Here is a 286,819-nt window from a genome sequence, read left to right as displayed (position 1 = left end):
AAAAATGGCGTCGGAAGGAAGGTTGGCGCCACGTCCGACAGATGGCGGCCGGATCTGAACGAGGTCTATTGCTCACGAGCGACACGTGCTTGGAGGACGAAATATCCTTTCATGATGTAACGACTGGTCGGGGTTTTTTCGTGTGTTCTCGGTTTAGTTACATCTTCGGGGAAAATGAACGAAATATTCAGATTTACGGGATAAAACTACGCTGGGGTCAACCTCTATCTCGTTTTTTGGAATAAGTATTTCAGCTTCTCTTTAATGAAGACGATCAAGAGAAGGCCACTCAAGCTTGTCTTGAGTTGGATGAAAGAAAAAGAAACATTTGCGTTGCAATAGGGATTGTAAATTTTATACTAGTGATGAATGGTGATCAATTTATACTGGAGATCACTTAACCAAATTATGTTTTATAATCAACTTCTGGATGATCTAAAGAGCTGTTTACCCGTGAACGTGAACCAAGTATCTCAGCTAAAACGCATTCTCTCTAAGTGGGCCCCACTGATGTTAGTGCTTGGCTAAATGCAAGGCTGACTGATTGATCTACACTGCTCATAATTTCATAAATGATGGCGTTAGTCGCGTGGATGCGGCACAGACGGAACCGGCAAACATTTTCCTCCTTGCTAGCGGTATGACGCTGCATATATTATGAAACATCTCTCGTGGAAATAGAAATGGTCAGTGTTATTTGGCCAAAACATTCACACTTGGAAATTGTATGGTCGCATAGGACTTACTTTTCCCGCGTCCTTCAGATTGAAATTTCTCGCAGGTACCCCCTACTGACAAATGGTGTTGTTATCCATGCCCTGTTTAATCTGGAAAGTGGCCTTCAGTTTTTTACTTGATAAAACTGAACTGCAAATGCGCGTTATTCATTTGTTGCCTTCTTTTTTCTCGTCTCCGCGTCGTAATTCGTAATCATTTGCTAACTGCACTGGTACCCTTCAGTTTTAGTTTCGCTCGTCCAATGTGACGATAATTGAGGGCATGTAAAGTAACTTTGTGTTGGGGACTGTTTATTAATACTTATTCTTCTCAACTTTGCAGGCCGAGCTAACCGGAAATGCTCTTAAATGTGAGCAACCCTTCGCTGCCTAGAAAAAAGGGCCAGCCACCAGCCAGGTCAACTTTTGCAGTGCGAGACGTTTGGGCTACATTTTTTCCCAGATGAATGGGACGAACAAGTCGGATCAAATAAGGAACGCCACAGCTCAGCCAACTACATGCAACATTTTTATTCCGTTCCCTACCTTTGTTTGCCGACACACCGTGCCCGTTTTGTTGACGTGCAATTCCCAAAAGCTGTGGCGGTGATATGCCGTACAGTTGTTGGTTCTGTGGCATGCCTGCCTTTTTTTCAGCACTACAGAGTGGGAGTGACGTAACTAAACCCCCCTCCTCGATGGTATTTAGTTGTGTCTTTGTCGATTTGTGTGGGACTGTATTGATGTAATCCTTTACCACATGTTCGAGGTGAAGTGAAACTTTTGAAGTATGTATTTAATAGAGAAGGACTGCCTTTATGTATGATTCACGTGCAATTTTTACAATCAATTTTTTCGGGATTTTGAGTATTCAGTTTGATGCCCGTGTTTTTTCGTGATATGATTATTTTACCCTTTGAATTACACTGCAATACGAATGTAAACCACTGAATTTCTCTACTTCATCAGCATGATGTGTCTATGTTTGCTTGTTCTTTAAGTTTGTTCTGATTGGGCTTCTGTATTGGTGTAGTATAAAAAAAATGATACTGAAGAAAATTTGATCTTCAGTCCTAACAGAACTTGCCCACGCAGCATTCGACTCCGAATGGCAGAGAACGGACTGCGAGGACAAGGGGGCGGAGCCCTCCTTCCAAGGAGCCGAATTGCAGAGGCAACCATGGAAGATGGACCAGGAGGGGAGGACAGACGGCAGTGCGACTTCTGATCCCAATCTTATGGTGCCCACAGAACTAACAAGACCAGGTATGAGAAGACGCACACGAGACAATACTCAATCAGCCTCGCACCTCCTTAGCACACCCTCGCAGATTCATGAACGGTCCCCACACGGGTAGGAAACCTTTTTGTAGGCTCGGTTTTCCAGAAAATGGAAAACGTGAGGAGTCTGATGTGGTGCACAAACTTTTCCCCATGTGGAAACTTCATTAAGTTTTATTTAGCCGCCTGCACCAAACCGAAAAAAAAAATATTGCAACAAAATTTAATGTTTTCTTTTTGTTTTTGTTTCTTATGAAAGGGGGGTGTTACACTCCAAAGTCCAAGAACTACAACTCAAGTGAAAGTAAACAAACAAGCTGGGCTCAACTGAAGGAACATTCAGTCCGAGCACTCAAAGTTGCAATTGATACATATCATTTAATATCGGAGAAATTTATCATGCTGAGTTGCTTATTTATTACAAAATTGTCTTTTTTCCTTTAGTTGTGGTTGATTGAGTAGCTCTCACAAATGCTATAAATTATTTTCAACACATGAAATAGCCCAAAAAGGTTTCGCTGCTTCAAATGATCGAAGCTTTTTTCACAACATTAATTTATGTTGCCGAAGTCGCTTTAGACTGGCAAATGTCCATATCAATGTCGATATAGAACTGCGTTTTTCCCTGTTTCAAATCGCTCAGAAAATATTCGCTGTGTACCTTAGTGATTTTTCAAGTTTCTAAGGTACACAACGATTATTCTACGAGCCTATTGAATGCTATTTTGTGTAACCTAATAATCTGTGGGTGTGTGAACGACCTTTCCAGCATTACTTAATACACAGTCACAATCATTATGAATGCATACCGCTGCCGTACTGGCAGCGGTACGCAGCCGCAGTGTTGTAGGCATTACCTAAAAAAAAAGTAAAGAAATATGTTACTCGTTACTTGTGAAATAAAGGAACGCGGTATCGTTATCGACAGAAAGTAAGGCACGTTACTTTTGCATTACATTTTTTTTACAAATAGACGGTAACAGTGCTTTTGTTTTATTTTGACGACAGCGTGTTTCGACACTGGGATGACAGGCGCGGGCGTTGGGGTTTTCCTAAAGCGGAAATTTTTGCGTCAGGAAAAAACAGGCAAAATTTAGAAAATATGTAGAATGAGTGCAATAATTAATTACTTGAATCATGTACTACGTTTCAGCTTAACTCTAGACGTAGCCTACGCTACGAGCCAGTCGGACAAATCAATCAGCGTCGAAATCACAAGTCACTCGGCCTTGTTTGTTTATTTCAGCGATGAAAGAACACGTACAGAAACACAGAGAACACCATGATGGTTCCCTTTTCCCTCTCTGATAATTTCCATCAGCTTGTAGCGTCAGCTGCGTCTGGACTTCAGGTAAAACGAAGTATAGAAACTGGCAAAAAATACAGGTGTTCGTTTTTCAATAAAACTTGAGGGAGAAAACAAGAAGGGAGAGACAATTGTTGTCTTCCTCAAGTTTAATGATCCCTACCAACCCGCTCGTTCTGTCCTAACATCATTTTTCAAGTTTTCGGAAGATGTAACAAGTAACGTAATTATGTTACCCGTTACTTGAAATAACTAACGTGGGTACATTACCCGTAAATGTCATGGAAAAGTAACGATTACGTTACCACATTACTAACAAAAGTAAGACGTTATCAGTAACAACGTTACTTGTAACACGTTACCGCCAACACTGTGCAGCGGCGACCGCGGCGGCTTGACTTTCTTTCCGCATTTGGTTAGCAGAACGTGCAAGCCACCACATCTGCCGCACCATGGGGCTGCCAGAGTCAAGTCTTTAATGATGGCCCGTAGACATTTACAAGCATTGCAAATGAACCTTTTTAACATCTCAAATGAATGAATACCCACTGTAGGCCGCACGGGCATAATGTGGGTCTACTGGACCATGTTTAGAACTATAAAAAATGCGCCAACCTTTCTTGCTCTGTCGTGTCATCCCAACAGACTGCATCGGAGCATGCTATGGCGACAAAGTGGATACCTTTGACCGTGACAGCCGCAGAGGTGACACCTCTCCCCAGACCAACAATTCGGGCCCACACAAGCAGCAGACGCACCAAGGACCGAACAAGCACCCGTGCCGCTTCTGTCCTTACTCATGCTCTTCCGCCACGGCTGTCGCCATTCACGAGAGGACTCACACTGGCGAGAGGCCCTTCAGTTGCGATACCTGCGAAAAAACGTTTGCGGATAAGTCTCGCTTGATATCTCACGTTAAAATTCACACCGGAGAGAAGCCGTTCAAGTGCAGCACGTGCGGCAGGGCATTTCGTCATAAAAACACCTTGGTGGATCACGAAAGGATTCATACAGGAGAGAAGCCGTTCAGGTGTAACACGTGCAGCAGGGCGTTTACTCAGAAAAGGAACTTGGTGGATCACGAAAGGATTCATACAGGAGAGAAGCCGTTCAGGTGTAACACGTGCAGCAGGGCGTTTACTCAGAAATGCAACTTGGTGGGTCACGAAAGAGCTCATACAGGAGAGAAGCCGTTTAAGTGCGAGACCTGTGGTAGAGCGTTTGCGGCTGTTACCAATTTATACAGTCATCAGAAGATACATCGCAAGTGATCGAAACCCTTACGTGCATCATAGTTGTGAAAGGGGTTTAAACGAAACACTCTAGCACCGACGTGTGTTCATTTGGCTTGGCGATAGGCCTGCAGGGGTTCTACTTGCGAGCAGTGTGTGTTTCACATGGTTCAAAATGTTTCAGCCTCTTATTTACAGTATAAGCTCAGATAAAAAAATTGAATTTACCTTAGACGAAACGACCAGAGTTCTTTTTTGTACACGAAAAAAAGAAAATACTTGAAGCCTAATCTTTTTTTATTAATTTATAGTCATTGATCATGTGATGCACCTGGAATCTCTGGGTTGTCTGTAGGGTCACTTATGTTCCTTGCAGGTCGGCCTACTCATGACCATAAATATACAAACTTATAAAATAACTAAGGTCTTTCAATAGCAGCAATCTTGAATATTGCAAATGTTAAGAAAAGTACAAGAAAAACCGAGTAATGCAGAGGGGCCAACATACTTTTAAGATGTAAAAATAAAACTATATTCGAAACTATTTAACACACCAAGCTGGAAACTAATGCTTTACTCATAGGACTGCAACAGTATATACGTGACTCGGAAGATTTAGAAATGCAGTGTAATTTCCTATCTCATTTCGTGATATTCTTGGTCCTTTTTCTTTTTGATTGGTTTGAGTATCTTAATTCTGATGGTATCATTCAATGTGCTTGCTACATGAAATACTTGTATGTATGTTTTCCTTTTGCATGATTTTATTATTTTTTGTGCACATTCATGAAGACGGCCCTGATCATTTAGGATATTCATACTTTTAGTGCTATTCATTTGGTGTTCATATGTACTTTGTTTCACCTTAGGCAAGAGCGCGGACGATGTTATGAGTTAAAGGGCCAATAAAACAGTGCAGAAAGCGCAACGCCATGGCGTGCTCTCTGCGCTTGATAGGACTAGCCGGTGGAGGAGCACGTACAGAGAGATGGCGAATACGGGCTAGTCCTATAGTCCTATGAACTGCAGAGAACTTGTCATGGCTTTGTGCCTCTTTCGCTGTTTGATTGGCCCTTCGGCTCTTAACATCGGCCACGCTCGGACCTAAGCTGAAACGAAGTACGGTTTCACTTGAATTCGTGAGGCCTTTAAATATTCGAAATTCCTCTTGTAGTAGACGGATCATATACATGTGTTGTACTAAAGGCATAATTGACTTCATTGTGTATATTCATGTATCTAAAAAGTGTATATGCATAATCCATCTAAATAGGTCTCAATCTGCGCTGAGTGTACAGTGGTTGTCACTATTGCCTAATGTGCCAGAATCGATGGAGGTGGAGTCGTGTTCCCAAACAGAAAAACGGGCAAAATCGCTACTGCAAAAGCTACGCATTGCACAAAAAAGAAGCCTGGTCCCATAGTGGTGTGTGTCCAAGAAAAATTGCTAGAGCTCAATATAATGGGATATTTAATAAATTCTGAGTACTTAAATTGTTAAATATTAGTCTTAAAGGGATGGTTTCAAAGATAAAATTGCTCGGCATCACCGAGAACGACTAAATGCACCCATGTTATAATGGCATGAGGCACGCGCAGCATTTTACGGCGTTCTGAAACAATGCCCACTTTGGACACGTATCTGGCTCTCGGTTTCTTATCGGAGAGCATCTCCTCGTGGTCAATCTCGCCTCCCGATTGCCCGCGCGGAGATTCACTTCGATAAGAAGCCGAAAACAAGACAGGCTTCCTAATTGGGTGTTTCTTCAGAAGGCCGTAAAATGCTGCGCGTGCCTCATATCATTGTAGCGTGGGTGTTTTATCGTAGTATTCGGTGATGCTCAGCAAGATTCTATTTGAAATCATGCGTTTAAAATAAATAATTAGCAATTCATTTATTAAATAAAATACTCACCCAATTTTACTGAATGCTAAAAGTTTTTCTTGATGGCAGGTGCAAAGGGCCAAAGCCGCCAGGGTGGTGGAAGCTACGAGCCCGTTGGACCAGTCATACGTCGATCTTTCGAAGCATGCCCACGCTCCCAGCCATATCCACGCAGAGGGCGTGGTCAGGCGACAAAAGGGAGGCGGTTGTCTGGTCCGGCAAATATGTAGCTCCCGCCGCACTGTCGGCTTCAAGGGGCTGTGCAACGATATTGGGTATTGGGCTTTTGGCACCTGTGGGACCCAAGCACTGTTGTGCCCGTTACACAAAACATGTAACAAACTAGCGTCACTCGTTAGATCGTCAAAATTTAACGAGTTCTGAGATTCGTTACCGTCTTAAGAACGTAACAATATACCGTTACGGTTACTTTTAAAAAAGAATGAACGTTACTTTTGCGCCAATTTGAATATTACTCATATTCGACAGTGAAAGGCCGAGGATATGAACTTAGACGACAGTTCAACTTCTTTGGAGTCATTTCTTTGTGTGTTATTAGTTTGTAAGATTTGTTGCATATGTTTATTATTTTGAAAACTGGCTTTATTGACTATGCTCTCTTTTATTTTCTCTTTTTCGCAAATAATTCATTAATTTTTTGCACGACAATAAGGGCTCAGCAATAAACTTTGGTTGAATAAAACGCTGGTTTGAACAAAGAAGTAACCACATGTCGCCAAACTTTTTCCCCATTTGAAGGGATACACTCTTGGGAGTATTTATAGGTACTCCCATGAAAATGGTGTGTAATGCATTATATTACAGTATACCCCTTTTTCTTGAGAATGTTGCAAAGGCTCTTCAATTTAACTGTTTTAGAAAGTGGGCGAACCAGCGCACTCTGTTGGGCATGCGCGGAGTGGAGATTGCGAACAGCTTCGCTGATTCTTTCATGAGTTTGTTCTGAAAGCCCTTAAACCCGGTTGTAAGCGCACCTAAAGCAGGGCTATTAAAGGTCTGCCACGAAGCAGTCCGGACATGAAGAAATTGATAAAAAATGAAAAGTTAGTTACAAGGACTTACAACTAGGGTTATCTCACATACAACTAGGGTTAACACTTCCGACGAATTCTTGATAGGTATTTTTTTCTCCGGATTTTTCTCCTTGCATTTATTAATATATTTTCTTTCTTTTTTTTTTACTATTGGCACAATTATTTAGGTCGAAAAGACATAGCTTTGAACTTCCGAACCACTAAGCATGTGACGAGTAGTGCCTTTTGACAAGTTTCTAACAATGACCATCTAAGCGATCTTTTATGCAGTGAAGAGCAACAATAGCTATACATATGCATAAATAATTTCAGATTAAAATAAACTGAAATAAAATACAGGTGTTCGTTTTTCAATTAAACTTGAGGAAGAAAATAAGGGTGAGAGACAAATGTCTTCCTCAAGTTTAATTATCCCTACCAACCCGCTCCTTCTGTCCTAACATCATTTTTTAAGTTTTCGGAAGATGTAACGAGTAACGTAATTATGTTACCCGTTACTTGAAATAACTAACGTGGGTACATTACCCGTAAATGTCATGGAAAAGTAACGATTACGTTACCATGTTACTAACAAAAGTAAGACGTTATCGGTAACAACGTTACTTGTAACGTTACCGCCAACACTGCAGCGGCGGCTTGACTTCCCTTCCGCATTTGGTTAGCAGAATGTGCAAGTCACCACAGCTGCCGCACCATAGGAACCGTGCGAATCTAATTCAAGCCCCGACCAGGGCGCCCCTAGCGGCAAACGGGTCCGTTGCATCGGGCATCTTCTGCCAGTCGCTGCGTTGGTTGTGCGCTGTAGTGGGTTAGTGCTGTAATTTCTGAGATGGCTATTCCCACTGGCTATTCCGCACCAAGAAATCCGGAACAATTGCTGCGTGATCGGCAAGATCGCGCACGGCACGAAGTACTACATCGTCCCTTCGAAGCCGTACGAGGCGGAGTACTGCGGGACCTGGGTACGACTTGTGCGTCCATACAGGTTAGTGGTGTTTCTTACCTTCCAGTTCGCGCTTTGTTTAAGTTGCTGACGAATAATACAATTAACTTTTTTTCTCTTCTAGCGACGATGGAACAGCATTGACACCGACGGCAAACTCTAAAGTTTGCAGCAAATACTTCACCGTAATCGAGAAGCGGAATGCTGTCGCCCTCATAGGCCTACCGTTGGATGTTTCCATCAGCCTACAGGAAGATAGTAAAGAGAATCGCGGAACGGCGCGAAAAAAAATCGCCCAGTTATTGTCAAGCTGATTCAGAAATAAAAGTACATAATTACCGCAGTCCACTGAACGCCAACAAAACTTTTTTGCGGGCGCGTTTAATTTTGTTTGCAGAGTACGGCGCTCCGTGACATCCACTTGTCCGTCGAAACGGACCTCCTTCACGTCGCACACGCGGCCAGATTCATGAAACAGTTTTCTCTTCGTCATATTGGTACCACGGAAGAAGCTTTCTAGATTCGTAACCGCCTTAAACCCCGTCGTAATCACCCGGGAACACTGTCCGCTGTGATGCTAATCGCCATTGCTTCCCCCCGATGATTCTGCCCCGGCTACCGAAGAAGCTTTCCGGATTCTTAGTCGCCCACTGTCCTCTGTGCTGTTCGTTGCTATAACTTCGCGATGATTCTGAGCCGGCGGCACCGGCTTCCGAAGGAACTTTACGAACTCGTAACTGCCTTAAATTCCGTCGTAATCACGACGGGGACACTGTCCGCCGTGCTGTTCGGCGCCATTGCTGCCCGATGCTCCTGCGGCGGCTACCGCCAGGTCGCGGCGAACAATAGGCGACCGCCGCGACACGGCCGGCTTGCTCGCTTCCTATGGGGCTGCCAGTGTCAAGTCTTTAATGATGGCCTGTGGACATTTACAAGCATTGCGAATGAACCTTTTTAACATCTCAAATGAATGAATACCCACTGTAGGCCGCACGGGCATAATGTAGGTCTACTGGACCATGTTTAGAACTATAAAAAATGCGCCAACCTTTCTTCCTCTCTCATGTCATCCCAACAGACTGCATCGGAGCGTGCTATGGCGACAAAGTGGATACCTTTGACCGTGACAGCCGCAGAGGTGACACCTCTCCCCAGACCAACAATTCGGGCCCACACAAGCAGCAGACGCACCGACGACCGAACAAGCACCCGTGCCGCTTCTGTCCTTACTCAAGCTCTTCCACCACGGCTGTCGCCGTTCACGAGAGGACTCACACTGGCGAGAGGCCCTTCAGTTGCGATGCCTGCGAAAAAACGTTTGCGAATAAGTCTCACTTGGTATCTCACGTTAAAATTCACACCGGAGAGAAGCCGTTCAAGTGCAGCACGTGCGGCAGGGCATTTAGTCATAAAAACACCTTGGTGGATCACGAAAGGATTCATACAGGAGAGAAGCCGTTCAGGTGCAACACGTGCAGCAGGGCGTTTACTCAGAAATGCAACTTGGCTGGTCATGAAAGAATTCATAGAGGAGAGAAGCCGTTCAGGTGCAACACTTGCAGCAGGGCGTTTACTCGGAAGTACCAGTTGGCGAATCATGAGAGGACTCACACCGGAGAGAAGCCGTTTAAGTGCAAGACCTGCGGTAGAGCGTTTGCGACTGATGCCAATTTATACAGTCATCAGAAGATACATCGCAAGTGATCGAAACCCTTACGTGCATCATAGTTGTGAAAGGAGTTTAAACGAAATACTCGAGCACCGACGTGTGTTCATTTGGCTTGGCGATAGGCCTGCAGGGGTTCTACTTGCGAGCAGTGTGTGTTTCACATGGTTCAAAATGTTTCAGCCTCTTATTTACAGTATAAACACAGATAAAAAAATGTGAATTTACCTTAGACGAAGCGACCAGAGTTCTTTTTTGTACACGAAAACAAAGAAAATACTTGAAGCCTAATCTTTTTTTAATAATTCATAGTCATTGATCACGTGATGCACCTGGAATCTCTGGGTTCTCCGTAGGGTCACTTATGTTCCTTACAGGTCGGCCTACTCATGACCATAAATATACAAACTTATAAAATAACTAAGGTCTTTCAATAGCAGCAATCTTGAATATTGCAAATGTTAAGAAAAGTACAAGAAAAACCGAGTAATGCGGAGGGGTCAACATAATTTTAAGATGTAAAAATAAAACTATATTCGAAACTATTTAACACACCAAGCTGGAAACTAATGATTTACTCATAGGACTGCAACAGTATATACGTGACTCCGAAGATTTAGAAATGCAGTGTAATTTCCTATCTCATTTCGTGATATTCTTGGTCCTTTTTCTTTTTGATTGGTTTGAGTATCTTAATTCTGATGGTATCATTCAATGTGCTTGCTACATGAAATACTTGTATGTATGTTTTCCTTTTGCATGATTTTATTATTTTTTTTTGCACATTCATGAAGACGGCCCTGGTCATTTAGGATATTCTTACTTTTAGTGCTATTCATTTGGTGTTCATATATACTTTGTTTCACCTTAGGCAAGAGCGCGGACGATGTTATGAGTTGGAGGGCCAATAAAACAGTGCAGAAAGCCCAACGCCATGGCGTGCTCTCTGCGCTTGATAGGACTAGCCGGTGGAGGAGCACGCACAGAGAGATGGCGAATACGGGCGAGTCCTGTAGTCCTATGAACTGCAGAGAACCAAGCGCCCGGTGCGCAACCACTATTGGCCCTCTCCTCCCCCCCCCCACCATCTTTCACAACGCTTAGAAGAAGAAGACTCGTCATGGCTTTGTGCCTCTTTCGCTGTTTGATTGGCCCTTCGGCTCATAACATCGGCCATGCTCGGACCTAAGCTGAGACAAAGTACAGTTTCGCTTGAATTCGTCAGGCCTTTAAATATTCGAAATTCCTCTTGTAGTAGACGGATCATATACATGTGTTGTACTAAAGGCATAATTTACTTCATTGTGTATATTCATGTATCTAAGAAATGTACATGCATAATCCATCTAAATAGGTCTCAATCTGCATTGAGTGTACAGTGGTTGTCACTATTGTCTAATGCGCCAGAACTGATGGAGGTGGAGTCCTGTTCCCAAACGTACAAAACATTTGTTTTGACATATATACAGTGTGTTTCCGGAAAAACGGGCAAAATCGCTACTGCAAAAACTACGCATCGCACAAAAAAGAAGCCTGATCCCATAGTGGTGCGTGTCCAAGGAAAATTGCTAGAGCTCAATATAATGGGATATTTATTAAATTCTGAGTACTTAAATTGTTAATTATTAGTCTTAAAGGGATGGTTTCAAAGATGATTTTGCTCGACATCATCGAGAACGACTAAATGCACCCATGTTATAATGGCATGAGGCATGCGCAGCATTTTACGGCGTTCTAAAAAAATGCCTAATTTGGACACGTATCTGGCTTTCGGTTTCTTATCAGAGAGCATCTCCTCGTGGTCAATCTCGCCTCCCCATTGCCCGCGCGGAGATGCACTCCGATATCAAGCTGAAAACAAGACAGGCTTCCAAATTGAGTATTTCTTCAGAACGCCGTAAAATGCTGCGCGTGCCTCATATCATTGTAGTGTGGGTGTTTTATCGTAGTTTTCTATGATGCTCAGCAAGATTCTATTTGAAACCATACGTTTAAAATAAATAATTAGCAATTCATTTAATAAATAAAATACTCACCCAATTTTATTGAACGCTAAAAGTTTTTCTTGATGGCAGGTACAAAGATCAAAGACGGCAGGGCGGTGGAAGCTACAAGCCCGTTGGACCAGTCATACGTCGATCTTTCGAAGCATGCACACGCTCCCAGCCATATCCACGCAGAGGGCGTGGTCAGGCGACAAAAGGGAGGTGGTTGTCTGATCCGGCAAATATGTAGCTCCCGCCGCACTGTCAGCTTCAAGGGGCTGTGCAACGATAGAGGGTATTGGGCTTTCTGGCACCTGTGGGACCCAGGCACTGTTGTGCCCGTTACACAAAACATGTAACAAACTAACGTCACTCGTTAGATCGTCAAAATTTAACGAGTTCTGAGATTCGTTACCGTCCTAAGAACGTAACAATATACCGTTACGGTTACTTTCAAAAGAGAGTGAACGTTACTTTTGCTCCAATTTGAATATCGCCCATATTCGACAGCGAAAGGCCGAGGATATGAACTTGGACAACAGTTCAACTTCTATGGAGTCATTTCTTTGTGTATTATTAGTTTGTAAGATTTGTTGCATATGTTTATTATTTTGAAAACTGGCTTTATTGACTGTGCTCTCTTTTTATTTTCTCTTTTTTTCGCAAATAATTTGTTAATTTTTTGCACGACCATGAGGGCTCAGCAATAAACTTTGGTTGAATAAAACACTGGTTTGAACAAAAAAGTAACCATGTGTCGACAAACTTTTTCCCCATTTGAAGGGATACACTCTTGGGAGTATTTATATGTACTCCCATGAAAATGGGGTATAATGCATTGTATTACAGTATACCCCTTTTTCTTAGGAATGTTGCAAAGGCTCTCCAATTTAACTGTTTTAGAAAGTCGGTGAACCAGCGCACTCTGTTGGGCACACGCAGAGTGGAGATTGCAAACAGCTTCGCTGATTCTTTCACGAGTTTGTCCTGAAAGCCCTTAAAACCCAGTTTTAAGTGCACCTAAAGCAGGGCTATTAAAGGTGTGCCACGAAGCAGTCCGCACATGAAGAAATTGATAAAAAAAATGAAAAGTTAGTTACAAGGACCATATAACTAGGGTTATCTGGTCGAGAAATGTTAGGGCCGAGTTTAGTGTAATGAATGTAATGAATAGTAAAAGAGGCGACGCTCTTATGGGTGAAAAGAAGAATAATTCTATTCACGATAAGACGAAGCCGCGTTGTGGGCAACACAAATTAATAATCAAAACAGTAGGCTAACGACGCATTCCGAATGTGATTAAGCGGGCTTAGCGACAGTTAGTAAAAAACAAAATGGAACACTGACAATGACCTATCGACCCTAATCGTAAACGTTTGTCACAAACGCAACCGCAGAAGATGGTTACTCCTTCAAATTTGCCCCAAAGAAAAAAGAACATCTTATTTTTAGACTCCCAGATCTTTATACCAGGACTGGGGGTAGGTGATCCGGGAGGTCACCCAGGGAATCGTCAAAAGGGTTGCGCCGCTGCGTGCCCATTTGAACATTTTTTTAGCTTACTACTTTATTTGAATACGGTGGTTCTCGCCAGAAAAAAAATAAAGCTCGTGTTGGAACACTAGTCACATATTTACTGACTATGTGATGTCGTAGATAGGGGCGTATAAAAAGGCGAATGGGATTGGACGCCGGGGGCGTTGCGGGAGTAGTTTGCCTAGGGCGCTTGATGGGCCGGCCCTGCTTTATGCCGTCTGATGCCTGGTGTTGATAGGATTGGGGGGACTAGCACCTTGCACCACACGCCCATTTTCACAAGAACAGAAGCTGCACAAAAATTGGGCGACTGACAGAAAGTCCATCGGCGGCACACGCAGAGGAGCCACCGTGACGAGCGCTCCGACCAGCTCCGGAAGACTGGACTGCTTTCGTTCTCCGACTAAGGCCCAAACTGGAGACTTCGAACGTTTCATCAGGAGGTGTGTCGAAACTGGAGACTTCGAACGTTTCATCAGGAGGTGTGTCGAAACTGGAGACTTCGAACGTTTCATCAGGAGGTGTGTCGCAAACTTCCAACTTCCCGCGCAACGTGATACAGCACCAGTGTGCTAAAGAGCCAACATTAACCTTGAAGAAAAATAGGAAGGGCACGAAGCTGGAATGCAAAAAAAGAACACGAGTGCTTTTCTTTTTATTGTGTGTGTTTTCACGTATCTTGTGGATTATTTCTCGGGGACCATTGTATAATCCGCGAATGTGAACAGAGTATTCCAGAAGCCAGATGGCACTAGCCCTTCCACCCACCTATCTACTTACGCGATATAGTGCTACTTCTAAATAAAAATAAAGAAAAAGCTCGTCTTTTTGTTCTGATTATCAGCAAACGACTTAATCTTAAAAGCACCCCCCGATTCCGAGTCAAGAGGTCTAACACGTCAAAAGACCATTATTGGACATTCTGACTCGTTGACCTTTTGACTCGGACCTCTTGACTCGCTGTGGATCTTTTGACTCGTGTGACCTTTTGACCCACATTGGTTCTTTTGACTCGTGTCAGAAGAGCTAAGAGATCCAACGAATTAAAAGATTCATTATTGGACCTTTTGGACCTTTTGACTCCCTGTCCGATCACCGGAAAAGGGGGGAGGGGGGGTGCTTGGAAGGAAGTTGGAACAAGAAGGGCAGGAAAAGAGACCAGAGCAGAAAAGCGATGAATGGCGGCTTTCGGGTGGCAAGGAGGGGCGTGACAATCACTCCAGTACAACAGGCTAGGATCTTGCGAATAATCACAAAGCAATAAAAAATGAAAGCCGTTTACAATTCTCTGTAACGCCGGTTGGAGCGCAGCTCTTGAGGAGGATGGAAGCGTACTGAGGGACAGGTGACTCCTTAAAGGACACATGCAAAGGAAAAAAACATTTTTTTTAAACGGCTTAGATGGAAAAAGGACCCCATAAAACGATTTTACAACGAAGAAAAAAAAAATTTTAGAGCTATATTTACGGCGCAAAACGAATTTGTAGTTGGCGCCCGCGGGCACCGCGGAAAAGTTGTCTGTATTTTTCACGTGGCTGGTCTTTATTTATCACGTGGTGCTTGCGCTCTTTCGGAAGCTTCCTATGGCCTCTAAAAGTAACTCATTCATCTTTGTTTGAAGTATAACAAAAACCAAGACGAATAAGTAACTTTTAGAGCCCAAAGGAAACTCCTGAAAAAGCGCAAGCAGACGTGATAGACCTGTGCGCCGGTCAGACGACGGCGGCGGCGCCCCGAAGCAGACGAACTTGTGCGGCGGCGGCGGCGTGGAGAAAAGCGTTGAAGCGGCGTTCGCACAACGCTCAGCGTGCGGCGGCGACGCAGCGCGGCGGCGCGCGGGCCTACCACGTGACCAGCGGCGGCTCCCGCGAGCGCCAACTACAAATTCGTATAGCGCCGTAAATATAGCTCTAAAAATTTTGTTTCTTCATTTGTAAAATCGTTTTATGACATCCTTTTTCCATCTAAGCTGTCTAAAAAAAAAAATTTTTTTTTTCCTTTGCATGTGTTCTTTAAAGGACACATGCAAAGGAAAAAAACTTGTTTTTAAACGGCTTAGATGGAAAAAGGACCCCATAAAACGATTTTACAACGAATAAAAAAAATTTTTAAAGCTATATTTACGGCGCAAAACGAATTTGTAGTTGGCGCCCGCGGGCACCGCGGAAAAGTGGTCTGTATTCATCACGTGACTGGTCCTTATTTATCACGTGGTGCTTGCACTCTTTCGGAAGCTTCCAATGGCCTCTAAAAGTAACTTATTCATCTTTGTTTGAAGTATAACAAAAAACCAAGACGAATAAGTAACTTTTAGAGCCCAAAGGAAACTCCTGAAAAAGCGCAAGCAGACGTGATAGACCTGTGCGCCGGTCAGACGACGGCGGCGGCGCCCCGAAACAGACGAACTTGTGCGGCGACGGCGGCGTGGAGAAACGCGTTGAAGCGGCGTTCGCACAACGCTCAGCGTGCGGCGGCGACGCAGCGCGGCGGCGCACGGGCCTACCACGTGACCAGCGGCGGCTCCCGCGAGCGCCAACTACAAATTCGTATAGCGCCGTAAATATAGCTCTAAAAATTTTGTTTCTTCGTTGTAAAATCGTTTTATGACATCCTTTTTCCATCTAAGCTGTCTAAAAAATTTTTTTTCCTTTGCATGTGTCCTTTAAGGTCACGTGACCTCATGGGAGGTCGGGTGACGTCAAGGGGGTCACGTAACCTCAGGCGGCCACGTGACTCCAGGGGGGTCACGTGACCTTGACAATGAAGATTTGATGACGTCATCAGTGACGTCACTGATGACGTTATCAGTGATGATGACGATGACGTCATCAGGTCGCATGCAACCTGGATTGCATGCAACAGGTTGCATGCAACTCCCGAATGAATCCGAGGTCCTTCGGGAGGACCTCGGGTTCCTTCGGGACGACCTCGGGTTCCTTCGTGAGTTCTCGGGTCCCTTCGGAAAAATTTACCCATAATGCACCGCGCGGTTACGGCGACGGCGACGCCGCTCAAGCCGGAAACGGGCGCCTAAGAGCTGCGCTCTAAAAAAAGAGGGAGATGAGAGAAGAGGATACAGTGGCCTCGGGGACGAGAGGTTTTGGGATCCTGAATGGCTGACTGTGTTACGGTGTTGTGCGTTTTCCATTTCAATCGGCTGGTGACCAACGCCATCTCTTCTTCCGGTATGCTCGACTACCGGAGGAATTTCCCGAGAGTTGTGCGCGCTGTACGGTCGAGGGGACGCAGGTTGTTTCTTGAATTTAGAAACCAACGAACAGTTAGTCGGTCACTTAATTACGAGGCGCGTATACGCAGCATGAGCTGAACTAGCAGGAAATTTTGGGCTGTGTGGATGATTTGGACAGCATAATGTTTTACAGTCATCCTGAGGGTCAACGTGCCTTTCCGCAGTATATTGCCAATATGGCCAGTGCAGCATGACTGCTAACTGACACCACGCTGTACGGAGAACCAGCATCGGCGTGCGTTTGTGCCATCACTACAGCGTGTTGCACGTAAAAACCCCTGATACTCCGTTTCGTGGTGGCGCTTTTTCTGACAGTAGCAGACGACTTTCAAATTGTTTCTGCTGCAGTTGGTAGTCATCGACACATCTACTATTACAGTATGCACAAACTTGCCCGGATTGTAGCCACCGGATTGTGGCGCCGACGAATTTGGGTTGTTCGGAACGCTTCGCGCTGTCAGCACAGCTAAGGCAGCAGCATTTTACAATAATGCAAAGCGTATGCCAAAACGGTCGTAGCGCTTTTTCATGCTCAAATTGTAAATTTTACTGGCGAAAGGACAAAAATTAACGAAAAAACACGCTGAACCTCGAGAGGAGCCGGGACTCGCAAGCAGCCGCGGAGCAGTAGCAGACGAAAACCCGTGGAATAACGCGCCGGCAGCGCCACCTTGCTGCAAAAAAATCTGACACGGTTTCGGACCCCCTCCAATGTACAGCGTCTATGGGAAGTTCCATAACCGAGTTGATCTAGTAACAGTGACTCCCGTCTCTTCAGCGGACGCGCCGCATAGTTAACCCGAAGTTAAGATGAACCTAGGTCGGGACGCGCTACCTGAAATTACCGCTGAGGCATGGTTGTATGAACCTTGCAAACTAAAGATGGTAGAGAAGAGAACATCACGCGCCCCTCATTTTGTACTAAACTCCAATAAAAGTTACAACAAAAAGAGTTTTTTTCCGTTGGTTTTTACGTTTCTAGTAACGTTGAAACGTACGTATCCTGATTCAGTTACCAAAGCAGCCGCCTGGCGGCGCGTCGAGCGACGCTCGGTGCGGCGAGTCGTGGTGAGTGAGAGGAGTACCACTGATCAGTGGAGGGTACTAGGGGGTACTGTTCGTGCGTGCGGCGTCTATGAGCAGTTCCGTAACTGATAGCGAGTTCGTTTCCCGGCACTCGTGCCCACGCGTGCCCACTCGCAGCGTGGAACGGGTTCGTTTCGGCCGGCACTCCACGAGTGGTTGCACTCTCCGAGTTCGTTTCAGCGCTGACACCCCACGCGTGCATGCACTCGCTGCACCGAGAAAATCGGGAGTGCGCCGAAATGCAATCCCGTCATGCCTCGCTCCGGTGGGGCCGGCGAGGAGCGGGAGCAGACGACGAGGGTTCGTCTGCTACGATGTGTCGCGGAACCGAACGGAAAAAAAAAAAAGAAAAAAAGTAGATTTTCTGATAGAAATCGCGTCAACGAAATCAAACGCGAGCTTGAATTATGAGCGTCTGCTATTTCACGAAGGAAGCAATTGACAACCCGTGATTTATTTGCAGGTTTTAAATTGCTCTGTTGCCGCACAAACGCTGAAATACACCAGTGTGTAAACAAATGCTCAGAACAAACGCAACAGCGGCCCCCGAGATGTCATCACCATCCGTGTGCGGGTGAAAAATTTAACATTTGTCGACAAAACTTCCCCGGCAGAAACCTCTGACTGCCCAATAATTAAGCATCAGAGAAAGCTAAAGATGGAGACTTTACCCGAGGATTGGGCAACATCATCATGTTTAATATTTACCTACGTCAGCTAACTTGCCTTGTCGTATTTTGTTCGAGAAAGCTCTCGTTCTCGACGCCCTCACCAAGGCTAATATCTAATCCACCTATAATGACGATCCAAATCGAAAGTCCCAGTTTTGCTGGATATTCCAACAGGTTAGTTTTGAGCCGTACCCTTTCAGTTGTTCACGAATAATACCATGCTCAAACGGATCAAGCTTCTGCTCGGACAGCATCATCAGATTTCTTCAGTGTAAACGGTTATAAGAATTGAAAGATCGCAACCAGCTGCTTTGTAGACAGCTGGTTGCGGAAATTTACGCCGTCTGTAATTATCTCTACGGCAGCCTAGCTGCTTGAAGTCATCGCAACTGTAAACTACAGGTTGCAGCGACCAACGTTCGTAGATAAACGTTGGTAGCGACTGCATTCTCGCATTCCCACTCATCACTCCGAACAGAAAGGCGCTAGTTTCGGTTTGAAGTCGGTACCTTTTCTACAACATAGATGGCGGCAGCGTCAGTCTTCTGCACTCGGTGCATTTGGCGAGTTCGTTTGAGTCCAGTTTTCCGTGCAATACTCTGCGAGTGCGATGCATTCTGGGAGAGAACTCGAACGGTGCCAGTGCGTGTGAAACGAACTCGCTATGAGCTAATCTAGTGAGTTTTAGTAGACCGTGTTTCCCCCTCCGCTATGCCCCTCTGCTACCCGGAACTCTACAGGCGAGGCCATCGGCGCGCAGGCGCAGTGGCGATTCCGCGCTCCGCTCTGCAGAGCGGCTGCACGTTTCCCAACAGTGACGTCACAGCATTACCGCACGAGAAACCGAAACCTCTCGGCCGGAAGTCAGGAATATGGTTTCGGTATCGTCTTATTTTGTACTTTTCTAATTAACTATGTACAGTCCATTTAAAGATCGCAAGGATTATTTCAGAAAGGGCGAATTACCAGTTTTCAGAAAACACCATTAGCTTAGGTAGCTCGAGAAAACGGCGGACTCCCGATTCGAGGGTTTCTTGGGTAGAAGATGTGCGGGTGTGGCACGAACGCACGCGAATATTCATTCGAAGAAAGAGTAAGCAGCTCAAGAAGGTAGGGCGAGGGAGAGGAAAGCTGGGGAGGAACAAGCAGACGGAACGCTGGAGAAGAGAGGAGAAACCTCTTCCTCTCTACAGCGTTCCGTCTGCTTCCTCCTCCCCAGCTTTCCTTTCCCTAGCCCTACCTTCTTGAGTTGCAACTGGTAGGTCCACTCGATGGTGACCTAGATTCACCGATGGAGACATCGCTTTTTTGTCCATGGTGGCTTATTTTTCGCCCCCAAGTTAGCTGAAAGGAACTTGTCCCCTCCCCTTCCTACTGGCATTTTTTTCATTCCACGCAAGATAATCCTCCGACAAGGGGCGCCACTTCTGAGGAAAGAGCTGGATAATATGGGTATCCGGAAATAGAGCTTTTCGCGAAGAAAGTCGTGAAGTTGCGTGCGTTTCATTGCAATGCGCGAAGAAGCGAAAAAATGCGCGCAGAGCACTCGCGTGAGCCGTGTGCCTTGTTCGTGTGTTGTCGGTTCGTGCCGACAGATTTCTTTCTGCTTTGCTCTTCCTACAGTGTGCTTGCTCGGTGCTTCCTTGTTTTCGGAGTTTATTTCTCGTGAAAATCGGAGGGTGTTTTCCGGGGTTAATTTTTCGCTGAAAAATCGGGGTTTATCGGAGTTTATTTTTGTTATATTACCGATTCTGTGAAATTCAGACTTTATTCTACTATGTTCCTATTTTTTTTTTTTCAATTTAACATAAATGATTGTCGTCCTGAAGGAACTTTGACAAGCTAAAAGGCAAGCCCCCTTTGTCAGTAGTTCATGGGTATCCGGAAATAGAGCTTTTCGCGAAGAAAGTCGTGAAGTTGCGTGCGTTTCATTGCAATGCGCGAAGAAGCGAAAGATGCGCGCAGAGCACTCGCGTGAGCCGTGTGCCTTGTTCGTGTGTTGTCGGTTCGTGCCGACAGATTTCTTCTGCTTTGCTCTTCCTACAGTGTGCTTGCTCGGTGCTTCCTTGTTTTCGGAGTTTATTTCTCGTGAAAATCGGAGGGTGTTTTCCGGAGTTAATTTTTCGCCGAAAAATCGGGGTTTATCGGAGTTTATTTTTGTTATATTACCGATTCTCTGAAATTCAGACTTTATTCTACTATGCTCCTATTTTTTTTTTTTTTCAATTTAACATAAATGATTGTCGTCCTGAAGGAACTTTGACAAGCTAAAAGGCAAGCCCCCTTTGTCAGTAGTTCATGGGTATCCGGAAATAGAGCTTTTCGCGAAGAAAGTCGTGAAGTTGCGTGCGTTTCATTGCAATGCGCGAAGAAGCGAAAAATGCGCGCAGAGCACTCGCGTGAGCCGTGTGCCTTGTTCGTGTGTTGTCGGTTCGTGCCGACAGATGTCTTCTGCTTTGCTCTTCCTACAGTGTGCTTGCTCGGTGCTTCCTTGTTTTCGGAGTTTATTTCTCGTGAAAATCGGAGGGTGTTTTTTCCGGAGTTAATTTTTCGCCGAAAAATCGGGGTTTATCGGAGTTTATTTTTGTTATATTACCGATTCTCTGAAATTCAGACTTTATTCTACTATGCTCCTATTTTTTTTTTTTCAATTTAACATAAATGATTGTCGTCCTGAAGGAACTTTGACAAGCTAAAAGGCAAGCCCCCTTTGTCAGTAGTTCATGGGTATCCGGAAATAGAGCTTTTCGCGGAGAAAGTCGTGAAGTTGCGTGCGTTTCATTGCAATGCGCGAAGAAGCGAAAAATGCGCGCAGAGCACTCGCGTGAGCCGTGTGCCTTGTTCGTGTGTTGTCGGTTCGTGCCGACAGATTTCTTCTGCTTTGCTCTTCCTACAGTGTGCTTGCTCGGTGCTTCCTTGTTTTCGGAGTTTATTTCTCGTGAAAATCGGAGGGTGTTTTTTCCGGAGTTAATTTTTCGCCGAAAAATCGGGGCTTATCGGAGTTTATTTTTGTTATATTAGCGATTCTCTGAAATTCAGACTTTATTCTACTATGTTCCTATTTTTTTTTTCAATTTAACATAAATGATTGTCGTCCTGAAGGAACCTTGACAAGCTAAAAGGCAAGCCCCCTTTGTCAGTAGTTCGTGGGTATCCGGAAATAGAGCTTTTTGGGCGAAGAAAGTCGTGAAGTTGCGTGCGTTTCATTGCAATGCGCGAAGAAGCGAAAAATGCGCGCAGAGCACTCGCGTGAGCCGTGTGCCTTGTTCGTGTGTTGTCGGTTCGTGCCGACAGATTTCTTCTGCTTTGCTCTTCCTACAGTGTGCTTGCTCGGTGCTTCCTTGTTTTCGGAGTTTATTTCTCGTGAAAATCGGAGGGTGTTTTTTCCGGAGTTAATTTTTCGCCGAAGAATCGGGGCTTATCGGAGTTTATTTTTGTTATATTACCGATTCTCTGAAATTCAGACTTTATTCTACTATGTTCCTATTTTTTTTTTTTTTTCAATTTAACATAAATGATTGTCGTCCTGAAGGAACCTTGGCAAGCTAAAAGGCAAGCCCCCTTTGTCAGTAGTTCATGGGTATCCGGAAATAGAGCTTTTTGGGCGAAGAAAGTCGTGAAGTTGCGTGCGTTTCATTGCAATGCGCGAAGAAGCGAAAAATGCGCGCAGAGCACTCGCGTGAGCCGTGTGCCTTGTTCGTGTGTTGTCGGTTCGTGCCGACAGATTTCTTCTGCTTTGCTCTTCCTACAGTGTGCTTGCTCGGTGCTCCCTTGTTTTCGGAGTTTATTTCTCGTGAAAATCGGAGGGTGTTTTTTCCGGAGTTAATTTTTCGCCGAAGAATCGGGGCTTATCGGAGTTTATTTTTGTTATATTACCGATTCTCTGAAATTCAGACTTTATTCTACTATGTTCCTATTTTTTTTTTTTTTTCAATTTAACATAAATGATTGTCGTCCTGAAGGAACCTTGGCAAGCTAAAAGGCAAGCCCCCTTTGTCAGTAGTTCATGGGTATCCGGAAATAGAGCTTTTTGGGCGAAGAAAGTCGTGAAGTTGCGTGCGTTTCATTGCAATGCGCGAAGAAGCGAAAAATGCGCGCAGAGCACTCGCGTGAGCCGTGTGCCTTGTTCGTGTGTTGTCGGTTCGTGCCGACAGATTTCTTCTGCTTTGCTCTTCCTACAGTGTGCTTGCTCGGTGCTTCCTTGTTTTCGGAGTTTATTTCTCGTGAAAATCGGAGGGTGTTTTTTCCGGAGTTAATTTTTCGCCGAAAAATCGGGGTTTATCGGAGTTTATTTTTGTTATATTACCGATTCTCTGAAATTCAGACTTTATTCTACTATGTTCCTTTTTTTTTTCAATTTAACATAAATGATTGTCGTCCTGAAGGAACTTTGACAAGCTAAAAGGCAAGCCCCCTTTGTCAGTAGTTCATGGGTATCCGGAAATAGAGCTTTTCGCGAAGAAAGTCGTGAAGTTGCGTGCGTTTCATTGCAATGCGCGAAGAAGCGAAAGATGCGCGCAGAGCACTCGCGTGAGCCGTGTGCCTTGTTCGTGTGTTGTCGGTTCGTGCCGACAGATTTCTTCTGCTTTGCTCTTCCTACAGTGTGCTTGCTCGGTGCTTCCTTGTTTTCGGAGTTTATTTCTCGTGAAAATCGGAGGGTGTGTTTTCCGGAGTTAATTTTTCGCCGAAAAATCGGGGTTTATCGGAGTTTATTTTTGTTATATTACCGATTCTCTGAAATTCAGACTTTATTCTACTATGCTCCTATTTTTTTTTTTTTCAATTTAACATAAATGATTGTCGTCCTGAAGGAACTTTGACAAGCTAAAAGGCAAGCCCCCTTTGTCAGTAGTTCATGGGTATCCGGAAATAGAGCTTTTCGCGGAGAAAGTCGTGAAGTTGCGTGCGTTTCATTGCAATGCGCGAAGAAGCGAAAAATGCGCGCAGAGCACTCGCGTGAGCCGTGTGCCTTGTTCGTGTGTTGTCGGTTCGTGCCGACAGATTTCTTCTGCTTTGCTCTTCCTACAGTGTGCTTGCTCGGTGCTTCCTTGTTTTCGGAGTTTATTTCTCGTGAAAATCGGAGGGTGTGTTTTCCGGAGTTAATTTTTCGCCGAAAAATCGGGGTTTATCGGAGTTTATTTTTGTTATATTACCGATTCTCTGAAATTCAGACTTTATTCTACTATGTTCCTATTTTTTTTTCAATTTAACATAAATGATTGTCGTCCTGAAGGAACTTTGACAAGCTAAAAGGCAAGCCCCCTTTGTCAGTAGTTCATGGGTATCCGGAAATAGAGCTTTTCGCGGAGAAAGTCGTGAAGTTGCGTGCGTTTCATTGCAATGCGCGAAGAAGCGAAAAATGCGCGCAGAGCACTCGCGTGAGCCGTGTGCCTTGTTCGTGTGTTGTCGGTTCGTGCCGACAGATTTCTTCTGCTTTGCTCTTCCTACAGTGTGCTTGCTCGGTGCTTCCTTGTTTTCGGAGTTTATTTCTCGTGAAAATCGGAGGGTGTTTTTTCCGGAGTTAATTTTTCGCCGAAAAATCGGGGTTTATCGGAGTTTATTTTTGTTATATTACCGATTCTCTGAAATTCAGACTTTATTCTACTATGTTCCTATTTTTTTTTTTTTCAATTTAACACAAATGATTGTCGTCCTGAAGGAACTTTCACAAGCTAAAAGGCAAGCCCCCTTTGTCAGTAGTTCATGGGTATCCGGAAATAGAGCTTTTTGGGCGAAGAAAGTCGTGAAGTTGCGTGCGTTTCATTGCAATGCGCGAAGAAGCGAAAAATGCGCGCAGAGCACTCGCGTGAGCCGTGTGCCTTGTTCGTGTGTTGTCGGTTCGTGCCGACAGATTTCTTCTGCTTTGCTCTTCCTACAGTGTGCTTGCTCGGTGCTCCCTTGTTTTCGGAGTTTATTTCTCGTGAAAATCGGAGGGTGTTTTTTCCGGAGTTAATTTTTCGCCGAAAAATCGGGGTTTATCGGAGTTTATTTTTGTTATATTACCGATTCTCTGAAATTCAGACTTTATTCTACTATGTTCCTATTTTTTTTTTTTTCAATTTAACACAAATGATTGTCGTCCTGAAGGAACTTTCACAAGCTAAAAGGCAAGCCCCCTTTGTCAGTAGTTCATGGGTATCCGGAAATAGAGCTTTTTGGGCGAAGAAAGTCGTGAAGTTGCGTGCGTTTCATTGCAATGCGCGAAGAAGCGAAAGATGCGCGCAGAGCACTCGCGTGAGCCGTGTGCCTTGTTCGTGTGTTGTCGGTTCGTGCCGACAGATTTCTTCTGCTTTGCTCTTCCTACAGTGTGCTTGCTCGGTGCTCCCTTGTTTTCGGAGTTTATTTCTCGTGAAAATCGGAGGGTGTTTTTTCCGGAGTTAATTTTTCGCCGAAAAATCGGGGTTTATCGGAGTTTATTTTTGTTATATTACCGATTCTCTGAAATTCAGACTTTATTCTACTATGTTCCTATTTTTTTTTTTTTCAATTTAACACAAATGATTGTCGTCCTGAAGGAACTTTCACAAGCTAAAAGGCAAGCCCCCTTTGTCAGTAGTTCATGGGTATCCGGAAATAGAGCTTTTCGCGAAGAAAGTCGTGAAGTTGCGTGCGTTTCATTGCAATGCGCGAAGAAGCGAAAAATGCGCGCAGAGCACTCGCGTGAGCCGTGTGCCTTGTTCGTGTGTTGTCGGTTCGTGCCGACAGATTTCTTCTGCTTTGCTCTTCCTACAGTGTGCTTGCTCGGTGCTCCCTTGTTTTCGGAGTTTATTTCTCGTGAAAATCGGAGGGTGTTTTTTCCGGAGTTAATTTTTCGCCGAAAAATCGGGGTTTATCGGAGTTTATTTTTGTTATATTACCGATTCTCTGAAATTCAGACTTTATTCTACTATGTTCCTATTTTTTTTTTTTTCAATTTAACACAAATGATTGTCGTCCTGAAGGAACTTTCACAAGCTAAAAGGCAAGCCCCCTTTGTCAGTAGTTCATGGGTATCCGGAAATAGAGCTTTTCGCGAAGAAAGTCGTGAAGTTGCGTGCGTTTCGTTGCAATGCGCGAAGAAGCGAAAAATGCGCGCAGAGCACTCGCGTGAGCCGTGTGCCTTGTTCGTGTGTTGTCGGTTCGTGCCGACAGATTTCTTCTGCTTTGCTCTTCCTACAGTGTGCTTGCTCGGTGCTCCCTTGTTTTCGGAGTTTATTTCTCGTGAAAATCGGAGGGTGTTTTTTCCGGAGTTAATTTTTCGCCGAAAAATCGGGGTTTATCGGAGTTTATTTTTGTTATATTACCGATTCTCTGAAATTCAGACTTTATTCTACTATGTTCCTATTTTTTTTTTTTTCAATTTAACACAAATGATTGTCGTCCTGAAGGAACTTTCACAAGCTAAAAGGCAAGCCCCCTTTGTCAGTAGTTCATGGGTATCCGGAAATAGAGCTTTTCGCGAAGAAAGTCGTGAAGTTGCGTGCGTTTCGTTGCAATGCGCGAAGAAGCGAAAAATGCGCGCAGAGCACTCGCGTGAGCCGTGTGCCTTGTTCGTGTGTTGTCGGTTCGTGCCGACAGATTTCTTCTGCTTTGCTCTTCCTACAGTGTGCTTGCTCGGTGCTCCCTTGTTTTCGGAGTTTATTTCTCGTGAAAATCGGAGGGTGTTTTTTCCGGAGTTAATTTTTCGCCGAAAAATCGGGGTTTATCGGAGTTTATTTTTGTTATATTACCGATTCTCTGAAATTCAGACTTTATTCTACTATGTTCCTATTTTTTTTTTTTTCAATTTAACACAAATGATTGTCGTCCTGAAGGAACTTTCACAAGCTAAAAGGCAAGCCCCCTTTGTCAGTAGTTCATGGGTATCCGGAAATAGAGCTTTTCGCGAAGAAAGTCGTGAAGTTGCGTGCGTTTCGTTGCAATGCGCGAAGAAGCGAAAAATGCGCGCAGAGCACTCGCGTGAGCCGTGTGCCTTGTTCGTGTGTTGTCGGTTCGTGCCGACAGATTTCTTCTGCTTTGCTCTTCCTACAGTGTGCTTGCTCGGTGCTCCCTTGTTTTCGGAGTTTATTTCTCGTGAAAATCGGAGGGTGTTTTTTCCGGAGTTAATTTTTCGCCGAAAAATCGGGGTTTATCGGAGTTTATTTTTGTTATATTACCGATTCTCTGAAATTCAGACTTTATTCTACTATGTTCCTATTTTTTTTTTTTTCAATTTAACATAAATGATTGTCGTCCTGAAGGAACTTTGACAAGCTAAAAGGCAAGCCCCCTTTGCCAGTAGTTCATGGGTATCCGGAAATAGAGCTTTTCGCGGAGAAAGTCGTGAAGTTGCGTGCGTTTCATTGCAATGCGCGAAGAAGCGAAAAATGCGCGCAGAGCACTCGCGTGAGCCGTGTGCCTTGTTCGTGTGTTGTCGGTTCGTGCCGACAGATTTCTTCTGCTTTGCTCTTCCTACAGTGTGCTTGCTCGGTGCTTCCTTGTTTTCGGAGTTTATTTCTCGTGAAAATCGGAGGGTGTTTTCCGGAGTTAATTTTTCGCCGAAAAATCGGGGTTTATCGGAGTTTATTTTTGTTATATTACCGATTCTCTGAAATTCAGACTTTATTCTACTATGCTCCTATTTTTTTTTTTTTTCAATTTAACATAAATGATTGTCGTCCTGAAGGAACTTTGACAAGCTAAAAGGCGAGCCCCCTTTGTCAGTAGTTCATGGGTATCCGGAAATAGAGCTTTTCGCGAAGAAAGTCGTGAAGTTGCGTGCGTTTCATTGCAATGCGCGAAGAAGCGAAAGATGCGCGCAGAGCACTCGCGTGAGCCGTGTGCCTTGTTCGTGTGTTGTCGGTTCGTGCCGACAGATTTCTTCTGCTTTGCTCTTCCTACAGTGTGCTTGCTCGGTGCTTCCTTGTTTTCGGAGTTTATTTCTCGTGAAAATCGGAGGGTGTTTTTTCCGGAGTTAATTTTTCGCCGAAAAATCGGGGTTTATCGGAGTTTATTTTTGTTATATTACCGATTCTCTGAAATTCAGACTTTATTCTACTATGTTCCTTTTTTTTTTTCAATTTAACATAAATGATTGTCGTCCTGAAGGAACTTTGACAAGCTAAAAGGCAAGCCCCCTTTGTCAGTAGTTCATGGGTATCCGGAAATAGAGCTTTTCGCGAAGAAAGTCGTGAAGTTGCGTGCGTTTCATTGCAATGCGCGAAGAAGCGAAAAATGCGCACAGAGCACTCGCGTGAGCCGTGTGCCTTGTTCGTGTGTTGTCGGTTCGTGCCGACAGATTTCTTCTGCTTTGCTCTTCCTACAGTGTGCTTGCTCGGTGCTTCCTTGTTTTCGGAGTTTATTTCTCGTGAAAATCGGAGGGTGTTTTTTCCGGAGTTAATTTTTCGCCGAAAAATCGGGGTTTATCGGAGTTTATTTTTGTTATATTACCGATTCTCTGAAATTCAGACTTTATTCTACTATGTTCCTTTTTTTTTTTTTTCAATTTAACATAAATGATTGTCGTCCTGAAGGAACTTTGACAAGCTAAAAGGCAAGCCCCCTTTGTCAGTAGTTCATGGGTATCCGGAAATAGAGCTTTTCGCGGAGAAAGTCGTGAAGTTGCGTGCGTTTCATTGCAATGCGCGAAGAAGCGAAAAATGCGCACAGAGCACTCGCGTGAGCCGTGTGCCTTGTTCGTGTGTTGTCGGTTCGTGCCGACAGATTTCTTCTGCTTTGCTCTTCCTACAGTGTGCTTGCTCGGTGCTTCCTTGTTTTCGGAGTTTATTTCTCGTGAAAATCGGAGGGTGTTTTTTCCGGAGTTAATTTTTCGCCGAAAAATCGGGGTTTATCGGAGTTTATTTTTGTTATATTACCGATTCTCTGAAATTCAGACTTTATTCTACTATGTTCCTTTTTTTTTTTTTTCAATTTAACATAAATGATTGTCGTCCTGAAGGAACTTTGACAAGCTAAAAGGCAAGCCCCCTTTGTCAGTAGTTCATGGGTATCCGGAAATAGAGCTTTTCGCGGAGAAAGTCGTGAAGTTGCGTGCGTTTCATTGCAATGCGCGAAGAAGCGAAAAATGCGCACAGAGCACTCGCGTGAGCCGTGTGCCTTGTTCGTGTGTTGTCGGTTCGTGCCGACAGATTTCTTCTGCTTTGCTCTTCCTACAGTGTGCTTGCTCGGTGCTTCCTTGTTTTCGGAGTTTATTTCTCGTGAAAATCGGAGGGTGTTTTTTCCGGAGTTAATTTTTCGCCGAAAAATCGGGGTTTATCGGAGTTTATTTTTGTTATATTACCGATTCTCTGAAATTCAGACTTTATTCTACTATGTTCCTTTTTTTTTTTTCAATTTAACATAAATGATTGTCGTCCTGAAGGAACTTTGACAAGCTAAAAGGCAAGCCCCCTTTGTCAGTAGTTCATGGGTATCCGGAAATAGAGCTTTTCGCGAAGAAAGTCGTGAAGTTGCGTGCGTTTCATTGCAATGCGCGAAGAAGCGAAAAATGCGCACAGAGCACTCGCGTGAGCCGTGTGCCTTGTTCGTGTGTTGTCGGTTCGTGCCGACAGATTTCTTCTGCTTTGCTCTTCCTACAGTGTGCTTGCTCGGTGCTTCCTTGTTTTCGGAGTTTATTTCTCGTGAAAATCGGAGGGTGTTTTTTCCGGAGTTAATTTTTCGCCGAAAAATCGGGGTTTATCGGAGTTTATTTTTGTTATATTACCGATTCTCTGAAATTCAGACTTTATTCTACTATGTTCCTCTTTTTTTTTTTTCAATTTAACATAAATGATTGTCGTCCTGAAGGAACTTTGACAAGCTAAAAGGCAAGCCCCCTTTGTCAGTAGTTCATGGGTATCCGGAAATAGAGCTTTTCGCGGAGAAAGTCGTGAAGTTGCGTGCGTTTCATTGCAATGCGCGAAGAAGCGAAAGATGCGCGCAGAGCACTCGCGTGAGCCGTGTGCCTTGTTCGTGTGTTGTTGGTTCGTGCCGACAGATTTCTTCTGCTTTGCTCTTCCTACAGTGTGCTTGCTCGGTGCTCCCTTGTTTTCGGAGTTTATTTCTCGTGAAAATCGGAGGGTGTTTTTTCCGGAGTTAATTTTTCGCCGAAAAATCGGGGTTTACTGGAGTTTATTTTTGTTATATTACCGATTCTCTGAAATTCAGACTTTAGTCTACTATGTTCCTTTTTTTTTTTTCAATTTAACATAAATGATTGTCGTCCTGAAGGAACTTTGACAAGCTAAAAGGCAAGCCCCCTTTGTCAGTAGTTCATGGGTATCCGGAAATAGAGCTTTTCGCGGAGAAAGTCGTGAAGTTGCGTGCGTTTCATTGCAATGCGCGAAGAAGCGAAAAATGCGCGCAGAGCACTCGCGTGAGCCGTGTGCCTTGTTCGTGTGTTGTCGGTTCGTGCCGACAGATTTCTTCTGCTTTGCTCTTCCTACAGTGTGCTTGCTCGGTGCTCCCTTGTTTTCGGAGTTTATTTCTCGTGAAAATCGGAGGGTGTTTTTTCCGGAGTTAATTTTTCGCCGAAAAATCTGGGTTTATCGGAGTTTATTTTTGTTATATTACCGATTCTCTGAAATTCAGACTTTATTCTACTATGTTCCTATTTTTTTTTTTTCAATTTAACATAAATGATTGTCGTCCTGAAGGAACTTTGACAAGCTAAAAGGCAAGCCCCCTTTGTCAGTAGTTCATGGGTATCCGGAAATAGAGCTTTTTGGGCGAAGAAAGTCGTGAAGTTGCGTGCGTTTCATTGCAATGCGCGAAGAAGCGAAAGATGCGCGCAGAGCACTCGCGTGAGCCGTGTGCCTTGTTCGTGTGTTGTCGGTTCGTGCCGACAGATTTCTTCTGCTTTGCTCTTCCTACAGTGTGCTTGCTCGGTGCTCCCTTGTTTTCGGAGTTTATTTCTCGTGAAAATCGGAGGGTGTTTTTTCCGGAGTTAATTTTTCGCCGAAAAATCTGGGTTTATCGGAGTTTATTTTTGTTATATTACCGATTCTCTGAAATTCAGACTTTATTCTACTATGTTCCTATTTTTTTTTTTTCAATTTAACATAAATGATTGTCGTCCTGAAGGAACTTTGACAAGCTAAAAGGCAAGCCCCCTTTGTCAGTAGTTCATGGGTATCCGGAAATAGAGCTTTTCGGGCGAAGAAAGTCGTGAAGTTGCGTGCGTTTCATTGCAATGCGCGAAGAAGCGAAAGATGCGCGCAGAGCACTCGCGTGAGCCGTGTGCCTTGTTCGTGTGTTGTCGGTTCGTGCCGACAGATTTCTTCTGCTTTGCTCTTCCTACAGTGTGCTTGCTCGGTGCTTCCTTGTTTTCGGAGTTTATTTCTCGTGAAAATCGGAGGGTGTTTTTTCCGGAGTTAATGTTTCGCCGAAAAATCGGGGTTTATCGGAGTTTATTTTTGTTATATTACCGATTCTCTGAAATTCAGACTTTATTCTACTATGTTCCTATTTTTTTTTTCAATTTAACATAAATGATTGTCGTCCTGAAGGAACTTTGACAAGCTAAAAGGCAAGCCCCCTTTGTCAGTAGTTCATGGGTATCCGGAAATAGAGCTTTTTGGGCGAAGAAAGTCGTGAAGTTGCGTGCGTTTCATTGCAATGCGCGAAGAAGCGAAAAATGCGCGCAGAGCACTCGCGTGAGCCGTGTGCCTTGTTCGTGTGTTGTCGGTTCGTGCCGACAGATTTCTTCTGCTTTGCTCTTCCTACAGTGTGCTTGCTCGGTGCTTCCTTGTTTTCGGAGTTTATTTCTCGTGAAAATCGGAGGGTGTTTTTTCCGGAGTTAATTTTTCGCCGAAAAATCGGGGTTTATCGGAGTTTATTTTTGTTATATTACCGATTCTCTGAAATTCAGACTTTATTCTACTATGTTCCTATTTTTTTTTTTTTTCAATTCAACATAAATGATTGTCGTCCTGAAGGAACCTTGACAAGCTAAAAGGCAAGCCCCCTTTGTCAGTAGTTCATGGGTATCCGGAAATAGAGCTTTTCGCGAAGAAAGTCGTGAAATTGCGTGCGTTTCATTGCAATGCGCGAAGAAGCGAAAGATGCGCGCAGAGCACTCGCGTGAGCCGTGTGCCTTGTTCGTATGTCGTCGGTTCGTGCCGACAGATTTCTTCTGCTTTGCTCTTCCTACAGTGTGCTTGCTCGGTGCTTCCTTGTTTTCGGAGTTTATTTCTCGTGAAAATCGGAGGGTGTTTTTTCCGGAGTTAATGTTTCGCCGAAAAATCGGGGTTTATCGGAGTTTATTTTTGTTATATTACCGATTCTCTGAAATTCAGACTTTATTCTACTATGTTCCTATTTTTTTTTTTTTTCAATTCAACATAAATGATTGTCGTCCTGAAGGAACCTTGACAAGCTAAAAGGCAAGCCCCCTTTGTCAGTAGTTCATGGGTATCCGGAAATAGAGCTTTTCGCGAAGAAAGTCGTGAAATTGCGTGCGTTTCATTGCAATGCGCGAAGAAGCGAAAAATGCGCGCAGAGCACTCACGTGAGCCGTGTGCCTTGTTCGTGTGTTGTCGGTTCGTGCCGACAGATTTCTTCTGCTTTGCTCTTCCTACAGTGTGCTTGCTCGGTGCTTCCTTGTTTTCGGAGTTTATTTCTCGTGAAAATCGGAGGGTGTTTTTTCCGGAGTTAATTTTTCGCCGAAAAATCGGGGTTTATCGGAGTTTGTTTTTGTTATATTACCGATTCTCTGAAATTCAGACTTTATTCTACTATGTTCCTATTTTTTTTTTTTTCAATTCAACATAAATGATTGTCGTCCTGAAGGAACTTTGACAAGCTAAAAGGCGAGCCCCCTTTGTCAGTAGTTCGTGGGTATCCGGAAATAGAGCTTTTTGGGCGAAGAAAGTCGTGAAGTTGCGTGCGTTTCATTGCAATGCGCGAAGAAGCGAAAAATGCGCGCAGAGCACTCACGTGAGCCGTGTGCCTTGTTCGTGTGTTGTCGGTTCGTGCCGACAGATTTCTTCTGCTTTGCTCTTCCTACAGTGTGCTTGCTCGGTGCTTCCTTGTTTTCGGAGTTTATTTCTCGTGAAAATCGGAGGGTGTTTTTTCCGGAGTTAATTTTTCGCCGAAAAATCGGGGTTTATCGGAGTTTATTTTTGTTATATTACCGATTCTCTGAAATTCAGACTTTATTCTACTATGTTCCTATTTTTTTTTTTTTCAATTCAACATAAATGATTGTCGTCCTGAAGGAACCTTGACAAGCTAAAAGGCAAGCCCCCTTTGTCAGTAGTTCATGGGTATCCGGAAATAGAGCTTTTCGCGGAGAAAGTCGTGAAGTTGCGTGCGTTTCATTGCAATGCGCGAAGAAGCGAAAAATGCGCGCAGAGCACTCGCGTGAGCCGTGTGCCTTGTTCGTGTGTTGTCGGTTCGTGCCGACAGATTTCTTCTGCTTTGCTCTTCCTACAGTGTGCTTGCTCGGTGCTTCCTTGGTTTCGGAGTTTATTTCTCGTGAAAATCGGAGGGTGTTTTTTCCGGAGTTAATTTTTCGCCGAAGAATCGGGGTTTATCGGGGTTTATTTTTGTTATATTACCGATTCTCTGAAATTCAGACTTTATTCTACTATGCTCCTATTTTTTTTTTTTCAATTTAACATAAATGATTCTCGTCCTGAAGGAACTTTGACAAGCTAAAAGGCAAGCCCCCTTTGTCAGTAGTTCATGGGTATCCGGAAATAGAGCTTTTTGGGCGAAGAAAGTCGTGAAGTTGCGTGCGTTTCATTGCAATGCGCGAAGAAGCGAAAAATGCGCGCAGAGCACTCGCGTGAGCCGTGTGCCTTGTTCGTGTGTTGTCGGTTCGTGCCGACAGATTTCTTCTGCTTTGCTCTTCCTACAGTGTGCTTGCTCGGTGCTCCCTTGTTTTCGGAGTTTATTTCTCGTGAAAATCGGAGGGTGTTTTTTCCGGAGTTAATTTTTCGCCGAAAAATCGGGGTTTATCGGGGTTTATTTTTGTTATATTACCGATTCTCTGAAATTCAGACTTTATTCTACTATGTTCCTATTTTTTTTTTTCAATTTAACATAAATGATTGTCGTCCTGAAGGAACTTTGACAAGCTAAAAGGCAAGCCCCCTTTGTCAGTAGTTCATGGGTATCCGGAAATAGAGCTTTTTGGGCGAAGAAAGTCGTGAAGTTGCGTGCGTTTCATTGCAATGCGCGAAGAAGCGAAAAATGCGCGCAGAGCACTCGCGTGAGCCGTGTGCCTTGTTCGTGTGTTGTCGGTTCGTGCCGACAGATTTCTTCTGCTTTGCTCTTCCTACAGTGTGCTTGCTCGGTGCTTCCTTGTTTTCGGAGTTTATTTCTCGTGAAAATCGGAGGGTGTTTTTTCCGGAGTTAATTTTTCGCCGAAAAATCGGGGTTTATCGGAGTTTATTTTTGTTATATTACCGATTCTCTGAAATTCAGACTTTATTCTACTATGCTCCTATTTTTTTTTTTCAATTTAACATAAATGATTGTCGTCCTGAAGGAACTTTGACAAGCTAAAAGGCAAGCCCCCTTTGTCAGTAGTTCATGGGTATCCGGAAATAGAGCTTTTTGGGCGAAGAAAGTCGTGAAGTTGCGTGCGTTTCATTGCAATGCGCGAAGAAGCGAAAAATGCGCGCAGAGCACTCGCGTGAGCCGTGTGCCTTGTTCGTGTGTTGTCGGTTCGTGCCGACAGATTTCTTCTGCTTTGCTCTTCCTACAGTGTGCTTGCTCGGTGCTTCCTTGTTTTCGGAGTTTATTTCTCGTGAAAATCGGAGGGTGTTTTTTCCGGAGTTAATTTTTCGCCGAAAAATCGGGGTTTATCGGAGTTTATTTTTGTTATATTACCGATTCTCTGAAATTCAGACTTTATTCTACTATGCTCCTATTTTTTTTTTTCAATTTAACATAAATGATTGTCGTCCTGAAGGAACTTTGACAAGCTAAAAGGCAAGCCCCCTTTGTCAGTAGTTCATGGGTATCCGGAAATAGAGCTTTTTGGGCGAAGAAAGTCGTGAAGTTGCGTGCGTTTCATTGCAATGCGCGAAGAAGCGAAAAATGCGCGCAGAGCACTCGCGTGAGCCGTGTGCCTTGTTCGTGTGTTGTCGGTTCGTGCCGACAGATTTCTTCTGCTTTGCTCTTCCTACAGTGTGCTTGCTCGGTGCTTCCTTGTTTTCGGAGTTTATTTCTCGTGAAAATCGGAGGGTGTTTTTTCCGGAGTTAATTTTTCGCCGAAAAATCGGGGTTTATCGGAGTTTATTTTTGTTATATTACCGATTCTCTGAAATTCAGACTTTATTCTACTATGCTCCTATTTTTTTTTTTCAATTTAACATAAATGATTGTCGTCCTGAAGGAACTTTGACAAGCTAAAAGGCAAGCCCCCTTTGTCAGTAGTTCATGGGTATCCGGAAATAGAGCTTTTTGGGCGAAGAAAGTCGTGAAGTTGCGTGCGTTTCATTGCAATGCGCGAAGAAGCGAAAGATGCGCGCAGAGCACTCGCGTGAGCCGTGTGCCTTGTTCGTGTGTTGTCGGTTCGTGCCGACAGATTTCTTCTGCTTTGCTCTTCCTACAGTGTGCTTGCTCGGTGCTTCCTTGTTTTCGGAGTTTATTTCTCGTGAAAATCGGAGGGTGTTTTTTCCGGAGTTAATTTTTCGCCGAAAAATCGGGGTTTATCGGAGTTTATTTTTGTTATATTACCGATTCTCTGAAATTCAGACTTTATTCTACTATGCTCCTATTTTTTTTTTTCAATTTAACATAAATGATTGTCGTCCTGAAGGAACTTTGACAAGCTAAAAGGCAAGCCCCCTTTGTCAGTAGTTCATGGGTATCCGGAAATAGAGCTTTTTGGGCGAAGAAAGTCGTGAAGTTGCGTGCGTTTCATTGCAATGCGCGAAGAAGCGAAAGATGCGCACAGAGCACTCGCGTGAGCCGTGTGCCTTGTTCGTGTGTTGTCGGTTCGTGCCGACAGATTTCTTCTGCTTTGCTCTTCCTACAGTGTGCTTGCTCGGTGCTTCCTTGTTTTCGGAGTTTATTTCTCGTGAAAATCGGAGGGTGTTTTTTCCGGAGTTAATTTTTCGCCGAAGAATCGGGGTTTATCGGAGTTTATTTTTGTTATATTACCGATTCTCTGAAATTCAGACTTTATTCTACTATGTTCCTATTTTTTTTTTCAATTTAACATAAATGATTGTCGTCCTGAAGGAACTTTGACAAGCTAAAAGGCAAGCCCCCTTTGTCAGTAGTTCATGGGTATCCGGAAATAGAGCTTTTTGGGCGAAGAAAGTCGTGAAGTTGCGTGCGTTTCATTGCAATGCGCGAAGAAGCGAAAGATGCGCACAGAGCACTCGCGTGAGCCGTGTGCCTTGTTCGTGTGTTGTCGGTTCGTGCCGACAGATTTCTTCTGCTTTGCTCTTCCTACAGTGTGCTTGCTCGGTGCTTCCTTGTTTTCGGAGTTTATTTCTCGTGAAAATCGGAGGGTGTTTTTTCCGGAGTTAATTTTTCGCCGAAGAATCGGGGTTTATCGGGGTTTATTTTTGTTATATTACCGATTCTCTGAAATTCAGACTTTATTCTACTATGTTCCTATTTTTTTTTTTTCAATTTAACATAAATGATTGTCGTCCTGAAGGAACTTTGACAAGCTAAAAGGCAAGCCCCCTTTGTCAGTAGTTCATGGGTATCCGGAAATAGAGCTTTTCGCGGAGAAAGTCGTGAAGTTGCGTGCGTTTCATTGCAATGCGCGAAGAAGCGAAAGATGCGCGCAGAGCACTCGCGTGAGCCGTGTGCCTTGTTCGTGTGTTGTCGGTTCGTGCCGACAGATTTCTTCTGCTTTGCTCTTCCCACAGTGTGCTTGCTCGGTGCTTCCTTGTTTTCGGAGTTTATTTCTCGTGAAAATCGGAGGGTGTTTTTTCCGGAGTTAATTTTTCGCCGAAGAATCGGGGTTTATCGGGGTTTATTTTTGTTATATTACCGATTCTCTGAAATTCAGACTTTATTCTACTATGTTCCTATTTTTTTTTTTTTCAATTTAACATAAATGATTGTCGTCCTGAAGGAACTTTGACAAGCTAAAAGGCAAGCCCCCTTTGTCAGTAGTTCATGGGTATCCGGAAATAGAGCTTTTCGCGGAGAAAGTCGTGAAGTTGCGTGCGTTTCATTGCAATGCGCGAAGAAGCGAAAAATGCGCGCAGAGCACTCGCGTGAGCCGTGTGCCTTGTTCGTGTGTTGTCGGTTCGTGCCGACAGATTTCTTCTGCTTTGCTCTTCCTACAGTGTGCTTGCTCGGTGCTTCCTTGTTTTCGGAGTTTATTTCTCGTGAAAATCGGAGGGTGTTTTTTCCGGAGTTAATTTTTCCCCGAAAAATCGGGGTTTATCGGAGTTTATTTTTGTTATATTACCGATTCTCTGAAATTCAGACTTTATTCTACTATGTTCCTATTTTTTTTTTTTCAATTTAACATAAATGATTGTCGTCCTGAAGGAACTTTGACAAGCTAAAAGGCAAGCCCCCTTTGTCAGTAGTTCATGGGTATCCGGAAATAGAGCTTTTCGCGGAGAAAGTCGTGAAGTTGCGTGCGTTTCATTGCAATGCGCGAAGAAGCGAAAAATGCGCGCAGAGCACTCGCGTGAGCCGTGTGCCTTGTTCGTGTGTTGTCGGTTCGTGCCGACAGATTTCTTCTGCTTTGCTCTTCCCACAGTGTGCTTGCTCGGTGCTTCCTTGTTTTCGGAGTTTATTTCTCGTGAAAATCGGAGGGTGTTTTTTCCGGAGTTAATTTTTCCCCGAAAAATCGGGGTTTATCGGGGTTTATTTTTGTTATATTACCGATTCTCTGAAATTCAGACTTTATTCTACTATGTTCCTATTTTTTTTTTTTTCAATTTAACATAAATGATTGTCGTCCTGAAGGAACTTTGACAAGCTAAAAGGCAAGCCCCCTTTGTCAGTAGTTCATGGGTATCCGGAAATAGAGCTTTTCGCGGAGAAAGTCGTGAAGTTGCGTGCGTTTCATTGCAATGCGCGAAGAAGCGAAAAATGCGCGCAGAGCACTCGCGTGAGCCGTGTGCCTTGTTCGTGTGTTGTCGGTTCGTGCCGACAGATTTCTTCTGCTTTGCTCTTCCTACAGTGTGCTTGCTCGGTGCTTCCTTGTTTTCGGAGTTTATTTCTCGTGAAAATCGGAGGGTGTTTTTTCCGGAGTTAATTTTTCGCCGAAGAATCGGGGTTTATCGGGGTTTATTTTTGTTATATTACCGATTCTCTGAAATTCAGACTTTATTCTACTATGTTCCTATTTTTTTTTTTTCAATTTAACATAAATGATTGTCGTCCTGAAGGAACTTTGACAAGCTAAAAGGCAAGCCCCCTTTGTCAGTAGTTCATGGGTATCCGGAAATAGAGCTTTTCGCGAAGAAAGTCGTGAAGTTGCGTGCGTTTCATTGCAATGCGCGAAGAAGCGAAAAATGCGCGCAGAGCACTCGCGTGAGCCGTGTGCCTTGTTCGTGTGTTGTCGGTTCGTGCCGACAGATTTCTTCTGCTTTGCTCTTCCTACAGTGTGCTTGCTCGGTGCTTCCTTGTTTTCGGAGTTTATTTCTCGTGAAAATCGGAGGGTGTTTTCCGGAGTTAATTTTTCGCCGAAGAATCGGGGTTTATCGGAGTTTATTTTTGTTATATTACCGATTCTCTGAAATTCAGACTTTATTCTACTATGTTCCTATTTTTTTTTTTTTCAATTTAACATAAATGATTGTCGTCCTGAAGGAACTTTGACAAGCTAAAAGGCAAGCCCCCTTTGTCAGTAGTTCATGGGTATCCGGAAATAGAGCTTTTCGCGAAGAAAGTCGGGAAGTTGCGTGCGTTTCATTGCAATGCGCGAAGAAGCGAAAGATGCGCGCAGAGCACTCGCGTGAGCCGTGTGCCTTGTTCGTGTGTTGTCGGTTCGTGCCGACAGATTTCTTCTGCTTTGCTCTTCCTACAGTGTGCTTGCTCGGTGCTTCCTTGTTTTCGGAGTTTATTTCTCGTGAAAATCGGAGGTTGTTTTCCGGAGTTAATTTTTCGCCGAAGAATCGGGGTTTATCGGAGTTTATTTTTGTTATATTACCGATTCTCTGAAATTCAAACTTTATTCTACTATGTTCCTATTTTTTTTTTTTTCAATTTAACATAAATGATTGTCGTCCTGAAGGAACTTTGACAAGCTAAAAGGCAAGCCCCCTTTGTCAGTAGTTCATGGGTATCCGGAAATAGAGCTTTTCGCGGAGAAAGTCGTGAAGTTGCGTGCGTTTCATTGCAATGCGCGAAGAAGCGAAAGATGCGCGCAGAGCACTCGCGTGAGCCGTGTGCCTTGTTCGTGTGTTGTCGGTTCGTGCCGACAGATTTCTTCTGCTTTGCTCTTCCTACAGTGTGCTTGCTCGGTGCTCCCTTGTTTTCGGAGTTTATTTCTCGTGAAAATCGGAGGGTGTTTTTTCCGGAGTTAATTTTTCGCCGAAAAATCGGGGTTTATCGGAGTTTATTTTTGTTATATTACCGATTCTCTGAAATTCAGACTTTATTCTACTATGTTCCTATTTTTTTTTTTCAATTTAACATAAATGATTGTCGTCCTGAAGGAACTTTGACAAGCTAAAAGGCAAGCCCCCTTTGTCAGTAGTTCATGGGTATCCGGAAATAGAGCTTTTCGCGAAGAAAGTCGTGAAGTTGCGTGCGTTTCATTGCAATGCGCGAAGAAGCGAAAGATGCGCGCAGAGCACTCGCGTGAGCCGTGTGCCTTGTTCGTGTGTTGTCGGTTCGTGCCGACAGATTTCTTCTGCTTTGCTCTTCCTACAGTGTGCTTGCTCGGTGCTTCCTTGTTTTCGGAGTTTATTTCTCGTGAAAATCGGAGGGTGTTTTTTCCGGAGTTAATTTTTCGCCGAAAAATCGGGGTTTATCGGAGTTTATTTTTGTTATATTACCTATTCTCTGAAATTCAGACTTTATTCTACTATGCTCCTATTTTTTTTTTTCAATTTAACATAGATGATTGTCGTCCTGAAGGAACTTTGACAAGCTAAAAGGCAAGCCCCCTTTGTCAGTAGTTCATGGGTATCCGGAAATAGAGCTTTTCGCGAAGAAAGTCGTGAAGTTGCGTGCGTTTCATTGCAATGCGCGAAGAAGCGAAAGATGCGCGCAGAGCACTCGCGTGAGCCGTGTGCCTTGTTCGTGTGTTGTCGGTTCGTGCCGACAGATTTCTTCTGCTTTGCTCTTCCTACAGTGTGCTTGCTCGGTGCTTCCTTGTTTTCGGAGTTTATTTCTCGTGAAAATCGGAGGGTGTTTTTTCCGGAGTTAATTTTTGGCCGAAAAATCGGGGTTTATCGGAGTTTATTTTTGTTATATTACCGATTCTCTGAAATTCAGACTTTATTCTACTATGTTCCTATTTTTTTTTTTCAATTTAACATAAATGATTGTCGTCCTGAAGGAACTTTGACAAGCTAAAAGGCAAGCCCCCTTTGTCAGTAGTTCATGGGTATCCGGAAATAGAGCTTTTCGCGAAGAAAGTCGTGAAGTTGCGTGCGTTTCATTGCAATGCGCGAAGAAGCGAAAAATGCGCGCAGAGCACTCGCGTGAGCCGTGTGCCTTGTTCGTGTGTTGTCGGTTCGTGCCGACAGATTTCTTCTGCTTTGCTCTTCCTACAGTGTGCTTGCTCGGTGCTTCCTTGTTTTCGGAGTTTATTTCTCGTGAAAATCGGAGGGTGTTTTTTCCGGAGTTAATTTTTGGCCGAAAAATCGGGGTTTATCGGAGTTTATTTTTGTTATATTACCGATTCTCTGAAATTCAGACTTTATTCTACTATGTTCCTATTTTTTTTTTTCAATTTAACATAAATGATTGTCGTCCTGAAGGAACTTTGACAAGCTAAAAGGCAAGCCCCCTTTGTCAGTAGTTCATGGGTATCCGGAAATAGAGCTTTTCGCGAAGAAAGTCGTGAAGTTGCGTGCGTTTCATTGCAATGCGCGAAGAAGCGAAAAATGCGCGCAGAGCACTCGCGTGAGCCGTGTGCCTTGTTCGTGTGTTGTCGGTTCGTGCCGACAGATTTCTTCTGCTTTGCTCTTCCTACAGTGTGCTTGCTCGGTGCTTCCTTGTTTTCGGAGTTTATTTCTCGTGAAAATCGGAGGGTGTTTTTTCCGGAGTTAATTTTTGGCCGAAAAATCGGGGTTTATCGGAGTTTATTTTTGTTATATTACCGATTCTCTGAAATTCAGACTTTATTCTACTATGTTCCTATTTTTTTTTTTCAATTTAACATAAATGATTGTCGTCCTGAAGGAACTTTGACAAGCTAAAAGGCAAGCCCCCTTTGTCAGTAGTTCATGGGTATCCGGAAATAGAGCTTTTCGCGAAGAAAGTCGTGAAGTTGCGTGCGTTTCATTGCAATGCGCGAAGAAGCGAAAAATGCGCGCAGAGCACTCGCGTGAGCCGTGTGCCTTGTTCGTGTGTTGTCGGTTCGTGCCGACAGATTTCTTCTGCTTTGCTCTTCCTACAGTGTGCTTGCTCGGTGCTTCCTTGTTTTCGGAGTTTATTTCTCGTGAAAATCGGAGGGTGTTTTTTCCGGAGTTAATTTTTGGCCGAAAAATCGGGGTTTATCGGAGTTTATTTTTGTTATATTACCGATTCTCTGAAATTCAGACTTTATTCTACTATGTTCCTATTTTTTTTTTTTTCAATTTAACATAAATGATTGTCGTCCTGAAGGAACTTTGACAAGCTAAAAGGCAAGCCCCCTTTGTCAGTAGTTCATGGGTATCCGGAAATAGAGCTTTTTGGGCGGAGAAAGTCGTGAAGTTGCGTGCGTTTCATTGCAATGCGCGAAGAAGCGAAAAAATGCGCGCAGAGCACTCGCGTGAGCCGTGTGCCTTGTTCGTGTGTTGTCGGTTCGTGCCGACAGATTTCTTCTGCTTTGCTCTTCCTACAGTGTGCTTGCTCGGTGCTTCCTTGTTTTCGGAGTTTATTTCTCGTGAAAATCGGAGGGTGTTTTTTCCGGAGTTAATTTTTGGCCGAAAAATCGGGGTTTATCGGAGTTTATTTTTGTTATATTACCGATTCTCTGAAATTCAGACTTTATTCTACTATGTTCCTATTTTTTTTTTTTTCAATTTAACATAAATGATTGTCGTCCTGAAGGAACTTTGACAAGCTAAAAGGCAAGCCCCCTTTGTCAGTAGTTCATGGGTATCCGGAAATAGAGCTTTTTGGGCGGAGAAAGTCGTGAAGTTGCGTGCGTTTCATTGCAATGCGCGAAGAAGCGAAAGATGCGCGCAGAGCACTCGCGTGAGCCGTGTGCCTTGTTCGTGTGTTGTCGGTTCGTGCCGACAGATTTCTTCTGCTTTGCTCTTCCTACAGTGTGCTTGCTCGGTGCTTCCTTGTTTTCGGAGTTTATTTCTCGTGAAAATCGGAGGGTGTTTTTTCCGGAGTTAATTTTTGGCCGAAAAATCGGGGTTTATCGGAGTTTATTTTTGTTATATTACCGATTCTCTGAAATTCAGACTTTATTCTACTATGTTCCTATTTTTTTTTTTTTCAATTTAACATAAATGATTGTCGTCCTGAAGGAACTTTGACAAGCTAAAAGGCAAGCCCCCTTTGTCAGTAGTTCGTGGGTATCCGGAAATAGAGCTTTTCGCGAAGAAAGTCGTGAAGTTGCGTGCGTTTCATTGCAATGCGCGAAGAAGCGAAAAAATGCGCGCAGAGCACTCGCGTGAGCCGTGTGCCTTGTTCGTGTGTTGTCGGTTCGTGCCGACAGATTTCTTCTGCTTTGCTCTTCCTACAGTGTGCTTGCTCGGTGCTTCCTTGTTTTCGGAGTTTATTTCTCGTGAAAATCGGAGGGTGTTTTTTCCGGAGTTAATTTTTGGCCGAAAAATCGGGGTTTATCGGAGTTTATTTTTGTTATATTACCGATTCTCTGAAATTCAGACTTTATTCTACTATGTTCCTATTTTTTTTTTTTCAATTTAACATAAATGATTGTCGTCCTGAAGGAACTTTGACAAGCTAAAAGGCAAGCCCCCTTTGTCAGTAGTTCGTGGGTATCCGGAAATAGAGCTTTTCGCGAAGAAAGTCGTGAAGTTGCGTGCGTTTCATTGCAATGCGCGAAGAAGCGAAAAAATGCGCGCAGAGCACTCGCGTGAGCCGTGTGCCTTGTTCGTGTGTTGTCGGTTCGTGCCGACAGATTTCTTCTGCTTTGCTCTTCCTACAGTGTGCTTGCTCGGTGCTTCCTTGTTTTCGGAGTTTATTTCTCGTGAAAATCGGAGGGTGTTTTTTCCGGAGTTAATTTTTGGCCGAAAAATCGGGGTTTATCGGAGTTTATTTTTGTTATATTACCGATTCTCTGAAATTCAGACTTTATTCTACTATGTTCCTATTTTTTTTTTTTTCAATTTAACATAAATGATTGTCGTCCTGAAGGAACTTTGACAAGCTAAAAGGCAAGCCCCCTTTGTCAGTAGTTCATGGGTATCCGGAAATAGAGCTTTTTGGGCGGAGAAAGTCGTGAAGTTGCGTGCGTTTCATTGCAATGCGCGAAGAAGCGAAAAAATGCGCGCAGAGCACTCGCGTGAGCCGTGTGCCTTGTTCGTGTGTTGTCGGTTCGTGCCGACAGATTTCTTCTGCTTTGCTCTTCCTACAGTGTGCTTGCTCGGTGCTTCCTTGTTTTCGGAGTTTATTTCTCGTGAAAATCGGAGGGTGTTTTTTCCGGAGTTAATTTTTCGCCGAAGAACCGGGGTTTATCGGAGTTTATTTTTGTTATATTACCGATTCTCTGAAATTCAGACTTTATTCTACTATGCTCCTATTTTTTTTTTTTTTCAATTCAACATAAATGATTGTCGTCCTGAAGGAACCTTGACAAGCTAAAAGGCAAGCCCCCTTTGTCAGTAGTTCATGGGTATCCGGAAATAGAGCTTTTCGCGAAGAAAGTCGTGAAGTTGCGTGCGTTTCACTGCAATGCGCGAAGAAGCGAAAGATGCGCACAGAGCACTCGCGTGAGCCGTGTGCCTTGTTCGTGTGTTGTCGGTTCGTGCCGACAGATTTCTTCTGCTTTGCTCTTCCTACAGTGTGCTTGCTCGGTGCTCCCTTGTTTTCGGAGTTTATTTCTCGTGAAAATCGGAGGGTGTTTTTTCCGGAGTTAATTTTTCGCCGAAGAACCGGGGTTTATCGGAGTTTATTTTTGTTATATTACCGATTCTCTGAAATTCAGACTTTATTCTACTATGTTCCTATTTTTTTTTTTTCAATTTAACATAAATGATTGTCGTCCTGAAGGAACTTTGACAAGCTAAAAGCCAAGCCCCCTTTGTCAGTAGTTCATGGGTATCCGGAAATAGAGCTTTTCGCGAAGAAAGTCGTGAAGTTGCGTGCGTTTCATTGCAATGCGCGAAGAAGCGAAAGATGCGCTCAGAGCACTCGCGTGTGCCGTGTGCCTTGTTCGTGTGTTGTCGGTTCGTGCCGACAGATTTCTTCTGCTTTGCTCTTCCTACAGTGTGCTTGCTCGGTGCTTCCTTGTTTTCGGAGTTTATTTCTCGTGAAAATCGGAGGGTGTTTTTTCCGGAGTTAATTTTTCGACGAAAAATCGGGGTTTATCGGAGTTTATTTTTGTTATATTACCGATTCTCTGAAATTCAGACTTTATTCTACTATGTTCCTATTTTTTTTTTTTCAATTTAACATAAATGATTGTCGTCCTGAAGGAACTTTGACAAGCTAAAAGCCAAGCCCCCTTTGTCAGTAGTTCATGGGTATCCGGAAATAGAGCTTTTCGCGAAGAAAGTCGTGAAGTTGCGTGCGTTTCATTGCAATGCGCGAAGAAGCGAAAGATGCGCTCAGAGCACTCGCGTGTGCCGTGTGCCTTGTTCGTGTGTTGTCGGTTCGTGCCGACAGATTTCTTCTGCTTTGCTCTTCCTACAGTGTGCTTGCTCGGTGCTCCCTTGTTTTCGGAGTTTATTTCTCGTGAAAATCGGAGGGTGTTTTTTCCGGAGTTAATTTTTCGCCGAAAAATCGGGGTTTATCGGAGATTATTTTTGTTATATTACCGATTCTCTGAAATTCAGACTTTATTCTACTATGTTCCTATTTTTTTTTTTCAATTTAACATAAATGATTGTCGTCCTGAAGGAACTTTGACAAGCTAAAAGGCAAGCCGCCTTTGTCAGTAGTTCATGGGTATCCGGAAATAGAGCTTTTCGCGAAGAAAGTCGTGAAGTTGCGTGCGTTTCATTGCAATGCGCGAAGAAGCGAAAGATGCGCTCAGAGCACTCGCGTGTGCCGTGTGCCTTGTTCGTGTGTTGTCGGTTCGTGCCGACAGATTTCTTCTGCTTTGCTCTTCCTACAGTGTGCTTGCTCGGTGCTTCCTTGTTTTCGGAGTTTATTTCTCGTGAAAATCGGAGGGTGTTTTTTCCGGAGTTAATTTTTCGACGAAAAATCGGGGTTTATCGGAGTTTATTTTTGTTATATTACCGATTCTCTGAAATTCAGACTTTATTCTACTATGTTCCTATTTTTTTTTTCAATTTAACATAAATGATTGTCGTCCTGAAGGAACTTTGACAAGCTAAAAGGCAAGCCCCCTTTGTCAGTAGTTCATGGGTATCCGGAAATAGAGCTATTCGCGGAGAAAGTCGTGAAGTTGCGTGCGTTTCATTGCAATGCGCGAAGAAGCGAAAGATGCGCTCAGAGCACTCGCGTGTGCCGTGTGCCTTGTTCGTGTGTTGTCGGTTCGTGCCGACAGATTTCTTCTGCTTTGCTCTTCCTACAGTGTGCTTGCTCGGTGCTTCCTTGTTTTCGGAGTTTATTTCTCGTGAAAATCGGAGGGTGTTTTCCGGAGTTAATTTTTCGCCGAAAAATCGGGGTTTACTGGAGTTTATTTTTGTTATATTACCGATTCTCTGAAATTCAGACTTTATTCTACTATGTTCCTATTTTTTTTTTCAATTTAACATAAATGATTGTCGTCCTGAAGGAACTTTGACAAGCTAAAAGGCAAGCCCCCTTTGTCAGTAGTTCATGGGTATCCGGAAATAGAGCTTTTCGCGGAGAAAGTCGTGAAGTTGCGTGCGTTTCATTACAATGCGCGAAGAAGCGAAAAATGCGCGCAGAGCACTCGCGTGAGCCGTGTGCCTTGTTCGTGTGTTGTCGGTTCGTGCCGACAGATTTCTTCTGCTTTGCTCTTCCTACAGTGTGCTTGCTCGGTGCTTCCTTGTTTTCGGAGTTTATTTCTCGTGAAAATCGGAGGGTGTTTTCCGGAGTTAATGTTTCGCCGAAAAATCGGGGTTTATCGGAGTTTATTTTTGTTATATTACCGATTCTCTGAAATTCAGACTTTATTCTACTATGCTCCTATTTTTTTTTTTCAATTTAACATAAATGATTGTCGTCCTGAAGGAACTTTGACAAGCTAAAAGGCAAGCCCCCTTTGTCAGTAGTTCATGGGTATCCGGAAATAGAGCTTTTCGCGAAGAAAGTCGTGAAGTTGCGTGCGTTTCATTGCAATGCGCGAAGAAGCGAAAAATGCGCGCAGAGCGCTCGCGTGATTCGTGTGCCGTGTTCGTGTGTTGTCGGTTCGTGCCGACAGATTTCTTCTGCTTTGCTCTTCCTACAGTGTGCTTGCTCGGTGCTCCCTTGTTTTCGGAGTTTATTTCTCGTGAAAATCGGAGGGTGTTTTTTCCGGAGTTAATTTTTCGCCGAAAAATCGGGGTTTATCGGAGTTTATTTTTGTTATATTACCGATTCTCTGAAATTCAGACTTTATTCTACTATGCTCCTATTTTTTTTTTTTTTTTTTCAATTTAACATAAATGATTGTCGTCCTGAAGGAACTTTGACAAGCTAAAAGGCAAGCCCCCTTTGTCAGTAGTTCATGGGTATCCGGAAATAGAGCTTTTCGCGAAGAAAGTCGTGAAGTTGCGTGCGTTTCATTGCAATGCGCGAAGAAGCGAAAGATGCGCGCAGAGCACTCGCGTGAGCCGTGTGCCTTGTTCGTGTGTTGTCGGTTCGTGCCGACAGATTTCTTCTGCTTTGCTCTTCCTACAGTGTGCTTGCTCGGTGCTCCCTTGTTTTCGGAGTTTATTTCTCGTGAAAATCGGAGGGTGTTTTTTCCGGAGTTAATTTTTCGCCGAAAAATCGGGGTTTATCGGAGTTTATTTTTGTTATATTACCGATTCTCTGAAATTCAGACTTTATTCTACTATGTTCCTATTTTTTTTTTTCAATTTAACATAAATGATTGTCGTCCTGAAGGAACTTTGACAGGCTAAAAGGCAAGCCCCCTTTGTCAGTAGTTCATGGGTATCCGGAAATAGAGCTTTTCGCGAAGAAAGTCGTGAAGTTGCGTGCGTTTCATTGCAATGCGCGAAGAAGCGAAAAATGCGCGCAGAGCACTCGCGTGAGCCGTGTGCCTTGTTCGTGTGTTGTCGGTTCGTGCCGACAGATTTCTTCTGCTTTGCTCTTCCTATAGTGTGCTTGCTCGGTGCTTCCTTGTTTTCGGAGTTTATTTCTCGTGAAAATCGGAGGGTGTTTTTTCCGGAGTTAATTTTTCGCCGAAGAATCGGGGTTTATCGGAGTTTATTTTTGTTATATTACCGATTCTCTGAAATTCAGACTTTATTCTACTATGTTCCTATTTTTTTTTTCAATTTAACATAAATGATTGTCGTCCTGAAGGAACTTTGACAAGCTAAAAGGCAAGCCCCCTTTGTCAGTAGTTCATGGGTATCCGGAAATAGAGCTTTTCGCGAAGAAAGTCGTGAAGTTGCGTGCGTTTCATTGCAATGCGCGAAGAAGCGAAAAATGCGCGCAGAGCACTCGCGTGAGCCGTGTGCCTTGTTCGTGTGTTGTCGGTTCGTGCCGACAGATTTCTTCTGCTTTGCTCTTCCTATAGTGTGCTTGCTCGGTGCTTCCTTGTTTTCGGAGTTTATTTCTCGTGAAAATCGGAGGGTGTTTTTTCCGGAGTTAATTTTTCGCCGAAGAATCGGGGTTTATCGGAGTTTATTTTTGTTATATTACCGATTCTCTGAAATTCAGACTTTATTCTACTATGTTCCTATTTTTTTTTTCAATTTAACATAAATGATTGTCGTCCTGAAGGAACTTTGACAAGCTAAAAGGCAAGCCCCCTTTGTCAGTAGTTCATGGGTATCCGGAAATAGAGCTTTTCGCGAAGAAAGTCGCGAAGTTGCGTGCGTTTCATTGCAATGCGCGAAGAAGCGAAAAATGCGCGCAGAGCACTCGCGTGAGCCGTGTGCCTTGTTCGTGTGTTGTCGGTTCGTGCCGACAGATTTCTTCTGCTTTGCTCTTCCTACAGTGTGCTTGCTCGGTGCTTCCTTGTTTTCGGAGTTTATTTCTCGTGAAAATCGGAGGGTGTTTTTTCCGGAGTTAATTTTTCGCCGAAAAATCGGGGTTTATCGGAGTTTATTTTTGTTATATTACCGATTCTCTGAAATTCAGACTTTATTCTACTATGTTCCTATTTTTTTTTTTTTTTTTTCAATTTAACATAAATGATTGTCGTCCTGAAGGAACTTTGACAAGCTAAAAGGCAAGCCCCCTTTGTCAGTAGTTCATGGGTATCCGGAAATAGAGCTTTTCGCGGAGAAAGTCGCGAAGTTGCGTGCGTTTCATTGCAATGCGCGAAGAAGCGAAAAATGCGCGCAGAGCACTCGCGTGAGCCGTGTGCCTTGTTCGTGTGTTGTCGGTTCGTGCCGACAGATTTCTTCTGCTTTGCTCTTCCTACAGTGTGCTTGCTCGGTGCTTCCTTGTTTTCGGAGTTTATTTCTCGTGAAAATCGGAGAGTGTTTTTTGCGGAGTTAATTTTTCGCCGAAAGATCGGGGTTTATCGGAGTTTATTTTTGTTATATTACCGATTCTCTGAAATTCAGACTTTATTCTACTATGTTCCTATTTTTTTTTTTTTTTTCAATTTAACATAAATGATTGTCGTCCTGAAGGAACTTTGACAAGCTAAAAGGCAAGCCCCCTTTGTCAGTAGTTCATGGGTATCCGGAAATAGAGCTTTTCGCGAAGAAAGTCGCGAAGTTGCGTGCGTTTCATTGCAATGCGCGAAGAAGCGAAAAATGCGCGCAGAGCACTCGCGTGAGCCGTGTGCCTTGTTCGTGTGTTGTCGGTTCGTGCCGACAGATTTCTTCTGCTTTGCTCTTCCTACAGTGTGCTTGCTCGGTGCTTCCTTGTTTTCGGAGTTTATTTCTCGTGAAAATCGGAGGGTGTTTTTTCCGGAGTTAATTTTTCGCCGAAAAATCGGGGTTTATCGGAGTTTATTTTTGTTATATTACCGATTCTCTGAAATTCAGACTTTATTCTACTATGTTCCTATTTTTTTTTTTTTTCAATTTAACATAAATGATTGTCGTCCTGAAGGAACTTTGAGAAGCTAAAAGGCAAGCCCCCTTTGTCAGTAGTTCATGGGTATCCGGAAATAGAGCTTTTCGCGAAGAAAGTCGCGAAGTTGCGTGCGTTTCATTGCAATGCGCGAAGAAGCGAAAAATGCGCGCAGAGCACTCGCGTGAGCCGTGTGCCTTGTTCGTGTGTTGTCGGTTCGTGCCGACAGATTTCTTCTGCTTTGCTCTTCCTACAGTGTGCTTGCTCGGTGCTTCCTTGTTTTCGGAGTTTATTTCTCGTGAAAATCGGAGAGTGTTTTTTGCGGAGTTAATTTTTCGCCGAAAGATCGGGGTTTATCGGAGTTTATTTTTGTTATATTACCGATTCTCTGAAATTCAGACTTTATTCTACTATGTTCCTATTTTTTTTTTTTTTTTTCAATTTAACATAAATGATTGTCGTCCTGAAGGAACTTTGACAAGCTAAAAGGCAAGCCCCCTTTGTCAGTAGTTCATGGGTATCCGGAAATAGAGCTTTTCGCGAAGAAAGTCGCGAAGTTGCGTGCGTTTCATTGCAATGCGCGAAGAAGCGAAAAATGCGCGCAGAGCACTCGCGTGAGCCGTGTGCCTTGTTCGTGTGTTGTCGGTTCGTGCCGACAGATTTCTTCTGCTTTGCTCTTCCTACAGTGTGCTTGCTCGGTGCTTCCTTGTTTTCGGAGTTTATTTCTCGTGAAAATCGGAGGGTGTTTTTTCCGGAGTTAATTTTTCGCCGAAAAATCGGGGTTTATCGGAGTTTATTTTTGTTATATTACCGATTCTCTGAAATTCAGACTTTATTCTACTATGTTCCTATTTTTTTTTTTTTTTTTCAATTTAACATAAATGATTGTCGTCCTGAAGGAACTTTGACAAGCTAAAAGGCAAGCCCCCTTTGTCAGTAGTTCATGGGTATCCGGAAATAGAGCTTTTCGCGGAGAAAGTCGCGAAGTTGCGTGCGTTTCATTGCAATGCGCGAAGAAGCGAAAAATGCGCGCAGAGCACTCGCGTGAGCCGTGTGCCTTGTTCGTGTGTTGTCGGTTCGTGCCGACAGATTTCTTCTGCTTTGCTCTTCCTACAGTGTGCTTGCTCGGTGCTTCCTTGTTTTCGGAGTTTATTTCTCGTGAAAATCGGAGAGTGTTTTTTGCGGAGTTAATTTTTCGCCGAAAGATCGGGGTTTATCGGAGTTTATTTTTGTTATATTACCGATTCTCTGAAATTCAGACTTTATTCTACTATGTTCCTATTTTTTTTTTTTTTTTCAATTTAACATAAATGATTGTCGTCCTGAAGGAACTTTGACAAGCTAAAAGGCAAGCCCCCTTTGTCAGTAGTTCATGGGTATCCGGAAATAGAGCTTTTCGCGAAGAAAGTCGCGAAGTTGCGTGCGTTTCATTGCAATGCGCGAAGAAGCGAAAAATGCGCGCAGAGCACTCGCGTGAGCCGTGTGCCTTGTTCGTGTGTTGTCGGTTCGTGCCGACAGATTTCTTCTGCTTTGCTCTTCCTACAGTGTGCTTGCTCGGTGCTTCCTTGTTTTCGGAGTTTATTTCTCGTGAAAATCGGAGGGTGTTTTTTCCGGAGTTAATTTTTCGCCGAAAAATCGGGGTTTATCGGAGTTTATTTTTGTTATATTACCGATTCTCTGAAATTCAGACTTTATTCTACTATGTTCCTATTTTTTTTTTTTTTCAATTTAACATAAATGATTGTCGTCCTGAAGGAACTTTGAGAAGCTAAAAGGCAAGCCCCCTTTGTCAGTAGTTCATGGGTATCCGGAAATAGAGCTTTTCGCGAAGAAAGTCGCGAAGTTGCGTGCGTTTCATTGCAATGCGCGAAGAAGCGAAAAATGCGCGCAGAGCACTCGCGTGAGCCGTGTGCCTTGTTCGTGTGTTGTCGGTTCGTGCCGACAGATTTCTTCTGCTTTGCTCTTCCTACAGTGTGCTTGCTCGGTGCTTCCTTGTTTTCGGAGTTTATTTCTCGTGAAAATCGGAGGGTGTTTTTTCCGGAGTTAATTTTTCGCCGAAAAATCGGGGTTTATCGGAGTTTATTTTTGTTATATTACCGATTCTCTGAAATTCAGACTTTATTCTACTATGTTCCTATTTTTTTTTTTTTTTTTTTCAATTTAACATAAATGATTGTCGTCCTGAAGGAACTTTGACAAGCTAAAAGGCAAGCCCCCTTTGTCAGTAGTTCATGGGTATCCGGAAATAGAGCTTTTCGCGGAGAAAGTCGCGAAGTTGCGTGCGTTTCATTGCAATGTGCGAAGAAGGAAAAATGCGCGCAGAGCACTCGCGTGAGCCGTGTGCCTTGTTCGTGTGTTGTCGGTTCGTGCCGACAGATTTCTTCTGCTTTGCTCTTCCTACAGTGTGCTTGCTCGGTGCTTCCTTGTTTTCGGAGTTTATTTCTCGTGAAAATCGGAGGGTGTTTTTTCCGGAGTTAATTTTTCGCCGAAGAATCGGGGTTTATCGGAGTTTATTTTTGTTATATTACCGATTCTCTGAAATTCAGACTTTATTCTACTATGTTCCTATTTTTCTTTTTTTTTTTCAATTTAACATAAATGATTGTCGTCCTGAAGGAACTTTGACAAGCTAAAAGGCAAGCCCCCTTTGTCAGTAGTTCATGGGTATCCGGAAATAGAGCTTTTCGCGGAGAAAGTCGTGAAGTTGCGTGCGTTTCATTGCAATGCGCGAAGAAGCGAAAAATGCGCGCACAGCACTCGCGTGAGCCGTGTGCCTTGTTCGTGTGTTGTCGGTTCGTGCCGACAGATTTCTTCTGCTTTGCTCTTCCTACAGTGTGCTTGCTCGGTGCTTCCTTGTTTTCGGAGTTTATTTCTCGTGAAAATCGGAGGGTGTTTTTTCCGGAGTTAATTTTTCGCCGAAGAATCGGGGTTTATCGGAGTTTATTTTTGTTATATTACCGATTCTCTGAAATTCAGACTTTATTCTACTATGTTCCTATTTTTCTTTTTTTTTTTCAATTTAACATAAATGATTGTCGTCCTGAAGGAACTTTGACAAGCTAAAAGGCAAGCCCCCTTTGTCAGTAGTTCATGGGTATCCGGAAATAGAGCTTTTCGCGAAGAAAGTCGTGAAGTTGCGTGCGTTTCATTGCAATGCGCGAAGAAGCGAAAAATGCGCGCAGAGCACTCGCGTGAGCCGTGTGCCTTGTTCGTGTGTTGTCGGTTCGTGCCGACAGATTTCTTCTGCTTTGCTCTTCCTACAGTGTGCTTGCTCGGTGCTTCCTTGTTTTCGGAGTTTAGTTCTCGTGAAAATCGGAGGGTGTTTTTTCCGGAGTTAATTTTTCGCCGAAAAATCGGGGTTTATCGGAGTTTATTTTTGTTATATTACCGATTCTCTGAAATTCAGACTTTATTCTACTATGCTCCTATTTTTTTTTTTTTTTCAATTTAACATAAATGATTGTCGTCCTGAAGGAACTTTGACAAGCTAAAAGGCAAGCCCCCTTTGTCAGTAGTTCATGGGTATCCGGAAATAGAGCTTTTCGCGGAGAAAGTCGTGAAGTTGCGTGCGTTTCATTGCAATGCGCGAAGAAGGAAAAATGCGCGCAGAGCACTCGCGTGAGCCGTGTGCCTTGTTCGTGTGTTGTCGGTTCGTGCCGACAGATTTCTTCTGCTTTGCTCTTCCTACAGTGTGCTTGCTCGGTGCTTCCTTGTTTTCGGACTTTATTTCTCGTGAAAATCGGAGGGTGTTTTCCGGAGTTAATTTTTAGCCGAAAAATCCGGGTTTATCGGAGTTTATTCTTGTTATATTACCGATTCTCTGAAATTCAGACTTTATTCTACTATGCTCCTATTTTTTTTTTCAATTTAACATAAATGATTGTCGTCCTGAAGGAACTTTGACAAGCTAAAAGGCAAGCCCCCTTTGTCAGTAGTTCATGGGTATCCGGAAATAGAGCTTTTCGCGAAGAAAGTCGTGAAGTTGCGTGCGTTTCATTGCAATGCGCGAAGAAGGAAAAATGCGCACAGAGCACTCGCGTGAGCCGTGTGCCTTGTTCGTGTGTTGTCGGTTCGTGCCGACAGATTTCTTCTGCTTTGCTCTTCCTACAGTTTGCTTGCTCGGTGCTTCCTTGTTTTCGGACTTTATTTCTCGTGAAAATCGGAGGGTGTTTTCCGGAGTTAATTTTTAGCCGAAAAATCCGGGTTTATCGGAGTTTATTCTTGTTATATTACCGATTCTCTGAAATTCAGACTTTATTCTACTATGCTCCTATTTTTTTTTTTTTTTTCAATTTAACATAAATGATTGTTGTCCTGAAGGAACCTTGACAAGCTAAAAGGCAAGCCCCCTTTGTCAGTAGTTCATGGGTATCCGGAAATAGAGCTTTTCGCGAAGAAAGTCGTGAAGTTGCGTGCGTTTCATTGCAATGCGCGAAGAAGGAAAAATGCGCGCAGAGCACTCGCGTGAGCCGTGTGCCTTGTTCGTGTGTTGTCGGTTCGTGCCGACAGATTTCTTCTGCTTTGCTCTTCCTACAGTGTGCTTGCTCGGTGCTTCCTTGTTTTCGGACTTTATTTCTCGTGAAAATCGGAGGGTGTTTTTTCCGGAGTTAATTTTTCGCCGAAAAATCGGGGTTTATCGGAGTTTATTTTTGTTATATTACCGATTCTCTGAAATTCAAACTTTATTCTACTATGTTCCTATTTTTTTTTTTTTCAATTTAACATAAATGATTGTCGTCCTGAAGGAACTTTGACAAGCTAAAAGGCAAGCCCCCTTTGTCAGTAGTTCATGGGTATCCGGAAATAGAGCTTTTCGCGAAGAAAGTCGTGAAGTTGCGTGCGTTTCATTGCAATGCGCGAAGAAGCGAAAGATGCGCACAGAGCACTCGCGTGAGCCGTGTGCCTTGTTCGTGTGTTGTCGGTTCGTGCCGACAGATTTCTTCTGCTTTGCTCTTCCTACAGTGTGCTTGCTCGGTGCTTCCTTGTTTTCGGAGTTTATTTCTCGTGAAAATCGGAGGGTGTTTTTTCCGGAGTTAATTTTTCGCCGAAAAATCGGGGTTTATCGGAGTTTATTTTTGTTATATTACCGATTCTCTGAAATTCAGACTTTATTCTACTATGTTCCTATTTTTTTTTTTCAACTTAACATAAATGATTGTCGTCCTGAAGGAACTTTGACAAGCTAAAAGGCAAGCCCCCTTTGTCAGTAGTTCATGGGTATCCGGAAATAGAGCTTTTTGGGCGAAGAAAGTCGTGAAGTTGCGTGCGTTTCATTGCAATGCGCGAAGAAGCGAAAAATGCGCGCAGAGCACTCGCGTGAGCAGTGTGCCTTGTTCGTGTGTTGTCGGTTCGTGCCGACAGATTTCTTCTGCTTTGCTCTTCCTACAGTGTGCTTGCTCGGTGCTTCCTTGTTTTCGGAGTTTATTTCTCGTGAAAATCGGAGGGTGTTTTTTCCGGAGTTAATTTTTCGCCGAAAAATCGGGGTTTATCGGAGTTTATTTTTGTTATATTACCGATTCTCTGAAATTCAGACTTTATTCTACTATGTTCCTCTTTCTTTTTTTTTTTCAATTTAACATAAATGATTGTCGTCCTGAAGGAACTTTGACAAGCTAAAAGGCAAGCCCCCTTTGTCAGTAGTTCATGGGTATCCGGAAATAGAGCTTTTCGCGGAGAAAGTCGTGAAGTTGCGTGCGTTTCATTGCAATGCGCGAAGAAGCGAAAAATGCGCGCAGAGCACTCGCGTGAGCAGTGTGCCTTGTTCGTGTGTTGTCGGTTCGTGCCGACAGATTTCTTCTGCTTTGCTCTTCCTACAGTGTGCTTGCTCGGTGCTTCCTTGTTTTCGGAGTTTATTTCTCGTGAAAATCGGAGGGTGTTTTTTCCGGAGTTAATTTTTCGCCGAAAAATCGGGGTTTATCGGAGTTTATTTTTGTTATATTACCGATTCTCTGAAATTCAGACTTTATTCTACTATGCTCCTCTTTTTTTTTTTTCAATTTAACATAAATGATTGTCGTCCTGAAGGAACTTTGACAAGCTAAAAGGCAAGCCCCCTTTGTCAGTAGTTCATGGGTATCCGGAAATAGACCTTTTCGCGGAGAAAGTCGTGAAGTTGCGTGCGTTTCATTGCAATGCGCGAAGAAGCGAAAAATGCGCGCAGAGCACTCGCGTGAGCCGTGTGCCTTGTTCGTGTGTTGTCGGTTCGTGCCGACAGATTTCTTCTGCTTTGCTCTTCCTACAGTGTGCTTGCTCGGTGCTTCCTTGTTTTCGGAGTTTATTTCTCGTGAAAATCGGAGGGTGTTTTCCGGAGTTAATTTTTCGCCGAAAAATCGGGGTTTATCGGAGTTTATTTTTGTTATATTACCGATTCTCTGAAATTCAGACTTTATTCTACTATGTTCCTATTTTTTTTTTTCAGTTTAACATAAATGATTGTCGTCCTGAAGGAACTTTGACAAGCTAAAAGGCAAGCCCCCTTTGTCAGTAGTTCATCGGTATCCGGAAATAGAGCTTTTCGCGGAGAAAGTCGTGAAGTTGCGTGCGTTTCATTGCAATGCGCGAAGAAGCGAAAGATGCGCGCAGAGCACTCGCGTGAGACGTGTGCCTTGTTCGTGTGTTGTCGGTTCGTGCCGACAGATTTCTTCTGCTTTGCTCTTCCTACAGTGTGCTTGCTCGGTGCTTCCTTGTTTTCGGAGTTTATTTCTCGTGAAAATCGGAGGGTGTTTTCCGGAGTTAATTTTTCGCCGAAAAATCGGGGTTTATCGGAGTTTATTTTTGTTATATTACCGATTCTCTGAAATTCAGACTTTATTCTACTATGTTCCTATTTTTTTTTTTTTCAATTTAACTTAAATGATTGTCGTCCTGAAGGAACTTTGACAAGCTAAAAGGCAAGCCCCCTTTGTCAGTAGTTCGTGGGTATCCGGAAATAGAGCTTTTTGCGAAGAAAGTCGTGAAGTTGCGTGCGTTTCATTGCAATGCGCGAAGAAGCGAAAAGTGCGCGCAGAGCACTCGCGTGAGCCGTGTGCCTTGTTCGTGTGTTGTCGGTTCGTGCCGACAGATTTCTTCTGCTTTGCTCTTCCTATATACAGTGTGCTTGCTCGGTGCTTCCTTGTTTTCGGAGTTTATTTCTCGTGAAAATCGGAGGGTGTTTTCCGGAGTTAATTTTTCGCCGAAGAATCGGGGTTTATCGGGGTTTATTTTTGTTATATTACCGATTCTCTTAAATTCAAACTTTATTCTACTATGTTCCTATTTTTTTTTTCAATTTAACATGAATTATTACAGTTCAGGTTCATTACTAGTCGTCCTGAAGGAACCTTGACAAGCTAGAAGGCAAGCCCCCTTTGTCAGTAGTTCGAGATTTCAAAGGAAACTGAGATGGCATTTCCTCAAAACCACTAAATCTAATACCGTCTTTGTTTGTTTTTTCTGCAACCTTAAAGGGCTTTTGAAAAAAAGAAAAGAAAAAACTGTTTTTAGAGCGCAGCTTTTAGGCGCCCGTTTCAGGCTTGAGTGGCGTCGGCGTAACCGCGCATTGCATTATGGGACGTTTCCCTTAATGCAACGCGCGGCCCCACGGGTGTCGTCACGACGTTTCCCATAATGCGACAATGACGTATCCCATAGCTTGACGAGTGGCTTCAGTCAGGAGGAGGAAGGAAGAGGAGAGAAGGGAACGGAGGGGATGGCGAAGAGGAGGAGGGGAGATGCCAGCTACCCGTTGTGCATGCAAGTGATATCACCATTCATAAATCACAGGGAGGCGCGTATGAAAACCTGGTTTAGTACTCGTTATCCAAGTGGCCATGCACATAGATACGGGTCTGTGCAGTACCCATTGATCTCTGTGGCACGTCAGACGAAATTGTGTGCCGCTAAGGTCAACAACGGCTTGCTCGTGGTAGCTCTGTATCTTTCGCCTACGGCACACACCAAGTATTTCGTGCAAGTCAAAGAACTTCATACCAATCATGCGGTAAAGCATCCCATTGGCCTTGAGGGATGTGCACTCGCTGTTCTGGTGTGCCATCTCGGGTGAGCACGCTCAAGACTAATGCTGATGAAATCAAAAACGCCGAGCACTCTTGACAGAGCCGAGAGAAAGTAAGATGACATCGAAAGTATCACGTGCTTCGTCAAAGTGTTTACTCTAACGCTGTATCGTTTTCCCGCCTTGCTCCTCCTGTCCTGTTTCCTGGCACCGGCAGAACTTAGACAGAGTGGAGTTTCCAGATGTGAGAGCTATATTTTCGTTCTCTAGACAATCGGTGAGCGAGAATACCTCAACCTTTATATATATATATACATATACCTTTCTCAGATAAATTAGCACGATATATCGCAAAGTCGAAATAGCTCAAGAGAGGAGGAGGCGGAGCAGGAAAGCAGGGGGGGGGGGGGGGGGGGGGGAGGAGTAGCAAAAGAGGAGGGGAGGGTACAGATGAGGTGCATATCCTCTCCGTACCCTCCCCTCCTCCTCCTCAAGAGCTGCGCTCTAATTCAGTGTTACAGGGAGTGGTAAACGTCTTTCATCTTTTTTTTTTTTTTTTAACAGTCTAATTGGGACACGCGTGTCAAAAAATAAATTTTGCGCGAAAAAAAAATAGAGCAATATTGACGGCGAGAGATTTATTTGAAATTCTGCGCGCAAAGTCCATGACGTCACGGGTCATTCCGGAATGACCATCTCGGGCATTCGCTCTTTCCACCTCAACCTGAAGGTGAAGCCGATCTCCCTCTCCTCCACGCGCCCGAAATGCCGAGAGAGAAAACAAGTGGAAAGGAGGTGACTGCCGACTGAATTAGAGTGTCTTCATACACATGAGCGGTTTTGCTTGAGTGGAGGCATCGCAGCCATTTTTCCGCGCCCAATTTTTTTTTTTTTTTTTTTTTTTTTTATGCATTTTGAAGTGCGTGCAATCCGGTGTCACTCAGCTTGAGCGCGTAGCTTTGGCTAATACATAGACGCCATTTTACCGCCCAAGTCACGCACCGAGTGCGCCAGAGCGTCACGCGTCACGTTTTAATTGTTGTCATTATATTATATACCGCCGTATGCGGAGTTTTTGCCTCACTAGACTGGTAGAACGCTCTTCCCACGAATGTTAGCTTGATCCTCGGTTTCCGTGGCAAAATGCTTTAATAAGAGCTCTGTTTAGAGTTTCGAATCTAGAGTTTCCCAACGTTACGCTGGCCCTTGTGGAGTCTCGACGGAAATTAACCTTCATCAAGCAGTTGAAATAGCGACCGCCATATCAGTCGGGCGCCAAGACGCATGATTGGACCCGAGTCCTCTCCGAACGCTGGCGCAGACTTCGTGTCCAATGGAGGCTCAGACGCGCCCAGACAACGGCTCACTCGGATAGTTGGAGCAGCGACTACTGGATGGCGCGCTCTTTTTAAAAGGGTCCGTCGGGGTGGACATCCTTCGATTGTTCATCAAAGATCTGCCATTCCGTGTCTTCTGTCGAACACGTTAATACGTATACGCCACGTATATACTTACGTTGCGTGTACTTAACTTTTTGCCAGGAAGCTCCTTTGTCTTATAGTCGGTGACAGGTTAATTAAAAGTTCGGGACCAGCTCCTCTTTAGCAGAGCGAACATTGGAGAGGAGGCGACCTCCTCTCCAGCGTTCGCTCTGCTAAAGTGAGAACAGGTGGAAGGATCGAGCTTCCACTTTACTCTTATTAACCTGTTACCTACGAGTGAAAACAGTCCGGGTGATGTGCCATGTAATATGATCGTGTCAAGTGACTGTTTGATAAAGTTTTTTTTTTTTTTTTCGCAGTTAAAGGGGCCGTGCAACAATATTCGCTTGGGATGTTCTTCACTTCACACGTACGCCACTGACCAAGAAACTCCTTTGTTGCGGTGTCATTTCACGGACAATACGAGAGTTTTCTTTCAATCTCTCCTTCGCGAAACATGATGACGTAACTGGGGGGTTCCAGTATTTAATTAAGGAGCAATCGTTTGAATTCGTTTACAATAAATTAAACAGGACCGTTCAGTGAGTGGAGAACATATTTTGTCTATTTCCATGCTCTGAATTTCGCTCGGAAGTCGACATCACGTGAGCTGAGGTGACCCGACTTTACAAATCAGTGATCACGCGATGCGACTTTACAAACACAAGCTATATTTGACAGATTGAAAGCTCTTTGCAAAATCACAAGCGGCTCTCTTCATATATATTGCTCCAATTACTTAAAACATCTACAGTGCAGGTCCTCACGAATATACATTATACAGGTTTAAAAATGGCTGCTTTAGATTTTCTTTCCTCCCTCGGGCTGTTTAAGAGCGGAATAACTTAACTAATGACACCGTGACTTTGACGACTTTCAATCACTTTGTAGATGCTATTTAAATTGCGCTTCACCAAAATCTTTTTTTTTTTAAATTTCACTTTAGCAAATTTTTTTGCTGTTTTTTTTTTTTTGTAACTTTTCCTACAATAGCTCCTTGAACGGAGCTGGTAGCATTCCCAAATAAATAAATGAAGTAACATGACGTGATCACGTGACGTCACGGTGTCACATGACCTAACACCACATTACGTCAGGTCACGTGACATCAATTTCCCCGCCAAACTTAGCGGGAAAGTGCACGGACAAACACATGTCAACAGGGGATCCCATTATTAAAACGTCACATCACGTGACATGACATCATGATGTTACGTGATAAGTATGCAGTGTTGGGAAGTACTTTAAGTACATACTACTTTACTTGTTATGTGAGTTTGTACTTGTCATCTGTTATTATCTGACTATATGTATTTGTTCTGGCACTTTCCGAGAAAATTACAACTTCCGACTGTAAATTCTCCAAATTTGGTCTCGGTGAAATTCAGCTCTTTCAAGGACCACGCGCTCGCGTCCTTGGCTTTCCCAGTTTCACATACAACATCTGAGATTGAGTATAAAAGCTCACCAACCTCTTCTAAGAAAAAAAAAGTGTACTGTTATGTGAAAATGCGCTATTGTCTTGCGAGACGTCATCCTGCCAAACACGTTTGCAACATCGGCCTCAAAGCGCAGCCACCTTGCTCACTTGGGGTGCGCTTGGGCGCGGCCATAATCCGATTACGCGCGGCTTAGTAAGGCTTCGCAATCGGATTATGACGCGTCCAAGCGCACCCCAACCGAGCAACTTGGTGGCGCCCTGAGGCCGGACTTGCAAAATACGGTTTTGTGTTTTAGGAGTTTATTTCTTGTAAACTTCGGAGGTTGTTTTTCTGAGTTTATTTTTCGGTGGCAATTCGGGGTTTAAGCATACTTTTGTTATATTTCGAATTCTTTGAAATTCGGAGTTTAATCTTACTGCATTGCAGTTTTTTTTTTTTTTTTTTCAAAATGCAACATAAAAATTAATTTTCCGACAAAAACGTGCCCTATGTTTATATAAAAAAAAAAACAAAGAAACTCACGGGTATTGAAATAAACTTATGGATCTGCATTTGGCCTTGGTGCCCTTGCGACTGGCAGCTGGAACTGCCCCGCAACAAATCTTGCAAACAAGTGCTGCTTCACTGAACGATTGGTACTGCGAAATAGCCAAACTCCTGAACGTAGCTGTTGGGCAGCATGAACGCTTCAGCGTCTCTACCCCTCCTACACTCTAAAAAAGAAAAAAAAAAAAGGTGTCACCTTACATTTTTTTGACCCATATAATGCACACCAAAACTTAACAGTTCGACGCGGCCCCAAATCTTACGGGGGGCTTGATAGCGGTCCGATATAACTTATTAAATAGTTAAAGCACGTATCACAGCCCACAGAAAGAAAACACTGTGTTTTTGCAATAGAACCCCCCCCCCCCCCCCAAAAAAAAAAAAAAAAAAAACACAATTTTTTTTGTTCAGTTAGTAACACGTACACTAACTATTCCACACGCTAATCAAGCCTCTCGTGAAAGTTAGTACCGTCAGATCGACGTCAGTGCGCTGTACGTCCAACTGAAGTTTTGGGGTGTATTATATGGGACAAAAGGGTGTAAGAATACACCTTTTTTCCTGAGAGTGTAATCCAGCTGGACTGTCTCATTTCCAGTTCCATAATCCAGCTGGAAGTGGACTGATTTTTTTCACCTGGGTATGAATCCTAAACTCTAAAAAAGGGGGGTGTAGACGCTACACCCTTTGTCAGATATACGACACCCCAAAACTTCAGTTGGATGTACAGCTCACTCACGTTGAGCTGTACAGGTTATCGGGGTTTTCTAGGCTCAACTGCAAACCCTGTGTGTTTTTTTTTTCCTGTAGACTTTGATACGTACTTTAGCTTTTTAATAAGTTATACCGCACCGTCATCAACCCTCTCGCAAAAGTTGGGGCAGTGAGTTCGACTTCAGCGCGCTGTACGTCGAACTGAAGTTTTGGGGTGTCGTATATGGGAAAAGGGGTCAACTTCTACATCCCCCTTTTTTTAGAGTGTACGGGTTTATATCTATCACTGTTATAAGAACACAGGCCTTCCTCTATCTAAGAAACACAACAGCATGGTCGAAACTGGAAACCGGAACAGTGACCCGTTGTACACCGAACGTTGTACTGAACGAACCCTGGCGAGAGTCCGGCCCTCTTGTCAGTAATCCTAGACTAAAAGAGAGAAAAAAAAAATACCCACAAAGAAACTGATGTGGTCTATATGTGTGCACTGACAAACTTTATTCGCAAAACATCGTCTTTTTTGTGTATTATTTTGCCATCGTGACCTCGAAATTCAGAGTTTCTCGGGTAAATTCGCATTGAGAAAAATTTTACCGGCGGGTGTTTTAGGAGTTTTTTTTAGGATTTATTCGAAAACACGAAATCCTCCTTGTAAATTGATTGTGTTAAATAGTTCATCAGCGAGAGTAAAACAATTACTATGTGACCACTTGACTTCATCCAAGCTCTGCCGCTATTTCCGGAAATAACTGATGCATTGCCCCTAAGGCAACGCATACCAGTTAAAAAGAAAAAAAAGAAAAAAAGAGAGGACATTAGGGGAATGAAATGACGCCTTGAAAGATTATCTTAAAAGAGTACTTGTACTTTACTTTGAAACTACATTGCATCTATAGTAAGTACTTTACTTCAAGTACCATTGCACTCTATGTACTTACTACTTGAAGTACATACGCTCTCATTTACTTTGTACTTTACATTAAGTCCATTTTAGATGCACTTTACTCAACACTGGTGATATATCATCCCATGACGCCAGGTGACGTGACATCAATTTCCTCTCCAAATTTAGCGGGACAGTGTACGCCAGACGCGCACACCGCACTAAACAACATCGTTCTCTGAATAGAGTAGGCAACAAAGTCCAGCATGCATCCACGTTTCTGCTCCCGTTGCTCTTGCAGAATTGCGGTTTGCTGGACGACGTGTTTTTTGCTGCTCTGACGCGGGCGAGGCGCATTCCTCGCTTGATATACGAGCCTTTGTTCGTGAAATCGCCGTGCACATACTTTGACGTCCATTCCATATACAGATCGCTGACGCAAGGGCGTGTGCTGCTTTTTTGTGTGTTTTTGGATTTGACGCCTGATAGAGGATAGGCCGGGAATTGCAGACGTGTGACGACACGTACCGCGGCCGGTAAACCAAATGGTCGAGCTGCGATTCTTTCCCCAAAAGTTGGAATGTGTCGGGGGAGTCGGACAACATTGAATTAACACCCCCTACATAATTTTCAACGTCAAAAAAAAAAAAAAAAAAAAAAAAAAAAATTAACGTAATTAACGTTTAAAAAATTAAATTGTACACGAATGCTGCATCACCGTTCGGCTGAAGCTCGTGTCCAATCACCGAGAACACGAGTTCCCGCCGATCGATGACGCAGAACTCGTGTCCAATCAGCGCTCCATGTCGATTTTCTATGGCTGACACCGAAAATTGAGCCCTACGGCTTTGTTATCGGAAGGTGTCGTAAGATTGCGAAATATTCCTTTAGATGCGTGCTGTCGAGTTCGACGCTATTACAGTATTCTCGGGAATGTTATAGCTCTTCATAATCTTGAGCAGACATTCAAGGTACTGAAAAAGGTCCTATACTTGGTTTCGGCTTATAAGTACAGACTCAACCAACGCTAAGAGCTTGTGGGACGAATCAACCAGCGTCGAAAGCAGGTTAAGAGGAAAGTGGAAGCTTCTCCCACCTGTTTCCACTTTAGCAGAGTGAACGCTGAACGTTAAAAAGATGTTGTGCCTAGGAATGGAAATGAACATGTTCCAGCGGTTCTTATTGATGTTCATAACGCTTCCGGGGAATATGAAGATGTCTGCCATTGTTCGGCTGAAATATTTCTTTTTTAAAACGTTTTGCTAAGAGTTGAATGCCCGATAATCTTGGCGGTGTGCTAACGGAAATTTATTAATTTACTGTTTGTTACAATTGAAATTAAAATGTAGGTTTAAAAGTAAGGAAGCCCATGACGTATTAAAAAGCACGCAAGGTTTTGTTAGCATAATAAAAGGTATACTTGAGGGGTAGAGGGCACAGAAGAGAACGGGAACAGCCGAAGTCTTCGCTAAGTGATTAACTTTAAACCTCAACTTCTTTTTCGTTGCTAAGGTAAAGATTACGTGACACCCTCATACAAACCGAATTGTCAGTCTGAACCAATATATCAAAGATCCATTCGTAAATGCGGTTTATGCGGCAGTGCTAAGCACATTTGAAACCACCAGAGGCACTTTATTTTGAGAGAACAGATTAATGCGAAAGCATTAACTGTCTCATGGAGCGGGCTGGCGTCATCAGTTTGAAGCGCGAAAACGGCTCCTAGTTTCCGCGATTTCGCCTTCGGTTCCATTGGCTGGCGCACGTCGACGGGCCACCCATTGGCCGCTGCGCCATGGCCTATGAGATCCCGAAGCGCGCGGTCGCTAGTACTTAGCAGACGACAAAAGGAGCGGACGAGCAGACGACAAAGGGAGCGGACGAGCGGCTTCTATGCTATCGCATTCACAACCCATAAGAAATGCTTAGGTGTTCCCGAGCGGTCCATGCCTGGCCAGAACGAAATCTGTACAGCCGCTGAAAGTGCATCGTCGAATTCCCAACGCTAAAAATTGCACATTCAATAAAAAAAGGAGAAAAGTCAAACCAATTAAATTGGACAAGCCTCACAACATTTGTGATTTCTTTGTCCCACCGATACAAAAATACCATGGCAAACAAGTGGAAATCTGAAAAGTAATTCCATCGAACATAACACAGACCACGTCTCCTCAAATTTGTTTTATTGCACGTTGAGTCTTGAATCATCAATATATCATTCAATGTATCAAGTGAAAGAAAACCGGCTTCATTAATGCACGCACGTGTCATCGCGTATGCACGCATGTGTCATCGCACGGAGGCGCGATGACACAGCATTTTCTTTTCACGCCATTATCGAAACCGAAACTTGCATTTTATGCAACTTGTCTCTTCAAAGCTCCATTGAGCGAAACGAAGTGTTTCTAACGACTTGAAGACAATCTTCTACTGATCCATATCCACCGAAAGAACAAGCCTACCACCACCCGTACTGGTTCTAAACCGCAACGTCGATTTTGACCATACCTTTTTTACGATCGCTACTGGGGACCCGCGCTGCCCACGCTCTCCCTGATCCGGCAACACTGTGACCACATTCCACAAGATGGCGGCGCCCTGCGTGTTTATGTTTCTCCTCCTCGGCTGATCTCGGTGGCTGGCCGTTCGTGACCTCCGGAGCAGCTTTACGTCGGCAGGACGCGTTGTGTGACGCCTCCAAGTTCACCGCCGCGCCGTTTAATTCGGAGCGCCAGAAAAACTGCGCCGGCTCGGGACGACCCGCTGAAACTTCCGCGTGTGACGTCATATTCGAGTCCGTCCGCTTCCTCATCAAACCGTATCCAGAGATGACATCGTCGTCGCCGCCTGTTGTTATGGGGTCGTGAAAGAAAAACAAAAAAGGAGTCAACGTTTTGAAGCCGTCATCAGTCTACGAACCTGGCGCATCGCGTCGGCCTCTGACTTCTTGCGCAACCGACACCTGTGTGTTTGTGGCGCCGGGGGCTCTTCGGGCGCGATCGCTGCTACTGCTGCTACTTTGCACATCCGAAGGCGGCGGCGGCAGCGGCGGGCGGCGCCGACGAGCTCGTCCATATCCTGAAGAAAAACGGCTGATTCTCGGTGTGACGCATCGCTGGCTCGACGAGAGCGCGGGCTGCGACACACAGGATGGGATCGTCGGCGCGTCGGAACGGATGAAAGCTCGCCTTGCAAGTCGTGACTCGCTTCTCCGCAATCCCGCGACTTCGAGCAGGAGCATGTAGTGCCGTCTCCAGCGTCCGTCGCCCACTAAGGTACTCTTGATTTATTTTCATTCCTTATGTACTGCCTTATATAACAGCTTATCTGTTATATACGCTGCTTCGCGTATACAACTTATCATCGAGAAAGTGTCGTCGTCCTGCCCGCTTCTTCTCGCGATAAAGAAACAAATCCCCGATACACGGGAGGAAATACACCCCCCTCGGTTGCGCTCCGTTTCTAGGGCTGAAATATCGATTCTGGAGAGCTAAACATTTGGTGCTGGCTCATTCTTTTTTTTCTTTTTTTCTCTTGACATTTTGATATTACTTTCTTTTCTCGTCGTTGTGGGGTTTGATTCGGTGCGATAAGCTATATCGACGGAACAAGCGCCGGGGAATGGAGCGATAAGATAAACGCGCGCGCAGCTCTTCTGAACAAAGCCACTACGAGCTCTAACGAGCGCAGCACGGCAGCAACGCTAGTTTCGTCGGTGAAACGGACAGGTGCGCGTCGTTGGAGGGAGCGTTTACTAAAGGTAATGAGTTACTAACTTCCGGTGTAACCGCATCCCACGTTACTACTAGGAATGTAAAGTCGTGACGTCATCCTTTTTTCCCCCTTTTATCTCCTACTTTGAAAGCTTTGGATTATGCGGTACTTTTTGGTTACTTTTGATCTCTGACAGAACTGTCTTGTGGATGTTTGCGGGATTGTATTTTCTGCGTTTGTGGTCACGGAGGTTGAGTGCTTGCTCAAATCCATGCACTGGACATGGGGGAGTTGCACAACCTCAACTTGGCGCAGTTGCCCGTGCACTTAAAATGTATTCATTCCGTTACTCTGTGGTTGTGCGGCTTCGGAGTGGCCGTAACTTGGCGCTTGGAGACACTTGGCATCGTGCTCGCATATTAGCAGTCACTTTGGAAATGCATCTCCCAAGATTCTTATCGTGATCGTGTTGTTTTAACGTGGACGTCTTTTGGCCGTTCATTTTAGATTTTGAGAAGTTTTTTTCCCCTTCAGAAAATGATCTTTTCAAGTAGGGACTGTGGCGACGTTGGCAATCCTGGAAACTTGTCGCAGAGTTTCGACCGTCGACACTGTGACTGAGATCCGGCTGCCGGCCTCTCCTATCTCGTCGTTTGACAAGGCGTTTTGTGAGATTCGGAATGCCAGTGTGCCTTTCCAGTTGTAAACTGACATCATAAGTTCATTCACATTGCCTGGTTATTGTGCAAGTTGCCATGGAAACCGTCATTGTTACGGGAGATATGGTGGAGGGTTAACGAATATTCATGTTCTGCTTGCACGATATTTCGAGTAACAGCGCGGTGATAAGGGTTGCCTTGTTAGAAGTCACTAGTCTGCGATTCAGAGACCCAAGTGCCCGAGATAACGCTACGAAAGCTGTCGGAAGTGCATTGAGGGGTTTTGTCGGGCAGGCATGAGTAATCGTCGAGCAATCCGTAAGATAGACACGTGTCAATATAAAGGCTGATGGGTGTGAAAGCAACATTGTTGGTATTTATATAGCAATTGGATGGATGGATGGAGGGATGTTAGCGGCTGTACCCTTTGTAATGGGTGGTAGCTTGCGCCACCTAGCCTAATCAATTTTTATATCACCTCCCCTCTTCCCCTCAATTTCTTTCCCTCCATATTTCTGCAACTATCACCGGGCCAGTGGAAGTAACCACCAGGATGACCTTCGGGGGATTGGGCGAAACAAAGGAATAAGAAAAATAGAAAACACACTCCCGCCTTCACCCCTTGGCGAGGAAGTCGCCAATTTTCCTCTGGTCAACCTATTTGGCAGTACTCCCAAAACCAGACCCACTGAGAGACAGGTTGGAGTTTTGGGGCTGGAGCCACGCGGGAGGGAGTCCCAATTTTCCTCTGTCCTCCCTGTCCCCAGTTGTGCTAGTTTCTTTAACCTATCTCAGTTTTCCCTGGTCTGCTGCCACCAGTTGTCTAACCCCCTCTTCGTCACCTTCACTCGCTTATAATCCACCTTTCCATCGTCTCCACCAAAGCCCAATGCCCCTTGCAACATCTGTTGGCCCAGAAGGAAGGGCAGGACTAAGCCCCTTGACGTTAAAATCAGATGTTCCATCGTTTCATTCCTCATTTTACATATGTTACATATTGTATCTACATCTTCAAATTCAGCCCTATATGTCTTTGTTCTCAGTACTCCCGTCCTAACTTCAAATAGTAAGGAACTTTCCTGCAAATTATCAAACAAAGTTTCTTTCCTTATTTTTTGCTTATGCAATCTATACATGGTTAAAATTGATTTGCCCTGCATTTCCCCCCTCCCACATCTCTCTTTCTACCTCCTTAATTCCCTTTTTCACTGCCTGTCTGCAAGAACATAATTACCAGCTTCCGAGTTTTTTTTCGTCCATTTTGTGTTCAGGCTTCTCGTGTACAGAAACTTGTATACCTTTGCCGCCCACCTCGTGTGTTTCATATCAGTTAGTCTCTGATCAAAATTGAATTTACTTCTTGCCTCTCTGCTTTCGAAAGATGACCAGCCCATATCTCCCTGTACCCTTTCGTTTGGCATGTTCCCACATGCCCCTAAGCTAGTCTGCCTAAACCCCTTTGCCTTACTTCTAAGCTTGACTGAATCTCTGACTTTATGTGCAAGACTGCATTGTTGAAAGTCAAACCCGGTACCATCACTCCTTTCCATACCCCTCTCACCACTTTGTATTGATTAAAGTTCCACAGTGTGCCTTATGTTTTATAATGGCTGAATTCCTTTTGCCTTTCTCGATTACATGCCTCTCATGCTCCTTTAGCTATTTTTTTACCTCATCAATCCATACTCCCAGGTACTTGTGCTTGGCCTAGATTCCTAGATATATTCCTATTGTTGTCAACTCTGGGTTTTGAGGGAGATAAGGCACCACCATTTTTGGTTCTTATCCACGACCATTTAGTCCTGGCCTCGTTTCGGAGTTCCCAGAGTTGCCAGATGCAGTTCTGAAGTGGATCCAAAAGCAGCAAACTGGAGTTTGTTCCTTTGAACTGACTTGAAGAGAGAAAGGCGTCGAAACGTGTCAAAAAGGGACGAAATGTTTGACGCTTAAAATAATCGACGGCACGACCAATGAGCGTGCCAAATGGGGCGAGTATGAGATCAGCAGCACCACCTAGGGAGTGGCTTTCCTTTTGACGTTTTTGCCTCATAGAATTTAAACCGTGTAAAACAAAATGTGGGCATTGCTAGGATTGTTAACCTCTTGAGAGTCGGTGCCGTACATGTACTGTCGTGATTACACATTTTGACAGTGCCCACCTAAATTCAAAACTGCACGCTCTGCAAGAGTTGATGCTACTTATGTCTTTGGTGAACTAAAAATGTTATACTTGCACAATGTTTTGCTTTTCTGGGCTATTTATAATTTTCAAATTGGACGGTTCACACGTGTAATGCTCACTTCGTATACCGACCACTTTGGCGGTAGTGCCAATGGGAGCACTGGCTCTTCCGATTCAAACTTCAACGCTTTTCGGAATTAAATCCAACGGAGAAGCTCTGTGTAGTGCCTCCAGTTAGGAGTCTGAAGTCGCTGGAATGTTGCGGAAGCGGATGCGCCAAAATAAAACCGAATGAAAAAAAGGTGACAACCTTTTGCCTTCAATATTTTCATGTGATGCTTCTAAACCTACACAACCTGCAAGCACTGCATGTGCTTCTGCCAGATAATTAAGAAAAGAACCTGCACATTCAACTTTTCTTTATACTATTCCTTTGGGAACAAGGCCCTACCACTGGGAAACATATTTTGGGAGAAAAACCTCGACTGTCAAAGGGTTAATTTGTGGTTAGACACAGACAAGGGATGGCCACATTTGCAGCTGTCATTCATAGGTGGCTCCACTGACATCCCAATTTGATGCATTTTGTGCACAAAATGCATCAAATGCATGCATGCATCATTTTGGCAATTCAGGTTAGCAAGCCAAGGGCACTGCTGTAGAATTCCGGACAAGTATCCTGTCCAAACTTGCAAGATGGACGTTTGCCAAAGTCCTATTTGTACATATTTTACACTGTACACTCTAGCCGATTCTGAGGATTACGAACAAAGGAGCATAGATGCTTGCACCAGCGTGGGTGCATGCCCAGTATTTTTATAGTGGTGTAATGCGCAAGATCTATATTGACTAAGGTGACAAATGGAGAGATGCGTGGGTATAAAAAAAAAAAATGAAAGCCGTTTACAACACTTTGTAACGCCGAATTCGAGCTCAGCTCTTCAGCAGGAGGAGGGAAGGGTACTGGGGGGAGGGTATACCCCCCTCCTCCTCACCTCCTCATCCTACCTGCTACTCCTCCTCTTCCTCCTCCTCCTCCCCGTTCTTGAAGCTCTTCCTCTCCTTCTCCCTCCTCTCCTCCCTCCTCTCCTCTTTACTTCTCCACTTCCTCTTCCTCCCCCTCGTCCTCCCTATCCCCTCCCCCCTTCCCCCTCCTCCCCTTGCCTTCCTCTCCGTTCGGTGCATTATGGGAAATATCCCATGAGGCACCCTGCAATTACGGCGGTGCCGCTCAAGCCGGAAACGGGCGCCGAAGAGTTGCGCTCTAAAAAGCAGATAGCACACATACGACGACCATGGCATTCCAAAGGGAATCCTAAAGTGAGTCGGCATAAAAGGAGTTTAGGACTAGGAATGCCTTGGACTTGTGTTGAACTTGAGGTGCGGTGTTGACACTCAAGGTTTGACTAAAGTCACTGAATGTTCCCAGAGTACCGAAACTCCCAGGTATGAAGTGCCAAGATGGTGGCTCAATCTTTTTTCTTTACTGTGGTCACCATGAGCTTTTAGAAAGATGTTTTTGCAGAAAAACAAACGGAACAACTTTTTTTGTAGAAAAATTGATACAGAATGACAGGAGCGTGATGTTTTCAAAAAATTTTAGTTTACAAGGTTTTGCGGCACAATTAATATTGTTTTATATAACCGTGACTCACCAGTGATCTCGGAAAGCACGTCCCGACCTGTGCACGTCCTAACTCGGTGGTTGATTACGGTGCTTTCGCTGGGGAGACGGGGGTCAACAGTCCTGAAACCCCTTCCACTATGTTTCGGTGCCAAAATGGCCGATCAAATCCAAAATTGAACAGTAACCGCGGATGCCATTGAATGTGATACCCTGGCAACATGCAGTGACTCTAGGATCAACAAGTTCGCCGAACCTTCAGACTTTTGGCAAAATTCGACCAATAGATGGATGGATGTTTATAGCTATACCCTTTGTAAAAGGCAGTAGCTTGCGCCACCTAGCCTAAGACTAAAAAGACAAACATTTGATTCCTCCAGCCCTTCTAAGCCACTTTTCTACCCCTAACTATCACCAGGCAGTGTGGGATATCACCAGGATGACATGGCAGATCCCCGGTGAGGGAGTCGCCAATTTTCCTCTGGTCAAACCTTGTTGGCCTTACCCCAGCACTGGACCCACTGGTGGACAGAGTTGAGACTGGGCTGAAACCACATGGGAGGGAGTCCCAATTTTTGCCTGTGCTGTGCTAGTTAGTTGTGCATCATTCGATTTTCCCTAGATCATTTCCACCAATCTTCCTACCGCATCTTTGTGATTGTAATCCTTTTCTCTTCCGTCCTTCCATTGTCGCCAGGAAAATCCAGGGCCCCGGCCAACATTTCTCCCTCCTTCCATATAACTTGCATCAAAACCTAAGTTGCTGTGCTGTAATTTCTTTTCCATTTCACTAAGATATATCATGAAGAGTTGAGGTGACAGTGGACAGCCCTGCCTGAGCCCTCTTTTTATTGCTGTGGGCTGTGTAGTTTCTGCTTCCCATGTTATATAACTACCTTGTTGTCTGTGTGCACCTGCTGAAAAAACTGCAGAAGAAACCTAACCAAATTTGCATCGAAGTTGTGCTTCTTCAGCTGACCCCAGAGTTTTTCCTGGCTCGCACTATTGTATGCTCTCTTGATGTCCAAATACGCTAGCGATAAAGAAGATTGGTTCTTCATTGCTATCTCTACACTGTGTGGTGACGAAAAAGTTATCTTCCAGTCTGCTACCTCTACAATAGTTTATTTAAAATCTAGAAAATGATTCTCGCTGCTTACGCAATATGAAAGCAAACACATAATTTTATGACGATTTAGTTAGTTTCTTACTCCCCTCCGCCAGGTCAAGTCATCTCGTTCTCGATTTCCGCTCACGTGCGTAATACTCTAACCTCATTTAAGGTTTTGTCGAACTTTGCATTAAAAAGCGTTAAAGAGTCTGACCTGGTCGAACTTGAGTGTCGGCAGGTCTGCGGCGTCCCTTTTTGGGACCGTTTAATAATATTTATGTCTGATTTTTCTTTTCTCCAGACTCGTCCTCACGAGGAAGGCAAGCTCCCGGTGATGGGGTTGCAGTCGGGTTCCCGCACATTGGACATCGGTTGCCGTCAGAGACGCTTAGTCATCGCTCGCCCCGTCGCCACGACACCCAAGATGCTCACTTGGAGCTGCCTGCTGGTGGCCATGCTGCTCGTCCCGTCGGCCTTCGCCGACGCCAACGAGGCCACTGACGGTAAGACGGCACTCTTTGTCTACCCGGTGGCTATGCGTAGCGAGCAAACCTGCCATTGCGCTCAGACAGGTACACAATGCCAAGCGTAGAGTTATATCCACTATAGTCTGTTGCTGGTTAGGAAAAACGGGACGAGTTTCTCTCGTGGAGCTTTCTGCTCGCCATGATTGGTGGTTTTCTCCTCTCCACTTACCTTCTCTCCAACGTTCGCTCTGCCAAAGTGGAAAGAGTGCAGGGCTTTGTGGGAGAAGCTTGCCCTGCTTTTCATAACCTGCAACAGGGTATAGATAAGCCACACGCTTCGAGGGAAATATACACGCTGCGCAACCGAGGGTCATCTGCCCTCGGGGAAACCCGGCATTGTCGGCGCGTCTTGCGATTTTGGAAGAAATAAGGTAAAAGCCGGTAAATTTAGGAAAATGTGGCAAAGGTTTGGGAAATTGTATTTATTTATTCAGTTTGTTTATTTAGATACCTTCAGGGCCATCGGCATTACAGAGTGGAGTGAGAAAAGCAAAAGGTGACAATTAAAAACGAGAGTAATTTCACACCTGGTTCATGGAAGTTCGAAGCAGTTAAAAACACTTTTAAACAGTTGATCATTAACAGTGATCAACTGTGGTGCCGAGAGCAGGGTTTTGTATGGAAACAGATTACGTCACACCATTGTCTTTTTGCGACCCTGCGTGCACAGTTGATCATTAACAATGATCAACTGTGGTGCCTAGAGCAGGGTTTTTTATAGAAAGAGATTACGTCACACCATTGTCTCTGTGACCCTGCGTGCACTTCCCTTCAGCACCACCTGGATACAGAGCCTTTGCAGTGAATTTTCTGGGTCAGCAGGACAGGGGAAGTGCGCTTTTCTGCCCTTTGCACTCCTTAATCCGTGCACTATTTCAACACCACCTGTCTCTGCTCCTCTCTTTCTTGCCCTTTACACCCATCTTCGCTCTGCACGATTTCTCGCACCGCCTGATTCTGTTCCTGTTCCTGTATGCTGGGTTCGTAGCTTAGTTAGCTGCGCATTCGGCTTCCACGCCGGTGACCGGGGTTCGATCTCTGGCACCGGTTGCCATTTTTTTCAAGATCGTTTAGTGGTAATGGACTCATCGACCCACACATTTTGTGCTTACACGACACCCAAGGTTGTTTGGCCCCATTAAGCCACCGCTTTAAAAGCTATTAGTGCGAGATATTAAGTGCCGCACAGACTCTGGTTGCCATTGATCATGTGCCTAAACATTGGAGATAATGGAGAAAGAGCTGCAACATGGCAACTTATTGGAGGGGTCAGCCAGCAAGGGTGACCTTGTCGTAGATAAGGGGCTGCTCGGATAAGGTTGCTTATGGCCTGTGTCTGGGCATAGTTTCCAGGATGCTTCCAAGAATATGTGACCTAGCTGCGCATTGATACCTGCCTTCTGTAAATACACTTTATCTTTGCTATGCCTCAGGGGGTCTACTCTATCTCGGGGTGCTGATAACTGTAAGACTATGAAATTTATTGTGCACAAGTTCTTTCCATGCTTGCAAATCTTTTTTCTGAGAAACTGAACATTTGGCAAAAAGATTTTATCTGTACTATGTATGAAGAACATCTCTACTATGTTCTAGCAACTGATAACTGCGTGACTACAAAATATATTGCACAACTCTAAGGGGAACTGTGCAATAAATTCGTCCATGCAATAAACTCGTCCATGCTTGCAAGCCTTTTTTCTCGAGAAATCTAAAAAGACAGTTTCATGTAGATGGTTGAGCGGGCTGGTTATTAATTTGCAATAAGGAAAGAGGGACATTTAAGACAGACAGACAAGACAGGCTTTCGACTTTCAACAAAACGTTTACTGGCTCGACTTCACCTTCTGAAGCTTGACGGGGTGGGGGGCCGTTGGGGAGGTAGAGAGGAAGGATGGTGGGTGAGAGAAGCTTGAGCCATGTGGCCCTGCTTTGCAGCTAAGCATGCATGGCGGAAGCGGGGGTCTGCTGTGTGTCAATCGACACATCGCCGTTACACGCAGCCCCGAGTGCGGGCGGTGCCCTCTTGGGGAAAGAAGGGAGGAGGGGGAATGTAAAATCCTGTTTTTTTTTTTCTATGTTACTACATAAGTAATTGTGTGCTGAAATATAAAGAAAAAAATTGCAGAATTGTTGTTTGAAATTTGAACTTTATTTGGGTGTCCATAGACCATGGGGTGGAGGCAAAAGGCATTTCTGCCTGACTGAGGCCGCTGTTCTCCAGAGCTTACAGCAAGTTCACACAGTTATAAGAAAAATGCAGATCTATGGGATAAAAGAAAACCTCCGATACATTCATGCATACCAAATATGAACACAACTCCAAGAAAAAAAACAACTTAAAACATACTTAATGAAAAATCTATTGTAGCTGTTTTGCATGTTTAAGAAACAGATCACAAAAAAATAATTGCACAATCACTAGAAGAAAGAAAAGTTTAAATCGTGTTCAAGACATCATTTCTGAATTATATAATTTTTCTTTGTGGAATTACGGCATACTTAGTAGAGAGGGACCGGTTTCCGGCACCCAATTTATTGTTTTGTTATCTGTAGACACAAACAGCTCTTGACCTTAAAAGTGTGCATTATACAAAACTAACAAAAACAGCTTTAAAAATTTAAAACAATATACTAAGGCAGGGTAAACCAAAGACATGTTATAAAGATGCCAACTGGCACTTTCTAAATGTTACGAGGGGACAAAACAGGTCCAAGTCCCTCTTTTAACAATTATAAAGAAGCTGTAAACGTGTCATTGGGGATGGGGCAGCACCTGTGTGTCGCCAGTAAGAAGAATGTAGGCACCCTTTTTATACATATATAAAATGTGGAGACCGGTACTCTCAGCATTTGAGAATTTAAAAATCTCCTTTCTCTCTTTCTTTCCCCCTCTCCCCATCAGCAGCTTGCCTGGATGCAGTCAACATCACCTTCTCACCTCCCCCTCCAGTCAAGTTTGAGTTCGAAGCGTCGCCATCGTCGGAGGTCGTTAGCATGAATCACCTGTACAGCATCACAAACTACTTCATCTCACTCGTCATCGCAAAGCCAGGCGTACCGAAAGGTGGGCTACTATAGCAGCTGCTCCTCACTATCCACAACGTTACGCATAGACTTCTCAAGCCGGTTTCCTTGAAACCCGGCGGCTCCACAAAGTTCCCTCAGTGGTTCCCCAGAGTATCCTCGGGGGTTCCCCAAGTACCTTCAGGGCTTCCCTAAAGTACCCTCAGGGTTCTTTAGAGTACCTTCAGGGGTTCCCCAAGTACCTTCAGAAATTACTTTGAGTACTCTTAGGGGTTCCTAAAATACCCTCGGGGTTCCCTAGAGTACTGTCATGGGTTCCCCAAGCACCTTCAAGGAATCCCTTAAGTACTCTCAGGGGCTCCCAAGAATACCCTCAGGGATTCCCTCGAATAATCTCAGAGGTTCCCTAAAAATACCCCCAGGGGTTCCCCAGAGTACTGTCAGGGGCTCGCTAGAGTACCATCATGGGTTTCCCAGAGTACCCTTAGGGGTTTTCCAGTACCTTCAGGGATTCACTTAGCTACTCTCAGGGGTTCCCAGTACCTTCAGGGACTCACTTAGCTACTCTCAGGGGTTCCCTAAAGTACCCTCAGTAGTTCCCCAGAGTACTGTCAGGGGCTCCCTAGAGTACCGTCATGGGTTTCCCGAAGTACCCTTAGGGGTTCCCCAAGTACCCTCAGGGATTTCCTCAAGTACTCCCAGGGGTTCCCTAGAATACTTTCAGGAATTCCCTTGAATAATCTCAGAGGTTCCCTAAAATACTCTGAGGGGCTCCCCAGAGTACTGTCAGGGGCTCCCTAGAGTACCATCATGGGTTTCCCAGAGTACCCACAGGGGTTCCCCAAGTACCTTGAGGGATTCCCTCAGCTACTCTCAGGGGTTCCCTAAAATACCCTCAGTAGTTTCCCAGAGTACCGTCAGGGTTTTTCCAACTACCCTTAGGGGTTTCCTAGGATACCATCATGGGTTTCCCAAAGTACCCTCAGGGTTTTCCCCAGTACCCTCAGGGATTTCCTCGAGTACTTTCGGGAGTTCTCTTAAATACTGTCACAATTCCCCCGTGTACTCTCAAGGGTTCCCTAGGATACCCTCAGGGGTTCTCCAGAGTCCCTCAGAGGTTCCCCTGAGTACCCTCGGGGGTTCTTCAGAGTCCTTCGGAGGTTCCTCTGAGTACCCTCAAAGGTTCCTCAAGCCCTTAAATTTTCTCAGCTATCCCTGACCCTGGGCGAAGCATTGTTCCAGTTTAAGCATTGTTTTAGTATATCAAAGCCACTCAATGAGGCACGGCTACGTGGCAGACACTCCCTTGTACATGCAATAATGTTTGCAAGGTCTGTAGGCTTCTGTACTGCTATATTGCATTAATGCCTAGACCAAAAGGGGCTCCTCGGCTCTCGATCGAGAAGTGTATGCATTTCTCGAGATCAGAAGTTTTCAGAACCCTTGGGAAAACTGCTCAGACATTAGACTTTCCTGTAAGAGGCTTCACTGTATTGGAATGCAGTAAAACCTTTTTATAGTGAGGACTGGTATACAAGATGTTTCTTTTGCGGCCTTCACAAATTTTTCTAAAAAAAGTGGCGAAAGCTTCATTCATGTGATCAGGTGTCATACGGCCAGGGGGACATAATAGAGGGGGAAAGGGTAATTTACTATTATTTGTTAACACATCCCCAAAACACGCCAGTCTTCTCAGGGTTCTACCCTGGGTCCGCCAATTGTAGAGCAAGAGTGCTACCACGGAGCCCTGCCGCAGCTGCTTTGAACTGCACGTGTTGAGGACAGCTGCGCATATGAATCTCACGCTGCGCCCTCTAGATGACCTCAGTTGCAGAGACGTCGCGATCGAGTCTCACATCGCATCTGTTGGAAGGCGTCTGTGTGTATAAAATAAATGCGAGTGTCGCTCTTCGAGCAAACGTTGGGGATTGTTCCTCCCGGTAAGGCGCAATATACATATTGACGCATCAGGGACCAACAAGGTACCGTAGATTCATGCCGGACTGCTCTTTTTTTTTTTTTTAGATATGACACTCTTTTTGAGCATTTGACACCTTTAAAAATGTGGATTTTGGAGGTGTTGGAGTACCTCTTGACGTGAGCAGAATGTATTGCAAACACGCATCTTCGCATGTCGTGTGCTGACCAGTTCTGGAGGTGCGCCAAAACAGCTGGGATAGAGCGCATCAGAAGTTATCTTCTGTCGCTTCCGCAGGCTGTCATCAACCCGATGACATGAGCTCTCCGGTTGTTGGAAGTGGTTACATTCGTACCCTCTCGACTTTCGCCAGTTTCTCTTGCGCTTGCGTTCTCATTTCGAGTGTTCGCCCCTCTCTGCAGTTCTCCTAGATGAGAAGATGCTCAAGGACCCCATTGCCGTGATTGGGAGAGACCACAAGATGGTGAGTCCAGCAATCCCTGGAATTCCTGTTTTCACACAGAATGTGTAGTAGGGCTGGGTTTCAGGAAAAAAGTGACATGCTTGACCGGTCAGGTCACATGACCTGATGATGTCATGTGACTCTGACGTCACGTGGCTTGTCAAGTTCGGGTGTCGGCGTCACATGGGGTCGTGATATTATGCCACACTGCGCTGTCATGTGACACCGTGGCATGACATCAAGTGTTGGTGTCGTGTTGTCGTATCGCATGATGTGACGTCATCGGACACCATGACATCTCACAATTCTGATGTCACGTGGCTTCACGAGATCATGACTGTGATGTCGCATGACATGAGGAACAAGTCACACGAACTCGTGGCATCGTATGACTTGTCAAGTTTGGGTGTCTTGTGACATCACGAGGTCATAATATCGCACAACACTGTAATGTCAAGTGCAGGTGTCGTGTGGCGTCATATCACGTGACATCATGTCATGGACACCATGATGTGATGTTACACCGTGACATCACAACTCTAATGTCATGTGACTTCATGAGATCATGACTTTGATATCACGTGACGTCACGAGAAATACTCATCTGAAGTCATGACGTCATTCGCGACATATCCTGCGACATATTTTTGAGTGCAAATGAAATGTTTAGTCTCTCCCCAAGTTTATCAGAAACGATCGAGACAAGCTTACAACTTTCGAACGGATTGAAGGGGTGTTCTGTGTTGACGTTGACGCGGTCGCGTGTTCCGCAGATACTCGGAGAGTTCAAGGGCCTGCTCGCTTTGGTTGCGATTGGCCTCTTCCTGGCGCTGGTGGTGCCCCTTGTCGGCGTCATCGTGCTGTGTTGCCGTTGCTGCCGGCGGTGCGGCGGCGCCAAGAACGTGGCGGAGAAGAAGGGGGACACCAAGTGGCGCGGCTTCCTGGGACTGTTCCTCTTCTTCGCCGTCGTCGCCATGTTGTACGTATTTTGTTTCTTTCATCACTTATCGTTCCGAGTTTCTTTATTGAAGCAAGAACTCTCGGTTTATCCGTTTAGCTGTTGGCACTTTTTGTTTACTCGTCTTTCTCCAATTACTTTGTGGCTTGCATACCTGGAGTTCAAAGCAATGGATCCTTTTCAGAAGTGTGTTCCACCTAGCAGCTGCTGCACCAATTATTCGATTCCATGATTGTTCGTGCGCACACTCCGACGGTGTGTCGAACACGAGGGCTGCGTCGGCGTTCGGTGCAAACTCGACTCAGTTCGTGTCGAGAATGAATGCTGCTTTCGCTTTACGTGAGGACGCAGGTTCAATCTCGCACTTCGTGCCCAAGAAATGGCAACTGGCAGTGTTGCTTGAAGGAGCTTTTAAAAAGGCCGATTGACAGGTAGCTGTTGCGTTACGTACGGGGGGGGGGGGGGGGGGGGGGGGCACAAACGTAACCAAAATTATTCTCTGGAGGGCAGGTTCCTTGTGGTACAAGCTTCCCCCACTTGGTGCATTTCATAAAGGGGCACTGACAGGTCAAACTTATTTTTTTTATTATCCGAAACAATCGAAAATGATGCCTGGACATTATCCTCAAAATTCTAAACTTGAAAACTCGGTATTTGTGAAGTAAAAAAACAATTTTCGAAAGCCGAATTGAAAGTTCCCGTGCGATCCGCACCAGTCCAGTAATGTCAAAGATGGAGTCGTCCTGCAACTGGAGTTTCTCTCATACCTCCGAACCGTCCCCACCTGAAGCGTCGTGTCGGCCCGCGTTCCGTGGTCAACAGCTCTTCTCTGTGCATGTCGCCTGTCGGTGTGAGCAGACGATGCTTCACTTTAGAGTTTGAAGTTCTTTTAGGGCCCTTTCAGCATTCTCAAATTCTTTGAAGCTGTGTGAGGTCGAAGAGAACGCGGAGTGGATTTTTGGGAGCGACTTGAGGGGCCATGTCGCGCCGATTCTGCATGAAAGGCTGCCTCAGCGGAGTCAAAATTGAAATTACAATACACAGACACCATACTCAATTGTTTCAACTGTATGACGATTTAATTTTCGAAGTCTGGGAGGTCGTTGGGCACCTAAAAAAGAGAACTTCGTCCGATTCCCCGACTCACCGGTCATCCTCAGTGCTACATGTGCTGAGCGCCACCGCGCCGAGATATTTTCTAGAGGCGACAAACTCCAATTTTTTGTATAAAAAAAAAAAAAAAGGACTGTAGTGCATTTGCAGTTTTGGTAAAAAAAACTTGTTTTATCAATTCTGTTTATTAAATATTTTGGGAATATCGCTTACAAAGCTTCTAAATTTCATAATCGATTAATGTCACAAATAAAAAGAAGCGAGGAGGTGAAAAGATAGAAGGAAAAGCGCCAAAGATAAAAATGCACGCTCGCGGGGAAATTTTATTTTTTGCGTTGTGGTATTTTTTCTGCGTGCCTATGACTACAACTTGCATCGCTTTAGACAACAAATAAAATATGACCTTTGGGGTGTCAGTGTTTTTTTAAGGACTCGTCTGCATCAGTGTAGCAGTTGATGTTCTTGTGAGGCACTGCATTCCGTTGTGGTAGATGGTTTTTGGAGACTCTCTCATTTAAGGTGATCACCTTCCTGCTAGCCAAATGCAGGAGAGGTGGGGCAGGTTGGGGGAGAGGGGGGGTGGGGGTGGGTGCAGGCGCGGGCGGGGCGGGGCGGGGCGGGGCGGGGCGGGGCGGGGCGGGGCGGGGCGGGGCGGGGCGGGGTAGAGTAAATTTATTAACACACACACCACGAACTGAGGCTCTGTTTACACATATACTATCCTGTGCTGTTTACACACCTGCTAATTGTATCGTAGATATTAAGCTCAAATAATTTTCACTCCCAGTGATATATTTTTTATGCCAAATATGTTATTAAATATTTCGAAATTGAAAACATAAAAATTGACTGTAGTAGAACTCGATGCATCAAATTGAAATAAGAAACAGTAAATCTTTTTTGGGTTATTGTTTCCTGTCAACGCTTACTTTTATCAACATGTTCCTGCAGAAATTTTTAACATTATGTTATTTTTCGACTGTTGTGAGTTGCAGGCTTTTTGCCATGTGTAACACTTGGGGGAAGCCCCCGGCTCCTGGGGCCCTATTTAGGTGCATGCTTTGTATAAGTGATGCCGTTGCCTTACGGTGGTATGATGCCTCTGTCTGCAGGTTTGCCATTGTGTGTGCATTCGTCACAAACTCTTACATCCCCGGCGGGATCGACGGCATTTCCGTCCAGGCCGATCACACCATCAGCGACGTGTCACAGCTGATCAACAAAACCAAAGGGGTGAGTGTTTCCCTGATATGGGGGACAGTACACTAGTGACAAACCTTCACGGTTGCGGTAGTTTGACCCGTTGTCGTCGGTATTCTGTGCGCAGTCCAGTGTTTGCTGGTATCAAATCGCCTGTCGGTTCATGAAACCGCATAAATAAAATCTCGATGCTACTTGGTGGGATTTTTCATCCGGACATATTTATGGTAGAGGGAACGTCAATGTAAAATTTTGGCTCGTAGATTTATATTACTTGAGTTATGATCAAATTCTTTTCTTTATTTTTCATTCAATGAGGTTTTGGAGATATGTCGCGTAATAAAGAGCATTGACAACAATGAAAAACTAGAAACAAATGTTCTTTTACATGGGAAACAAAAGCAATGGGGTTGTTTCTGAAGCTCGATATTTATGCAGAGTATAGTAGAAATTTCATTCAGAGATAATCTTTCGACGCATTTTACAGTTAAAGTCGAATGTGGTGTACCACAAGGTAGCACTCTGGGACCAATTTTATTTAACGTTTACATAAATGATTTGGGTATTCTACCTCTACGATCTAAGCTATTTCAGTATGCTGACGATACGGTGCTAGTTTTACCTTGTGACAACTATGATGATGCTTTTTATGTCTTCCAAAGAGATATAAATGAACTAATAGGTTGGTTTAACTCAAATGCCATTTCCGTTAATTTTGCCAAAACTAAGTTACTGTGTTTCCGAAATTCTCATAAACGTATTGATATGTCACCTAGAATTTTACTTCATTCGACACCGTGTAATAATTGTACTTGTAAACCTTTGCCATACGATAATTGTGTAAAATATCTAGGATTATACGTCGACGAACATTTATCATGGAATCAACATGTGGAATTTGTGACTAAAAGACTACGTGCCGTTTCAGCATATTTGTACAGAATAAGAAGCTTGTGCAGCGTAAAGATAAGACTACTGGTGTACAGGTCGTTAGCTGAATCAATTCTACGATATGGAATCACTTTATATGGTCACTGTTCTCAATACAAGACAAATGCAATAAACAGAATTTTAAAACATATGGTTAAAAACATCACATACGGAACTACATACGGAACATTAGATATGGAAGATAAAGCAAAGAAGCTCCAAATTTTATTCTTTAAAAATTTTCATAGATACGTTACGTTTATAAATTATTTCTACGATGCAACGTTCAAGGTTCCAGTGGACAAGCCTAGGGACCTAAGGCGCAAAGAAAGGTTTATAATCCCCAGAATTTACACGCGATACGGAAAAAGATGCAGAACTCACTTTATTCCCACCTTATTTAATGAGCTCACTGAGCCTTTAATGAAAATAAATTTGATAAAAGTACTAAAAAAAGAAATAAAAAACTGGTGCCTCTCATTACCTCCATAAACACTGCTTTACTCCCATCACTGTATACTTGCCTATTGATGATTTCGATAGTTGTGTTCATTTTGTTTTGTGCCGAATTGCGGCTTTGTTTTGTATTAATGTTGGTATCAATGGCCACATTGCACTCGTTCGATTTTTTTTTTTTATCATGATGTATTAATATGTATTTCGCTGGATTGTCTGGTCCTACGCACAAGCAGAATACTGCTTTTGTAGGCCAGCATTATTTGTATGTATTTGTAAAGGGAATAAAACACATTATTATTATTATTATTATTATTACTGCGTATATACTTTTCAAACTGGGGGCATTGCCTTGCTGGCTTCGTTTTGAACTGTAGGAAATGGGGTACTCTTTCTGCCACAGTGCGAGTTTTAACCTTTTGATGGTTCAAAGTGCCCACCCAAACGTGAACTATAAACATTGTATTCATGCGGTGTTTCATTTTGCCAGGCTATTTATAGCTCTCAAATTAGACACTCTGCGCACGTGACGCTCGCTTCGCATACCGGCCGCTCTGGCGGTAGGGCCAGTGGGATGCACCGGGTTCCCGGATTCAGAATTGGGGCTCTTCTCAGAATTGAATTCAGAGGATGAGGGCTCGTCGTCCTACGAAAAAGCTCCGCAAAGTACCTCCGGTTAGGAATCCGAAGCCGCCGGAATGTCGCGGAAGTGTATACGCCAAAAGGAAACCGAATGGAAGAAAGGCGACGGCTTTTCACCTTCATTATTTTCATTTGACGCTTCTAAACCTAAACCGCTTGCAGCTAGATAATTAAGAAAAATCCTGCGCATTGATTCTTTCTTCACACCTTTTCTTTGGATACAAAACCCCGACCACTGGGAAACATCTTTTGGGGAAAAAATGCATCCATCAAAGGATTAGGGGGCGCTGGAATGCTGCAGAACCCTTTATTTTCTCGGTCCTTATTTTCGCGAATCGGTGTCAGAGGACATAATTGCGGCTACTAAATTTTGCGGATTCCAGACGCCTATATTGAAACTCTTAAGGACCAAAAATTTTGCGTGCCCCTGAATTTCGTGAACTTTTAAATTTTGCGAAATTTGCGAAAATTAAGGGCTTGCGAACAATAAAGGTTTTACAGTAATTTAGAATTTTTTTTAGCACTGGTGTGTTTCTAGAAACGTGTTATGCTTAACGTTTTTTTTTTTTTTTTTTTTTTCTTTCTTCTCTAGGAGCTGGATACCCTTTTGGTGACAAACTACAGAGAGTTCCAAGGGAACCTGGAAAAGAGGCTAGGCAGTAAGTTTGTGAAAAAGATGTCGAAGAAAGAAAATTGGAACCTGCCGATTTTACTTGGCATGCGCAAATAGTGGGTTTAAAGCAAATTCGAAGCGAATAGCGTTACGTTAAATACACCAGGTGACCACGTGTACTATCGGGGAAAAATGAAATGCGAACAGAGGAGCGCGTGGCTCGCGGTACAGGCTGCGCCACCTGGAAGTGAGCCTAGAAGCGAGGTTGCGTGGCCTACTCCGACATGTTCACGCCTGTCCCTCTGCGCTCCCCAAGCTTCGGCAGTGCGCCTCTTAGTGCGCTGAAAGCTATCACCGCTATCTTTGCTGGCTCAGCGCGTGCGGTGCAAAGAAGCTCGCCGCACTCGCCGAGTAGGCAAAGATAGCGGTGGCAGCTTTCAGCGCACTGAGAGGCGCACTGCCGAAGCTGCGGGAGCGCCAATAGAGGGGCGTGAACACATCGAAGTAGGCCACGCACCCTCGCCCCTAGGTTCACTTCCAGGCGGCGCAGCCTGTACCGCGAGCCACGCGCTCCTCTGTTCGCATTTCATTTTTCCCCGATAGTACCATCCCGTTTTGAAGGTGCGCTTTTCTCCTAAGCGCGCGACCAAGCGAAGTTTGCAGGAATGGGGGGTCAGCTCTGCAAGGATTGCTTCTCTGTAGTAGACGGATGCTCGGCAAGCAGCGCACTCTGAATGAAACATGAAACACTTTGATGAGATAAGTGATTATCGCAGTTCATCTTAAGCAAACATCGAATGGCATATTATTCAAAACTACGGTACTATTAGAAAATTTGAATATTTACGCCCCAAACCCAGATTTTACATTCCAGATGCTAGACAGTAAAAATGCTTGACAGTAAGTTTGTAAAAAGATGTCAAAATAGGAAATGAGTGCTTGCCTATGGAATGTTGATTGCTTTCATGGAACGAAATAGGGTTAACATTAATGGAACATTGACCGTCGTAACAGAACCAGTTGGTGTTAATGCTCATTGAAGGTTGACCACTGTAATGAAGCCAATTTGTGTTACCACTCGGGGAATGTTGACCACTGTGATGGAATGTGTACTGCTGTAATGGAACCAATTAGTGTTCATGCTCATAGATGGCATCGTTTCGTAAAGTGTAGGCAAGTGGGGCCGCGGTCGAGCATGACAGGCTGTACGAAACTCAAACAGTGCTTCACTATGCCGACCTTCATGTTATGCATTCCCACTTTTGCATAACTGCCGTAGGTGGCTCTTTGTTGAAACTGTTGTTGGTACTAAACGCTCATTCAAAAGTGCAACCCTGTAAACCGCAGCAAGGAGTGCAGCCGCTTTGGTTTTGTAAACGCATGCAGACAAACAATTCACGATATCAACAACAAAAATTGGTTGGAACCAAAAAAATGTCAATTTAAAATAATCGTTAAACAGAGTTCGAGTTCTAGTTTACAAGCTACTTTTTGAACTGTAGTTGTGGAGATGTTAGTTTTAATATAGTGTAATTCACCTTTTGTACCCAAGCACCAAGGAGAATGCTGGTAACGTAGGTATCTGCGACGTGCATGCTTGCCTTGTTTATATAAAGGGTGCGAAGTAAATAATCAAGATGGGGTGTTTGACGAACGCACGTGCAAGTTGTCGTTTGTTTTAGATTTTCGCTTTAGAACGGTTACTGCTGCAGAAGCCAGCACGTGGTAACTACACTCGTGGCATGCTCCTTAGAGATTCGGTAATTGATAGGATGGTGTGAATTCAAACTTTTCCTATAGAAATTTAGAGTAAGACACCATTCAATATTTGCTTGCAAGATAAACTGCCATATTCATATTTTTCGAAGTGTTGATTGCGGTGGGTTAGCTCCGTTAAGTTCAAGAACCGGTGGAGGTTGCTTTTGCGGGTGTTATCACTATTTGCACGCGCCTAGTAATTTAGCGAAAGGTCTGATATTTCCTTGATGCTTGTTTTTGCGGCAACTACACATTGAACCTCCGCTTTCTTTTTCCTACCTTTGCCAAGCCTGCACGAAGAGTGTTGGGGACGACTTTTCCGGCCTCATCAGCGGCCCTCCGTTCAGCGACGTCAAGAACATCACCGAGAGTAAGGCCCTTCTTTGTTGCTTGGTGTTCTTCAAAGTTTGTATAACAACCTTTCGAAGGAATAGAGTTTTTTTTCTAAAGTTAGTCGTAACATTATTTTATCCCTCTTTATAGTGTGGCTCTAGAAGTTAACATTTCAAGATTGATATTCTTGAGTGAACGAATGTTTTTGGTGCGCTCGAGTTTGAATGCAGCAGCTTTCACGTGGGCAGAGTTTGACAGCTTGCGAGGCTGCTGCTTTCATTGGGGCCCAAACCCCTCTTTTCATTTCCTTGCCTTATTGAGAAGTTCCTTAAGTATTTGAGTCGTGTGCATTTTCCCTGGAGGTTTGGGAACACTATACCCGTGCCCCGTTTTCTTCAATGTAAACCCCGATAAACGCCAGTTTTCTTTCTGACACTGGAAACCAGCATTGAAGAACACTAAATAGAGGGGAAAAGTAAACCCCGAAACAAACCCCCTCCGAATTTAAGTAAATATTAGCCTCGAAAATAGCAAACCATAGTCGTAAGTCGGTTCGAGTAATTGCCCGAGCTTTCTAATGTCACAGTTCCATCTTCTAACCTTTGGTTAAAGTTTGCACCAAGCCTGTTTACCGCTCGGAGAAGCCTCAGAAGCGTAAAGGTTACTGAGCCGCGTCGGGCGGTTTTGTGGCAAATCTCTGGCCGACGGATTAGTACCAAATAGTGGGTTTGAATATTGGCCGAGGTGGCGAGTTTGAATCTCTGCCGAGGTTCTGGGTTTGAATCCCGGCCGAGGTGGCGGGTTCGAATCTCTGCCGAGGTTTCGGGTTCGAAGCTCGGCCGAGATGGCGGGTTTGAATCTGCTGAGATTCCAGGTTTGAATCCCGGTCGAGCTGGCGAGTTCGAATTTCAGGCGCCCTAAATTAATCTCCATTCTTTCGCTTTGGCGTGAAAGTTGCCCGTCGTCGGTGTGGCACGTGAGACTGCCAGATTTGACTTTTCGTCAGGGCCGCCTTCACAAAGAGGTGACGTCGAATTCGTCTCCAGACTTGCAGACGATCGACGCAAAGATGGGTACCATCCAGGACTCGGTGAGGAAGCTGAATGGAATCATTCAGCAAATGGGTCAGACAGTTCCCGAGATCAAGCGGAAGCTGCAGAGCGCTGCGGACGAGTGCAATAAAGACGGATCCTCTCAGGGTTGCGGCGACATCTCCAAGGCGGCCGAACAGGTCTTCGAGATCAAGGAGGTACGCCTTCGGACAACTCTGCTCCGCCATTTTAGAGCAAAAGCCGTTACGGGCTTTTCTCCCCCGCTTGAAACGATGTGAGGCATCCGTCGTCGATGTCGCCAAATGACCAAACAAAGAAGGCGCGCCGCGGCTTTCTTGGGATTCGATCCCGGGTCCGCCGATTGCGAAGAGTGTGCTACTACGGAGCCACGCCAGCTGCTTCAACGCGCCGCCTAGAAAGCCACACTTGATCGTCAGAAGCTTATCGCAGGTTTACTGCAAGGTGCAGGAGGACTGCGTCAGGATTTAATGAGGTTTTGCAACTATAGGCAATAATAGGGTCTATATTGCTTATATGATCTTGTCCGGATGTCACGAAACACTGAGGTCATGTGACGTCAGTCACGAGAACTTGCATTGTAGCGTGACATCGGACATACGCAGCATGGGCCCAGCTGATTCGCAACCCATTCTGGGAATGTCCGAGCCTATCGTATACGATTGAGATACGCTTGTTAAGTTTTTTAGTTGTAAATCGGTTAACACAAGTCCAAGTCAAGCTTTGAGTTGCAAACATTCTCCTCAGCATCCTCATACACCCAGCCTAGTCGTGTCATCTGGTTTTGACTAGGGTAGTTCTTTGAGGCGTTTGAACAGTTATGGCAGTTTGGAGTGGTCAAAGAACAGCTTAAACTTTGTAACGAGGGAAATTATCGAATAAATGACTCTGAAGCGGTAGCTGAGAAATTGCCTCTTTGCTACAGGTGGACCTCACGGAATTCAACAAGTTGAAGAAATCCGTCGAGGACCTTAAACCGGACGAACTCGCCAAGCAAGTTTCTCAGGTATGTTGTAAACTTCACGACTTGAATATGTGAAAACTCCGTAGATGGTGGTAGTTTTCCAGGAAAATTGGTCTGGGCCAATCTTGAGTTTTTATATCGTTAATCGCCCTCTCACTCCCAAATATTAGTAATAGTATATTTTCTATCAGATTGGACACAAATCAAATAGCTTGTTGTCATTCCATTCGAATAAGTAATGGCAGATTGAATATATGAATATGAAAATAACTTTAGATATTTAGTTTTTGCTGAATGGTTGCTTTATTCTAATTGCCAGGATTTTGATTCAAATTCTGTTGTATGCCTCTCCGAATACAGATTAAATGGTTATTTTGTTTACATAACTTTGAAGGTTGGGTTGAATGAAAAAAAACTAGTTGCTCCTTTTTAATTGTTTCAAATTTTGAACCTTGTATGGGCCAAACAGTCATTTGTCAGGAATATCTCGGGCGTCAAATCGAATGATTTCGAATGCCGAATCGAATTGTTATAAAATATTGTTGCCGGACCAGAAGAGTGTTTTGCAGTTCTTGAGGTCTAGAAGCGTAGCTGTACTCCCTTTCACAATAACTTGGCGAACTGTGGAGGCTGCGGCCCCCGCGACCCAATAAGGGCGCCGGAGCAAGGCACGTGATAACACTCAATGGTCGAGGCCACCGGAGCCTTGTTATTGCCACGGCAACAAAGCCCTCCGCGACAAAAAGTACTTCTAGGCTACTTTTTTTTTAATTGCAATTGAACTTGTGTGATTCTATTTATAATGAGAAGATTTGAAGAATAAATAATCACAGATTTAGGAGTTTCAATTATATTTAAGCCAAAAAAGTGACGGCACATCTGTATCCCCTCCATTTTTTTCGCCTTGTAGCACCGTGGCCGTTTTCTATTGCCGCCGATCGCACTGTGACCTGGCATTAGCACCCGTCACAGATTTGCGGCTAAATTGAGGGTATGGTTGTCTCGTGAACTGTTCCCGAAGTGCTCGCTATTCTAGCAGACAGAAATGTTGCTGCGTTGTACGTTTGTTCGAAGTTGGTTAGCCACCTGGATGCAGACATTTGTTTGCATCTGGCCTATGTTGAGCTATTGCTCGAATTGGGTGAAGGAAAAAAACAATCTTGCTGTTTTTACCCTCTCCAACTGAATTACTAAATCGTGTTTCTTTTTTTTTTTTTCTTTATTTTGTAGGCCCTTGACCCCACTGCAAGGAAAGAGGCTTTTCTCAGAGATGTCGGCGAGAAAGTCGAAGGTGCGTGTGGATTGCCTGGACTTTGGTTTCTTGGATTTGATTGGGTTGAAATGCGGTATCGCGTGAACGGAGCTTATATTACCTTTTGCTTTGGTTAGATGGTAATGAAAGATATGGGGCCGCTCTATGAATTTCCCTCGGTAGGCCCTTTTCAAAAGTGCACGCCATCTAGTAGCTGCTCGGTCAATCATTCGAGTTTGGAGACGTACTCGGAGAGTGTAATGGACACGGGGGCTGTGTCGTTGTTCGGCGTGAACTCTGCTCGTATTGAAAACGAGTGCCGTGTTTGGGCGTGGCCAGAACTCGCGTCCAATCGCACGCTTTGTACCCGTAAAATGATGACCACCAGTGTTGCTCGATTCACTTTCGAAAAGGGTCTAATATGGCACTGCATGGCAATGTGTCATGGGGCTGTCAGTATTTTTTTTTTTTCCTCAAAGTTTTACAGGTTAAAGCAACTTGTTTGACGGTTACCTCAGCAAATCACGTCGCAGTGTCATTTGTCGTACCTTGACCTTTGTTTAACGCTTTGTCGTAACTTAACGACAATTGGGCTTCGATTATTTGTACTTGATGTACATTCCTGACGTGTGCAGTACTTATACTTTACTTCATTTTTTTAGTACTTTTTGAGGAGAGTACAACTCTGGCATACATCCCCCAAGTTCGGTCTCGCTAAACCTTTGTTGCGAAACGATGCTTGGGCTATGCATGTTACAGTTTGAGAAACAATGTACAGGGGAACAAAAGAGTATATATCGTGAAAGACCATGCGAGCCAGTTCAGAGGGTGTCTCGGGATTTGAGACGGGTTGAAAAATCAGTCTTCTTTTGTTTAAAGCGAGTGACTCAGCTTGCTGAGACTGTCTTGGCTCGGGTCTTGAGGGAGGACATGGTGATAGACAAGAACTTCTTCAGCTTTAGGGGGATCCCGATCAAAATTTGCGCAAATGTTAGTAATGCTTGTATGGTGAAGCAAGTGAAATATCGCCGTCATACCTCGGTTACTGTTTCATGTACAACGTCTCTCCACTTTGAATCTAACGGAGAGCCTGGAGGGTTTAGAAAATATGTCGGAAGTCTTTTTAGACTCTGGCAGTATTCTTAAATGTACAACATATTGTATGGCGTTCTTGTACAATGTACAAGAACGCCATACAATCTGGCGTTCTTGGATTCTTTAATTTTTCGCTTAATTGTTTTCAGATTTCATTCTTTGTGACCTTATGTAGAGGGGCACAAATGGCGTGCGGGTGAATGACCACACTATAAATTGAAAAATAAATTTATTTGAAGAAAAATAAAAATGTCACAAATTGTACCGTAACTCGGAGGGTATAATCGAACGAACGGAATGAAAGAAGTCGCACCGGTTGTCAAGATATTGGCTTCACGTGCAGTGATGGAAGTGCTATACCACTTGTGCCAAATCGCGCCATGAACGAAAGTCCGCCACATCTTGCACCAAAGTGCCATTTTTGCTAAGACTTGCACCACACCTGGGCCAAAATGGGCAAAGCAAAAAAGAAAATTATTATTGGTTGATTTTCTTATTTAGGGGAGCAGATATGTATTTCAGAGCATCTCTACTCACTGTATAGTTAGTTTCGTCTTTGGTCAGAGCTCGGTCGAAGGCTCGAAAACATACAACCACGAACAGATACTAAAAGCGCGAGTCACGGGACGTTCGCTGCGCCTGATTCATTTAGTCAATGAAAGACTACGCACAGGAAGATAGACGAATGCCACAATGTCGCGCTTTCACGCTGGTCAGTCCCATTGGCTCGTAGCAGTGGCTGCGCTTAAAGTTTAAGGTGAAATCAAGTATCGAGATTGCTCGTCAACCATGCCGGTCGGTTGATGCGCTGGCAAATCGATTGCCGACATCGTCTAAATTTCCAGGCGATGTCGGGGATGTGAGGAGGTAAAAATTGCGAGAAAACATAGCCAAATTGTAGGATGGCGGCTACTGGGATCAGACCGATCCAGGGTCTTGCACTCCCGATGAGGATCGTGTCTGCTGCATGTGCCGCCTCTCGCCAGCACGCACATGTCGAGCTTCACCGCTTCGCACCGGAGTGCTAGGTGCAGCGGCTGACGTGGGTGAGCGCTTGGGTTTGCGCGATAGGCTCAGTAATTCTGCTCAGGACTATTTTGGGTCTACTTTTTTTTTGTCTTGGTAACAGATTGATCTTTACCTTTAAACAACTGAGCCGAGAAAAAAAATAATTGGGTGTCTATTTGAATAAATAGCTGTTAACTCAAGGTTGTTCCCATGCAGCTACCGGTCAGAAGAACAACAAACTTTCACTTTGCTCTGGTTTCAAAGCCGCTAAGGAGCAGTGTCACTTGCACGAGTGTAGGTTTTCATAATATTTTGGGGTGGCTGTTTTGGCAGTTCATAATATTAAAGTCTCGAGTCGGTTGGGTTCATAAAACTTAAGGGATGCATTTGTGTTCATAGACAAGTTGTTTTTTGGGGGGGAAGTTTTGGTGACTTATATGTACAGGCTAAATAAGCTACCTGCTGTAAAAGTGTGAGGAGAAAAAAAAAAGCTTTAACCCTACTGAAGTGTCGCTCTATGATTAATTTTTTTATTAATATTTCAGTACCCATTGTAAATGAAACTTTCTCTGACTAGAGCCTTATTTTTAAAAATGATTCTCCGTGTTCCTTTGGCACCCTATCTATTTTTATTACAAAAGGTAATAAGTAATATGCTCCAGTATTAAGGAGGAACCCTCAGTAATTATCAAAGATGAACTCATTTACCTGTACAATCACTTTTTTTATTTTCGAAAGATGTGCTAACAGATGTTGGCATCTGCTCCAAGAGACTCAGTAACTGATCCAAACCAATGTTTTGCCCACTACAGAACCTGCTACAAAATGTCAAATGCCGCTTCCATCAGTGCACAAGCAAAACAGTATGCAAAAATTGCGGTTCTGAGAAATGCCATCTAAAGTGATATTTCACTAGCCGGGCTGCAAGATATTATTTACAAAACTTAAGAATAGTCTTCAGCAAAAAGAAGTTGCAGATTACAAAGGAAAGAGTCATAACTGTAAGAATGTTTTTTTGTACACTTTCTGCAAGTTGATTTTCACATCCCCCCATTCTAGCCCCTGGTTTACACCGCAGTAGTCGCCGAGAGAATAAGAACGGCAGGGCGCGTCTTTCGATTGTCCGGCCTCCAGCACGTGCTTTATGCCTTCCATTATGCTTTGCCTTCCACTGTACTTTGCCTTCCACCGTGCCATCCTCACTTTGTCAATGAGCTACGCTACATCTGAGCGGAGGCTGAGAGTTCAGAGATGTATAGTTTATTTTTGCGGCGGAAAAGACGCAAATTTGCTTTTGGGGACAACCCGCACTTCACCCGCCGTCGCTTCTCCCCCTCCCAACACAGCCCTCAAGAGAAAGCTCACCGACACCGGAGCGAAGTTGACCGACATCAGCGCCAAAATTGATCCAACCGCACACCTGACTCCGTCGATGTTCAACCGCGAGGCGTCGGGGGTCCGCAACACGATCGCCACTGCAAAACCCTACGTGGCCTACTACAACTACGCCACGTTGGCCATCGCAGCCGTCCTAGCGTTCGTCCTCCTCGCCTATGTGCTGGGCCTCACGTGGGGCGGCTGCGGATCGCGCGACGGGTCGTGCAGCCGCGGCTCCGGCGGATCCTGGCTCTCCGCCGGCGGAACCATCTTCATCCTCGCCTTCTTCATCCCGATGCTCGTGTCGACGGTGCTCTTCGCCGTCGGGATCGTCGGACAGCGGTCGACGTGCGACCTCGCGCTCGACCTCGGATCTCCGGAGGCGGAGTCGTTGATCCGGTTCGCGTACGAGCGCGCACTTCCGGAGAAGGACGGGCCAAAGCACAGCGGAGTCGAGTACGTCAACGCGGACGTCGTGGTCGGCGTCGTGCGGAGGTTCGCGGAGTGCCACGACACTCCGCGCGGGCTCTACGGCCTGCTCGGAGAGGAGTTGGTGGCGAACGTGACGCGGTCCGCGACGAAGAACGGAGGCGGGGGCGGAGAAATCTCGTTCGAGCTGCTGTTGGACGACGGGAAGAGACTGGACTTCGACGCGGAGACGAAGGCCTTCATGGACGAGGTGCGGAAGCTGGACTTCCGGGACGTCGTCTCGAAGGAGCTGGACGCGAAGCTCGCGGACGTCGAGAAGATTGACCTCGAGGCGGTGCTGAACAAGATCGTGGACTACAAGGCAAAGGTGAAAAACATTCTTTTGAAGCGGTCTTTCGGTTAAATAAGACTGGTCGTCTTGCAGGGGCATTAAAGTATCTCCGAAAAATCTCGCTAGCCGATCCTTTAGCTAACCACCTGGAGATCGGGTCATAAAATATTTCACGAATGTTGCGGAAAGCGGTGCCACGGGAGGGATCGTTTGTCCTCTCGCTTTGCCGGAAGTTCGTAGTGACGTAAACGTGCAGAAGTGCCTCCTTTTGGCGCTTTTAGGAAAGGCCCGTTGCCTGTTATCACCCCTTAAAATGCACTTTTTTTTCTTTCTTTTTTTAACGCATTTTAGCTTGACAAAAGCGTCGTCCCATCTGGCAGCATTCCAAGCATGAAAGAGAGACTGGAAAAAATGAAGACTGGCAAGTCAACAACTGTGAGTAAAGTCCCTGTGCACCTTGTTTTAAACCGACCGTTGGGTCCTGCAGAACATTATTTATATTTCTTGGCTGCCACCCTCATAAATTTTGAAAGATGATAATTTTTTATTTAGTTATACTTAATAATATACTACCAATCTCGCAAGAAGATTCTAGGAAGTAGGTATACAACATAGAGATAGCATAAAATCACACAAAACGATACCAGACAAAAAAAAAAAAAAAAAAAAGAGCTCTGAACAAAATTGGGAAAAAAATTAGGTACATATGGCCTATTCGTCTGGGCCCGCACCGCACCGGTGCAGTGAGGTTCGTGGTGCACGGAAGAGAGGGAAGCATCCTTCTCTCCTCACCAGCCTTTCGTGTATAAAGTGGAAAAAGTTTACTGCACTGGACGGGTACAGTGCAGGCCCAGACGAATTGGCCAATAGTTAAACGAGACGTGCACTAAACATGTCGAGTCTATTCAACCATGTCACACAAAAAACACCAAAAATAGTCCAAAAGCCGGGAGATGTCATGATTAAAATAAGAACACCGACTTCACATAACAAGAAAAACAACTTCATTAAACGTTTCGCCTCCCAAGCGGGAGGCATCATCAGTACATACACAGGAATGAGAGAGCTTCGGTCAACGCAGTCCTATTTATCGGGAAGGTCCATATAAGCTTCCGGGAGGGGGCCACGGTTCTTGTTGCACGCTGTCTTATCTCCGCGGATGAACCATGACTCAAGTAGTTTGCGTGGGCCCCACCTATCCTCCTTCGCCAAGGTCGTCGCGGCTGTGAAGTCAAAGGTGTGTCCCGTGGTCCACGCGTGGTCGACCAGCTCCGTCTTGAGACGGGTGGCGTTCGTGGAACACTTGACGTCACATCGGTGTTCTTTCATCCTGGTTATCTTCTTGCGTCCAGTCTCTCCAATGTCACTGCCGCTAACCTTGTAATGGAGTATATCGAAGAGAAAGTGTTCGGTGAGATTGTATTTCCTGTAAAGTTTTATCGTAGGTATGTTGATGATACTTTCGTTATCCCAGACAAGAATTTTGTTGATGATTTTCACTAATCCTTAAACAGCGTCCACCCTGCGATTAAGTTTAGCTACGAGCCTGAACAAAATAACATGTTGTCCTTCTTAGATGTCTGTGTGATCAGAACTGACGAGCCGAACAACAGGATGGAAACCAAGGTGTATCGTAAACCATGTGACAGTGGTAATTTTCTAGATTTTCTTTCGCACCACCCTGTACAGCATAAGAAGTCTGTTGTACGAACTTTTTTTCACAGGTCAAACACTCTGCCCTCTAACGCGACCTATTGCGCTAATGAGCTCGCACGTGTGCAAAAGTCTCTGCAAAAGCGAAACTACCCCAGGCGCTTTGTAGATGAGGTAATCAACCAGACGAAACGAAAAACGCACTCCAATCCAGCCGACAAAGAACGTAATGTCTTGTGCATTTCGTACGTTAAGGGAGTGTCTGAGTCGCTAAGCCGTCCCCTAAAACCTGCAGGTATTCGAATTGTGTATAAACCGTACCGAACTATAGCAAGCATTGTGTCTAAGCCAAAAGACCCCACCCCTGCGGATACGGAGAAAGGCATTGTGTACAAGATCCCCTGCCAGGACTGCGGCTCTTCGTACATTGGGGAGACCGGACGCAAGAAGATAACCAGGATGAAAGAACACCGACGTGACGTCAAGTATTCCACGAATGCCACCCGTCTCAAGACGGAGCTGGTCGACCACGCGTGGACCACGGGACACACCTTTGACTTCACAGCCGCGACGACCTTGGCGAAGGAGGATAGGTGGGGCCCGCGCAAACTACTTGAGTCATGGTTCATCCGCGGAGATAAGACGGCGTGCAACAAGAACCGTGGCCCCCTCCCGGAAGCTTATATGGACCTTCCCGATAAATAGGACTGCGTTGACCGAAGCTCTCTCATTCCTGTGTATGTACTGATGATGCCTCCCGCATGGGAGGCAAAACGTTTAATGAAGTTGTTTTTCCTGTTATGTGAAGTCGGTGTTCTTATTTTAATAAAAAAAACACCAATTTCCTGAAAATTTAAAACAATTGTTGGGATACTTAAATGGGACTATGTATTACCTATGCTATTGTCTCGAAGAATAGTCCTTGGGAAATGTTATATAATTATCATGATTAGGTAATTATATCACTATGAATAATTTAATGTAAAAAGTTTACTCTGTATACTCGATTTCTTTCTACCAGTGATAGAAGGCCACCCCGCTGGACTAGATCCGTAACTGATGTCCTCCCATACATGTTAACTATGAACTTAACGGCTTTGTGTTGAACCCTGCCCGACTTTCTAGTTTTTGATTTTGCAAAAAGGGTTTGAAATAATGTCGGCACATTTCAGCATTAGCCAAAAAATTGTTTTATAAGCTAGAAATCTGGTTTTTGTTTGTTTTGAGGATTGTTTCTGGCTACCTCCTTCATCGTGCACGTACTCAGTCGTTAATTTCCCTACCCGATTTTGTATTCATTTGTGTTTTTTCACCATTTGCATTTCATTCACATTGCGTAATCGTGACATTTTCGTACCCCTGCCGTTGCACACAGAGCTCCGCAGTGTCTGATAACCCCAGGCATCGAAACAAAATTACCAACGAGTTTGTTCTCGGTTCTTGCCCTCTCCTCTCGGTACAGGTGGCAGGCATGTTGGACGACGTCATTCGACAGCTTGACAGGATCAAGGACAACATTGCTGAAATTGAAGATTCCAAAGTGAGTTGAGTTCGACAGCCATTCATCCTCGAGAGGCTCGAGTCACGAGCCCTAAAACAGGCCGTTACCAGGCGTTTCTTTCTGGCTAGCCAGAACTGACTGTTAGCCATTTCTTTTTTTTTTGTGTGCACATCATTTACGAGTTAGTAGTGGGCTTACGTTGGTCAGCGAATCCGTAGTGTAGATTGCAGTGCCTGGAACGATCAACATCGCAGAAGCTGGCGTGTTGTGTTGTCGGATGTCGCAATCATTGCAATATGCTAAAACTCTCAGCAAAAAAAAAAAATTGACCGCATCTCTACGTGGTGAATGATGTTGATTGGGGCAAAGCTCTGGTGGTGCTTGTCTGCGTAGACGCTGAGCCGCAGCATGCCGAGCCTTTCGTTCGTTTTCATCCATGTCAGAAAGAGAACGTGTGGTATGGAATGTGGTTATGTACGCATTTAAGCATTTGACCGCAGCGCCCTCTCGTCTATTAGCGTTGAGCCAATGCATGCAAAGTTTAACGTGATTATATACGCATTTGACCGCAGCGCCCCCTCCTGTATAGACGTTTCATCCATGACATCCCCAGCTCTTGAGTTACTACCACATCTCAGAGCCCCCTAGTCGTCCCGCAGTCGTGGCCGAGTGGTTAAGGCGATGCACTAGAAATCTATTGGGTCTCCCCGCACAGGTTCAAATCCTGTTGACTGCGGAAACATTTTTTTTTTTAATCTTTTTTTTTTTTTTTTTGCCCTACACGAGCATGTGAGCTCACGAGCACGATCACGAGCACCAGCAAGATTGATGTGAGCAGGGACGCCGGACATACAAGGCTAGATTCTAAGGAGCTTCGCCCCTAAAATATCATCAGCCATTCCACTCTGTGAAGGTGAATGACCAGTGAAACTGTTTAGCACACAACACACACCTACCCCGAAGAGCCGGAGGACACTAGACACGCGCGACGGGACCGCCACCCCGGGAGAGCAAAAGGAAAGGAAACTAGTCATGCAAGTGAGGTTAAAAGCGCTAAGAACAACGGACAAGTGAAAGAAACGTACAACACAGGGTGTTTCTTTCACTTGTCCGTTATTTTTAGCGCTTTTAACCTCACATACATGGATCACCAACTAGCCCAAGCGCACGCAAGCGGTCGCAACGACGACAAAGAGAGGGCGGTGCGAGCGTAGACGTGGCCGACGCGGGTCGCACAGCGGCAAATCTGTGAGAAACCTTTATTATCTGCCCGAAAGTCTACTGATCTTGAAAATGGTGCCTATTGATAACTGATCTACCGAATAGACCTATTGTTAAATTACCCAAACATCAAGGAGAATGCAGGGAATGGTGTTCTACACGCCACATGGCCGGCGTCTGCAGCAGTAACTGTTCTGAAGCAGAAACCTAAAACGAATGGCATCTTGCACGCGTGTTTGTCAACGCTTTATTTCGGTTGTTTACTTCGAATCTTTTATACGGGGAAGGCGTGCGCGTGCGGCGATGCGAGCGTAGGGTTTTTAGTCTCTGCACACGAAAGATCCACGGAACCCTAGCCATAAACAGCTTCGCTGTAAAAGTTGGAGCGAATGGGAGTGCCACCTTCGTCGCGGCATCTAGACTCCTGGCTGCAAGACAGCTTCTGCTGACTGTCAAGCTGGAGAGCGACCTGCAGCTGAATTTCCGTCTGCCACATCTGTCACTGCTGCTGCGACGACACCACCCCTCCAAGATGTCGTCGGGCAGAGATCAAGGGACTACTTTTTGAGGCGCGTTAATTAAACAGGCCAGTTGGAGATACGTCCCAGGCACCATAGTACTAATATAGTTAACATAAATGCACGTTTAGCTGTTTACCATTTGTCATTCGCATTTGACCCTTGCTGGATTAATGTTTGGACTTGGCGGTCTATGTGCTGGGGTATATATATTCGAGGTGGCCTGCTCGAAAGAAAAGTGTCAAGTTTGTACTTCTATGTCGTGTTTGAAGTTTGGTTTAATAATTCTTTATTTTTACTCTTCGAAGACTCGGTATTTTGTACTTTACTACTTCCGTCATTTTCTGTGAGGAGGGCTGTTTCGTTGAAGAGTTTTTCTTGTGTCTACAAAACTTGCTGGAAGTTGTTTTTTGTAATCATAAATTTAACTTCTTTTTTTTTTTTATGTACAACAAAAATTTTTGCAACGCTACTATTTTATGTATATAGGCACACCACAGTTTTGTGCTCGTCTATTACAAGTATGTGTGTATCCTCATGCTTTGTGATTTTGCAACCAGCATATGTTAAGGAGGGGCACTGGCTATATGTTGAACTTCTGAACTACTCATGTGATCGGAATGAAATTTGCAGGGGAGATTTAGCTTCAGATGTAGGTGTACTGTGCAAACTTTCAGCTCTCTAGGACAACTTTACATACCTGAATAAGATGTGTCACTTTTTGTTAAGAAATCTATGATATGCAAATGAAGCTATTAAGCATCATTTTAACTGCTTGAATATAAAGTGGGGGATGTGGGACTTCGGGCTATCTAGTTTTAAACTCTAATGTAAATACTATTTCAGGAAGTGTGATTACCTCGAAATATGAGATGCACATCTGTCCTATGTAAATTTTTGAAAACATAGTCTTTTCTCAGTGAGGACTTTAACATAAAACAAAATAAAGTAGATAGCCCGATTCCCAAGTAAATTTCAGTTCAGGCACATCTTGATTGTGGTATCAGAATAATTTTACCTTTGAACAAAAGATTCCTTCGTATGAAATTTGCAGTAAAAAGTGGAACTGAGAAAAATGCATTCAAACATTGAACTCCTTTACTTTGTTACTGCCTCACAATGTGTTGAAAATATTTTATATCAGCATAACTATGTGGCGCATGATTATGAAATTTAGTGTAAGGGTGTATAATTAGTTCCTAAAACCAAAAACCTCAAAATTGAAAAGTTAATTTTTTTTTTTTTTAATTTTGAAACTTAGGCCCATGTCCCTCCTTAATTAACAGAATTGATTGACCAATATCTTTTTATTCTTTTCAGCCAAACTTAAAAGATGCCCTGACCTCTCTGGAAACCCTTCTCAGAATGGATGGAAAGCCATTCAATGCAAGTGTTGTTTTGTCTTCTCCGTGCCATCCCATAGTAGTGCCATGCTTTTTTTTTTTTTCTTAATTCTAGCTATTGCAGTTCTTAATAGTTGTTGCTAATTACTGCACGCCAGTCGCTTGTACTTCAGACAAAACATTGCACCCGATTTAAAAAGGTTTCTTATTTAAATGAGACGAGCAGTCTGTTTGCGGCATCTGCGGTTCATCCGGAGGCTCCCAGTGCTAAGTAGTGGTTTGTTTGCGTGCATTAAAAAACTGCAGGTGTTCGCCAAAGAGAAGATCGACCAGATCAAGACGACACTGGATGAGATCACGCTCAACGTCACGAACAAGGCCGAGTTGTACAAGGACAAGTTTGTGGAGTTTGCGAACGTCTACGTCAATCACACCAGGGGTCAGGTGAGGTTCGCCGCCGTCCGCACCCGAGACGTACAGTTGCGGACAGACAAAAAGTAAAATATGTCTCTCTCGATGGTGCCACATGGTGGTGACAAGATGAACCTTTGTATATAACTTGGGAGAGCATGATGTGGTGCATGGAGAAATGTGCATACAGTGTGGGCCAGGTAGAGCTGACCCACTTCACACAAATTTGCAAAAAATAAGCTTCCCATTCTGCGGCTCCGATTTGTTTTGGTGGTGCTTTGTGAAAATTTCTCGTGTGCCAAAGGTATTTTAAAACAAACTGTTGTTTCTGTGTTGCATAGTAACGCAGGTTTGCTTTGAGGCGGTTTTCTGGATTAAAATATTTTATCGTAGGCTCGTTATTTTTTATTTTAATTTGTATCATTCTTCATACTGAAAATATTAATTTTGACAAAGGATGGCAATAAAATGAAAATGTTAGTGATGTTTATATCGGTTCTTTTAAAAAAAACAAAGTAAAGTAAAATAGCTTCACAGTTGCGTAATATGGACTTACCTAAAGCAGCATACTGTAAAGCCCTTAATGTTCGCGAGCCCTCAATTTTCGCGAATTTCACGAATTGAAGAATTTGCGAAATTTAAGGGCGCGCGGAAATTTCGGTCCTTAAGATTTTCAATGCAGGCGTCTGGAATTCGCGAAATTTAGTGGTCGCGATTATGTCATCTGTGACCGATTCGCGAAAAATAGGGGCCGCGAAAATAAAGGGTTTTACAGTACATATGACATAGAAATGCCAACTGCTTATTTAATTTTGGAACAATAGCTTTCCCTAACTAAGCATGCACATGCACTTTCATCTTCTGACATCCATAGCTCCTTTCGTAATTAACGCAGGTTAACGAAATTTGGCGCATATGTTTCCAGCAGGAATATTAGCACACTGTAAATGTAATTGAAATCTGAGAAGATTTTTAAAAGTTTGTTCCCTCTTAGCGTTCCCCTTGAATACAAGTACATGTAGAATCTTTTCACATAATAAAACTTCTTTTCCGTAGGTATGTTTCTAGAAAAGATTTCGAGCTGCGGTTTCTTGACACATAGGTACATGCTCAAATGGCATAAAATATTTGTAAAAAAAAAAGAAAAATATCCAAATTCAATTTGCAGTTGAATTTCAATAATTGTATTTGATTGGCAGTCAAATAATTTTGTATGTGCGCACCTGTTATAAATTTGCCATTTGTTCTTCAGGTGAAGGAGCACGTCGGGGATTGTAGGCCTGCGTACGCCGTGTACCAGGCGTCCGTCAATGCCGTCTGCAGCAATGTTCTGCTGCCTTTCGTGAGTCTCTGTTTCCTTCTGTCTTGGGAAGCGTCGTGCAGTGTTGTGGGATCGTACGGAAGCGAGCCCGCGGGTTTTGAAAGCGGTGTCATTGCGCGAGCTGTCTGTACAAATGAGGCATTTCATGGAGCTACATCGTTTTTCGCCCGTGCCTTCGATAACATTGGGCATAAATTGGGAGATGGGTGATGGTGTCGCAACGAAGGGCGCAGAGTACCTTATTAACTCTCCGACGATCGAGCTTTTTTTTCCGAGAGATTTTCCCCTTGGTCGTGTTGAGATTCCAAAGTAATAAAATGAAGGCCGGGTTGATGCGCGGGGTTTTTCTCCTACAGTAAAACCCGTTATAACAAAATGGGATATAACAAACTAATGGATATAACAAAACAATCATAATTCCCCTTCCTTGCTAATAGTTGGAAGAAATGGACATTGGCTATAACAAACTAATGGTTATAACGAAATAATTACAACCGCTCCTTCAACTTTGTTATAACGAGGTTTTTCTGTAATTATCTAGCAGGAGCAGGTTTAAGAAGTATCAAGCGGAAATATCGAAGGCCAAAAGTGGTAGTCAACTGACATCCATTCGGTTTCGTTTCGATGCGTCCACATCCGTGACATTCCGGTAGTTTCGGATTCCGAACCGGAGGAACTTTACGGAGTTTCTCAGTCAGATGGTCAGCTCCCATCCTCTGAATTCTGAGAAATGTTAAAAGTCTCGATCGGAAAAGCAGGCGCTCCGATTGCCACTCCCGCCACAGCACCTGACACGCGAAGCGGTCATCTCTCGCTTTTATCGCATGCGTGGAGTGTCTAATTTCATAACGATGAATAGCCACAGGAAAGTGAAACACCGTGTGAATATAATGTGTATACTTCGTCATAGACATACCAAGTAGCAACACCTTGCGTGGTTTCGCGTTTGAGCGGACACTTCCAAATGCGTAATCGCCACCATATATGTGCGGTGACGAAAGTCGAAGGGTTAAAAAAAAGCATGTCGGCTTGGCTGCAGATTGTCCCTTACATGAGCATTTTGTTGCGAAATCAAATTAATTTTTCAAACTGTTTTTCAATATGCTTGGCAGTGTTTTCTTTTGTGAGAGAAAGTTTTTCATAGTAAGGGTAGTTTTTAACATTCCTATAATGCAAGTTCCTTACAATGCTAATTTTTGCTCATTTCATTTAGATAAAGCCAGCGCTTACTAGTAATGATTTTTTAGGAATGCTACCGAGACAAACATTCGGCGAAAGCATTATAGACTGTTTGCGGCCGTTGAAGTGTGGGCTCTGCGGCATTGGATCTTGCAGAATGGATACTGGTTCAGCGTCGGGGCATTCATGGTCATCGGCGTGCCGGCACTCATCCTGGCGCTGTGCCTGGCGTCGCTGTACCACAGGGTGGATCCCTCGTTGGCCATCCTCGAGTCCCTGAGCCGTGGAGATTCGTAAGTCGACTTCCCTCGGCGTTTTCCTTGGTTCGTGCGCCGCATTTTTCGTTGCTCGGCGAGACGCTGACTCAATAGACTTATGGTCGCAACGACACGTGACCGGCTGGAAGAAAACCGTCCTAGCGAGCAGCTCACTAAACAACACTGAACCCACATCACCCGTAACATCATCCAGCCACCCTCACCCGCAAGCTTCATTTCAACATCGTCAGCACCGCTCTGTCATCTGTACGCAATGTCATCACGTCGTCATTAGATGCGGCGCCGTAGGTTTTCGTGGTTTAGGCCACTTGGCCTTTCTGCGGCGCCGCGGTTCTCCTGAACCAAAATAAACATGAATATTATTATTATTATTTTTTACTGACACTTGCGGTGTTATTATTATTTACTGACACTTACGGTCGCATTTATTTTTTCAGACTCGGTTGGCGTTTCTTCGTACCTTTTATTTTAATTTTACATTATTCTAAAGTCGCTGCGTTGCATCGCACCAACTGAAGCCATTTTGGGTTGCAACATTCATTGCCACTTATAGCCACATTTATTGCCGTTGTCGCGTCGCTTGCGTTGCGACTTGGTTGTAGAATTGTCTCAAGGACCCAACTTTCCGTTCGTACTCTAAATGGACTCCGCTCATTTTTCTGAGTGTTAATATAGTATTTTGTACTTCGTCGTCGCGAAACAAACTTCTCTTGATTTATTTTCACGTTTTCGGTGCTGCCTCTGTCTGTCTGTCTGGCCGGTTGGGACATGCCCACTAACGCTCGAAACGTTTCGCGCACTTTTAATTTGCATCCCCGACGTTTAAGGATTTCCCATTCGCATCCCCGCTTTCTCGCGCCTTGCATCACCCACTAACATTTTCTGCTCCTGCCGCGTCTACCGTTCCCGCCGTTTTGACCGGGGCCGTTCGAATCGATACGCAGGGACCACGTCTCGGGCGGTAGCTACATGGACAGCGACACCATCCCGCTTGCACGGTAAGTCCGTCAACTCCGTCTTTGCCCCCGCGTGCGTCGCGGTTCGTTTTGCATCCGACTCTCTTTGCTCTTCGGCCGAGACCGGCGACACTAAACCCTCTCTCCGGCATCTACTAAACCCTCACTCTCTGGCCCGGTTGTTGAAGCACTTCTTCGACTGGTGTATTCGGCGTCTTACGCCACCCGCGCGTGAAGAGCCACACATTTCCGAACGTGGCCGTACGGGCCAGTTGGGCCAAGCGAAAGTTTTTTTTCCGCTAAGTTGGTCTATGCGTGCTCCGTAACCGAAGGGCAGTGGGCTAGTGCTTTCGAGCTGTCGCCTGTGCCTCGGAGCGCGGAGGATGTGGGGCGGGTTGCAAATACGGAGTCGAGAAGATGCGCGTACGGTGCCGGACAGAGCGTGTGGTTCGAGGATAGCTCGTCGGTATGCCGCAGCCACTCGACGTCGCCATCGAAAGGGACGTCGGGGTGAAATTCTGCAAAATAAATGGCGAACGCAAACCCTGAAAAGGCGTTCGTCGAACAGCTCGAAAGAACAACTCTGGCTACCGTCGGCGCTTGCTTGACCCGAGCGCCGAGGACGCCGCAGGTTATGACAATCGAGACCGAAATAAGGCACGCTGGACCACGGCATGCAATTGCGAGAGTACATTAATTTTTTTTTACGTTGTTAGCCCCGAATGTTTGTACGAGAAAGTGTGGCTTCTAAACACGGGTGGAAATGGAGGCGTTGCTTTTTGGGATGCGGTAAACCAACCAATCAAAGACGCGTTTCAAGGACCGTGCTTCCCCGTATCTTCCTTCGTCCCTCCACTGCGGGCCGTGAACCGAGCACGTTTTCGACTGCACCCTTTGCCTGAAGCCCGCCTCTGTCTCTGCAGGCTTTCGAAACATCCGGGACATAACGGAGTGCGGGTTTATCCAGTCAACAACCCAGATTATAGCAGTCATCACTGTGGGTTTGTTTCGGCGTCGCTTTTTTTTTCGTTTTTATCGTCGTGTTTTTTGTTGCGTGCGTCGGCGAATACCTCTGTCTGCGTCCGTTTTGTCGTCGTCGTGTGAATTGTTCGAGTCTTTTTGTCGCCGTCCGTGTCTTCGCGGGGTTCTGGAACACGCTTTTGTTGGGGGCCGCGTGAACTGTGGCGTCTGTGTTTGTGCGTCTTTGTGCAAGTGTCCCGTGTCTTCTGGGCCCTTCGACTCTTTCTTGCCGTCGCATTACATTTGTTGTAACGTTGAATTGTTTTTTGTTTGGTAAGTTTCAGGCGTGCTTCAATTCTCTGCTTTTGCATTTTTCTTTTTACTGTAGTTTTGGTAGGGAAATAAATATGCCAGAAGCTTGTCTTGCTCACGAGGAACGCAGCATAGAAGAGCGGGCGCAGTTTTCGACCTAAGCAACTTTTTGAGCACTCTTAAGCCTAGTTTCTTTCTGGAGCAGTCAGTTTTCCCTTCAATTTCCACACATTAGCTTCTCAAATGGAACGGAAAAAGTCGTACGGCTATGTTATGCTGCAGTCAGATCCAGCCTAGGATCCAGTAGAGCACTATGTACAGACAGTATAGTGGCAGTGTCTTTACATACCAGGCACTCTAGTATGGCCTACCCACGGACTAATAGCTATGGGCAGTGAAAGTTCAATGGTAAATTCGTCGAGCAAATAAAATTGAGTACGGGGAAGTACGAACTCACATGTCGTGTGTTGGGAAAAAAAAACTTGTAGGTCTTGGCCTTTGCTCTGTTTGTGCATCATTGGGGCATGGCCGCGTCAAATGCATCCCTCAACAAAGTCTCCGTGAAGGTTTGCACCAAAAATATTCGGCGAGCTTGACAGGTGCGCGGAACGTCAAAGACCAGAGCCACGCTCGCACAATCTTTGGGTAAACAAAACTGCATGCAGCGATACAACCATTACAAATTTTGGGAGAGGGGAGCTGCGGCGCCGAGGCCCCGGGCGCCGGCGAGTTGACAGCTCATGCAACCGCCGCCTGGTCGGGTTCGGGTTTTAGTTTCAGACCGAAAATGAAAGAAATGGAAACGAAGATATCGGATCAATTACATTTTATTTTCATGACGCGGTGAAGACGTTTTATTGAAATTATTGTTAGCAAAGAAAGTTTAATCTCTTTATTTTTAAATTAATGAGAGCCCCCACCGCCCAAGTGTTGGTGGCGATGGCGACGCCAAAGTCAGCACCACCAAACTCGGTCTGCGATAGGGGGGTTGGCGAGAAGCCGATCGGTGCGCTCCGTAAACTTCGTCCCCAACTCTGCGTTTGACCAGTCCAGCGCCCCCCCTGCTGTGGTTCTGCTGTCGGGCACACTTCAAAGCTTGATCTCCTCTTCCTTCGATTTCCGTTCCTCTCCGTTGCAATGCTGCCATGTGCCACGCCGCAAGTTGCTTCATTGTCCGTATGCTTGCATGTTCTGGAGATCAACCAACTCGCTGTCGTGTGCACCATCATCATCATCAGTCTGTCGCAGTGATATGTTTCTGCTGTTGGAAACCGCTGCTTAGCCCTGCAGTGCTTTGATGTTGCTGCAGCATGGGCTGTAAACTAATTTGAAATGTACTTTTGATCAACTTCTTCCATGATGCCTGAAATGTTGCTCTCGGCACCATGAACCGCTCATTACTGTTAGTTTGTTACTTTTTCCTCCTTTCTACTCATTCTATTCCAAGTTATGTTCCAGTAATACTTTCACGTGCAAATACACTAAACACGCGTCAAAGGGACAGTGGGATGTCGGTGACAAATTTGAGAAAGTCTTTATTTTTAAGGCCTGGAAGCCTTTCCTTCTTCTTTCTTCGTGTCGAAAGAGACGTTGGTGCAACTTGCGGTGGCATATGGCAAAAAGTAGGCCTAATGACGTGGCATGAGGAGCAACTTACAGTATTTTAAAGGCCTCGTGCTGGTAAGTAAGTTCATCATTTTGGATATTGGCGCTAAAAGTCGGCCACAGGCCTGCACCCGTGGAGCAAATCAGGTTGTCCTATCTAGAACTGCTAGATGTCTTCAGAGCACTGCACTCCTCGGTGTGCACTTGAACTGCAGAATAGAGGCAGTGGAGCTTTCTGATTGGTTGACGATCCCAACCTCAAAGCCGAGCAATGAAAAAAAAGAAAGGTGAAAAACATGCATTATGCGTTTTTGCAGGAGTCGTGAGCAATTGCTGAATTAATAACCAAAGGTAGTAGACATGTTAGTTTTCGCTAGGACTTCCTACGTCCAGTGTACTAGACCTATTTGTTTACCCTCATCCTTAGCCACATAGTTCACATATCCGGTATGCAGGACGAAGAAAAGGCAAGACATTACAAACTGTAACAAGTAAAGAAACATAGAAAAGCAAAAAAAAAAGAACGGGAATGAGTGGCGAGAGCAAAACAGTGTTTTCCCGCATACTTCAAGCTCCCCGATTGAAGATGGCAATGCCCACATAGAAGAGGTCTATAGCCGATAATCCATCACAAACCGTAAGTCCTTGTATCCAAAAAAGGAGAATGCTGACTTGCTTGCTTGCTGGCAGACGGGGAAATAAATTGGTGCAAAAAGGGCACAGGGAGAAGTGGAAGAAATGCACAGTAACAGCAGAGACTATATCTCTGTGTTTTTTTGCGCCGTTTTATTCACAAAGCATGTACTAGCTCTCCCAGCTACAGACGTGGCAAACAAAGTCTGCAAGCTTTGCCTGTTTTGACTTATAGTCTTCATAAAAGTTTTATTAATTTACGATTGTTTGCTTCTAACGTACCGTTATACCGCCTCGCTAACCTCGGTCTGTGGAAACAAACAAACAAAAAGGAACAAATCGATTTAATTGTGCGGAACCACCGTTTTGAGGCCATTGATTGTACCGCCGTGACACGATTCTGAAACTAGCTGTAGAATTTTGATACCTAAAAGCATTCAATAAATGTTTTTCTTTTGTCTTTTTTTTTTCAAGAATTCGGCTGTGTGCATATAAGAGAAGAGGAAGTTAATCGGCCCCAATGGGCAGTTAATGTCTTCACTGCGGACGAGAAATTTAGCCAGTGCAGTACGACGGCTAATCGCGCAGTAACGATACCCGATTGCGCGCCAAACGGTGCTCATCCAGATTGAGACGGGCAGGGATGGGGATTGAGCCCAAGAATCTTGGGTTCTGGGGCGTGAGCTTTCGTCCCACGTGCTCCGAGCCGCGGTGCATCGACTTGCTCGGCCACCGATCCCTCGTTTCAATGGATCTAATCATACTTTTGCGAACCGATCGTTGAACTTTACGGAGCATCTAAATGTCTCTCTCTCTCTTTCCACACAGTGTAAACCGCAAGCGGCGTCAGGGCGGTGGCGGCGGCGGTGGCGGCGGAGGTGGCGTCGGCGCGGGCAGGGGAGTCTACGACAACCGCGATGGCTACCTCCACGACGTCAGCCCTGAGTACCGCGACCACTCCGCGCATCAGCAGCCCCCGCACCGCACCGTGGCGGGCGTGGCGTCCCCCGGCGTCGCTTACGTCCCGGCCCCGACGTACCAGTACTCGCGGGACCCGGGTCTACCCCTGTACGGGAAAGGGTACCAGCCGATGCCACCGGCCCTGTCGCAGCGGGTGCCGAGCGGGGAGTGGGACGCGTCGGGACAGTTCGGTGCCAAGCCGCCGCCGTATTACTACCCCGGAGCGTGAGCAGGAGGGAGCTCGCGCGCACGCCAAGGACGTGAGGACGTTTCGCCGCGTCGTACGGGCACGCGTTCGCAGTGCGGTCTCGTGGCGGACGTCGCAGCGAGACGACCTCGTAGGATGGCTTTATTTTTTTATTTTTTTTGTGTGTGTGTGTGTGTGTGCTCAACAAAAGGGGAAATTGACTAGCAAAAGGTTGCTTTATGGGCATGTGTCATATTGAAAGGGGCCTTTTATAATGACTTTATTTTTATTTATTTTTTGAGGAGAAGGGAAATTTACTAGCGTGGGGTGGTCTTTCGGGCATCTGTCATATTGAAACAACTTTTTCCGTTGGCTTTATTTGTTACATCTTTTTTTTTTTAGGAAAGGAGAAATAGAAACCATAGGCAGGTTAATAAAAGCAGGAAAAGCTTCTCTCACAAAGCCCTCCAGTTTCCACTTTATTGGAGGAAACGCTAGAGAGGAAAGACCAGTTACAAGAATGAAGAGGGAAAGGAAATTGGCTCATTGGGCAGGGGAGGAATCGTGAGTTTTTAGTTTTCAGTATAGGTGGAGCAAGCTACCGCCCATTATAGAAGGTACAGCCGTTAACATCCATCCATCCTTCCAACAGTCGTAGCGAGCGGAGAGCTTTTACGGGAAGAGATTGTCCTGCTTTTCTTTGCCTGCAACAAACTCAATCGAAGGGCGATCTTTTGGGCCTTCGGTTCATCATGTTCTTTGGTGCCCATGGCAGACGAGATATCGCGCCTGTAGCTGCGCTAGCAATCGCAGCAAAATCGAGCCCTTGTGAGGGAAAGTTCTGCGGCAGGATCGCTGTAGTAAAGACTGATGTAGTGAAGGAAGGCTAGAGTATGCTTGTAATGCCAGCACAGGCGAGAATACTGATGTCATGGGACCATTTCCCAGCATAAGATTCTACTTTGTCGTTAAAAATCCGCTTCGAAAGGTCCGGGGAGAGCTTTTCTTTTGTTTTTCACCTCGGTAGTGCTCAGAATTGTCTTGACGTTTGCAAAGCGCGGGAAAAATAACAGTTTTTCTCACGTCGTCTCTTGTGGGAAAGGGCATTAATGAGATTCGTATGTATATCTTTACCTTCTCGACTTCCTAGTTTTCCCCTCGAACGGACGGTCGCGCCGCTTCTGAGAACGAACAAAAATTTGATCCTCTCTTGCTAATGTATAATCCGCCTAGTCAGGCGTGCAAAGGTTTATGGGCTTATCCTGGAGTCTGTAGAAAAAAAATCCTGCTACCAATAATAGTCTATTTTACCAGCTTCATGATCAACACAATTTCATATATAGTATGTGTGAGGGTTTGATGGTGGTGCTCAAACATCACATTTCCAGCACGAGATTGCGTGGCTCACTTTCTGTCATGTCGTAAGTTTGCAGGTACCCACGGACATGAGGAAGCGTTCCTGCCATCATGTTTGCCATTTGCTGGCGTGCATATATTTTGAGGAAACATAGTCGCGAAGCAGGCGGCGTTTTCATGTGGGCGGCCACCAGACAGCGGCCCCAACGGAAGCTCCTTTTGTGGGACGTTTCCCAGTCCACATAGTGACTCCAGATTTCTTTGAACTGCCAATGCACAGCTCGATTTCAGAGCGACTGGTGGGTGCTTTACCAGCGGAGCTCGGTGCCTCACATTGATTTCCGCACTACTTTCGCGGCCGCTTCCAAAAATCGTGGACCCGAAGAGGCGTCGAACAACCTTGAAGTCCAGGGGTGTCTGTTTTGTCACATTGCAGACGACTTTTTTTATTTCTGCTACAAGCGTGGCCATGGAACGTCGCAACTCGAAAGCCGTTCTGTACATTCTGACGCAGCGAGAATTGTTAATTGCCGTAGACAAATGTCTAAGATCTTCATTATTTTTTGTGTTCTTCGTCTACGGCATCTTCTACCGTACTATCGTCAGTTCACTTGCGTCTGTGTTAGAGGACGCTCCCAGTTAGATGTTTCCTCAAATTCGCTTCGCAGCCATCTATGGAACATATTGATTTGCTAATTTATGATTTTAAACACGGTGTCTAGCGGGGCTTGAATCTGTGTAGTGCATTGCGGTGAAACAGATTTTCTTTCTGTATAAGTTATGTTCATGTGTAATGGAAGGGCAGGTACCCTTGGGCGAAGGGATGGTAATGTGTTCTAAAGACTCTGTTTAGTTTGTTCTAGTATACATCGGGTTGTGCGTTTTGTCACGGAGCACGCATTACTGCCACGAAAGCTTTGTGCTCTACCAATACCCTCATTGTTCTCCCGGTTCTACAGAACCACCACCAGACATTTTCTCAGTGGCATTGATGCACGTGCGACAGACAGCACCGTGCGTTGCTTCGAAAGACTAGTGTTGCCAACCTAGCGATTTTCGGAGGTCAACAACGATTTACTCGATTTGAACTCACTTTGCCGCCACCGAAGCCGGGCGGAAGCAGTTTTACGCGAACGTTCAGACCTTGGACGTGTGGCGACAAGTGTTTAAGGAGGCTTCTGTTGCTGCCATCTGTTTCACGCTGTCTGCAGGATGCGTAACAGTTTCGCGCGTCTCACATTTGCACGGGTTACCCAGTGTTGGACGTCCGCGCAGTGGAGTGACATTGGTTGCCAGATAGAGGGTTTGAACCTTAGCTGGGACCGGGGATTCCGACAACCGGACTTTGCGGTGCAATCGGTTTCGGTTTTTTATTATTTTTTGGGGGGTGGGGGGGGGGGGGGGAGGGGACCCGTTTCGTGTGAAATCTGGGTCTCCACAAAGTGCCGAGTTTTCTTGCTGTGCGTGTCAGTGTTTCTTAGTGTTGATTTTTATGTGTTTTCTTTTTAATCTCTTCACCAAAGGTTTCTGTCTGGTGCAAGCTCATTTAACGTTTCGTGGGCCAGTTTTGCGTTGTGGGTCGGGGGGGAGACCTCGCAATTTTAACACTCGTTATGGTATAGCACTAACGGCCGTGGGTTTCGGGTCGAAGCTTGTTAAACGTCGCCGCAAGGAGATGTGCACGTTGTAGAGATGGTGCGCCGCATTGAAGCGGTTTCTTCGTCGCTCGACACCATGCTCCGCATCTCTTCTTAGCGTAGCCTGCGGAAGACGCGCATGAGTCGAAACGTTGTCCGTTTGGTGTTGTTTAACACCGAGGTTGTAATTTGTTAGTCACGTATGTATCTTACCGTAACTTCATTGCTCATTAGTTTTCCTCCCCTGTGTAACCCGCCGTCAAACTGCCCGAGCGTTGAAGCACCCAACGACAATGCTCGATGCGCCGTAGTGTAGGAATGCCGACGGTTCAACGGGCCGAGCACAGGAACAACGTTTACGTGCCAAAATCTCGTTTGCAAAGTGTTCGAGGTAAAAAGTGCATCCAACGACTTAGCAACAGAGGCGATCTAGCGATTGCAGAGGTTCCAAGGACCCAGAAAATAAGGTTGCCGCAATTCCAACCCAGACCAAGTGCCTTTCAACAGATCTTTATGACAAGCTATATATGACTAATAGAGTTGAAAGGAGCTCGTTATTTTAGTAATGGCGGGACGGTGACCATCCGCAGGCATTTGCCGGGAACGCACAAAAAAGGCCCAGGACCGACTGCTTTATTTTGGACCATGTCTCAATGTGTGTTGGTGGTACCTTTGTTGACAAAGACGGCAGTTACAGTGTTGTATCCTCCTGTTGCAGCGCTCTTAGTTGTGACTATCGAGTTCCAATAGGTTAGTGGGTGTCTAAGCCAGGCACCGTAGCCTGGGATTTCACGTTTTTAATGTTTTTCCTTCAATGCCGGTGGTCTGGCGAGTCTAGTGTGTGTAGCGCTACACCCCAAGTAGTCCTTAAGGTGTACAGCGAGTTCGTTGATGCCGAAATGACGCCGAAATTTAGCGATGTTCAACGATCGAGGGATGCAAAAAAATGGTGATACTTCGATTGAGAAGAAAAATGTCCTGTTTGGCACAAGCTTGTGGGAAACATGTTAATGGTTTCTCGGTTGGTAAACCAATAAAAGGTTTTCTCGTTGAACTGGTTTGTCCCGTCTTCATATTTACTTGAATTGCGTCTCCTTTTTTCTCCTTTTTTTTAATCAAGAGGTGTCGAATTGATACCGTGCTAAGCCACCGCAATTTTTTTTTTTTTTCGCAGTTACAGACGTTGTTGGCTGCGCTCCTTGGGATAGTTAATGCTCTCGCAACAAAAAACAGTTGAATTTGCAAACATAATGGAATTTCAACATCCGGAAACCCTTTCACGGCGTCAATTGTTGGAACGCGCTCAAGAGCAGCTGTGTTCCACTCGCAGCCTCGCGCTTGTTTTTACATCTCTGGCTCACTGACTGCGGGCATCCAGGCATCTAAAACTCGCCCATCTGGCGCCCTTTTTGTCTCGCGCGTGGTGCTCCAAGCGGCACTTGACGACAAATGCAAATCAAGCTATTCTTTAACACGTGTGGCTATCTGTATTTGCTAATACAAAACTGCAGATTCCAGAAGCTACACATCTATTGATGTGTAGCTTCTGGAAAATTAATATCAAAAGATGCTTTGTAACTTAATGTCTAGTTATTTTCACAAAATCATTTGATGGCATAGTTGGTTAAATCATAGTACACAAAATTAGCGCAAAGGACGAACAGAGGAACGAGGAGACAGGACAAAGCGCTCTGTCCCCTCTATTCGTTCATCCCGGATGTTCATCCATTGCGCTAATTTTATGTACTCGTTGTTATCGTTAGTTGACGTGATTTCGTTTTTATAGCACGAGGAAGTAACACTATTTTAGACTTCATTTTTTATTTAGAAATGTTTATATTGTACAGTTCATTACGTGGACAAATTCGATATTGCGAGAAGTACGCATCGCACCAAAAAAGGCTTGTGTCGTTTTGGTCTTAGGCCAAGGGAATTATAAAGGGAAATTATTAAGGTTCGGGGTAATTAAGTTGTTAATTATTTTCGCGTAATTAATTTTTTTTAAATATGAAGTTTATTATGGTTTCAAGTAGAATCTTGCTGAGCATCATCGAAAAACGCTAAATCAACAAATTGCACAACGATATGACATTTAAGGCATCCGCGGTAATTTACGGCTTTCTGAAAAACCGCACAACTTTGACGGGTTTTTAAGTTTCGGTTTGGAATCGGAGCGCTTCTCGGCACCGCACCCTGTGGAGAAATAGTGCAACCAGCCTCTGCCGCGTTGCGCGAGGACAGCGCAGCAGAAGTTGGTTGCACTATTTCTCCACGGGGTGCGGCGCCGTCGGTGCCGAGAAGCGCTCCGATTCCAAAACGAAACTTAAAAACCCGTCGAATTTGTGCGGTTTTTTTAGAAAGCCGCAAAATACAGCGCATGCCTTCTATTGTCTTGAAATTTGTTGATTTAGTGTTTTTCGATGATGCTCAGCAAGATTCTAATTCAAACCGCGCCCTTAAATTCAATATCTAAAAAAATTAATTACGCCAAAATAATTAACAATTTAATTATCCCGAACTTTAATAATTTTCATAAATAGGCCCTTGGCCTAGGACCAAACCGCACAAGCCTTTTATTTTTGTGTATGGTGAGTAGTTTTCGCAATATCGACTTTGTCCACCTTTTGTGAAGCACCCTGTATAACACACTGGTTACTTAAATTGTAATGGACATTGGGACGTTGCGAGAAAAGTGGCGAAAAAAATTCTTTAATATCAGCGACTGTGGTCTATTACAAGTTATATAATAAACTATGAACTAAGAATAAACGCAATATCGAGACATTAATGGTCGGAAAGCAGTCATTTACTTTAACATTAACTTTATGACTGTAGAATACATAGAAAGAAGTTATACACCTTCAAGAATGAAGCAAAATGGCATCCATGGTGGAGGTGATGTTGGGCGAACACCCTTCAAAAAGGCAGGGGTTCGCTTCACTTTCCGTAATACCCTTTTCCATGCCTTTTTGCACCCTTGAAAGATGGAGATATTTATACGCGGCAAAAGTAAAGAGCAGAATAAAAATAAAATAAATTAAGCTCTTAGCTTACCTTCCTCGATATCGGCTATGGCTCAACCAGACGCGCGCCAGTGCACGGAGGAGGCGATGAAGACGAAGACGAACGCCGAGTCTTATTCGACGAGCGTGCGAGCGAACAATACGTTCATCCCAAGCTTCATCTTGTCCTTGGACTGAAGTTTCTTCGCCCCCAAAGGAAAAACCCTTACCCAGGTGCGTATATTTGACGTCTTTTTCATCCACGGACACCCTGGTATTGAAAGATGTGGTTGTGTTGCGCCTGTTTTAATTGTTTTATTGTTTCTTCATCCACCTTCATCCACTTTCTTCATCAACCAACACGCTCTTCTCCCAAGCATACCTTGGTATTATTCGGGTGGATAGGTTATTACCGCGGCAACTAAAACGTTTAAAGATAGGTTATGGCTCGTCCTGTGTTGCACCGAAATGCACAGATATTGCGATTGGCAATGACGAAATCGGCACTGATGGCAAATCAGCTCACGCCCAGACGACACATGATCTAATGGTCTTGCCTAAGACATATATGGGACGTTAGATATCCTGGGGACGTCCGCGGGAACACACGTGCTGTCAAGGCTGTAGCGATTCCCTAAAGCAACATTCAAAATGAAAAAAGAAAAGAAAACTAAACGAGGGTTATTAATGTCGGTTTTCAAGAGGACACTGCCCACGACCGAATTACAGTGTGCTAGAAAAAAAAAATCGTTTTGATATCTGCTCGGCTCGATGGCTAGGGGTGACGTCACATGAGCGGCCATTGTGGTGCTCTGGCTGCCGAGTGCGTACCTTCTTCAACATACATTTCGCAGTACCGCATTTTTTTCTCCTCCGCAAGCAAAAGTATGATGATGATGATGATGATGATGATGATGATGATGATGCGGCTTTTCCCTTTATACCGGGCGAGCTCGAACAGTCTTCGTGCCCTAGCAAAAAAAAAGAAAAAAAAGCAGAAGCGACATCTGGTGTAAAGATCAATGTTGCAGAAGTGTATAAGATGTAATCACAGATGACTGTGTCAGAAGACGCTAAAGGGAGGGAAGGCGTGTCATCACAATATAAACCCTGAGACACGGAAAAAATAAAATAACATGGAACAATTGACTTGTCCGTTATTTTATTTTTTCGTGTCTGAGTTTGGACTCTTTCTCCGGCGCCGCTCTCTTCTCTCTCCATGTATTTTCCGCTGGGTGACATTCTGAGAAAAAAGATGGTATAGTGCGGTTGAAAACGCGAGATCAAGGCCGCCAAAAAAGCAAGCTGGGTTCATTTTGTCGGCGGCACAAACATCTGCCTGTGGCCCTGGTAAACAGCCACCAGCGTATGTCATGCTTCTTGACTTGTGCCCGTTACTTGAAAAATGTAATTGGCTACAATTACGAATTACCGAGCCTCACAACACGCAACACGGATTACCGTTACAGATTACTTTCGCTGAAAAGTAACGAATTACTTTACTTGATACATTACAAATTACTTTAGGTGAAAAGTAACGGATTACTTTACTTGATACGTTACAGATTACTTCCACGTTACCTTTCCCGTACGCTTATCAAAAAAGCAATAGAAACAATTGTGATGTTTTCAAAATGTTATGCAACGCTATTCATTTTTCATACGCTCGCATTATGGTTGTCGTGGTGAAAATAAAATATTCTGTTCGGACCTGCAAAATATTTTTCAACCAGGGTCCTTCTCGCCACCCTTCCGATTTTCCTCTCTCCCACTTTTAACTTGAGGGCGGTGAGACTCCTTTTGTTGCTGCATCTCGGGGTCTGGATGAGCCGGGATAAGCTCCGTGCTTATCCGGCTCCAAGATGCAGCCACAAAAGCAGTTCCACTGGGGCAAATGGGAAAGGTGGCGAGGAGGACTTTCTCCCTGGTTGAAAGATATTTTACAGGTAGGCGCACTGCGTTCTCCTGTTAGCTGACAAGGCTGCGGAAGCTGTAACCACGCCCACCAGCTTACGGCGACCCGGCAATGGTCTTTGGAATTCTGCAGACAAAGCTAGTGGTGCGCATGCCCAGTGGCAGCTTTTTACCTCTGCTGGGAGATTGGGAGGTAAAAAAGAAAACGATCTACGAAAGCTCACTTTTGAAACAGGCCTTTGAAGAGTGAGCGCAACGTATGAAAGCTGCGGTCTCGTGCCTGTTAGGGTGCCTTAGTGCCTGTAGCTTTGATGCCCTGCCAGCTTATGCACGAACGGGGAAAAGTGCATGGGCTCCACGCGTTGTCTTTTTGATTTTTTTTTCCCGTATGTGTATCAGAGCCCTTCTCTGATGTGCATATGCCTTGCACGTTTTGCTAATTGTTCTAGTGACCGGCCATACAGAAAATCGTGTTTTCTTTTCGGTTATTCTCCCCTTCACGATGCACTCTATTTTGTTGAACTTGCTATTTCTATGCTGCTGAATTGCCTGCACATATTGCCCCAGTTTCTGTATTACGTTCATATTTATTAAAAAAAAAGTAGCGAGTAATTAAAGTATTCCATTGCCAATAATTTTTGTCACAAAATTACAATACAAATTACTGCCGCCAAAATGTAACTTGGCATTACAAAATTACTTGATAAAAATAAATAAATAACGGATTACTTCCCAAGTATGCTTCTTGTCGTGGTGTCTCCGCAGATCGAACCATCCAAGGGGACGTCGGACACCAGCTGCCATGTCGGTGTCAAATTGCCGGCGGCGTCGCGACCCCGGCCGTTTGTCCGTCGCACGCCACGCCGTGGTCAGCGTGGTGGGGGGACCCGCGGTGATCCTGGTGGTCATCATGGCCCCCACCATGCTCACCTCAAGCTGCCTGCTTTTTCTTCTCCCTCCATTGGCTCTCGCTAGCGAAAGTGGGTGTTCCCTCACTGTTGGCGATCTTTATCGCGTGTTTTCGAACCTATTTTCACGGCTTCGTTTCTGGACCCCCAGCCGATGTGAATATCTGATGTAGGTCTGAGTAGAGCCACTAAATGAGTTGCGCTTAGAGTATCGGCACTCCGTTCCCCGGCATTGTTGTGGGCGCCGCCATTTTGGCTCGTATGCAGAGCAGACGCAACTGCCGATCGTCATGATTCAAAAGTGCGACTTCGTCAGCATTAGATTCGGTTGTGGAAAGGTCACGCAATATTGCTTTGCTCTGTCACGAACTATTTAAACATTTGTGGAGGGCGGAAAAGCGTTTCCTGTGATTTCAGATAAAGCTTCAGATAACTGGCAACCATGATTTTACGACACAATATGGCCAAGTGTCGTTACTCTGAAGCGTAGCTTATTTAGTGGCACTAGGTCTGAGCAGTTGATCGATGAACTTTCAGATCAATCGACCAATGCCTTAATCGCGGTTAATTTGTTTTGATATGTTAATCGGTTCAGTTTCAAGCTCAAAAGCTTTTCATAAGTTAGTAAAAATGCCTGCTTTTCTACTTGGGACTAATTTACCTATTTTAACAGGGTGCACAGTTGTATTCTACGGTAAAGCACTTTAGCGTTCCCCGTGATTGTCATCCAGAGCGAATAAGAGGTTAAATACGAATTTAAAAGTTTTTTTTTTTTTATGTTTTTCCGTTCTTTCGTGTTTTCTTATGGTACTGCGTCGTCAAGTTTCAAACGAGGCTGTACATTCCGCCATAAAACGAAATAGTAAGAAGAAAAACGGGTAGTTTTGACACTTTTTTAAAATTTTCTGTGAAGATCAGAAGGGCCGATTAATCGATTAATTGATCGATTAAAAGGTGGCGATTAATCGGGTTAAATATTTTAATCGACGCCCAACCCTAATTTGCCCGGGAGAATCTGCAGTCACAACTTTCTGTTCTAGCCATTTTAATCGGTGACAGGTTGCTTAGAACAAGCTTCTTCTACCTCTTTCCACTTTAGCAAAGCGAACGCTGGTGAAGAGGCGAGTTCACACCCCGCGTTCGCTCTGCCAAAGTGGAAAGAGTTGGCAGGGGCTACCCCTAAACTCTTCACCTCTAGATAAAATAAGTAGTTCTAAAGCGCTTGGCCCCTTAATGCCCCGATATTTATGCGATGCTCCTCTTGCTTTCCGCCACGCAGAATGCGAGGAAAGGGTTAATATCAGCTTCAGTTCTCCGCATTACCTCGTCTTTGAATTCGAGTCGTCACCACATCCCGATCCCCATGGCCTGGAGAACCTCTACGCCCTATCGGGCTTCTTCACGTCAGTCGTCGCCCCGTCCGGGGTTCCTCAAGGTGCGACGCCTGTCTTGCCATTCCTGTCCTCTCACTACGTCATGGAGCTAGGCCACAAAGTTGTTCTCGAGTGCCTGTTAAAACTGCTCGTGGCCTTTGCCAGAGAATTGGCTACCTGTGTTACCTGCGCACTGAATCAATCAGCCAGGGACCGGATCAAGCCAACGAACCGTGTTAAGCCACGGGTCCGGATCAAGCCAGCCAATCAAATCTAACCAGCGGGCCGGATATAGGCAGGGGTATGGTGTCGGATCAAGCCAGCGGGCCGAATCAAGACAGCAAGCCGGATGTAGCTAGGAAGGGGAGGGGGGGGGGGATGAAGCCGGCGGACCGGATCAAGCTAGCGGACCGGATCCAGCCAGAGGGCCGGATTCAACCAATGGCCCGGTTCTAATCAGGGGTATGATGCCCGCGATCAAGCCAACGGGTCAGATCTAGCCAGGGGGCCAGATGAAGCCAGCGAGCCGTATCTAGCCAGGGATGCCGGATGAAGCCAACGGGCCGGATCATAGCCAGGGGGTCAACTCAATCCAGTTGGCCGGATCTAGCCATCGGTCTCGATATAGTCAAGGGGCTGGACCTAACCAGGAGGCCGAATCAAGCCAGAGGGCCGATTTCAGCCCATGGCCCGGTTCTAACTAGGGGTATGGTGCCCGATCAAGCCAGCGGGCCAGATCTAGCTAGAAAGGGGGGGGGGGGGGGGGATGAAGCCAGCGGGCCGGATCAAGCTAGACCGGATCCAGCCAGAGGGCCAGATTCAGTCAATGGCTCGATTCTAATTAGGGTTATGGTGCCTGATTAAGCCAGCGGCCAGATCTAACTAGAAAGGTGGGGGGAGGGGATGAAGCCAGCGGGCCGGATCAAGCTAGCGGACCGGATCCAGCCAGAGGGCCGGATACAGTCAATTGCCCGATTCTAATCAGGGGTATGGTGCCCGATCAAGCCAGCGGGCCGGATCAAGCTAGCGGACCGGATCCAGCCAGAGGGCCGGATTCAGTCAATGGCCCGATTCTAACCAGGGGTATGGTGCCCGATCAAGCCAGCGGGCCAGATCTAGCTAGAGAAGGGGGGGGGGATGAAGCCAGTGGGCCGGATCAAGCTAGCGGACCGGATCCAGCCAGAGGGCCGGATTCAGTCAATGGCCCGAATCTAATCAGGGGTATGGTGCCCGATCAAGCCAACGGGTCCGATCTAGCCAGGGGTCCGGATCAAGCCAGCGAGTCGTATCTAGCCAGGGATACCGGATGAAGCCAGCGGGCTGGATCATAGCCAGGGGGGCCAACTCAATCCGGCTGGCCGGATCTAGCCAGCGGGCTTGATCTATAGTCAAGGGGCTGGACCTAACCAGGAGGCCGGATCAAGCCAGAGGGCTGAATCTAGCCAAACGGCTGTATAAAAACCACCTAAAAGACAAGGCCTTACCCCCTAGACGTCATCGCTAGTGGATCCGCGCAGCGCCGCCTAAATTGCGTGAGCATCGACACCAGCGCATCTTGCGATATAAAGGGAAGAGCCAACATAATCCAATCCAAGCGTCTCACGATGAGCGCGGCGACTCCCGTTGAGCTTCAGCTTTTGTTTGCCGCCGCACGGGTCGGGAATCCACGAACTGTGACGTCATGAGCCGACCTCGTCTTCTAGGCCGCATTGGCTTGATCCGGACTGCTGGCTTCATCTTCTGGACTTCAACATTACCTGCACGATCTTTACGAATTTAATCCAGTTTTTTTTTTTTTTAGAGCGCAGCTCTTAGGCTCTTAGGTGTTTCCGGCTTGAGTGGCGTCGCCGTCACAGTAATCACGCGTTGCGTTATGGGACGTTTCCCACAATGACATCATGAGGGTCACTAGTGACGTCACGAGGGTCAGAAGGTCACGACCTTCACGAGTGAAATTCGTGACGTCACGAAGGTCACTCGTGAAGGTCCCTACGAAAATCACGACCTTCATAGTGACCTTCACGAGTGACGTCACGAGGGAGGAGGGAGGGAGGGGGAGGATAAGGGGAGGAGGAGGAGGAGAGGAGAGGAGAGGGTACGGAGAAAGAGGAGAGGATAGCCTCCTCTCCGTCCCTTCCCTCCTCCTCCGCAAGAGCTGCGCTCTAATTCGGCATTACAAGAAATCGTAAACGTCTTTCCTTTTTTTTTTTTGTTCAGTGGCATATGGTTCTATCAAAAGTAGTATTAGCTGAAAACGTACGCACCTTTGAATTAATTGAACTATCCTCAGGTACTGCTGTCGTTTTTCTTTTTTTTTTTCTTAGGCTATTGCGAGGGTGTAAAGGAGGGGACCGGGGTCCGAAGATGAGCAAGTCAAGGCTATGATAGAGATGGAGGCGCACAAAAACACCAAGATTACGGCAGTCTTTCGATTTGTTTCGAAAATTTTTGTGGTAGAGGACCCGCGCAGAGGCTAACACGCCCGCTCGTATCTCTTCGCAGCGCTGCTCGAGAGTGACATAGTGGAAGACCCTAAAAAGCACATCAAGGACAACCTGGCTAGGGTACGTAACTTAAAAACATTTCGAAATTACGGTACAATATGCGTTTCAAAACATTGTTGATCATTTTAGTAATGTTTTGCAACGTACTTTAGTATAAAATTTTAGAGGAATTTCTTTTCTACGGAGAGGAAATAGCAGCCTCCGAAGAATAGTGTATCGCGATAGGTTAGCAACAATCTGGATCACGCTGGAAAAAGACAGCGCGCTGTCCGAACGAGGCCAGCCAAGACGGTAAATGTTCGCTTGGGCTGCGCGCGTCTTCCGGCAGGAGCACTGTCCGTTTGGGATATTGGCGCATGCGCAGTAGCGTGCCGCTCGGCCTTGAAAACGTGTTTGTGAATAAGGACGGCTCCTCGATAGGCGCTCATGGGCCCCTTTCATGCCACGCCACCTCACGGCGTTTGTCAGAAATGCGAGCGAACCTTCGTCACAGTTGCTCCGTGGCGAAGCGGTGCCGTTCACTTTCCTCTCTTTTTCCATCATCATCGTCGTGATGCTAATGTAACCGAATGATTTGCTTTCGGTTGCTTTCACCAATATATATACTTTTTTGTTGAATATTCAATCTTGTGCGCGTTAATCGAAAAACGTCATTGGTTATAATTACTCTTTGTTGAAATGTATTCAATTATATTGCTACCATATTTAAGCGTCTACCCTGCTATCATATTTAAGCGTCTATCTTTTTTACGGTTTCAACATCTCTTGGGGTTTGGGCAAGCCAACGGGCACGGAGAGAGTAACTAAATATCAGTGCGTCATATTTTAACCGGACGACGCGGAAACCTCTTTCACCTATGGGGGCGACCCGCGGTGCCGAAAGCTCGCGATATGTGAAGTCTTTGGTCCTGGGCTTACTACTGGTCACAGCCGCTAAAAGCTTCTTTTTAGTCAAAATACAAAATATAAGTGGCGCGAGCAGTTTCAATCATTTATGAAAGTAGTTTTTGTTCAGTAATTTAGATTAGAAAAGAAACAAATGCAGTTTATAAAGTACGGAAACAAGAAATGACCCGTCGACATACCCGCCACCAAGGGGTGGAAAAGACGGCGCATACTAGAAAGGAGTAGTGGGATCAGGCGCCGACGAGCGGCGAGCGTAGAAAGGTCCCGGATGTACGTTTCGGCGCTGCGGTCGTATTCGGGCTGGAGGGTCCGACCGGTTTCCGAAGACCTTCGGCGAGCAGCTTTGACCTGCGGTTTGGCCGTTTGGCGGTTGTGCAGCGCGAAGTGGCTCTCGTTCTGAACTGATCTTTACCCCGTGTTCGCTGTCGTTTGCTGCCAATGAAGTGTCACGCCGAATTAGTGTTTAATCGCGCAGCAAATGCAATGCGAGCCGCCCTGGCTGCCCGCTTCATACAGCCTATCCAGAACATGCTTTAGTGGCGCCCTCTCGAGCCGTCGACACGGAGTGCGGCCGCCGTGAGCGCTCGCTGAGCTCACTACCCCTTCTCTAGTTCACGGCCACTCAAGCCACGAGCAACGACGTCATAAAGGAGGTTATTTTTTGCTTGTTTTTTTTTTAAATTTTAATTTACCTATAACTTCTAAAAGAAAGCGAAATTTGAGAAAAGAAAAGTTTCATTAAGTTACTACGTTCAGTGCGCTCAGGTTCGGAGCAAATTAGAAACCAGTAAAAAAGTCCTTGCAGGGCCCCTTTAAGTACTTGAAAAGAAAAGTAATTGACCGTTGCTTGAAAAGTAACCCTTACATTTCCGACTACTTTAGATTTTCAGAACGACAAATTTTCAGCCGGTTTGAAAACTGGCCTTTTGTGCTGTCCATTAGTGGATTAAAATCACCGAATAATGAGACTCATCTTTTTAATTCACCAATTTTGGCATAACTGTCGAGACCGGTGATAACGAAGTCAACGGGAATCGGAAATCACTTCTCTATATCCGCTATTTCGTTATAACCGACTTAGTTTATAACGAAGTGCAAAAGGAAATGGGAAATCGTGATCGCATCGCTGTAGCCGCTATTTCGTTATAACCGTATTCGTTATAACCGGTCTCGACATACTATCCTCCTCTCGGAGACTAGGTTCCAGGATTCCTGTGAGAAAACTTTTAGAAACAAAGGGCGCCGTTAGAAAGAGGAATGAAAAATAATAATGGTCATAAGTGTTTTTAGTACTTCCAAAACTAATGAAATTACCCTCGTCAGTGTTGGACAAAATACTCGATTTAAGTTAAGTTACTAAATACCTGCTTCATAAAGTATTTAAAATACTACTCAAGTTACTCTCATTGTAAAGTATATTGAGTAGAGTACAAATACTTAGAAATGTAATTAAATTACTTTTGAAGATACTTCCGCGTTGCTTAATTTGTATCGACGTAATTGACAAGGACAACTATACAGCTGCGCATGTCTGGTTTACCAGAATGGTTTATTAAGACGCCACAACACAAAACGGCAAAAAAAAAAAGCATCGTTCGGTTATTTTATGCATAAGGAGCAGCATATTGTCACGAATGAAAAATGATGAGGGGGCGAAAAACTAAAGAAACTAAACGTTTATTGGGGCGAAGTTGTGCCCAAAACCAAAGAGAAAAACTAGCACCTCAAGCGTCGATGTCGGCGAAAAAGCAGGATCGAGCGCTGGGGCGAGACTGACACTGGACCGTCACACGGAGCGGAGCACCTTTTCTACCCGCGTGGATTTCTGGAACATTCGGCGTAGAACGTTCGGCGCGTAGAATGTTCGTAACTCGATCAGACGACAAGGTTTTCAACTTACGAGAATGTCAAGTTGAAAGAATAAATAAAAACAGGAGTCCGCTCCCTGGAATCAAACCCGGAGCCTCCGCGCGAGAGCCAAGCGCTGCAACCGCTCGGACACGCATTCGCTCTGCAACGCGCGTGGAGGTAAAACTGATAATGTTACAAAACATCTCTGGGACAAAAAGAAAGGTCGCTTTGGGGATGGATGGATGGATGAATACGGCTGAGCCCCTTGGATCGGGCGGTAGCTTACGCCACCTAGGAGGAGATTAGACCGTGGCGCCCCAAGCGGTTAACTTTAGAACTACACGGATGGGGGCAACAAATACAATGACTCAGCGCTCGGCTGACATGACCGAATGCGGCGTCAGCGTTCGGCTGGAGTTCGTGTTCTCCGATGAGGGGGAAAAGGGGCTCTTTTGTTACCACTCCTGCTTGCATGAACAATACAGCATGCACGGTCCTCAGTTTAGCACAGAAGCCCAAGTGCATCAAGCTCGCATCCTCTGACGACTGCTTTCGGAAGAGATCCGGCGCTTAACGTCACTTTGTTTATTGTTTGTATTTTTACATCACACTGTGCCCCGCACTCTATTGAAGGAAATGACATGTATGTACATTTTCACAAGGCCTGTTTGCATGTGCACAGGCCTTGTGTTGGGTAAACACCGAGGTGTGGGGACAACAAACGGGACAAAGCGCCTCGCTAATAGTGACATCGATGAATATCACGTCCTGCGGCGCACCTGAGACGCATCGTTCAACTACAATCCATATTCCTAATATGGGGAGTTCACTATAAACGAACTTGGGATACGGATATGAGTGAATGGATAACAAAGAGGACCCACATAATAGCCACAGCAGTGGTCGCACCTTCTTCAAGTAGGTTGCGTTCAGAAAGGCACTCAACGTTGGGGGATGCTTTGTTGGCATTTTGAGTGGTCACCCAGCTTGCAGTGCATTTCCTGTCCTGTTCTCTGCTTAACAGTGATCGTTTACAGACAGTGTTCGCGAGAGCAATAAGTGCCGGACTAACGACTCAAAAAAAAAATCTTCGACGTTTTGCAGTAGCGTTATCAAATATACCAGCAAAAAAAGTCTTATTTGTGTGTTTACTTTTTTATTTTTATTTTCTATTTGTTATTTTTTTAAGCCGAAGTTTGCATTGTTGTCGTAGGTCGTTTCCCGGTCTGCGTTGAGCCTCAGTGTGGCAATCTTTGCTTCCGTAAAACTACCCCTTTTGCTTGAGGATTTTTTGGGGAAACTCGAGGAAACAAAAGGCGCCTTTGGGAAGGCAAGGGAAAAACCTTCATTGTACGAGCTTTGGGCTGAAATATGAATCAAAATCGGCAAAAAAGCGAAGTTTTCAAGAGCTCAATCAAAGCCACCGTGGCTAATCGGAGCTAACAACAGGATTTGGTTGCTCGAAAGAATGTTCACGTTTGCTGGTGCCACGCCCACGCCACTTCATACCGAAAAACTCGGAAAATGGTGTAATGTAAAAAATGTATTTGAGATAATGAGCACAAGATACTCAGAAATGTAATTAAGATAGACTATCAAATACTCTCGATCAACAGTATTTGCAAGATACCAAGATACTTCAAAAATATTTGAAATACAGTATCTTGAGTAGAGTATTTGAGATAGGCACAAGTCTGACCCTCGTGATTACTTCCTAATGAGTGTATTCAATTGATTACAAAATTACCCGAAAAAGTAATCGATTACGAGTAATTTGATTACTTGTAATGAGTCCCGTGCAAGTTTGGCTGAATTACCCAAGATTCAAAGGGAAAAGGCCGGCAACGTAAGTATACGCGGTGCACGGCGTCTGTAGCGGCAACTGTTTAAAAGCAAAAATCTAAAACAAATTTCATTTCGAACGTGCGTTATATTTTGGTTATTCAATTCGAATATTTTGAACGGGATAGGCGAGCGCGTACAGCGCGTGTACCTACGTCCCCAGCATTCTCTTTGGTGCTTGGGTAACTTAGCGGAAGGCATATTAACACGGAAACACTTTGGTTGCCAACTCAGATGTATCCTGAATTTTTTTTTTTCGTTAAAATGTTCAGAAACAGCATTTATTTTATACTTCAATTTGGAGTTGTCCTCAATGTAGTTTGTCTAATGTAGGTTTTCATTTGCAGGCAACACTTTACTACAAATGGTTTAGTCTGACCGGTCTGACGTCCATAGCTGAAAAGGGAGCAAACACCATGCTTTCTAAACCCTTGAGGTGGACATGTGCGGAACAGTCCGCTTGCCTATAGATTTATAGGTTGCTCGTTGTTAAATACGGACTTAGCCCATAAACCTCCCATCCAGTCCAAATATTTCTGCGAGGGCACTAGTCTGTTTCAAGTTCAGCAGGTGTTTTATTTTTATCATGACTGTACATACACGATCAGCGAGATGACAGCGCCTAAGGGCCGCGTGAGTAGTCAGTGCCACATAAAAGACAAAACCTGCGCCTCACCCCCCCCCCCCCCCCCCCCCTTTCCTCAACGTCATCACAATAGTGAATCCACGCAGCGTCGCCGCCCGCGTGTCTTTGTTTCGCAACGAGCACGACGCTAACACGTGACAACGCCAAGATTAACATGTCTCTCGTGGATCTTCAGCGTGTTTCCCACTTGGGACGCGTCGAGTGATCCACACACGATGACGTCACGCGCAGGCCTTGTCTGCTGTGTGGTATTTACGTAGCAGACGACTACACACAGCGACGTCCGTGGTGCAGATCATCAAGAACTTTCCTCGGCTCTTCACCCTGGCTGGCGTCGGACTATTTCTCGCCTTCATTGTTCCCGCCCTGGCCTCCATCGCGTTCTGCTGCCGCTGCCACTGCTGGTGCTTTGCCAGCGTATGCTGCGGCCGTTGCGTCCCGCCTGAGGGGCCTCCCGATCAGCCGCTCAGACGAAATTTCTGCGGTCTCGTGCTGTTCCTCGTCATCGTCGTCATGCTGTGAGCAGCAAAAACTCCCACTTGGAATGTTTCCCTCCTTGTCAGAGTTGCAGTTTCTGCTCTTTCATTGTATACGCACCAATTCCGCCCCCTGACGCCATGCCACTGAGATGGCGCTGTTGTCGGCACTGCGCATGCGCAAATGCTTCCCTTCTCCAAAAATCTGGTTTGAGCGCACGCGCAGAGCCTGCACCTGGTGTGGTCAAATGCGGGCTTATATGTGTTCGCGTCCACTGATCATCTCTATGGTCATTAGGCATTTGGACCTGTGCAGTCAGCGATATAGACAATGCGATTTAACCGCCGATTTTCATGCAGTTCTGTAACGCTTGGCTGTGACAGCCGACTTCAACGGCCGGCTGTATACAAACCGACAGCGAAGAGCGGTATGTCCATAGAGAACCATATAAAAAGACTTCAGGCTCCTGGCAGGATTTAAACTCACCACCTCGAGATTGTGAGCCAAGTGCTTTGAGCTTTCTTTTTCTTTTTTCCCCCCTTTTTGTAGGCGGTGCCGTTTAGACGTTTTCCTCTTCTTCGCTGGAAGGCCTATCACACATTATGTGCTTAGTAGTATTTTTCAGCATTATCAAGCTTGTATAATTGTTTGCTGAGCGTTTTACGAAATCACTTTATCACGGACAAATGCCTGGCGACTTAAAAATTGCCTGGATTTGTCCTGATGCTTAGAAACGGTGATAATTCCTATCTTAACAATTGGCACCCGATTTCGCTTACAGGTGTCATTATCGAGGCTTTATAGCGTATTATAAATTCATATCCAACAGACAATCTAGCTTTCAATTATCTTGACATGTGCTTCGACTGACTGGCTTGGATCCTTATGAAACAAAATAGCTCGTTATATTTTTCTTAGTATAGTAGACATGGGAGTGTAACTTGATGTAAAGCAGCCTGTCTTCAAGCTAGCCTGGCACATAAGTGTGGAATCTAAAGCTTACAGTTTTTTTTTTCATAAGCCCATTAAAAACAACAAAACCAACAACCCTTGCAAATTCTTTATTTCATTTGTGTGGACCTTATTGTTACACTCACTGATGTTTCATTCTGTGAAAATAGAATATCTGCAGTGCAAATAACTATTGTCAATATTTGTAACCTCCACTCAATGTAAAACGCCTTCCTAATTATCTGTTAAGTCTGCTTTGGTGCACTGTTTATATATGCATTCATCCCCCCATGTAATGCTTTCTGGGCCTTTAAGGATTAATAAATTGTTGGGAAGCGCGAGGAGAGAGAAGTCGAGTGTTTCCATTGCCCGCGCCGCGCGAAGTTGTACGAAAAAAGAGCTCCAACGACCCGTCAATAATGACGTGGCGACCAGGAAGCTTCAGCTGAGCGTCTTCCCCTGTCGTCTACTAACGATAACGTCCAAACAGGTGTTTTCAAACATTACTCGTGTTATACGGAGTCTTACTTTGGCAGTATCCAATCGCTACGCGCAATGTTGAAGAGTTTTCGAAACCTCCACATCATTCGATTACACTATAAAATCTCTATTTTTCGAACCCGACTCGAAACGTAAAATATGTTCTGCCCACAACTCGTCACCTACCACCCGCTTTCCCCGTAGGGCCTCGCCTTTTTTTTTTTTTTTTTCTGCATGCTTTTCCTTTTCCGCTGATCGCTGAACGTCAGCATTACCCCTTTTCTTCACCGTTCAACAACACTGGAAAATCCTGCACCTTTGCTTGCGTCGCCCAGGAGCGAGCGCGGAGGGAACGGCTGACTTCCGCAGCTCGCGACAGGCGTCGCGCCCACACTGACCACCAACGAGAGATTGGTGGTCATTCTGCCCACTTACTTTACCGAGCATCCAGTGTCTCACCTTGCCCACTTACTTTACCGATCACCGAGCACTCGTGGCACTCGTCAGTGACCTCCACGAGGCTTACCACGACGGCCATGTGCATTAACCACCTAGCACCTCCGTCCTGCGGTACGTGCCGACACCATTTTGCCCGCATTGCGTGAACGTACTACAGCAATCGCGTTCTCTTTGCACATTGTAAACAAAAAAATCACTTTTTTTTTCATTTGCGATTACGTAGTGGATACTAATTATTTCGGCACGTTTTCTCTCATTTGTGCCAAGATAAACAACATAAAAAAGACAAGCTGCAAATTCTTTCCGCGTTCAAATTTTAAAGTATGAGTATAGGAACGCACATCTTTTTCTTCTGCTGTCTCGACGAGCAGGTCCGCCCTGTTCTGCGCTTTAGTGACCAACTTCTACGTCTCCTTGGGACTCAACGGCCTCGTGCCACAAGCCAACCACACCATCAGTGACGTGAAAACCTTGTACCAGAAGACCAAGCGCGTGAGTGGTTATGCCTTAGTCGCTAGCAGTTTAAGTGTGGTTATCCCGACCGAGGTGCCCGCAATATGACGGAGGCTTATTGCGGAGAAGGCGCCGTGTAACCAAGCTTTAGGTTGCACGTCAAAAGATCCCCAGGTGGCCGAAATTAATCCTCAGTCCTCCACTGGGGCTTGCCAGATGCCCGTCGTTGGTTTGGCACGTAAAACCCCCAAATTTGACTTTTTAGCACAGTGCGGTTATGATGATAAGGGGTGGTGTGGCAATATCTATGGGAGCTCTAGTTCATCATAAGCTTTCAAGACACGAGCGCGCGTGCACGCTTAAAACACTGAGCCCCCGCTTGTATCCTCTGCTACGTTCGCACTTATAGGTCTTGAGAATCAGTACCCGGTTTAAAAGAAATAGTCATGTGCGAATATTGGAATTTAAGTTCAAACCGAATAATGGTTTTGGCCGAATCGTTTCAAATCGAATAGTTTTCCCAAGTACCATGATTAAACAAAAATTCAGCTGAACTAGTGAAAAATGTTCAAAATCTTCCACTTGTCCACTTCTAAGCTCTTTTAATTAGTATATTTATGTTTATGAACTTTGGCATGTAAACAACCAAATTGTCGCAGCTTTCCTTATCGATGGCATCTATAAATATGCTTGCTCTGTGCAAATATGCTTCAATATCAAATTTTACAAAAAAAAAAAACTAAAAAAAAAAAAACAAGCACAAATGATGAGCGCGGGTTGTCAAGACATCCCTGCCTAAGTTGCACTCTTGCATAACCGCGGCGTGAAAACCCGCTTGAGTTCGCTTTTCACCGAGCATCTGTGCACTGCGGGGAAACGATACCCGCAGAGCAAGCGAGCCCCGTGGGTATTGCCTCTCCGCAGTGCACAGGAGCTGTATAATGCGCACTAAACGGGGCTAACTCGCCGCAATCAACACTTCGTAAAGTACGAACACGTGAGTTCATCTCGAAGCGATATCGAATAGCCTTTTATTCGAAACTACTACTATTCGAAAATTCAAATATTCACACAACACTAAAAATATTAAACAAGCGTCACGGGACCAATGCGCACATGATCCCCGTAACTGCTGTATTTAGCATAGAAGGAAAAGAAGTGCCTACACTCAAAGCCTAGCTCTGTACACCAATGACTCTTCTAAATCAGCGGATGAGATGGAACCCGTGTGAGCTGCTGCTTGGTTGGGTCACGTGGTACCAAGGACGAGCTAAAATTGTTTCCACGGGGGCTGTACACTTCGCCCGAAGGTGATATACCGCGTGTAATAGCTATAAAAGCAAGCTCCGGGCTTCTGCAGCGTTCCCGTCAGGCACGTTTCAGTGCAAGCGTGCACGTGCTTCTAGCTCCAGCTTGGCTACCGCCTAAACTGAAACTAACCATAGTCACTGACGGGATGAAAACTGCAGAGTGTTTCTTTCCGATAACCTGACTTCAGCAAGCACGCGCGTTGCCTCCGTAATTCGTATACGTTAGCTGCGCGTGCTCGCTAGAGGCTCACCATGCAGATGACGAAGCACGCGCTGGAGGCAAGACACCCAAAAGAGGACCTCCTTGTCGTTTTAATCCCGTCAGTGGCCACACGTGGTGGTGTCACAGTGTAAGGTACACATATGTACTGAGTCCGTTCGCGCTGCAGCTGTCAAAAAGAGTCCTCTCCTCACCTTGGTTGCAAGCAGCGCCTCCGGATGCCTCCTCGACCTGTGGCTAATGGCAGCCTGTCGCGGGCCCGGTTTCCCTTGCTTTTCTAAGGGAGACATGCTTATTTTACAGCGATATCTGTTACGGGCTCTTCCCATACTGAAAATGGCGTCCGTTGTTGATGTTGTAGTTGTTGCAGCTGGCGTATGCAGGGCATCCGTCGTCGAGGTTGCCAAATCCTTGAAGAAGATCGCCCGCCGTTCGCCGCCGGCGGGAATCGAATCTGGGTCCACTGCGTACGCGTAGCGAAGGCGTTACCACAGACCTACGCCACAGCGCTAACAAACTGCGTTATACTTGGGGTTTTTGTCGTACCATAACCTCCTCTATAGTGGCAAAGCCCGTCAGATCGCCACGAGAAGCGGCCGCCGAAATTGGAAAGGTGGAGTGGCAGACAACGGATGAGAGAAGAGCCACGTGACATGTGACAAAGCCTGGCAGATCGCCACGAAAAGCGGCCGCCGAAATCGAAAAGGTAGAGAGCGGCAGAGAACGGATGAGAGGGGAGCCACGTGACGGGCGCCCCGCTGCGGCGAGACGCCGAAACACAATTCTCCCGAGCGATGGAATGTCCGCTCGTGCTCCTCGCGCTAGCGCTTCTTTTTTCGTTGGGTTTGAAGACCATGTTTCGGGTCCTCGCCGCTGCAAAAGCTGTGCGCCCACGTCCAGGTTTCCCGAGAAATGCTCTGTGGTACCAGATCCTCGAGCTCCAAATCTCCGACCGTGCACTCTATGGCTGCCTCGTCGAACTTCCAGGCTTTGGCTATGGTAGAACACAATGCCCACTGCACGCACTCTCTGTGAAGAAAAAAAAAAAGCCGATAACAAAATGCTGTTCTAGCACTGTCGATACCAAGAGCTGGTGCCGGGAGACGCGCTATCACGCGCTACGGTACAAGAAATACACAAAAGCGTTCGAAACAGAATGATCAGACGTCTATTTTGTCTAGAACGCTTTCCTTCACGTACCCCAAGGTGCGAGAACGCGACGGTGATGCCCAGCGACTTCCCTGTGACGTGTTGTAGCTGTCGCTGTGACCCTACTGTGGATTGTCATAAGACTGCTCAATTTTCTTTTTTAATTGTCTTCTAGGTGCGCCATATGTCACGAAGAACTTGGCACTTACTTGCACTACGCGCGTTGATTAGACACTGACTCTTCGCTGACCCCAGCAGTTTCGTGCCTCCATGGCGGCAATAGACCCGTTGCTCTGGGGCAGGGGGCGCGAGCGCATCCGCAAGACGCGACCATGTTATGATGGCTGAACCATCCAGGTGGCTCTGTAACGTTCCATTTTGCACGTGCCACTTTCGAATGCAAGCATCTGAAGATGCATGATAACAAAACCTCTAAAAAATAAAAATAAAAAAAAGAATTATGCAGCTCGGGGCCGCAGCGTCCCATTAAACATTCCTTTCAGCTTTGACTTCTTTCATAGCTTCCGCGAGCACGTATGTTTCACTTTACGTGATAGCGAAGCCACTCGCAAAAGCACGTCCTCCTGCGCGAAAGATGCTGCTGAAAGTGCCGCCGGTGCATGAATGCTCCTCATGTCACTGGATCCTGGAAAAGCAGCGCCAAGCTCATCGTATGGTCGCCATTTTAATCCATGGAATGATCAGTCTTTTCTGAACCTCTTCACTCTTGGTGAGCCCATCCAAATTCGAGGTGACAGTTTCATATATAAAGACATTTATTGTACACCCATATGTATACACCAACTCATCTCTGTGACGTCACGGCGCGGTGGTGGCGCATCGGTCGCACTTCCGGTCTGGGACTGTGGGCAGAAGTCCCCATGCCAGACGTGTATTCCTGCGTTGTTTTGAAAGGAACCAGACAAAAACCTGCCTTCTCGTCAAAACGCCGCGACTGGGGCCGTACCAAAGGTGTCGAGAAAGGTTTGAAGGTCAGTTTTTACGTGCTCGGTTCGTCCGAGAATCTGTATATGTGCCGTGAAAAGGGAAAAGCAGACGCCGTCGGACAACGATTGCTTGGGCGGGAAGCACTTTGGGTTGAATTCACGGACACTTGTGGTCATCAGATTTATTTATTTTGTTCCAACATGAACACCAGAAAACTGTCAAGCTGTGCGGACAACCTGTGGACTACGTTCAGTGCGTCTTCAAGCTCAAACGGCCGCCTGATTGTTCGAACTGTCGTCTGCTCTTTCAAACGTTTCTGCTTGTCGTCTGCTCTCTTAGATGACGCCGGCCGTAGATTAAATGTTGACCCGGTACTTGCTATACGAAGTGCAGGCCTCAAAAGACTTAAGTTTTAAGGTTGGTAAGTAGGCTCGATGTAAACAGTAAATACAAGGAGATGATTATTGTAACGAGTGACCATCACTGACTTGCTATGCCTAATTGACTTAGTCCGATTCTACTTGCGATTTTCAGTATCGGCGTCGACTACCTCAGCTACGGTACAAGCTTTTGCAGCCCGAGCGGCGTCGCGACTGAAAATTGCGAGCGAAATCTCATCATGCGAATCAGGTTTTATCGTACATACTGCGGCGTCCACGCGGAATGCATCGCCACATGTCACATTATTCACGCGAAGTTTCGCGGTGTAACGAGCCTCGGTAATTTCGCTGACGCCGCTCAAGTGGTCAGACAACGCCAAGAAGACGTAGAATCAACAATTCGAACGCGAAAAAGGGCAGGGGGACTCACACCGACGCCGACAACATCGCATTTCAATGGTTTGTTTATGAGCGACGGCGAGCTTTTTGCCCACACCCCCATCGCGCATGCGCGGCGCCGGTGGCGTCCGCTAGGGGCGCTCCGGTTTGTTTGTAAACATGAGTTGGTGTATACATATCCACAGATCGGCGAAACAAGCGCACAACTTCGTACCACCACCACACATGGCGTCGATGCTTGGCGGCACTGAAAAATAAATTTCCTTTCTTAAAATACGCAAAACTACAACAAAACAAAAACAATATAATTGTAAAATATACACGTAAATAATCGATTAATAAGTTGATTGAAAACACACAGCGCCAAAGACGCGTATACTATATTGGCGAGGAATGCTTTCAGCAAGATGGCGCATAGCGACCTTGGCGAGGCTTGTTCAGGACGACCCTTTCGAAGATTTGAAAGGACCAAAATGGCGATTTCTACGACAAAAGAGATCGATCAGCCAATCCCTTGCAAGTATGTGTCCTGCTAACAGGCAGGGAAGGCAATGGCGTACTTTGACCAGGATCCAGTGAATTTAAATACTTCCTATACAAACGCTCATTTGTTTATTTGGTCTCCTCTTTTAGGAGGTGGACTTCGTTTTGGTGCGGAATTACAACGAATTCAAGGCAGACATGTTCCTGAAACTAGAATGTAGGTATTCGTGGCGGCTGCGACAGTTGAACATCTTCGGTTTTTGGACATTCACTTTCGCTTGTTCGACTTTGTATAGACCGTATTATCGTGGGTAGCGCCATTTTGAGAGCGAGAGAGAAAAGGGAAAAGGGGCTACCGGCGCTTTGCCCCTTGCTGGGTCGTTAGAAAGAGTGAAAGTCCAGGATGGATGAGAGGCTTCGTCGGTGTTGGGTGTATGTAATGCGCTTTCTTCTCCGTTTTAAACTCGCAAACTTAATTAGAGCCACGGGCTCCGACGGCGACAGTCCCCCGGTCATCGTGACACCATTGCTTGGCGATAGGGTGCACGAATAATGACAGAAAGCGTCGAATACTGTCCGAGGACCTATGTAGCTTGCATGGAATCCGGCAAGGCGAGTGCGGCTGCAATGTTTTTTAAGCTCCATCGCTTTCCGCATAACTGGAACTGATGAACCATGTAAAAAGTTTTGCTTGCAATAGGCCTATTTCAACGTAGCCGTTTTTAGTAATCAACAAGCGATACACGACACGGGAGACTCAATTATAACTTTTGTAAACGCCCGGAACTGCCACCGATCGTTTTGCTGCGCTGCTTTTATCTCTTGCTTGTCCGTGTTTTTATATTTCCTTGCGAACCGCAGAAAGCCTCAAAGCAGCCACGAATTATTTTATTATTTGATGCAATATTTTGAGTACTCACCTCCAATTTCTATCGCTGGCACGTTCGCTGCCGCTGTTCCCGCCGTCGCCGCACTGGCGGATGCCATGACTCGAACAAAGAAACGTGCACACTGTGCTCGAAAACGCAGATCGGAACACACGAGATGTACCCTGCAGCGAATATTCAGCGCTTCAAAGCGCCCAATCAACGGAAACAACCCACCAGCGGCACTCCAGGGAGCGCTCTCGGCGGCTCTCTGGTATCGCGCAGGAGATCGCGATTCAGTAAAACCGGTAGAACTAACTTTTCAACAATTTCCAACCACACCCGGCGGCGGAAATGAGCCTTCAACTAAGTGTTGTAGGTGGTAAAATCGAGTCATTTTCACCACTGCAAAATATCAATATTAAGATAAATTCAGTTACAAAACTTTACAAGCCGAAACAGCAATTATCATGAGAAAACTCGCTCGCACCTTGTGAGCGTACCCCATGTTCATCGGCGGTACAACGTTCGGTGCACGCTCCATTCACAAAATGTTCCGAGCACAGTAGAGAGGATGGCGTTGAGGAAGCGTTTTTTGGGTTTGCGGACGCAATCCTCTGCCGCCGGAGACCGAGGTCATGTGCCTTGCCGGATTCCTTGGAAGCTACATAGGTACTCGGACAGTATTCGACGCTTTCTGTCGTTATTCGTGCACCTGATAACCGAGCAATGGTGTACCGATGACCGGGGGACTGTCGCCATCAAAACCCGTGGCTCTAATTAAGTTCGCGAGTTTAAAACAGAGAAGAAAGCGCGAACGAAGTTCGTGCACTGCAGAGACCCAACACCGGCCAAGCCTCTCATCCGGAACTTTCTCTCTTTCTAACGACCCGGTGGAGGGGAAAGCGCCGGTAGCCCTTTCCCCTTTTCTCTCTCGCCCTCTTTCACGAGTCCTGGGAGGATAATTCTTTGTTCTTTTTTCCACTTGTTCCCCTTCCCTAGGGATTATTGTCGCCATTCTTGTCCAGCTCGCTTGCACCTTTGCATTAATGGAATTATCATAAACACCCAAACATTATACGGGTTAATATTATTTTTTTGTTTGCCTTTTCAGATTTGCTTTAAAAAATGAATGAAAGCTGCACTAGTGCGGTCTGTGCAGGTAAGTTATAAGGCCCGGGGGACATAATATAAGGAAATAATCGTCACGATAAATCAGGTAATTAACTAAGATTTGTTAATGAACTTATTTAGTTAATATAAGCAATTTGGTTCCAATTAGAAACTTGTTGGACGTCATTGAAAACCACTAGATAAGTGAATTTCAGAAAGATTTAGGGCGCGGGTGATGCGCGGTTGTGCGCTAACTTTACCTGCAACGGGTGCAACGCGCTGGCATTGCGAAGACGGGTTTTCTCCTCTATACTCCCAAGGCCTGGCAGTTCGACGACGGAGCCATAGAGTGCCCGGTCGCGGATTTGGAGCGCGAGGATCTGGTAGCACAAAGCATCGAAGAGTCATTTCGCAGGGAACTTGGACGTCAGCGCACAGCTTTTGCAGAGGTGAGGACCCGAAACACACTTGTCCGCTCGGGAGAAGTGTGTTTCGGCGTCTCGCCGCAGCGGGGCGCCAGTCACGTGGCTCTCCTCTCATCCGTTGTCTGCCGCTCCACCTTTTCCGTTTCGGCGGCCGCTTCTCGTGGCAATCTGCCAGGCTTTGTCAGTATATATGCACCAGACTCGCGCCCGTTGCACGAGGGGTGACTTTAGCGCACTACTGCACTTCCCACGCTCTGAAAGTATGCCTAAAAATATACTGATTTAGTGGTTTTCGACGACGCTCAGCAAGTTTCTAATTGGAACCACAGTCTTATCTCCGCTTACTCGAAAGTCAATGAACAAATCCTAGTTAATTAACTGATTTACTGTGACGAAATTCCTCCTACATTATGTCCCGTGGTCGTATAACTCACCTGCACAAACCCCATCGATGAAACTTCTACGGATAAAAAAAAAAAAAGTAAAGCTTAACATTACTTGCACTACGTACTCCTCTTCACATCCTCCTGAGGCGATGTCCTGTCACTCATCAAACGAAGCAGTAGAGCTTAACATTGCTTGCACTACGTACTCCTATTCACATCTTCCTGAGGCGATGTCCCGTCACTCATCAAACGAAGTAACTATTCCTAATGGTCAACACTTCTCTCCATTAGATGGTTTGCGCCGCGTTCGACGGCACCCGCATCGAAACGAAACTGGGAAGCCGAAGGTAACGTTTGTGCTTTTGGTTTCTTCCAGCCTGCGTCAAAGCCACCGAGGACGACTTCGCGGACATATTTGGAGACACGCCGTTTGCGGGCATATCCGAAGTGGCTGATCGTACGTTTGCTTTTGTTATAGCGCTATTGTCCCCTCAGGCTTAATATTAATTAATATATGGCGCCATCTGGCGGCCGAGGACACGTGAAACGATTATGCGGGAATCTCGCGTCTTGAATGGCGCAGCGGAAGTCGCGGTGGATGGCGCCTGAGGCATGAACTACAGAAACCGAGATCGACAAGCGCATTAATGAGGTTGAATGTGAGACGCAGTATAAAATTAAACTATGCTCAAATGCCAAAAGCGTTGTTTCTTCTTCCGACAACCAAGTAGTGCAAGAACTACTTCGTGCAGCGCAAACAAAATGCGAATTTTTGTTTTATTTGTACAGAGAGTATTGCTTTAAAACTGACTCCACTAGACTAACAGTCAACACACACTCCTTGACAATTTACCATACTAGTTCTAGTAACGCTGAGCCTCGCTGAGGCTGGCCCATGGCTCGCAGACTGGTAGCATTTTCCATCTCCGGTGGCCAGACTAGATCTTAAAAGCGTGACATTCCGAATTTTTTGACCGTTGACTTACCGTGGACGCACAGGTCTCGGGAACGCCACGGCGACGCTGAGGACTGTGGGAGGCCACGTGACGGATCTGAACACTCTGGTGTCCGGCATGCACGCGCTGGAGACTCGAATCCGTGGCCACCTGGGATCGGCATTTGCGAAGTGCAACACAACCCCGACCAACCTTCCGCTCACCGACTGCATGAAGGTCAAGAGCGTCGAGAATGTCATCGTGTCGGGCGCCCCGCGGGGACGGGACTGGGTCTGTTACCTTTGATTCTTAACCGCCGCTGACGTCACGGCCGTGCGGTGGCGCTGCTGTGGGCACTGCGCATGCGTAGATGCTTCACCTCACGCGAATCTGGTATCTGCAGCGACCACACATGGTGTGGGCGAAGGTGGGCTCGTGTGCAAACAGTGTGTTGGATTACACTACGTTTCACATTATGGTGAATGGCAGCAGATGGTACGCGAGCCATTCATTCCGGCCAATCCAGCCCCCCTCCCCCTCTTTTTTTCCCCCGAATATCACGTGACCCTAACACGGCGTTGGATTGGCTCCAATGGCTCGTATAGACCGACACGCGGAGCGGCTCTGTTTACCAACACGGCCGGAAGGCCGCGCATGCGCGGAAGCTATGTGGGCAAAAGCAGCCCGGCTCTCCGTGTTTTCGCCATTGCGCTCTATGGCGTGCGCTCGTTGTTGACGTTGCAGGGACGCTTGTATCTTTATTTGTGCGTCGTATTTCCTCACTACGTATGTCTTATGCTATGCCCGACTATTTGAGCTCGTTGCCCGAGCCTGAACGGTAGCGGTATCGAAACAAACAGTGCGTGGACGGCGTTGCCTACGAGGATCCGTACGCCGTAAACAAGGCCTGCTGGACTTCCGACGTAAAGTTGCTGCCACGGAAGTCGACGGCTCAGGTCGTCGTTTATTTAGTTTTTTCGCCAACCCAGTTCACGGCCGACACGGTGCAGGCGTACAAGTCTCTCGAGGTCTACGATTACATCGAGTCGGTTTCCGCACTGCCGGCGGGATCAGCAGACTGCGGGTCTGCGGGTCTGCGGAAGTGTGTGCATTCGTTATTTGATTAAATACACAGAGCGTCTTTAAGTCAAGGTATGATATTTTTGATACCCTCATGACCACAAGGCATTACAACCAGTAAAGGTTTGTCCGTGCTGCAGTCTTGGCGGTAACCGGTTACAAGTAACGGCGTTACCAGAAACGCGTTACTTTTTTCAGTAACGTAGTAACCTACTCGTTACGTTTTCGACACAGTACCGGGTAACGTACTTATGTTACTATTTCAAGCAACGTAGTTACGTTAGTCGTTACTACTTCCCAAGTATTAAAGAAATTACACTTGAATTGTTTCCGTGTTTTAGGCATCAAGCCATGTTTTTCTTTGCGTTTTTTTCTCGTCAGTATTTAGGTGAAACCGTAAAAAGAGATAAAGTAATCATGTTCAGTTTCTGCATGAACATAATGTTTCTTGATATATGACCTGTATCGTCAAAACCGTAAAATATGTCAAATCATAATTTAAAAAAGTAACGCAGAAGTAATGTGCCTTACTTTTTATCGGTAGCGGTAACGCGTTCCTTTTATATTTACATAACGTAGCAAAGTAACGCGTTCCTTTTATTTGCTAGTAACGAGTAACGTATTTCGTTACATTTTTTTTTCTGTAACGCCTACAACATTGCCGTTCTGTCGCCGATCCCCTTCTGCTCGGTAGCATGGGCGTAGCGAGCCTCCGACGAGCGCTTGGCCGGTGCGTTGTGCGCGAACACCGTCGGAACAAAATCCGGTTGGTCTCGATCAGACAACGGTTCCCCTGCACATAAGCAAGCCTCGGGACGGAGTTTGAAATGGAAGCCGCACTTGCCTCTAAGAAAGTGTTTGCCGCACAAACGGTCATTCGCGCGAGGCGACCATTCTTTTCGATCCACGGATATTATCCACCTTCTATGCCTTTCAGAGTCTGCCGGGAACTCGTGGAAACTCACTCCGCTGCTTTTCTTGTACATTTCGGTGCAATTAACGGCAACACAGCTTCGCGGCATGCTGAAATGCTATGACGCCCATGCGAAACGTGCGCGCTTTTGCCCACACCCCCCGGCTCCGGCGCGATCGCAGCGCCGCCGCAGCTCCGTGACGTCAAGCCCGCGTGTCGGTCTGCATCTAATGCGGTCTGTCGCAAGTCGAAACAGAGCAGAGGTATAGGACCGTTGCAGTGTTACCTCTCCACGGCACTATAGGGAGTATTCACTGGACGCCATATTTGTGGGTGCTGTTTAGAGCGCATGCTCAGAACCAGCTCACATCAATAGGCTGCTAACGCCGACACTCTTGATGGTGCGGAATGCACGCTGCAAAAGAACTGCGGAAGCTCGCCGTCAGCAAGCGCTCAGCATTCGCGCACACAGCTATGGCCGCCAGTGAATACTACCTATAGGTCCGTTCACACATTTGCGTTTGCAATTAGGACCGAGTTCTTGCGACCTCTTGCGACGAGAGAGCACGCTGGCGCCACCTATGAGGTGACCCTGAAACTGCATTTCACTAGAGCGTAGGTTTTGGTGGTACTTGCGAGATCAAATGTACATGTACTACCTATGAGAAATAGTCGTTTGTAACGTTGCCAAAGAGGTTTTCCGAGCCAAGAAAGGACGAATGGTGCGCGAAAAAGATAGGAAATATACGGAAATGCCAAATGTTCGTATGGCTACCCGATAGGTGACGCCAGTTTGTTCCCTCGTCGTAAGAGGTTTTAAGGTACACGGCCGTAGCTTTACATGTTCCACTGTGTATCTGGCTAGACAACGTGATAAGAAAGGGAGACAGTCCACAGCCGTTGTCGGGTCCTTTGTGTGACGTATTGACGTCACACGTGAAGCAGAGAGGAGATTAAATTCCTGCGGGGTTGGAGTTTTGTAAATCGTCACCGCCAGCTTGATTTTTTTTTTTTTTTTGTCATGGTGTTTAGGAAGTAATCAAGATAGTTCATGGCGGCGCTGGGCACGGTTCGCGGGAGAACACGACACTGCGGTCGGCACGGTTCGGCGTAGGCAGGAGAGAAACTTGGCGTTTGACTGTGACCACGTGCGTTGTGGCCGCTTGTGCACCGCTTATGTCTAGAGACCATACTGACCATACTCGAAGCCCTTTGGCGCAATATCAGTGGAGCCCTGGAACACCTCCCATACGCCTTTAGGCTCCAGGTTCCGCAGTTGAGAGATCAAATAGGCGCACTGTCTAGGAGATAACCTTGTCATAATTATTTCCAGCCCAATTGTAAGAGAGGGATGTAGGAAAAAAGAAATTAGAAGATATATTCGTTCCAAGGCTACTCGATTGATGGCGCAAGCGTGACAGTGTGAAGAAAGGTACGTACCAAAGCGAATTGGTTAAACATTGTAAAGAAAAAAACAAATACAACAGGGAGGACAAGTAGGTGGGAGATATGGCAGTGCCCCCTCCGTAACCTCGTTTGAATCCGACTTGCCATATTTACGATCGCTTGGGGTTTGAAGAAGGAAAAAAGTAATTAGCGATTGGTTGGTAGAGATTGGATGATTTGTCTTGTTGTTATCGCGGTACATAACTTTTTCTGATATTAAACCCGTTCAATGTACCACTCTGTGGTGTTCTACACTTTTCTTGTTTTTGGCGCTTTTACTCTCTAGAGTGCGAGTGTGTAATTCTCTTGTTGACGAACGGAAACATCACTTCCCGGCACTGGTTATACCTCGCCTTTGTGAAAATCTAGAGGACCAAGTAAGCGCGTCTATTACAGACACGTTTCAGGTGCTGTAATAGTTACGCATCGATGAGAAACGATGAATTGCTTGATCTTCGCTTCGCAGATCTCTCCAGACGGACTGGCCGCAGCCGAGGGTGAGCTTAGCAACCCGACAATCAAGAACTATCGGACCACACTGACGACGGTACGATACTGATGCGATTCGCAATAGACCCTTTCCCTAATTCCATCTGCCCACTTACAGAGTGAGTCAAATGCTACGTTGGCCATTTGAAAGAAGTCCATAAATCGGTTTCTTCGCGTTTCGAGCTGAGATTTTGTACGGAGGTGGCCAATGATGGTCCATCTTGTGTCTCAAATTTAAAAGGACGAGCTTATCTGAGAAAAGATCAAATAATTAAGAGTGCATTCGCTGCCTACAGCGGCCATCTGCGAATGAAGCACGTTTGGGTGACGCAACAAGCGATAGATGGAGGCAGCTGTTGACATATAGCCAAAATAGCAAGACAAAGAACTTGCTTTGATGGTTTCGTTTTTATGTCTGCTCAGCTAAATTAACGCAATTATTCGTTACATCGACAAAGCCCGTGCTACAATGGACCAAAAAAATATAGTCTGCTATCGGAAATAAGGGTTTTATTCCTCGCTCTTACCTGCCTCCATCTGTCGGCTGTTGATGCCTTTTGTAACCAGACGGACGCTGTCGCTAGCGAAATCAATCTCATACTATTTCACTATTTACTCAAATAAGTTAATTCTTCGAAAATTTTATGGGGAAAATGCACCATTAAGATACTGATTCGTGCGGTTCCTTCGAAGGGTGAACGACGCGTTTGAATCACTCAGTATCATTCTTATCATCAGAGGGCACGGCATGTGTGACATCTTAATGGCGTCCTTCACGTGGCTGATCAGGCCCGCTTCAGAAGGGAGAACTTTCCCAGCAATTTCGCGGTTGATGGCAAGTTGTTTCCTAGCTTTCTCAGTGCGGCACGAATTGCTTGTATTGCGTCCGGCTCAAAACGAACGAGAAACTTGGACAACTCGGAGACGTTTTAAACGGCAGCAGCTAATCAGGGACGCATTATTTTCACGTGATACCCCATGCCGGTGATGATGACAACTAAAGACTTGCTTCTGGTTTGGAATTGATTGTTTCTTGGGGATAAACCATTTCAGAAAGATCAGTTAGTATTCTCAACACCATTTAAAAGTATAGAAACACGTTTATATCGAGTAACTTTGTGTCTAAATAGGGCAAGAAAAATTATGATGGCAAATCGCAGCAATTGGTTGGTGCGTGTAAACGCGGGCGCCCCTTGTTGCTGGTGTTGCGACGTCAAGATGGGAGAAACTGCCCAGTCTGAAGCTGGCCTAAGGGAAGTAGTGGAAGATATGCGGCGAAGAGGATAACAGAAAGCCTCCAGCGTTCATTTCGATAATGTGTCCAATCAGTCAGTTGGCTTGGCACGCACCTGACCCACAAGCCCCACAATAAACCTTTCTGCTAAGTTACCTAAGGTCCAAGGAGCGCGCTTTGGGTGTATATGTACACACACTGCACCCTTCAGTGGTGTTGACTCAGCAAACGAACCCGAGCCTGACACTCAGCGTCCTACGACGCACTCGTTGTACACGAGGCCCACCCGAATTAACGCTGACACAGTGCTTGAGGGTGGAGAGTTGGTGATTCATAATGGTTAAAAAGCGCAACAGGACAACGTACAGAAAGGAAGACACAGACACAGCGTTACTTACAACCGAACTTTATTTTCGTTGTCGCTCAATATATATACCGGCGCCGTTAAAAAAAAAAAAACAAGTTAACAAAGATATACAAATACAGATTGTTAAAAGGCTGAAGTTTTGACATCACTCATCGCACTATGTCAGACTATAGTCATCCCTGGTTGAGGAACAGTAATTCTTTGTCCTACAAAGATACAGAGGGTGTCTTGACACACTGCAACCCCAGTCTACTAATTTCTTGGGCCTCAAGTATTTCTCGGGTACAGTCAGCACAGTCAGCCAAAGAGTGGAATGCATCCACAATCACGGCAATGCGCACCGAGATGCCCTGATACGACCCTATCTACGTTGTATCGGTGCTCTCTCAAACGTTCATGCAGGCAGCGGCCCGTCTGACCCACATAGTGACGCCCACACAATAATGGGACGAAATAAACGACCTCTTGTACTACACACTCAACGAAGCAGGTTTTGTGCTTCACCAGCTGCGTCCGCCTGTCGTGTTCGAATTGGAGTTCACCTTGCTACAGAAGCTAGCTAGCTTCAAAGGGGTTGAATAAACGACCTTAACCCCCCGTGCAAGCCCACTCTTTTAAGGTTGTGGAATACTTTATGCAGGTATGGTATTACCACTACTTTTTTCTTCTTCTGTACTATCGTTCCGTCACTATCTTTATTCTTTAACTTCTTGAGGTTGTTCTCGGCTATTGCTGATGAAGGGTGACCGCGCGGAATTCGGCCAAGCATTGGCCAATGCCAGGCGATGATCTTTTGGCCAATGGCCAAAGAGTGGTCATCCATCGACCAATGCTTGGGCGATGGCTGGCCAATGGCCAGTGGCCATTGGCCAATGGCCAGAGAAAGGCCAGTCATCAGCCAATGGATGGACACTGTCTGGCCACTGACCAAAGAACCATTTCCAGCCCTTGACCAATGATTGGCAAAATCTGTGTGGCTTGGGCGAATACCTTGGAGGCTTGAGTCTTAGCGCCTGATTTTTACAGCTTTCGTCAACCTTGTGAGCGCATGACTTTGCTGAAGCGTTACCGAGGCAGAGATTAATGATTCCCAACTTTCCGAGTTTCGAGTTTGCCGACATGAATGGCAGTATTGGCTTGTTCTCCTATAGGTTTGTAAGTCCAGTATACATGCTCCGGTTGAACGTCAAGCCTCATAGATCCAAGAACCGAATGGATCCCCCCACCGGAACTTCATGTGTTAGCATCAGCGGTTTTAAACAGTCACTGCAAATGAAGAGGGTCACAGACACCATTCATCGAACACATCTGGGCTGAAGTCCAAGAGGACAAAAAAAAACTACAAATCTTAAAATATTTACCACCCCTAATTCTTCAAGCTTGCTACCCAAGTTTCTATCAAGAGCCGCCAGAAAAATGTCAACAAGTACCGGCGCTATACATGTTCAGTTGTAAGTATAGCCCTGTGTCTGTCTTCCTTTCTGTCCGTTGTCCTGTTGTGCTTTTTAACATTATAGCGCTCGAGCTTACAGGGCGTGTAAAATGGCGGCCAGGCTTTATCGACCGCAAAACACGGTTTCTTAACCTATTGTGCCACGATTTCGTGCAGCGTTGCTCACAGGTGGTGTATTTTTCCTCTAAAATTTGCAAAGAGCGAGCTTGCCCGAGGAAAAGGTAAAAAAAAAAAAAAAAAGAAAAAAGATTTACTCCTATGGAAACGTAGCGAAGCCACCGGTCTTCAAACAACAGGGCGCCCTACTATTTAATACCGGTGGTTTCGCTGTGTTTACATAGGAGTCAAGACTTTTTCTTTCTTTCTTTTTTCTTTTTCCTCGGGTAAATTCGCTCTTTGCAAATTTTAGACACAAAATGCACCACCTGTGGGCAACGCTGCACAAAATCGTAGCGCGATAGATGGAGAAACCGATTTTTTTGCAGTAGATTTAAAGAGCTTGGCCGCTATTCGAGACATCCTGTAGTATGTGTCGGCATTCTATCTCTCCGTGATGATGTCCACATTCTAGTTCACATACTTTGGTTATACCAGGCGGCGTTGGCTGACGTGTTCTGCTGAACTGCTCTAAATAAAGAACCTCAAACGAATGGTACTCTGCTCGCGCGTTGGTGAACGCCTTAGTTTTGTTATTTCAATATGAATCTTTTATGCCTATAAGGCGTGTGCTTGCAGCGCGTGTACGCCTACGTACCCAGCATTCTCCTTGGTGCCTGGGTAGTTTTGAGAAATGTCGATTGATAGAGCGAACACTATGACGGGCTCTACCAAGCTCAACGCCTCTTGTCAGCCGGTAGTTCTTTTTTTTTTTTTTTTTTTGTACCATTGAAGCTGAAATTAGCCGGTAACGAAGAACGGCGAAAGGCATATTTCCATCCGCCCTTGACGCACAAAAATGATGGGGCCCGATGAAATGCCACATTTGTTTTACCGCCATTAGAATGGCAAGAACAATACCTGTGCCACGAAATGGTACCGTGTTTTGCAAATGGCATATCCTCACCGAGTTTATTCATAGATCATGCTCCAGTCTACAGAAATGAATTCACTTTTAGGTATACATCTTTCGCAATAACGAGTCGTATATGTCAAAAGCATGAATATTCCGCGGTTTGAGCTAATGTTTAGATTTTTTTTTTTTTTTTTACACGACGCTAAAGTTAACTCACTCATCTCAAACTGTAAAAAAATCATTTGAAAAACGAAGTATTTAAATATTATGAAATCATTTTGCTGCGCTTGAATTTTATATATATATTTTTTTATCGAAATTCTATTGTAATGAATTCGTTTTGTAGAAGTATTTTGGGCCTGTATTACGATAAGGCTTTGTGACTATTTGGTCTACCACTAGGTTTACTTCTAATAACACCCATATCTCTATCTAAATCACTATTCTGCTAAAGGTTTTGCGCACCTCAGATATATATTTAGCATGGGGTGGCTCAGGATAATGTCACGACTTTATGTACAACACAAAAAGAGCTCGGCCCCGTGGAGAAACAAAAACTTTTTCTTCTTCACTTCGGTGTCAAGCCCCAGCGGAGTAGATGACAAGAACAGCGGAGTAGATGAAAAGAATGCCCCAAAAAACAAAGCTCACAGTCACGCGATGGCACGAGCGCCAGACGCTCGTGCGACCGGCCCGTGCGTCTGGCGGGTGGCACTGCCCGATGTCATGTGCGTGCGTATCTTAATGTGATAGCTTGTGCCATCCACCGGTGTGTCTAGCGCGTGGCAATATTCTTAGCCTAGGCCCGAAGAAATATGAAGTTCGGGAATATCATAGTACTATTCATTGGAATTCCGGTTTTAGGCTTAATGGGGCTCAGAAACATTGAAGGTTATTTATCAATCAGGTTTTGATCTAGAACGGCAATGAAAGCCTCCTAAACAGTTTAATACGGTTCCCGCGAAAGGGTTGAATGAGGGTGTCTTGCGCTCTTCGATTCATTAAACCGGGTAAGGTCGCTTTATCCAGCGACTTTAATCCCAATTTAACCATGATGTTAGTTTGGACAGCGAATTGAAAAACCCCTAAAAAGAAAAAAAAAACACGTTTTTTTTCCTTTTTTTTAACATTCTGATTGGGACACGCGTGTCAAAAAATAAATTTTACGCGAAAAAAAATGTGTACAGCAATGTTGACTGCGAGAGATTTATTTGAAATTTCGCGCGCAAAATCCATGACGTCACGGAATGGTCATTCGCTGAACGAGATGGTCATTCGCTCTTTCCACCTTAACGTAAAGGCGAAGCCGATCCACTCCTCCACGCGCCCTAAATGCCGAGGAAAGAAGTGACAACGAGGCGACTACCGACTAAATCGCGTCACACGTCGTCAATATTGCACTACAATTTTTTTTTTCGCATAAAATTAATTTTTGGACACGCGTGTCCCAACCAGACCGTTAAAAAAAAATATTTTTCTTTTTAAGGGCCTTAAAGAGTTATTAGGCGTTATTAAAGCAGATGCGGGTTAAGTTTCGGCTCTACGTGCAGTTCACCCAAAAGCTCCCACGAAAGGCGACGTATCTGGCGGAGCTGAACCGATCCGTGGACGGTAAGTATTTGTTTCTGAAGTGCGCGCGAACGATCAAAACGCATCTCTCTGCGCATGAGAGAGGCAATACGAACAGAGTGAGAGGAATGAGTCACATGTGCGATCAAGGTCCGCCACAGCAGAGGGCATTCTTTCTATACCTGTTTTCACCTCAAGAACCATAGGAAAAAAAGTCCGGCTTCTCGCGGATGATTACTAATTTTCACCTTTAGGTGGAGATTTAAGGTATATTTATTAGCATTTTAGTGTGGATACACGTTATCTTATCAAGGAGTACACGTTTCAAACGCCAAAAGCATCGCCTGTGCCTCCGACAACTAAATCTGGCGAGAACTATTTCGCGCGGCGTATGAACGATGCGCAAAACTTACTGTTTTCTTGAGGTGAAAACGAGTATAGTGGGTAAGCAACATCGCAGTCATGGGTTCTTTTCTTGATTTCGGCGCCCTGAGTATTTTAAAAGACACAGCAGATGTCGTGCACGGCATTTGCTGTACCGGAAGTGGAGGTATGACTTTAGTTCCTATCCGCTACAAAATAGTTTTTTTTCTTCGTTTCTTTCGCCGCGAGAAATTTATTTTTTGCTTCCGTCCTTGGACGAAAGCCTGCTCGTCACGCTCCAAGCTTCTGTCACGTGCTCATCACGTGGGCCCGGACAGCAACTCACACGCCTATACTGGCTGTTGTCAAGGCAACAACAAAGGAGTTGTTCTTGCCTTGAGGCTATTGTTGTTACCAAGGCAACAACAAAGGAGTCGTTGTTGTCAGTCCACAAACTCCCGAAAACAAGAAAGGGGAAGAGACGACAGCCGGGAACAGAGGAGGAAAGCCGTGCTGTTTGCGTGGTTGATGTTCTCAGTGGAAACGGACGCGCACGCAGCGAAGTTCACGTTTTCTTAAAAGCGGCCGTGTTTCTATTTTTTTTTTTGGGGGGGGGGGGGGGGGGGGGGGGGCGTGCATGGCATTGGCTGTCTACTACTTGCACAGCCCTTTAGTTCACGTATCCTTCCCCTATGTCGCAGGGCAAGTTATTATTCGTAAAGAACTGTAAAGAATGGCGCAGTCGTAGAAACAAGACAGCCATTGCATCAAATAGTCGAAGGCAGCGCAGCTGCCGCGTACACCCCGCTCGAACAATCCTCCAATCAGAGCACGGCGCCGTGACGTTACAAAAATCCTGCGCGCGAAGAACAGACGAACTCGCCGAGCCCAACATACGGCTCTGACGTCACGGCGCTGTGGTGGCGCTGCTGTCGGTACGGCACACGCGTAGACGCTTCACTTCACGTGAATCTGGTTTCTGCGGACGCACCATCGCCATCACCTGGCGTGGGCAAACGCGGGCATGTTTGTAAACAGGGCGCTAGCCTATAGACCTTTTCCACAAGGGCGTCGCCATCTTGAATTGTCGTCACTTCCAGTATGGGCGGAAACATTACTTTGCCGTCGCCACGCCAATAGAAGACATTTGGGTTAAGCTAACCGTCACACATTCTCGTTTTGGCTCCCCTCTATTTTTTTACTGGTTACAGGTTGAAACGTTTTACTATTTTGTCGTCGCCCATACTGGAAGTGACGACAATTCAAGATGGCGGCGCCCCTGTGGAAAATGTCTATACACCGTTGCAACTCAAGAAAGTAGGGCCGGCGAGGAGGAAGCAGACGGGACGCTGAACAGAAAAGAAGGTTTCGCCCTTTCCTCTCCAGCGTTCCGTCTGCTTCTTTCTCCCCAGCCTTCCTTTTCCTCGCCCTACCTTCTTGAGCTGTAACTTACCGTAGATCTTCGACCTTCATGACACCCTAGTGGAACCATATAAGTATTCCAGAATTCAGACTGCTTCTCTTCTCTTTTTTTTTTTTCGTTTGACCGCCTTGCAGAAATCCGGTACATCGTGGAAACGGTAGGCGGGAACCTGGAACAGATCAGCGGACGCTTCAACTTGCCCTGGGGCCGACACCCGGACACCCTGATCAAGTACAGGGGCAAGCTCGAGAACCTGCTGGCGGAACTGGACGAGCCGCTTCGCCGGTACCTGCTCGCCGCGTACGCCCTGCTGGCCGTCCTGGCTTGTCCGGTGATGGTCTTCTTGGTGGGGCTCTGCTGCGGATGCTGTTGCGCCCCGACGAACGGGTGCTGCGGGCGCGGCTGTTGCGGTGGCTGCTGCCTCTCGTGCGCCGCCTACTTCTTGGCCATCGCCTTCGGCGTCTCCATGACGGCGGCGGTGCCCGCCATGTTCGCCGGGCACGCCACCCAGGGTTCCACGTGCGATGTCTTTGAGGATCTGGGAGGACCGAAGTCGCGGAGCCTCGTTCAGTATGTGGTCTACGATAGAACAGCTGTATTATGTGCCGCCTGGAACGCGTCTACAACTGGTGTGTTTACCGCGAACTAGAAAGTGGTCCTTGGATTTCTGTCTGATGACGTCACGGAAGTGTCACGTCGTCGCCGGTCGCGATCCTGGTGGTGCCACAGAAGCGGTGGTAGACGGGACAGACGCCTCTTCTGCTGCAGGTCACTCTTCAGCTTGACAGTCAATGAAAGTGACACTCGCGTTCTTTCGTCTTTTCTTTTTTTCCCACAACTTTTGACGGTCAACCGCCAAGATCGTGACTTCATTTTGAAAAACAGCGCGAATACCACACGGACAAGAAGGAGGAACACACAGGACGAGGCGCTGTCCTGTGTGTTCCTCCTTCTTGTCTGTGTGGTATTCGCGCTGTTTTTCAAAATGAATTCATACCAACTCGCCCAACTTTCCATTCTAGTAAGATCGTGACATTCGTCAGCATGACATTCCGGATGGATGGATGGATGGATGTTAATGGCTAACCCTTTGTAACGGGCGGTAGCTTGCGCCACCTAGCCGGCCTTTGTGATGTCACGTGTTGCCAGTTCGCAAGACCTCTTTCGAAGCATTGGCGGGACAGGACGCTAAAGCGCGATCCAAACCAACGCTTCTTTTTGCGCCTGTAGGTCGTGCGGCTGCGGATGTGACGCATTTTCGTGACGTCGCGCCGCTTCTTCGCTCCTTCCGGGTGCGCACGAAGAAGTTGGATGATTTCAACTTCTCTCTGGACGCGCACAAAAACGCGCGGTGACGTAGCAGGGCGCGCCTGTGTCCCGGCCAATCGGTGGAGGGCAAGCTAGTTCCGGCTCCGCGTTTCTCGCCGTCTGGCTGCCCTCTCCTCCCCCCCTTTTATTCTCTTCCAACATGACAACGCGATCTCTCTCTCTCTCTCTTTCTCTCGCCGTCTGGCCGGCCAGTCTGTCGCAGTTGCACCTTGCTTGTGCGCTCGTGCCTGCGTGCGCGCGTGCGCGCTCGCCCGAAGTTTCGCCCGTCCAAACCAAAGCGCACGGTTCTGACTCAGAAAGCGCGCCCGGAAACAGCAAAAACGCCACGAAATGCGTCACATCCGCAGCCGCACGACCTACAGGCGCAAAAAGAAGCGTTGGTTTGGATCGCGCTTAAGACACACACCGGTCGTGGACGCGCTCCACGCACCGTAGCTGCACCGCCGTACTCGTCGCATAAAACATCAAGCGTGTCCGAGCAGAATGCATACAGGCCCGTAATTCGTGAAACGTCCAAAAACTAGACAATGGACATATCGAGCTTAACCTGTGCACACTCTCCACTTTTGCACGATTATTTCCAAATTTTGGGTCAGCGCTTGCTCGGTATTTTACGGTGCGCACGTTTTGTCTGTAAGCTCCTTCAATTTTCTAGCTTTTTTTTATTTTTTATTTTTTTTGCTTTTTTGGGACTACGAGTTGTTTATTTTCGAGAAGTCCCAAAGAAATAAAAAAAAAAATAAAAAAAACCTTACTACAAGACATTTTAATTAGCGAGACTTGTCAGTTCGTTAAAAGGTGTTCGGAGATCCGCGGCAAATGTTCATAATCCGCTGATTTGTCAAGTCGGACGGCCCAATGTGAGGTTTCTCAGCCGATTGTGCCACGTAGTCGACGTCAGAATGAGAAGGACAGGGCGTCTCTTTCGAATGCTCAGCCATTAGTACGCGCTCGTTGCCTTCGATAGAGCTTCGGCTGCACGCTCGAAGATCACAAGACGACTGTACAAACAGACCGCAGCAAATGACGAGCGCAGCAACAACAACAACCAGACAAAAAAAGCGTGCACGCTTTTCGGTAACTGTGAACGTTAAGGCGCCGACGTGTTGTTCAGTGATGCTCGCGGTGGGGGCGAGACAGCTTAAATGCTTCCCTCTCGTTATCGTCCTGGCAATGTCAATAGCCGTCAAACGCTTTGTAGCATAGAGGATTTCGGAAGAAATTTTGTTTGCCCCCGAAAATGGTTTAGGACGAACATAATACGCTGAATACGAAAGAAAAAAGAACAAGACGTTACATTTGTTTATCAAAAAAGACGTGCATGCGAAGCGGATTCGGGAAGGGCTGATCAAACAGGACACGTTTTCTGCAGTCACAGCATTTGCTGTACCGGAAGTGGATGTTTTCCTCCGATTCCAGACCGCGTTAAGATTTTTTCTTTATTAAAGGAGGTTTTTTTTTTTTTTTTTCGTTTTAGAACAAATGCTTTGAGCGTGGGTCCGAACAGCCACTCGCACGCTCTGCTCGCTTTCGTCAAGACCTCCTCGGTTGTTGTCGGTCCCCATTCTCCCGGAAAACAAGGAAGGGGATGAAACGACAGCGAGGAGGCGAGGACGAAAGCCGTGCTGTTCCGCTGTTTGCGTGGTCGATGTCCTCACGGAAAGCGAACGCGCGCGCCGTAACGTTCACGGTTACCAAAAAAGCGGGCACGCTTTTCTTTTGTCTGGTTGTTGTTGCTGGGCACGTCATTTGCTGTGTTCCGTTTGTGCAGTCGTTCACGCGTGCTGGTGGGGCGCAGGTTTGTGCTGGCCGAACTGCGCAAGCGCAATATTGGCGCCACGCGTCGCTCCCGCGTCGGCACCCGCCAGCCTCTGGATCACGTGAGCACGGAGACGATGATGGACATCGCCAAACGCTTCAGCCAGTGCGGCGAGACTCCGTACAGCCTGTTCAGGTAACGCTCGCGCTAGAGTCAGCATAAAAACCGACGCTGAGAGTAAGGTCATTATTTTCTTTTTTTCGCGTTGTTTGAAGCCACCGTGACGGTCATTCGCCTGCTCGCGTCACGTGACCTGTACGGTGCCAGCCCAATATCACCTAGCCTGCTTGAGCAGGCTAGGTGGCGCTGCGTAGATTCACGAAGAATGACGTTTGGGGGAAAGACGCAGACCCTCAAGGGCCACTGACAACCACAAGATCGATAATTATTTTTCCCGTCTCCAACGCTTTAAAGGGGCGGTGCAACGATTTTATGATTAAAAGAATTTGCATCTCGTCATTTTTACGTTGTTTATCGTGTCCCAGAGGATAGAGAAAACACTTCTTTCATTAAAAATGTCTCGATTCCGCTGCATAATCGCAAAGCAAAAGTCGAGCTTTTTCCCCCACCTGCAGCCCCAAGTGGCAGCCGAAGGAACTACCGCGGAAAGATTACGTGACCTCGCTCGGCTCTAAGCTGCAGCATAGCGCCCGCTAATCTACGCAGAGAGAGGGAGGGGAAGCGTCCTCCGAGATAGCACACGGGAAGCTACACGGCACTCCGAATGACGTCACTGGGAGTGCGACCAGGTGTGACCCTGAAGACTGGGAGTGAGTTGAGGGGTGCCCGAAATGCCAATCTTTATCTTTTTTTTACGCAAAAACTAGGACACGCAGGCGAAATCGGTTTTCTGTTCTCTACTTCAGAAGTGTTAGGGGGCAAGTTCCAGAAATCTTTGACCGAAGTCCGAAAATCTTTGCACCGCCCCTTTAAAAGCGCGTGTAAAACACACAAAAAAAAAAAACAACCACCGAACCCCAAAAAAAAAAATATTCTGGCAGGCGAAAGAGGCAGTCAAAGTTTGTGTCCTCCTCCTCGCTTTCTTTTTTATGACGTAATTGGAAAAAACATTTTTGAAAACGTTAAGAAGTGTCGCAAGTTGCAAGTCTGTAATAATAATAATTGTCAGTAATAAAGTGCGTTTTTTTAATGACGACGGTAAAGGCACTACAATGCTAGCTATGAAAAATACAAATCAGAGACCGGAAGTGTTAAAGACGAAGCATAGGCCGACTCCTTGCTTTTTCTTCATGCCGGCACACGGCGGCTCTGCTGAGGACGTTGAAGGGGGTGCGTACGACCGGGAAGTTAAAAACGGCTCGGACGAGTTTTTTTTTTTTTTTTCGGTGCCGGATAATCTTTCACGCAGCACCTTTACGACATCGTCCCTGATGTCGCTCTCCAAGGGCTGCTACAAGTCGTTTTTTTCCTTACCTTTTTACAAATCGAGCCTCCTTCAGACAGCTGCGTTTGACTGCGTTGCGGCTGCGAGAAACCAGGATATCCCTGCGCCTGATATCGGATGCCAAGATGATTCCTTGAATTGGATTCCACGCTTCATACGAAGCACAGATGTGCCGGTGACTCGCATTCGGTTCTCGACGCAACGCTGTCAAAAGCACTCGAACGCAAGTGTCTGAACCGGACTTAAAAGTGACGCGTCGTCTGCACGCGAAGAACGGTCTAGCGAAATACTCTCGCGGTTGGCCGGGTGGCACGTCTGAGTGGCCATGAACGATCAGTAGGAAAGAAAGAAAGTTATACGGACGAAACTTCCTGTTTTAACTCGTCCAAAAAGTCAAGGAGGGCACCATTTTGCTAACTACGTCATAGATTCGGACGGCGCGTTTCAAATCAAGCTTTCTGAAAATATTGTTTTTGGTCGGCAAATACGCGGTTTTCAAACTACCTGGCAATCCTTTCAGTCGTTTCCGATAATAATAAAAAAATAGATCGGTGTTGGGGTTGTCAGTGGCTCTTTAAGAATCACAGTAAAAAATCATGAGCCATTCCACTCTGGGAGAGTGGATGACCAGCGAAGCTGTTTTGTACATGACCCAGACGTGACACAGAATTTTGAGCAAAGGTACGAACACATTTATTGTCTTGATGAGTGTTCATCGTGACGAAAGGTACGCACACAGATGTCAAGGACTATCGCCGCCCCGAGGAGCCGATGGGTACTAGACACGCGCGACGGTACCGCCACCCGGCGGAAGGAAAGGAAACTAGGCACGCAAGCGGCTTGGAAGGACGACAAAGAGAGGGCGGTGCGCTTCTCTCCTCCCCCTCCTCCTTCCCGCTAAATTTAGCGGGAAATCTTTTTTGCGAAATTTATCGGGGACTTTTTCCACTAAATTTGGCGGGGAAAATTTTCCGCTAAATTTGGCGGAAAATTTTTTCCACTAAATTTGGCTGGGAAATTTTCCCGCTAAATTCAGCGGTGTGAATGGAGCTTTTGCTGACGCTCACGAAAAATCCTCGGAACCCTAGCCATAAACAGCTTCGCTGTAAAAAAAAATAAAAAAAAATAAAAGGCGTTTACACTTCTTTGTATTGAGAAATTTAAGCGCAGCTCTTGGGGAGGGTGCGGAGTGGAGGATGTGCCTCTCCTCTTCCTCCCCTCATTTTCTCCTCCTCTCCTCCTATTTAGCGGGAAATTTTCGCCAAATTTCTCTCTAAACTTAGCGAAAAGTTTCCTGCAAAATATAGCGGGAAATCTAGCGAAAACTTTACCGCTACATTTAGCGGGCTAAGTTTTCTCGCTAAATTTAGCGGGAAAATTGAAGTCGCGTGACCTCAACACCAATTCAGCTCCCCGCTAAATTCAGTGGGGAAACTGTGACGTCCCATAATGCAACGTGCGCAGTTATGCCGACGCCGACGCCGCTTCCTCACGGAACGTTAGTAATTTTCCCTTTCACGTGTTGAATTAAGGAGCGCCTTAAAATAGCTTTATGTTATCGCATCAGTGCGTACACGTTTCAAATGCCAAAAGCAGTTTCTTTCCAAGGCAACAAGATTCTCTAAGAACCACTTCGTGCAGACCATGAATAATAGCAAAACAATACCTTTTTCTTGATGTTGCAACGAACATGGGTTGTGTTGGCTCTGTGAGGATACATGACGTCTGATCTTGCGGCAGAAGAGAGCTACTCTATGTTCAGAGCAAGACCCATAGTCTAGTAGACAAAGATACCATCGCGCGATAGGCGATTCCTGGAATGGCCTATGGCGCGCACATACCGAGACGATCGCAGGCTCTTGGGCGAAGAGCTGGTGCGCAACATCACCCGTAGCATGGGCAAGCCCTGGAACCTCACCTGGATCGTGGACGGCGGTGGTCCAATCAACTTCAGGGCGGAGCTGGACAAGTTCAGCGTCGTGCCTGAGGCCGCCATGACTATGCCTCCGCTGGATCCGCTAACTGCCGGGCTGAAGGATTTGCGCGCTCTTAACTTCAGCATGCTGGACGTCCCTGATTACCAAAGACAGGTACGCATGCCCCGTTGGCTCATGCTGCTGGGGGGTTGAGTTGAGAGCCTTATGCAGACCACCTCAACGAAACGGTCTGAGCTGGTAGGAAGTACTCCAAAGGAACCTCCCGATGGAATTTTGCGTCTTTAGAGATGAGCTTAAAGGGAAGGATTTCCGGACTTCGCTTAAACATTTGTGGAAGTTGCCCTCTGAAACTTCTAAAGAACAAAAAACCGATTTCGCCTGCGTGTCCTAGTTGTTGTGTAAAGAAAGGATAAATATTGGCATGGGCGTATCAACCGAGGGGGCCAGGAAGGCGCTTGCCCCCCCCCCCCCCCCCCCCTGAAACAGCCACCACTGGGCAAGGCAAACACTGGCCGGCGGCGCCCAAGGGATACCAAGGAAACCGCCCCCCCCCCCCCCCCCCCCCCCCCACTCGAAAGCAAGTTGGTACGCCACTGGATATTGGCATTTCTGGCACCCCTCAACTCATTCCCTCTTCAGGGTCACACCTGGTCCCCCTCCGAGTGACGTAATTCGGGGTGCCGTCTAGGTTTCCTGTGCTCTCTCGCAGGACGCTTACTCTCCCTCTATCTGCTGACATTAGCGGGCGTTATGCTGCCACTTGCAGTTGCAGGTGGGGGAAAAAGCTCGACTTTTGCTTTGCGATTGTCCAGCGGAATCGCGACATTTTTTATGAAGGAGATGTTTTCTGTAAGCTCCGGAACACCATAAACAACGTAAAAATGACGAGATGCAAATTCTTTTAATCTTAAAATCGTTGAACCCCCCTTTAAAAGAGCTTAACTTCTTCAAAGCTAAGCTTCATCAGAGCTTAGTTGCTTCAAAACTTACCTTCTTCAGAGCAGCTGCCTCAGACAGATTCTAAAGGATCTTAGTTTCTTCAGAGCTTAACTTCGTTAGATCTTTGCTGATTCAAAGCTTATCGCTATCATAGATTAGACATTTCAGAGCTAACTTGCTTCAGAGTAGCTTCTTAAAGGGCTTAGCTTCTTCAGAGCTTGTCTTCTTCGGAGATTAGCTTCTTCAGAGCTTAGCATCTTCAGAGCTTAGCTCCTTCAGAACTTAGCTTCTTAAGCATCTTAACTTCAGAGCTTGGCTTCTTAGGAATCATCTTTAAGTTCCAAGGCTTAGCACCTTCAGAGTAGCTTCTTGAAGGACTTGGCTTTTTCAGAGCTGAGCTTTGTAAGGATCTTATTATCTGAGTCCTCCATTGCATGGGTGCCCACTCTGTGCATGTATTGGAACGAGGGCTGCATTAGCGTTCGTCGTGAACTTGGCCCAACTCGTATCGAGAACGACGTTAGTGTTCGGTGAAGACTAGGATCCAGCCACATGCTTCGTGCCCAAGAAATGGCGACCACCAACGTTGCTAGATTCTGTTTTGAAATCTTGCCCGTCTTTCTGCTCTTTGCAGGCCAAGAATCGGCCGCTCATGTACGACTTGTCAGCAGTGACCGACCAGGTGCAAGCCCTGACCGTTGACGTAGGTTGCAATCGGCGTAGGCTATTCAAAATCATCCTAACGCACGGCCGATGTTACGTGAAAAAAACAAATAATGAAATAAATACCTACAGTATTATTCACGCTGCCCGCACAGACTCTTAACGTTTGTCGCATATCCCCCGTTTGCCCCACCAACCCGTGTAGCGACAGACTTCAACGATTTCGGCCTTATTTTAAATAACTTCTGTACCCCTAAGAAAAAAAAGTAAAAAAACACCCGTTTAATTTTTACCGGTATGTTTTTTTCCGCATGAGTATGTGTATACTTTTTCTCGCGGCTCGATACCATTGTTGCCTTTCTCCGAAACACAGGGAAGGCTAATCTCACTGCGCACGGAGTTGGACCTAGGCCTTTCGGAACTTAGACAGCTGGTAATGATCTACACCACTTTTCAAGAAAAAGTCGTGAGTTTTTGTTTTGTTTTTGATAACCGACCTGACCTGTTCGAAAGACGCACCATGAATTGAAATAATTAAGATGCGGCAGCCAAGGAGAACATGTTTAAATAACAAAGATTCCTATTAAATTCTAACTAACTTTTTTTGGCCAAATTGCAGGGTTAAGAAAAGTAGGACAAGTTCCTCCCACGAAGCTGCTCTCCATGATTGGCGTTTTCCTCCTCTCTACTCTTCCCCTCTCCAGCGTTCGCTCTGCCAAAGTGGAAAGAGAGGAGGGCTTCGGTGGGATGAGGATGCCCGGCTCTTAACCTGCAGCAGACCATATCGGCTGGCATCCTTAGCGGCTGACAACAAAATCTCGAAGAATCATTTCGTTATTTTAAACTATATTTTCAGCTGATTGTATTACTGGGATTTTTAGGTCAACCGAAAATTGCATTTACGTCTTCAATCGACCTAAAAACCTAATAAAAGGTCCCTTATGCAACGAAGAAAAATTGGGCTTCCTAGCTCTGGGTTCTCGTTTGGCGGGTTTCTAGTTCTAAACCCCATGAAAAAAACATTCTCCTCCCTGACTCAATGAGATCTATCAAATAAGTAATACTTCTCTTCGTTCAATAAATAATAAAACTGACTGGGTTCAACTCCTTACTCATTGTATGACGGCGTAACCCCGATGTGGTTCTTATTAACGGCCACTACAGTGATTCGCAGATGCCTCAACTACGCGGCTTTACAAATGAAACAATGAACTGACTACCGCGGCGCGCGATATTTTGCTGGAATACTTTAGGAGTGGCGCCCTCGGCAGTAAATGGTTTGTTAGCAGAGATACTGGACATGGCCTCGCTTGTGGGAGACGGAGCTGTCAAAGGTAGCCACTAGGAGAGGTGGCACTAGCTTCCACGCGTCGAAATTTAAAGAGCCTAGATTTAAAAGCGGGGGCAACTCAAACCACGGAGAGCGTTTGCAATGTAATGGCGGACGCCTCCTGCACAAAATGGTCGCAAGTGCGCGTGCGTCGCGTTGTCGCCTAGCAAGGACGAAAGCGCGTGGAGATCAATCAATCAATCAATCCACCAACCAAATGATGATTAATTTTTCTTTCATTGAGAAAGATGGTGGATGGCAGATGCTTGCAGATTATACACAGTGAGTATGCAGGCGAGCTGGTGACAGTTAATCATAATGGCCGTGTCCCAAAATTTAGTCGATCTTACTCCAGGGTAAGTTGTTTTTTACCTTGGCGTCCTAAAACCTACCCGCGACCAGCGTTTTTCAATCTGTGTTGTCACGTGACACGACCCGCCGTAGCAACTCGGATCCATTTGGGTAAGGTAAGGAACACAGCCCATGTAACACCTGAAACCGCGGTGCGGAACAAAGAAAATCTAAAATAACTTTTCCGCACCACGTTTTCAGTGTGACATTACGATAGACTATCACAGTTACCGCCGCATCCGTTAACACCATCTTTCGGCGTGGCGTCTGCTGCGAAAATCTGTCACCCAGAGTGTAAATTTGTATCGGCGTATATACTATATATATGTATACAGCATCTACCACTATAGAAAAGTATATTTCTGCTCCAACATTGGTTAAAACACCTCGTTTTTTGTTTTGTTTTTTTGTTTTTTTTTTCGTTTTGCGCGGATCTTACGTCAGGCCGCTACAGTGGCGCCGCTACGAGCGCGGCACATGCGCAGACGCCTTAATTCACGCGGATCTGGTTTCTGCGCGCGCGCCGTCGCCACACCTACGTAAAGTTCCGAGAGAACGCCCGCCCCCGAAAGATCGCCCATCCCGTTTTTCTGGCTAAATATCTAACATAAAAATTCCGCAACATCGCCCACCCCGCGATTCCCGTCGGATGTCACGTGATGTCCGACGGAAATCGCATCAACCGCGCAATTTGCTGTACCGGCATGTCTGACAGGCGAGCTGACAGCGGATTCCCGCGTTTTTGTCCGCGATCTGCGCGCGCGATATTGGTTCCCGCGACACGCAAGTTTGTAGCAAGTTCCCGCGTGTTTATTGTACCATAAAGCTTACATCTGCTGCGTCCGGGATTTGCGGTATTCATTCCCGTGAGATGCGAGTAGTTTCCGCGGGTCTTTCGCACCGTGAAACGCGAACCTTCTGCGTCCGCAACCTGCGGTATCCTTTCCCGTGACACAGGAGTTGGTAGCGAATTCCCGCGTGTTTATCGCATTGTGAAACGCGAACTTGCGGTGTTCGCGATATTGCGGTATCAGTTCCCGCGTCACGTGGTTTTCAGCCGGTGCCAGGGTGTTTCCAATTAATTTTTTGATAAAGTTTTGCTGTGGCATCCCTAAAGGTAGCCCAACCCATGTTTTTCACCATTTATCTTTTCATTCTGGGTGGGCGTTCTTTTGGAACTTCACGTAGTGTGGTCGAATACGGACTTGTAGGTAAACAACCTGTCAGTCTATATAGACCTTTTTTTTTCGCTTACTCTCGTTCTCAGCCACCCGGAGAGGCATATCCCCTATGAGTGATGAAAAAAAAAATTATAAAACATTTCAAAAAAAGAAAAAAGAAGCCAAACGAGAATGGTGCGGCTACGCCTATATCCTTCGAAGAGAGGCAAAACGAGAATGGGACGGTCACGCTTATATCCTAAATGTGTTCTATTGAAGTGGTGACGGCAAAATAATGCTTTCGCCCATACTGGAAGTTACAATATTTTAAGATGGCGGCGTCCTTGTGAAATAGACCTATATATCTGTTTACGGTTTCGCTCGCTGGGCGACTCATTTCAGACTGAGCTGCTAACGGAGCTGGACAAGGTGGAACATCTCTTAACGATCAACGGGAGTCGTTTCGGGGTAAAGACTTTGGCCACTCTCACGTCGTAACGTCCACTGAGGCCGCCGATACCATTTAGAAGACACAGGCCTGCGAGTGACGTCATCGTTAGTGGCAGAGCCGTGTATAGAGAGAGTCTGGTCAATGGGAGGAGCCACCGGAAGCCGGGGTGAAGCGGCGAAAGCGGCGGCGCCACCAGCGCTGCATATTCCCCTCGTGATTAGCTTGCGAAGTAACAATGCTCCGGGATGACCTTGAAGGATTCGCGTAGTGCGGCGCAGGTATTTTTTGTTTCTGGATGAGGATGAAAAGACATTAATGTGTAATTGTAAGAGATTGGCGAAAAAGGGGAGTTTCAAGGTGCTGAGTGCTTTTACTGAGCCAGGAAAGGTGACATTGACGAGAAAAACTTCCCGAAACACGAGGCGACACTGCGAACGTGGGGTGCGTGTTCGGGGGTTGGGTCAAAACTCCCACGGAGTTGAATCCGCAGTTCTTACTGCCCATGGACTAGAAAGTTCCGACAACATCGCATGCGTTGACCTTTCAGTTACGAAGAGGCGCAAATTTCAATTCTAGCGTGCTAAAATGCAATATTTGAAAAGAAGTGTGCAAAGCGTATCATGTAGGGAACACCTTAGTTGGGTGTTTCTCAATGCACCGTGCAACTTCCCATTTCACACCTCGGCTGTTAAACGAATCATTAAGAAATACCTAATTGCCCTTAATTAACTAAATAACTAAGCGCACTAAAAGAAATCTGCACTTTCCCAAAACGCTTATGAACAACATTGTTTCCACTCTCGCATAGCGCTTCGTTTTTTGCAAATTTTTGTGCAAGTACCTGGGACACCCTGCGTGTGTATGTATATATATATATTGGTCATCAGAGAACGTATACGTCAGATTATGTTCACGGGATCATGGGAAAGTAGCTCCATGCTCCGCGTATTGTCGCCACTTTGGTCCACGCAATGAGCAGCGATTTTCTGGAATTTTGAATGGTAAAATGCTGGCCGACAGAGCCCTCGAATACCTGGAGCTCAATGGCACCAGTGACGCAGGACGGGCCCTATTTTTCCGTTTAAATTTTTGTAAAGTCCTGTACTAATTTTTGACAAAACAAGGATTAGTTGTGAAACTTTGGCATCTGGTTCGAAAAGCTATAGTGCTACATTGGGCCGGAGAATGAGCATTCAGCGATGCGTATAGTTTATTTTTGGGACGCGTTGTACGTGGTCGGTGACAGGAAAGACTCTAGAAGATCTGCCTCCAGCACGTGTTCGTTGCTTTCCGTAGTGGCATAGCCTCCTCTATATATACTCACAAAGCCTGGCAGTTCGATGACGGAGCCATAGAGTGCCCGGTTGCAGATTTGGAGCGCGAGGATCTGGAAGCACAGAGCATTTCTCGGGGAACCTAGACGTCAGCGCGCAGCTTTTGCAGCGGCGAGGACCCGAAACGCACTTGCTCGTTCGGGAGAAGTGTGTTTCGGCGTCTCGCCGCAGCGGGGCGCCAGTCACGTGGCTCTCTTCTCATCCGTTGTGTGCCGCTCCACCTTTTCCATCTCGGCGGCGGCTTCTCGTGGCGATCTGCCAGGCTTTGTCAGTATAGACGCTTTACACACGCGCCAGATTGAGCCGCCATAGCCGCCCTTCTCTTGTCTTACCGAGATACCGAGCCACTGAAGCGGGCGTTGACGGATCTTCACAAGGGCCTATGCTGGGCACAAGAACACAGTAGCATCTATGATGGCAATAACCTGTCCTGCTGTGGTAATGATGAAGTGAAGCGAACGGAATAAGAGGGAACAAAAACTGAAGGTCAGTTATGGCGGCGCCCATGCACAGCTGCTGTAAAGCGTCTATAGAGGAGGCTATGGTAGTGGTTTGACCGAGCGTCGTCGCGAGACACCTCAGATTTAGGAACCTCGCGCTGCAGGCGGAGTTTCTGTTGCATTCTGAAGCCGCAAGTGGCACAGGCTGATGAAGCTCGACGAAAATAAGTGGCGGGGTAGCGAGCATATTTTGGCATACGTATACTTTAGTACACCATGCATTATACTGGCAGTTTAGGAAGTGCGGCAGTATTGTTGCGACGCCCGCGATATGTGGTGAACCTACCGAGGCTCGGCCAGATTTGACTTTGTTTGAACTTCTAACGCAAAGTTCGACGAAAGCTCGACTGAAGTTCGGTTATCGTGGGCATGCGCTGAAATTGAAAATGAGCCGACCGCCACCTGGTAGAGAACGGTAATAAACTAACTACAACAAAAAAAAATGTTTTTTTTTCGTTTCGCGTAAACGTTGGGTATTCGTGTCTAAAATTAAAAAAAAATAAAATTACCCTATAAATTATATTTCACTAAAGCTTTACATTTGTGTGAAATTCTGGTGACGCTGTTCAGAAGTCGAACTATGTCGAATCTTGCCGAACCTTATTGACGTTCGAATTTTCGGCCAACCGGTCAAACTCGGAAATACGACGACCGAACCTCGCGTTCGACAACAGTTTGCGACGTTCCTAGTGTCAAGTTTCGACCGTGGTCGCACGCAGGACTACACAGCAGACAAGATACGGGAGTCCGTGAATAATGCCGCCAAAGTGACCGTGAACGTCCATAAACTGCACGGCCTGTCCAGCAGCCACACGACGATGCTCGCGAAAACCGTGGACTTCTATCTGGACCACGTCAGGGAACAGGTACGTCCATACGACCGCGGCGCCTCACCTCTATTGGCGAGGAGAGGGAGCTATAGGGGGCGCTTCGTCCCGCTTGTTTTGCACAGAGACTATTGGTCCAAAGCAGGCCTTTGTATATGGTGCCTGGAACGCGTACATTTTATGTCGTCTTTCTCGATCCGGCAGAGATTGCATATACGGGTGCCGTGTTTTAGCGTTTGGTCACGTGTTCAAACGATGCTTCACCGATCGAATTCTACGAGCCCCAGCCGAACCCTGACGCCACGTTCGGCTACGTGAGCCGAACGCAGGCGTCAGAAACGCGAACAAATAAATCAACTATGTTGTCCCCATAAGTTGAGTTATCGGCTTGGCCGCTAGGGGCGCTACGGTTAGATCTCCTCCCCAATACTCCGTTTAGCCTTACGAGCCATCCCAATGACGTGCGAGTGTCACGGGATCGACCTTCGGGCGTAGTCAGGTGATAGTCTCACAGCACCGGATTGGTCGGGAAGGCTCCACTAAACTATACCCATGGTTTTCTTCTCTTCGGCGTCAAAGGTCAGGGAGAACATCGGGGACTGCAGGCCGGCGTACGGAATGTACAAGGGCATCGTGAATTCCGTCTGCACCGATCTCGTGCTGCCCTTTGTGAGTCTTGTGGCGACATTACGGTACAATATGATGCACCGCGTCCTTGTTTTTGTCGATTTTTTCGTTTACGATGTCAGTCATTGGCGAGGCGTCCCCGTGTGTGTTTCGTGTGTAAAGTCACGACACCATGACTTCACACCGTCACGTGACTTGCCGATGTATCGTGATGTCACGGTGTCACGTGGTGTCGGCACGTAGCGAGCGACGTCAGGAAATCGGCGAATATAGCAAAGCATATCTTTTACGGGAACGCGAAAGAACAGCACACGACAAAACAGCACGCGACAAAACAGCACGGTCAAAACAGCACGCGTCAAAACAGCACAGCGTCAAAACAGCACAGCGTCAAAACAGCACGGCGACAAAACAGCAGGCGTCGAAATAGCACGCTACAAAACAGCACAGCGTCAAAATGGCAAAGTGACAGAAGAGCACATGCCAAAACAGCACGGCGTCAAGACGGCACAGCGACAAAACAGCACGTATGTAGCAACTTCGAGCGCATTCTTCACCTCCCTCTGCGCGAATATTTTCGAACCTCCTTAACCCTTTCGTTTATTGAGGTTATAAAGGAATTTATTGCCTATTTCATTGCTAAGTCAGTGTCCCGACTGGTGCTGCTATGTGATTGCTAAAAACAAACGAAGTTAGCAGTAGTTACTACTATTTAACTGGGCTGATCTTTGAAGACATTGGGTAGTTAGAGGTGATATCTTCGCCTCGATGTCGGCCGCGTTCTGAGATCTTTTTTTTTTTTTTTTTTGTTAGATCCAGCGAAATAGAGAAAGTTATTGGGAAAAAGAAATCCATAAGTTCAAGTTATGAACCGTCTGGTTTTCGGCGGTCCGGTAAGGGTACTCGTCGTGGCGTAATTACCACCTAAGTGTAAAACGTCCCCCCAAAAAAAGCGGGAGATGCGTTGATTACAGATGCATTGATAGAACCGGGAAGATAAGGCAACTTAATGTCGAGCGAATTCATGATGTACCACCATGAGCACGGATTCTGTGGGGTTCATTCGTCGTGAACAAAATTTCCGGAAACACGCAGCTGCAGCCTGCAGGCGGGAAGTTGTTTTGAGTTAAATTCACAGATTATTGCCGACGAAGGCCTCGATCGAGTGGAAACCGGAGAAGCAGAAACATGTCATAGCCTTAATGCTGTTGCCGCACAGCATGGGCTAACGCTAAGCACACCGTTGCCGCACACACTTTTTTTTTTCTTTTAACAACTAACAACAACATGTTGCCGTGCGATTGATTCATTTACTGTAGACGACATCACCAGCAAACTTGCGGGTCAACGTTAGCAGAACTGCTCGAAAAATAGCCATAATACGCACCAGCGGGGGCTTCGGTACTGCCCACGGAGCCTTCATGTCCGCATCGAGTATACTCCCCACTCCCAACTTGCTCCCATGAGAACGGATTCTACATATTGGCCGTCGACGAGGTGACCTTGCAGGAATTGGCCTAGACCCTCCACTCCTTTACAGTGCCTACTTTGAGACGTGAATTTTTTTTAACTCCATACGCTCTATTTAGGGTTCAGCGTTTTCGGCTTAAACTGATAAAACCGGTAAAAGTACGACGAAATATTTTTTTACAAATTCGGTTTTAACTGAAAAAGGTCAGTATTTTCGAGGGCGTTTGGATGGGTGGGTGAAGAAATGTGCCTCATTACTGAACGTATGACCACTTCCCCAGGCAGCACACCAATGTCGGTCCGACATTGGCCTAACATTGGCAAAGGCCGGCCTCAATACTGGACAATATTGGAGGTGCTACCCTTTCCAATGTTGGCCCAGTGATCGGTGCCAATGTTGGGCCAATGTTCAGCCATCGTTCCAGCCGGTGTCGGCCCCATCATTGGTGCCAATGTTAGGCCGTCGCTAAACCATGGTTCCAGCCAAGGTGCTTCCACATTGGCGAAGACCGGAGTAATGTTGGACAACACTGGAAGCGCGACCCGATCCAATGTTGGCCGTCGTGCTGATTTTTGGCCATCTTTGCACTCGCCCAGCTCTTTGCAAGTGCCCTCGCCAAGTTGTTTGCAAAAAGGAAGGTAAAGAGACACAAGGGATTGTTTTGAAATCTCCTAACAGTTTATTACACACAGCTTATTCTGTAGACAAGCACAATCTCAGCTATTCGTAATATGTGAAGAGGTACTACTCAGCTGTGATACAACTAAAAAGACTGCAAAGCAAGCAACAACCGGGGTAATTCTTGGGTAGTGTCCAGTCTCCCGGCAGCTGACAGAATTGTTTCGCCAAAATTCTACCACTAGTCGCCCCTCATTGGCGGTGCAATCAGTTCATCGAACTACATTTCATAGACAGATCGTTTCATCAACACGCGATGTTTCATAAAAAAACTCAAAATATGTTTTCTTTTCTTCTTTTTTTGTCGCAATGAACCGCTTCAGATTAGCATGAAGCGGCGTGAAAGGGTGGGCTGGTTTGGTGAGCACGCGCCTCAGGAATACACGCGCGACGAAATGCCGCTACAGCGCACAATTCGCGTAACGAATGTCGATGAAACGTAAATGTCGACCAGAAAGGTGGCAACGGAACGTGTTTTTGCGAAACGCACGTAGAATAAAAAAGTCAGTATTCTACCTGCGGTTGTGACATTATTTCAGACAGATAATGGCAGGCGACTGTCGGTAAGATTGCGGCAAAATTATTCTCCCAGCTGCCAGGAGATAGGCAATGCCCAATTCTAGAGGTTATCCGGAAGATTGCCCATACAAGAACGGACAATGATCATCAAGTAGGTTGCAGCACACTTACGTTGAAAATACTGGACTTGAAAGATGTAATCCGACTTATATGTCAACACGGGCACTGCAGAACAACCACTCAAACACAAAAACTACAAGGAAGTGATCCGTGAAGATTCAACACAATGTAGCACACGCTGCCATTTGCCGAACCGGACACTAAACTGTCACAAGAATGTCTTGGGCCTCTTTGAAGAAATCGACACGGGTAGGACTTTTCGAACGAGATACCATTTACCACAGAAGCGAAATCCACAGCGGGCCTGCACCCCGCAGGCCGCATCACGCGCGAAACTAGGCCCGGTCCTTGCGACGCAGGCATTCCGAGTTTGTCAACGGGTAATGTGTCATCCGTCAAACCACATGATCACACTTCTGCCGTTACCCGCGCACAGAGAGCGGATTCAAGTCCGGCGAGTACGCACAGCAACCGCGCCTTCAGCTTAGGGAGAGAGAGAAAAAAGAGAGAAGGAGTACAAAGCAAGCAGGCCAGAACGGGAACGGGGGTGGGGTGCGCTTACAAACGCTTATCTTCAGGGGCATCTCAACAATGAACGGAGCGAGAGAATTTGTCACTTCTACCCAAGGTTGATAGTGCAGTAGAAGTTATGCGTGATCTTGTGCTTTAGGCAGGCTGCCTTATCGTCAGCTTTGAGACAGTAGTCACGTGACCCTAACCGGAGACAGGATTGGCCTTAAACACGCATAGCGTCTACCTTGCTGTCATTACCGATTTAACAGGACAGCTCTTCGAAGGTCAGCTTTCGAACTTCTAAAGAAACTGTCCAGTCCAAAAGTGGTTCTAAACGGGGCAAGTGTGACGACAGTATGTTTTGCGTCGTATAACATACTAAGCGCGACTATTTTTTGCGCACGATGTACACAAATATATCTATAAATATATAAATATATTTTTTATCAATAAATTTAAAACCGTTTGTACACTGTTAGGTTCGCGTTTTTAAACTTCAAATTTTTTTACGAAAGAGTTGCACGTAAAAGACACCTCGAACAGCACATCGTCCGACTTTAAACACACGATGAATCACCGACGCTCGCAGTAAGAAGGTTCCGATGCTGCGCGAACGGTTTCTGAAATATGCTGCGTAGGGTACGCCGGGCGCAACGGCTTCGCGACCGTTCGAAGGGCAAATGATTCGCGACAACAAAGTAGCGTCTTGCAGCATCATTAAGCTGACGGGGCTTGAGAGTCCCACGCTCACATTTCCGCAGAGCGAGCGCGGCCGGCCAGATCGAGGCGCAGTGTGCTCTCGCGTCGCGAATGCTACGTCGTTGCTCTGCCTACACTGATGACATGTGCACTGGCAGTCGAAGCAACCCTCTTGAGACTTCACTCGAGTTTAATATATGACTTTATAGCGCGATAGACTCTCGTAAAACTAAAAGTAGAAGTCACTTCGGTTGCGACTTAAGCGGTGGCTTTATGTTTGTTGACACCTGCGTCGACCATGACTATAAATATGCACAGAAACATTAAATATAAAAAGGGAGCACGCACAAAGAAATACAAACATGGCAGGGGCACGGACAAAGAGAAGACGTTAACGCTACGTATACATACAAAATACATGAGAAAAGACAAAAAAACTTAAATCTAAAAAACGGAATTAAGTTGTCACCGCCGAGGTAAGGCAATGCGAAGGGAGAGCAGCCGGCAAAAAACTGCAATAGTCCTATTGGCAGCTAAGGACGTATTTGTGATAGCGGTTGTAAAGCCCCGGCGACGCACGCCCCATGAAGTTGGCTAAATAAAATTCTCGCCCGAGCGAGCTCATGAATGACTCTTTTCCAATTTCCTACCTCTGCAATGCAAAAAAGAGGGTCGCGGGTCTACAGCCTAGGCGACACAAATATCGATAAGCCATTGGCTATGGCAGTACAATATTGACCAGCCTATACCAGGACATCACCAATATTGGAAAACTCTTGGCTTTGACAGATTAATATTACCCAGCTTAAGCCAGCGTATATTCAATATCGGAAAACCATTGGATCTTACAGTCCAATATTGTACAGGTTATGCCGGCGTATATCCAATATAGGAAAGCTATTGGCTTAGACAGTCCAATATTGGACAGCTTATGCCGGCGTATAGCCAATATCAGAAAGCTATTGGCTCCGGCAGTCCAATATTGGACAACTTATGCCGGCATATATCCAATATTGGAAAGCTATTGGCTTTGACAGTCCAATGTTGACCAGCCTATGCCAACGTATCACCAATATTGGAAAACCATTGGTTTTGATAGTCCATTATTATCCAATGTGTTTCCAATATTGGGAAACATATGGCTCAGTTGGGCCATTGTTGGGCCATTCTTTGACACCTCAAAACCAATGTTGGCCCAATGCTGTGTGCTGCCTGGGTCCTTTCGCAGTTTTCAGCTTGTGTCCAAGATCGGTTCAACTTTCAACAAAAATTGAACCGACGCAATGGTCTTCAGGACGAAATCTGGGTTTTTCACCTGATAGGGATTTGTGTGCCGAATTCTTTCTTCAAAGAAGAGAGTTTAATCGTGGACTGTACAATGAAATTAAAGGGCATCCGTAAATGCCGCACATTTTTTAAGACCTCTAGCTTCCGTTTACTAGAGGAGGGCATAAATACGCTTCTGTCGTTTCTTGGTCTGCGCGAATTAACCACCTCTCGCAGTCGTGAAAATGGGGGAACAACGCACTGAGTACAATGCTTGGAAATTTTTGGATTTTGATATTTGCCTCTCCGACCGAAGAGTTAATAAAGCTCGTGTTCGTCCTGCGTACAAATACGAGCCCATGACGATGATGTCAGATCACGATAGAGCCCCATAGCGTCTTGCAGAACAGGTCGCGTCGGCTGCCACAGACATCAACAAATAAGAAATCCAGTACCTGGTTCACTTACTATTCATTTTAAACAAACGCCTTTAAATATTGCATTTTCGTCAGTATACTGGTTTTCGTCAATAAACCGAAAAGAACTGAAAAGTTTATGCGTTTACAAATATTCTCAGCAATCAACCGAAAACTTCTGCTTGTAATAAAAACCGAAAAATGTACGCACAGTTTCAAAATAATAAAAACCGAATACGCCAAACCCTAGCTGTATTGTCAATGTCTTATTTTGACGCTGTGCTGTTCTGACGCTGTGCTGTTTTGACGCCGCGCTGTTTTGGCACGTAGTCTACTGTCGCTGTGCCGTTTTGACGCTGTGCTGTTTTGTCGCATGCTATTTTGACGCGTGCTGTTTTGTCGTCGTGCTGTTTTGACGCTGTGCTGTTTTGACGCGTGCTGTTTTGACCGTGCTGTTTTGTCGCGTGCTGTTTTGTCGTGTGCTGTTCTGTCATGGTGCCATCTTTTACGGGGGGGGGGGGGGGGGGGGGGAAGTTGACGATAAAACTTGACTCCGCTTAGATCAGTGTCCGAAAGTAAACCGGTGTCCCAGTGCAGGCCGGTTCTCCAGTGCAGGTCACTGCCCCAGTTCACATTGGCGGCGGAGCCCAGAGTCCGAGTCAATATACGTCCCAGCGCTGGCCGCTATTCGAGCTCGGGACATGCATCCGAATTCGTGCTATTTAAAGCGTCTCAGTTCAGCTCAGTGTCTTAGCGAAGATCAGCTTTCCAGCTCAGGCCAGCGTCCCAGCGTAGGTCATCCTTGCAGTTTCCAGCCGTTACATCGCATGTGATGACACATCCCCGGTTCCTTTCCGTGAATGGGGACGATTGTTCGGCAGACACCGGGGTGTGTGGGAGAACTTGCGTTCAGCTTACAGCATGGCAACTATATACGGCTAAAACGTGGCGACTGGACAAAAAGCATTACATTCGCCGACAGGGCAGGCACCGCGGGGAGATCTTTGATGACATGTCTGAGTCTCGTGAGCGCGGGGCGTGCACGCGGAGTCAAAACACGCCGGAAGGCCACGAGCTTGGGTCCTTGACGCGTGCTCATTCCTGTCAGCGACTTTAGTCATATATTGTTTGAAATAGTTTAATGATAGTTAAATAGGAAGGTATAGCCTCATGGACCTTCCTTTTCGTCGACAGAACGGCTTCTGGTTGAGCGTCGTGACCTTCCTCTTGGTCGGAATCTTCGCAATGGTCACAGCTCTGTGCCTGTCGTCGTTGTATTCGGCGACGGGAGTCGAGGAAGTTTCGTAAGTCAATCACCGCCACGACGTCATGCGCATGTCATTCTATAGGGGTGATACTTTAACCAAATACTTAACTAGGGAATGTGACTCACTCTGTGAAAATGCCATGCCTTTAGCGCCGACAGCTTTTGCGTAGTAGGAACGGCTGGACGTGAGCAGTCCTTTTTTTTTTTTCTTTGACTCGAGAGGGGAGGCTGCCGCCGTCCATTCCCGTGGATGGCCTTTGAGGCTGCGGAAACGGCCGTCTCTGCCGTCTCGGCGATTCCGGTATCTCGGTGCGGCGTTGGCAGCCCTCTCTCTCTCTCTCTCTCTCTCGGTGCAGCGCGATGCGCGTGCATTCTCTCGGAAACTGACTCTCATCCCCGCTAGGGGAAGATTTGGCGCCGTAGGCGCGTTGTCGGATGCAAATGAGCGGAGTATTGTGTATTCTTATAGTATACTGACCGCGTTAACATACCTTCTAATTTCTCCAGTAAGAGCGGATTTTTGACCGCGACGGATTAGCATCCCGCTCATTAGAGAAGAGATGACGGTCACAATGTTTTGCAGGAGCACGCCATCCTCGTCAGTGCGGGTCGTTTTAGACATTTCTGTCTCAAAGCTATTCGCGACATTCCTGGTAATTTAAGCATTGATTAGGTAATAAGGTAATTTAGCGATCGATTAGGTAATAAGGTAATTTAAACATGGATAAGATAATAAGTAGGCGTGTGCGAATATTGAAATTTTCGCACACGAATCGAACACGAATAAGGCAAAAAAAAAAACACACTTCGTATATAGAATCGAATATTGAATATGTGTCTAGTAATAAAAAAAATTTAAAACAAGAGGTAACAGCAGGTTTTATTACGCTTTTAAAATAAATAAATGGAACTGCATTTTACTGGGCTGCAGCAGGCTAAATATACTTTTAGTGATGCTCTCATTACAAATTATCATGCTGGAAAATTTACTGATTGACGTGTTTAGAGAGTAAGCGCTCCCCATCCGCCGTGACAACACTTCCGCCATTAGAAAATACCCTTTCACTAGGGATTGATGTACCGGGGATGGCTAAGTACTTCTGGGCAAGTTTGCTTAAATACGGGTACTTGAAGCAGCCAATGCACTGCAAGGATCCTGGCCCATGTCCAGAAGAGGCTTTTCGGCGTATTCTGTGACTCCCTCTCATGGGGAAGATGCCAACTGAGTCTTTTCCTTGTTCATCACTGGATGCCACCAGTGGACAAGAAGACAACGCTGGCATGGCAGTGTCCCCACTTGATTCCATGTCAGTTGTCTGGAGCCTCCTTGTCACAAGGTCTTTCAACTAGACTATATGGCCAGACGCCTATGAAATGTGGCTTTAAAACGAGGGTCAAGAAACATGGCCAGGCTGGCCACTTCATCAAAGTCACTCCGCAAAACGAGTTTCGATGAATTTTTTTGAGGTTGGTATCAAACCCCGAGTTACCTTTGCAACCTTCAAGACAATGCAGCATTCCAAAAATCATTGAAATTGGGAATGACAATGAGGTGTACTTTTCAGCACAATGAGGTGTACTTTTCAGCACTTGCAATCACAGTTGCACCAGACAAGGGCTTCAATACCTCCACAAACTCCACTGAATCTTTGTACTCGGCACAGTTAAAGCCATCTATGGTAATGCATGTCCGATGTGGCAAGCTGAAAAGTGATGGCTTTTTTTAGTTGGAGGAGCCTTGAGAGCACGAGGTACTGACTATTACATTTTGTGTCAACATCCTGCACAACATGGAGCATGTTTTTGTTCAGCTGCGTCTGCTGATCGTCTAGTCGTTTTTGCGCAGCAGGGCGTGTTTGTAACGTCCCACAATCGATCTCGCCTTCTTGCACAGTGTGTTGTGGGGTACATGTCCTCTCATCGCTGATCGCCAACTGTACTGTGTGCGTAAAACAGGCTCTCTCGAACCATGGCAGCCTTCTGGCAGCCGCACGGATATTGCGGCCGTTGTCCGTCACGACGTACCTCAAGCAGTGGTCGGTATCTCCCAGATGGCGCACAGTTGCTCCAGTGAAGCAGCAATGTTCACTGCCGTCAGATGAAAAGTGAACCTTTTCATCTCAAATTTCACGGTGAGAAAACGACACGTAAGGCCTAGAAAGCTCCCGTGTGCACACGAGGTCCAGATATCGCTTGTAAAAAAGAGAGTGCTTGTTCCATCATCTATAGTGCCTTTCGCAGCTCGAAACCTTTGCTCTTGTGTCGTCGATATATACAGGCGCGGGATCGGGCGCGCGCGACAATTTCGTTCGAGACGGCAGACTGTATACCCGTGGTGCGGCTTCTTTCATGAGTGCCTTGAACCCCCGGTCTTCAACAAAGCTGCAAGGTTCGAGATCTAAGGCGACCATCTCTGCCACTTTCTGATGAAGTGCGTTTTCTTTCTTCTGTGACAAGGACTGCTTTCTCTGTTGAAGTATATCATTCAGTGTCGGTTCACTCTTCGTTGGCGTGTTCGCGGCATCTTTTTTGTACTCTTCCATCAACAAAGGGTGCTGTTTCATGTGATTTTGAAGAGTTGTGGTTGTTCCCGTCGGCGTTTGAAGAAAACGTTCGCACGACTTGCACTGAGCTGTCGACGACGAGAGTGTAGTACCGCCAAATTAGATCTTTTCCTGCTTTCTTTTTCTGGTCCCTCCGTGGCTCAACATCCGCCGTTGATGCCATTCTCGGAGAACACGCTCCAGCGAGGACAGTATCAGCCACTTCGAGCACCGAGAGAGTTACGCTGGTTACGTAACAGCGCAGCTTTCTTGGTTTACGTTTTTGCAGCGCGGGAGTGGCGGGAGTTGTTGCGCATGGATGGCGATGAAATGTTTTGCTTGCACCTAGCTTTTTCTGTTTTTAACTTTCAAGCATTCATATTAGATAACACTCTTGATATAGGTTTATTTTATTGTAACAATTTAAAGAACGTCCAATCCCTTAGCAACAAGAGGCTGTACTTGGAACATAGTTTTAATATATTGAATATGCACATTAATTTTGAATTAATTTTGTATTATATTGTCCACGTTCGAAATACGCGCGTAAGGTATCCAAAATATATCATAAATATTAATCAGAAAAGATTTTAGGTATATCCAAACGTATTTCCTGCCCCTCAAGATGCCATTTGAGTATTAAAAACTGGCTACACGTTTTTTCTTATTTTGTTAGTAAATGGTGTTCCTCTGGTATTTGAAGGTGCTACTACATACGTCCTACAACTAAACATTACAAACGAACGCGAACACAAACACCATGACCCACCGAACACCTTAATCATAGTCCCGTTGAGTGCTCCAGAGCGTTAAGGGCCGCCCACACTAGCGAGAAAACGCGCCCGGCGCGCCGATAAATCGGTTAAGCGGGAAGATAAAGGGCGTGTCTCTGCACGTGCTCGTGGCGCTGACTGTGCTTCGGCGACATTTTGTTACTTGCCGCGATCGGCGTGCCACGCGCGTTTTCTCGCTAGTCTGGGCGGCCCTTTATATAGCCTACATATTGGAGGTAATCCTTTGGCCGGTGACCACCTCTGCACGTATTAAGTCTCCAAGTATTCGATCTTCTCCTCGGGAGTCTGTCAAAGGGAAAACAGTGTTCTGAAGTTCGTGAACACTATCTCTTACTAAAAAACATTGGTACAACTAATAATAATTCGGCGCGGTCGCTAAAACCGTATCCACAAAAACGGCTCATAAAAGAAATGTTATTGCTTCTCTGCATAGCACCACTCAGGACGAAGCGAGTCGAGGCAGTTTCTTCACTTTAAAATAGTTATTTTGCTTTTCTTTACTAGTTGGCTATTTAATATGGTCATTAGCGTCACTACATTAAAATCACTACTCACATCACGTACAATCGTGAGTATGCACATTCAGTGAACTAACACTATGCTAACACAACAACGCCAAACATATATCTGCTCACAGCACTTGCTGAAGCTTTGCAACATCAGCAAGTTTTGTGGTTTTAGTTCCCGAACCCCGTTTGTGATTGGTGTGCAAGAAACTCATCAGGTGGGTTCTTGATAGAAAAAAAGAAAACAATAACATAAACTGGGCATATTTATCAGTGCGATGCTGCACAACTCAAATGGCAAACTAATCAAATGTTGTATTTAGGCACTTGAGTGTACTCCATATCTGCTTGAAGTGAACTTCTGATAGGCGAACTACCAAAGTATTGCAGTCAGAAGGTACTTGGAATATAACACAACAGTATTTACGATGTCCAGGTATTTTAAGAGTATTCTGCAAATATTTTTGATCGCTGCATTTTTTATTAGGGTTGGAGTATGTTTTGTATGAAACAAGTTAATATTGTAAGAAATCTATGTGAAAGGTATTTTGTGCCTATTAATTTAGTATTTACATAATTCAGAACGCATGAAGAGTACTTCATATGTAGTTTAAATAAAGGTATTTTAAAAAGATTTTCAGAAATATATTTTAGTACCAAGTAAAAAAAAGAAGTGAATATTTTCGGTATACTTTTTTGTACTTACAATTATCAACTGTACTTGAAATACACACAAATTAGAATGTGGTATATTTCAAACGTCTTAGTTTTCGCTAAGGGCACGACATATTGCTATAAAAGTTTCATACAGTAAAGGACTTGGTGAAAAAGAAACCAAAACTGATCCTGTCTTGCAAAAATCGGACAAATAGAAAGGGAACACACCGATAACGCACACATCATGCGGATTTCTCAGTGAATAGACATTCATAGGGGAATGCGTGGCAGGCAGATTATTCGTTACTTGCTCGAATATTCGCAGTTTGTGCGAATATTCGCCGTTTTTCCCGAATATTCGGCCGTGGCCGAATATTCAAGAACTTTCGAATATGCAATGTTCGAATCGAATATGCTTCGAATAAGGAAACTATTCGATTCGTATTCAAAATTTTGATTATTCGCACACCCCTAGGAATAAAGTAATTTAAACATCGATTAGGATTCATTTTATCTGTTTTCAGTTATGCTAGGGTGCAACTCTTAGTAGACCCTATATAGTATTTTGGTTACGGTGGCTGAAACGCATACCTGACCGGTATCGGAAGTGGCAACAAATGACATGACAGGAGCCGGAATGTCCTGCTGTCGAATGTCGCGAATGCCGGTCGGTACTAGAAGTCGCGGCAAAAAGTGCGAGCGAAGGCTAGTGTCGCTGTGGCCTGAGCCGTGTATTGGGAGAGTTTTGCCATACATTGGTTTGAATAGGCGAGCATCTCGGGGCCAACCACAGGCCGCGAAGCAGCCCCTAGCGGTGATCATGATCACCGCTAGGGGCTGCATGATCACCGCTAGGGACTGACGCTAAAACGGCTTAAATTAAAAAAAAAAACGCGACTCGATTAATTTAAGTCGTTTTAGCGTCAGTCGAGTAAAAAGGAATAACTCTTCGTGACTGAAAACTTGGCGCATGGGAAGTTTTCGTCACTCCCATATTCAAGGGTAGAATAAACGAACGCACGCTCTAAACCAGGGCTACAGTGAACTAGAGAGTAGCAGGGCCGACTTGCTAGAAACAGCGTCTCAGCTGAGACGGGGAAACAAAGCACTGCCAAAGCTAGCGCAAGAGCTGAGCGGGACTCCGCGTTTCAAGACGCTCGCGCGCCCCAGCCTTTGCACTGTTTTCTTTCAGCCAGGCTCAGCTGAGACGCTGTTCCAGCAAGCTGGCCCAGAGCAAACTGTCACCGATACTCCCTCTCAGAAACATTTGCAGTGCAGACAAAGGCATGGCTAAGAGCGCGTGCGTGGCTTTGGAAAGCGCCTTCTATGCACGAGTTCTTGAGCAAACAAAAGCATTTCGCTGAGCCAGGCTCACGCGCCTGTGCCTTTGTTTTTACTGCAGACATTTGTGAGATGCGAGTAATAGAGAGACTGAGATTGAATGCTTCTATTTCACGCTTTAAATGTTGTTTCCAATAATGCGACGTCGCGGCCTGCTGATTGGTCGACACTGTGTCGCACCTTCAGTACGCTCTAACCGCGGGTGGAGTATTCGGCGCTGGTAACGGCCTTTGCTCCGCCCATTGGCCAAACTCTCCTAATATACGGCTCTGGCTGTTGGCACAGGGTTCCGACCCCTGGCGACGGGCGAGAGCATGACGCTCTTAATATGACGATTTATCGAGGGACCACTTTTTTGAACGCGGTAATCACACCGGTTGGAGAGCTGTTTCTGGCGCCCTAGTCGAGATGCGCTCGGGGAATGTGTTTAGATCCAAATCACGCGGGACAACGGAACAGTCCGCCATCTTTCAGGGTGAATACCGTTGAAGCCTGGCCCGCTGAGCTGGGCACGATCGTAGCTCCCTCGTCGCCACCGGATGTCGAGGAGCCGCTGCCAAAGGAAGAAAGGTATCGCGATCTCTTCACTCGTAGACTCTTTTCGAAATTTCGAACTGATGCGTAGATCATGGGCAGTCGCCATTAGTTGGTCATACACTGTGAGCACGCATTGGACACGATCGCATCGTCAGCAATCGGAGTGTACTCGGATCGAAACGCGTTCACACGAGTGCTGCGTCGGTGCTCGGCGTGAACTCGGAAACAGTCAAAGGGCTTCACGCCAAAAGCGATGACACCAACTAATGACGCCTGCGGATATTCTACGCATCTTTCCACAATTTTGGAAAGGGTGTGTACCTAGGATTTCGTATTTTAGGGGTTTAATTGTTTCGGGTTGGGGGTGTTTTATCAATGTCTACTTCTTTTTTTCCAATATTCGACTTTTTTTTCTGTTTTTGGTTATAGACAAAAATCCGACTGAATTTATACGCTACCGCGTAACTGGTGTTACAGCGACAGCGGCTCGGCGCTCCCGTATAATTTGCTAACATCGTGGAGTCGTCGTCGTTTGGGCAAGTCATCCTCGAGCACGATTCCAAAAGGATGTGTTCACGCCATTTTCGCATCCGCTCTCGTCTTCATTTGGCCTCCAGGATCACGAATGCCGAAATTATATTTAGGATTGATGGGCCAAGTAGCCGCTACAGCACTTTCAAAATAGCGCTGATGCCTTCTGATTTCCGGCAGTTCAGTGGGATGAGGCTTGTGACGTATTATACCGACATCTCAACATCTCCGCACCTTTCGCATGCCTTACCCGAGCAATCAAAAACGCTACACGCGCCTTTGATTGCTTGAAAAGGACAACATTATCACTTCTGCAACCGCAAAAAAAAAAAAAAGAAAAAAAAAGAGATTAGGGGAAATATATTAGGACGTACACACCACAAAATGTGGCTATACTAACATATATATTACCCTGTGCTACTCGAATGCATATTATACACCTGCTAATTGTGTTACGGCAATTAGCCTAACAAAAATTTTCATTCCCAGTGATATATTTTGTTAATTTTAACGCCAAATATGTTATAAAGAGTCCCTAATTTCGTCATACATGATACAAAAACTTCTCTCAATGCATAAAAAGGAAAGAAGAAACAGTAAATCTTTTGCAGTTTATTGTTTCCTGTCGATGCTTATACGTTTACTTACATGTTCCTTCACAAATTTAAAACCTTATTGTTTTTTCGACAGGTGTGAGTTGCAGGTTTTTTCCTCTACCTGGCCTTCTTCACCAAAAATAAAAATTTCACAGCCACCCTTTCGCATTGTCACAGAATGATTTGAAAATAATGACTGACGATAATTTATTTTTCAACTTTTGGCAAGCAATTTTACCTCGGAATATTTTACCACCAAGGGGAGAAGCACAACGGTGGATGCGCGTCGGGTCTCCTGCAATAACGACAGTCGAATCTCGCAATGCTTGGATAGAAAAATGGCGTACTTCGCGATTTCCACGATTACCAGCGACTTTCGCACTTCCCCGTGCCCGTTGATCTGCAGGGCCATGAGTTGCATATTGAATTTTACTATAGTGTGAAAGGCGGGACATTTTGAAGATTTTACTATCTCTTGTGGGGTGCGGGACTGTTCCGCGAGTCGCCGGACGGGTGGTCAGAGTAGGCGCGTTCGCTGACGACCAAGTTAGCGACGCTGTTTACTTTTGGCGCCATCTCTCGATAGGCGCAGTAAGCAGACAACGGAGTGCGTCGTCTGCTCATTGCGCCTATCGGGAGATGGCGCCACAAGTAAATTGCTTCGCTAAATCGGTCGTCTGCGACCGCGCCCAACGTTGACTTCGGCAAAGTTTGTTGCTCTCATTTTTTTTTACCGTACAATAATTGTTTTTTTTTTTTTTTTGTTTGTTTTTTTTACTTTTACACGGTAAAATTGACATGCTCGAGTCTCACATTCCGTGAATGCTTGAGCTTTCTGTGTGTTTCGATTTTTCCGATTTGTTTTACATAGGAAGGCTTGTGACACCATATATAGTATATAGGGTGGCCGAAATAACCAAGCTCGACCTAAAATGGGCGGTAGAAATAGGCTCCTGCATGCAGCAATCTAGACTTTTCGTCAAAGGTGTATTTCACACGTCGGTTTTATCTTGTAAAATTACAAAGCGTAGCTCCCTTTCTGTAAAGAATGAGGCCAAAAAACCTGCCAGGGCCAAAAGCAGACGGTGACGCAGACGTTCGAGTCAAGTGGCGGGACGCGTTTGGCGCACGTGCTGATAGATGGCGCTACCTCCTTATCGAGACTGCTCGCGCCGACCGTGGTCTATTAAAATGAGCATACTATGTTTTGTAATGTACCTTTGGTTTGAAAATAAATGCGGACAATAAGGGCGAAACTTGGAGTAAAAAAATAAAAAGTAAAATGTGATTGCATAATGACGGTGCTCTTGCTGCCGACGGATTTCGCCTGCCTGTCGTCTGCTTGCTTTCGCATAGTCGGCTACACCATCCGGCTCTGCTCCCGACGTCGAACAGCGGGGGAAGGGGGGGGGGGTGGCGCGATACCCCCTCCCGCCCCCCGCAAGAAGCGTTAACTAACATAATAAGCCACTCCCTGCGTTTCTGAAGTTGTCAGTCATTATAATGCTGCAAATTTGGTGTTTTTTGTTTTTGTTTTTAGTGCAAACTTCAGGGAGCAAAGTTTCAAGTAAGTATTTTCGTGTTTTTTTTTTTTGGTTTTGTTTCTCCCAGGTCTGGTTTTGCACTGCGCGCATAATTTTAGAATGCTGCATTTCGTCGAACTTTCTACTCAAGGATAGCTTAAAAAATGAAAGCCGTTTACAACTCCCTGTAACGCCGGATTAGAGCGCAGCTCTTGAGGAGGAGGATGGAAGGGTACTGAGGGATAGGTGACTCTCTGAGGTCACGTGACATCAGGGGTCACGTGACCTCGGGGGGGGGGGTCACGTGACCTGAGGGGGGTCACGTGACTTTAGGGAATAACCCTTATGACCCTCGTGAGGGTAACCCTCGTAACTTTCACGAGGGTTACGAGGGTTACGCGGGTTACGCCGACGGCGACGGCGACGCCGCTCAAGCCAGAAACGGGCGCCTAAGAGCTGCGCTCTAAAAACGCAAAGCGTGCTTTATAATGTTCTCCCTTCTTGCTTTCCGATTCGTCCCTTGGCGGGCGCTTATAATGTCGCAACCTCGTTTGCCGAGGAGCGATAATAGAATCCTCGGGAGAAACTGGACGCGAAGCGCGCGTTTAATTCTACCATTAGGCACCTTCCGAAGTCAGCTGCATACTATGCGAATGCAATCTTTGTCGATTTTCAGGTGGTCTACGGCCAGAGAACATAGTCGGTAAGCCCACCACAAGGTCCGATCGGGACAGTTCTTTAGCAGAACTCGCAGCCTTATGCTTCGTATGGCACCTCTTCCTCTTTTGTATCGCACGAACCAATTATTTACGAACGGGTCGTTTATTAGCAAAGTAAGGTAAGGTCAGGCAAAATGAGATTAAAGCTTTTCATTTCAATGGTAATTCTTATTTTGACTTCGATAGTTAAAAAACACAGCATGGGGATATCCTTCGATGTCTTCGCTCTATGCTCGGTAACTGGAGTGAGGGAAACATTAAACAAAACTACACTATTTGAAAGTCACAAAAAATCTCCTTTTGCTTCGCCCTGTAGGGCGAAATTAGATAATGTAGTGGGGTATAATGAAGCGCACTTAAAAAAAACACGATATGCGTTCAGTTTTTACGATAAAAACACTCGAAACGCACTGTGTGAGCTCCAACGCACTCTTCATGGGCATTGCATTCCATGCACTCGAACCATACTGAATGCGGGGCTGCTTGGCTTAAAAGTTCTTTGCGTAGGCAGGCACTGGTAGTCACTTCTGATGTGTGTCGCATGGTCTGCAGAACGCTCGAACACTGCGCGCTTGTTCGGGGGATCACTGATAACTTTTCTCTTTGGTTTCACGTTTTCTTTCTCCCTTTTTTTTTTTGGGAGTGGAACGCCGGTTCTTTCGCCAACACGAGTTTTGCCTTGGGGGGAGATGACGTTAGAAAAGTGCTGCTCTCCGACCTGCATGTTCTCTTTTTCTATCCTACGTTAGGTACAGAAAGAAATGTTATTGAAAGATGAAACATCGAAAACAAAAGTGCCCTCTGTAAACCAACCATTTTTTTGTAGCGTTGTTGTTGTTTACATCCTTCAGTCGTTTGGCTTGCCTTTGAAGCGCATCCTTTGGTACGCCAAAAAGTGTGGTAGCGGTGTGAATGGAGTGACGCTGTTCCTTGACACTTTCCAAGAGCTTTCTTCCATGTCCCTTTCGCTCTATGAATCCCTTGTTTAATTGTTTTTTTTTTATACGTTCGTACCATCTTAGACACCGGAAGAAAAAATTCCGAGGACACCTAAGCACTTCTTATATGAGTTGTGAATACGAAAACATGAATGGTCGTTTTCCGCTCCCTTAGTTCGTCTGGCCCCGTTTCGCTACTGCCGAGGTTGCCGAGCACGCGCTCCCGTGAAGCGCCCGCAGCCCCCCCCCCCCCCCTTGCCCCTTCCGGCAAGGCCTGTTACGAGAGCGGCGGCCGAGCTCGCGCTCTTGCGAAGCGGCCGCAGCCCCCCCCCCCCCCCCCCCCCCTTTTTCTCCGGCAACGCCTGATACGAGAGCGGCGGCAGAGCGCTCTCTCTCGTGAAGCGGCCGCCAATGGCTATCTAGGAGCCATTTTGCTCAGCCAATGGGAGAATGGGCATCTCTTTCGCGTTCTTTTTAATTTTTTTTTTTCAGTTACGGGCGTTATTGGCTCCGCTCCATGGAATAGTTAATGGGATAGCATTAAAAAAGAATACGGCTCAGGACCAACCAGGAGACTCGTCCATTATTGACATGGGCGTCATAGAATGTCAGAGTGTCGCGTTTGGCCCCGCGCGTATCCCGCTACGTAAATAATTATTTCGTTCAAAAAAGCAACCACATATCGCTCTAATTTTGTTTGCGTGGAGCTACTAAAGCGTACCAATTAAATGAAAGCTTACATTGGCAGAATAGTGGGTACCAACCGGGGTGCACGTTTCAAAGCGAAACTTCGCGCTGAATTTTGCGCCTTTTTGGTGGGGGGTAAACAAGTGAACCTCAACTCCGTATTTATTTTCTCCGAAACACTCTTGCCGACAGCTCTCATTTTTTTACATACGCAAAGTGTACAGGTCACGGCACCTCTCGGTGACGTTTGAACATACTCCGATTGCTTGTCTAGGAGATAGATGGCGCTAAATACAAACTGTCACAGTTTGCCCCGCGTCTCATTTTACCCCAACTTACCCTACAGCGTGTTGGATGAGAGTTGTTTGTCGAACAGATGATTTCGACCACAAGTGCTCTTTGACAAGCGCATATGTGTAGCAACCTTTTTTTTTTTTTCGTTCTAAGAGCAAAGGATGTACGCATTCTCCAGTTGAACGGCCAGCACCGACTCCCCTGCATGACGTCACGACCACGAATTCGTGACGTCACACCAGTGTGGTTACGAGCCTCGAATATGCCCCCCCCCCCCCCCCCCCCCCCCAGATGGCGCAGTTGTCATGAAACTAAAACATGCTTTTCATTTTTCGTTCTGTAGCGAGATGGAAGAGACTCCGCCCTTCATTACGAAAGCAACGCAGACGCTGCCAAAACAGACTGCGCTTGGTGACTCTGCTTCCAAGTAATGCATTTTCTTTTTATTTCGTTCCATTTGATTTTCATGAGTACTAGGAGCAAATGCAACACGAAGCTATTTGTTCTAATATTATTTTGAGCAATCATTGGCTACAATACCCAGGAGCGTTTTATTTAGAGTATAGCCTTGACTTCATTTTTTTTTTTTCATGAATTATGCGCAAGAGAAGCAAGGGCATTTTTTATCTATAGTTGAAAGTTCGGTTGTTTCTCTGTAACTCTGACCAGCCCACACCGCCGCTATAACTCACTTAAGAATCAATATTTTTTTTAAAGCAACATTGTCTATGTGATTATGGTGATCCTACCTTGCAAACCATCATGAAATAATGTTTGCAAAACAGGGAGCTAAAAATATTTTTGGTACATTTAGTTGCTAAAAAAAAGTATTTCCGTAGCTATCTTAGCCCTCGCCATCCCTACCAATATATTTTAGGCATTTTGAAACCTAAGAATCAGAAGTTATATGACGGAAATCGGGAATGTATCGTTCTAGCATATCGGCACCCCTCCACTTCTGCATGCGTTTGCAAAATATGCAATGTGCCTTGTTTTCAGCCAGCTACGGCAATTCCGGAGCGATACTTCTCCGTATGTATACATTCTTATTCATTCGTGTGAAATCTACATTCGTTATGCGACTACCTTCGTTGTAGATGGAGTTCGTTATATCCAGTTAAACCTCGATATAACGAAGTCGTGCAGTAGGGTCGGAGCCTCGGAGGGTTTATTTCATCGCAAACTTCGTTAGTTTCAGGCTCATTGTAACAGGGTTTAAGTGTACATATAGTAAGCGCTCTACGGTACTGCGTCTCTGGTCAAAGTGTAATTTTAAGCCGGCGAGCTCGGTACTGGAGTGAGCGCTTTGAACAAGGCCTGCGGATAGGCTTGTTATACTGCCTCGTGGAATAACATGGGCATACCTCCAGTGCCGAGACAATATAGAAAATGTGTGCGTGATAAAATAAGAAAGTGATAAAATAAAAAAAGAAAGTATTATTATTCGATAAACCAAGAATGTAACTTTTTATGAAAAAACACTATAGTCCTACACGAAACCGAGCTTATAATGACTGTCTCTATAAACCCAACGTATTCCACACACTCAAATCTAGTCGTACGAGAAATCTTCTGCAATTAAAACATTTCATGACATCTCAAGGAAAATTCCTTGTAACGTATGACCACCGTTGCATGGGGAGTTTGGCTATTATGTATTTAATGTAAACGAAGTTACTTGAATAATTTAAGACAAATCCCCGAGACTGGGAAAAAGACGAAGGACAACACAACACACAGTGAATAAAATTTAGAACTGTTCGATCCCCACGAACACCGTTCAAATGGACGCATGCAACTGAACTGTGAGTGTGACTGTTTCCTTGGCCCTAGGGCATAGTGCAATATTGGGACGTTTTGAAATAGGAGCAGTTATTTCATTAAAACTGTCTCCCAATCTCAATCTTTAGTAGCCCCCGGGCTGGGATGTCTCGTTTTCAACCTTGAGGAATATGGTCATCCCAGAAAGAGGTCAATCGAACAGGGGGAAATCGAGTTTTGTGTCGCATGAGCAAAACTAGCCGAATAAACTCGTACTTTATCGCTCTCTTAGAGCCGCAAGCCCAACTCTCAAGGCCGCGTAAGTAGCATGGTTATATACGCATCCTTAAATTTAAGTGAAATAACGAGTTTAAATTCATGAAAAGCTCCTCGAATCATCTCTATAACTTGCATAATTTATCAACAGTATACTTTGCACTGTTAGTGACAACACGACATGGACATTTTTTTTTTTACTTTATAAAAGCGTATTAGCGGACATTAACTTTTGTTACTTGATTTAGTGTCCCATCTAATCGATTTGGGAAATTACTAGTGTCCCAACGAACAATTTAAACGACAACCTTCAAAAAAAAAGAAAAAAAATTCCGATTGCTTGTTTGCATTAACAGGGTCGCACATTGAACTCTTAGGGTCGCAGTAGTCACTGTTCAAAACCGACTAGCATACAGTAGAACATCCTTATAGCAGACAGGTATAGCGAAGAAAAGATGTAGTATATTATATTGGTATATAGCGTATATATGGCTATTATGAAGTGAAGTACACATGTAATATTAGTACAGCCATTTCAGGTACCAATACTGTGATTCAAAAAAATATAAAAACAATGAAAATAAAAATAGTTTTACGACCGACTACAGGATGCGCCATACCGTACCAAGTTTGGCAAATCGCTGCTCTTGCCTTTACGCCAGAAGCCAGAAAAATCAAATCTTCCATATGTATGAAATCCAAATGGGTCACAAGTATATCAACAGGGCGTGTTCTGAACCATTTTTCTCCCTCGCAAAGAGAAACGCGGAAAAGATATTTGTCTCCTACCATAAAGTTATTATAATGTACGCTAGAGGTGCAACTGGCGCTAGTGTCGATGCGACTTCCGTGACGCAAATTGAAGCAGACAGCAACCAGTCTACTTTTGCGGTGCCCCTGTGCATTCCTATGGGAAAACGCGAGTGCATTTTGTCTCTTTGCCGGAAAATAACACGGAACACTTTGGTTATTTGGGTCGTACCGAATAGTATGTACCTTGATTAACGCTGTAAAAGTGTAATTGCTTTAGTCAGCGTACATTTCTTCATCATTGGACGATGTTTAACTTCGCTACATATCAGTCCCAAACGTGCGTTCCGCAGGCAGGTGTGTAAAAAACAAGCGACGATTCAAAGAAACATTACAATCGAAAGGAATATAGAGTGTGTTCAAGGTTCGCCAGAATTCCGGTGACGCTTATATGTTGCAAATATGCCAGTCCTGTCACTACACGAAAATGACCCCGTCGTGCATGAGCAGATGAAGACATTCAAAACGTAAACAATAAAGTACGTGGGCTGTGAAAGGTGTCTCTTCGTATTGTTTTAAGCATGCATGCGGACACTTGTTCTCAAATATTTCAAGCGTGCATGCGGATGATATTTTGAACGTAGAGAACAAGCATCTTCGCGCAGAGCAGGAAGAATGAAGCGGTACTTACTTATTTAATATCGGAATATATTACGTGACCTTCAATTTATTTTGATCGTACATGCACCGGTAGTTACTGATCCAGTGTTACTGCGTAGTTCTTGCCGTCTCTCTTGGCTTTCCAGATGTCCTTCGTTCGTTTGGCACGTATATCCGTCATGCTGAAACGCGCCGACATCGTGTTCGCGCTAACAGTGTCCGACAATGCACATAAATACACGTACGCAGTCGTTTTAGCACCGTTTTTAACGCAACGAATTTGAAAGAAAAACGCCGTAACTGACCAATTGTTTCGTCGGCCTAACTGAGAAATGTTCCGAGCTACCTAGTACGTACGAATTATTCCGGATATTTGCTTTTGTGATCGAGCGCAGGGAGAAAATGCACTCACTTTTTCCCATAGAAATGCATTACCGGAAGTCACTTTTCGACTGGTTGCTGTCTGCTTCGCGGCACTTGAACCTCTAGCGTCTCCTACCTCCGTCCACCTGACAGTGCAGTGGGGGCTACGCGCTTGGCGGTCCAATCAACCACCTCTATTTGATCACCTGACCTCGCTCTCTGCGCGTGGGTAGGCGCGGTGTCGTGATCCCGTGGTCAAAGATAGGCGTATGACTGGTCGAAGGAGCAGGTATCCCCTATCGCACTCTCCGCTTATTGGGTGAACCGCACATGTCCGCATGGCAGTCCTCCCCTCCTTTGCAAAGTGCTAAAAAAAAGCGTATCATAGTAGTTGTGAACTTCGCCACCCCGTGCACGAGCGCTGTCACCGTTAGCACGAGCGCTGTCACCGTTATCCGCTCCGCACGTATCAGACGCTACCTTCTCTGTACTAAAGTTAACGTCACAAACAGCTGACATGTATGAGTCGTGAACGTTCGGTTGCGTGCTACCTTGGGAAATCACTTTTCATTTACTTCTGAATCGCAAGATTAAACCTAACTTCAATTTTCGTGTCACAGCGAGAGCGAAGAGGCTGTGCCACGGGTTTCGAAAGCAACGCAGACGCCGCCGAAACATACTTCGATTGGCGACTTCGCTTCCAAGTAAATATACTTCGCTGTTATCTTTTGTCGCGCTTATGTTTCACTTTCATACATTGATTTTTTCTTTCTTTCTCATACGTTACCTCGGAGCGAAGGCGAGGAGCAGGAATTAAACGGTTCAGAGATAGACCAAACAGGCCGATGTATTAATGTTGTGCTATGAGAACAGGACAATAACATTCACAAACTGCAGGTTACATCATGGCAAGCACCGTCGTGATTGTGGCTGTGCGGCCAAATTGAAGAAATATGTTCTCTTGAATAGAAGCTGCCGTCAGTTAACCAGATATATTATCCAAGCCAGAGCAATCGCGCAGCTGAAAGAAAACTGCATAGTTGATGTTTCTAGATGTGTTGGGGTCATGTTTGCAAGTAAAGAGGCCTTTATGTCTCTTCTTTCTGTTTATCAGCTGTTTGCTAGTATGCAATATTCCACTGGAAGAGTTGACAATACTGTTGTACGATAGCGCTGTTTCGTTTGTTCATTGCCTGCGTTATGCTCACCGTTTTAGACAATGAAAAGCAAGGAGGGACCCGCCATAGAGTTACCTTAAACAAAAGTTGGAACGGGTTCAAAACCAGGCGTTTCGGTTCGTTACAGGCGACGACAGCAACGATACAAGTTGTACAAAAATGAAAAACAGATTAGGTTGGGATTCACTCAAAGAGCGAAGAAAGTGCTTGAGATTAAAATTTTTTCACAGTATAAAAATTACAGACGGACTGGTAGTGAAAGAAGTCTTTACATTTTTGAACCACACTATATGCATCTGCAAGATGGAGTCTTTCTAAAAAAAACCGAGGAATTTCGTTACAATACTGAATGTTTTTCATTTTCATTTTTTGTTCAAACCATTAGAGAGTGGAATTCACCCAGGGAAGAAATTGTATCTTTACTGATAATGATCTCTTTTATTGTAAGCTGAAAATCTGTATTCGCATTTAAAAATGTTTGTTTTATTGTTTCCGGTTATCTATCGTGTGAATATGTATTGTTATTGCATAATGTTTCATGCATCCCCCTTGCAGCGACTCCGGAAGTGTGTTTTACATGGGAGGGTTAGCGGTCGAAGTAAAGCGGGGGGGGGGGGGGGGGGGGGGAGAGGCAGGGAGGGAGGGGGAGGGGGGTAGTGAAAAAAAAAATTAAAATGGAAAAAACAGCCATTACCACGATTTTTCTTTTCATAGAAGATTTATTGGCACTACCTATACCGTCATTCATTCATCCATAATTCCTGCTATAGGGTGTATAGCTAGCTATACGGTGTATATGTAAAATGCACTGAAAAATCGGACGCCTGCACCTAGAAAGCTCACATTTTCAACGAATGTGTATTTTAATCGTGAGCGCAATCCTGCGAAATTTCTAGGCGCAGCCCCGTTCCTGTGAAAAGTTATAAGAATGCATTCTTGAAAATTTCAAAAAAGTTTACCACGCGGTCGTCCTTCGGTGGTAAACATTCAGTTGCAATGTCCTTTTTTATTTCAGCATGTTACCTGCTATTATGGTCGTCTTAGAAAAGAAGGTAAAACCGCCTGGGTGTATAATAGGGTGCCCGCCTGAACATAGCAGGCTGGCTCGCCAAGAACCAAATGGTATTTTGAAAACCAGACAAGAAATAGAGGCGAGAATGCCGCGATTTTTTTACGTCTCCGACGACCACCATGATAGAGTTCTTCCATACAGACTGCAGTCCGATCTCTCCCTTGACAACCTGTGTCGTCTGATAAGGCCTCCTCTTGCCTTGAGAGTTGGGATGCTTCATTCCCTCAACTTGCTACATCTGTAGGCATGCTCAAGAAGGGATTTCTTCTTGTGTGGACGGTGGACCACCTCCCCGCTTCGCGCTCCGGCTCTCCCCGCGGAAGAGTTACCCGACCCTCGTGTTTGCTTAGACCGCCAAAAAAAAAAAAAAGACTAGAAGAAATTTTTGTGTGTTTTGGAAAACGTAAGTGCTCAAAAAAGAAGCAAAACGAAGAAGCCGGCTGGCTGGGTGTAAAACAACAGTGTGCTGCGCGTTCCCCCGCATAGCCAACCCGCGAGTACAGTATGGGAGGGCCCCAGGAAAATGACCAAGCAGGGGAAGAGAGGAGTTCTCCCTGGTACTGTAGTATGCAAACCGGCGGGCGTTTTTTTTTTTTTTTTTCTTTTCACATTTTTTTTTTTTTTTTTGTGTTGCCGCGTTGTTTACGACAATTTTTTTTTTGTGGAATTTCATGGGCGAAGGTTGTGCCTTGATTTGGTGGGTAACCACCCGTAACAAAAAGAGAGCCAGGTCCTTGCCCTTAGCCAAGTCCGCGGCTTGGCGGAGCTGAGCAACAACGGGAAAACGAACGGTGGAGGCATTTTTCAGTAGGCCTTGACCCAAACACACGGGGGCTCAGCATATATTACCCAGCACCCCCTAGAAAATGTCAGCGGGTGCTCAAGCCCCCGTGCGGTATAGCTCGGCCGGGATTCGAAACCGACAGCCAGGGCTTTGGCTCGGAGCCACCGGAGGCGGTGCATCTTGAATCAAGCGCCAATACTCCACAAATAGGGTGCCACAAATGAAGGGCCTAGCCTTTTGCAGGATCAGGACCATACGATTCAAAATTTTACAAGGTATAAAATCCACCGCTAAAATACATATTTGATAAAAATTTGAGCTCGCTGCATGCAGGCACCAATTTATTAGACTGATCTTACAGCCTCCCCTCTATTTGGGACCCTTACGCGGTGACAATCAATCAATGTCACGTCGTTCTCCCCGTTGCAACTCATTAGACATGGGTTTCTTGGACATGACTAACCCTGACGCCTCAAAATCGTAAACTATGGGTTCATATGAATCGTGTTAAAAGGGTGTTTTTACGAAATTTTATTATTACATCCTTGTTACAAAATATAAACAACGGGTGTACCGAAAAGCACGTACACCCTTCTAATACGATTTTAAGAACCCATATGTACCTAGGGGTGTGTAGGAAATGTGTATGCAGGGTGTATGCCTTCTTGTACACCCCTGTTTACCCATCAATAGTCAGAATCGCGTAAAAAAAATGTAGGGAGGGTGTCAGTTTGGAAAAACATCCTTTTATCACGATTATGGGTGTTATAACGTTTAGTGTGCACACTTTTATTGTTGTTACATACATATCTGATATCCCAATAATGTAATAACTTGCTTTGCAAAGAAAAAAAAAACTTATCCATTTGTTTGTTTGTTCAAAGACTGGAGAATCTCCGCATGGTGGCGTCACAAACATACGGAGTGTTGAATAGGAACACGAAACATGTGCCCGCGTATTAGATCACACCTTAGCTTCGAACGAGCTGTACATTTTACTCGAACGCAGTCATATTGTGGAACTCATACAGGCGCTTCGATTTTTGCAGCAGCGAAGAGAGTCCGCCCTCGGCTTCGAAAGCAACGCAGCCAGTGCCGCTCAAACAGACTTCAGTTGGCGAGCCGACCTCAAAGTAACGAATTTCTTCGTCGTAGATTTTTTGTGGTTCGTGTTTCATTCGCATGCTCGCGTTTGTTTTCTTTTTTGACACACGGTGTTAGCTAGAATATCAATACGTTTACAAACTCAAACACGTGTGTGAATATGTTTAATGCGGTAACCCTGTGGGATTACCTCCACAGTATGCAGACTAGACTGCATGCTTACAGACGACCGCGTTTGCCAGGTGGGCACAGCGCGTGCGCACAGACAGGATTCGCGAAATGAAGCATCTGCGGATGAGCAGTGCCGGCAGCAGCGCCATTGCAGTTGCATGGCGTCAGGGGACACTTTTTCCATGGTGTCTGTTGATCCTGCTGCCGTAACGCCCCCCCCCCCCCCCCCCCCCCCCCCCTCCCTCTCCCGAGTGAGCCAATCAGCCCGAGGCCCAGAGTGAGGGCCGTGAGCGCATGTGCGTAGACTCCCGGCGGCTCCCATGCAGCTGAGCGGGGACGGCTCCCAGTCTCATTCATTCGCACGGTGCAATGCCTGGGATCGACACCCGAATTTCGGTTCTTTCATTTCATTTCGCCCGCTCTGGCAGGAGAATTATAAAGTGTTATTCGTCGGTGGGTTGAAAGGCTAGCGAATAGTTTTCTCGACGTTTGAACGCAGACTTTTATTCGGTCGAGAAAAAAAAAAAAAAGAGGTCAGCCCTTAGTAGACGATAGTTTCAACAGTGCTCTGCGCCGACAGCGTGTTGCGTCAAAATGGCGGACGTTTTCTCTTTGCACCCTCCTTCCTCCCTGGCTCCCACAGCGCCCTCTCCTCCGTTTCCTTCACTTTTCTCGTCTCCACCGCCTTCGTCTTCGTCGCCACATAGCACCGGCCAGACTTTGCCAACATACGGCTCTGGGAGTTACTCCACGCGTTGGCAGAGCCATATACTGTGTGTTGGGTGTTCGAGCCGGAGTTGCGCGTTCAGCCATCTTGAAATCTTAAGTTATGCGGGCTACTCCTCGCTCGTGTGAGCCGTGCTCCGTCGATTGCGGCCAGTCACGTGACTGAATTCGGCGAATAGCGGCGCCGCGCCGCGCATGGAATACAGAAAAGGAGGAGGAGGCAAAAGTAGGGGAACGTGAACCGGGGCGCGTGCAACGTCGGCGAAGCGACTTTTCTGCGCGGCGCAGGATTCTTTACTCCTCGTGATCGATTTCGGCGAGCAGCGACGCGGCGGCACATAAACAACAAACGCGCAACTCGGGCTCCCGTACTCTAGGTGTTCGGAAAGGCGGCTTTTTTTGGCTCATCGGAACCCAACAAGGGGTATGCCAATCAACGGGAAACACAAAGAACACACGATGGCGAGGTAGCTAAGCGCGGACCGGCATTGGTTGAAGTCGGTGGGAAACAAATCACGCGAGCGCATTTGGTGGCAACAACAAACGCACGAGGCGCGCAAGCTGCTATTCGCATTGGGGAGCGTTCGTAGATGGTTTCCGCAGTCTCGCCACCTTCTCCGCGACCCGCTACAAGATTCGGGACTCTGCGAGCAAGGCTATAGCGCCGCGCACGCGCAGTAATGTTGTCTTCGTTCTGGAGAGCTGGGAAAACGGCCTACGAAGACTCCCGGATCTCGCAGCGGGTTGCGGAGAACGTTGCGAGACAGCGGAAACCATCTACGAAAACTCCCTATTAGGGAGTTTTTGTGGACCGCGTTTCTCCCTCCGCTAAGCCCTCCGCAACGAAGAAGCCGCTAGTGCGTCTGCGCGCCCATGGCCTTGACTTTAGGTTTCCGGGTATCGTAGCGGGTTGCGGAGAGCGTGGCGAGACAGCGGAAACCATCTACGAAAACTCTCCATTAGGGAGTTTTCGGGAACAGTTTTTGCACACGCGAGTCTTCTATTCTAGCGCATGCGCAGTTCGTACCGGAGGGCCCATGGTGACGTATCGGATGTGCAAAAACGATTCCCTAAAACTCCCTTTTGTGCACCTGCTCTCAACGGGCAAACCTATCGCGCACAGTAAATGCGGCGTCATCCTGCACTTTTTCTTTTTCTGCTCGCGATTGGTTTAGCAGGCGATAGGCTTTGATGGGAACGGGAACCTAGTGTAGATTTCTCCTCCCCCACACTGCGAGGGTGGAGAATGAGAGCAAAAGGACTTGGTTCCGTGTGCGCACCGTGCAATAAAAAGGGCAAGTTTTTTTTTTTCTCTCTCTCTCCATCTCTCCTTAAGCTGTCACGCATTTAAGGGAAAATAAATCTTATTATTAAAACTCGTGTAAGAGGAAAAGGAACGGAGGGATGCGTGGAGAGGAAAAAGTGATATACTGGAGGACGCTTACCTTTAAGAGTGGAACGTGATGGCTAAACATCATTAGAGTTGAATGTGCTATATTCTGCATGCCATTGATACATTTCGCTATTTTTGTTAACTGAGCTTGTATTTTTTTTTTTCTTTTTACTTTGTGTTCTTTGTGAGCTGCCACTGCTGCTGATTGTAGGGAGGGGGCCGAGGACTCGTCAAGCTGCATTTATGCAGCTTTTGTCCTCGGTCTCCTCCATCATGGATGTGATGGAGAAATAAACATTTACTTATTTATTATATAAACTGCCGCCCTTTACTTTGCATTATATGTCATGTTTTAATCACTTTCATTCCACGCGTGACGTCATGTTTTATGCGAGCGTTGTTTGCAATTCCCATGCGAGGTCATGTGGCTGTGACGTCATGACCCTATCGACCAATCAGGATTTTCCCATCAGAAAGCCACCGACGCCTGCTCTTTTGCTGATTCGAGCTCCTTCGTTAAAAGAAAGGCGGAAAGGGCACAGTGAATGTTGGCAGTAAAGTCGCATTCTCGATCGGTGTAGCAAGGTTAACGTTGACACAATTTATACACTTTTTTTGCGCCTTCAGGGGCACAAGCTCAAAGGCCACGGGCTCGTAAGTACCAGGGATCACCGTGCATCCTCGAACATGCGATAGCTAATGCAGCATATTCACTTTCCAACGCACATTTTATACTATGGTCAGTGGCAGGTTAAAAGTAAAGTGAAAGCTCCTCCCACCTCTTACCACTTTAGCAGGGCGAACGCTGGAAGGGAGAGGTTCTTTCACTCTGTGCTGCTAAGGCTTTGTGCCATATAAGTGATGCAGCTCTAGTATGGTGCAAAACCTTAGCAACAAAGAGGCAGGCAAACTGGTTAGTGGCAACAATCTTGTAGCTTCTATTCACTCTCTCCAGCATGCAATGTCTCGGTGTTGCAGACATGCAACTTTTGCAGGTTCCACTCTTTTATTTCTTCTAGTGATGGAGACCTCTCTGCAGTCACTACCAAGCAAACGAAGGCCCTGAGATAGAACCCGGCGGGGACCCACCGACATAGGAACATCCTTGCTGGGGACATCACATACTTTTCCTTATTGACGATTGTTGCGAGCCTACAACATGGCTCGCATATTTAGGGCACTACTTTCTTACTGTTTAATCATCTCTTCTGTTACATTACATAATCCGGCCTATGCCGGGTATACTTGCTTGCCGATACTCGCCGCCAATCACAGGGGCAGAATGTGCAGTGCTCAATGACCATAGTCCAACTATAAAATGTATTTAGAAGGGTGGAACAGTTGCCCACTTTGAAGACTCGCGAGATGTGGGGGTGCTGTAAAACAAAGGGCATGTTTATAGACTGGGCTTGCTCGATGAATAGGATGCATTTGTAGAGCGCAAGGCTTGCCAAGATGGTACTGACGTCTCATATTTTGCGCTTGCTTTCACATTACACTCATTCTCCGACGTGCTGAAGTTGGCAGCATTTTAGGCGAGTTTCAAAGATTTGAAGAATTTGGTCGCACCCGGTTGACATTGTACATACTATTCACCCTATCATGCATGAAATGATCTTCAACGCTCAATAAACCGAATGTTGCATGCAGGTCTCCTTGAGATAGTGTATGTCTAAGTTGCATTTGCACTCTAAACTCAAAGTATGTAGCGGTGTAACCAGTAGAAGGGGGAAACTGGTACGCTGGAACAGTGTGAAACCAAAAACATACTTTGGAATGCTACATTGTAAAGGGCTGCCAATCAACATTTGTCAGTAAGGTGTGTGGGAGCCGGGGGTGAAAGACGAGGCAGAGGGCACGTGACAGGCGGCCGGCGGAGAAGACACGAGCTGGCACGAGACATTGCGAGCTGAGCGAGGCTGGAATCTGGAGAAAGAATGATCAGTTTGATTCATATCTGCTGGGCGAAGACGGCTTATTGCTTCGCTACATCCCAACGATCGATGAAGGGGAGAGTAATGAGTCTCCCTTCAGGGTGGTGATTCCCAGGAAGCTACGGAAGAGGTTTATCGGGTACTTCCACGACTCGGCTCTGGCAGGTCATGGCAGTGGCAGCAAGACTTTTCATAAGTTATGCCGCGCCGCGACCTGGCCGGGGATGAGGCAAGACGCACTCCGATACGCCCGCAGCTGTCCAGCCTGCCAGAAAGCGAAGCCCAGAGGGGGCAAGCCTCCGGGCTTGATGCAGTCGGTGGAGAGTCACTACCCGTGGGAGATCGTCGCTTGCGACATCATCGGCCCACTGCCGAGAAGTCCGCGGGGAAACCAGTACCTCTTGGTTATTACCGATCATTTCTCAAAGTGGGCAGAGCTGTACCCACTGAGGAAGCTGGTTTCAGAGCGGATCTGGGAAAAGTTACTGGATACTTTCCTACGCTTCGGCACACCCAGGTGTCTCATTAGTGATAACGCTAGTTATTTTACTAGTAAAGTGTTCGTGGACTCCTGCTTGGCGCTGAACATAAAGCACAAGAGGACAACACCGTACCATCCCCAAGCCAATATCACTGAGCGTGTGAATCGGAATATCAAAAGCATGCTGATCGCGCTAACGGAGAGACACCGAGACTGGGATGAGCACATCGCTGAGATGGGTTTTGCCATCCGGAATACTGTGAACAGATCGACTGGTTTCACGCCAGCGTTTCTGAACCTGGGTAAAGAGATCCCGTCTCCGCTGGAGAACGAGTTACGGAGCAACCAAGGAACACCAGGACGCCCGCTCTCTAGGTATGCGGAACAGCTAACGAACCGCTTGTCTGGGGCGCTGCACGATGCTAGAGAGAATCTTGATGCCGCAAGGATCGAGCAAGCGGCGCAGTATGACAGGAGCCATAGGCACTTGGAATTCAAGGTTGGTGACTTGGTCCTGAGAAGAACCCACCCTCTGAGTAACGCAGCTAGCGGTTTCGCCGCATCGCTTGCTCACAGATGGGAAGGGCCCTATGAGGTAAAGACGCGAATGTCACGGCTTACTTATAAACTCACTCGGTGGGATACAAATGAGGAGTCGGGTCCAGTTCACATCGCTGACTTGAAAGGATACTACCGTTGTCGCGATGGGGAAGATAGTGAATGAAAACTACCGCCGCCGCCCCATTCGGCCACAGAAAGTGATGATTTTCCGGTGTCTGACAGTGTTCTTTCTACACAGGATGCCTCCTTGGAGAAACCGCCCCAGGGGGCCATACCCAGGAGGCCCACCGGACGGGCCAGGCCCCGGGGCGGCTGGACCCCAGTGGTCCGGTCGACCAAACCCTCGGGGCGGCCGCCCAGGGAGGCGTCAACACCGGGGATGGCCGAACGGCGGAGCGGGCCAGCGCCGCCCGGGCTCCGCAGGTACCGCGAGCCCGGCAGCCGGCAGGCCTGTGCGGCACGGGGCGGGGCCGTCCGCAGCAACATCGCGGCACCAGGCAGGGCCGTCCGCGACGGAGCCCCCGCACCACGGAGCGGGTCCGTCTACGACCGGGGGACCTGCCTGGAGTCGGCCCCCCCTGCCACACCGTGGCCACGTGGACGGCGTGGAAGGAAGGAGGGGCGGTCCACTTCGTTTCCCGCCGGCGTTGGAAGCATCAACCCAGACCAACGCCTGGCCAGCCCGACCACCAAGTCCCACTCCCGTTCCGTGGCCACACGCAGCCGGCGGCGCCACGGGTCTTGGGAGCGCCTGACACCTGCTGGCTGTGCGGGGTCCCCATAATACATCTGGAAACCCACGAAGCAGCTCGACTCCATGCTGACCTGCTGGAGGCACAGCCCCTCCCGGACCACGTGGCGGCAGCGGTCCAGACCCTGAGGGCAAGCCGCCCGGACCTCCTGGCTCCCGCTGCCTTGGCCTCCGTTCAGCCAGCCCGGCCTCCCGAAAACCGTGCCACCGCACCGGCTGCCGCAGCCGCCGCCATCGAACCCGCCACCACGACGGCCCCCACAACACCGGTCGCCACCACATCCTGCGGGCCAAGTCATCGGGCCAGTGTCGTGTACCAGCCCCCTCCGTCCCCCTCGACTTCCGACGACGCCATCATGACCGAGGTAGAACAACTCCTCGGCCAAAACCAGTGAGCACCCGGGGCCCCCCTGAAGACCGGGCCTTGAGGGGGGGGAAGTGTGGGAAGCCGAGGAGGACGACGGCGCGCGAGGGGGCAGGAGCGGTGGCCGGCGGCCCAGTGCGCGTGACAGAGTGCACGTGAGATTCCGCCAGGCACTGGGGCAAGACACGGACGAGGACTGCAACGGCAAGGCACAGCGACCAGCCGAAACAGTAAAGTGATTTGAATTCATTCTTGCTCGTGTGACTTCTTGGGAGGGCGGACCAGGCAGGGACCGATTGGGCAGCAGTATAGTAGAGCGACCCACAGGTGCTGGCTCTTGTGACATTTCGAAGGAGACTTAGAGACATTTTTCTGGTGCATACCTCGTCTAGAAGAGTTTGCACATTTCAATGGCTTGGCTCAAGTGAACACTAGAATTGGTAAGGAACGGTTAAGGACTTTTCACTCTTTGGGAGGTTAGCAAGACAAAAAAAACAGAAATTGTAGTTCCAATGTGAGGTGTACCCTACACAGTACACAGCACAAACCTGTCTTAGGGCGTAGTGAAAGGCAAATGACACACTTCGAATTCTGCGAATGCAGTATGGCTGTGGCAATAAGGAAAGTTTAAAACAAAACATGACTAGGCAGATAATCAGTAAACTGACAGAGGTGAGTCACTGCATTACTGCTGCACACAAGGGCAATTATAAAAGTGTGCAGGCTATGTGCAACCCTGAAAAAAAAAAAAAAAATCGGCAGCAATTGAAGGAAAAAAAATGTTAACCAGTTAAAGCAGGCCTATCAACCTAAGAACAGTACATCAGATGTCATTAAGAGAGGCCATTCGGTACTCTTTATTTGAAACAGAGAACAAAATAATGCAGGTACAAGTGCCGATCACTTATAGTGATCCAGTAAAACAGTACAGAGGCAGCGTAGTCAAACACTGAAAAAGAAAACATGCTGTATAAAGCACAAATATTGTAAAACAAGAGAAAAGACCACAGCTTGACCTGCAAGCCATTATTACAACTTCTGAAGACACACTACCGATCACACTTTGCTCCGCTCGACACAATGCCAGACCGACACATGGGCGGTGCCGTGACTTAGGCTGGCAGCAAAGCTCCCTCTAAACGAAAGAGTAGCGACAACTCTGAATTTCGCCGTTGGCTCATTGATGCACGCTTCGCGTAATAAAGAAGAATGAAAAATGTGAACCATAGAGAAAGGGGGTAGCAACAGCTTGGTTTAAACTTTTTTTTTTTTTGTACCATCTACCCTTTATTTTTTTCAGTGCGAGTGCCATTAGAACACTTTTATAGCCGGCGACAGGTTAAAACCCACTGAATGCTCCACCAACTTTTGCTTTCTGCCAGGTTGTGGCTGCACGTGCAACGAAAAGCTGTCAAACGCAGAAAGCTCATGCTAGAGGCGACGTACATCTACCGGATTCGCCACTTGTCACAGACCATAGGAAACGACGGATTGTTGCTACTTTCCTGTATGGAGGGGCTTTGGTCAGCGGTGTAGACACCACTGTTGTTTTCAGTGGACTACGGGCTTCGATTTATCTCGCGTCTGTGCTGTAGAAAATGACGCTGCGACTCGTAGCCTTGGAAACTCCAAGGTTTCGACCTCCCGCCTGTAACCCTCACCTTTGGTAACGTTGAGGCCCGTATCCGCGCGTTGGAATGCTCGAGGGCCTTGCGCCCAAACCAACGACCATCACAAAACGCTACAGTTGGGTACACAGACATAGAAAAAGTGTTACGAGCAGAGCTGTAAAGTAGCACATGCATATTGGTTGCTAGTAATTGCTTGGGATGCAAAGTAACTTGGCCAGGTACTGTGGCAACTTAATATTTCCACTACGATTAAACATTTAAACTGTCTCAAGCGATTGGCCTATATAAAGTTAATGAAAGCTTTTATTTTTTTAAAGCTTCCCTTAAAGAGTTTTTGAAAAGAAAAAAAAATGCTTTTTTTCAACAGTCTGGTTGGGACACTCACGTCAAAAAATAAATAAATATGCAAAAAAAAAAATTTTTTTAGAGCAATATTGACAGCGAGAGGTTTATTTGAAGTTCTGTGCGCAAAGTCCATGACATCACGGATCATCGGGGGTGGATCCAAGGGGGGGGGGGGGGGAGCGACGGGGGCTGCCGCCCCCCCCCCCCCCCCATACGAAGTCGACCTCCCCCCCTCCCCCCCTTCTCAAAGGGCAATTCGACATGGGTGGACCCACCGGTGCACAAGAAAGAATGGGAGAATAGTATCCTTACAAATTTTTGCCCCCGCCCCCGCCCCCGCCCCCGCCCCCGCCCCCGCCCCCCCCCCCCCCCCCCCCCCCCCTCAAAACGGAGTTCTGTATCTGCCCCTGCGGGTCATTCCGGAATGATCATGTCGGTCTTCCGCTCTTTCCACCTCAACGTGAAAACGAAGCCGATCCACCTCTCCTCCATGCGTCCGAAATGCCGAGAAGGAAAACAAGTGGAAACGAGGTGACTACCGACTAAATCGCGTCTCGCACTAACAATATTGCTCTAAATTGTTTTTTTTTTCGCGTAAAATTAATTTTTTGACACGCATGTCCCAAACAGACTATTAAAAAAAATGCTTTTCTTCTTTTCAGCGGTTTTTTAACATACACATTCTAGCCATTGAACCGTGGCACTTTACCTAACAGCATGCTTACGACAGTGGGTATGAAATATCAATCAGCACTGGTGAATGCAGAAAGGCAAGTAATTGGGTAAATCATCAAAAACATTACATATGCTGAAATCTCCAGAAAAACTCGATTGGTTCAGATGATCAGTATCCCACTTAGATGCCACACTTATTTAATACTGTGTGCAAGATTTGCTGAAGGCAACAAAAAAAAAAAAAAAAAGACAAAAATGGGTCTTTGCATTGCCGAGGTGCATTTCAATACCTTCTACAGTGATATAGTTACCCATCGAGCAGTTTTGTCCCAACTTAGTTACTATACTTGGACCCAGGTAACCCAAATGTAATTCCATCACACTAACACAGTGGCTTTCACAACACCAGTGAAGACAACGCGAGGTGTCGGCTCTTTCTGAGAAAAGAAAAGGGACCGCCACTCGCGTTTCTTCCAAGCATCGGCTTTGGCTTCTACTCGCGTCTCTTGGACGCATCGGCTTCGGCTTCAGGGTCGCGGATCAGCCCGAGCTTTTGGAGGACGTAGAAGGTGGCGTAGAGGCAGCAACCTAAGCTCACCAGAAACGTCCCGACAAACACCAGGATGCCGGCCGTGACGATCACTCCGAAGGTGATTAGCGTCCCTTTGAGAAGAAAGAAAAAAAAAAAGCTTAGTATAGCATAGTCAATATTTTTTATGTTACCGTACATGCGACCGCAGTATTGCTGAAAACATGAAGCTCGCACCTGTCTGCTCAACATAATTGCACCGAGAGTACCTTTGCTTTTTCATCGTCGGAAATAGAAACAATTTTGTTGTTAAAGGAGCTGTGCAACAATTTTTGTACTTTGCGAAAATACCGCTTAGAACAGATCCCTGACGTTAATGACCTAAGAAACACGCGTTCGTTTTTCACTTCACGCAATAGAAGTCCCAGAAAAAAATTAAAGAAAAACGAGCAGCGTTCACCCCCTCAACTCGCAGCCAGAACAAGCGGCCACGTGATCTGGAGCCGATTATATGCCGCCAATGTTGATCATAGCCACGCGCTCGGGTTGGCAAAGCATAGGACACGCACTGAGTTCCAGACATTGTTATGGCTCGGCTGTTGTCGTCGTTGCAGCGATTGGACGCGGGCGACTACGTGAATGCTTCTCAAGCTAGTAATTATCACGAGCCCAAATCGAGTGCCCACGCAGGGCTCGGGTCCAATCTATGAACCGCGTTCAAATATCGTCACTTGGGTGTTCTGCGATCCCCACGTTACGTCATTAAATTTTGCAAAGGAGAGATTGAACGAAAATAATTGCTTTTGTCATTGAAATTTTACCGCAACAAAGGAGTTTCTTGGCCAGTGGTGTTGCGTGCGAGTAACCTTGAGTCCCACTACTGCCAGTAAGCTCGTGTATAGTGAAAAACGTTCCAACTGAATATCGTTGCACAGCTCCTTCAAGGACACTCGAATTCACAGACTTGTCAGTGTGTGTTGCCGCCAAAAGATGGCCCGCCCCATCTGTGGTGAAGGTGTGTCACCGTTATTGATTTTGTGTATAAAAAGTGAGCGTTACAAACTAGGGTTTTGTGACGCTCCTCGAGTACTCCCGTTTTATGTGTGCCGGAGCACAGATTCTTTGTCCAAAGGCACGCCTCAGCTGTACAAAGTCTAACACAAAAGGAGCAACTGCCAAAGCTATAATCTTCTCGGTTGTTGCGATACATCTCGTGCCTGGCCCAGAGAGAAATAGACTAAAATTACACTCCCCGGAAAAACTGCTACACCCAAAGTGACAAGCAATGTAAGAAGTAACTTCGTTAAGAAATCACGAGTAACGCTTGTTCTGGTGTGCCTTTTGTTGCGGTCACTTTGATTGCAGTGGGTGCAACCGACGCAAATGTATCTCAACCAGCCTTCGAAGTAGAATTATAAATAGTTTTGTATGCCCCAGTTCAGCTAGAATGCCTAGAAGGCATAGTCGTGCGGTGCATTTAGTACCCCATACTGCCCGTGAACTGAAAGTGGTCCCAAAGTAGCAACAAATTTTGTCGTCGCGGCATCCTAACTCCTAGCTGCTCAAGCTTCCACAAATCGTGAGGCCTGCCACATCCGCCCGCACTGCCGTGTCCCTGCTAGCATGGGAGTGGGCAATCGCATGACACCAGTGTGACGGCATCAGGCGGAAATCGAGGGACCACATGCGAGGACACAATAAGCGCACCAGTCGGAACCAGGAACCATAACTCGGTCTACAGGGCCCTTCAAAAATCACTCCCTCTTACAGCCAATCTGAAAATACTGCAAAATGCAGCGCAGAAAAGACACCGTAAAAATTATGAGTCTATCATTTGTGTACAGTCTCTCGGAAGTTAGTATTATATCAGTCATAGACTCGCTGGCTCTTTGGCGTTCGTTGTGCATGCCACCTTGGAGTATTTTGGGCTCCACGATGCCTAAAATGCGTGTTCGATAGGTTCATTCATTGCGTCCTGAAAAGTGTTCTCTCGGTTTCCTAGATAACGTTTGTTGCCACTGACAGGACCACTTTCGACGCACAATTGGGATGAGCCGCCGAACATACAGGCACTGTAGTTGTGCCAAGGTCCCGAGTCGCGTCCTTGGGCAGCTTACCCTCGACGAAGAGGAAGCCCAGGAAGGTGAGGAGGCAGAGGACAATGATGAAGCTGGCAAAGGTCAGTGCCGGCAGGCTGAGCACGCCAACCCCGATGGCGAGGCTGGTGGACAGTATCGGGCTGTCCTTGAAGAAGGCCCGGTACACCTTCGTGTCCTTCAGATGACTCCTGGCCTGCTGGACCAGCTGGTTCACGGTGGAGGACACCTCGTCCAACATGGCTGCCGGGTGGTGGTCTCCCGCTAGGTCCTCCCAGTCTGCGTCCTCATCGGTCGCCCTCGAGATGCTGCTCGCGCATTGGCGTCGTACCACGCGTTATCGCACTTGGCACCAAGGGCTACGCGCAGCCCCTGAAAATCTTTTCATTTTATTGTCTCAAATCCCTCGAGAAGCCATCACACAAACCCGAAAACAACGGGGCATGAAACATTTTTTTCTAGAGTGCCAATGGGCCTTTAAAGGGGCGATGCAACAATTTTTGTACTTCGCACAAATACCACTTAGAACGAATCCTGGATGTTAATGACCCATGAAACACGCAACTGTTTTTCGTCGCGCGATAGAAGTCAAAGAAAAAATTAAAGACAAACGAGCAGCGTTTACCCCGTCAACCAGAACAAGCGGCCATGTTACCTGGAGCCGATTACATGCTGCCAATGTTAATCATAGCCAGGAGCTGGCTTTGGTAAAGCACGTGACACGTGCCGAGTTCCTGACATTGGTATGGTTCAGCTACTGTCGTCTTTGCAGGGCTTGGACACAGGCCACTACCCGAATGCTTGTCAAGCTATTGATTATCACGAGCCCAAATCGAGTGCTCACGCAATGCCCGGGTTCAATCTATAAGCCGTATTCAAACATCATTACTGCGGGATACTGCAATACCCCAACAAGGTCATCAAGTTTTGCGAAAGAGAGATTGAAAGAAAACATTCGCTTTTGTCCTTGATATTGCACCACAACAAAGTTTTTCAGTCAGTGGCATTGCGTGCGAGTGCACTTGGGTCTCACTAGTGCGAGTAAGCTCGTGAACAGTGAAAAACATTCCACGTGAATATCGTTGCATGGCCCCTTTAAAGCAATATTCACACGGGGGAGCAATCTCTAGAGGGATGTGCTTGACCTCATCGGCGAGCACAATCCTTTCGTCAGCTTTGTCATTCGCACGGACGAGATGGAGGGAGATCGGCGTTAACAGTGGAACTTGGCAATTTCTACTCTCGATACCAGTGCAGACAAATTTAGCGCCTTCTACACCTGGCACCGAAGCTTTTAACGACAAAATATTACCAAAAGCGGCCTAATCCGCCACCACACAGGAGTTGTTTGTACCACTTGAGCCTCCCCTTGCTGGAGGGCAGATGTCACCGTGCAGCATCGCAAAAGCGTGACATTTTCATCGCATCACGCGTGCTCCAAAGATTTTTTCCCCCCGTGTGAATACCGCTTCGCCGGGCTCACTCTTTCTTCTGCCTTTGCAGTGACACATACGGTGAAAAAAATGAGAGAACTCGGCAAGTCACATCCCCGTAACATTTCTTACCGAGATTTATAAAACACATCTTTTACACCACTTGAGAGTGCATTGCACCGCTTCTGTCAAGGAATCAAAAACGGAGCCCGGAAGTGGATGAGGCAAGCACTCTCCCCTCTGTGCCTTTTGCTTCTCAATATTGCAACCTCCGATGGCTGAACCAACAGTTCTACGAGGGACCAGGAAATCAGCGGTGCCTCTGTCGATCGGACCTTTTCCCTCGCCAGGTGACCTTCGCACTTCGAGGAAGATGTTACCGAGTGCTCGGCCAAGATGGGTTCGATGCCACGCGGTGAAGTTTGATAAAAATCTGAATGGTCATTCCTGACGAAAATGCAAATGAAAACATAAACTGGGAACAAGAAGTGTGCACGTGATCGTATTGCAACGCTTTGGTTTTGGGGCAGCAAGAGATAGTAAGGAGGCACCTGTTTGCCACCTATGCCATCAACTTGTGCAGAAACTTTAGATTTTTTAATAATTTTTTTTGGTCGTTATATAATTTACGCAGTTTCTAATCTTCATATTTTGAGGGTGATGTCAAGGGATCAATTGCAGTCATCCGGAAGAATAGAACAAACATGCAATTCGGGTTGTCTGCGGCCCTTAGGACCTTTCGGGGGACGTTCAGGGAGGCCCAAACAACCAAACAACAAAGTGCACTTGAGGTGTTCTATTTCGCTTCTCTAGAGCTTTAGCTTGCCTCTTCACATCATATTTATAGATACTGATAGACATGGATCTTATCTTAATGAGATGGAAGCTTATTATGGCCAAGTCGGGGTAAAAAAATGCTGAGAACATCGGCCACCTGTCTTATCATACACGAGACCGAGTGTCCAGTATTTGGCTATTCCTTTCAGCTGTCTGTGGTGCCTATCAGGGAGGCAGATAAGCCAGAATGGCTACAATGTCTTGTTGCCCAGTCCATTGTTTGATTATAGAAGGGTCTTCAAGCAGGGCTAAGGAGGTCTTTGAACTGACACGTCAGACTGCTAGTCACGTAGCTACGTTTGTAGATGGGCGTGTAGGTGTACGTTGCCAGGCAAATAATACGGCACAAAAAAGACACCAAGACGAGTAGGCTATGCATTCCTTCCGCAGGGTGTTACCGAGCGCTATACGAACAAAAACAAATTAGTATAAATGAACCGAGTGCAATGAAGCTAGTCGCAAAAGAGTCTTGAGATGGTGCATTTTTTATCACACCCCAATTTCATGTGTAAGCTAAAAAATAAATAAAAATGTAAGCCTAAGGAATTCTGTTTTTCCTAGCACGCATGGTTGGACCTGCTTGTGGGTGTTCATCTCAAAGACGTTTTCATCTTTTCGCTTTATGTTGTGTTAATGTTTTCCTTTCTGGACACAAGAAAAAAAAAAGAAAAAACAGTACTGCACTGGGAACAACCGAAAGTTCACCCCCTTAAGGCCCGTTCACACTCTTGCGACTGAGTAAGACCGAGAGAGACCAGACCGGTTTTTAAGCCTCTTGCGATCTCTTAGGACCAGCTCCGCTGCAGCGCATTCGGTCCTAAGAAGTCGCCAAAGGCTTAAAAACCGGTCTGGTCTCTCTCGGTCTTACTCGGTCGCAAGAGTGTGAACGGCGCTTTAGACATATGACAACCTGAAAAATCTACCATTTCGTCGTTTACCCTGAGACTGGGGGGTTTTTTGAAGAGCAGAAGTAATAGAAAAAGTAGACAGGTCTCAAACTCAGCTACACGTTTATTTCAACAACTTCCTCTTATATAGTTCGTTCTCGTCGTCAACAACCAATCATATACGACTTGTTGATTGTTGACGACGAGAACAAACTATATAAGAGGAAGTTGTTGAAATAAACGTGTAGCTGAGTTTGAGACCTGTCTGTTTTTTCTATTACTTCTGCTCTTCAAAAAACCCCCCAGTCTCAGGGTAAACGACGAAATGGTTGACTTCCACCAGCTAGCCTGTACTTTGACTCTTTTCTGAAAAATCTGCCAAGAAAAAAAAAAATACAAAAGCATGTATTTGTCTTTGGGAGTACTTCGGAAACCAGCATTACTTATGCTACACGCTCGGGTGCGATTTTCAGCTTCTAAAACTCTGAGCCATGTAGCGTCAAGTTTCTGTTGCATATTGCGGGACTTTGTTTTCACTTCTGGTTAGAAAGGGGTGTAAAATCACTCCCACAATCGCAACACATGTGAAAGTTCTGAAATTATTGCAAAATTACAAGATTTAATTGACCGCAGGTGATCTGGTTATGTATGATGCGTAAACACAGAAATCTGCAGATGACCAACGTTATGCTGTTGAATATTAACAAGGAACTTTATCATACGGTGATGACCAGCAGCTAAACCATAAAAAAATATAAAATTTTTTTTCCCTTTTTTCGCTCTTCATCTTTAAATAAAGAACTTCGAAGTGTTTTTTTCCCCCCGCTCTTGACACCCGAAAGAAAGAAAAAAAAGATTAAATACTGTGTAAGCAAGTAATGTGTACATAAGCAGTTTTTTTTTTTTTTTTTTTTTTTTTTCTGAATTTGTTTGAAACTGCTTTGACACTGTGACCCTCAAACCCATCGGACCAACCAGTGCCTGGACCAACAGACTGGCAGGCCTTGCAAAATTCCGAACGTACGTCCGTACCTGAAATTGGGCACGCGAACGTAGTTTGGCCAGAAGTTTTATGCATATGTTTTTTAGAACTCAATTTTGAGAAAGCGAAACATTAAGAATACAGCAAAATCGAAAGGACGTGTATTTCCTCGCCCTGTTTGTCGTCTGCACACTGGTTTATGAGCTAGCTGCCGGGTGGCTCGCTGAAGGCAGAAACCTTAATATTCAATAGCACAGGCCTGTGATGCCCAAAATAATCGCGATAATTAATACTTTTAACGAAACATATGAACAATGACCGCCTGGGAACAAGCTGCCGTTTTTGCTATTTTTAACAATCTACTACGTCTTTCCTTAGCACTGGGAGAGAAAAAAAGAAAAAAATAATTACGGAAAGATGTTTTTAGTTTTCTCAATCTCGAAGTTTCAGGCGCCAAATACAACAAATATCTCATCTGGGAAAAAAAGAAACAAAAGGAAGGAGACTAAGGTAAAGCTGGCAGAGAAATCCGAAAGTCAAACGAGACCATGGATCCAGGCAGCGAAACTGGCCCATTGTCTGCGAGGCTGTACCGACATTTCCTGCTCCACCGAAGCTCAGAGAATTGAGGAAATCGGAAACGATTCGCGTGGGATCGGCGCGCAGAGACAAGAATAGACCTTACCTGCTGCTGTCACTGCGGGTATCTGGCATTGAGATGCCTTGAAGCGAACGATCGTTTGTTTACTAATCGCGCAGCAGTCATCAGCTGCCAAATCTCAGCGTTTCCAACTGTGGATTTCGTTCGTCCGCTCTGACAGAAGAGAAACATTCGAGATGCAAACACAAATTCTAAGGTATTGCTAGCTATTAATACCTTCTCCCATAAATTCAGTAAAATCATCAAATTAAACTACTGTTTTGAACAAACCGCGAAGCAGAACGAGCAGTCTTCACTCCTTCGCTCGAAAGACAAATAATTGGCGGGAGGTATCACCATCATCATACGGCGCCGCCATCTTTGAGCGGCCATGTGCGTTTGCGGTTGAAATCCAAAAATGGCCGACGGCGAAGATGCTGCTCCGAGTTCGGACTCGGACTTCGAAGACATGGACGACAATGAGGGCGAAGACGACGTTATGTCGGACGCCGAAGGCCAAGGCGTGGCCGCCCAAGAAGGTGCCGTCGAACGGCGAGTCTACGTTCCTGGGACAACGAACGACGGCGAGGAGCTCGAATGTGACCAGTCAGCCTACGTCGTCTACCATCAGGCCACCACGGGTATATCCTATCACCTTGTCGCACAGATCAGCTGTTCAAAAACGATCGGGGCCGTGTATAAGGCACGGACCCCACATTTCGGTGTTTTGGACGTTTGGTTGCGGTGTGTACTAGTATGTTTCAGGTCGTGGTACTCGCAGAGCACGCGAGCTACTTCGACATACGTCTTCGATGTCGCTGAACTGCAGAAATATCTTTTACGCAAGCTTGTTTGTAGTTCATTTATTGAGCTCATGGCCCATGTAGCAGTGATCTGTTCTTCAACGATGGTTTAGTACCGACTTATGTTTCTGCCATCCCGCCAAGTCGATGGGTGCCGGCACCCAATGCCAAGTTCGTCTGCTCCTTTTCAGGGGCTGTGGTGACGTCAGAACGCCGAGCTCTGATTGGTTCTGAATGAATGATAGTGGGTAGACTTCAAGGCAGCTTGCTTTGAGGTCTACCCACTATTTTTCAGTCAGCCAATCAGAGCTCGGCGTTGTTCTGACGTCACCGCAACTCCTGCGCAAGGAGCAGACAAACTTGCTCTTTGCATAGGGTGTTTTCATTGACGTAATTTTGTCCACCATTTTTTGTGAGTTGTCTGGCACATACCGAAGACGAGCATTCCAAGAATGTGCATGACCCCTCAAATGCATAGAGCACAGAGGCGTATAAATCTTACCACACCAACATCTCCTCAACAGGTTGCGATGTATTCCTTTAAATTAGTAAATTTGTTTAAAAAAAAAAAAATAAAGGCAAATTGACGTCGTGTAAAAACACCCTATACTGAGCGTGCCCAGATATGCAGTTCTTCAAAACAGAAAAGGGCTGCAGGGTCACAGGGCCCACAAACCTCGTGTCTCTAAAGAACGAGCTGGTGTACAGAAGACATGCACTAGGGTTGCCGGACACCGTCGGTTGGCAAACCCTTATAGATGCTTACTTGCAGAAGCTGAACCCTCTTACCCCGCCCCAATGTTCGTCACTGGCCCATTGAAACGCCACCTTTTGATTGCTGCATCTGCTCTCTGAGCTGTTATTGCGGAGGTGCGCTGCTGCGTACAAAAGACGTGGCGTTTCAACCAATTGGTGACAAACAGTATGGGTATTGTTGGGAGTTAACATACTGCAACCTGACACAGCTTCAGGTGCTCTACGTTGTGCAACGTCTATTGGAATTTTGACAACTGTATAGGATAGACCTCATTCACATTTGGGGCACCATCTTTTGGAAATGTCGGAAACATGATTCAAGCTGACGCATCAACTTACTCTGAGCATTCCTCGTCAATCTTAGCACCTCTGATGCCGCTCTTCCATTCGGATTGTCAAATTTGCGGATCTGCACAAATATCTAAAAATAATTCTCTCCCTCGGCTATTTTGATACGAAATGTTTCCCCATGTCACCAGGCATGTCAGTTCTGGCCCCTGCCCCCATTGCCAAACACGAGCGCCTTGTACGGTGAAATCGTGAAGCTGTGCATTTGTTTAATGAACCCCGAAATTTACACAACACGTCTTTTTGCACATATGCACATAGTCTATTAGATTTGAATGGGATTGCGGCGGCTCAACGTTTGGTATCGGGTGATCGTGGTGTACTATACCGTTCACCGAGTGCCATATCCGAAGACTGGCTCACACACTTGCGTTTGCTTGCAACCGGGTTCTTGCAACGAGACAACACACGGGCATGCCGGCGCCGTCTATGGGGTCGCCCGATAACTGCATTTCACTAGAGCAAAGGTTTTGTGGTACTTGCAAGATGAAACGAACATACTTTCTATGAGAGATGTTCGTCTCTAACATTGTCAAAAGTTTTTTGAGCCAATAAAGAACGTTGAGCGAGTAGGAGCTACGCAGAAATGACAAGTGCCCCACAGCGACCCGACCGGGGGTGCCGGTGCGTCCTTGTCGTAAGGGACCGCAAGCACTCTGTCGTAAGCAGTCGCTGGCGTGTGAGCCAGCCTTAACGGTGTTCCTCCTCGCCCTCGAACGTCGCAGTGGCACCGTGCCTCAGCTTCGACATCGTCGGGGACTCCCTCGGGGACAACCGGGCTGATCGGTTTCCGCTGACGTGTTACTTGGCGGCGGGAACCCAGGCCGAACGCTCGCACCTCAACCACCTGATCGTGATGAAGCTCAGCAACATGGGCCGCAACAAAGAGTCAGCCCGAAAAGATGCCGGCGACGAGGAAGACAGCTCGGAGAGCGAAGACGAGGATGCCAAGCCCGAGATGGAGAGCGCCCTGGTGCCGCATCAGGGGTGCGTCAATCGCGTCCGTGTAAGTAGACTTTTTTTTTTTTTTTTTCGACGGTGTTGCGGCTTGTAATTTAATGCTGTTAAGGCACTTTAGACAACCCAAAAAAATCGGTTCCTTGGTGTATCAGGCTGCAATTCGGATAAATGTGCAAGCAGGTGGTGAAAGTTTACAGTGGAAAAATCAAGAAACAAACTTACTTCGTTCGAAAGAAGAAAAAGAAGAACTTCTTCTGTGTAATATTTGCTGCCACTTTGCAGACGCATGCATCGTCTGTCAAGTGGAGGCGTAAATTGTCCTGAACAGTTTTTTTTTTTTTTTTTTTAACAGGGTAAGTTTGTTCCTCAGTTTTTTTTTTTTCACTGTAAACTTTCACCAACTGTTTGCACTTATGTGATAAATCACAGCTAGATACGTTGAGAAATCAATTTTAGCGGGCCGTGTAGAGTGCCTTGGAAGCGTTAGTTCACATGCTGTACAATGGATGCTTTCGGGGAACTGTCTGTAAAGTTAGGCTGCACGAAGTGTGTCTCCCGTTGGCGCATCAAAACACGACCTTGAAAGTGGTGTCCCTTGATTTACACCGGATGACAAAGCAGAAGTGGCACGCCGTTGCCTGCCACGAACCTGGCAGCGGCGCGGCATCAAAGGCAGATGTGACAGATGCTTGTTCTACCGTAGGTCGCTCTGCAGCCTGGCGCTCGAAGGAAACCAAAGCAGATGCAGGACGGGACGCCACAACGATAGCGAGCCTTTCGTCTGCTCGTCTCTTGCCGGCATTTGTACGACCAACCGTTGGAATCGCGACGTCCAGCGGCGCGACATGGCGGCACCCATGACGCAGTTTGTTGCCACTTCGGAATAGCTTTTGATGCGCGGCCGAGACTGGACGGCACGCTGGAGACGCGGTCTGGGCAACATGCCGGAACCCCGCAACTCACGTCCAGGTCCTTCTGTCGCAGGTGTCCAAGGTCGGGGACAAGACGATGGCGGCGACCTGGTCTGAGAACCGCAAGGTGTACCTCTGGGACCTGAGCCACCCGCTGCATGTGCTGGAGCACCCGTCGGCCATGTCCAACTACGTGCGGAACCACGAGGCGCCCAAGCCGGCCTTCCAGTTTGCGGGACACCTCGCCGAGGGCTATGCCGTCGACTGGTCACCCACCAAGCCAGGTGGGGGCGATCAGCGACAACGAATCCGTTGCCAGAGTCGTCTGCTACCGTTCGCCGCGAAGGCTGCCTTAGCGGCGACAACGGCGGAGACGGCAGACTTGTTGCAAGATTAGTCTGTGGCAAAGGCCGCCAAAGTGATGGGGACAATGTTTTTGGTTGAGGGGCTCGTCGCGAGAATCGTCTGCTACCGTCCGAAGCAAAGGCTGCCCCAGTGATGGTGACTGACTACGGACTTGCCAGAATAGACCGTTTTCAGAAGTGCGTCGAGCAACATTGGCTGTCGTCGTTTCTTGGATGCGAAGCGTGTGATTGGATTCGGGTCCTCGCCGAAAGCCGACGCAGAACTCTTTTTCGGTACAAGCCGAGCCAAGTTTGTGCCAACGCGGCCCTCGTGTCCAATACGTGCTCGGAGTGCGTGCCTAAACTAATGGCAAACTCGGATAATTTGCGTAGATGCTCCTAGATGTTGCACACTTTCAAAAAGGGGCTGTTGTCTGCTACTGTCCTAAAAATGATGACGATGGTGAAAAATATGAAGTTTTGGCAAGAGTCGTGACGATGGCAGCATTTTAAATTATGGAGCTGTTGCGAAAATTGGCTTCCGGCGACAATAACGGCGAGAGAGATTGTTAAGTTGTCGTAGCGAAGGCTGTGCTAGCAACGTTTGCAGCAGTGTAGGGGGAGATTACAGAACGATTGCAGGGGTCGCCTGCCACCTTCCGAAGCAAGGGGCGTCCCATTACGTAGCGCACGAGGTGGGACCCGCCAGATTATTTTGGCTCCCATACGTGCTCTGGGTTGGCCACGTGGGCTGTGGGTGCTACCACATACGGTGCAAGCACTGGCAGAGCTGTAATCGTTCGTTTCACACTTTTCGAGCTTACGAGAAGCCACGATCGACAATTTCGCGTTATCGTAGTCATTAACGATAGATGATAAACCTTTCGTGTCTCGATGGTGGTCCAAAACATTTTAGTGAAATAAACCAGAAAAGCTCAACAGAAAGGCATCTTGATTTAGGACCGGAACTATGCCTAGGCACGCAAAATGTTGACGGTACTGAGTACGAGTCCTCAAACTGGGTTCTTCGGAGCCAAGGAGATTCCCTACCTTATGGTTCCTTGAACTGGCAAAATTTCTCAACAGTCGTCCCCCCCTTCCCTCCCCCTTGAGTACACATTTTTCGAGTTTAAGTACTGTTTTAGCAGGCCCGAGCTACTCGTTGATGCGTAGCTATGAGCCAATCACTCCCCAGTACGTGAGCATTATCGTTTACAAGGTCCTTAGGCTTCTGCACTGCTTCACTGCATCGAGACTAGGGTCAGTTCCTTGGCTTTTGTTGGGTGCAGGTAGGCGCTTTTCGAGACCAAGACGTCTGAGAATTCCCGACAAAGAGCATAGACCCTCGCAGGCGCTCAACGATGCCTCGTGCCATTTGCAAAGCGACATTCGTTTGTGCGTCTGTAGTACCCGACCCAGCTGTCGAAGAACGGCTACAAACTTTGTTGTCCCGCGTTGCAGGTGTTTTGGCGACGGGAGACTGCAACAAAAACATCCACCTGTGGAAGCCCCACGAGAGCACGTGGCACGTAGACCAGCGCGCCTTTACGGGGCACACGGCCTCAGTGGAAGACATCCAGTGGTCTCCCAGCGAAGCGACGGTCAGTTGCTTTCTGCGCAGTTCGGCCTGGTGATGCATGTTGGGGGCACCGGAAGGGTTTGCGAGATTTAATTTCATGGTTGTAACGAGCTGCGGTTGCGCTCGAGACAGTTTTCCTGCAGACGACTTCTTGTCTCCCAAATTAATCGAGTGGTAAATGAAACGACAGTACTGCTGGTTCTGGTCTGGTAGTGGCAGGGTATTATGGAAACACTCTCGCTTGTTCCGGTCTACGAAAAAATATTTGTGTTACGATTCTGGGGAAAATTGGGCAGTGCTTCAAGCTCCCTCGGATGGGTAAGACACGTCTTTTAGAGAAGTCTCCGAATTGTCTGTCTCCCTTCAAAGCAACGACTGCTGACCCGATGTGGTGGGATTTAAAAGTACTTGTCTTTGGGCTAGTTGGTGATGAACGTTTTGAACCATGGTTAAAAGTGCTAAGAAAGACAAACAGAAGTGTTTGTCTTTTTTAGTGCTTTGGTTCAAAAGATGGTTGAGTTCTCGGTTTTCTGCCTCCCCCAAGAAAGATTGGTCACTGCATGCTGTTACTACCTAGATGCTGTCAGTGAATGGTGCACAGTATGCTTACGTATAATCATTAGCTTTTCTGTTTTTGCTTCGTGTGGTCTCGCACGATTTTGTTATTGGTTTATGGTGGGTGCCTGTAACTGCCCACCTGCAGTGCTGTCTCTCTTGGTGGCCAGTGGTTTAACTACCTAGTTCATAATTAATGGCCACAAGGAAAGCCTCTGTCATTCCCTTTGCCGTTTCCATCGTGCAACTCCGTATTTTAAAGATGCGTAATTATGGGAACAGGCTGCTGCGGCCGCTACGCATCCCGGAAGGTTGAGGTCGGAGCTGCAAAACGTTCTCAGGGTACCGCATTCCATAATGTCTTCCCCAACTGGGAAATCGTGCCTTCTGATTGGCTAGGGTGGGCCATCTCGAAGCTGAGAGTAAAAAAGCAAACAACCTACGGACAACGTTCACATAGGAGTTCTGATCAGCAGGCTTGCCAGCCAGTGAGAAACAACCCTGTTAGGTTTGCTTGCCTCGCTTCGATTGTGCAAGATTGTCAATGACTGCAGGGCTGCAATGCGGTTCAGAAAAGATTTGATAGTTTGCAAACATTTGTTGGCTCTGGATCGTGGACCATTAATTTAACACCTTTTAGATAAATCGTAGAGGTCCGCTTTGCACGGCACAATCCCGTAATTCATTATAAAAGTGTGGTTGCGTGGTGGATTTGTTATAGAAATATATTTACAGTGAAAACTTTCTTAGAAGTTACCAAAAATAAAACTAAAGCTTTGAGCAACCCAAAAAGGAGTTGCGCCTTTTTCGGGTCAAAGTGAAAGAAATGTCATGGGATCATTATGGAATGCAGGACGTTTGATTTTATGGAAACAGAAAAGGTAGGAGAGAAAACCATTTTGCTTTTGCTCTCGGTTCCTCTTTTGCCCATTAAAGTGCCAAAATAAGTCATGATTGTTTTTTTTCTTTTTCTCTTTAACTTGAAAAAGGCATGGCTCTCTATCGAGCCAGTGGTAACTTTTTGTTTTGATTTGTAACTATTGATTTGGGCAATTGTTTTTCCTTGGACATTTTTGTACAATTGATCCACGACACAACCTCCTTTTCATTGCGAGTTAGAATGTTGAAGCGTGCAAAGCTGACATTTGCAACTTTATGTGTAGCGAACTAGATCCATTGGACCGCGCCGTTGACACGGTCGAAAAACAAAAGGTGCATTGGTGGAAGGAAGGCGGTTGTCATCCACCCAGGTGCTTGCATCGTGTTCGGTGGACCGCTCGATCCGGATATGGGACGTCAGGGCGGCACCCAACAAGGCGTGCATGCTGACGACGGCAGACGCCCACGAGGCAGACGTCAACGTGATCAGCTGGAACCGGCTGGAACCGTTCCTGCTGTCCGGTGGAGACGACGGCTCGGTCAAGGTCTGGGACCTGCGCACGTTTCAGGCAAGTAGCCGCTGCCTTTCCTTTGGGATCGGTTAAAGAGAAGGACATCGTGGACACCCTAATTCTACATATAAAGTCATAATCACTGGAGATATGCTGGGCGTCACCGAGAAGAAGGAACCGTGTTTTCTGGCCCGCGTAAGTAAAATGTTCATCGCGGAATCTTGGAACTCCGTGAGAATGTGATGTTGGAAGTTGGGATGGAACGTGAAAGTTTGAAAACGTGATGTTATCTGTGTCGAAAGATAATTAAGAAAAACAAAATTTATCTACGAGCCGACGTCCACCTAAGCCTAGTTTATACAATTTATATTGGTGAAAAACGCTCGTGAGCAGGAAGGAGATTGTTTTCTTGCCGACGAGTTTTTTTTGCATGAATAATTCTTGAGGATGCCCACCGTGTCATTTCTTGTTTCGACAATATTAGGCTTAGGTGGTCGTCTTTTCCTTATCTTTTGATACAAGCAACGTCATGTTCTAAAATTTTGCCACTCTGTTCCAGCAGCTAGCGTCACATTCTCACGGAGTTCGAGCTTTTTGCAATGCACAGTTCATTTATGTGGTCCAAAAAGCGCCATTCTCTTGTCTCGTAATTGTCCGGTACATTAGCTCGGTACATGTATAGATAAGCAAGTATGTACCAAAAACCAAAGACGAAAATAGCAAACACGGACGATATATGTGCGCAAAGTTTAGCGGGACGTTTTCACGCTATTAGCCCCGAGAGCGAACACAAGCGTCGCTGCGGTCGCCGCGCCCTGATTGGGTGAGGTGTACCGTGACGTCAGGGGGAGGACTCCGCTCCGCGATCTCGCATCGGCTCGCTTCCCAGCACCGGTTTCCTGATTTGGCGTTGTGTGCCGCAAGCTCTTCGAGGAGCTGGACTTCGTTTACCCGGTGTACGAGACGTTGAGTTAGGCCGATATTGACGTGCTTCCGTACATTTTATAAGCCTGCTTGTCCCTTTTACCTTTAAAATTGGGTTACAAATCCCGAAAGCTATGGGAGGAGGCTATTCCGCCAATGAACCTTCCCGCCCGTCCACACGACACAACGCAATCTTGCGAGGGGTCGGTGAAGCGGTGGCGCAAGTGTTTCAGACGCTGGAATTCTGTTCCTTGCCTGTTCATGATTTAAGACGATATTACATCCCGCTTTCAAGGCATTTGAAGTGGCATTTATATCATGGGCCTTCGGGTGGTCGGCAAATTAGCTCGCGACCCCGACTCTGCGCTTCCACTCTGCATGCGCTAGTACGCAGATGTTTTAAAGGCCCTGCGTCTGATGATCTTTGAAGTGCTCGTGGAGCAGGGCTGTTTTACGTAAATGTAGCTTCTTCGTGAATTAATTATATAGTTTATACACGTAGTAGTTTATAGTTTATACACGTATGCAGGCATATTTCTTAGAAGATGCACAATTTCTGAAAATTAGTTTGTATGGTAGCAGCAAAAACGGCCGAATTGTCCCCAGGTGCCTGTATGATATGTATTGAACTGCCCAAAATATGCACAGCAGTAGTGCTGTAATTTGGGATGTTTATACTTTTTCCTGACATTCTTTATTCCAGCCTTGGGTATTAAAAAATACACGGTTTAGTCTGAATTGTCATTTCCAATTAAAAGAGACTGCTACAGGTCCCCAAAAGCTTCCTCAGCCTTCAAACTCCCTACAGCTGGACTCCCTAACAGAGCAAAACAGGAGTAAAAGCAAGCATTAGAACGTCTGTCCAGCGGTAGATGCAGCACTAGTAGCAGAAAATGTGGAACCTGTGAAGGGCAACAGCCTGCGTGAGAAAAGCTTCTCGTATTTTAGCTTCAGGACACTTCGATTTAAGTAATATCTGAATTTTAGGGCTTAAGGGACTAATAACGAGCTAGACACCTTCGCTTACGTTTGTTATACATTACTTAAGGGTTCATATAAACAAGTCCACAAATAACACCCGTGTAGTCCTTTGAAATACGATCCGAATCCAGCAAAGGTTAAATGCGAGCAATGTATATAATAAATGTTCCTTGTTTTTTTTTTACTTTGCTCCTGCACTTTGGCTGTCTTACTTGTGATTCTCTCCCCATGGCTCAGAGTGTATTTAGCATGTTGCTCGAGGAGCATGCAGCTTTTCTGCTTCGGCGATCTTGTTTAAAAACAGAGATACAAAAGAAAAATAGTATACATAGCCTGCCAATTTATTCAGACCATCAACAGCATTTATTGTGCGAGATGTAAATCTATAACGATGCTCCTGCAATTGTGGCCATATTTCTTTATTTTCATATACCAGCTGCGATTCATGCGTTGCCTGCCCTGTCAAGCATGCTTAAAATGTTGGTTGAAGTTTCGCCTGTAGCTACAGGCCATACCTAAATAAAAACTCATAAAAATTTACACTTCCTACAGAAAATACGCCTAAAAAAATGAAATAGAAACGAGCGCGCCGACAGCTAGCGTCGTCACAGCCTCCACAGGGCGAGCGGAGCGAGTCGGGGAAAAATTCTCTCCTCGCCGTGACGTCACCCCGGTTCGCCGTAAGGGGGCGCCATGCGAACTTCTCGGGGCTACTAGTCCGTTGAAACTCAACAAGGTAGGGCCAGGGAAAGGAAGGCCGGGGAGGAGGAGGAGGCTGACAAATCGCTAAAGAGAGGAGGAGATTTCTCCCTCTCCACTCCAGTATTCCATCCGCTTCCTCCTCCCCGGCGTTCCTTTCCCTTGCCCTACCTTCTCGAGTTGCAACGGACTATAGATATAGCTGCAATTTAACAATTTTTTGTAAAACTACGTGCTCAAAGAGCCAATACGAGCTTACACGACACATTCCGCATTGAAAAGTGATGCTGTTGGAGCATGGTTGTAAAATGAGTTTTACATTTATGCTTTGACTGTTGTATAAGTCCGGGGTCTGAACATGTTTCGTCAATGTGCCAGCAACAGCGCCGAGTGGGAATAGACACATCTTAAAGGGATGCTGAACCGAAATTTGGATTCCACAAAACACGCCGCAAAAGCGTGCAACGGGATGCTACAAACACCAAAACATCACTCATACAGCGATGTCTCGAACGGATGACCCTATTTTTAAAAAAAAGGAGGCGCATTTGACAGATATGTTTATGTCTTGTTTCTCTGAGAAGTAGAGGGAACGGCCTCGCGTCTTCTCCACCTCGCCGCCTTGAGGGGGCGAAAAGAAGAGAGGAGGAAACTAGGTATCTCGACGTCACGCGCCTCGTTGGCCTGGTTCAATCTCGACCTCCTTTTCCAAAAATACGGCCGTCCATTCGAGATGTTGCCTTACGAGTAGTGTCGTAGGGATTGTAGCTTCCCGCCTACAGCTCCTGCATTGGTTTTTTTTAAATCCAAATTTCGGTTCACTATCCCTTTGGCGACAATCCCGCTCTGTGCTTGTGTGAGCACTTTACATACTTTGCTTTACTTTTAATGTATGTACTTGCGTAACCGAGGCTACGGCTCTAGCTGGTTGTCGTATCGTACAGTCGAAACACATTTTAAAGCAAGGCACCAGTGACATAGCCCTTGCTCCCCTACCTCCGTTAGCCAAACCAGGGAATACGAAGCTATGCCCTTGCACTCGCTACTTTCTTAGAATTGCCGACGCGTTGTAATGCGTCGCCAGACTAACAATCTTTGGCAGCGAATGTATTAAGGTTAACATATTCGGCAGCAAAAAGATGTAACGTCGAGATTGACCCCAGAAACTCGGCGTCTCTTCCAGCAGAGCGGGAAGCCTGTGGCGACCTTCAAGCACCACCTGGCGCCCATCACGTCGGTGGAGTGGCACCCGACGGACGGCACGGTGTTCCTGGCGAGCGGCAGCGACGACCAGCTCACGCTCTGGGACCTGGCCGTGGAGAGGGACGGGGACGCGGAGGCGACGGGCGCGTCCGGGGACGCGGAGGAGGACGCGGCGCTGAGGGGTCTGCCGCCGCAGCTCCTCTTCATCCACCAGGGACAGAAGGAGATCAAGGAGGGACACTGGCACCCCCAAATGCCCGGCGTCATCGTCAGCACGGCCCAGAACGGCTTCAACGTGTTCAGGACTATCAGCGTCTGAGCGGATGCGCTCCGGGCGCCGTCCATCGTGTAGCCCCAGCACACTTCCGGTCCGCGCGTGGGCTTTCTAATTTTGTTACGCGTCGTTCTTTCTACGTAAAAGGGAGTTACGTCGGCCGGTGCCATCAACGACCGTCTCCCGAAAGGTGGCGCGTAGGTTTGACCTCGCAAATACCGCAAACACTACCGCCCCTTTGGGGACCGAAGTGTTTCAGAGGGCTTTTTCACTCCGACGCCACGGCATCTCAACTCGCGCGAGCGAGGGAAAATATGGGTAGAAACGGAGAGAGGAGACGACAGTGTGCAGGAATTTGTGAGCACGGAGCTCTGGTTGGATTGATTAGCAGGCAGATGCAAAGATAGCTGAATTTGGCTCCACTCGCTGTTCGAACGTGAACACCGATGTTCATCGTTGAAACGCGTTAAAACAGCGAGCGGGGAGAAAGGCAGCTCGTGTTGAGTCTGCCCCTAATCATTCCAACCACGGCCTGGTGCTCGGACGTTGCTGTGCACTTAAAATCTCCTCCTCTTCCTCAGTGTATATCCCTATACTTCGTCTCACTAAAACGATGCAGCACAGCTAAGGCTGACGGGCAAGAGAGCGTGTCCCAACGTTTTCAAGAGGAGGGAAAGGAGGAACAGGAGGGAGGCTGGGATTCCCAGCTTTTCTCACCTGTCTTAGCGAGTGAGTGAGTATAAGCTTACAGGGCGATGGAAGCTGTGCACACTCCGGACCAGTCGGCCCGGACCCGCTTTCTGCGCGGGGGTATGGGCGGAAGAGCGATCGCGCGACGGGGAATCGACGAACATGCAGCTTCTGTCGCCCTGTCTGGTTAGCGTCGGATGGTGTGTAGAGGTAGACGGTGTTACCGTGGTGGTTGCCACGTTGAATTCTGACGTGCTGCACAACTTCTCTCCGTACACGTTTGCAAGCAGTCGCGCTTTAAAAGTGCTACTGGCTACTGTCGGAGGAGAACGTTTTGCGGAGACGACGCACTTAGTTTTTGTGTACCACTTGGATACGATCGAGCCGATCTAGAATCACCGCACTCTTGGCGCAGGTACAGAGTGTAGACAAAAGGGTTGCGAGAGAGGAATTGCATTGTTGGGCCCTGGTGCCACGAGTGGATGTTTTCTGCGCCCTCTTACTCGAAGGGCATTTGAATGTAAGAGATGGAGACATCTTTTTGGATCATTGTTTGTCACACGACCAGAGCGTGCGTACGTGGCTTTTTCACACATTGGGCGACTTCAGAGTGTTGAAATGTTTCCTTGCTCCCGCGTCACAGTTTTGGAGTCTGCTTTTGCTCGCATTAAGATGGCATTTGAGACTCGCCACTTGTCGTTTGCCTGTTGTCACACTTCCCACTTCATACTAGCGTTGAGGAGCTTGTCTGTGGCAGAGATTATTTGTCTGCCCCCCCCTCCACCTTCTTCGCACATACGGCACCCTGTTATCCAGGATTTCTGGGTGGGGGAGGGAGCTACATTGACAAATGAATAAATTATCTCCAACACATTGCAGACTGGTCTTGGCTGTTATGGGAAGTAGTACCTCGGGTTCCGAACGACTTGGGACCAAGCGGAATGCGATGCGGCACTCGAAAAGCGAAGCGACTTCGGACGGAGCTATGTTCGTCTGTCGTAGTATGGCAAACCCAGCTCACTCCGTCCGCGAGAAATTTTATCCCGCGCATTGCGACACCAGCCTGGGGTCTGTAACCTACCTTGGGCAGTAGCGGTATACGACTCGCACGACTGATTGCTGGCATGATGATCCTCGTCCACAGTGGAACCGGGATCCCTGGGCGCGGCAGCACGAGCTTTAGCTCCACATTCTCTCAAATGCATGCACCAACGCTCGGCCACAGGTCCCCTTATGGCAGCGGTTCTTCCCAGCCACGTGTACAGTCGTGCTGGACGTTCTCTCGCGAGCTGTACGATGTGGGGATGTGCGAATATTTCTTCGAATTAAATACTGCAGCGTCATCCTTAGCTCCTCCAACACCACAGAGTCGGCAAGTCCTTCCTAGGTTTTCCTTGTACCGTGAAAGATACGAATGATGCAGTGCTGTTCGTTTTGACCCGCTATTTGCACACCCAATATAAATTGGTTTTATGAACCGGCCTTAGGTTCCAAGCAAGCCGGGGAAGCCATGCTGGCGAATTTGCTTCATCGTTATCTCCATCGCTTTGCACGTCGACCATTGTTTATTTGCATCGCTTGGGGTTTTGGTACATCTCGAATCCTAGATTCAGAAGTTTCGTCGGCTGGTTCAGCTCTAAGTGGGCCCGCCGACGAAACTTCTAATTCGGGAACGCGGGGAAACCCTCGCTTATTCCAGTTTTTCCCCCATCAGTCACAATCATGTTAAAGAGGTTTACCAATAGGCCTCCAAAACCACATAAGCATTCAGTTGATGTGTCATGCTGATGTCAATCACTGTTATCATTCTAATGTAAGGCACCTGATCCACTCTATATTTCATTTCGCCTTAAAAGGACATTAACACTCCCCAAATTTTTTTTATTTTTTGCCAGGCGATTGATTATGGTGTCGGAACACTACCCAATCAATATTCTGCTACAGTGTCACATGCATTTTTAATAAAGTAGAAAAACGCAACTGCTCGAAACCGAAACTGGACTGGGGAGGAAGAAGAAATTTACTGAAAGAGAAAGATACTGGACGTCACGTGGCTGTGCAACTTTTTTTTTCTTTTTTGATCAACGTATTTTCAGTTTTTTTAAAAATAGGTATATTTTATGTTCTAGTATTGAGTGTGTTCATTTGATGACCCATGACTTTTGTTACCTTTGGTGGTTGTGTCTAAACCGTAGAAAAGGGCACACGAGCATGAAGAGAATGAGTGCGACTCAAACCAGCCAGTTCTCGGGTGGGAAGAAAACAAACTTTGAGCCGCAAATTGTGTTCTGGGTTGTTGGACTCTCGTATGTCATGTACAAAAAAAAACTTGGCGAGCACAAATACCCAGAGGTCGGCATTTTAGGTCGCCCTCACTCACCCTCACAGCCACACTCACCTAAGCCTCTCACTCACCCTCACCCTCACAGCTACACTCACCTTCAGCCCCTCACTCACCCTCACCCTCACAGTCACACTCACCTTCAGCCCTTCACTCACCCTCACTGAGCCTCACGGCCCTCACGCACTCACCGCCCTCACGGCCCTCACGGCCCTCACTCACTCATGGCCCTCACGCCACTCACCGCCCTCACGGCCCTCACCGCCTTCACCGCCCTCACCGCCCTCACCGCCCTCACCGCCCTCACGCACTCACGGCCCTCACGCCACTCACCGCCCTCACGGCCCTCACGCCACTCACCGCCCTCACGCCACTCACCGCCCTCACGCCACTCACCGCCCTCACGCGCCTCACTGCCCTTGCGGCCCTCACACCCCTCACGCCCCTCACGCACTGATGGCCCTCACGCCACTCAGGCCAGCTTCAGATGGGGCAATTTCGCCCAGAAACTGTACGCCGCAACACCAGCAACACGGGCCGCCCGCGATCACACGCAGCAACGAATTGCTGCAATTTGCCATCGTCATCATAAAATTTTATTTTTCTTGCACTATTTAGACACAATTACGCGTTATAAACGTGTTTTTATGCATATAAATCTCGTTAAGAATACTAATGCACCTTTCTGAAACAGTTTATTTCCAAAAAAAAAACGATCGATTTCAAACCAGAACCAAGTCTTTCGGTGTCATCATCACCGGCACGAGGTATCACGTGAAAATTTTGCGTCCCTGATTGGATGCAGCCGCTTCAAACGCATTCGAATTGCTCCGAGTTGCATGGCCCTCACCACCCTCACGGCCCTCACCGCCCTCACGGCCCTCACCACCCTCACGGCCCTCACGGCCCTCACCGCCCTCACGGCCCTCACGGCCCTCACTCACCCTCACACTCATGAATTTTCCTGGTTCAGAAACTCACTCACCCTCACCTCACCTGTGAAGATGAGGGTGAGTGAGGGCCCTCATGAGTGAGGTTTGCCGAGGTATGCAAATACCCCGTCAGTGGCCCTTTAAAGGGCTGACGTACAACCAAGGTTTTCTGCAGGGAAGATAATCCTCTTAGCGGTCTCCTCTCCTAAGCTGCAAGAGGAGCCAAGTTGGGGCAAAGTAAAAAGTGGAGAGGGTATGGGAAAGGAGGTGGGCAAGAGTGAATAGTGCAATGAGTACATCGGCCTTTAAAGTGCATTGCAGCGAAGGCTACAAGCGCAAGCTCCTTACTCCAGGATGGGCCTTGGCTGGACAAACTCTCACAGCTGCCAAAACTACGAGCTTCTAGCTCTCGCTATGGTGCATGTTAAGGTGGAGAGGAGTCTAATAATAGCATTTTGGCGATCGTCGAGAAAAGAAGCTGGAAGACATGCACCCGAGCAAATGACAGCCCTGTGCGTTTTAGACAGCAGCTCGATGCAACGCACTGCTTTGATGCGAGCATTCCTTCATTTGGATTCGGGGCTAGTCGGTCTGTTGGAAAATATCTGGCGTTAATGCTCCGTGATGTAGTCAAGGGCTTTAATCAGGTAAGCACGTCGTGCCAATAGCTAGTTTTTTTATTGCCACTGAAAATGGAACATTCCTGTTTTTTATTGTATGAAAGGGATGGTGCCAACAAAGTACTATATTTTCTATTGGAGCTTTTAGCATAACTAGAGCTCTGGCATAGCAAACATGTGGCTGTTTGAGCTACCATATGGCACTGAATTCTGTAAATGATATAAAAACTACTTCTATGTGACTATTGTGATCTTGAATGGTTGAGCTTCTGGCATGCAATAACTTTTCTTGCTCTTGCCACACCCCCGGAAGGTGTTCATGTCTCAACTGCCTGTCGCCCTTGTCTCACCTCTTCCAGATATTCTTGAATTGTTCCTGGTTGTGATGTCATTCTTTTTTTTTTGTTAGTCCCACATGTGAACTTTGTAGCAGGGATGAGGGTGAGCAGAAAAGATCTATAGAATCTTTTCAACAAATTGCACTCCTCTCCTCAACGCTTTGAATAGGGGGAAACAGGCAACACTGTGAAACATTGGTTTAGTTGCTTGGAAGCGACCATGATGTGTCGGCCTGTAGGTGTCTCCCACGTGCCACTGTGCAGAACTTACAGATCTTCAAGAAAGGGCCATGATGTTCTAAGGGTTCTGTAGACTGATCCTGAAATATGCAGCACCTGCCACTGTCTCTACGACGCACTACTACAGGCAATCCGGCGTGCAGCACATGACGGAGTCCCATAAATAGCAGTGGTTCATGTTTGTGTAGCATTTTGCAATTTCAGAACACTCAGAAAGCACGGCGATAACAAAGAGAGGTACATGTCGACTTTGTGATACGTTCGCACTATTTACTGTGCATTCTACATCCGCGGTGGTAAGAGAGAAGGAATTGAGGTACTTCCAGCACGTGTTTCCGAGAGTCGTCTGCCTTCCGACTGGAATATTGGATGGATCGCCCCAGTCCACAAACAGAGAACTCGATCTTCCGCCTCGAACTATCGTCCCATCTCTCTAACCTGCATTGCGTCAAAACTTTTTGAGCACTTCTTATATTCTAACATCATGACTCACCTAACGTCAAACAATTTGTTCTCCAGGCACCAGCACGGTTTTCGTAGGGGGTTCTCCTGCGAGACCCAACTATGTGAATTTGTTCATGAACTGCAGACTAACCTAGAACGCCATATACAAACCGACGCCATATTTCTCGACTTTTCGAAGGCATTTGACCGTGTTCCCCATAGACGTCTGCTTTCTAAACTATCATCCCTAAATTTAGATCCCCTTGCATATTCACGGATTACCAGCTTTCTCGCGTCTCGTATGCAATACACGGTTGTTAACGAGCATGAATCAAAGCTAACAAACGTCACTTCAGGTGTACCTCAGGGTTCCGTCCTTGGCCCACTGCTTTTTCTTATTTTTATTAACGACCTCCCACATGACATCTCCCGCAAAATACGACTTTTCGCCGATGACTGCGTCATCTATAACACCATCTCAACAAACACTGATAATCTTTTGCTTCAAAATGATCTCATAAAAATTAACGACTGGTGCGGAAAATGGTTCATGTCGCTTAACAAAATCGAAGTGCAAGCTAATCCATTTTACCCGCAAGAAAACTCATTTACCCTTTCAGTATACCCTAGACCAGGGGTGGCCAAACCGCGGCTCGCGAGCCGCATGCGGCTCTTTGCTGGTCCAAGTGCGGCTCGCGGATCCCGTGTAAGTTCCCCCCCCCCCCCGCCCCATTCTGCGTTTCCTCAGGAAAAGAAAAGAAAGGATTTCAGAATAAAGCACGGCTCGCGGTTTGGCACCCTTGTACCCCCATACATACAGTCGTGCAACCTGTGCCCCCATACATACAGTCAGACTCTAAACAAAATTTAAGTTTGCCCCCCCCCCCCCCCCCCCCTTTTTCGCAGCTCTTAGAAATTTCGTTTGCGGTCCTTAGGCCGGGTCAGCCTGGCCACCCCTGCCCTAGACAAAGACGTCATCGAATCAGTTTCAATGTATAACTATCTTGGCCTTAGACTAACGCCTGACCTCTCATGGAAACCTCACATCGAAGCCGTTTCTGCAGAGGTTTCCCAGACTCTCGGATTCATCAGATGTAATCTGCGAGATGCCCCCCCCCAAGTCCGAAAGTTGGCATGTGAAACTTGTGTAAGGCCAAAATTAGAATACGCATCTGCATTCTGGAGTTCTCATTAAGTCTATCTAATCAATCACCTGGAGTCAGCACAAAACCGAGCCGCCCGATTTATCTTATCATCGTATGACCACTTCACTAGTGTTTCTTCTCTCAAAAGTCAACTCGGGCTTATACCCTTACTCATTCAAAGGAAACTCTCTTGTTTATGCCTTCTTCATAAAATTTATTATCATTTCCCAGAACTAAAGAACGCCCTTCTCTCGCCCCCCCCCGATAGAATATCCTCCCGCCTAAACAACTCTTGTGCAATAAAACATATTTCTGGTAAAACTATTCAATGAATCATTCCTCCCATATGCCATCACACAGTGGAACCAGTTGCCATCCTCCATCGTCAACACCTCTGATGGAACAGTGTTTTACGATAATTTACTAGCCCATTATGTATAATTTCTCATGTTCTTGTTTATAGTTACTGTTATTGTTCTACTACTGCATCTGCTATTGTATTCTTCGTTTTACTGCCCCCCCCCCCCCCCCTTATGTAATGCCCTAACCGGGCCCTTGAGGTGAAAATAAATGAATGAATGAATGCTGAGCGGACCGGCCCCACGCTGCGTGGTGCAATGCCAGACGAACAAGAGACCTCGTGGGGTTTTTCGAAAAGGTTCACTCCACTCAATGCAAGGAACACTACTTTCATACCGAGGAAAGCACTGCAGAAACGAGGTTACAGAAAAACGCTTTGTTGTTACACGCAACGACACGAAGGTTATTCACGGCCTCAACGCCAACAATGATGCATGAAACGGGAACAGACCGTAGAAACCCGGGCGTAAACAAAACGGAGGAATGCAATGTCAGGAAGCCGAGGGAGGTGGGCGGACAGCGTCTTCACTTCGTCACCTTCTTCTTCTTGGGTTTGCAGTACCGCGCTTCGATGTTGTCAATGAGGCTGTTGAAGCTCTCCTCCCGCGCACGCTGTCGCTTGCTGAGGGCCTTCGCGAGGTCTTCCATCGCGCCGCTGTCCGCGACCTCCTTTGCCTCCGCGAGGAAGCGGTCACGGCGTGCATTCCGCTTCTTCTTTGGCTCTTTTGTAAACTTGGGGTATGCCTCAATCTCCTCTTTGGCGATGAGGTCGTTGAGAATTTCGCGGTAGCGATCCTCCTCGTCGAACTGGTACCCTGCAAGGAATAGAGCAGAAAAGAGGTGGTTACCGTGTGAACAAACGGGGTGCAAGGTAGTTCATTGAAAAAGTTCAAGTAACTGCAATAGACTGATGTCACAAAGCGATCGGCGCATGCGTGACGCCGCCATAACTTTAGTTCACAGGAGACAGGCTGCCGTGCACGAGCGACTCGTGCCTTCTTGTGCGCTACACGCGTAGAGCTCCAGAGAGGTTGTCCCACGTGCAGAAATACTAAAGTTCCCTCCATGCATTGCAGCAGCGGTGGTGTAGTCAAACTGGCCGGTGAGATCGGCCTATTGCGATGTTGGAACGAACGGGGTATAAAGTAGTTAATCGAAAGTGCTTAAGTTACTCCGGCTATAGTTTGTGTTGCTTTCCGTGCGAGCGAAGCTACAAGCACGAGCATGTTGCCCTGATCAATGCTTGTTTTGCACAAGTGCACATGCTAGGCAGGGATGCTAAAAGCCCCAAAAGCTCGCTCTTAGAGGGTCATGGACAGGGTATTTATAGTCGCCAAGGTTTTTATTTGTACATGACATATGAGAGCCCAACTACACAGAATGCAATTTGCAGCTCGAAATTCGTTTTCTTTCTGCCCGAAAACCGCTGATCGAGAGTTGGGCGGTTGGAGTCGCACTCACTCTCTTCTTCGTGGTCATGTTCCGCTTTCTATGGTTTAGACACAACCACCAAACATAATCAAAGTCGTGAATCATTGAAAGCAAACACTCAGTACTAAAAATAGACAAAAAATATGATGCACATTTTTTTGTACCTTCTAAAAAAACTGCAAATACGTCGATTTAAAAAAAAAAATAAAAGTTGTACAGCCACGTGACTCCAGGTAACTTTCTCCACCTCTATATTTCTTCTTCCTCCCCAGCCCAGGTTCGGTTCCGATATATAACAAAAATATTCATTGGGTAGTCTTTAGACACCATAATATATCGCCTGTCAAAAAATAGCAATTTTTTGGGGGGAGCTGTCAATGTCCCTTTAAAGGGGCCCTGCAATCATAAAATTTAAGTGTCTACCTTTTTTGCAGTTACCACGTCTCTTGCGGTTGAGGCAAGCCAGCGGGCACGGAGAGAGCAACTAAATATCAGTGCGTCATATTTTAACCGGACGACGCGGAAACCTCCTCCACCGACGAGGGCGACCCGTGGTACCGAAAGCGCAGAAAATGTGTTGTCTTTGGTCCTGGGCTTGCTACTGGTCAAAGCCGCTAAGAGCCTTTTTTTAGTCGAGATACAAAATATAAGTGTCGCAAACCGTTTAAATTATGTATGAAAGTAGTTTTTGTTCACTATTTTAGATCAGAAAAGAGACAAATGCAGTTTAGAAAGTAGGGAAACGAGAAATGACCCGTCGACATACCCGCCACCAAGCGGCGGAAAAAAACGACGCATACTAGAAAAGGCTAGTGGGATGAGGCTACAACAAACGAGGAGCGTAGAAAGGTCCCGGATGTACGCGGCGGTGCTGTGGTCGTTTACCGGCTCAAGAATCCGACCGGTTCCGAGCGTTCCGAAGGCCTTCGGCGCGGGCCCTGCTGGCGATTTGGCCATTTGGCGATGCGTCAGCGCAAAGTGGCTCCCGTTCTGAACTGATCTTTACTCTGTGTTTGCTGTCGTTTGTGGCCAATGAAATGTTATGCCAAATTAGTGTTTAGTCGCACTGCAAATGCAATGCGAGCTGCCCTGGCCGCCCGCTTCATACAGCCTATCCAACACGTGCTTTAGTGGCGCCCTCTCGAGCCGTCGACACGGAGTGCGGCAGCCGTGTGCGCTCGACGAGTTTACTCCTCCTCTAGCTCAAGGCCACTCAAGCCAGGACCTATGACGTCATGAAGCAGGTTATTTTTTGCTTGTTTTTGTAATTCTAATTTGCCTATAACTTTTAAAATAAAGCGAAATTTGAGAAAAGAAAATTTTGATTAAGTTACTACGTTCAGTACGCTCAGGTTCAGTGCAAATTAAAAACCAGTCAAAAAGTCATTGCAGGGCCCCTTTAAAGTGAGTGTGTGTGAAGGTCGCAGCGGCATGCTTGCAATAGACATTTTGTTTAATAACTCGAGCACCAAAGGGAATTCTGGGAACATAAAGACATGCTCGCTTGGACATTATAAAAGATGTGAAGTAAATTGCCAAAATCAAGAGGCTTGGAATGCAACAGATAAAATGCGCCATTTGTTATAGGCGTTTGCTTTTGGACTGTTACTGCTGCAGATTCCAGGATGTCCAGCGCGTGCAGCTACACTCGCCGCATGCGTCTTGGTGCTTAAATAAGTCAGACAAAAGGTACAGCACATTGCAAGAGCTTGTTTTTGAGGTCTGGAGGCAGCCAATGACCAGCTTGCATCAGCACACGTCTTTTTTTGGCCACCCCAGTGAACCCATTTTGTGAACATTTTGGGAGCTACATGACAATGACAAGCGAGTATTGCCACAAGTTTCCTTCCAGTAAACTCGCGAAGCCCGTTTGCGCATTATTTTGTCGTCTACCGCGAACTTTCCGAAACTTTCAAAATGGCCGCCTGCCCCACAGCACCGAAAGTGAGGGGACCCCCCGGAGATAACGAAACACATATCCATACCTATGAGGCACTCGCTGATGGCATCAAAGTCTCCTTCATGTTCCTCGTAGCGCTTCTTAAGATCCTCGATCTCCTCCGGCGACCCCCTGTACGTCAGCATGAACCTGTCGATGTCGGCCACCGTGATGTTTGGGAAGACGAGCCTCCAATACGCATCCCAATCCTTGTTGTTGGACAGGTCTTCGTCGTCGTCGACACAGCCCGTCTCGTCGTAGACAGCTCGCTTCTCGCTGTCCGAAAGAAGTACGTAGACTTTCGACAGTACCTGAAATTTCTGCGTGGCAGCTTGTTTCTGCACGGCGTTGACGCGGTCTGGGTGCATCAGCAATGACAGTCGACGGTAGGCCTTTTTGATGGCGGTTGGAGAGGCGTCCTTCGGTACGTCCAGGAGTTTGTATATGTCGGTCGACCCGAAAATGCGCTCACAGTCCGCCAGTAGACCCATGTCTTTGCTTGGCACGGGGATGCACGAGAGAATTTTGTAAACGTTTACGAAATGAGGCACCCACGGGTACCACGGCCGCTCTGGAAAGGCTCTGGCTGTTTCGCGCGAAATTTTGCTTTGATGCGTTTGGCGATGCGGGTTGCTCGGTCTAACCGCGATACCTGCGAGTTAAAAGAATTTGTGAAAATATCACAAATAAAATCTGAGTTTATACGTTGCGGCGACAAATATTATAGTAAACCTCATCGTTGAATGATTACACATATAATGAATATATGAAAGTGTTAACCTACTTCGTCGACTGTGACAATGGCCTGTGTTGGCTACTTTAGTTTTCGGTTTGTGTTCATTACGTTTACATGTTTACATGGCTTTTAGAAACAGTTCTGGCTGGCATCAAGCTTGAATTATTTTTTGCTTTAAAAAGTTGGCTCCCGCTTCAATTGATCACACCTCGCAAATTGCGGTATGACGTATTAAGGACAAGTGGCGTATATTCAAACGGTATGCCGAGACGGCAGACCGCAAGAACAATGGCACCGTGATGGAGCATTATTATCGACTTCCGGAATTCTTAGCTACAATCAGTGCCATTCGTTGAATGTCTTCTAGTTTTGATTTTGGACAACCCGCGCCCGTTAACGCCCCCTAGACTGTGACGTCACCTTCTGACGTCAACGAGGCTATGACGTCATGAAGCATCGGCGTCGCGTGTGTCGTCATCCCTGACGTCACACCGCGCTCCGCATCTTTTTTACTTGGTGGGAAGAGCAGCCGTTTCATCTCTCGAAGGAATGTGATGCCTTCGGACTCGCAGCGGCGCAGTTACTCGTGGAGAAGCGTTGAGAGGTAGAACCTAGGTTTAAACTAGATGTCGTCGACTGGCAGGTCCAATGTTGACTAGTTTCGGGTATTTTCGGCTGGTTGGAGGATAGAGGGAGCTTGGCAGGGCAATATTCGTCGGCAAAGGTCAAAGAGTGTTCGCTTCGGAGTTTGACCTATAGGATTGACCCCTCTCGTGAATCACCGGCGAAAGTGCCCCAATTTTCAGGTGAGAGTTTATTTCGATTATCCCCAGTCTATTTAGTAGATTGTGATTAGCGGGTTTTGTCGCCTCAACTATTGCACTGAGCTGTGTAGTTTGCGCTGGAGGTGTCGATGCCGAAACTGATACAAACTCTTCTGCACGTACGTATAGGTACTTCAGCGTAGAAAGCGTTATTGGCTGACAGCGTACTGAAATCGTTCCTTCGTGTTTGTGGTTCGATCAATACGCCCGATTGCATCAAATATTTAAGGGAATTGCGTTTCATGCCTTCAAATTCAGTCTTGCGGTGAGATAACAACTTGCGCAACCAGATTCATCACTTCTTTTTATTTGTTGCATTGCGGTTTTGTTTTAATACTGACGATTAAATCCCAGCTTACACGTTCCCGCATTATTTATGTTGTCTTTTAAAGTTAAGCACCTATGCATGTATTGAAGGAGTGACAGTTAATGAGCAACTTTAAGTGTGACGCATTGTTTAAACTTTGGTCTGCCTTCATAAGCTACAACGTACTTCGATGGAACAATTTTATCTTTTTTTTCAATGCTATTTAACATTTTGAGGTCATGATCTATATTTTCATATGTTTCAGTGTCGCATCGCAAAAGCTAATGCTGAACATTTTACATTATACGTATTTAATATATATATATATATATATATATATATATGTGATTGTACGCTTTTCCTACCCGCCAATTAGACAATGTTATCAGGAGATTTACTTGGAACAAAGCATCTGTTCTGTGCTCTATAACATTGCAGGCGAGAGGCGCCTTGCATAGTTGGCTTTTCCACTCGACACTGGTGCATGCGGAGAAAACCACCTCTTGCGCGTACCGCGGAAGATATTTTTATTATCGACATTTTAATATACGTAAATGTCACTGGGTTACGTACTAGAACTCAAACGGTACTATGTCAATTTAAGTCATTGACATGTTTGCAGTTTATGCAATACAAGTATAGTTATGATATTGTTTCTGAGCCAGTAGCAGGACTTCGATGACAAAGTCTGACAAAGATGGGGAAAAAAAAAAACAAAAAAACGCGGGCTAGCTGGTGAATGAAATCCATATAGTAAACCCAAAGCACAGGGATAAAAAACAACACAAAAAAGATGGACAGAACAACGAAGTCTTAAACACAGCTTTGAAGTCTATTCAACAAAAAATCGCCTTATATACACGTTCATACCTCCTTCACAGATTCAAAAACACATCCTCGCACAGGAATACCGAAACACAAAATGATAAATGCAAACCACGAACATCTCCCCACATTTAACGACGTCAAACCTTGCAAAATACAAATATAAAATAAAAATAGAACACGTTGTTTACACGTATAAGCTATAGACCAGGGGTGGCCAGGCTGGCCTGGCCTAAGAGCCGCACACAAAACCACGGAACTTCTAAGAGCCGCGGGGGGGGGGGGGGGGGGGGAGGGGGGGAAACGTAACTTTTGTTCAGAGTCTGACTGTACGTATGGGGGCACAAGACTGTACGACTGTACGTATGGGAGTACAAGGCTGCCAGAGTGCAAGCTGCAGTGTGCTTTATTCTGAAATCCTTTCTTTTTTTTTTTTTCCTGGGGAAACGGGGAAAGGGGCGAAAGGGGGGGGGGGGGGGGTGTCCCCTTACGAGGGACCCGCGAGCCGCACTTGGACCACCAAAGAGCCGCATGCGGCTCGCGAGCCGCGGTTTGGCCACCCCTGCTATAGACCCAGGAAACTTTTCACTCTCTTATCAAGAGATAAAGAGTGTTGGCTAATACAATTGCCGGGGCTTATGCATAGTATCTCTTAGAACTCACCTGCTCCATTATTCTCTGCAATACCTCAGTGCAAGACCTCAGTGCTCTCCCACTCGGGTTCGCAGTTGGTACATTCGTCTTACATGTTTTGCAATTTCAGAATTTGGTGCATTACCTTTCACAGTCATTTCATCTAAATTGCGATCGTTTAGGCAACGGTCACTCTGTCCTATGTTTGAAAAACCACAACATAGGGAATGTCATACACAACCTGTTCCTTACAAAACACCGCGGGATCCTAGTGTTTTTTTTTTTTTTAGCACTTTATACCGCTTTTGTAAAAGGCGTCAACTTTTCTAGCTTGTGTAGCGCTTTAAAAACTACGTTCACACCAAACTACTCGACGCCACAGCTTTGATATTATGCGAAATGCAGGCACGTAGCCAAGGGGGGGGGGGGGGGGAGAAAGGGGGGGAAGGGGGGGGGCATGGCCCCCCCCCCCCCTTTCTGAAACAAAATCCTGGCTACGCGTGCCTGGCGAAATAACATGATCTCGAGTTTTCTACGAACATCATATTTAAATCCTGTTTAAATTGCATAACATTTCTTCAAGAATTGTATTAAGATAAACTTATTTCTATCCTGAGATGGACTTTATTTTAAGTAACGAACACAACTAAAGCACGCACAATCAAACAGAAAGCGGTAAAAATAACAAGCGCTGGGCTTTGAGAGATCTGGCGAAAACAACCTTACCTACGGAACGTAGAATTTCTCTTCAAATACAATCGGCTAATAATAGCCACACAAAAAAAAAGAAAAAAAAGGAAAAGCAAAGAACGGCGACAATAGAGTAAGATAGAAAGTGGACTGCTCTGTCGATTTATTACTTCGTACGCATTCGTCGAATGAACCCAATCTCCGATGCGATCCCTTCGAAGCTTGTTGTCTCAAGCGACCGGAGACATTTCTGCAGTGCTTCTATTTATAACGCGTCGTCCCAGCACCTCTCTTTTAGTTTCTCTCCCCCACCCCGCGAATCGATCATCCTTCGGTGCCTTCGGCGGGTCGTCTTCCTGAAAAGCGATGACGTCGTCGATATTTGCTGACACCCTCCACACCATGGCTTCGCGTCTCGTGAGGCTGTACAGTTTTCTGGTGCAGCGCCCATTAAAACGACGTTATGGTGAAGCAAAAGGTAAACGCCGCAGAGCAAGAAATAACACGAAAACGAGGTAAAAGTGAAGGCCATATTTGATGCTAGTCTATCTTCGTTCCGACAGGTGGCGCTAGATTGAAGGCGATGAGTTTTTATTGATCTGCTGTTCCAGTCCGTGTGCGCTTCGCGCGGCAGACGACATTTCGGATCTTTCGTTCCTTCGTCTGTCCAGTCAGTAGAAAACACCCTGCTATAGACCAATTTAATTGGTATCGTTCTTTCTCGTGAGAAAATAGAGGAATTTATGCCAAATTTAACCACAGCCGTTGGGCCACAACTGCACATGCAGATAGAGCAATGGCGTGCTAGCTCTTCGAGATACGGTCACGCTTTGTTATGCGTCAAAAACACAAAATGGAGGCGGAAAATACCACCGAAAAATACCGTTTCCTGGTTGCCAGACCCTGAGCTGTGGTTGCTAGACTGTCTGCATGTTTAGAAGGCTGCCAAACCTTGACGCGAACTGGTCGTGCGCGCTTTAGTGGCCGAAAAAACTTTTTTTCTTTTTTTCACTGCAAGAAGTCTGTTGTGGTAATCTTAATAACGACAAAATAAAATACAATGGAAAGCTTTAAGTTTTTATTTTGTTTTGGGAGAGCTTTTTTATTTTTTCGGGAAATACACGTTAAAGTATTTCTGAAAACGGCCGAAGAAGCCAATACATGGCCCGCTCTGCAACCAAGAAATTCGTTTTCTGAAGTATGGTTCTTGAAACAGTTCAAGTTGAACAGTTATAGTTTCCATCATTTGTAAGCTTTGTTTTCGTTAAACAATCCACTAAAACGTTCTGAAAAAAAAAAAAAAAAAGAAGGAAATTTTTAGACCTCCGTGCAACTGAGGAAGGCATTTTCTAAAGCAATCTGTATAATTCACTTCCACTCAACCTTGCTTCCAGTGCTGTTAGAATTTGACATCAAAGATATATTCCTAGGGTCAACAGTGAACCCCTAGAATAGAAACCGATATCACCTGCCAATCTTGGCTACGCCAGCCAATCTTGCCTGCATTGCCATTTGCGTCTTGTATGCTAGTTATGTCATGTATGCTAGTATGTAGTTATGTATGCATGTATGTATGTCTTGTATGCTAGTATGTAGTTATGGCGACGCCACGCATGCGCCGAACGCTTGGTGAGATCACTCTATTGATGTTTCGGCCTTATCACTGACGTCACAGTTAACTGCACAGACCTTACGTTGACTAGGAAGTGTTGGGATGACGCAGCTTCGAAACAACTTTAGATTGTGGCAACCCTGAGAATAGTCGAAAATAAAGTCCATTGATGCTTCTTTTTACAAGTAACGACAACCGATACAAATGACAAAGCACATTCCGCTGGAACAAAATGGCGGAATTCGGTTCAAATCTCTGCTGTGCGCCGCCATTCGCTTCCTAAAACCTGCACCGTCACGCAGTCGGCGCTTCAAAGAATGTCGCTACTTGTAGGAAGCTCTCATCTTGGGACTTCAATCGAAAAAGGTGTCGCGGACGCCAAACGACCCCTTGGTTAAGGGTGTCGCGAACTTTTGTCGACCGAATTTTTAGGTCGAACTTTCGGGGTTCGAACCTTGAAACTTTTAACCAGATTCGACCGGTTCGACTTTGTGGACAATGTGGCCAGACCTTGATACAAGCATGTCTAGGTTTGGAGAATCTTTTTTTTTTTTATGCAAAGGGTTATTTTAATTTTATGAACAGTTGCAATTAAAATAAACTAATGCTAATCACTGAATAAGTTAACTTAATTTTTTTTGTACTGTATTAACTGAAATAACCAATCAGTGCTGCCCTTAACTCATCCCTTAGCCATCACCATCCAATCCAAAGCCAACTGGCCAGCCTGTCGCGCATGCGCATAGCAGTCAAACCTAAGTCGAACCTTTGTCTAACTTTTCACAAGTTCGAAAAAGTCAAACCTGGTCGAACTCGAACCTCGACCGGTTCGCGACACCCCTACTTGAGGTCATGTTTTCCATCCCATACAGTTCACGTCTTTTTTTTTTTTGGTGCGTCTAAGAGACATCCACAGGATATTGAATCGTTCAAAATCCAAAAGGGGCACACGTTCTATCCGGGATTCCACAGTAAACAGACCAACGCTGCATGTCCACGAAGTGTACGTGCCAATCTGGTTGGGCAAGTGTAATAATTCAGTTTACTACGAACCGTCGTTAAATTGTTTCAATACCCCATTCAATTTTTTTGCGAGCGTATTAACTAAAAAAGTTGAAAAAATTCTAATTTTTTTTTTGTTTGTTTAAGTAACAACTTAGCGTTTTGTTGAATAGACTAGATGAATATGCTCCCTCGTAAAGAAATAGAAGTGTTAACAAAGGTTATTGAAAAGCCTGAGATAAGTCACAGGGTAACTGGAAGAAGAAAAAAAAGTGACGGGCTCATGGGCTCGCCAAAGTATGCACTTTTATGCGCAACCTTTTTCTATGTTTGAGTGTCCGCAACTAGGGGTTTAGGGTGATGCCATCTTTTCTAGTACCCGATGCCGACAACACACGCTCACAGGAAAAATACAAAGAAGTTGTCGAGAAGAAAATGTCGGCGTAGCACAGCCAGCGCACGAGCAGCTACAGGGACACGGACTTTCACGCGCTTCAACAAAAAAAAAAAAAAAAAAGAAAACAAATAGGCGTTCAGAACAATATGGTTACACGTCATCACTCTAAGCAAAGCGCACGATAAAGGTACCCAATCCGCAATCGGCAACAACATCATCATATGTTTGTGAACAAGTTGTTCGGGGAAGTTTTAATTTTTCACAACATGTTGTGTAGAAGTTGTTTGGGAAGTGTAAACTGTTTACAACGTGTTCTGAACAGGTTTTTCGGGAAGTGTTAATTGTTCACAACATGTTGCGAACAAGTTAATCTGGAAGTGTTAATTGTTGTGAACAAGTTGTTCAGGAAGTGTTACTTGTTCGGGTAGTGTTACTTGTTCACAACGTGTTGTGAACAAGTTGGTAGGGAAATGTTAATTGTTCATAACATGTTGCGAACAAGTTGTTCGCGAATTGTTAATGGTTTGCAACACGTCGCTAACAGGCTGTTCGAGAAGTGTTTAAGTGCTCACAACATGTTGTAAACAAATTGTTCAGGAAGTGTTGATTGTTCCCAACTTGCTGTGAACAGGTTGATCTGGAAGTGATAATTGTTGTGAACAAGTTGATCTGGAAGTGATAATTGTTGTGAACAAGCTGTTCGTAAAGTGTTACTTGTTCACAACATGTTGCCAACAAGTTGTTCGGGAAGTGTTAATTGTTTGTAACAGGTTGCGAACAGGCTGTTCGAGAACTGTTAACTGTTCACACCATGTTGCGAACAAGTTTTTCGGTAAGTGTTAATTATTCACAACTTGTTGTGAACAAGTTGATCTGGAAGTGTTCATTGTTGTGAACAAGCTGTTCGCGAAGTGTTAAAGGGGTACTCCACCGATTTTTTGAGCTACCTTAACTAACTATATTTTCTGACTCCCCGGCCTTTACTCTCTCCAGTATGCTATTTAAAATCGCGAAATTCATTATAGGTATTGTGAAATCGGCAAATGAAAATGATGCAAAAACCAACATTCAAATATTCGCGCACTTTTCAGTGCCGTGACGTCAGTGGCAGGCAGGCTTGCCAGTCGAGCAAGCAGCCAAAAAATAGAATATGCCAATCATTTGTTCCATGCTGGAGCGCAGGTACTGCAGCGAGCTTCCCAAGCATTCATTTGACACCATGAAACTGCTTCGAATCAGTTTAAAACAAAATCTACAGCCCAAAGAGTGAGCCCCTGCCTTCCACTGACGTCACTTTTTCATTGTTGCCAGTAGAGACTTCGAGCTTGAAATACACGTTGAGCACCAAAACTGTAAATTCAATAACTTTGCAAAAAAACAATATTTTGACCTAATATTTGGGATACTATTTTCACGACGTTTGTTGGTTAGTTTAGCAAAATTTCAAGCAAATCAGAGACAATGAAGAAACCAGTGGAGTACCCCTTTAATTGTTCACAACATAATGCATGCAAGCAAGTTGTTCGGGAAGTGTGACTTGTTTGCAACACGTTTCGAACAGGCTGTTTGAGAGGTGTTAATTGTTGTGAACAAGTTGATCTGGAAGTGTTAATAGCTCACTACATGTTGTGATCAAGTTGTTCAGAACGTCTTCATTGTTCGCAACATGTGGACAAGTTGTTCGGGAGCTGCTAATTGTTCACAACACGTTATGAACCGGTTATACGCGTGTCTAAATAACAGGCGTTACAGCGAGAGGTTGCTTCAGTCGCCAGCTCGATCTTTGCTATGTCACCTAATTCTTTTGGTTGTACGTTCCCATCGTGGAACGGGCGCCGTCTGAAAAGCTGCGTGTGGCGCCATAGGGTATTTAAAGAGCGCGCCGACGTGACCACCCAACCGCCCTCCGCTGAACATGAAAAAAATATCACATACATGAAAAACGTACAGCATTACCTTACGTGCACTCCGTTTTACGACGAAAAAGCTCTTCCACGCTGCTTTCCAGGATATTTTGGGGGCTGAGTGAAAGCCTCTCGTCTGTCGAGCCGCGCATCGCACTGTTTATAAAATAAAAACTGAAAGAAAATGAACACTTGTGCCGACCGCTTATTTTTAAAGCGAAGAGAGCTTCGATAAATAAATATATGTATATTTTTTTTCCCCAAGCCTCTTGCAACCATTTTGGTCACTTCGCATCTAAAGGTTGCTATTTGCGGGGTCCGGCGTACTTTTTTGTTTTTATCGTTACTGATTGCTTTGTCGATTTGGATATTTTTGACTTAAGGAGGGCACGATCATTTAACGCCATTTAACTACCATTGTTTGATTGGCTGATTGAATAATTTATTGACTGAAACATTTTTTTTCTCGTCGCCCATACCTATCTAATAAACTATCATCGCACTTCCAGTGTCACGTCAACGAAAATTAGTTTATCTTTACCATCTCTAGCGCTGACTATAGGCGTAAAAAGTAACGTTTATGTACAGGGTGAGGCAGGAGGACTAACATATTTGGCACGCCTTGCTAAATTCGAATTCCAAACATGCACGCCTGAAATTAGGCACGCGAACGTAGTTTCGCCAGAAGTTTTGTGTCGATTTATATTAGAGCTCAATTCTGAGGTAGTGAAATATTAAAAATAAAGCAAAATCGGAGGCCTCCTTTGTCCTATACCAGCCTGTTTGTCGTCTGCACACTGGTTTATGGGCTCGCTCTCGGGTAGCTATAAATGAACGCAAAAGACACTAAAAAACAAACAAAACAATACCAGAGGCTATGAGCAAGAAAATCGCGATAATTAATGCTTTTAACGAAATATATAAACAATGACCACCTCGGGGCAAGCCCACAAACCAGTATACAGACGATGATCATCCGGTAAAGGGCATAGGAAATGCACGGCCGCCATTTTTGCTATATTTTTTTTATATTTTACCACATCTGACTTGAGTTCTGAACAAAATAGACATAAAACTTCTTTCGAAACTACGTTCGTGCGCCGAATTCCATGTATCTATGTTTTGGAACTAGAATTTTGCAAGGCGTACCAAATGTGTTAGTCCTTACGGCCGTACCCTGACGATTCCATCAAATTTAATTGCACAATCCCATTTCAAAGGGGTACGAAAACGAAATGACGTGGCCGCGAGCTCTCTACCTGTCGCTTCAAAGTCGGACAGCGAGAAGCGCAGTGCGTATCGCGCTCGTGACGTCATGTGCCTCTGCGCGGCCAAGGCTACTCTAGTTGTGAACACTGCCGCTTGGTGGCGTCAACGCGTGACAGTCTCGCCTAGCAGTAATATCCGAGAACTGTACGCCCTATGGTGTCCACATAGCTTGTTCGTAACATCGCTCACGGCCATGCCGGTATCTTATGTGCCGTGAGCGTTCGGTTCAGCGTGCCAGTTTCACACCGCAGAAGTAGGGGCTCGGGGGAACCAGGAAGAAGAAGCAACCGTCAGTACCCAGCAATGGCGACACCTGCAAGCTATGTATAAAGGTATTCACTGGGTGAGCGCCTTATTCGCAGTGCGTTTGGGGGTGGGGGGTCCCCGCATCCTTAGACCAAGCTCCTACTTATCGTCTGCTAAGAACGGCGATCTCGATGGCGTGGAATGCACGTTGCGGAAGCACTGTGGTTTATTCGTCAAGCTTCGCCATTCCGTTCAAGCCCGAGCTGTCTGTGCATTTCTGCTGTACTTCGGTGGTGGGCGCTGGGGCGGGAGGCATTGAACGCTATACCTACATCGGCCTCCAAACTACCAGGTGATATTTAAAAATCGTTTTATTCATTTTAAAATTAGTTTTCGCGTGCGCTTACGAGCGGAAGGCTGGCGTTTCTAAGGTGACGAAAGTAATCCCTGGAGAATGGGAACAAGAGGGACAAAGGACAAACATAAATCTCCAAACACAGCTAGGTGACTGGTGCGCGACCGAAAAAATCCGCTTGGTCCGGGTATCGAACCCGGGACCTCTCCATTACAAGTGGAGCGCTCTACCAACTGAGCTAACCAGGGGTTAGACGTCAGTAGAGCAAACGGGTTTTATCAGCTGCCACCAGTTGAACACCAACAAGGGTGAAGCTTGCAATTTAAGGTTATAATTATATATCGCTTGCACCTTTGCATTTAATTGCATTATAGTTTCTAAGGTGTTGACAGACTTCTACGTAACGCGTAACAAGTAATTGATTACTTGTAATCAATTACAGTTAAGTGTAATTTTGTAACGCTTCAATTACATTTGTCAAGCTGTAACGCTCGGAGTAATTCAATTACTTTTTTTCTGTAATCAATTACAAAATCAATTACACAATTACCAATTACAGTTTTCATTCCACAATTTTTTTTCTCACAAAAATCAACATAGTCACTCAGCCATGGAGCAAAAATGATTGACATTTTTTTAACATCTAAAAAAAAAAAAAAACTAGGATTAGTCGGCAAATCCTTTTTTTTTTTTTGCGCCACAACTCTTCTACAAGCGCGCCACCAGCCTTGGCTGGGGAGTTCCGGATCTCGTTGCAGATTGCTGATAAAGTCGACGGGAAGCGGGAACTCGCTATTGACTTTTTAGTGGGCTTTGTTCCTTAGGTCGACGCGTCAGCTACACGACAAGGTCCGGGTCTGAAAACAAAAAAGGGAACAATAACCAAACAAAATTGTGTACGCAATATTTTACTGTGTATTTGTGTATTTCTGTCATCGCAATAAGAAGTAACGTGAAAGTAACGTAAAAAGTAATCAATTACTTTGCAGTAATTGTTCAATTACTTCTGGGAGGCAGTAATCAGTAACGGTAATCGGTTACTTTTTTGACTGTAGTAATTGTAATTGTAATCAGTTACTTTTTTTCAGTAACGTGTACAAGTCTGGGTGTTGACATGTACAACGTAGTTTCTGGCTGAACAAAAACGTAAAAGCTAAATTAAGCGACCAAATGATAATTCACCCCTTTTTATACCTCGTCGCCCGTTGATCATCATCAGAAAGTTGGGAGTCCCAACCTCATTAACAGTGGCATTTCAGTCACCCTTTCCTCCTCGCACAGCACAAGAATGGAACCACGTCCCCGGTTTGATTGCTGCCATCACTGACCATAACCGGTTCGGAAATGCTATCACTGACCTTTTTTTTTTGACATAAAACTAAGTTTTTTTCCGCGCTTAGAAAGAGGTGCAAAGTTTGGAGGTCGATGTCACGTAGACTAGGTCTCGGAAGTGACGTCAAACAGATAACACCAAAGTGCGCACGCGCGCCCTTTCTTATCTGCTGGCTTGCTCGCTTCAACGCGGCGCCCTCCTATCTCATTGAAGCCGCAATAGACGGCTATCACTGACCAGCCGCCAGAGGCTCCGGAAGTCTTTCTTTGGAGGGGGGGCTTAACATCTCCGAAATCCTCAAGGTTAGGTTGGTTTCAGGTTGACATTAATTGCCATACTTGAATGAAAACATATTAATGCAGCGCGTTCGCATATTCACGCGCATATCCATGGAAAACAAAGTAAAACAATGGTTCAGTAAAATAACAGTAAGAAGCTTGCACTGACAACTCATACAATGATTGGATAACCACTGAAATCAGCCGCACCATGTGTTCTTTATTTTTTCTTTCCTATACCAACTTTTACATATCAACCGCAGCTATGCCTATGCCAAATTGGCTAAGTCTAAAAATGAAAACGTTCCTTCATTTAGGGATTCTCGGGGAAGCATGATGTATTAACGCAGACTTAGACAAACAAGTGTTAAAAGTTTTAGACAAAACCCCGAGACTCGGGGGGGGGGGGGGGGGGGGGGGAAGGACAACACAACACAAAGTCTCAAACACAGCAATGTTGGGCCATTGGATGTCTCAACTGGAGGCAGAGATTGCATACATCAGTATGTACCTCAGGGACAGTACATCGACCGTGATCGCTTTGGACTCCTGGCGTGAATGCAAGTTGGGGGCCATCACAAAAGGAAGGTGCTGAATGATGAGCTGTGTTTGAGACTTCGTGTTGTGTTGTCCTGAGTATGTAAACATGTGTCGCCTAATACCTCACCACCCTGCGGGCACGACGCCGCGTGCGCGCAAACCTTTCGCCATCGAAGGCGCCTTGTCAAATTCGGGAGCTCGTAGACTCGCCTTTTCTAAGCACTCCCGAATCCCCACTCAAGCTCACCAGCCCCCCTTCCCTCTCCTAATGATGGCCTTTAAGCGCCGCGGTAGTACCGCCTGCCTGTTTTGTCCGCGGGCCAGAGAAGCACCATGCATCTTCTGGGCTTCTTGCTCCCACACGGGGGAAGCAGACAAACGCTCGCCGACGTCGTCTTGTCGGAATCCATTCATTTCGCTGTCCCCTCTTTGTTCGCTCTAAACTGGTTGTCAATCAGGCTCATGAGTCCTGCCTGTCATTTTCTTCTGGTTTTGACTTTTCAAGCAAGCCTCTCCGTCGCCCAGGTGCTTTTTGTGCTTGGCGGAGGTGAGGAGGGCGGTAGGTCAGCATGCATAAAGGGTCATTTCATTTATTTCGGCTCAGGAGAGACGGAGGTACAGCAGATAGGCCGAAGGCCCATACCAGATAACCTGCAAACACACAAACAAAACAAAAAAGAGGGAGGGGGAGGGGGGGCTCGGCAGCTCGGTCCTGAGGACAGGAGGGGCTCAAGCCCACCCTGCCCCCCCGCTTCCGGAGCCCCTGCCAGCCGCGATTCACCAATCTTCGCTCATCTTTGCACTTCTGGAGCCACGGGTCGGGAGGCAAATGGAAGCAAGCTTTACCTGACTAGGCCCCACCACCCTTGTGCATCGCTCAGCAGTGCAGTGTAGTAGCAAACACAAACACACAAATAATTGTAAGTGAGGTCACTGCAACAAATAACGGTCGGTACTGTCACACAAGGATCTGAAACCTAAACACATAATTGATAATATTCTTATGCGTGAAAATATAAATTAGCATTAGTATAAAATTCAACAAAATAATCTTTCAGCCTTTCCATTCTGGTAAGAAGGAAGAGCTGCGGAGCTGTAGCTTTTGTTCTCGGCGGTGGCTTTCCAGGCGAGCCATCTGCTCTTCTTTGGCAAAGGAATCAGATGCGCTCGACGCAGTGGAACTTTAGGTAATAGGCGGTTTCGCGGCGGTTGCGGAACCATTGCTGCGCACATCGTTGCTCGTTCCGCTCCCGCTCTTCTTCCTCCGAAGAAAGGTTGCCGCCATCTATGAACGACGGCGGCCATTAGTTGTCTGGTTTCCGCCGTCGGTCATAGATGGCGGTAGATGTCCAGAGGTTGGTGTCATCATTTCTAACCCGGCGGACACAATCCTGGGGAAACTAGCCCGTAAAAGGGGGGGGGGGGGGGGGGTGAAACGATATCCGGACTTCGGTCTAAAATTTGTGGAAGTTGCCCTCTGACACTTGGGAAGTAAAGAACAGAAAAACCAATTTCGCCCGCGTGTCTTAGTTGTTGTGTAAAAAAAAAAAAAAAAAAAGATAAATATTGTTTTTTTTGGCACCCCTCAACTCACTCCCACCCTTCAGAGTCACACCTGGTCCCCCTACTAGTGACGTAATTCGGAGTACCGTGGGGCTTCCCGTGCGCTCTCCCGGACGACGCTTCCTCTCCCTTTCTCTGCTGACATTAGCGAGCGTTATGCCATATTGTGGCTTAAAATCATGGCTACCAGTTATCTGAAGCTTTATCTGAAATCACAAGAAACGCTTTTCCGTCCTCCACAAATGTTTAAACAGTTCGCGACAGAGCAAAGCAATACCACATGAGCTTCCTAACACCGAATCCAATGCTGAGGAGGTCGCACTTTTGAATCATGACGATCGGCAGTTACGTCTGTTCTGCACAAGCCCCAAAATGGCGGCGCCCACAACAACGCCGGGGAACGGGGTGCCGACATTGTCATGCGGCAGCAGCCCGTGGACGTTTTTTTTCAGCTGGGGCCGTACGTTCTACGGAAATTCATGCGGCATAGTACACTTATGGACCCACCGATTGTTTTCCCTTTTTCTCAGTGATCCATGAGTTGTTGTATTGTTTGTTTGTTTCCATATTATGAATATTGTTCGTTTGTGAGTTTTCTTCCCCATTTTATGTATCTGCTCTACCCTCTACAATACGTTCAGGCCTTGAGGGTGTGTTCAATAAATAAATAAACACGATAAACGGAAGAATGCGTTTGCGAGCAAATCACTTCGACTTGGTTGTCTAAACTCGTGTAGTCACCTCAAGAGAAACAAGCAAGGGTTGCGCATAGTTCATACGCTGGGCGAAATACTTTTTACAAGGTTTGGTTTGCCATTTGATGCATTACGGGAGACTGGGGTGAGAAACACAGCAACAGCAACCGTGGAAGAGAAAGGAAAAAGGGTGACAGGAGGACAAAGTCTCAAACTCAACTAAAAATGTATTCGAGTAAACCTCTTTTATATACAATCTACCCAGAGGGGTTGACCTTTTGTGTGCAAAGGGCGGCGATCTTGGGGGGCATGGATGTATATAAATGAGGCTTACTCGAATAAACTTTAGCTGATTTTGAGACTTTGTCCTCCTATCACCTTTTTCTTTCTCTTTTACAGTTGACGTTTCTAGGTTTCTCGCCCCAGTCTTGGGTAATTCATCGAAATGGTAAACAAACACCAGCTGGATTGTGCTCTTACAGCAATTTCGAAGATTTGATTGTCAGAGCAAAAATATGCATGGCTATTTGCCGTTGAGGCGTGTAAATTTTTCTGAGCTAACAGTACGTGATCTTTAATTTATATTTAGATATCTTAATGTACCATTAAAAGGGGGAAATTTGTAACTCTTCGCAAAGAGCCCAGCCTGTTTTACTGGGGTTCTTGAAGTGACAGCAAGGGTAGGTACTCAATAAAGATCTAGAAAGAGGATTCCAAGGTCGTTAAATTAATTTGAGAGTTAATTTAGATTGACTAAAACACAGCGATAGAGCCTAGAACGGTGCAGCAGTTGCTTGTTAACGCACAAAACGCACATATTCAACCCCCGTGCGCGCATAGAATGCCTTTTTAGCGCTTCGGCATCTGGGTAGAATGAACGTAAATGTCTTATTTACTTGGTTTTATTATGAAATTAATTTTTTAAAATTTATTATACAAAGGAACTTCAAATTATGTTGCTGAACATGTTCTTGCGTGTCCAAGGCACTAGATCTTTCTGTATAGCGCTTCAGAAGAAGTCAAAAGTGGTGCATGCTTAGCTGTTATGATCGGTATAGTACTCGAGCGTACGGGCACTCTTTGCTTTGGTTATATACGTAAAAAAAAAAAAAAAAAAAAAAAATTGTATTTGAGTGTAGTGCCAATGTAATGTTGAGTTTTTTGTTTAGCCCAATGTAATGTTGAGTTTTTTGTTGGGAGGTTCGCTTTGCAATATAGAACTTAAACAGCCTTCGAGGCACAAGCTGAGCTTTGTGGTTAGCGAGCTCAGAGTTCGGAGATTGAGCCGTTCGGATAACGTGCCTCTCTCTTCCACCAAAATACCTAATACATTGCTTGGCCATCGTGTGAAACTCTCGTTTAAATGTCTATTAAATGCGCATATTGTGTACATATGAAAATATGGTCAGATATGTATGCAACTGTGTATGGAAACGCGCCTGTGTGCTGTGTGTTTGTATAAACACCTGACCGGTAATCAGCAGACCACGGTTGAGATGCCGCGACTTCTGGGCAATTTTGGTCATTTTATTTTATTGGTACCATTTATTAATCCGCACATTTTGACTGCGTGTACTTATGTATGTGCCTCTGGCTGTCTGTATGCATACCCGCGTAACCACGCTTGGCCCTCACTGTACAAAGTCACCTCACTGTACAAAGCCAAAGAACCAGTGTCTGTGCGTCTCTATGTACGTTGCCACACCAATGTACCACAGGGTCTTGCTAACCCTAAGGTAGCACTCCAGAGAAACGCCTAACCTTGCACAAGCTTGGCAGTCCTAGGGGCCTAGTTTGCAGCTTTTGCTTTTGCTCCAAGACGTTAGTTAGTGCGGGAATACTTTGTTCGGCGTTTTCTATGGCTTTGTTTTTTGTTTCTGGCTCGTCGCGTAATTATTGCAGTGCCATACTTGAGCCAAGGATGCCACCTATGAAGCGAACAATCAGCAGTGAAGCTTAAATCTTGCACTTGATTGTTTGGCAGTGTAGGCCCAAAGTTGCCACATGAAAACCAAACAACCGGAAGTGAATCCTAATCTCTGGCACTTATTTGGCAATTTAGGCCTAAAAATGCCAGATGACAGTCAAACTGCCAGCAGTGGAGCCTTATAAGTATAACCTTGACATTTGTTTGGCGAATTAGGACCGAAGGCACCCAGCCTCTGGCCGAATATGGTCAAGTCTGGCACTACCTTGACTTGTTTGGGCTTTTTAAGACCCTCAATTCCCAGACAAAAAAAAAAAAAAAAAATTCCAAAGAGCTGTACTCTTTGGGACGTGTAATTGAACGAACAGTTCGCGCGCTATCCAGGTTATTTATGAATCCATCTTGGGAGTGCACGCGCGCATACCAGTCAAGAAAAGCTTTACACCCCTAAAAGTGTAAATCAACTTGTCCCAAGGCTAACACCCCTGGGAACCTTTTACACTTTTTAGTTTTTACATGCATCCTTCAAAAAAGGGGTGTTCCACGCAACAGCCCTTTTTTTGCGATTAAAACGGGTTTATAACACGAAATAAGGGACCATGGTTGTAGGTCTTCAGACACCCCTTTTATGCCCTTAGGGGTGCAAAATATTCTAGTGTCCAGAGCAAAGAGCAGCTTATGGTCATCATGCCAGCTATGGCGGTGGCGCTGGTTGTCGAACAGAGCATGCTTAAATGCTCCGCTCTTAAAAAAAAAAAAAAGTAAAACACACACACACACACACACACACACACACAAAACACGCGTCCTTGGGCAAGCACAGTGTCTACAACACATTTGAATGAAAGCGCTTGTTTGCAAACCATGAATAGGCGTATAAATGACAGTTCGTGCACGAGCGAGCAGCGCGAAGACCCACCCACGGCAGAACGCGAAAGGTCACAAAACATGCCCTAGTTCTCGATCAATGTGCGGTCGAGTCCTTGACTTTTTTCCCGCCTTTGTACAGAACCCTCCAAAACTGCACGAGGTCGACATCTCTATTCGAAAATAAAAATTTGCGGACAAAGCAAACGCGCTTGCTTGCTTTCTAAAGGGGCATATAGTCCGAAAATGCCAACCCGGTGAGCGGAGTGAGACATTTAAAATGAGCGCAACAACTCGCAAAAGAGCTTTACAAAACGCACAAACAAACACACAGACATACACGCAGAGCCCGAGTTGAATTTGGAAGACTGACTCGGTTCCCAAAATAAACCTGGAACCCTGGGTTGGATTCTGTCTGTATTTTATTTTGTTCCGTTGTTTTCTTTCTTTCCCTTTTCTCGTTCTCATTCTCCCTTCTCGCAGAGTCTCGAGGTTTCACGTTGTCTGCGTCTTTATTCTCTTCGCTTTGTTTTTACTCTTCTCTTCGTTTGCGAGGTTCGAGTGTTGCCTGTTGTTGCGATAGGCTTAGGCCCTCCTCGCTCTCGCTGGTAAACAGCTTGTTGTCTCCCCGGTTAATGACGTAGTTTAAGACGCTGCGATCGTTTAAAAACGAAACTATCTTTCTTTTTTTCTTCTTTTTTATTTTTTTATGCGCGAAGATCGAAGATGGCGGCGGTTCGAGGATGCGATGTAGCCGTAATTTCGTTACACTGGTGATGGATGATTGGGTTTGCGGGAAAACGGATCGGAATATTAATGTCTGTGACAGGTGAGAAAGTTTTATCGCTCTCTTCTTTTTTTTTTTTTTTTTTATTTGCACGCCTTAAACGTGAGCGTTAGGTGCTCGTGCATGCTCACTGTATACGTGAAGCTGCGCTTGCACCTATGCAGTTTTTTTTTTTGTTTTTTTTTTGCAGTGCGTACGTGCATATCTATGTTTGCGCACGTGCACGATATATGTCTCCGTGTCTACATGTGTGTGTGTGTGTGTGCATTTATGCTTGCATTGGTTTGTGTTTATTTGTGTGCACGTTTGTGCATGTGTATTTGCGCATGTAGGGGTGTGCATTTGGGTGTTTTAAGCTTCGTGTGCGCGTGTTCCCGTTCATGCACTACGCATGCGCCGTGCAATGTCAGCGTGAAGGAACATGGTGAACCGTGACGAAGATACTCTCGTGTCTTGGATTCATGTATCCTACATTCATGTTTATAGAGTACGGCGTTTTCTTATGGCTAATATACTTGTCAGCTGAGAAGGACACATTTTGTTATAACGCACCTGTTTTATGTTAATATATGTTACTTAAAGATATTTGCGCCCCCTTTCCGGTTCAGGTTTCTCAGTAAAGGTCAAGCTTAACAGGGCCCGGCCTTTATTGGCCTTCAACGCTACTGTCACAGAGCCTCTGTGTGGCACCGGAACTACTGTAAAACAGACCTACAACAATACGAAGAGGAAAGAAGCGCTATGAACATGGGGTCTCAGCTGTTGTGTATAAAGTACCACATAATTAAACAAATTGTTACATTATATTTAGATTATGAGTAGGGCAGAGTTTTTTATGGAGTACATGTCACTATCTGAACAACTAACTATAAAGCATACTCCTAACAACACGAAGAGGAAAGAAGCGCTATGACCGTGGTGTCGCAACTGTTGTGTATGCAGTACCACATAATTGCACAAATCGCGGCATTATATTTAGATTATAAGTGGAGTGCAGAGTTGTTTTTAGAGCACATATATGACTATCTGAATAGCTATAAGCTTGGTGGTTAAAATCATAACTGATTAGTACTGCATTTCAACATTTCATGAAACCACTGTATTTGGTTGGCTACACCGTTACGTAAAGCTACCCAGATATTGCACGTTTAAACAAAAGCACGTTTTCACGTCTTTTCGCGAGTTGGGGGAACAGGGCGCGAACGGGCATGAAAAATTAGCATAATTAACATAAAATAATCGTATGCGAACTGCAAGTTCGTCTGCTCCTTTTGCTGGGGTTGTGCTGACGTCAGAATGCCGAGCCCCGATTGGCTCTGATTGAAGGATAGTGAGTAGACAACAATGGTAGCTGCCCTGACGTCTTTCTTTGTCTTTCTTAGACTTAGGCTAGGTGGCGCAAGCTACCACCCGCTACAAAGGGTATAGCCAGTAACATCCATCCATCCATCCATCGTCTATCCTTCAATCAGAGCTAACCAGAGCTCGGCGTTCTGACGTCACCACAACCCCTGCGAAAGGAAGCAGACGAACTTGCGGTCCGCATCCAATAAGCCTGCCATCCCAAATTAAACACAAGTGGATTCACGCAGCGCCGCCCGGGGCTTGCGTCAACATCGCGGCCAGCGCGTCTTATTGCTGCGTCTCATGAGCGCGACGTTAATTAGCACGCGACGACGCCGAGATGGATCCGCATCTGCCGCTTTGCGGCGGTTCTCGTCATTGAATGAATGGATGGATGGATGCTAACGGCTGTACCCTTCATAACGGGCGGTAGCTTGCGCCACCTAGGCTAGAAGTTAAGAACCCAAAAGTATGATTTCTTTCCTTCTCTGCAATTTTGTTGAGTGCGTCAGCGTGTTTGTCGATTGGGGCGCGCGGTCGAGGAACCCCCCTAAGGATGGCTATAATAAGGGTTCCATGTTTTCGGTATTTATTCTTCTCTTTCAAATTCGGTGGTTCTGTATCGGTGTTTATTTTCCCCCTTCGAATCGGTGTTTTTTCGGTGTCTAATGTTAATGCCGCGGAGAGAAATCGGTGTTTTTGGTGATATATTGTAACGCGACTGTATAATTAGCGGAGAAAATATTATTATAATTTATATTAAATTATGAATTATCATATTTTTTCCAGTAATGCTGGTTAAAAATAAGAGAAGGGAACGGTGCAAGGAATGTGGTTTCGATACAGTTCGGCTGTGTTTCCGGTCAAAAAAAAAAAAAAAAAAAAAAAAAGTAGGGTAGAAATTTTAGTTTCCGCGAAACTGTAATTTTTATACATTCTATTTCTTTGTTCAACGACAGCTAACATTCTGGGCTCTATGGTTTTCACCTATTCAAATTAAGTCGCCTTGGAGCTTACTGTATTTTCCGGTCCGCACAAACCGATTTCCGCTGAAAAAAAAAAAAAATCCCTTAGATAGTTTGCACCTTGTGTATAGTCCTCACGCGATGCATATTCCTAACTTAGTGCCTAATCCGAACGTAAAAATGATCTTACACAGTGCATCTTGACAAATGCCTGCTGTATTAGCCCACAAAGAAGCTTGTACCATACAAACGAAGTGTGATCAAAAAAGTTCAGAGAATAATTTTTTAGCGTAAAAGGAGTGATGCGCGCGCAGTAGTCAGAGTAAAGGATCTTCCTGGCGTCAATTATGCCAAAGGGCGTCGCTCTGCGAACATTTGCAACTGCACTACACGAGTGTGTTTAACCACATGCACGAGCCTAATGGCGACCTTTCCATAGACAGCCAACCAAAGCGAGAGCGAACATCTATTTTACGTCAAACTCGGCAAATCTAAAACAGAGACCTCTGAAATGATTTAGAAGACTTATTTCAAAAAGCAGTGAGGTGTGCGAGGTGTTTTGAGGGGCACTTGCGTCTCAAGAATGGCAGAACGTCACTGAAGTCAAGGAGAGGTCGGAAAAGGTTGCCTTACCGCTCTTCGTCTCCCATGCGACGTTCGGCCGTTACTGAAGCGCGAGTGCTACCTTAAAACACTTAAAAAAATTCACTGTTTTTTTTTTTTTTGACACAAGCCTGCTAAATTGTTTCAAAGAATTGATGTCCGCTCTCGCTCTGGTTTGCAGTCTATGGCGAAATCACCATTGTGCCCGTGCACGTGGTCACAAAAACTCGTGTAGCACAGCTCCAAATGTTCGCAGAGCGACCCGAATTGGTCCCTTCCTTCAACTGCTGCGCGCGCATCAATGTGCTGCCTTCTTTTATTACGCTACAAAATCAGTCTCGGCACTCCCTTTATCACACCTCGTAAATCCCCATTTATATACTCTGTAATTCATAAAAGTCTTCACGTCTTGTCACAGAGTGAACGACACAGAAAAATACAAAACCTCGAATAGTCCTCACGCTGAAGATAGTCCGGACCGGGTAAAACTAAAACTTTTAAACACGCAAAGTTCGCGGACTATACGCCGGAAAATACGGCAATTTTCGGTGTTTATCGGTAAATACCGAAAAATGGAACCCTAACGATTAGGTTAGGCGCAGGCCTTTTCGCCTAGGGGGTACCTGAGCCGGTATACACACTGCTGCGGCATCGGCGCTGCTGCTGCAGATACCAGAGGTGCTGGGCTTCCAAGTGATCGACAGACCACAAAGGCTATAGACCAACACAGTCTTTAAACAAGCCCGTTTTGCCCATGTGCGCACTGCGCGCGAGCGCAGAAACCGAATTCAGGAGGAGGGAAGCGTCTGCGCATGTGCAGTACCGACAGCAGCGCCGCCGCCGTGCCGTGACGTCAGTGAGTTGAGTTGGTCTATAGACTATCGAGACCGGTTATAACGACGACAGTTATTACGAAATAGCGGCTACAGCGAAACGATCACGGTTTCCCATTCCCTTTTGCACTTCGTTATAACTGAAGTCGGTTATAACGAAATAGCGGATATAGCGAAGTGATTTCCGATTCCCGTTGCCTTCGTTGTAAACGGTGTCGATAGTATACGCTCGAATCAGACTTGAACGGCACTCATTAGAAGGAATCAAATTAGTACTCGCGATCGATTGCTTTTGGAGTCACTTTGGAATTATTCGAATACATTTGTTATGAGGTAATCACGAGAGTAATTTGATTACTCGTTGAAGCACTAAAATCGCTTGTAACCGTTCCTAGTTTTCCCTCTCCCTTTTTAATGACGCCTTTAGTTTCTACAAATTTCCTACCCCCCCACCTCCGCCCCCCCCCCCCCCCCCAGAAAAAAAAAAAAAAAAGAAAAAAAAAACTTAGAATAAAGTTTAGGTTTTTTGTAAATTAGCTCGATTATTCTAGTACAACGATGGACGGTACGAGACGCCTGTTTTGAAACCGACGGAAAAATTTGTCGTTTTGAGAACCCGAAGTAATTTGAAAAGTAACGGTTTTTGCTTTTTCGAGTAAGGACCAATTACTTTTCTTCTTACCGTAATCGAGTAATCTAATTCGATAACTTTTAACCCAGTGTAAGTGCAATTGCAATCGATTAGTTCTTTCGAGTAAGGTGTACAAGACTGCGCTCGATGGACCGTCAACTAGAAAATTGTTGCGGCCACGAAAGGACAAGTGTGGACAACGAATCGTCTACAGGCTTGAATACGATAAACGCGTGACCGCCCGATTCAAAGGGGAAAGCCACAAGCACCATCATCATCACCACCATCGGTCTATTACTCTCTGGTTTTGGTGCTTCTTGCTCACAGACCATGCAAAAGACACGGCTTGGCTGCACACATGATGGTAGAACGATCTGTAGACACGCCTTGTATACATATGTACTGTACTGCACTCTGCAGACAGTTTTTGTGTGACCAGCGTGGCGGCTCCGCTGTACGCAAGGAAGGATGGATGGATGGATGTTAATGGCTATACCATTTGTAGCGGGCGGTAGCTTGCGCCACCTAGCCTATCTCTAAGAAGACATCTCAGAGTGACTTCAGATTGTGTTATGCTTGATGTATTAGCTGCGTGGGTTAAGGCTTTTCCCTTCCCACTCCGCAGACGGGGTGCGGCGGCCGTCTCGACAGTTCCCGATGGACAAGTCCAGGCAGCAGGCGACCATCCACAGGGTCCGGGAGCTCCAGCTGGCGGCCGTCCAGGTGGAAGACCACTACGACGTGCTCCGCGAGATCGGCTCCGGAGACTACGGCAAGGTGGTTCTGGCCAGGCACCGCGAGACCGGCTCCCAGGTGGCGCTGAAGGCCGTCCCCAGGGCCACCACCACGCTGCGAGACTTCCTCATCGAGTTCCACTACAGCTACTTCCTGTCTCCGCACATGAGCATCCTGGACACGTACGACGTGTGCTTCGAGACGCCCGAGCACTACTACTTCGCCCAAGAGGTACGCGCGAGGCTGGTTCGAAAACTTTTTTGAACACGAGCTTTTCGTTAGCCGTTTCACATACTTGAACTTCTGTATTCATTCAAACACCTTTGTGCGCGGCAAAACTATTTTTTCTTTACGTGCACAAAGTCACCGAACGCACCCTCAGATGACTACAAACTAACCACTGCACGCTGCTCTTCTTTCGATCGGGTTACTGGTGGGGAAGCTATTGTTTCTCGCATAACAGTCACAAACTGAACTGACGTGGCGCATTCAAACATGCACAGCGCTGACTGTTGAGACATCGACCTCGTACGAAAGCGCCGATAAGACGGCGCGGCCAACAGAAGTTTTAAGATACCCGAGTACTAACACTTTTTTAAACATTCCTCGGGAAGGTGGAGCTCCGTTTTTATGTCGCATTAATTTTAACACTCTAACTTACGAACACGCTCCGATTCGTGGTGCCTTCTAGAACTTAAGGACTCGAAATGGAGCCTCCTGGCCAATTGCAGAAGGTGGCGGTGTCCCGGTTTTTTGGTCCCGCTTAGTTTTGTCGTGTAGATTATGGCCGCGGAAACTGAAACTGAAAACCTGAGTATGCTTGCCGAATGTTTCGTTTTGCATTTATTTATTTATTTATTTAGTATATACCGTATCTGCTCCAGTAATAGCCGCACTTACTGAACAAGGCTCTCGCGTCTACCTGCCTGCAGAACGCACATTCAACGAATCATCGCCCTCTGCATAAAAAAAAAATAAATATATATATATATATATATATATATATATATATATATATATATATATATACAGAGACTAACGAGGCTGCCACGCTGAGGTTTTCGGGACGTATAATTTCAAGTCCAAGATATATCCTATTTCGGAGTCGTAATGATGCATCTTGAACGTGCAATCCGTTAGGTCCCTAATAACCGGAGCTAACATTGTCATGGCATGCAGCGAATTCACTCTAGAATTGCTGTCTAACTAAAACACATTTTGTTTTTATTGTGAAGTGTACGGTCGCGAACCATATAAACTAAAATAGACATTGATTTGGTACCTTCCAGTTCATAATGAAACTTTGATTCTGGCTCGGGCTGGAATAGGAAGTTTGTGTTCCATTCATTAGAATCTTTCACGAATCGAGATATGATGGAGCTTGTAAAGTCCGCAGTGATAACGAAAACACAAAAACGAAAACTGTTTCAGTGTCGCAGATTTTTTTCATTGTGGGGTACATTAGTCCTTTGGATATGATGTATACGGTGGCACAAGCGACAATTCCGCTGTAAAACGAGCCGGAAACATTCACGCCTCCGCATAGAAAGCTCAAACTTTCACGGAATGTTAATTGAGTCTGTCAGTCTTACTGTGTGAAATTCATCAATGTAATTCTCTTCCTGCAAAAAAAAAAAAAAAAAAAATGTGTTGAAGTCAGTGTCGAACGGGTTCGCAAACGACGGAGTTTGCGACGCTATTAACTCGTGGCGCCATCTCCCGATAGATGCAACGAGTCGATGACGCACTGAGTTGTCTGCTGGTTGCGCCTATCGGAAGATGGCGCCACAAGTTAATAGCGTCGCTGTCTCGGTCGTCTGAGAACGGGTGCGACGTTGATTTTTGGCTAGTTGGTTTCTCTCATTTTTTTTTTTTTTTTACATGAAGAGAACTCCGCCTTGAAATTACACACGGTAAATCTGACCTGCTCAGTGCGTATTTGGTGAAAGTTTGGGCTTTCTAAGTGAAGACGCTGGGTTTTCCGGCTCGTTTTACAGCGGAAGATCACGTGCCACCCCAGTCAAAATGGAGTACCTTTATACTGAAAACATGCAACAGGGAGCGCAGGAAAACAAAATAGGTTTGGGTGGTGTTCCCGAGTGTAAATATCCGCTTTAATTAACGAGGATGGTCATTAGCTTTCTATGTATAATACATTGATTTCTCCAGATTTTCCCGCGACAATGTTGCCTTTTGCCCATTAGCGAAATATTTCTTCTTGCCAAATGTTGTACTGAAAAACACCGGAGAAGAATAAAAAAAAAGAAATTGAACAAGTGAAGAAACACAGCAGCTGGGATAGAGTGAGAGACATCACGCTTCACCCAGCGGCCAAGAGCGATTTCACGCTTGATGCTCCACGTTTCACCGTCACCATGGTACCATCTGTAAGCTGGCCGCAATGCCACAACGGCAGAGTTAGAAATTGGGTTGTATATAAAAGGAATCGGGCAAGAAATGTTATTGTAAATATGTACGTGGCCGTGTTCCCAGTCTGAAGCTCCGTGAAGCGCCTCCGCAGAGTGGTAAAACGCCCAATGCGCCCGTGTTTGTTAGCACCTTATTCTCTTCTAGCCCTGGAATGCAATCGGGTGCTGCTTCTTGCTTAAAGATTGAACTCGTTCTGTGGGCTTGAATCATGGAACAGCTCTCGTCCGCGCGATTGTATAGCCCCCCCCCCCCCCCCCCACACACACACACACACACTTCCTAAGCCCACACTATAAAAACGTCTTAAAGAGACGATGTTGTGTTTCTCCCTTTTTTCCGTTGTCCCAATTTAATACAACCGGTGTTTTTTTATTTTTTTTTTTACTATTTTTACGAGCCTTCGAAAGTTCGCGAACGAGTGCATCATTGCCAAGGTTCGGTTTTCTAAAACGAGGCCTGGCTTGTGTAACCCCGTGTTGTTCCAGATTGCAGCGCGCTTCTGCAAAACTGCACAGAAGTTCCGCAACCGGGAGAATTTCAGGCTTGGGAAAATAATTTAGATCCGTTAGCGCGAGCCATTTCTGGCTCTGCTTTGGTGACTGGTCCGAGAAGAGACGCGGTCTTGGCAGACGGCTGTCGGCCCTAGCAAAAAGATTTTTTGCTTTCTTTTTTCGTTTTGTTGATGCAGTTGGCTGTCTTTTTCTCGAGATTTACGATGCCTCTTTTTTCCTTAAGACACTTTGGTATATGTTTTTTTTTTTTTCGCTTTCGAAGCTGATTAGTACTACCTATAAACAGCCATATTTTTACCTTTTCAGTTTCCGCTGGCAGGCGGTCCTTACAACAATATATAACAACGAGTTTTTTTAGTTTTTTTTATAGATAAACTGCAAAAATATACAAAATTATTCTTACTTTATTCGTTTAGAAATGTTCTAGACGCCAGCTTTTTCTTTATTCCTCGAGTGTAAAACAACTACGATACGCACCCTTCGGTCTAAATGAGGACAAAATTATTTTATAGATGTGTAAAGAAGATATTGTCTCAACTAGGAGATCTTTCGACGTCACTTACGCTTTCGTAAAATTCTTAAAGTAACGCGTGCCTTGAATGTATTTTTGTGGGACATGTGAATGCACATGACGCTCTAGGTTACAAGATAACGGCACGCTGATCAGCTTAGAATTACTCAATCTCCCTCCCTGGTCTCATTTAATTTTTTTTTTAATATTTGCATTTCTAAATATTGCAATGTTTTACAAGGTTGTAGCAGGGGTGGGACACAAGACAACATCGTCCTCAATACAAAAGTGAGGCCGATTGGACCTCCGCACATACAACAGCATAAAAACACTATTTCAACGACATTGGTACCTTTAAGAGTAAATACAGAAAACACAATATAACCTCGTGGAAATGGAGCGTGCTGGTTAAGTTCCGGTGTTTGTGGAGAATAACATAGAGGACGAAAACAGGACGACACGTGTCGTCCTGTTTTCGTCCTCTATGTTATTCTCCACAAACACCACCACAATATAACCATCGAAGATATTTCACAATACGCTGTTAATCTCACAAATAAAATTTCCTAGCTCGAACTCTCTAACACTTCCCGGGAGTTTATTCCTAATATCAATGCAGTGAGGGAAAAAATATCTAAAGCATTCCAGTGAACACAAGTAAGGGACAATGTTGAGGCAATGGCAGTTTCTACTCGAACGTGATTTTTTAAAATGAAAAGTAAAGGGGGAAGGGAATGGCAATAATAAATTCTTACAATCTGATAGAACATTTCTAACGTAGAATGCGTTTTTGGCAAAGGTAGCTTGGTGGAAACATTATGCACCAAAATGAGACGTGAAGGTTAACTTGGTGAAAACACAAGACTCCAACGAGAGACGAGAAAACGGGTCGCAAAGGAGTTACGACTGAGAAAGCAACATGTAGTCACCGTCAGCCACATAGTTCCCCGGTCGCTGGTGGCACCCCACTCCCATTGGCTGACTTAAGCGGTCACGAGACCAAAGCGACCACTAATGGAGGTAGGGCCTGTAGCCGCGCCATGAGTCCGCGTCTACAAACAATTCCTGCGAAATTTACCGACCCAAAACCGTATTCCGCTGTGACAACTGTGAGCTATGGGACCAGAGTACGTTCACACATCATGGTCCCTGCAAAAATGTTCCAAAAGCCGGGATTCATGATTAAAAACAAATACCTCCGACTTGCATAACAATACCAACAATTTATCAGACGTTTCGTCTCCTATGCGGGAGACATCATCAATGCAGCCTGGGTGTTCCCATCAGTGCGGCCTGGGTGTTCCCAGGCCGCACTGATGATGTCTCCCGCATAGGAGGCGAAACGTCTGATAAATTGTTGGTATTGTTATGCAAGTCGGAGGTATTTGTTTTTAATCATTGTCCCTGTCCCCTTTGCACCAAAGTGCAGATCAGACAGGCTATACTTCGTTTCAGATTAAGTCCTATACCGTAGCCAACTCTGTGACCCGATGAAGACAACCAAGCAGTGCCAAAAGTGCATTGTCACGGCTCTCGTCGTTTTTGTGCATTTTTTTAATTACCAGCTCAACCAATCACACACAAAAAAGAATGGGCAGGATAACGCCGTAATCACTGCTCGTGATTGGTTTAGCGTTGACAGCAAACGCTCAAAGACGAATAGCACCTTGACGGTATTCGCTTTTGACGCTCGGACTGAAGGTGAAACAAAGTATGGACTCTCTTGTGTTACATAATTTTGTTTAAGGTTAATCTGCTTCTTTAACATTGATGTCACTCATGCAAGAATGACGGTGCGATTCCAGGTGGCCCCCTACGGCGACTTGTGGCACGCGGTGGAGTACTACGGCGGCATCGACGAGCGGGACCTCAAGATCATCTTGAGGCAGATCATTCCGGCCTTGGAGTTTATGCACAGCAAGGAGCTGGTGCATAGGGATGTCCGCGCTGAGAACATCCTCATCTTCAGCAAGGACTTCACCAAGGTTAGACAACAACCCTAACGGCGTCTTAAAAAAACAATGCACACTAGCAAAAAAAAAAAAAAAAAAAAGGGGGCGGGGGAGGGGGAAGGGGGGGGGGGGACTGGGCATCCACCTTTTGCAGACGTATGGATTGGAAAATATGTGACCAGAAAGATCAGCACCCTCTGGCTGTATACCTGTCTCATAGATACTGCTGGCTGATTGAGACGCTGTGACCAAGCTAGAACTCCCCTTGAAATCGCCTTTGTCCCGATTGTAGATTACCTTTCTCCTCGAAGTGGGTACAATAAGCCATTTTAACTCTCATCCCGACCAGAACGAAAAAGCAGAAAGAGATATTTCCAATTACAGTAACTCTCGGACCAGTTTTTCTGCAAAAAGGTGGATATTCAGGAACACCGACATTCCACTGAGGCGCTTGGTGTGTTCGCGTCACATCAAGCTAGTTCTGCTGTCTTCCCTGTCGGCTTACAGACATGCATTTTGCTCCATGGAATTTCAGAAATGAGCAAAGGGACTCCTACCGCATACGTGATTCAGCATTTTTCCTGTTCAACGAGCATGCGCCATCATAAGGTCGCGCAAAGCTGCGTTTCCAAAATCTGCTTATTGGAAGCTGGCCGCTTGAAAAGGCAAACAATTCCTACGTACTTTGACGTATTGATTAGAAATAGGGTCAGCCGAGTGCTGATGCAGTCCCCGTGTCCAATCCGGGCCTGCTCTCGATGTCACTGCGATGCCCTCAAACTTCTAGCGCAGAGGCTTTGCTTATTCTAGGTCAGGTGTCCTAAAAACACGAGACTCGCGGGGACCCGTTCGGTCCATTTCCGCTGAAAAAATAGCTCCGCTCCTATGACTAGTGATGTACCGAATCTGCCGAACTTCAGATTCGGCAAAGTTCGGCACTTGAAGGAAAGTTCGGCAACGATTGGGCAAAAATTCGGCAGACTTCTGCGCACGCGCGAGAACGCGACGGCGCAATGGATTGCAAATGAACGCCGTGCAGTCGTGCGGTTACCATTGCACAGTGTAGTACTACCAGCGGTTACTGCGAGGTGCGGAGTATACACGTTTGCAAGTCCGGCTTCAGGGCGCTGCCATCTTGCTTGGCTGGGGTGCAATTGTACGACTCATAATCCGATTACGAAGTCTTGCTAAGGCGTCGTAATCGGATTAAGGCCACCCCACTGAGGAAGATGGCGGCGCCCTGAGGCCGGACTTGCAAACGTGTATATGGTAACTGTGTATTTGTCAGCCTTTGCGAGTGTGGTTCTCTCTTCAATATTTTCTGCCTCAAGAACAGAAGATCGACCATGAAGTGACACAGTCCACTACCGAAGTGACAAATGATGGCGTGCATTCTGGATGACGTGATTTTCATTTGATCTTTCCAGTGATGCAACGAGGTAGTTGCAAAACTAACAAGTACTTTAAAGCACTCCTCGCCATTTAAACAATCCTGTTTTCGGCTCACAAGTAGTTTGTGCCAAAACAAATAATATTTCTCTTCAATTAGCGTTATTTCGCGGTTTTCATCTATCCGCATAAAACCAAACGCAGAACTATCATGCCCTCGACGTTGCAAATCCGACATTCCTAACTCTTCCCATCCTCCTCAACGTCCGTCTGTGTCCTAACATCAGAAACCGGCATTTTGAAAGTTAAAAACGAGACGTCGCGAATATGGGACGCACACTTTCATGCAAAGCTGAAGTGACTTAAAGCGAACAACATGCACATTTACAATAATATTGTTATCTGTTCTGGTGGAGGCTCAGCAGCCGTTGCATTCATTTCCGCGCATGAAATGGTGACTCGCAGAGAATATAAGAACAGTGTTACCGCTTTTAATTCAACAACGTACACATTTGCAGGTTTGCGCTGATGAAGCCTCAAAACCGAAATTCGCGTATCGTGATTCGTGACTGCGCCTGCTACTACCCGATTTCGTTGTCACACCACTTCTGCAAAAAGTCATGGTAAAATTGTCAGTAAACACACAACAAATGACACCGATACAATTATGTTTCAGAATATCACCTTATTTTGTAATAACTGTGTCAATATGCACTTATAAGGAATCTAAAAACTTTTTTCGCCCGCAAAAAAAGGAAATATCAACTTTTCGGTCTTGCAACAATGTATTTTTGCCGAATCTTTAAAAAAGTTCGGTAAAATTCGGCTTTACCGATTTCTAAGATTCGGCGCCCAATTTTTGATTCGGCAAAAGTTCGGCCCATCACTACTTATAACGTACTCACGTATTTTTATATATTCGAGAAATGTTGAACCTGTTTACTTCGCAAGAAAATCGAGCGACACGGTTAATGTGCTTACTCTCTTGTTCTAATTAAAAAAAAAAAAAAAAAAAACAAAGAAAAAAAAAACAAGCACGTTAGCGGCGCGGTGTAATTTTAAATACTTTTATCAGATGAGGGATGTAGTCACATAAGAAATCAAAGCTAAGGATGTCACCGCTAAAATGGCGAGTTTACGGAAAGCAGACTGCACGATGTCCCGTCTCTAGGAAATCTCATATGTACCGCTGAGCGACTCGGCTACTTGACCACGTGAAAACCACCGCTGTTATTTTTATGTACCTGAAGCACAACACCCTGTCGTTCCCCAGTCCTGCGTCGGTTCTCAACATTTCGATGGTGCGCTACCTAGCCCCCGCACTGAAATAAGCTTAAGACCCCTGTTCTAGCTGACGTCGGCCAGATACCCTGGTTAAGCCCTCCAAACCTTTACACTAATTGTGCGACCTCCTCTGTATCACACAGGTAAAGCTGACTGACTTCGGATTAACCCGCAAGGCCGGGACCCTGGTCAAAAAGAGGACGAGGTCCCTGCCGACTTGTCCTCCAGAAATCTGGGAAGCCGTGCACCTCGAGGGCTACTCCGTCGAACTGGGCTCCGACGTGTGGCAGATCGGCATGCTCATCTTCTCCTCGCTGACGGCCAAGTTCCCCTGGGAGAAGGCGGACATCACGGACTCGCGCTTCAACGAGTTCCTGGACTGGCAGAAGCGGAAGACCACAAGGACACCGCGGGAGTTTAAGAGGTTCACGCCGCGGTTGCTGCGGATGATGCGGAGGCTCATGGAACCCAAGCCTTCCAAGAGGTACCCCGTGACCGAGGTGAACAAGTATTACGGGGACAGATGGCTCATGGTCAGGTCTCCGAGGACGTCCAAGGTGTCCGAAGTCTGGGACACGGTGGCGCAGGAACAGCGGCTCGGCGAGGAGTTGATGTCTTACAGCAACAGCATGGAGCAAAGGATTCACAAGTGGATACTGTCCGGGAGCGACGAAGACGTCAAAGACAGTCAGTAGCTGTTGGAGTCGGAGGATGACGTCACAAACCTGCTGGTTGGTTCAGCGCTGGGCTGCCTTATGGTCAAGACGGGATTGCACCGCGGTAACCCTATGCAGGTTCAGCGAGATTGTGTGTTCTAAAAGTTAGGCGTTTTGAGGCGCCATCTAATGAAGGTTTTGGAAAACATTTGAACTTAAATTTCGAGAGGACGGTGGCTTATCTGTGCCTGTCGTATGTATTTTTTTCTTGTTGTTTGTTTGAGCCTATTCTCGCATTTTATTTCTCAACGTGGAGAAGCGCTGCGCTTCGTTGAGACAATAACAAATGGTAGGCGTGATGTCTCTTTGAGGCTTGTCTAAATGGTAACATGAATCGTGGATAGATGCGTCTACTGTGTTTGAAATGTTTTTGATATTTTCTGAAATTGTTGTTTTTCCAAAGCACGAATCGACAACGTCGATGTAAATATAAAGTAAATGCGCATATATTTTAATTCGGAATGGAATATGCTAAATTTCTGATCTACTTATAACATTAAGATTGACTTTATGACCGTAAGAACTCGATGAAGCAACAGGAGTAGCGCCCTATGTTTCTTCAAGATATTACACCAGTGAACGAAAATAAGTCAGCGCGCAGGCGAGTTGGTGGAAGTTTACCATGATGCCAAATTAGTAACTAGGAGTAAACCTAGTTACACACCCTTAGAGCGGCATAAAGGAGCGGGTATATTACCTCAAACTCCTCGAACGTACACGCAGTAATAAAGAGGGAATACCTTGCCTTCAGTATCTTCACGGTTTTCAGAGCTGCAATCTCGTCTTGTCCCGTCCGTATTGCTGACGTGTCAGTTCCCACCGGTCATAATCAGCCATCAGGAGTGGGTGCTGATCGAAGCCATTGGGCATTGCCTGATGGACTGATGCATCCGCATTGAATGGCCGAAAAGGCGTCGATGAGTACGTAGAGACCGGCGCGTGTTGACGACTTACAGCCGATTCGAGGAAGATTGATGTCTGAAGGAATCGATTCGATGTGTCTGGGTTTTACCTTTGATCAGTGAATCTTTCTTTGATCAGCGTAGGTTAAAGTGGTCACCAAACAATGCTTTACGAGAACGTCTGATTTTGTACGTGTAGGTGCGCCCAACCGGCTTATAGTGTTGACCCGTGTGTTGTGCAGTGGTGTGGACGGGAGTCTCGCATAACTGTTCGCAAAAGCTGAATATTTAGAGTCGGTCATTACAGAGTGCACCAACGTTGACTTCCGGAACACGCAGCGTTGAAGTGCAACGTCAGCTTGATGACCGCAAGGTTGGTTTCATGAGCTCCAGCGTCACCTATGCGGCCTGTGTCGGTTTTTGAGCATCGGCTGACTCTGCAGAGACTTTGCCTTCAGCCCGATCACTTACATTCAGCCAGGGTAGATACCGTCTGCGTTCAGCATCGGAGTTCAGCCACTGTGTTCAGAAACTGCGTTTGGCATCGGTGATGAATGATTGGCGGCTGCGATCGGCGTGCAACAAAACCGGCCTTCACCAAAGTTGCACTTCAAGTGACGAGCCCAATGCGTCAGAGGGTGACTCCCGGGTCTTTTTTTCTTTTTACTTTTCAGTGTGACCTTGAATGGAGATGTATTGTGGGAAAACTTTGATATACTTGGGAATATGACATGGGGATGGCTATGAGAACGGTTTGAAGCGATGCAATTCAAACAAGTGTCAAGGATCGCCTGGAGGAATTATTCAATTTTGTTATCACAGAAATAAATAGGGAAAAATTGTGCTTTTGAAACAAACCAGATCTTGTTATAAATAAAGGTATCATAATTGAAGGTACTCTTGGAGCAATTTACTTTGAGTATTTTATTTTGCGCATGGTAGCATTGTTTTTGTTATCATATTACTTATATACGGCGGTGAACACACATTTTCACATGCCCTAAGAGATGCGGCAATATGCATTTTTTTTGCGTACTTGAAGAAAACATTTATTATCAAAATTTAACCCAAAAATTCGAACATAAAAAAAACTCTCGAGTTTCAAGCGCAACTTGCTAGTGCCGCCTTTATTACCTGTTTGCCGAGCACTACATTAGCAGTTGTCTAGTTCTTCCGGGCGATTCTGGTGGTTTAATGTCGTTCACATTTGAGACAACCGGGACATCTTGGAGTTAAGAGAGTCCAGTCGTGTTTGATGAAGTTCTGAGCTTGCCTAGAAGTGTTTTTTTTTCTTCTTTTAGTCACCGTACGAAAGTCAAAGTGTTATTTATACCTCAAGAGTGTCGGGCCTGGCTCAAAGAAAAGCAGCAGCACCAAATCAAAGAGACCCCAGAGTAGAACTGTCCGTGTTGCTCGTCGTTGTATCAACTGTTTAATGGTGTGTATTTTGACTGTTGTAAACATTTTTAATATACCTTACCTTCCCGTGTACAGAAGCTGTTTTACAAGTACCTTTTACCGCCCGGTTACTTCTGGCTCTCTTCGATATTCTCAAGCAGGGTAATTAAAACGACCTACGTCTCTTAAAAGGCACAAACCTATCTAATTTTGTTTCATAAGAGAAGTCTTTATCCATATTTTACCCACAACAAATAACCATCGAATGTTTGCGAAGAAAGTGTCTGAGCCACAATTTGTTCATATTTATTAAAATTGAAGCTGCCTCGTGACGAAGGAATTTAAAATAATTGAACTTAACATGTACATCAGATGTCTTACGATTATATTAAACCTATCAATCAGCTGTCTTACGTGGGAATCTCGCCGAATTTCACTTTCTAATCTTGGCTCTAAAACTTATCGGACGAGATTTGCCTCAAGATATGCTATTACAGATGCCCTCCGTTTGTACATCGAACGTTTTAATACATCGCTGAGGAAACATTGCGGTTAAGTGAGATTGAAAACAAACAAACTTAATTTGATTTATGAGCCGTTTCTATTCAAAGTTACAATGGCACAATTGTTCACTGAGACAACACATTTCCCCAAAGGTTATTTATTTAGGAAAATTTTATAAGAAAATATTTCGAGTTACAGGTCTTTCAATTTGAACTGTTTAATTTAACATGCATTATACAACTGAAGCTTTTGTGTGTGTTTTTTCCAGATGCAGGATTTTTGGGTTTTTTTAGTGGAAAACCTAGATTGCAGTCTTCCCTTCTTCGTGAAAGATAGCTCTAAGAGATCTCATTATTTAGTGTTCTAAAGTTGCGAAAACCTAAAATGTTCAATAGAGAGTGCGTTGGAAACTGGTAGGCGATGTAGCCCGCAAACCACTTTCCTTTTTTCAGAGTCTGCACGAAGTTAATTCAACCGAATTTGTGATCAAACAACATCATATAGATGAATGAGTAAATTAGCCTTGAAAGATTCACAGTTTAGATGTTAAGTTTAGTGCACTCAACTACTATAAAGCCTCTATAAGCTGAGCCCTTTTCATGTAGGTTCGAGATCATTGTCGTCTCCGCAACCGTTCTAGACATAGATGTAACATGATTAGGCTGTAATGTGGGGTAAAATCCTAGGATCTCGTAGTTCAGCAAAAAATGTAGTTCAGAATTCAGCGCAGTTTTCCAGAATAACCCTAACGTCAAACAATCCCCCAAGGGCTAGACCACATGCAGTGCATGGTCCTGCTAACCTATTTGGAAACTGTATCACGAGAGTTGATGTAATTATAGAACGTCTGCCTGGCTCTGTTTTGTTAGTGAAATAACAGCGATGACGATTTTTGCAAGTCACGGCACGTCCTAAGGTACTCACTCCCTATGTATATTTATATAAGGCGTGAGAAACTCCCTATGTTTCCTACTTAGGGAGCTGCTCACTTCATATGTAGGGAAACCTGCATATGAAACTCTTGTGGGAATGTTTCTTACACTACAAGGTTCGCGCGTGATCTCGTTGATGGGCGGCCCAGTTGATCGTATTCGCGTCTTTCATGATTGAACCGTTATTCTATGTAGGAATTTGATAAAGATTTAGTCCTTAAATTGGTATTGCAGGTTGCTCTAGTTTAACCAAGTATTACGAACATTTGTTTTGTGGAAATGAACGTTGCTGATATAAGGAGCTTACTGTTGAGGGTTGAGTAAATGCACTTAAACATATCATACACCCATTAGCTTCGCTGTTTCTTGATAGAATATTGCCAGTGTTCGGTCATGGCCACTGAATATTTTCCTTGGAATTCGTTTGATGTTGAAAGCGAAACATGGTCGCTTCCTACCAGGAAATGTTTTTTTTGTTTTATTTTGCGGCACTGTACAAGGTGATTCGGAAGCGTTCGGAAGTTTTTGTCTGATGTATGCACCGGTCTTGCTTGTTTTGTATACTTGTTATTTAATAAAAAAAAACAAAAACAAAAAGCACTTATGAGTTTGAGTGCGAAAGCATGAATGTTGTTCTTTCGCTCCCTTAGTCCATCTGCGGCGTAGTGGCGCGGACGGCAACGTTTCGCCGGCCGACGGCCGAGCGCACGCTCGTAAAGTGACCGCGCCACGCAGAGCTCGGCCGTACAGCCTCTCCGGAGTTTGCCCGGGCGGGCTGTGCGGCCAGGCCCGCACCGCCGCACTTCTTACCGGCGGCCGGGCCGCTGCGTGCGCTGCGCCGCCATAGAGAGGGCTTCTCTGGTGTCCTTTTTTGGAACTACGTCGCACGAGGGCCAATGGGAGCCTCGTTATTTGATGACGCGCGCCAGCCAATGGGAGCCTATCCATCAGAAATAGGCTTCAGTTCGCTCCATTGGGACAGGGAGTTTAGGTGCCGTTTGGCGCGGCTTCAAAGCTGATGACGCATTATTACCGCCATAAGTACTCAGAGCAGTTCTTATAGATACCACTTCTGTCTTTTGCTAGCGGACATCTTGGTCTACTGGCTGTAGAAGGTCTTCTAGGCATGTGCATGTAACTCCCTTCTGCGGAATACCACTCTGCGCATGCGTCGGCAGCCCAGTGATTAGGCATTTTATGCATAAACGATAAGCGCTGAAAAAAAAAATGTATCAACGAGTTCAATTCTTTGACGTCATGGCACTGCGGTGGCGCTGCTGTCGGCACTGCGCATGCGCAGATGCTTCTCTCCTCCCAGGTTTGGTTTCTGCGCACGCGCGTTTTTGACTTAGTTGATTCACTCTGACTGACTCTGTGAAAAAAAGGTATGACAAATTGGTAGGTTGCATACGTAAAATCTTCCAGCATCAGAAACGTTTAGCAATACTCTGAGTTTCCCGTATTCAGGGCTGATAAACTTGGCGATCTTCCAGAGCCTTCCATACTCTCAGCTACTTTCCCTGATTGCGCACAGGTGGTGGAGTTCCTCCTCGCCTACCCCTCTGGTCACGTGACCTCCCCCGTTCACCAATCGGCATCGAGCTTTGCGGCCACGCTTATCAGGCTTCACAAAATGCTGAGCACCTAGCCAAAGAACGTTTCACGTTAATAAAATGTAGTCTGAATTGCGTGTATTACCGTTCATTCTCAGAAATCGAAGAGCTTTTGGCATTGCGAGAAGCCGGAAAAAAAAAGGGGGGGGGGGGTTGTGACGGAATATTTTACACTTTGGATGGGTTGCAGAGTGGCATAGTTGGTGAAGCGCAGAGGCTCTATACTTCGTCTCAGTTTAATCTTAGACGCAGCCAACGCCATGAGCTTATGGAGCCATAGAGTTATTATTATGTACGCTAGAGGTTCTACTGGTACTAGCGCCTATAAAACAGACAGCAACCAGTCTACTTTTGCAGTGCTCCCGTGCATTCCTGCGGGAAAACGAGCGTACATTTTGTCTCTTCGCCGAAAAATGACATGGAACACTTGTTGTTTGAGTCTGGCGAATAGTATGTACCTCTCATAACATTGTAAAAGTGCGATTGCTTTAGTTAGCACATTTTTCTTCATCAGTGAACGATGTTTAACTTCGCTACATTTCAGGCCCAAACCTTTATTCTAGAGCAGGTGTCGAAAAACAAGCGACGATTCAAAGCAAAATAACAATCAAAAGGAATATAGAGTGTGTTCGAGGCTCGCCACCATTCCGGTGACGCTCATATATTGATAATATGCCAGTCTTGTGTTTATATGAAAGTGACCCCGTCTTGCATTTTTACGACCGGTTAAAAACATTGAAACGCAAAGAATAAAGACCGTTATCTATGAAAGGTGTCTCTTTTTATTATTTTTTATTTTTTTTTGCCGGGCAGTCTTTATTGGGCACTTGTTATCAAAGAGTTCGAGCGTGAGGGTGATGTTTTGAACGTAGAACAAGCAGCTTCGCACAGAGCAGAAAGAATAAAGCGGTACTTATTGAAAATCGTACTAGTTTACGTTGCGCTCAATTTATTTTGATTGTACATGCACGGAGATTTACTGATCTAGTGTTACTGCGTGGTTATTGCCGTCTTTCTTATGTTCCAGATGTTCTTCGTTCGTTTGGCACGTATATCCACCATGCTGAAAAGCGCCGAAGCCGTGTTCGCACTGACAGTGTCCGACAGTGCACAAAAATACACGTATGAAGCCGTTTTAGCTCCGTTTTTTATGTGTATAATTTGAAAGAAAAACGTCGTAACTGACCAATTATTTTGTCTGCGCGACTGAAAAATGTTTGAAGCTACCTTGTACGCACGAATTATTACGGATATTTGCTCTTATAACGGAGCGGAAAAAGAAAATGCACTCACTTTTTCACATAAAAATGCATTACCGGAAGTCAGTTTTCGACTGGTTGCTGTCTAGACAGCAACCAGTCGGAAACTGACTTCCGGTAATGCTTCAATTTGCCGCAGAACACTAGCACCAATAGAGCCTTTTCAAACGTCCGCGCCAACCCCTGTCCGTCATTGCTTGCTCACATACCCTGAGCATGTATTGGACACGAGGGCTGCGGCAGAGTTCGGTGGGAACTCGGCTGAGCTCGTATTGGATACGAGTGTGACGTCAACGCTCAGCGACGACTCGTATCCAATAACGCGCTTCGTGTCCTAGCAATGGCGACCACCAATGTTGCTTGTTGGGCTTTTGGAAAGGGTCTATTGAATCTATGAATAGATTCCATATGAATAGGACCAATGAAGCAGCGTCAAAAAGCGCCGGGCCTTTGCTACAGTATGATTGGTTCAGCAATGGTACACTCTAAAAAAAAAAGGTGTCAAGGGAGAGTAAGTGCCCTAACTTACTCTCCTTAAACTCTATCTGCATGGAAGTTACTCTTTCCCGACCGCTTCTTTCGATGCTACTCTCCCTTAACCCTCCCTCGACCTCGAGAGTAACTGTAACGAGAGTTAGTTTCTCCTCGCGATATCACGGGCTGTCGATAGATGGCGCCGCTATGGGTTCGGCGCAAGTTCGACGCTGTTCGGCGCAGGTATTTTTTTCGTTTTCTCGGGGAAACCTTTTTTTTCCTATCCGCTTTTCTTTTTTTTTTTTCTTTTTTTTTTCTTCTTTTTTCTTTTTTTTTGGGGGGGGGGGGGGGAGATGGACAAGGATGTTTTAATAAATGAGTTGGTACAGCCTGCCTTGACGGGTTTATATTTCAGTATTTATTAACTTAATTATTACCTGCGGCAGGAAGATCATTGGAGCGGGGGACACTCCTTTATCCAAGCAATAGGCAATTAATGCTTTTGCTACACAGATATATTAAACAATAAACATATAGATCAGTGTGTAAACGGGTGTATGAGCGGATGCTGACGCGCGTGTGCGATTATGTTTCGTTACATAAGTGCCTAGGGTTGTTATGTAGCCCAGGGATGTTTTTGGGGCATTGTTATATTTTTGGGGGGTCGTTTCAAGTTACTGCTGAGCCCGACCTCACTGATCGTAGGAACAGGTATATGTATAAAAAAATTATTTTTTCCACATTCGCATTAAAAGCAAGCAAAGAGGAAAACCTCCCTCCGCGACAGAAGAGGTCGGCTTCGCGCGGTCTATTGCATGCGCCACGTGACGACCATTTCTTAAAGCCTCGCCCTAAACACGGCGTTCGTTTCGAAGCCATGTATAGGTTCAAAAAACCTATACATGGCGGCAAGCCAGGTTTATGGTACGTGACACTAGGGGCTCCCTTATTTTCACCGCCGTGGAGAAAATAAACGACGGAGCCAGAGCGTTTGGAAAAGTTGTTAGCGATGATTTCCAAACTTGTTATGCGGTCTATGTTTTGAGTCATTAAATAAACTTGGCTTGACTACTACCTTTTTTTTCAATATTTACATTTTACTTTCCGAAGCGCGGGAGTCGACCAGTCTTCTGCTCTGTTCAAGAAAAGCTGTGGGGGGTTAAACCTTTAACTTTGCACAGTTTGCTACATCCTTTAACTGTTTTAACCTCGCTCTCCGAAGCTCCCTTGACAGGATGGTTTTCGATATAAGGGAACATTCGAGATCGCTGCTCTTTTCCGCTGTTCATCAAACAGTTCCTAATGTACAGCGGAAGCACCGTGTAGCATTCCGGATATCGATATTTGTGGTACGGATCTCACTGGCTTTAAATATAAATACATTAGTGTGTATTACAGAAGTCTTATTTCGCTGTCCAACAGAGCCACATTTAAACTGCCATTGACGGGTTCACCTTACGTTCAGTTGGTTCTACACAGCAAGCGAAAGCTCAATTATTTTGGGAAGAACGTAGACTGCTCTATGTCGCCCTACGATATGTTAAAAAGTATGCTAAGCTTCTTAGGTTCGATGCCCCCGAGGTACGAAACACGGACGACAGAAGCTCAGTTAAAATGAATGAGCGAAAATGTCTGTTCTGTAAGTAGAGGTAGCTTCCTCCATCTAGCATGGCCTTTGAAAAAGCCTGTGTCTAGAGTGCCGTGGTACTCTTGCCAAGCGTTCAAGTGTCCACGTCCGATGGCACTCTAAGCACGCATTGGAGTGCCGTCCGAATGCCCTAAATGGGCTGTACAGAAGACGTGGGTCAGCGCGTCCCGAGAAGCAGAGCCTGCCGCATCCGTGAGCTAAAGAAATCCGATTCACAAACAATTTTTCACCATCGAAGTGCTTCGGAAGTAAGGGAAGTGTCGCAAGCGGAAATTTAGAGGACCCAGAGGAAATTAGAGAGTAAATAAATTTAGAGGAATTTAGAGGACCCAGAGGAAATTAGAGAGTAAATAAATTTAGAGGAATTTAGAAGATAAATAAATCTGTCTTTTAGAGACAGCCAAATTTACTTATAAGCTTGGTCTTGGTACCAATACAGCCAGCTGAAAGTCATGATGTGGAAAGATTGTGAACTTTATTTTGGTCTCCTTTGTTTGTTAGTTACCGAATCGACAACAAACCAGCACCGACCAACCAGCTCTTTTACGACGCAAATATTTTCACGAAAAAACTTAAAGGGATTGTCCGGTCAAATTTTGTATTCGAGAAAACAATTGAATATCATTGTTATTGCCTCGAGACGCATCGTACGCGCAATATCTGAATTTTATATGGCCCTCTGCGTGAGTAATTGAATTTATACTGCTCCAATCGCATTCTAGCGTAAACGCGGTTTTTGTTAGCAACATTGGAGCTCTGACGTCACAAAACACAAAGCGAGCATTTTTGTCTCGTCGATTGCCTGTGAGTGAACGCCTCAGCGTGCTTCGTTTTTGTTGTTGTGCTCGACTTGTTTCGTGGTTGGGTGAGATTTTTGTTGCGCGGTTGGGTGCCATATCCACCGGGCAGCACATGCGAGCCAAGATATGACGTTCCGCATTTTTCCGCGAGACGTGCAGTGACGAGCAAAGTGGATCGTCGTCGTGCGTAGGGACTGGGTTCCCGTCAGCACCGAGATCCCGCTTATGCAGCAATCATCTCACAGAAGAAAGCTACGAGCTGAGCTCTAAGCGGACAGAAGGGTTGTAAGCTGAGGTGTGATGCTGGTGCCAACGATATTGAACTACGTCCACTCACTCCTCGCCCAAATCGGGCCAGTCAATTTAGGTCTGTTCGATTCCCCTGAACTGGCTGAACTAGTTCAGCGTCCGTGCAGAGGCAGACGACAAGAGCAGACGGCGATAGCAGACGACACTCCTCGTCCGCCTCTGGTCGTTGTACCAATTTTCGCAGCTCTTGCTCAAATGTGCAATGTTTAACAATAACGCCGATACGGAGGTTGCATTTCCTCTCATTTATGATAATAACGTACCCGCGGTGGATGCGGAATTGAGATCATAACCGAGGGTAGGAATTTGCTTGATTATGATATTCTGAAAGCGTTTTGGGCACCTGCTCGCGTAGGTTTGGCTCCCTGTGCTGAGTGTTGAAATATTGGCTCACGTAAATTGTTTCTTTTTGATGCTATGCGGAGATCCACAGTGTTGATATTCTTACTTACAGACACAGGAAAGGTATTGCCCTCATGATAGTCCCCGCCTTCAGTTGATCTTGGATGCATACTGAAGATCCGATACATTTCAGAGGTCTGGATTTAGTGCGTTGACACTCGCATGTCCCCGTAGCTGAGCATAATACTGCATGCTTTGTCCGCTGGTATCTGTGGACGCCCACTAACGGGCCTAAGCAAAACGCCGAGAATCGGCAAAAATGCCGATTCTCGCTTCAACTTGACGCCGAAGTTACGGTCGACAACAAGACGCTACCGTCAGGCCTTCCTCTTCGAGGTGACCGGTATGCCGACCGCGCGCTGCCGCCAGCGACTCCCGACGTAAAATCATCCTGGTGCCGCGAACCTATCGTCGAAATGCAAAGATTCTCTTTGAGGGGCTTTTGCCGCTACCAGAACTTCCTGGCCGAATCGAACAGACCTTGATTATGCAGCGAAACCGAAACCAACATCTAGGCCATCTCGAAATGATACCAGAACTTGTACTTAGCACGCGTGCAGCCCGATATCTGTTTGACCCGCGTGTGAAAATGGAGCGTGACTACGATTCACCAAGCTCGTCCAAGTCAAGTGACGACATGCATTTGAACGGTTCGCCGTTTGCCTTCGGCCCGCGGACATCGCCTCTGGGGGAACGACCCGCAGCCTCATCACCGATCCAGTGGATCCGCCGAAATATGTGCCCAGATGCCGCTTCGTGTACCTAGCTATGCCACTTCAGAGGCGAAATCTGCATCCTTTGCTTTGCAAACGCGCCCTAGTTCGATCGGCGTCCGTTGCAGTTGTGTTTGCGCGAAACAGCATACGTTTGCTCGAAGCTTATGGCTGTCTGCGAGTAATACCCTGCTAAAAGGCGGAAGTTTTTCTGCACGTGCTTGGGAACTGCATTAAAAGAACCGTGTTTCAGTAGGGTACTGCGTAGGAGACTATATAATTCGAAACAAAATACAAGACACTCGTCGACCAACGCTTGTTATCCGCACCATCCGACAAACCTTTGTGTTTTGTGACGTCACGCAGCACCTACGGATGTCAGCCATTGACACTGGCGAAATTTGGGGTGCAGTTTCGTACATAGGCTCATGAAAGGTTTAATTAATAACGGGAGATCACATACCAAAATAAAAATGACGTTTGTCTATATGAAGGCTCCCTCGATGTAACGAGCGCAACAACTTAAGTACTTCCGGTTTCGACCGGACAATCCCTTTAAAAAAAAAACTTCGAAAAAACAAATAAATAAACACAAAAAAGATAGTGTGGAATGGGCATGCTGCGGACACTAAAGTTCGTCAATATTTTTTTTTGCTTTTTTTTTGTTTTTTTTTTTTTTTTGTTTTGTTTGCATGGAGCATTAGTGCAAGCTGGGTGCAAGGTGCGCAAGGAACGAGCGAGGCGCCCGTTGAGTCCGGATTCCCTGGATTACCGCCTTCGGAAGCACACGCTGTCCTCAGTTGCCACACAAAGCCTTTAGTCATGGATCGGGGACTTTATCCCCCGTAAGCTGACAGTGCGGTGGAAACTGCGTGCTTGTTAGACCGTTTGACTGTCAGTCTCGCACCACGTGATCACCCCTTCTCCGCATACACACGCGAGGCGAGCGAAATCAAGCGATAGGAGTCAGGCCACTGAATGGTTGGCTAACGCTTAGCTTCACCGCATTGTCAACTTAGAGATGAACGAAATAAGAGCTCACCTCTACAATCAATTTCCGGCCTGTTATCGCCTGACATCACTTTCTGCGCGCGAAACCTCCAACCTTGAAAGCAACAACATCGTTTTGCCCACGAGCAAGCTTCCCGGAACTTTAGAACGGATGCCTTGCGAACGATGGGGCCTAGGAAGAGTAGCGCTGCCATATTTTTTTTTTTGAATTCTGTTTTTGATTTTACGAACGGTTTCGGAATATATGACCGAATACCGTTTTGGCATCTCCACAGAGCTAAGATTTAGTAACACTATGAATGTGTCATTGATAGTAGGTATTCCATGCGCAATTATGCATAAATATATAGGACAACGATAATTTATTTGTTATGTTTGTGAACACGGAAAATACATAAATGAATTAATTAATATATTTATAAAAGTATCTGTTTCACATTTTTTCCTCAAGAAGGTCTTTCTCGGCGCTTCATGGGTAACAACACAATCATTTAAGTACTGACGTGTGCACTTATATGGCAGATTTTTTTTTTTTTTATACAAAAGAACGTTACGTTAATTTACCTTAATTACTTTTCTCGATTAAATTTTCCCTATAATAAGGGACGTGCTTAAACGCATATGTGCTTCTGTGCAACCCTGCTGTCATTGCTGCCAAAAAAAAAAAAAAGCAAACATCTTTTTGATAGGACAGGTCAGGAGTGCTTTTATATTATAAATTTGAAATAAACACCCGTGCCAAAATCACCGGTGCATTTCCAATGAGAGGGGCCGCCATCCCGTGCTCGCCTGGCGTGTAAATGATCAGTGACTCGTCATTCGTAATCTATAGATAGTATTTCGGATGTAAACATTATTTCAAAGCAAATGAGGGCGAAATTACAGTCGATGTGCCATAGTGAATCGTTAATTAAACAAGAGTCCCACCTACACCAAATCTATGACGTCGCGCTTAGGCGGTGGTACAGCCTGTTGAACGGAGCATGGCCGTACGCTTCACACTTCGGAAAATGGGTACATGCAGCGTGCTTGTTTACACGCAATGAGTTGGTTCAAAGGTCAAACTGTTCGTGAGAGATTATTCGGCGTGAAGTCGGTCTGCCTTTCAAGATTTGCGACACTGGTTCACGCTGTACATGAGACACGAGTAGCTAGTGCAGCACGACCGCTAACCTGAGGTCGTTAACGTGCATCACGTGCTATACTTAGTTTCACCTCCGAATGAACCGCAGATGCTGTTTCAGTGCTTGTGCACCCGCGAGTGCTCGTGTGCCCGCCGAGGCGTCATCCAAAACAATTAGCTCGCGCTTTTAGCGCGTGTGACCAACAATGGTCCATGCTGAGTTGAGACGAAGTATTCCTGGTGTTCATAGCGCGTTGTGTAGAATGAGCTTGCGCTCCTCGTGCTCCTAGCTCCAACCAGTCAGCGACACGCGCGGGCTAGCGCGAAATCCTCCCTTTGAAACAGAAATTTCTAGCGCAAGCGGTCATTCCGCGAAAACACCTCTGAAGGCTGCACTTTCGTGCCGGTAGCCTTTGCTGTTTAAGGACAAGCCTCGGGCACGTGCAGCATTCGCGCGGAAATATATTTTGGTGTTGTAGTAGTATATTGAAGTGCAGGAGAAAAGCTGGAAGCCACCCGCATCTATTTCACGAGCAGAGTGCTCGCGAAAGTAGCGTAAGTACTTTTAACGTAAGCTACCACTTTTAGAAACAAATTGTAATTGTTTGAATAATCTTCTATTTGTTCTTTTTTCCCAAAAAATTGATTCAGTGATCTCCGAGAATACCGGTCACCAGTGATACCTGTATAGTGCCATATTGGCGTGACATTTGAGTGCTGTGCTCTTGATGCATCGTTTTCCTTTTTATTATTCCTGTTTTCTTTTTTTTTTTTTGTTTGCAATTTGACAATTGGACTTTTATGTAGTCGGACGCTGTGTTTCTCTATCGGTGACAATTTGATAGTTTATGTACAAAATTAATCCCTAAATAATGCCCTCTGCACACTGTAGGCAATTTTATAAATAAATAGAACAAATAAATATCCGTGGGAAGGGTGCGCTAATAACTGAATGAACAATTTTCGATTAGTCTTTCAAAGGTTGGTATTTTACGGCAGTTAATCATTCAAATATTAAGCTGAGATCTGTTTTTGTAGTGAAGGCTTGTGGAACCGTTCACGGGTTTTAGAGATTCGAAGAGCTATCGCTGTAAAATGGTAAACACTCTCCAATGTACTTTTTTTTTTTTTTCGGACATGTTGGTTTGAATATATTTATTGTGGCGGATGCTTTCAACGCGTGAGCTCTTGTTTAGTGGGGGCATTCCTTCAGTAGTGCACCCGCTCTCTCTTGCCTCGGTATTACGCAAATCATATGATTAATAACCCCTTCAACTAGCAATCCGGAAAATGGGTTTTATCGACGTGTCTCATTCGCTATGGCAATCGGTTTGTTGGATGATGCTTCATCGACAAAATCGTCTCGTCGGCACTGCGCTGTCCCATCGACGGTTTCATCAAAACGAGCGCTGTGTCGTTTCACAACGTAGCTTGCTTTGCGATAGCATTTATGGGCGAGCCCTGCGCACTTTACACGTCCGTAACGGTCCGCCGGTCGGTCGTCTGTAACCATACAACAGATTGGAGCCACCACGTAACCACAGTGGAAATAGCGCTCAATACAATAGTCACAAGGTCACGTGACTATAATCCATGCGGGCGATGTAAACATCGTCACTGATGAATCCATGAATCCCGAACAAGAGCTCTGCCGGACAAAAGCTTTTCGATGACCCGCGCGAAACCTCAGCACTTTTTTCCAGAGACTCGGATAAAAGTACATCATTTTATGACTACACATGAGCAAAGGATTAATGAAGAATTTCTTTAATTTCATTGCCGATCTTGATATGAGGACCGTATGTTTGTTTCTGAGGACCGAAAGCTACGTTCAGAAATGTCTCGATATGGGCTCATGGGGGCCGCCAAATGGGGCTGCCGATGTTCGCGTCAATGCCTCGCCGGTCCGTCGCGGCCAAATGCATGGGACCTTTCGCTCCAGATTATTAAGTTGACTCTATGACCCCGAGAGAAAAGCTTCGTACCCTAACTACGGGTTTATGGACTTCATTTCGTGTCCAGTGAAGAACCCCGTTGCGATTGACGGGACAAGAACATATTCTGAAACGTGGTTATACAAGGACGGCTCTATGACTTTACGGCACAACTGCTGCCACAATAACGCGCCGAATGCCTCCAACATGGCACCACCAAGGCACTGATAGCAGACGATAACGGTGTTTTTGATTTAGAGTTTAGCCGGAAATAACGTCAACTGCAAAACGCAAAAAAAAAAAAAAAAAAAAAAAGCGAGCACAAAGAAGCACGAGTGCACACTCGGAGCGCTACTGGCTACTGAATTTTATTTGGAAAACACGAACATATGTAGACACATTATTATACCTCACCCCAAATGAATCTGAATTTCTTATTTGCTGAAACGAGCGACGACGCACTGAAGCAACCGTCATCCTTCTTTACACTGATTTTGAATGCCTCGAAAATTCTCCCCTCTGTTTTCGGTACCTACTTGCCCGGAATAAATATTTTATCTAGCAAAAAAAAAAAAAAATCATACGAACGCTTATCACAGTGGACTGCCAAGTTCCACAAGGGAGACCGCTTTACAGAAAGTTCATGCCCTCTGTCATAGCCTCCTCTATACGGAGGAGGCTATGCCTCTTTACGATCTGGTGGAGCACGAAAGCACCCGATGTCAAAAGCCCGTGTCAAACGCCCCACGACTGACACCCCACCCTTTTGCCCCGCCTTTAAAAAGCTAGCTTTATCAGAAGCCCATGACGCGAATCCCCAGATCATATGGCCGGGTTCTCAGTGTGACGGCAAAGCATTCTGCTTTTAATTAAGAGACAGCAAGTGCGCACGCGAGCGTGTGTAACGTAATCATGCCGTCATTTGTAGACCTTCAACATATTAGGTTAAGTCATGGAACAATGATGCTACACCTGGGCCTCTAAACTCGTGAAACACAAAGTTGGGGCCGAAGTTGACGGAGCGCACCGATTGGACGATCGCGACAATGACTTAGCACTTTTGTTGCCGACGTCCAATCGGCGCGCTCCGCGAACTTTCGGCTCCAACTTTCTGTTTGACGAGTTTAGGGCCCCTGTACGATCGCCCACATGTGGTTGGTATTTTAGTCTACAGATCTGGTGCAATCCACATGTTTGCGTGCATTTTTTTTTATGCGCATGTTTTGCTGTTTTGTTTATGTTGAGGCATAACCTAGTTAGCCTCGCTGGTGCTCCGAGGCGACGGGAAAGTGGCTGACAAATTTCTTAAAAATCATATTGCCTCTTTTTTTTTTTTTCGTTGGGAGACATATGATTTATCATTCTTTTTAATGTTGACATTAGGCTTCAAGTTGAGTTCGGAGCGTCGTGTCTGCCAGACTCTTTTTGTCTTCTTGCTCTAGAGCTGTCATGTTTAAGCAATCTCTATCACATTGGTTTTTTGGATACCCGGCGAACAAATACCAACAGAGACAAACGACAGAATTCGAGCGCCCTTCCCCCGCACCGGGGGGGGGGCGGGGGGGGGGGGGGGGCGGAAGGCGCACGCACCCACGGCCTCAAAACGGAATGCTTACAAGGTCGCTCGGCCTGGTGCAAGAACTCGTTCTTTCCCTGGGAAGGGGTGAGAGAGGGTGATGAGAGAACAGTTCCCCTCCCGTTTTCCCCACACTGCCCCCCACACCCATCACCAATCTCTTCTAATCTCTTCTTTGTAAGCGAAGAGGACTCGTCCAACTCGTCCTTGAAAGAGGACGAGCTGACAGTGTCGAGCGAGCTAAGCGCCCACCGGACCAGTTATCACCTGCCTCGCTCTCTGCGCGTGGTTACAGGAGGGAACGTGATCACGTGGTTAAAGACAGACGTGCGATTAGTTCACCGGGCACCCCTTAGCTTCCTCTATACTTTCAGCTTAGGAGTGACGGAGCCCAGCAAGCAAATCACACACACTAAAAAAAAAAAAAAAAAAGAGAGAAAAAAAAAAAAAAAAAGAAGAGAAGAAAGCGTTGAGAGACGCCGTCGAGGCGAGATCTCTTTGCTTTGGGGCATTTCGCCATCGGCGCAGCGGAGGGAGGCCCCCCCGAAAGCCGGCGCACTCAGCTCGCGGACGAAGACGTCTGTCACGTGATGTTTACTATCCGCACCGTCGGCACCCCTGCCTAAGCACGCCGACGGCAGCTCTTCCATGACTTCGTTGCCGCGACCTCTTGTCACCATTCAACCGCACTTAAAAGGTAAGTAGCTCATTTTCGCATGCGCCTTGAGAGATAATCGAAGTGCAGAAGGAATGAAAGACGCGTAACTTAACGCGATAGCGCGTGTTGTGTCAGAAAACGCGCTCCACCTTGTTGCTTCCGCTTTCCCCACTCAGTCGCACGAGGTCAACGCTTCCTCGCATCAGACTCGACTCGATTGACGTGTGCAGGACAAGGGCTCATTGCCATGGGAGTTTGGTTTGCTCTGGTTTCTTTCGAACACTTCCTGTTCGTACCTTTTCGCTTTCCGGCGCGAAGAAGAACGGAAGAAGTCAAAAACACTGAACCGCGCTCGTTGAATAATTATAATGGGCGCTACCGCGTGCTGAAATTTAAGAGAGCATGCCATCTTTTCTTTAGTATATATATAAAAAATAAAGTTCTTGTCTTAGGCAGTGGTGTGTTCGTTTCACATCGCGCGTCCCCGCTCCGCGAATGCGGCCACCAGACGGTCATGTTACTTGTCGAAAAATTGCCTTTCTGGAGCGTTCCGGAGGCTGGCGGCAGCGTGCTGAAGTTACGTGTTTTACTCGTTCGTCGGTATTCGCCGAAGAAGTTATTTAAAACCCTGTGTAAGCCGTGCGACTTCCCATTGAGAACACGTCAAAAGTTTTACGGAAGCGCAGTGCCGTAGGAAAAAGGCGCAACTCGTCGAAATCAAGTTTACCGCGGCGTGATCAAAGCTTCCTTGGCACGCCGAAGCGCTGCGTCTGTCTGCCTTCGCGCGCTTGGATACCGAACAAGAATCGGTGCCGCGGCAAAGTTTTGAAGGTGTGTCGCGCGTGGATGTTTTTGCATCATAAATCGGGCACGGAGTTTTGGGTCGTCCAGCTGTTCCGGCAAGTTGATTTGAATAAAGGGGAAAACAATATGGACGGTTGCTCTTATGCACTATTAACCATGGCTGTTAACCATGTTCCATATCTGCTCTAATGGATCACATGGCAGCACAAATAGAGCAACGCTGTGGAGGAAGTTTGGTTTTTGAAGGCAAACCTACAAGACAGCGAGAATTAAAATTTTTGAAGCGCGACCCACGCGGTCGTGTGCAGTCCCTTGGCCAATCACAATTAGGTGAGTCGCGCTCAAACGTCAAGTGCAATAAAGTAGGTTTATAATGGTTCAGCACTAATCAGTGATGAGGAACTATCGTGCACAATATTCTGTAAACCGTCTAACGACGAAAAAAAAGACGTACTGAGTGCGACTCAGTTTGTGCGAACAAGTGATAGCTGGTTTTTCCAGTTTTTCTCTTTGAAACCAAGGGATGTCATCCAAGTTGTTATTGCTACGGAAAGAGCTCATATAATGTAAGCAAAAACATTTCGTGCTCGCTAATACTAATTGGAAGTAAAATGTGCCGATGTCGTGTTCGCGCTAACAGTATCATGATGTGTACCTTCCCCTCCTCGTTCGTTGCCACTGGCCACTGGATCAAGCTCTTTCTGGACCGCGAGTGCTGGAAGTTACAAATACAGGGTGTCACAAAAGAAAATTTACACTGTCTTTTTTACTGCAAAACTAAACTAGGCATCGCCGAACGCTCATTCTCCGCCCAAAGGCAGAGCTTGAGGTCACAACCAGATGCCAAAGTTTCAGCCTGATCCGATAGCTTAATCAAAAGTTATAAGTGATTTTCTGAAAATTTCAATGGGAAAATGGAGCCCATTTTTGCCCGTTTTCGGTTTCTGGTGCCATAGAGCCCCATGTGTTTGAAAACTCTGTCGGCAACCATTTTCCCAATGAAATTTTCAGAAAATCACTTATAACTTTTGATTAATTTATCGGATCCGGATCAGGCTGAAACTTTGGCATCTGGTTGTGACCTCTAACTCTACCTTTTGGCGGAGAATGAGCGTTCGACGATGCCTAGTTGATTTTTGCAGTAAAAAAGACCGTGTAAATTTTCTTTTGTGACACCCTGTACAGTCGTCGGGGTAAAGTAAAACGCTGCCCCAGAAGCACATATATGGCTTCACACACATTGTACTCGCAAAACACATTTACACGTCGATTCTTTATTGTCATCCGAGCATGCGAAGGCACAGAGACGCAGTGCTTTTGTGGGCCAGGGAAGCTTTGATCACGCGACTAGACCGGTGAAACGTGCTTTCGACAAGTTGTGCCTTTTTCCTGTGGCACTCTGCTGCCGTAAAAATTTCCACGTTTTCTCAATGGCAAGTTTCACGGCTTACACAGGGTTTTAAAAAACTTGTTTGGCAAATGACGACAAACAAGTAGAAAACATGTCTTCAGCTCGCTGCCGCCAGCCTCCGCCACGTTCCCAAAACAATTTTTCAATGTGCAAGATGGTTGTTCAGTGCCTGCACTCGTGCTGCAGCGAGCAAGCGGGGATGCGTGATCCGGAAATTGTCATAGGACCGGTGGTTCGTTCGTTTCGCGGTAGGCCTAGCGGGCGAACGACGACCGTGCTCGCATAACGTACCGCAGGATGGCGCTACCGACATCATTAGATGCTGGCTGGAAGCAGACGATGACGTGCCGCCTGCTTTGGCCGCTATGATTTATTAAATACTTTCAGCGAATATGATGTGTTACCGATCAATAATAAATAGGACTGAGGTACACAAACCACTTCTGTCCCACGGTGAGCTGAGCAAGCACTCTGCCATAGACGGAAACAATTTTGTTCTTTTATAAAATTAAGGAACCCCAAGTTACTCGCTTATATTTCCCTACGTAAAAGCAACTATTAAAATATGTGCTCGAGCGAAAAGTAGCCACTTTCCGAGAAAAGTGTTCAACTTTTACTTTCCCTTTATAGTTGCTTCCCTTTGGCTGGAACAATTATTGATGCCTTGCATGGGAGGAAGTGAGGTGTCAATCATTGTTTCAGTGGCCCCAATTACTTGAGGAACACTCGTATGATTCTTCCTCGCTATATTTGCATTTTAAAGAGATGCTGAACCGAAATCTGGATTCCACAAAACACGGCGGCAAAAGCGTGCAACGGGATGCTACAAACACCAAAACATCACCCATATAGCGATATCTCGACCATATTTTTTAAAAAAAGGAGGCGCATGTGACAGATATGTTGACGTCTTGTTTTTTTTAGAAGAGTCGAGAAGGAGAGGGAATGGTCTTGCGTCTTCCTCGCCTCGTCGCCTTGTTGGGGCGAAGCGAAGTAAGGAGAAAACCAGATACGTTGACTCCACGGCCGTCCATTCGAAATACCTCCTTAAGAGTAGTGTTGTAGGGATTGTAGCGTCCCATCTACAGCTCCTGCATTGTTTTCTGAAATCCAAATTTCGGTTCACCATCCCTTTAAGGAAAAGTGCATGTTGTGACGTGTAGTTTATTCGCTCTGTTAAAATAGTTGTATTGCCCTGCAGTTGTCGAAGACTGAACTGATTTAGTAAATGGATCGAGATTTAAAGGCATTTTGCGTTTTTACTTTCTATCCCCTTCTATTACAACACTTCCAACAACAATCTTTTTGCTGCTAATATTTGTCTGTATTATAATCACAGTTAAAATAGTTTTTATGGCACTTTGAGGAACTGCGGAGTTTTCTATAGTACTTGCATCGCTTTTTACAAAGTGATGAACGAGAATCACTTGCTCCAAAAGCTGAAATCAGAGGGGTGGGGGACATGCTACCACAGCCATGATGGAGCACTCACACATATTTTTGTTGCAGTCTATACTTCTGAGCATCGCCAGCAATGACGGGCCCATGTGCTGGACGGACCATGGGACGCCACTGAACCGATCATTCTCGAGCCAACCACGGGAAAACAGCGGCTCCCAGAACCCGTCGTGGTGGATTTCAAGTTAGGAGCATTAGGAGCCTGCCAACATTGGTCGTCAGCTGCAATGCCTCTACAAAAGCCGCTATCCCATGCCAGTCATTCGGGGCACACTACCACAGCCGTGATGGAGCACTCGAACATCTTTTTGCTGCAGGTTGGTTATTTGAAAACTTCAGCTTGCTGTCATTTTAGCAACTAATGTCTGCTTGTGGTATTGTGGCCCAGTGATTGCCAAATTTAACACAGCTCTCTCTAAGTTTTCTGACTATTATGTTGTAAATTCTTTTTTTGATTGTACAGTTAATGAAACTAGTTACTTTCCAAACAAAAGCTGCTAGAATTTATTCTTGCCTTTGTTCTATGTGTTCGTATTTGGTTAGACAGTACTAAACCCCGGTACAAGGAAGATTTTGAAAACTAGGGCAACAGAAAGAAAAGACTCTTTAAGGTAGCCAAAAACTCGAATTTCGAGGCAGCCTGGACCAAATATAACTCTTGGGCCAAACTCTGTATCGAACATATGCATTTCTTCGAAGACAAATTTTAGAACTGACCTGCCTTTAATATTAAAGAATAACGAAAAAACGTTTTGGAAACTTATTTTCCCATATCAGTCATTCCGTTCAATACTCTTGATGAACAATGATGGCAGTGTTATTTCGGACGCTGAATGTCCTACGGTTTTAACAATTGCTTTTAGTCTACTTTTACTGATGGAGATAGTTCCTTCTTACCTTTTGTACCAGATGTCGATTTTAGGTATATGGACCCTATTTCTATTACACCGTCTGAAATTGCGATATTAATGATAACCTCAAAATTTTCAGCTCGGCTGGTGTCGACTCAATTAATACAAAAATTCTAAAAAATACCAGGTGTAACCAGTGAAATATTGGCACAAAAAATAGGTGACTAGGCGAAGTAAAAGTGAACAAAGTGAACGTTTAATGGGGCAAACTTTGCCCAAATTAAAGGGAAATAACAGCACGTCGGAGGCGTCGAGTGTCTTCAATACAACAGGGTCGAGCACAAGCTATAGCTGATTGCATAAGGCCACGCGGGGCTTCTTTTATAGCACTCTCCTTTCTAGAACATTCTGTTCTAGAATTAACCACGGCCTTCTCAAATTTTCTAGAAGCATCATCTTAGGAGTAAATAAAAACATCTGCCGTCCCAGGATTCAAACCCGGGACCTCTGCATGACAGTCGGGCGCGGTGCCCACTGGGCTACCCCTAAGCTCGCAGTAATATGCAGTCTACTTTTCCAGCATTCGTCCACTGGTTGCGTCCCATTTGAGTGGAAGGTTGGGAAGGTCGTTCCCATCTACAAAAGTGGCGACCGTCACTGTGGGAAACTACCGTCTTATATCATTAACCAGCGTTGTATGCAAGTTGTTAGAACTCGAAATATTTTCTCATGTAGTATCGCATCTGGAATCTACTAACTACTTTTTCTACCGAAATCAGTACAGGTTTCGTAAAAGATAATCATGCCAGAGGCAGTTGCTGGAGTTCACCCATGATATTCATGTTAATATGAACACTAACTCCCAAATATGATGCCATATTTTTTTATTACTCTAAGGCTTTTGATCATGTATCTCTCTGTCATTTAATATCAAAACTTTCCTGACTGAATCTTGATTCTCTCACTTTATCATGGATTCAAAGGAAGGACTACCGAGGATAAGTGCCGACTAACAACTGATTTTTCACTGGAATGTGTAGATGGCACTATATTCGCTCAGGCATAGGGCGCACCATGGATTTTGCACTTCTTTCTTCTTCATTGCACACTCCACATGCTAACCAAGATCCAGAAAATGAATCTCACCGTTCGTTGGAGTCAGTGAACGTTGGCTCACTCAAGATGGTCTGTTTTATTATGTAATAGGTTTCCTTCATTTCTCTACACACTCGGTTTTGGTGTTTAAATAATACAATGGTGTTGGAGAACTGCGGTTTGCACCCGCAATCTTGACAGTGCACCGCTAAATGCTAGTATGCGGTCCCTTGCAATGAGCTTTGGTGTTCTCAGAGTCCGATGTTCAGGCATCGCCCGGTCACCTAGGTATCCTGGTCGCCAGATAAAAATCAGAAACATTAAAAGATATATTTTTGTAATTATTGGAGCTTTAAATATTCTGAAAGGTTTTCTGTATGTCCAGTAACCTATGGTGCTGTCATGTAATGAATATTCTAACTTGCCTAATTTCTGTGTCCTGGCCCTTTCAAGCAATTTCATTTGGGTTTACAGCTTTCTCAAATCACACTGGCACCTGCAGTGCACTTGTGTGTAACTCATAGTTTGCAGGTATCGGGTGGTTTAGTTTTTCATTGCATTCTGTTCAGAACCTAACCACATTCCACATTTTTTGTTTTTCTTCGTTTTCAAGGTTCTATAGTTGTTCATATAGACTTGATTGCTGTGCAAGTTACAAACATTGCCTTCCACTTGTAAGCTGGAGGTAACCCACTAATTATTTTTCAAGAATAAAGATACAAACATGTTTTACTCAGTGCTGCATCTTGTGTGCACCTGCTTGAAATTTCTTACTAACACGGTGTTCAAACACCTATCTCTGGGAGGTGCACTTGGCAGTAACCTCTGAAATTAATTTGTGACAGCAGGCTTGAAGAAACTCATTGAATGTGGAAATATTTTGAAAAGTATTTTTCGAACTTGCCTTGTTAAAATGGTTTCATAGTATAAGTCACAAGTTGGTTTCGCTGTTTAGTGCCTGGCAGAATGAATCTGAGTTACCTGCTCTGCGATTATGTATAACTCATAGTTTGCAGAAATCGGGAGGTTTAGTTTGTCATTGCATTCTGTTCAGAACCTAATCACATTCCACTTTCTTTTCCAGGATCTGTAGTTCTTCATATCGACTTTATTGCTCTGAAAATCAGAGATTGCCTTCTACATGAAAGCTGGAAATGGCCCACTAATTATTTCTTAAGAAAAAAAGATATGAACATGTTTTACCTAATACTGTATCTTGTGTGCACTTGCTTCAAATTTCTAACAGAGTTTAGGCACCTGCTAACTGCTGGGATGCGCAGCTGGCGTTAACTCCTGAAAGTAACTTGGCCTCACGACCTAATCACATTTCATGGGCACTGGATATTTAATTTGAATTGTTCCCGCATCAAAACTTAGTTGGCGTGTTGTCCGTAACTTGCGGCGGCAGAAAGCTGCAACTTTTAATCACTGAGCTGCACGTCATGCGTGACAACGGGAATCATTCAGACATTGCAAATTAGCTGCCGTGAATCATTCAGACACTAAAAATTAGCTGCCGTGAATCATTCAGATATTAAAAATTAGCTGCCGTGTTGTCCACACCTTGCAGCAACGGCTAGAGCCTGTTGAGCTGCTAGCTGCAATGATCTAATAAAACGGACGTCTCGGGGAACAATAATTATATAAGTAAAATGCTCTATTTATTGTTCACTGAGACGTCCATTTTGTTAAGTCACTGCAGCTAGCAGTTCAATAGGCTCTGGCCGTTGCTGCAAGGTGCGAGCTACACGCCAGCTAATTTAAACGATTCTCATCGTCGTGCGTCACGTGCAACTCGGTGATTGAGAGTTGTGGTTTTTCGCCGTCGCAAGTTACGAACAACATGTCAGCTAATTTTTGATGTCGGAACAATTCACGTATTCGTGCATCACGTGCAGTACAGTGACTGAGAGTTATAGTTTTCTGCCATGCTTCTACGGGTCAAGTTACGGGGAAAACCGCAGGGCCTCATTACTTTCATGCACGTAATACATAGTTAAAGCTGTGACTGCTATGGAGGACAACGGTAATTGTACCGGCATCAAAAATTAGCTGGCAATTTCTATTAATTTGGCGGGATTTGTTTTTAAAGTGAATGTACTTTTTGTCAGGATCCGATGAGCTTGGATTGTGTCTAACTCTGGACCGGGAATCTCTGACAAGTCCAGCGTGTAATCTACGGCGAAAGGCCCTGTACAGCGCTATTTGTAAGTGCTTTTTATTCTAATAGTTCATGAAAGACGTTATGATTGGTTACTTTTGTGTTCGAAGTCATGTTTATTTCATTTTTGCTGTTAAAATATGGCTGTCTTCTTGGTGGTAGATGTGTGCTGTACTAAAGTCCTCCCAGTAGGTCCAAAGCCGAACGCCACAGAGCGTTGAGTTAGTCCTTATTTGCCAAGATTCGGCATGTTGGGTGCGAGTGGAGTGTCAGTTACGTCACTGCAGTATTTGAATATCTTTGCCAGTAATTGTCTTTACTCAACGAGTTCTTTTTATGTCACTGATTTATTTTAATATCTTGATTCATTCAAACGTCATGTTCTGTTCAACTATCATGTTCTTTCGTATAACAGGGTATTTATTCGACTTAATTTAGTAGTACATTTGACACTGGTGAGCTGAAGAGGGAGGCCAGCGGTTTGATTTTTAACTTGTAAATAATATGGAGGCAATATGGGTACATTTATGACTACATATTTCTGTGCCACATATACCGTAAGCCTTAAAACATTTTTTTTTGTTTTCAAATCAACATACAAATATAAGCATGAACTTAAATGACAAGGTTGTAATTATCAGTCCTTAAAAACCCCTGAAAAGAAAAAAAAAGCTTTTTTTTTTAAGTCTGATTGTTAAAGAAAGTTGAAGCGAAAAAA

At 45.8% G+C, this 286,819-nt stretch overlaps 8 protein-coding genes across 11 annotated transcripts in view; 6 read left to right on the top strand and 2 right to left on the bottom strand.

Moving 5' to 3' along the window:
- The window catches only part of LOC120848522 (gastrula zinc finger protein XlCGF49.1-like), an 11,311-nt gene extending 4,172 nt beyond the window's left edge, over positions 1-7,139 (top strand). The window contains exons 2-3 of the mRNA XM_042294663.1: positions 1,060-1,982; positions 3,949-7,139. Of these exons, the coding sequence (XP_042150597.1) occupies positions 1,904-1,982; positions 3,949-4,574 (705 nt within the window). The 5' untranslated portion in view covers positions 1,060-1,903 and the 3' untranslated portion in view covers positions 4,575-7,139. The remainder of the gene's footprint in view (positions 1-1,059; positions 1,983-3,948) is intronic.
- Positions 7,140-9,456: 2,317 nt separating this feature from the next.
- LOC120848514 (gastrula zinc finger protein XlCGF49.1-like) lies at positions 9,457-10,859 on the top strand. Its single transcript, XM_040220502.2, has one exon. It carries the CDS (start codon positions 9,457-9,459, stop codon positions 10,120-10,122), a length of 666 nt encoding a protein of 221 aa, XP_040076436.2. The 3' UTR covers positions 10,123-10,859.
- A 54,784-nt stretch (positions 10,860-65,643) lies between these two features.
- On the top strand, positions 65,644-111,816 carry LOC8027144 (prominin-1-A). 2 transcript variants are annotated; one of them, XM_042286076.1, is made up of 21 exons: positions 65,644-65,740; positions 71,572-71,773; positions 74,700-74,861; positions 77,162-77,223; positions 77,976-78,181; positions 80,386-80,506; positions 83,094-83,160; positions 85,162-85,242; positions 86,252-86,454; positions 87,201-87,281; positions 88,470-88,530; positions 91,941-92,767; positions 93,083-93,166; positions 95,847-95,924; positions 98,945-99,010; positions 99,274-99,411; positions 100,631-100,720; positions 102,035-102,171; positions 103,101-103,154; positions 104,036-104,113; positions 107,451-111,816. In XM_042286076.1, exons 2-21 carry the CDS (start codon positions 71,605-71,607, stop codon positions 107,809-107,811), a joined length of 3,126 nt encoding a protein of 1,041 aa, XP_042142010.1. In that variant the 5' UTR covers positions 65,644-65,740; positions 71,572-71,604; the 3' UTR covers positions 107,812-111,816. The 2 variants fall into 2 exon arrangements, with proteins under 2 accessions (XP_042142010.1, XP_042142011.1); XM_042286077.1 differs by having other exon boundaries at positions 65,648-65,740; positions 104,036-104,109.
- Positions 111,817-113,880: 2,064 nt separating this feature from the next.
- Positions 113,881-193,087, top strand: LOC115312061 (prominin-like protein). The gene is made up of 24 exons (XM_042286062.1): positions 113,881-113,998; positions 116,444-116,658; positions 117,866-118,021; positions 120,462-120,523; positions 126,003-126,226; positions 128,447-128,567; positions 133,568-133,634; positions 136,584-136,664; positions 137,207-137,433; positions 141,048-141,128; positions 146,687-146,747; positions 148,626-149,061; positions 151,619-151,774; positions 154,900-155,134; positions 156,555-156,623; positions 156,957-157,049; positions 159,827-159,892; positions 162,429-162,575; positions 163,116-163,205; positions 170,040-170,149; positions 176,428-176,523; positions 182,122-182,205; positions 189,672-189,755; positions 193,036-193,087. The coding sequence occupies exons 2-24, from the start codon at positions 116,481-116,483 to the stop codon at positions 193,085-193,087; spliced, it is 2,976 nt and encodes a 991-aa protein (XP_042141996.1). The 5' UTR covers positions 113,881-113,998; positions 116,444-116,480.
- Positions 193,088-196,937: 3,850 nt separating this feature from the next.
- LOC8041259 lies at positions 196,938-206,304 on the bottom strand. Of its 2 annotated transcripts, XM_029970996.3 has the most exons (4): positions 206,208-206,304; positions 201,405-201,691; positions 199,357-199,421; positions 196,938-197,056 (listed from the first exon to the last, which is right to left on the bottom strand). In XM_029970996.3, the coding sequence occupies exons 1-4, from the start codon at positions 206,234-206,236 to the stop codon at positions 197,012-197,014; spliced, it is 426 nt and encodes a 141-aa protein (XP_029826856.3). In that variant the 5' UTR covers positions 206,237-206,304; the 3' UTR covers positions 196,938-197,011. The 2 variants fall into 2 exon arrangements, with proteins under 2 accessions (XP_029826856.3, XP_029826855.3); XM_029970995.3 differs by having other exon boundaries at positions 196,938-199,421.
- Positions 206,305-206,520: 216 nt separating this feature from the next.
- Positions 206,521-219,453, top strand: LOC8041260 (glutamate-rich WD repeat-containing protein 1). Its single transcript, XM_029970994.4, has 6 exons — positions 206,521-206,803; positions 208,795-209,075; positions 210,014-210,224; positions 211,746-211,885; positions 213,669-213,866; positions 217,600-219,453. The coding sequence occupies exons 1-6, from the start codon at positions 206,581-206,583 to the stop codon at positions 217,933-217,935; spliced, it is 1,389 nt and encodes a 462-aa protein (XP_029826854.3). The 5' UTR covers positions 206,521-206,580; the 3' UTR covers positions 217,936-219,453.
- A 5,901-nt stretch (positions 219,454-225,354) lies between these two features.
- Positions 225,355-229,017, bottom strand: LOC8041261 (dnaJ homolog subfamily C member 9). Its single transcript, XM_002414529.5, has 2 exons — positions 228,417-229,017; positions 225,355-225,815 (listed from the first exon to the last, which is right to left on the bottom strand). Exons 1-2 carry the CDS (start codon positions 228,859-228,861, stop codon positions 225,526-225,528), a joined length of 735 nt encoding a protein of 244 aa, XP_002414574.4. The 5' UTR covers positions 228,862-229,017; the 3' UTR covers positions 225,355-225,525.
- A 645-nt stretch (positions 229,018-229,662) lies between these two features.
- Positions 229,663-262,864, top strand: LOC8043010 (serine/threonine-protein kinase SBK1). 2 transcript variants are annotated; one of them, XM_029970942.4, is made up of 4 exons: positions 229,663-229,912; positions 252,162-252,502; positions 257,530-257,709; positions 260,493-262,864. In XM_029970942.4, exons 2-4 carry the CDS (start codon positions 252,194-252,196, stop codon positions 261,042-261,044), a joined length of 1,041 nt encoding a protein of 346 aa, XP_029826802.1. In that variant the 5' UTR covers positions 229,663-229,912; positions 252,162-252,193; the 3' UTR covers positions 261,045-262,864. The 2 variants fall into 2 exon arrangements, with proteins under 2 accessions (XP_029826802.1, XP_029826801.3); XM_029970941.4 differs by lacking the exon at positions 229,663-229,912 and adding an exon at positions 246,897-247,202.
- The last annotated feature ends 23,955 nt before the right edge of the window (positions 262,865-286,819 follow it).

Source organism: Ixodes scapularis, unplaced genomic scaffold (assembly GCF_016920785.2).
Source record: "Ixodes scapularis isolate PalLabHiFi unplaced genomic scaffold, ASM1692078v2 PGA_scaffold6__148_contigs__length_123643588, whole genome shotgun sequence".
Taxonomy (NCBI): Eukaryota; Metazoa; Arthropoda; class Arachnida; order Ixodida; family Ixodidae; genus Ixodes; species Ixodes scapularis.
Note: the sequence above shows the minus strand (reverse complement) of the source record. Positions and strands in the feature narration are given on the sequence as shown.

Coding starts and splice junctions, on each gene's coding strand:
- LOC120848514 (XM_040220502.2), top strand. CDS start 9,457: ATGCGCCAACCTTTCTTCCTCTCTCATGTCATCCCAACAGACTGCATC.
- LOC8041260 (XM_029970994.4), top strand. CDS start 206,581: ATGGCCGACGGCGAAGATGCTGCTCCGAGTTCGGACTCGGACTTCGAA. Junction 206,804..208,794: donor CTACCATCAGGCCACCACGG/GTATATCCTATC, acceptor CGAACGTCGCAG/TGGCACCGTGCCTCAGCTTC. Junction 211,886..213,668: donor GGTCTCCCAGCGAAGCGACG/GTCAGTTGCTTT, acceptor TCATCCACCCAG/GTGCTTGCATCGTGTTCGGT.
- LOC8041261 (XM_002414529.5), bottom strand. CDS start 228,861: ATGGGTCTACTGGCGGACTGTGAGCGCATTTTCGGGTCGACCGACATA. Junction 225,816..228,416: donor CATCAGCGAGTGCCTCATAG/GTATGGATATGT, acceptor TATTCCTTGCAG/GGTACCAGTTCGACGAGGAG.
- LOC115312061 (XM_042286062.1), top strand. CDS start 116,481: ATGTCGGTGTCAAATTGCCGGCGGCGTCGCGACCCCGGCCGTTTGTCC. Junction 136,665..137,206: donor CATATCCGAAGTGGCTGATC/GTACGTTTGCTT, acceptor GTGGACGCACAG/GTCTCGGGAACGCCACGGCG. Junction 176,524..182,121: donor CCGCTGCCAAAGGAAGAAAG/GTATCGCGATCT, acceptor TTCGTTCTGTAG/CGAGATGGAAGAGACTCCGC.
- LOC8027144 (XM_042286076.1), top strand. CDS start 71,605: ATGGGGTTGCAGTCGGGTTCCCGCACATTGGACATCGGTTGCCGTCAG. Junction 74,862..77,161: donor AAAGCCAGGCGTACCGAAAG/GTGGGCTACTAT, acceptor CCCTCTCTGCAG/TTCTCCTAGATGAGAAGATG. Junction 103,155..104,035: donor GACACCATCCCGCTTGCACG/GTAAGTCCGTCA, acceptor CTGTCTCTGCAG/GCTTTCGAAACATCCGGGAC.
- LOC8043010 (XM_029970941.4), top strand. CDS start 247,154: ATGATTGGGTTTGCGGGAAAACGGATCGGAATATTAATGTCTGTGACA. Junction 247,203..252,161: donor AATATTAATGTCTGTGACAG/GTGAGAAAGTTT, acceptor CCCACTCCGCAG/ACGGGGTGCGGCGGCCGTCT. Junction 257,710..260,492: donor TCAGCAAGGACTTCACCAAG/GTTAGACAACAA, acceptor TGTATCACACAG/GTAAAGCTGACTGACTTCGG.
- LOC8041259 (XM_029970995.3), bottom strand. CDS start 206,236: ATGCCAGATACCCGCAGTGACAGCAGCAG. Junction 201,692..206,207: donor ACCCGCAGTGACAGCAGCAG/GTAAGGTCTATT, acceptor ATGCGCGAGCAG/CATCTCGAGGGCGACCGATG. Junction 199,422..201,404: donor GGGCTTCCTCTTCGTCGAGG/GTAAGCTGCCCA, acceptor TTCTTCTCAAAG/GGACGCTAATCACCTTCGGA.